The sequence below is a fragment of the Ambystoma mexicanum genome, chromosome 6q (assembly GCF_040938575.1).
Source record: "Ambystoma mexicanum isolate Mex_15411 chromosome 6q, UKY_AmexF1_1, whole genome shotgun sequence".
Taxonomy (NCBI): Eukaryota; Metazoa; Chordata; class Amphibia; order Caudata; family Ambystomatidae; genus Ambystoma; species Ambystoma mexicanum.
Genome location: NC_090937.1, coordinates 394319033 through 394607390, shown reverse-complemented (window position 1 = coordinate 394607390; position 288358 = coordinate 394319033). Strand labels below are relative to the sequence as shown.

General features: G+C 45.7%; 1 protein-coding gene across 1 annotated transcript; it reads left to right on the top strand.

Moving 5' to 3' along the window:
- Window positions 1-126505: 126505 nt before the first annotated feature.
- Window positions 126506-287632, top strand: CASP6 (caspase 6). Its single transcript, XM_069630880.1, has 8 exons — window positions 126506-126827; window positions 155816-155857; window positions 167400-167442; window positions 171582-171731; window positions 194459-194535; window positions 223289-223464; window positions 247389-247542; window positions 286716-287632. The coding sequence occupies exons 1-8, from the start codon at window positions 126794-126796 to the stop codon at window positions 286952-286954; spliced, it is 915 nt and encodes a 304-aa protein (XP_069486981.1). The 5' UTR covers window positions 126506-126793; the 3' UTR covers window positions 286955-287632.
- The last annotated feature ends 726 nt before the right edge of the window (window positions 287633-288358 follow it).

Here is a 288358-nt window from a genome sequence, read left to right as displayed (position 1 = left end):
GTTTCAGTTCTGCCGGATGCCATTTTGCCTGGTTTCAGCTTCATCTGTTTTTCAAAAGATGATGGATATTCTTTTGAAGGGCAGATTTAAGGAAAAGGGACCCGTGGGTAGCACCTGACAAAGAGCCCAAGGTGGGCGGGTCATGGAGGCATAGCTTAGGGTGGGCAGAGTTAATTGGGGTCACGAGTACCCAATGGCAAACTTTAGGGACAAAAGCTATTTTTTTATAAAGTTGTCTTTTTTACAGTTACCTAGACGTCTGAATAACTGGAAACAGCTGGGCCTCCTCAGCACTGTAGGCTTTGCTATCAATGGTAATATTGGAGGATGAAGCCTGAAGCTAATGTTGGAAATGAACTTGTTTCACGGCTAAGGGTGAAAGAGAATTACTTAAAGCTTTTCAAGAGCACACCATTTCCTCCAAAAAATGTCTCTAAGAAGGCTAGTTGGAGCCAATGTTTGTAATTACAACTGTGGACATTTTTCACAAAATTACAAAACCTTGGGGAAATATGTCTTTAATAAGTACACATTTCACAGTACAATAAATGTAGTATTGTGCACATAAAAATAGTTCCTTGATAGACATTCTTGTGCAATAATGGAAGTAAAAAGAAAAATTGCCTGCTAAGCTCATAAATTAATGCCCAACACATAAATAAAAAAAAGAAAGTGCAATGTTAGAAGTAAATACATTATAATATCAAAAAACGGTGAACCCAGGATATGGCCGAAACTAGAATTTCCTACTACCTGGAAAAAACTATGTCACTATATTGAAGGACACAAGCCCTCACCCAAGTATTCAAGGCACTACACTCTCTCTCTAACTAATCCTAAAAAATTAATACAAAAATATTCTTGAGTACAAAAAAGGTAAAAATCCACATTTTGCAAAACTGATATCAATAATATAATGTGATAGGTATGCAAAAAAAAGAACATTAAAAATGCAATACGTAGTGCGCATATCTACAATATAAAAAGCGACACAACAACACTTACATATGGCACCAAAACCCATACATAGCCCTAAACAATCATTGAACCTGATAGGTCTGAGGGTCTTTACAGACTTAGGGTCTTTACACAGTTAGAGATTAATAATCCAATCTGTGTTCTATACACAACACAGCCCGAAATGTTTCTGTCCTAATGGTGTACAATAAATACAGGACATTACTCAGGGGCAAACGAGATGAGGGAAAAAGTTTGTTCTTTCAAAGTTCAGATGAAGTGACAAAACCTTCATTAACTATAAACAGAAAAAGAAAGACAGAAGTGCTGTCTTAAATTAAAATTAAAAAAAATGCACATACAATTGTTATTCTTATACTTGGGAAATGCTTCATTTTACTAAACATGTGTAGAAGCACCTGACAATTAATCCATGGTACAGATCAAAATATCTAAATTCGCCACACTGCTTCACGTGAAATCAAACTTCTTCAGGATGCCTCAATAGGCAGATTTTTATAAACATTATGAGGGAAATGTACCCAGTATGGAATTAGAGGGCATCTTGATGGATGTACGGCTGAGTTCTTCCAGCCAAGGGGAAGGTAGAGGAGGAGGGAAGGGAAAGGGTAAGGGGAGGTGATGGGGGTGACCGACCAAAGGTGGGGAAGGGAACATAGAGAAGCTAGAAAAGTCTATGAAAATGGATAGTTTCAATAAATTAGGCATTGTATCCTGAATATAAAGGGATTGAACTCTCCTTTGAAGAGGAAAAAATTGGAGGCATATATACAGAGGGAGGGATCAGATATAATTACATTACAGGAAACCCATGTACAGACATGGGACAGGGATCGCTTAAGGTTGCAAGGATATCCCAACATTTACTAGTCTATGGAAAAGAAGAAGAGGCGGGAGTGCTAATAGCTTTACGGAACACTTTGGATCCCATAGTAACAGAAATGGATAGGGACTCCAAATGAAGTTACATAGCTGTGAACTTAAAAGGGAGGAGGGTGGGATACCCGCTAGGAACCCTTTATGCCCCGAACATGGGTCAAGGTGCCTTTATTCAACATGTCCTGGTTAGACTAGAGAAATTCGCAAAAGGTCCCATAATATTGACAGGGGACTTTAACATGGCATGGGATCCATAGATCGACAAAAACCAAAGGAAGCCAGGGGAGCGCTTGAAAGAATTAAGAGAGGTGGTGTAGAGGCTAGCCCTAGTGGACATATGGAGGGAGAAAGAAGGGGACAAGGAAGGGTTCAAATTTTTTTCTTTTCACATGTTCATCACTCATCACGAATAGACTATGTGTGGACCTCCAGGAAACTTCTGGGATGGGTGAGGGGCTTAGAGATGGGGACAATAATTTTATCTGACCATGCACCCTTGACATTGAAAATAGGTAGAATGCCAGGCCCCCCAGGACTCTGGAAATGGAGGTACCAAGTGCATTTGTTAAAGGACGAGACTTTGAGTAAGGAATTGAATGAGGAGATCATGAGTTTCTTTGGGGAAAACAAATTGGAAGAGACATCAGTGCAAACGAAGTGGGGTACTTTTAAAGCATGTATTATGGGGAGAATCATCGCAATCAAGGCCTTTAAGAAAGAGGGAACTAAGGCTTCTAGAAAGAGAATTAGAAGGAAAATTAAAGATGGTAATGGCCAGTATGGGTGTGGGAGCTAGTGGGGAAACGAGAAAGGAATGTAGAGCAATGAAGGGCCAACTGGACATTATAGAGGCAAGGGCAGCAGAAAAACCATTGGTGTTTCAAAAAAAGAAATTCTACATCAAGGCCAATAAAGCCAATAAACATTTGGCCAGGATGCTGAGAAGGGAAGAGAAGGCTAAAATAATCGTAAAAGCAAAGGTGGAATGGGGGGAACCAGTACGGAAATCAAAGATATTCTTTGGGAGTTCTCGAGGTTTTATACAGAATTTTATAGCTCAGCAAATATTACGAAACAGAGTCAATAGGACTACAGAAAAGCAAGGGACGTGGCTCAAATAACAGTTCAGGAAAGAGAAGCACTAGAACTAGACATTACATCGGATGAGGTGCGGAGGGACATTATGGCCCTGCCCAGCAAGTCCCCTGGTCTGGATGGTTTTAACACAGAATTTTACAAAACTTTCAGGGAAACATTAATTCCATATTTGGTCCCACTATTCAATGAAATGGGGGTAAGGGAAGAATAACAGCAACCATGGAAGAGGCGAAGGTAGTCCTCCTCCCAAAAGAAGGCAAAGACCCGACGGAATGCGGCTCGTATAGGCCAATAACCCTAATCAATGTGGATGCAAAGATCTTTGCAAAGGTCCTGGCAAATCGCTTGGATCAAACTCTTCCAAGTATAATTAGCCCAGATCAGTCAGGGTTTGTCAGGGGCAGGCAGACCAGTGATAACACATGGAGGATAGCCACCTCACAGAACAGGTCAATGAAAAGAGAGCCCCAGTGATTTCAGTAGCCTTGGACGTGGAAAAGCCTTTGTCAAGGTGGAGTGGCGGTTCCTGTTCATAACAATGAAGCAAATTGACTTTGTGGAGACATTGCAAACAATGATTAAGGCCAACTATTAGAACCCATCTCTAAGGTTACCAATAGATGGTCACTTATCCAAGCCCATTAAGGTCCAAAGGGATACGAAGCAGGGTTGCCTCCTTTCCCCCTGGCTTTACGCTATTTATTTGGAGCCACTTTTGGAAGCAATAAGAGTGAATGATGAGATTGAGGGGATAATATTTGGGGGAAGGGTTCTTAAGGTAGCTGCATTTGTGGACGATGTGCAGTTGACCTTGAGTGACCTGGAGGGCTCCCTGAGAGCAATGGAGAGATAGACAAAATGCTTTGGGACAGTTGCAGGGTTAAAAAGAAATCCCCATAAGACTGAAATTCTGAACCTCACAATACCAAGAGAGATAGAGGAGGGGCTCAACGGCAAATTTGCATATATATGGGCTCAGAAGTACATAACCTACGTATAAAACTAACTAAAACAGTGGAGCTCTTTTGGGTCAACTACATGCACTTGTTAGAAGCAATTAGAAATAAGCTGGTAGATTGGGGACCCTTAACGATAACCTGAATGGGCAGAATTAATGTGTTAAAGATGGTAATTCTTCCACAGCTGCTGTATTATTTCATGACTCTCCCTATCCAAATCCCAACCTCCTTTTTTTTGAGTGGTCTAAAAGCACACTGGAAGATTTATCTGGAATAATAAAAAACAAAGGAGAACTAGAAAGGTGATGATGATGCAGAGAAACATGGGAGGAATGGGGGAACCGGACCTGAAAATGTATTTCAAGCCAGCACAAATAAGGTTATTGAGGGACTGGTTGAAAGATAATCGGGAAAAGATATGAAGGGGAATGAATAGGGCAACAATAGGGGAAAATATCGAGGAGGTATTTTGGAAACACGAAGGGAGACAGACCAAAAAAGATGTATTACAGTAAGATACTGACGATGGGATGTGACTCCTGAGATGAATTGATAAGGCAGGTCCAAATTAACAAATTTCCATCACCCTTCACCCCAATCTTTGACAATCCAAATTTTAACCCAGGCTATGGGGAAAGGGGATTTGGGGTATGGTGGGAGGAGGCTGCCTAAAGATTCGGGACATGTTTAGGGGAACAGATATTGAACCATTCTCCCAATGCAAGTAGGATTTTGGTTTGGAAGAATCCGAGAGATACCAATATTTCCAGTTAAGACATTGGGTCATGCATAAATCTATCGAAGGGGCTGCAACGCGCAGTTTAAGCCCCTTCCAGAAATATCTAATATCTGATTCTGGAGATAAACATTTAGTGGGGCAATTTATGCACTCATCAAACAAGGGGAGGAACCAGGCGAAACAAAATATGTGACATTCTGAGAGGGAGTCAACGCCCAAGGGATAGGAGCAAGAGAATGGCAGCAGTTGTGGGCTAACATATCCAAGTTAACAAGATCCATACAAATCAAAGAGACATGGGTAAAATATATGCAACAATGGCATTTAACTCCAGAAAAAATACATACATTTTACCCCTCAGTCTCCAATCTTTGTTGGAGACAATGCGGAATGCTGGGGACTTGATACCACATTTGGTGGGACTGCCCTCATATCCTGGAATATTGGAGGGTAATTGGGGAAGCACTAGGAGAGGCTTTGAGCCTGAAGGGAAGAGGCAATAGAGGTCTGTCTATACTGGGAGTAAGTAGACAGTTACAAGAGCTATCCTCCAGAGCAGAGCGCAAAATATATGTGATCTTGATGATGGCAGGGGCTCTGGGGGTAGCGCAAAAATGGAAATCAAAGGTCTCTCCAACTGAACATGAATGGGTGGGAAAGGTTTGGAACTTTGCTCTACTGGAATGGGCTACTTATTCTTTGCAAGGAGACCATCAAGGTTTTCGGGGGCACTGGTCCAGGACCATGACGTTTCTTCAAAAATGGGCAAGGGGAAACTGGTGCCTGAGGAGGATAGGACTGCTAGGCCTGGTGGTCTAAACCAGGTTAACTGTTACCAAGAGGCTAAGACTCAAAGGAATCTAAAAAGAAGCCCCTCCATCGAAGGGTGGACTCTCGGGGGCGAGGAGTAGAGGGGTTACAGTGTTTGGACAATTTGTGAAAATGCTAATAAAAGATTATATGGAAAGTTTGAAGCTTCTGTATGGTCACTTTGAATGTTTCATCAACCAAAAATAGGTCAATTGACTTTGACTGTAAGATGTGTGCCACAGCATCCATAACAGGCAGGACTTTCTGCCACCACAACAAGTACAGATAAAACACCCAATCCATTGATAAGAGGAGTGTTTGTGCCTTCATTACATCCTCTCCATTACTTCGTTGGGCAATGGCTTCATCCTCAAGGCACTCAATTATATTAAAAAAGTTCTCTTTCATAGCATCAACTGCCTTCAAGCAAGCAAACCAACGTGTTTCACAAAGGGCTTTTAAACGCAATGGCACATGGCAAGGGTTTTCCTATTCTTGGCTTGATGAACTAGGTTTGGCATCATTTAGTTCTTTTTTATTTTCTACTGGACTGGAGGATTCCTCTTGTGGAATTCCATTGCAGTCTTCTAGAGCATCAAAGTTACGAATGTCATCTAGTTGGGCTTTTGCCTTTGTACCTATTGAGTTACTTTCACAAGCAAGAGAAGTAAGGTGTGCATTCTTCTCTGCTTTTTTCAATTAAAGAGCCCAGGGACGATTGGAAAATGCAAAGTAAGTGTACACTGACGGTATGATGGCAAAGAAACATTTGGTGGTTGGGCTGGCCCGATTCTCTAATGCATTTACCAGAACCAAGTTTATTTGATGAGCAGGGCAGTGTATGTAATATGGTCTCCCAAATAATCTTTAACTTTTGCCTGCAATCCTCCCCGTGCACCTGACATCACACTTGCTCCATCATATCCCTGCCCACATAAATAATTGCAATTCAGCCCATATTCCTCAAAAAGAACTTTGACAATGCGGGAACACAATGCAGCTGCATCTGCTTATTGTATGTCAATGAAAGAAAGAAAGCTCTCATTGATGGTCACATTCGTTTTTTCTATCAATATGAACATATAGTACCAGTATGTCCATTTGATCTACATGTGATATATCAGTCATTGAATCAGCAATCCGTGTAAAGAATGTCGCCTCTTTGCACAAATCTAGGATTGACTTCCTAGTCTCCAGAGCAATCATGCCAATGAGCTAATCAGTTATTGTTTTGCTAACATACTTTGTACGATTTTGTGACTTGAGATGAGCATTAAAAGTAGGGTTGTACCTGGCAATCAACTTAACAACCGTCAAAAAAGGTTCACAGTCGAGACCATCTAGGTTTTCCCTGATGACCCCAAAAAGGCATTCCTAAAGTAGACAAACTTCGAACTATGTCTAAAAGAATAGTTAGCACTTCATGCCACTTCTTAGCTTCTTCGGAAATTTGTCTGTCAATAAATGTTTCAATGCTTTGGTCATTGTTGTAAGCTAAAAAAAGCTTAAATAGATCTCATGTGTGATTTTCTTTTTGCGTGTAACCTCATTGATATTCCAAGACGCCGTCAATCATTGAAGCCTTGAACCCACTTTACATTTTTGGCTTCATGATCACCCAAAAGCCAGCAATAATGGCAATACGCATAGTCTTCTTTGAATGAGTAAGCCAGCCATTTCACTCTTATGCTTTCATTTAATGCATTCTTTCTGAAATATAATGAAGAGGAGAAGTGACCATACTGGCATTTCCTGGGTGTTGGCCATCTCGAAAGTCATTTTCAAGTGGTTGGCATGCACCATGAGAAACAAGAGCACACAGTTCAGCTTGAGTAACATTTTTGTATAGCGCTTTATCTATTACAAAATGAACAGATCTTAATTTATCGCCTGGCGATTCCATCTCAGTGATACATTAATTCTCTGTATTATTATTGGCAGCACTTCATATTTTGAAACCGGTTACAGAGGATTCTGGAGTTCTTTTTGTGGGCTTATGTTTGTGATCACATCATCAACACGCTCAACATTTTGGTTAAGGTTATTTGCTGTAGTAGCCGTAGCTACCGCCTGTGGGCATTCGTAAAGATGTTGAGTACACATAGACAATGGAAATGCCACAGCAGGTTCACCAGTTTGCAGAGCAACTGGGGCCCCAATACACTTTTGCCCCCCTCTTTCTTTACTCAAGCTCTTCTGATAATCTGTGGTGAAAATAACCATAATCTTCTCTGTTTGGGATTGCTTGCTGCAGAATTCAAAAGTAGTCGATCCTTCTCTTTTCTTTTGAAAGCACCAGACTTGAGCTTGTAGGTGGTGTCCATGTCATTTGAAGCCATTCTAGTTCTTGAAGAAGCTATGTCCTGACTGTTCCAGTAGCTGATGACTGATGCACATGCGTACGTAGCAAGGCAAGTCTTAAAAATAAAAGCGAAGAACTATGGGTCCCTATTAACATGGGCAATGGGATGACATCACAGGATAATTCCTACAGTATGCAGAAGCATTTTATGCATGGTCACGCTGTCCTTACCACACACACGTGAAATATCCTTAAACATCACACAGTAAAGGAGGAGTGTACCCAAACTATAGTTGTTACATAATAATAAAGTGTCCATTCATATATTGCACACCACAGCATTCTCTTGGTTTACACGGGAAAACCTAGCATCCAGGATGGGAAAAATGAATGCATAATTACATTCTTTTGCTTGACCTATTTCTATAATCTATATATATTGTCAGGTTAATTTGGTAAGTGATTTGTGTACTTTTCAAGGCATTGCTAGACTCATAAGTATTTACCCTTTTGATTACCAAACCTTAATAAATACTGATATGAAGTATACCTGGGAAGATATGTGGTCAGGTTCTTACTTCTCCACCTAGGACAGAATCCTGGTTTCGCTACTTAAATAAAGTATTTAATCTGGGGCAAATCATGCACTCTCATTGTGCTTTATCTACCAACATTGGGAGCCCATAAAAGCAATTCAGTTTTAATTTTTGCTATGAACTAAAATCTACTCTCAAAAGTCACCAAACTCTATTTAATGATCATTATTGATGGCCTCCCCGACCCCTTATTGGACGTTTACTGGAGTTCTTTGCATTTTGCATTTATAGGCACCAGGGTGCAAGGAGGAGAGTGCAAATATTCTAAGGAGGATGCAATAAAGGGTGCAGGTGTGCAACAGAAATAGAAGGTGAATAGAGCAAAGGATGAAGTGTTCATAGAGGGTACCCCATTGATGATGAGCAAGAGGAAATATGAGCAAGAAAGGGTGAGTTTGAGAGAGGGTGGGAGTATTTACTGTAAGACCAGTGTTGTATCATGAATTTATGGTGCGCACATGTGGGGTTTGAAGTGCGGGTTACACAGGATGGGGTAGAGAGCAGTAGGGAAATGTAGTCGGTTGTGGAATGCAGCGAGGCCACGCGAATCATCCAAACGCCAAAGGCAATGACAGACTTGCAGAAAGCAGCTTCCTTCCAGCAAACATTACACAAACAGACAGATGATTAACTAGCATGAACCGAGTTTGGCCTGGGGTTGCCTCTGCTGTCTCCTATCAGTGGCCAGTATTAACCGACCCCCTGTGAGAAAGAAGCTATGTGCCAGCCCTGTGGACATTGAGGAGGAGCGAGGGGCAAGAAACTGTCCATGCCTGGCTAGTGGCTTGCAACTTGAAATCTTTACCCCTGATAATAGTGACCATTAATCTACTACATAGCGTTAAGTCACCGGTTTCTTTGATCACCAATTATTGCCTTTTCCCCCCTTCTTTATTAGCATCGCCCCTTCAGTACCGGCATTTCTACTAATTAGGTCGATTGGCACCAACGTCATCACGATCTGCTGCTGTAATCCCTCTCCCAATGTCCCCTCGGGTGGAAGTGTAGGGCTTATGCGCCCACAGAGAACCCTGCAAAGATGTGGAGAGCAGGAGATGAGAAGGAGCCGCATGGCGTTTTAGCACCACGAAAACATGCAGATGGCAGTTTGTACCAGCATAAAAATAGAGCCTCATGCCTTAACTAGTGTACACAGTGTTCTTACCCTTTCCTCCTTATATCAATGAGGAGATGGCACAAGTCTTTTAAACTGTGTAAACATGGCAACGCAGAAACAACATTCCACTCCCCCATAACAACATCACACCTATTCTGGGAGGGTTATCAACTGATTTACCTTGCTACCTTGCTGCTTTACATTGGAACACCCTTCCCACCTCTCTGGGTTCAGCGAGCTGAACCTTCACTGACTGCTTTCTGCAAAGCCATGAAAACTACCTTGTTCACCTAACCAACCCCACATGATCAAACTCTCATGACTAACATGTATGATGTATTATGGTGTATGATACTCCCTATCGCTTAACACAGGATCCTGCCTTACTGGAACCCAAGGCACAACCTTTACCCATTGTAACTAAGTTCCCTTACAGGTAACAGCGCCACAATGCCCCTGGGCTGCCTGTGCGCTATATAAATGTAATAAATAAATAAATAAATACGCTTTCATTCTACAATGCACATTTAAAAAACGAATATTAAAATTCGACCATTCCAAAGCATTCCCCCCTCACTTTGAATTGCAAAATTATTCAGGTTTCAGCGCTGCACAGTAGTACCAAGAAGCCCCCCAAGAGGCATGAGGAATCGAAGGTGGTGTGGCGTGAGAAAGGGCATTGAATAAAATTGTTGCTGCACAACCAAATTGCCATGCCCCTAACTCTGTCTGCAATCGTTCACAAGGAAACAGTGACACACACACACCCTCCTACGCCTCAATGCACACTCTCTGGCGGTATACATACATACACACAATCACAAAGTGTATTTTTCTCCTGCAGTGCTGTGCTGTTATCTTAGGCACATAGTTCATACACCAAGAGCACTTTTTTCAGTCAAGGGGAGGAATTGAAGCCCTCATCACTGGAAAATAAATATATTATTGCAAAGAAGCCTTGTAATATTGGCAAATATACAGTATTCTGAACTTGTTTGTTAGATTGTAAAACTTGACGCAGAACAGTGAATAGGGGCTTTTCCTGGGGTGTGGGTTCCCCCTCAACCTCACACCCCATTGCAAATAGTCCAGCATGCAAATGGGGACAGGTATCTGTGACCATCCCCTGAGAGTTATTGACGGGCAAGCTCAAGACATATGGGATTGTCCACTGATATGAGGAAATTTGCTATGACTTAATTTATCTGGCCCTACCATCTGCCCGGTCTTTAACTTAAAACACCACCTGGCCATACCTGCAAACGTTAGGCTTTCTGTACACTTACAGAAGCAGGTTTTGATCTTACAGATAGCTGTTTGCCACCAGCAAATTCTAGGCTAGTGTGTTATCTCAATAGCAGGTATGTTTTTCTTTTCGAACATAGACCACAAGTACTCTCATCTAACTCACATTGGGTAATATGTTCATTATATTTCTATAAAACATTTAGGGCATAATTCACAGAAGTGTTGTATAATGGCAAACCCCATTGGAAAACGTTCTGGGAATCAGGGCCTTAATATTGTTCTCTGCAAATGTAAAATGTTTTATCGCATGCGCCATTTAAAAGAAAATATTTCCCCCAATTATTAGAAAAATCTGGAGGAGTGAGTCGGGCGTGCACCACTTTTATTCAAGCAGTTTGTAACATTTCCTGTCCGTATACTGTGGTGTTCTAAAGTAGAAGAAAATGGTGTGTGTATTGCACTCATTTTGAAAAATCTCATCAGTTTGGTTGACAATGTTTATTCTTCCAACACTGACCACAACCTTAACTCGCACCATGGAAATCATATTTTGCGAAATTATAGACATGATTTAGAGAAAGAAAGTGGTAATATCTAATCCAAACAACTGGGATTCATCGTTATTCAAATGAGACCCGGCTAATTTCTAGAGGTTACATGATAGGGGCTGGTCAAATGAATGAAAATACAAACAAGGCTGCATAGCAAACATGCACTGTTGCCATCATGGCAATGTTTGCTTTTCTACGAAAACAGGCGGTAGTAAAGCCAATAGGACTGACTTTACAAATGCAGAGAGAGAGAGTGCGCTTTTTTGGGATGGCAGCACCTTACAAAATAATTATATCCTTTACATTTGCAAACCCAGACGGATTGGCGTTGCAAATGCTTCTTTAATTTCCTTGCTTGCACATTTAAAACGATTGCTTTTCGAAATGCGAGTAAGAACCTGTACAGAGGAACACAGTAACATAATTGCCCTACTCGTGGGTTGGCAGTGCAAGACATGTAAACACATTTAGCTCCTGTTTGTGGCTCTTCTCCTGACAACTAGATGAGAAGATGAATATGTAGTTTCTCCTAATTAATACTCCCTAATTAAAGCTACCAGATGTATTGTGAACATAATGAACTCTTGTGAGAGGATGGTCACTTCTTTTTTTGTGGTCTCACGTTTGTAAAATGAGGTGTGTTTAAAGGGATACGTTGCCTACTGGTGTCAATGCGGGTGTTCCAGGAGATCACAGTGCTGGTTATCTGGGCTAGATGAATGCCCATCATCTAGTGCTTAGAATGGTGTGCGGGCAGCTGTGGCCTTCAATAGCACCCCAGTATATACCCAATTGGCTAATTATAGCGGCTGTCTTCGTTCACTGAGATTTAAACCCCAAGTCAATGCCATAATTTGTAGTTTCTAATCTGAGTTTCTCGTCCATTTGGGTGGAAACAAAAGAGGATGTTTACTTCAATGGATATACAATACTTGCGTGTCATGTTGGCAGATACAGTGTCCAAGGCCTCCAGCATTGTGGTTGTCCACTTAAAGCGAAGCGATTGCCCAGTGCTAACTGCAGTCCAGTCGGAACATCCCGAGCCTTTGTATTGATGAGGAAGCAGCCAATTGTCCTTCTCTTCTTAAAAGAAGCAGATACAGAGACAGGGAAGAGGAGAAAAACGAGTGGGTACCCCAGAAACCGAGTGTGACGTGACTGCAGTGGATTGCGACTAGTGGTTGTACTTTCTCATTCCAACCTCCCTGTGTAGGAGACGTTTTATATTTAAGTTGTTTTACTGATACTGATTTTATGACTAGTAAAGGTATGCAATATTGTGATTGTTAATTTGATATGAAGTATGATTTAAATTGTTGTTTAAAAAATGGTATTGTGAGTATACATTTTAGAAATGCTTGGTGTTATACACATAAACTTGATGCTGGAAGTGCAAAGTTTTTGTCAGTGGTTCTGGCCTAATATGGTATAACATCCCAGCGACCACAGAATGACATTACTTTATCTTTACATGTCGTTAGGGGAGTCCCCCAAACACTCTTTTAAAACTGTCATGGCGCAACAAAGAAAAGTATGGAGGTTCAGCTGACTTGACGCCACGTTTTCCGCAGAAGCTGCATCTGCGGACTAGTCTTTTTCCAAGATGGCTGCCCCCTATTTCAATCATTCTCTGGCAGCGGAGCTTCATGTTGCAACCCTCGCTTCATCCCTGGGTAACACGCTAATTCTGCTGTTTTTCCTCTTGGTCTCTCGCTGTTTCCGACCTGCTTTCGGCACCCCTGCGCCACCAACCATTGCCTCACACTCTCACTCTCTCTGCTCTCCTGCGATCTCCCATTCTCTGTTTTTCCCTTCTCCCCGCTCTGCTTCCAGTCTCTCCATATTCCCTGCTTGGCTCCTTCTCTCGCTGCGGTTTCCCTTGTGGATTCAGTATGCCACTCCTTTGACTCCAAACAAACTACTCGCTCTACCCTGAGAGCCACTCTACTTACCATGGACTGTTACAAGATCCAGCTGAGACCAGCCCTGGGGTTTTTTCTGCTTCTGGCTTTTTCCCCATGGCTTGGTCTGTCCCTCAGGGGTTCCTCGTATCTGGCTCGCCTCACGACTCAGACGCGGTGGCTTCCAACGGGGACAGACCCTATCTTCACACAGGACGTACTACTATAAAGGGCAAAGAAAAGAAAAAGAAGACGACAACTGCTGCTGACTCCTCGGAATCCGAAGGTGAGAAGGTTGACCCACAAAAGGTGACCCAACTTGAGAAAACCTCACAATAAAAAACACAAATCATTTCTTAGTATATCTACTGTCATTAATCTGAGCTTTTGCCCTTGGCACAGGTAGTGTAGTATATGGCTATGGCTTGACAACTATGCAGTGATATTGTAATTGAAGGCCCCCATTCCTGTTCTTTATTAGTGCCTTGTTCAACACCCATCCAGGCCATAGACAGAAGACTGATGTCAGTGGAGCACCTTCTGCAGACAAATCTTCACTCAATACTGGAGAGCATTCCTCCACAGAGAGGGCATGGCACAAATGAGCATGGAAGCCAAACTATTCCCTCACAGTTGTGTCATGCTCTCTGTTAGGAAGCCTCACACTGACGACTCAGTCACCTCAAGGCACCATTGGTAGATCAATACCACAAAAGAAAACAGCACCAACAGTGACACAAACCACAAAGAATTGCAAGAAAAGGTCATCAATGTTATTTGTTGCTTTGACTAGGAACCCCTGACAGAGTCTGTGATATATGAAGTGTGACAGAAGTTACACTATGGAAGGAGGAAGAGAGTATGGGAGTGGGAACGAGTGGGCGATAGATCTGCAAAGAGATAGAACAAGAGAGATAGAGAAGGAAGAGATGCGAGAAACACAGAGATAGTAAGGGAAAACAGAGTGAAAGGTAGAAGATGGAGAAACTGTGAGAACGATACTGATGGAAAAGGAGATGTCAGAAATAGGACAGGGCAGAAAGGAGGCGCATGTGTGAGTTGTACAACACAAAGGCTGGTGAAGTGGAAAGAACAATAGAGGCGTTGCAAAAGGAGAAAAAGAGCTGGGGTGTGAAGGTAGCGAAAGCCGGAGACAGTGCATACATGAAAGAGAATGCGGGAGTTTTACAAAAAAGAGGAGCAATGAGGGTTAGCCGTCGGCGGAGAGAGAAATAGACATAGAGGATTGGAACAACAAACAGTGGTCGAGGAGGGAGATTCAGAGAAGGAAGAAGAAAGCAAAAGAGAACAGCGAGAGAATGTGATACATAGAGGTGTGATAAGTAAACTGGAGTGACGGGGAGACGGGAGACAAAGCGAGCTGAGTCCTGGTAGACCCGCACAGCCAAAACACTGTGAAACTATAACTTTGGGCGGGAGTGGGATCAGTTCCCAAGCCAAACTGGAGGTAACGAGTCATCGCCCAGCAGGAAGGCCCATCACCTCCACACCGCCGCAGTCCGCTCCGGGCACCAGTCTGTGACACAGCAGCACAGCAGACATCAGTCCCCCCCATGACCACCACCATGACCATCTCCGTCCACACACTGCCTCCTACTGCTGCTGTGAGTCTGCACTCTCTGCTGCTGGAACTGGAAGTGAACATTCTGGAAATGTGCTCCTCAGGTGGGCAGTGATCAGGTGGTCTTCGGCAATCTGTTTACAGATACAGATAGTGCAGTCCCACCAGCGCCACCTGCCACTCTATATAGCCCCATGGACCACCAACGGCCCCCGCGCCCCATGCTAAATAAAGAAGTTGCACATTTTGCAATTTCACTCAGACAGTGGCAGTGCACAGGCCAGCACTGACGCACACACAGTCAGCACCATGCTGGACAGACCTAGTTGTCCACCAGGCTCCAGTAGTCCATGCGGCAAGTTGCAAATACAACACTAGTTTTGTAAAGCTTTGCTGCGGCTGCCCACGCCAGCCCAGCCCAGGCACGCAGCCACTCCACCCAGGTTAATGCTGGATAAATTGCGCAGTCAGTGATCACACAGACAGGCCTGGCCCTGGCCAACACGTGGGGCCCCATGAGCGCTGGCTGTTGTCTGTGCAAACTAATGGGAAGAAAGGGAAGGGGGGTAAGAGGGTAGGGCGCTTGTCGTTTGTCTGCCTGGCGACCGGTAAATCTGCCCCTGGCCTGAGGAGAGTACATTGTTTTCAAAACGATATTTTGGTGTGTGGAGAAACTCTAGATGGGCATGAAGAAACATTGAGGGAAGTGTTGGGAGAACGAGGCATTTCTCTGAGAGCAGAGAAATGTGTTTTAGGAAGGTTGTTGTGGAGTATCTGGGGCATGAAATCTCTCCTGAAGGTTTGAGGCCCAAAGGTGACATGGTTGATGCAATAAAGAAGGTGTGTTCTCCAAAGGAAACCGGTGAATTGAGGTTGTTTTTAGGAATTATCGAATTTTATCAGAAATGTGCACACAACTTTGCCGAATAGGTGGTTAGGATGAGGAGCTTATTAAAAAAGGGAGTGGACTTTATGTGGGATGAGGGGTATGAGAGGGGGTTTGTCCGAATTAAAAAGTAAAATTGACTTGGGGAGACCACTGGCACAGTTCAGTACTAAAAGGAGGTCTGTCATCACTATTTTTGATGGCAGTCATAGTGGCGTTGGGGCTGTTTTGACCCAAGTTGATGAGCACGGTATGGAACATGTGATCACACATCCCTCAAGGATGTTGAGAGGAGCGGAAAGAAACTATTCTGTTCTTGAAAAGGAGGCCCTTGCATGTCACTGGGTCGTATACAATTTTTGAAACTTTGTGTGGGGGGCAGAGTTTACCATAAGGACTAACCATAAGCCCCTGAAGGTGGTTATTTGAAGAAAAGGGGTTGGACAAGGTGTCGAGAAGGATTGCTGGATGGATGGCCAGAATGCAAAGACACAAATTTGTGATGTAGGTGATACCACGGAAGCAGAATATTTTGGCAGATCATTTGTCAAGGTTGGGTGGTGTCGCTGAAGATGAGGTTCGGAAGTGACAGATACATTGTTTGTATACATCTGGAAGCTAAGGGCCTGCCCCGTAACTAATGAGGCGCTATCGCTAAGCCATATATGAAAGTTGCAACTGTTTCCACCAATTAAATAACGTTATTATTTTTTAAGTAGTTTCTAAATTGTCATTCATGAATTCCCAATGTCACTTTTATTTCTTCATAAAGGGCGGTAGAGCATGTCCAACAAAATTGCCAATGCATTTTCGGAAACACAGTCCGTCATCAGGGCTGGACACTATTATTATAAAATTGTACATGTTACCAAAGATATAATACAACAATATATGAACAAATAAAAACCATACATCACAAAAAAGTACATAATTCATCCAAATATGTAGCCCACAATTGATGATATCAGCACACAAAAAAGAAAATGAAGAAAAAATATAGTCAGAGCAACTCCACAAATATAATTCAATCAAATGTTTCCCAAAAAAGCCAAAACGGAAAATCACAGTACGTTTACCTGACTGTTGACAAGAAACCGAAGAAGCATGTAAGTAACCACAGAACCCACAGCATACCAGTGCTACCTACCTGGTACCTGAGACCCACTGAACTTTGTTCACTCGGAAAACAAGAAGAAAGACAACATGAAACAATCTAATGTATATACCTGCAAGCATATATAGCGTATGCGTGTGTCATGAATATGAAATGTTTGCACTCAAATGTGAAGCATAACACAAAGCTGACACATAATACAAAGTAAAGAATGTGCCTTGACAAAGCCCAAGGAAGGGCGAAACAGTAGCATGTGCAAAGAAATGTTGGCACAAAGGGTTTTTTGTAAGAATTAACACAATTTGCACTAGCATGAATGCTTTATATAAGAAATTACGCCTTTCTCACTAAAAAAGTCACTACTAATGTCAAAAGGGAATACACTAAGTGAAATAACTTGTGTCGTATTGATGAATGTGGAACACAACAACAAACATTAAGTGAAACAACTTATGTTTATAATATGAATGTAGAATATATTGAATAAATTGTATAAACTGTATGAAAAACACTAACAAGTGTGTACCTCACAATAATTATATGATTTGTGAACCTGTGGGGACACCTGAATTTGAAGTGCAAAGGCTCACGTAGGAAACCCCCCACCCCCCTTCGCTCATAACAAATAGAACGGCAGGTGACTATTCGGTCCCTAATGAGCCATGCAGCCACTGACCCCCATCTAAATGTGGACAGGTCAGGTCAACACAAGAAAGGAAATCAAACAAACTAAACCACGGGTAGAGAGCATAGACTGATAATATTCACCCAAAGTAAGAAACCCATGTTTACCTGACTGCTTTAAAAATGTAAGGACGTTTAGAAAAATGGAAAACATGTAGAGAATTCAGTGTTCATGTATGCTCCATAGTTAAGGTAGCTAAGTAGGCTGATGCACATACCAATGGTATATAGAATTTCAGAAATGTTTAGCCCGAGGCTATAAAACGGAGGAGATTGTAGCAGCAACTGAGCGGCTCGTCAATGTTAAAAAGATGGATTTGCTAACAGAAACACGTAAACAGAAAAGGACACCCTCATTGGTATATGTGTCCCAACTACTCTGTACAAAGTAAACACATCACGCCCGTGATTAAAAAAAACTGGAGTATGTTTACAGGGCGCACAGGATGTGAGGCATTCGTGATGTCATGACGCACGCATGTGGATGACGTTGCGGCGCCCTGGGACCAGGGCCATCTTAAGCACTTTTGGGGCCCTGGGCACAGACATCTTTGGGGCCCCCCTCCACCAAACCAAAGGAATTAGGTGATCAAGAATATCTGCCCCGTCTCCCTCCCCCTGCCGCAATCACAACCCATAGGTTGATATACTGCCTCACAGCATTAAAAATAAGGATGTTTACTCCCTTCAAGTCCCCTTACCCTCTTCATTCTTGCACTAATGAGAATGACGAACATACTTGAAGGCCAACATTATCAGTCTACGAAGAGGTTACTTATGTTCTAGCATGGATTCAGGAGACTTTTTATCAATAGAATGCAGGAAGGTATGCAGCCTGTAGTATTAATGCAGGACTGTATGTAAAAGCTACGTGTAACCCAGAATAGACAGATAACTCACATGTGCTGCCTCACAGAATGCAGAATGCTCAAGCATGGATAGAGGAGACCAAGTGGTATGAAGGAGAAAGCTACACATACCATAGCTACCAGGAAGGTGTCAGTATCCAGACAGAATGAGATTATAAATGGGATATGGTTGCCATCAGAGATCAAAAGACTCAAGTGCTTGTGGTGTGCAATATATCAATGCTCACTGTTATAGTGGAAGCAACGCTATAGCCAGTGAAACCATGAGTGAGGCTGTTTTGAAGATCATACCCTGCGAAGGAAATCTCTCAACGGCTGGCAATTTTGAAAGGTTTAGGGACTGGCAGTTTCGAGAGGCCAGGTGATACAAGATTAAATTAGATGCCCAGCATTACACACACCGGTTAAGGGGTGAATCTCGAATGTGTGCCAACTCTGCAACTTCTGCATTTGAACAATTTCATTACCAGTTCTTACCAAGAACTAAAATAATCTCATTTTATAAAACTGACTTGGAAAGTACACCAATCGCATTACCAAACATGACCGTTTTTAAAAACAAAATATTATAGAATGATGTAACACAGAATGATTCTAGTTTAATCCTCTCCATCATCAAGAGAAGTATATAAGTATCAGCATACCAATCAGTGTGATTTAACAGATTTAATCTGGGTTGGGCTTTTGTATTTTAAAGCTTTACATAGTTCCAAAACACTAGCTTGTGAAATTGTCATTTATAAACATGCAGAAAAACCCTTGACTTTTAGAAAAATGCAAAGCGTTTTTTTGTGTCAAACGAGCAGACTTTAAAATATGCTTGCCCGAGTTCTGCGCCATCTGGTCCGCTCCCTTCTGTCTACCACCCCTTCCACTCAAATGGCCTACATAAGAAGAAAGATCAATTAATGGGCTAAATGATGCCACCAGCATGAAAGGAAGCAAACTTCACAGAAGACAGTACAGTAACGTACGAGATATTAGATGATTTGACCAGGATCAATGTATTGTCTGCTGGCAAAGCCAGGATACAAGCATGAATGGTTTGGTTCCAAATTTGGATAATTATTCATCTCTTGGGCTCCCAGTTTATGCTCATCATTGGAGGTGATTGCCTAGGTTTTACAACACCCCATCTGAACAAACCAATTTCTAGACCGTCACCATAAGGATGACATGTCTTTTTTTATTGCAACCCCTATCTGGTGCAGGTGCATAGCTGATAATAGCACCTGTTGTGCTGCAAGACCAAGTACATACGCAGGAAGGTTTGTAATCTTCAGACATAGGAAAGGCTCAGCCCGCCTTACAGCAATGTGCTATTCTAATCTTGCATAGAAACACATATCTCTGCAATGAGTGCTTAGCACAATGGGCCTCATTACAACCCTGGCGTTAAGGGTTTAACGGCGCCGTAAAAGGTGTCGGCGCCGTTAAACCCTTAACGCCTGATTACGAGGTCCCTTTGCGGGACCCGACCTTAACGGCTGGTTTTACCAGCCGTTAAAGTAGGGTGCCGCAAAGGGACCTTGGTGCTAAGTACGGTGCCGCAATTTGCGGCACCGTACTTAGCGCCTTCCCCATTCCCATTGAGCCCTATGGGGCAAAAATGGGAATGGGTAAGGGCCCATGGTGAATGGGGAATTACCGCTCCGCCAACCTTGGAACCTTTAGCGCCGGGGTCGTAATGAGGCCCAATGAGCTAACTTCTAAACCATTGTGGCGCTCAATTTATCAATATGCATTTCAAATTTGGCTATTGCACATGATCAACATAATTCCCACAGGAAGGAAAGAATGCTACAGGAGTTGTGCCGCAAGGAACACACAAACTATAAATACCACAGTGAACACAGAAAGCATTAAATGATCAATTGATCAAGGCAGAATGTACTTGCCAAAACAGACAGGCAATAGGTTTAGAACTTCAGCGGCATGCCATACAATATCCTGATGTGTGCTTTTTAAGTCTGGTGAACAAAGGAATCTTACTTCTTTAGATCAGGCAGCCGCGTGGAGCCCCCTCCAGGGTGGGGGCCCTGGGTTAGTGCCCCTTTTGCCCTCTCATAAAAACGTCTCTGCCTGGGACCACTTCAACAGGTAAGTAAGGATGAGAACACTCGTCACACGAACGCTCCTCTACCTGTTGTTCTTGACCCGGTATCTCACACCAACAAGTTAAGTTTTCCTTAAGCTCAAGGTCCTACATAAGACTCACTATGTATTACTCTGTAGTTCAGTTACTTTATCGGCTATCATTATCTCTGTTTAGCACCAGGTAGACATGTTTAACCCCAGGATCATACATTGATGAGTCCAAGTTCCCAGGTAAAGAGATTCTACATACCATTGTTATGTGCATCAGTTAGTACATTAATTCCTTAAGTTTTTAAAGCAGTCAGGTAAACATACTGTGATTTTCCATTTTGGCTTTTTAGGGAAACATTTGTTTGAATTATATTTGTGGAGTTGCTCTGGCTGGGTGTTTTTTCTTCATTTTTTCTTTGTGTTGATATCACCAATTGTGGTGTACGTATTCGGATGTATTGTATACTTTTTTGTGATGTATGGTTTTGATTTGTTCATATAGTATTGCATTATATTTTTGGTAACATGTACATCATTATAATAATAGTGTCCAGCCCTGATGACGGACTGTGTTCCAAAATGCATTGGCAATTTTATTGGACACTGTCTGGATGTATTCTGCCTTTTAAGAAGAAATAAAAGTAACATTAGTGACATTTTCATAAGAATTCATGAATGACAATTTAGAAACTACTTAAAAAATAATAACATTATTTAATCAGTGCAAACAGTTGCCAATTTCATATAGGGCTTAGCGAGAGCGCATAATTAGTTAAGGGGCAACCCTTAGCTTCCAGATTTATACTGTTTATCCTTGTGCCAAGGTTTCATTGATATGCTCTGATTAATTTACTTAAAAGCCTTTTTCTTATCTTTTTTAAAATCAGAATTATTTCTCAGTTACGCAAAAAAAGTGGTGCCCACCATTCACTCCTATTGCTGTGTTTGTGACACAATGGAGTTGTGTCTAGGGAAGAATGGTGTAGGGCTGTGAGAGAGGAGAGTGTTCTAGGAAGAATAATTGAATATGTGGGCCATGGTTGGTCAGAAAAGAAATTGTTAAGTGACGAGGAGAGGATTTTTTGGGAAGTGCATTAAGAATTAAGTACCAAAGACTTTTTGTATCGGTGGGACCGTGCCGTTGTTCTAAAGAGCCTCCAGAAGTGGATGGTGCCGATGGCACATGAAGGTCACAGAGGAATTACCAAAATCAAGGCTGTGTTGAGGATTGAGTCCTGGTGGCCTGGGTTTGATTGCGATATAGAGAGGGTTCTTTGGAAGTGTGTTGAGTGTGAGAAGTCAGGCAAGGGAGTGGTGGCTCACTTAGAGCCAATGGTAAAGGTGGATGTCCCAGAGAAAGTGTGGTGTGACTTGACATTAGATATTTTGGGCCCTCGCGACATTGGTGGTGGTCGTGGGACGTTTTGGTCTTAATAAATGTATTGTTGCGGTGGACAGAGTTGACGATTCTTCATGAGAACACAGGGAGTGCTGTGGTTGAATTTCTGCAATGTGTGTTCGGGAGGGAGGGTGTCCCCAGTTCTGTGTTGACCAATAATGGAGTCAGTTTGTTGTTGGGTGTTTTGAAGAGTATTTGAAGCACTGTGGTGTGAAGCATAATAGGACGATGTCCTATCATCCCGAAGAGAACGGTGCTGTCTACGGAGTAAACAGGTGCATGATGGAGGCAGTGAGGAAGGCTGACGTTTGTGGAAAAAGACAAGAAGGTTTCAGTGAGGGAGAGGCTGTATAGATTGCATATGGCTCCCCATGCCACCATAGGAGTGACCCCATTCGAGTTGATGAGGGGAAGGAAAGCCAATACCAAGGTTACACCTCCCTGGCTTCGGAGGGCGAGTAAAACAGATTGTGTCATGGTGGAGGTTAGGAAGAGTCTCTAGAAAAAGAAAGATGTGTGGGTGAGGAAGGAGAAGGAGCAACTTGGTTGGAAGAGAGTGGATGTGTGCGGGGGTGATTAGGTACAGATTAAGAAAGGGGTGATAAAGAAGAAGGGGGAGTTGTTGTACTCTGATCCCGGGCAAGCGATGGGAGTGTTGAGAGGGGTGGTGAGTGTGTAGAGGGCAAGTTTGGAATCTGTCCAGAGTGTGAAATGCTTAAAGTTAGCCATGCATTTGTAAATATCATTGTACATATTTGAGGAAAGCAAATGTGTTGCATTGTGTATGCTTCATGCTATGTTGAGCATGCTCAGACCATAGAACCTTGGGTGGTGGAATCCTTGCGTGGAATGTTTATATTACAACCTGGTCAGTTGGGGAGTTGGCGAGAAGCTGACCTGAGCTGGGGGTTGCTGAGAGGAATCTTATTTCAAATAAAGAACTGAGCTATCCACCTACCTGTGTGTGGACTAATATATTTTCAGTTATGTTTTATAAATGTGTCTGTAAATTATGTATCTTGCTTTTATGGGTACTTGATGCTCGAAATAAAGATTGTCTGACTGAGTCTGAAGGCCTTCAGACAGTCCTTCCGTCCCATCATTCTCTCTGATTTGGATTCCAACATATGACATGGATCATGAAGGTTATAAAGGCTGAAACAGCCACCCTGCACTTTCCATTCTTGTGAGAGTTCAAGCTGGTATTCCTTCTCTTTCCTGCTGTTGTGGCTTCTCTCTCTGCTATAGGTTTCTCTTAACCCTGCTGATATTCCTCAGCAAACCGTACAAAGGGGGCATCCCAGGCTGCCAAATAATCGCAGACCTTGTACACTGTTGTCTATGCTTCTGTGAACATGCCATCAGATAAGGCCTACATTAATACAAAATTCACACTATACGTTTCTGCAGCATATATGCCAATAAGTGGACTTTCTGATATTAGAGCCTGAGAACAAGGGGTTTCAATCTCTGCAGTGACATGGAGTCTCACTGCACAAATATGTACATAGGTATTTTAAAATAGGCTCTAGTGTTACCAAAACACTGGGTTTGACACATGTAAGTACTGATATGGCTCTTTATTGCAACTTCGATACACACGATTTGTCACAACATCTTCACAGAAACATACATTTTCCATAGTTCAATTCATCTCCATCTCTTTCATAAATGAGTTTGTAAGCTCCCTATTCTTTAAACAAGTTTTCCAGCATTCTGACATTCTTGAATCCTTAGTTTGAATTTGTATACTCTAGCATTCTGCCTCTCTGTTCTTTGTTGTTAGTATTGTCAGCACCCTGAGGCGTGCGGCTGTGAGCCGCTATGCAAAAGATATATAGAATAGAATAGAATTGCTTATCTTCTTAAATGCAAGTGAGAGACAATTCGTTTACCGCTATTTGAACAGAGAATTTGATTCTGTATAGAACATAGTGCTCCAATTCTTCTTTGAGCTGCTTTTCAGCACGTTCTAGCCTACTTCATTGTTCTCGGATTTGCTTTCTACCATATAAATGGAAGTAATCTTCTGTTGATCTTGATTAAGTGCTTTCTGGAAAACAGCATGCATTTTGAAATGTGTCTCCTCCTCTCCCAAACAGCCGCCATGCTCAACCTTCTTTAAATATCTTAACCAAGAGCCCAGAACTTGAAATGCGACTACGTCTCCAAAAAAGAGGATCAATATTACTTTCTTATCAGCAACATTACATTGGACGCATGTTTCGTACCCATCATTAACGTCCAGTTCCATTAAATCTCTTTGACCATTCTCTTCAAGTCGTAGGAGCCCATTAAATCTCTTTGACCATTCTCTTCAAGCCCAGAACTTGAAATGCGACTACGTCTCCAAATCAGAGGATCAATATTACTTTCTTATCAGCAACATTACATTGAACGCATGTTTCGTACCCATCATTAACGTCCAGTTCCATTAAATCTCTTTGACCATTCTCTTCAAGTCGTAGGAGCCCATTAAATCTCTTTGACCATTCTCTTCAAGCCCAGAACTTGAAATGCGACTACGTCTCCAAATCAGAGGATCAATATTACTTTCTTATCAGCAACATTACATTGAACGCATGTTTCGTACCCATCATTAACGTCCAGTTCCATTAAATCTCTTTGACCATTCTCTTCAAGTCGTAGGACTTCATTTAGATTTGGGGCAGATTTTCATGACGAAATACCGGTGGCGGAAGGTACCACCTCTGAAGGTGGTATTTCTGAATATCTTCCCAATTCATAGTTTACGCCTGGCAAAGGTGGTATTTCTGCATACCTCCTAAGGTATTTCAGAAATACAACCTCTGCCACTGGTAACCATAAAATGAATTTTTCAATCATCCTTTTTTTAGCCATTGCCACCTTGAGCGTGCTGGAGGAAAGCGATAATATACAGCACTGGTTCAGACCATTTTGTAATGCACAAAAGGGTAAATTCTGACCATTTTATGCATTGCATGGGTACGATAGTGAGAGGGGGGGCAACAGAGATGCCCACCTATTTAACCCCCCCTTACCATGGTCCATTCTCAAAACCTGTTTCTGTATTGACAGAACGCACGTACTTTTCCATGCGTACAGTAAATGTTGGGCTCACTTTGGAAGTTTTACCTCCACCTCATATGTGGAATTAAAAATGTCAAAGCGGTATTCCTATGAAATATTGTTGCTGCTATTTGAACCAACTCTGAACTGGGTGAACAGTATAATCGGTGGAATTTGGTAAATGCTGCTGATCTTAACACTACTGTTCAGCTGTAAATGAGGCCCCTGGGCTCGTGATTAATGGATCATCCCAAAGGTTGGCCACCTTCCATGGCTGCTGAAAAGAAACCCGCTGTGCTGTCACCACCAAACCGAGAACTCCATTGATTTTTCCACAGAAGCTGTCCCTTGCACTTACCCCAGAGATATCATTCTTTTCTTATCTCTAAATACCAGTAATTACAGGTGCACTTTGATTTTGTATTTGCATTAGCTTGTACTCTGCTATGAATCACACCCACTCATAGTCGCGGTAGAGCATTATACAGTTGCTTTTTTTAAGAAAGAGAAAGTAAAAATGACTGTTTGACATTTGTACTAGTTATAAAATGACTCGAAGATGCAAGTGAAATGTGGACATTGGCTCCTTTCAGAGAACAGATAAAGGGATTACAAGTGAGGAAATACTATTGGCTGAATTCATGTATAAGTTCTTATGGCAGTCGTGTGCACCAGTCCGATAGCTGGTGTTTGATGGAAAAACAATTTAGCGAAATAGGTGCTTGTCTTTTGTATCTTGCACTCACAGACCACAACAGTCCCTCATCCTTCCAAGATCGATGATTTGAGTACCACCGAGTTGGTACTCATAACACCTATATTCTACGTCAACTCAAGAGGCAAATAAGCTTGTGGGGCGCTGTAACTAAATAGTCCATAAGATTCTGTAATAGTATCCTTATTAAAGCAAGGGCTTGAGCCGCTGTTCTTTGATATTCTGCATCCCCATGGCAGAATGATGGACCTGCTGTTCGGCAGTCTTCGGGTCCATACCTACGTAGTCGACCTGCCCCCTGGTGGGTGAGGCTACCAGGTAGGCGTGGCCCAAAGGTGGGTAGGGCTACCAGGTGGGCGTGACCCAAAGAGTAGCCTCGCCCTCCTTCAGACACTCGTTTAGATTCACACATACAACGTGAAAATAAAGTACAGACAGCATGTAAATAAAGTATTTATTTGCAGCACCGGCTCTCGGCAGCCATATCTGTGAGTTCACAGGCCTTACAAGTGTATTTGTGGGTATGATTAAGAAAAGTAAACACAAGTCACAATTATATACAGTGGCGCAACACCTTTGAGCTGATTGGGCTTCAGCCCACCCCTCCCCAAAATTGTGGGCTATGCTGACTCAACCTGGCTGACCTACAGAGCTGTGGCCAGATAGAACAGGACACAGAGCCTCATCACAAGTTGGGTGGAGCTGTAAAAATGCAGCGGTAACGCCATTACTGCTGCATTACTGCTCCGCCCGACTATAAGTTGGGCCGAAAGTTGGAGATTTACCTCCAACTTTGAGCTGGAGGTAAATCTGGCCCCTTTCCACACATTTCTGGTGCAATTACTGCAGTGCTATTACTGCAGCGTTATTAGCGCTGAAAATGCCCCATTGAGTTCAATGGACACAATGTGAATGGGGACTTACTGTGGGGTAAAATGACAGCCCCAGAGTAACAGAGATGGAGAGGCCATTCTAGGCCCCTATTGTGCGAATGAAGCTGCCTAATGTAGAGCTCCATTGAAATGTAAAAGCCAGTAGAAAACATTGTTTTCCAATGTAAGGCCTAGTGGATGAACAAAAACGGGCCTATTGCAACTTCAGTAAAATACAAAGACACAGAGTTGAAGGAGAGTGTGCCTTAGAAATGTGATTGTCACTGTGTCCAATGGAGGCAAACAAAAAGACACAGGTTCTGCAGATGCTGACTTTGTTTAAACTGGAAAAAAGGCACCTTTTTGCAGATTCAAAACTGCTGCAGTAAACATGTGAAAATATACTTTGAAAGGATAGGCATGTGAACAATAACAAGGAGGAACGATGCCTGATAGTTAAGAAATAAAGTCAAGTGACATATTGCATTTATCAGGAAAAAAGTGACTTCATTTTCATCATATACAATGACAGCCTGTAAAGAAAAAGGCCTATTTCCTTTTTGTAGACGTGAACGCTGGTTTCTTATACTATGACCCATCTGTGTAAATAATACCAAGAGTGGACTTATTTCTGTTCAAGCATTCTGTAAAGAAAGAGTTTATTTCTTGCCAGCAAGCCTGGATGCAATACAAAATGTGATGTGTAAACATGTTTCTTAAATTTAAATGCTATTTCTCAGAATTGTGCATGTAACTGAACTGGTTGTATCTGGAACTGTGATGCCCCAGACGTATAGGCTGGGTTTATCAAGGAAAGAGTCATGGATCTTCAGGTAAAATTATAAAGAAATGGTGCAAGAGAGATCTGAACTACGGTGATGCAGATAACGCAGCCAGCAGAAATGACCTTTAAGGTCAGGTCTCCCCATTAACTGTGCATTAGTTTCGAGAAGAAAACCCTTTGAATACCAGGAAGGAAATGGGAATGGCCAGCCAGATCTCCTGATCAGGTCATAGAAGGAAAATGAAACTTAAGATTTGGTGGGGTTATCTGAAACGGAGGGAGCCATGTGATGCCTTCCCATTGATTAACATTGGGCCACAGTTCCTTTAAGAGAATTGTATGTCCCATTGAACCCACCCCAGATTCAGATTAAAGAGGATAAAAAGCCCATTGGGACCATGTAAAAATTAAATTTGTGTACTGGATATACTTTGCGTTATGAGAAAATGTATGATTCCGGCCTTCCCATAATTCTGATGGAATGAGAAGTTGTTGGCATGATAGGTAATGGAAGTAACGTTTGAATCAGTAAGGGGCAGATGTGTGACTATTTCAGCTCAGGAGCAAATCTTGAAAAATGATAGCTCCGCCTTGGAAGGGGACTGCTGAAATAAAATTAATATTGTCCGACCCGTCATAAAATGTAGAATCCAAAAATATATAGGCTCATGCAGTTATCTGAAAAATCAGGGTAGTTGCCACATTGTGAGATATTTCAACACAAAATGGTAAAACCCACCTGTAACTTTTGGATGATGTATTTTTCCTCCTCCCTCAGCTTCCATAACCCATTCCTCCAAATGTCTGGTCCTATCAGCAGCCAGTGGGTGTCTTGGAGGGAGGTGAAGGGAGAAAACTGGCCAATCTGTAGCCTGGGAAATATGATAATAATGGAGTGCACCGGCTCTACAGAAGATGAATTTTCTATCTGAGAGGGACTGACTTGCTGATCTTTCTTTGACTTTCCGACTCTTGTAACCTTTCTTTGGTCTTTTGATTTTTCCCTTGAGTTTCCCACTCTATTAGTGGAGGTAGTCTGCTTCTGGACTCTTGCAAAGAACTATCATAGGGACATGAAGAGCTACCAAGGCCTTAAACATTGCAGGGGAGACAGCAGCTGGGGAATCTAGAAGCTAGCTGGGCCTGCCATTTGAGGAGTCAGAGGAAGTCTGGGTGCGTATGCTACCCTTGACCGAAGCCTTTGACCAGATCTATGCTGTCCTCAGAGAGAGCCCTGCTGTTTCCCTGAGTGCCCCATAATCAAGGTCTCCCATATAGTTAGATATATCCCAAAGCTGTCAAAAGTGTAGGGGGACTGCCAGCCTTAATCTTCATCTCCCATAGCAGGTAGGAGGGTGGTACTGGGGAGACCCTTGGCACATTGTATTAAATCCAATGCAAATTCATTCCACTATAGAAAATCACCCTATCCATTTAAATTGAATTGTGTTGGGAACAGCCTTCCTTAATCCTTTCCATTAAATTGTGGCGAGGGGGAAAGCTGTGTAGATGTTAAGCTCATTGAATTGAAGTTAAATCAATTAATTCCCATATAGAAAATCACGGGGTGAGTGTTAGAGTTCAAAACTAACAAAGGTCATGCCCAGTGTGTTAGAACCGGTATAGACAATAAAGTACTTGGGTGACTCTACCTTTCTGAAACCCTTGTCTTCTGTACCAAAGGGGGTGTCCATAATCCCAAAATAAGTAACCCTAAAATGCTGCTATTCGATTGAATGAAGAAAGTGCATTTGTTTACTTGCATCCCAAAACGATTTTCCCAAAGCCCTGCATTTCATGCAAATAAAAAGCCCCAAAACGATTTCCCCATTGAGTTCTTTTCTTGACTTTGCCTTTCAATTAAAAAATAAAAAAACTATGTTGCTACTGTATTCCCACTCCCTGTACCTTGCCTTCAGATCAGTGGAGTCGTATCTAATTGATACCTGGAGGGTGGGGGTTGCTGGGGGAAAGGAGTATTGTGCCAAACTAAGCAATCACTGTGTTTTGTATGTTTCTTATTAGCTAATTTGCAAGAAATCTGATGTAAATTGTGACTGCCAAATTCAAAATGTTATCTGTGTCATGTCCTTTAAATCTTTGCTAGTCTATTGGTGCAAGAAAGTTGAATTTGTGATATTGTGTAGTGCCACAGCATTGGTAGTTGATCTTTTGGTTGCTAGTCTTCTTTTTCAAACTGTAAATAAATATATATTCTTACTATACACTGGCCTGGTTCCTAGCTCATTGGTGGTAAAGAGGGTACTTGCTGGGGTGTTTCCAGACAGGTTGGAGGCCTCACTAAAGTTGAATCTGTATAAGCGCTTTGGGTGCGAGCCACCTTGCGTGGGGGGAAAGGAATTCCCTAAGTTGAGTGACCAAGCCGCCCCACCACAACTTGGGATCCAGCGCTAATAGCGGCAGACTGAGTTGCAGTAACACTATTTGTGTTAGGCGGTATCCAGGTGGATTTACCTCCGGGATACTGCCCAACTTGTGATGACCCCACAGATGTTAAATGGTTCCTGGGTTTCCCTGTTAACAAATGTCCTGCAACTACTTACATGAAGCATTTCACTGTTAGCACCTGCATTCACATGCATACATTTTTAGCCAATTGAAATTGTGAGGTGGGGCTAGTATTTGCATGCCAGGGGAGTGATTGGAAGGGTAGAGAGGGTGCAGCAGACCGCTCATTCTCATAGCACTCCCTAAGTTCATGCTTTCAGACTTAAAGGAGAGTGTTAACTGCTGGTAACATTGAAGCTGCACTAGAATAGTCTCCTTAGAATGTGTAAAGAAGTTAGATGCCCTCACACAAATAGGTTTGCTCATCCTCCACTGTCTCTGAAGGGTTACCTCACTCCACCCAAAATGTAGGTGTTGTTGCGCCACTGATTATATATGCTTCCATTGTACAAACTCTTTGCATATTGTGAGGAGTCAGGAATGAAACTCGATCACAAGTAAGCCAAGATTTTGGTTAAAGACTTTTATTGAAAATAAGTGGGGTGGGAAAATGCCTCTCTGGCCCTGCTCTAAGAGGAATTTCCCTACCTTAACCAAAAACTAAGAATCTGTCTGTCTCAGAATGTCCAAAATAAAACTGTCCTGTGTCCAAAGTTCTTTTCTGACCCTCACACTATAAACTAAATTCTAAGGTGAAAATGGAAATGTTGTAAGCCTTGGGTGGTTTAGAAAAGTGTTCATAAAGGATGAATAAATAGCTCCAACACAAATGTTCTTCGAGGGTAAAAGTCCTTGCTCCAGGGGGTGGTCCATTCCCCTGGATTCCTCTTTACTATGTGATGTTTCACAAAAAACAGTTCCTTGTGTCTTTCTTGGCCCACACTGACACATAAACTGTTTGGCTTTGTATTTCTGTCTCTTTCAGAATTCCTGGTATACTTTTCTGCCAGGGTTTTGCTACTCCTCTCCTGGTCAACACACTCCTTTTCTTAGTCCTGATATTTTTTCTCTGGACTTCTTTTATTTCATGTGCATTTCTTTCAACTGCCTGGTAAATTCTCCGCCCAGGCTTTCTGTATTCACACACTTGTAATTGCCTGGTATACTCTCCTGCCAGGGCTTCTCATATTCACACACATGTACATTTCCTGGTATACTCTCCTGCCAGGGCTTCTTGTATTCACACACTTGCAATTGCCTAGTATACAGGGCTTCTCTTCATACGGGGTCTCTGCCCTCTCCCGGAGTTGCATGTATACTTTGTTGGATAATGTATCTTCTTGATAAATTATCCTGTTTGGGTTCCCCATGTACTTGCACTGCATAGATTCACATATTTGCAAGGATTTTCCTTGTAATTCAATTTCCCTTTTTTCAATAAGTCTTTTAGCTTTTTCTCTCTCTATTGCCGTCTTTATAATTATTTGCATTTGGCGCGGCCACCGATACACCCCAGTGTTCTAGCTGTCTCTGGTTGTACTCACCACCTCTTGTTGGCATTCCTGGATTCTCCCGTGGTCCGCCCATGAAGGTTCTCTGCCTGCTTCATTCTCGTGACCGCTTTCTCTTAGTTTTCCCATCTCTTGTGAATGCCCAGGAATCTCTCGCCAGCTCCTGGCATTCCTGCAGCATGTCTTGCTCATGCAGCAGCTTCTTTCTTCTTGGTCGGTGAGCTGCCTGGCTCCACCACGTCGGTCTCTGCCTTTCGTTTCCTCGATCCCCGTGAAGAGGTGCTTCTCTCTCCCGCCAACAGCAGACATCGACTCTCTGTTTCTGTTCTTTAAATTTACCAGGCAGAGGTGTATGCAAGCAACAACTAGAACGCTCACTGTGCTTGTGACCTCCATCGCTCTGCACTCCTCAATCACTCTTCCTCGTCCCAGTATTTTGGCAATGCAGAGAAAGGTAGTCCATGTTTGATGATTGGGTGGAAACACTTGGATAAACATTTTCAATGGTTTTAAATGGCAAATCGGTCCTGGATGACTGATAGGTGGAACTGGAGAAGGTGGTTTCATAAGTTTCACAGGGCGGGCCAAAGTTGGAGCGTTGGCCTACATGTCTGGGGAAAAGGTTTTCCCTATTTTTCATAGGAGGAGAGGTATGGCAATAGGCAATCGGGGTATTAGATATGAGAGGGTTATCTTCAAGGGAAAATGGGAGATACCATGTCTCGCCCCAAAGAAGCCATGAAATCTCCCCAGAGGTTGTGTCCCCCCAGAGGTTATCTCCCCTATGAGATCCTTCCTCAAATAGCTGTCCCCAGGGACAGGATCAGGTAGCAGCTGCCGTCCCCTGGCCAAATGGGAGGAGGGCACTGCCGGGAAATCAGTGATGACTCCTGTGAGAAACCTGAGGCGTTTCTTCCATGCTATTCACAGGGATCCCTGACTCAGGTGGCCAGGGGAGGGCCATCGCTCATGGACCCCAACTCTGGGGGCGGACAAGCGAGGGAGGATCACCTGGTAAAGGGACCCTTGGAGACTGTGGGAGGAACACCCTTGGGTGAGACATGGCATGCCCCCGTTCCAATCATCTCTACCCGATACATCCCCTCAGTCATTATGTGATATTATCGCCAAAAACCCATTCACCCACAACAATACATCCACCCCTTCACCCTGACAAAAACATACAACTTCCACAATTCCTTCATCCACTATAAAAACCATCACACCCAATCTACCTTCAGAAAATATAGTCAGTGCCATTCCATGTCCCCTTCCCCATTTTCGAACAATGCTAAGACAAAAAATCCTGGAGGGGTGGAAATTACCAGTGAAAAAGCCACTAAGACACAGAGGACAGATTACAACACTCTGACAGCCTGCTGTCCCCTTACCCAGGACAGGCAAGGTCAGGCCGACCCAACCCTGACCACACACCTGCAGACAATTAACAGGTGCATAAAAGGGGACTGCAGAGGGAGAGAGTTCAGTTGCTCTTGGGGAGCCAGAGGGAGGCTGCAAGGCTGAGTCCGGCAGAGGGCCCCTACCTAAATCGCAAGCACTCAGAGAGGAAGGTGGACCACGAGAAGGAGCAGATCTTCCAGGGCGAAGGCGAACCCACTGGAGCAGGATGACCGATCGAGGGACCAGATTGAGGGGCTGGGAAGCCCTGGGCATCCCTGCAGGAGGTTGTTGCCACCTGAAAACCATGAGCGATACATGGAGAAGGCCAGAACTAAGACAGGAAGAAGCCTGCATTGTGTTTCAAGGACGCCAGTGACCCTCCGGGGTGAACAGCAGAGTTGGGGAGGCGAGGCCAAGCCTGTGGTATTAACCTTGACTCATGAATCAAAACCGCAGAGAGCAAAAAAGAATGCACACAACCGGTGAGTTCGCAAAAGACATTAAAGGCCGGTTTTGTGTCAAGGAAAGATTGAAGCCGTAACAGTGTATCTCACAATTGAAGGTTGCGTGCATGCTGATGAGACGCGAAAGAAAGCAAACCTGTAGTGAACTTTAAAGTCAGCAGTAACTGTGAAGCCAGCGATACAGAGGAATAACAGGGAGATGGTAGCAGATGGAGCCAAAACCTGCAGAACATGGCACATCCTCAGGCAGCTCTTCACACTCCTTCCAGTGCACATCCACATCTGGAAGGTGCATCCTCTGCCACCAGACAGTTCAGTGAGTGTGTGACTGAAAATGGGGAAAATTATCTTTTAGATCATTGGCCTCTGAGCAGACCTCTTCAGCGTTGAAGGCAATATCTCCTCAGGGCTGGCAAAACAGGTCAGAGGAAAAGGTGCCGGTCTGGCGATTGTGCAGTTCAAACAATGTAAACACTGGCAGAAGAAAATATGTGAGGAGATTCAACTAACTAACAAGTATAGATTTTTACACATTCCAACAACTGCCAAACTGCTGCCAAAATGTACTATGCCTTGCACGATGCACAGAGTTGAAGGTTCGTCTAGCTCCACCCATGTTCCTCCCACAGCTTCACCGTTCCAGGAAATGGTGACTAACAATCATGAAGCTTCATCCACGTATCTCTACTAGCGATGCAATCCAGGGACAACTGCTGCCATACTGCACTTTGCCCTTGCACTTCCCGTGACCATTAGTTATTTAGGCAGGTGTGTGGGAGGTGGTTGCCTGATAGGTAATGCGGGCAGTCGTAAAGAGTATTCCAATTAGAATGCAAATCCAGCACTTTTTCTCTATCCAATTATGAGTCGTTAAGCAGTGTGTTGGGCAACCCTAAGTGGGGTCAGGTGCGTCGTTGTAATGCTGGTGAGGAGGGCATTTCCCTCATTGATATGGGAGTTTACCAATGCCTAGGCTGTGGTTCTAAAATCCTCAATTGGTAAGAAGGTATTTAACTTCCGGAGGAGGGTTTGCTGGTACCAGGTGGTTTGGGTCTTTTGTTTATATGTTATCAGAAGGAGAGGGTACTGTGTATAGTGAATCCGAGTGATATGGCGGTCAGGGCAAGGTGAGGTGAGAAGCTATCGAGGTGCATATCATTTAGCCACCATTGAATGGTATGCTGCTTATTGGGGTCACCGAGGAGGACTAATTATGTATTTGTGGGGTTTAACTTTAGGTATGTGCTGGTCATCTAGGCTTGGATGGAGGTACCAAAGTCTTTTAGTTATAACTAGGTATCATGGGTGTAGTGATCTGTCAAGGTCATTGAGAAGTGATCACAATGGCTTCTGTCAAGATTAAAGATCACCAGAGAGAAGAATGAGGTTTGTAGGACTCTGCAGCTGACTGGGTAGTGGTCTGACTTAAATTTGCCCATCCAGACAACAGCTTGGCCCTCATTACGACCCTGGCGGAAAGGGGTTTACGCCGGCGTAATGCATGGCGTACCTTTCCGCCTGACTACGAGTTCCCGTAGCGCCATGGTGCTTTTTTCGCCTGCTTTTTCCAGGCGGAAAAATCCATGGCGCTACGGGACTTGTTGTTAATTACGCCACCGTAATTTACGGTGGCGTAATTAACGCCTTCCCCACTCCCATTATACCCTATGGGGCAAAAATGGGAACGGGGAAGGGTAAATGGGGATTGGGGACTTACCGCCCCGCCAAGGTCAGAATGGGGCGGTAGGTCCGCCAACCACCATGGCGGAGTTGGCAGCTTAGCGCCATGGACCATGGTGCAAATTGCACCATGGTTCTCCGCCAGGGTCGTAATGAGGGCCCTTGTGTTTTATTGTACATTGCATATTACACCATAACAGAGGACTCCAGTAGACTAGAGGATACATCAGGCAGAAGGAGAAGCAATCGTACAAGTTGTGCTCTGTTTGTGAATTGTTTGATCAAACTCATTACCCATTCTTGTAAAATACACTGAATGAACCTTGTTTTACAATTGGAGGTATGTATGACTTGTTTGTTTATCGTACTAAGCTTTCTCACACTTGACTCCGCCAATGCAAGAACCATCTTTGGCACCAAGGCGCCAGTATGTTTTCTGATCCAGGGTGGATTTAAGTTCTCTTTCAGAGCGGATTGTCAGTAAGAAGGAATGTGTGGGTTGTTAACATGGAAACATAGGAGAATCTGGAGGTTAGGAGAGTTGAGGTTGCGTAGCCAGCTTGCTAATATTGTTTGTGCTCACATACACTGCTATGTTGGAGGCACTGCATTCCTGGAGCTCTTAAGTACCCAAATTTGATGCAGTGAAGCCCGCCAGTGTATCAACCTCATCCATCCTACCAGGCAGCTGTTGAGAGGTAATTCCTGATCCAATGAAAAGGATCTCTCTGAAGTGCTGCATTCTCCTGCTGGGAATAGACTCCTATATGAAGAAGGAAATGGTATTATAGTATTGTATTTTATTAACTTTCTATAGCGCTTGACGCCTACTTGTGTACAAAAATATTCAACGGTACAATATACAAGAACAGATAATCAAGAAACCAATATATCAAGAGGTTAAAAGAAATGCTTTTAAACACGACTTATAAAGAGAGAAAGAAGAGATGGAACGCTTGGACAGAGGAAGAGCATTCCAGGTCTTAGGAGCAAGAAGAGCAAATGAACAAAAACGGGATGGGGCACATGGAGAACGAGGAACAGTCAACAGAAAAGGAGATTCAGAATGAAGAGAGCGAGTTGGAGAATAAAACGAAACCAAAGAAGAAAGATAAGAATGAGCGAGAACGTAGAGGCTTTTGAAGACAATACAAATGAAATTAAAGAGCAAACGATTTTCAAAGGAAAACCAATGCAGCAAGTGCAAAAGAGAGGTGATAGAATCCTGAGAAGCAAGAGTGAAAAGAATTTGAATAGAAGAATGATAGAGCGAAGAGGGGCTAGATGAGAAGCAGGAAGACCAAAAAAAAGAGAAGAACAATAACACCGACAAGAAAAGAAAAAGGAAGAGATAAGAATTTTAGCAGAAGAAAAAGTAAGAAACTGATGCTGGTCAGATAGCACAGCGAGTTTAGCGCTCGTTTATGACATCTGCTGATATAGCTTTGAAATCCCAGCGGGGCCAACTCAGCCTTTCATCCTTCTGAGGTTGATAAATTGAGTACCACACAGTGGGTAATGATATCAACTGTTATGGCAACGCTTTGATGCCCTTGGGGGGCCAAGCACCATATAAAAACTGTTATTATTATTAATAACAAGAATGGATGACAACGCACTCCTTTTTGTAAGGATAACTACTTAATGAATTTTGTCTAATCTATGATGTGTTTATAGTATATAAGACAAGAAACGTAAGGTGCAGGGGAGCAGCCCCATCCTGGCACATGGACCGTTCATATATAAAATACCAAAAAGTAACATCCCAAAGATTTGACAACTCCAGTCACCTGCACTCTATCAAAGGCTTAATAACAGCCAGAACATTACTGTACACGTTTTCAAATATATGACGTTTTTAGACATATAACGTTAAGGAATGCTGAACGTTGTCATGTAAAGTTGTTTGAAATGGGTAGTTCTTCACAGGTACTGTTTTAATGGGAGGCCCAACGCTTTTCGAGTTTATATACTCTTCATCAGGGGCAGTCTACTGTGAAGTTTACTGTAATTTAACAAAGGTAAAACACTGATGTAGTCATTTGAAAATACGAAATGCTATATACAACATTTAAAATTATTATAAGTATCACCTTAAGCTTGATAAGTCAACTTTTTGAATAAAAAAATCCAGAAATCCTCTGGTGGTGTGATCTATGACCAATATCTGTATCCAATGATGTTGTCACAGGTGTAACCAAACCATCTGGAGAAAAATGTAAAGGAAACATTCTAACCAATTTGGCAATTTTTCTACAAATATATAGACCCCAGTCAAGATGACTAAGGCCTAGTATGTAATATGGTAAGTACACAGTCTGTTTCCTACCACTCTATTGCTACGTCCAGCATAACTTTGTATGATGTTTTCAAATATGCCCCATCTCTCTATAATTCAACATATCTGTAAGGGAAAGATAATATGCCCACAATCTCCATAGGCTATTCATTGACCAACAACTGAAATTTAAAAAGAACCATTGGCTGAAATTAAAGAACAAGTATTCTAATTTTCTTACCTAATCAACCTCACTGTGATGTGAGGAGGTTGCGTGAACATGAATTTCCTAAATGCCCTCACGTATTTGAGTATCTGAGGATAAAATTAGAAATAAGGGCTCTTAAGAGCGATCTGCTGGGCAGCGTCAAACAAATATATCTGACTTGTTAGAAGATTGTTGAGTCTCACGTGTATCTTGTACTGCTGAGAGGTCCTCAATAAGAATAGATGGTTCTGTGTTAGAACACGCCCTATTAAAACAGAGTGCTGTCTTACTCGATACGGGGTGGCAAGCACGTTTAGATAAGGAAAATTGTCACCCAATCTCTGTCCAATTGACTCACCTTTAAGGGTTGCTTCTAGTGACCCACTCGATATGTGTGTGCTGCAATCACCGAATCAGCGGAATTAAGAATGGCCACAGTTTGTATACAATAAGTGCGTGAGACGTGATGGCGTCATTGCGCACGTTGCTAGGCTACAATGTTATCTTTGGATAACACCACGGATGAGAGAATATCTGATTAAAGACACCCTATAATTCCTGCTTTTATGCACTTCTTAAGATACAAAAAAAAACATGTCCACCATTCAAACCCAACGTGGCGGGCACAGACAATGTGTTCAATCCCTTAGCAGTTTACTTTGATTCAGCATTACAACCATTGGTACAACTAACTACGACTTACTTAAAAGATACTTCCCATTTATTGCAGCTATTGGGCGCATTACAGCTTACAGACCCTGATTTGATATTGTTCTCATTAGACGTGAACAGCTTATACACCTCAATACGACATGGAGAAGTAACTGAAGCAATGGAGTGTTTTCTATTAAGAAATGAGAATTATACGAGAGGGCGCTAGAGGGCCATCCAAAATGGCCACCTTGGACTAAGCTCACACTTAGCCCCACATCAATTCTGCAAAATCCTGTGGTTTCAGGCATCTCTGTGAATCGAGCTCCTGGTGCCTGAAACGTTGGCCTCTCCAGCATCATCCACAAGAAATATGGAGGAAAAACGGCCCCCCCATCCTGAAAATCGGCTCATGCGGCCCTGTTGCCGAGCGTAACACTCCCAGCCTGCGTAGGCCCAGCCGCCCCTCCGAAGGAATCCCTGTGCCGGGCCTGAAGCAGGTGCCCTGGATGTCGGCAGCGAGGCGTCTGTGAGGCGAGGAGCGAGCGCCGACCATCTGCACGCGGGAGGGAGATTAAGACTCCTTTCCTTCCCCCAGCCGGAGCCGACAGCAGGGGAGGAACAGCAACCTAGCAGAGGAGGCAGCGGCGTGTGGGACGAGCTGTATCACAGGCCCCCTGCCATTCCGCCGCTCCGGCCCGCGTCCTTCCTACCTGCTCCGGCAGCCAGCCCTCCCCGGCTGTGAGCCGTCGAGCGCGAGACGCCCTGCGGTCACCAGCAGGGCGACGGTCTCGCTTCCCCTCCTCCACGCAGAGCCAGCGATCGAGTGGGAGCCACAGCGATGCGGCATCCGGGTGGCTGGCTCCGCTGCCTGCGCCTACTCACGTCGAGCCAGCCCGGACTGCCCGCGCCTGCATGAACCCGGTGCAGCCCTCGCCTGGAGGATCCGGCATAGTGGTGCAGGGGCATGAGGGTAAGGAGAGGGGGGGAAGCCGCGATAGACACCAGACAGAGCGGACCCTGCCTGCGGCCGGCTCTCCCTCCCCCCTCCCTCCCTGCGCTAACACACCTTAGCAGGGACTCGCCGGTGGCAGCTGAGTCTCGCTGGCACACGGACTGCACGGTGCCCCCCTCGCAGAACGGCAGCCGCGTGCACAGAGCAGTTAGCAACTCCCAGTACCTCAACGAACTGCACCTTCCGCATTTTGGCGAACTCTGCCACTTACAGCTGGGAAGCCGCCCTTATTTGGGTGATCATCTGTCCCCACACCGCGGTCCCCACACCGCGGCACACAAACACCTACTGCAGACCCGCAGTCTTCCTCCTCCCAAATATCACGAGAGGGACTTACACGAGAGGGACTGCTTCTCCGCCCTTCATGGCTGCAGGCCACTTGTCACATCCATCAACATCCAGCCAAGTCCACAACTCGGCTCTTGAGGAGCCCAAGAAGTAGTCGAACCACCCTCAATCCACATAACTCATACCCATCCTCACAGCCACAATGGGGAAAAATGACAAATCCCAGAGGAAGCTGAACTTCGAAGGTGGCTCGACCCCTACAGCACCTCTCCAGCAAGAGGACCAAGCTCCTTCGTCTATTGGGCTTCACCAGGACGCTGCCCCCGATAACCACTTTGAAATTAAAGAAATCCTCATAGATCTGAAGGCGGGCATTGGCAGTTTGAGCAATAAAATGGACGGCCTTGCGTCCAAAGTCAACCTCCTGCAACACCGCATGGACTCTCATACCGAACGCATGAACGAAATGGAGCAGAGAGTGTCGAACCTCGATGACAGTTCAACAACTCTAACCAATAAAGTCTCCCAGCTAGAATCACAGATCAAAATAACTGCAGCCAAGTGTGAAGACTTAGAAGGCAGGTCGAGAAGGAACAACCTAAGGAAAGTTGGAGTAAGAGAGCAGCAAACGCAGGAGAAAATGGAAGACTTCGTGGAATCTCTGTGCATCAATCTATTTGGCAGTGATGCTCTGTCCCGTCTTTTCATAGTGGAGAGAGCTCACAGAATCCCAGCGTCGAGACCAGCGCCAGGTGCTCCTCCCAGACCAATAATAGCGAGGCTATTGAATTACAGGGACCGAGATTCCTTACTGCGGCTCGCCAGAGAGAAAGGCGACGTAAACTACGAGGGGGACAAAATCCATTTCTACCCCGACTTCTCCCCAGCAGTGCAGACACAGCGAAAAACATTTGCCGGCATCAAGCAGAGACTCCGTAATAGTCAACTGGCGTACTCGATGCTATACCCGGCGCGCCTCAGAGTCCAGCACGAAGGAAAGGTTCAGTTCTTCCAAACCACAGATGAAGCAAACTTATTTCTGGACCGATTAGGGTGCCCAGATCAGAACCAAGCTCTCCCCAGACCCCAAAGAGACAGAAACCCCAGGAACCCTCCATAAACGACAAAATCAGGACAGCGTCAGAGTAAGCCGAAACATCCACAAGCAGCATCAGTCGGGGCGGGGAGACTTGGGAGGCCCCGTGCGCCCCTAGCACAGCTACTGTTAATTTGTTTATTGCCTATGTTGAGTTCTTCCGCCAGGGTGATGGTCCTGACCCCTGGTGGGGCGACTCCATGGGCAACGTTGTTTAGTTGTTGGTTAACGAGGCTCCTCTCGGTGGGCCAGTTTGTGGTTGCCCACCCGATGCAGAGTAACGTCTCAGGCCTGTTGGAGTTAGCCCGTAGTTCGAGTCCTCAGAAGTTACTAGGAAAGTTCAGCCCCACTGGTTTGTGTCTGCCCGGCTCCCCGCCTACTCCCTGCCCGCCATCAGAACCGTCACTGCACCCAGTTTTCCGCTCTCGGAGCACCGACCCAGACACTGGGTTAAGCATAGCCAGACAACCACCGTCTAATACACCAATGAAGCGGTCCTTTATAAAATCTAAACCGCCCCATTCAATGTCTTAACGTGGACTATAAGAGGCGGCAACATCCCAGCTAAAACCAGGAAAATCCTGCATTACCTCAGATGCCACAAAGTGGATGTGGCCCTGATCCAAGAGACTCATCTCACTCCAGGGAAAGATCGCCTGTGGGCCAAGAGCTGGGGTTGCCACAGATACTTCTCATCCTATTCTACTTATTCGAGGGGAGTCGCTATCCTCATACACAGACGTCTCAGTTTTCGGCTACTACATACAGCAAAAGACGCTGAGGGAAGAGCACTCCTGGTGAGCGGCATCATCACCCGTCAGAAAGTGACTTTCGTTAATTCATACGCACCGAATGTGGATGGCCCCGACAACTTTGGTTGGGTACTGACTCAGCTTTCCACCCGCGACCCTGCAACAATTATCTGGGGCGGAGACATGAACACAGTCATGGACCCTATGAGAGACAGATCATCGGCTACACAACAGCCGCCATCTAAGGTGGGTCTCCAAATAAAGGAAATCTGCACAGGGTTCGATCTACAAGACATATGGAGAGTCTCTAGTGGGGATCAGCGTGATTTCACTTTTCACTCTGCAGTTCACAACACAAACTCCCGGATTGACTATTTCTTTACCTCAATAAATGGCCCCTTAACATGTGAACAGTGCTGCATCCAGCTACGAACACTCTCAGACCACTCACCACTCTTCCTAAGGCTCAAACCAGCTAATCCCACCCCGCCACTACAGCGCTGGCGTTTCAAGGTGGGCGCGCTTCGGGACGAAGTCTTTGCCTCTGAACTAAGGGAGGAGATAGAAGTATTTCTGGAGGCCAACATGGGATCGGTCGTCTCAGCGGGCTCAATATGGGAAGCTCTAAAATGTTTTATCAGAGGAGTCTGCCACGCCAAGGAAAATGGTATTCTCAAACTCATTAGGAGTGAACTTGCAACAAGCGAAAACAAATTAAAGCAGCTTGAGATCCAGATTACGAACAACTTCGATCCAGAAGCAGCAGCTGCTCTAAAAACAGAACTACAGAAATTCAATGCTGCAGCAGAGCGTGAGGTCAAATTTCTACACCGTACCAGCCTGGTCCGTCAATACAGAGAGGGCCAAAAACCAGGTGCTCTGCTAGCAAACCTGATCAGAGCCGATAACAAACAGTCACAAATCGAAAGGATCCGATCCAGGCATGGCAAGGAAGTCCACACCGACAATGAGATAGCTGAGGAATTCAGTCTGTTCTACCAAGACCTCTACAGTGCCAAGCTCCCGAAAGACTCAAACGTCCCTCTGGAATACCTCGAAGACACTGAACTCTATTGGGTCGAACATCACCTACGTGAACCCTTGAACGAGTTGATCTCACAAGAAGAGATCAGAATAGCTATAAAGTCCCTGCCTTCATCCAAGGCGCCTGGTCCTGACGGCCTCACAGGCGAATTCTACAAGGCCTTCGCAGAAACTCTGGCCCCGCTCCTGGCAGCGGTGTATGAGGAAGCGTTGGAGCTGGGGACCCTCCCTCACTCATCCCGGGAAGCCAATGTCATTCTTCTACACAAACCAGGTAAACCACCAGAAGAATGTGCTTTGTACCGCCCGATCTCATTGCTTAATCTCGACAATAAAATACTCGCCAAGGTCCTGGCGAACAGATTATTGCCCCTAATGCCCGCCCTTGTGTTGGCAGATCAAGCAGGTTTTATACCAGGCCGCAATACAACCTTCGGCATTCGGAGAATGTTCGGAATCATTGAGGCGCTTGACCCAACAACCCAGGCAATAGCGGTCCTGCTAGACGCCGAAAAAGCATTCGATTCGGTGGAGTGGCCGTTTATGTTCATGGTTCTCACCAGGATGGGGTTGGGGGCCCGTTTCATAAAGCTAGTCTCCCTCCTGTACACTAATCCACAAGCTAACATCATAGTGGGCACGGCAAAATCAGCATCAATAAATTTACAGCGTGGTACGAGACAAGGATGCCCGCTGTCAGCACTAATCTTTGCCCTGGTAATGGAGCCACTAGCCTCCAACTTACGAGAACTCTGACAACAAAGGGGACTCATCATTGGCCCGCACAAACTTATCTTCTCACTATACGCCGACGACGTGGCTCTCTTCTTACGTGACCCTGAAGTTAACCTGAATCCAGTCATGCGGGAAGTCATCAAATTCGGGGCAGCCTCCGGATTAAAAATCAATCACTCTAAATCCGTCGTCTTCCCACTGACTCAAGCCACTAAACAGTTCGCAGATGATTTCGGTCTCACGTGGAGGACCGCCAAAGTTCATTACCTGGGAATTCAACTGTCACTGGACCAGCATGAGGTGTTCCGAGATAACTACGAGGAAGTACTAAAGTCCCAACAAGACAAAGTCTCACGCTGGAAAACGCTTCCTCTAACGCTCTGGGGTAGAACCTCATTGGTTAAGATGGTAGTGCTACCAAAACTTCTGTATCTCTTCAACAACAATCCACTCCTGCTACTGCAAACTTTCTTGAGGAAGCTGAAAAGCCTGGTCCTTGAACTGCTTTGGGCCGGAAAACCAGCCAGAGTCGCCCACTCAATATTAACACTTCCTGTGTCCAAAGGCGGACTAGCCGTCCCGGACCTGGAGAAATATTTCTGGGCAGCCCAGGCACAATACCTCAGCTACTGGTACGCTAGGCAATCCATTCGTCCACATGTGCAAGTGGAACGAGCCCTAGCGACTCCTAATCTCCTGACGGCAGTGGTATTCGGGCAGCTCCCCGTGCCCTGCCCCACGATGAATGTGATGCTCACGACGTACAAGGTCTGGAAGACTCTTGCCAACAAACTCGGGGTGCAAACAAGATACTCTCCCCTCTTGCCAGTCAAATTTATTCCTGGAATCCCCCTAACGTCAGAAAAAGTCTTTCACCAATGAGTCGATAAGCTTCACATACAAACCCTGGGGGACCTATTCACAGAGGAAGGCTTCCTAACTCCAGATCAAGCCAAACAGAAAGGGGGCAACACTGCTCTGGACGTGTTTCTCTATTTCCGGACCCGGTACACTCTACAGTCCTTCTTACCTGACTTCCCGCGACAACCACCTACATGGCAATTGCTTCACGATGTCATTCAAGCACAGGGAGGCGGCAGGCTGGTGTCACAAATATACAAAGCTTTAACCTCGGGCACGACCCCCGCTAACACTGGCGCAAAAACCCAATGGGAAAGAGCACTAAACACAGTCATATCAGATGAGGACTGGAGCTACGCCCTGAATCAGACCCAGAAAATCGCTCTTAACTCACGTCTCAAGCTTATTCACTTTAATTTCCTCCATCAGACCTACTATACCTACTATACTCCTGAAAAAATCAACAAACATCATCCTGACACCCAGGCTGAGTGTAAGAGATGCGGAACCTTATCTGCGAACTTTCTACACCTGTCATGGGAATGCCCGGAAATCGCCCCCTTCTGGAACCGAGTACTGGACACAACAACGGCGATTGTGGGAGAAGCAATACACCCGAGTCATACAGCAGCACTACTGGGAATGACAAGGGTACTTTCCGCTCCATCAAGAAGGTTGGCCGGGGTCCTGTTGACACTAGCTCGTAGGAGAGTTGCCATGGCATGGGGCCGAGGTCCGCCCCTTCCTACGCAGCCTGGCGTAAAGACTTACTGTACTACCAGGATATAGAGGCCGACTTCATAAAACTTCTCCCTCACCACGCTCGTCCTCCTGACATATGGGGCCCGCTGGTAACCTTCTTGATGAGCGAAGCGGAGACCTTCTCGGTGAATGCATCGGAGCTTGACGACACGCCTCGACGCAGTCCCAGCCCAGGCCAAATTTCCCTGGCATAAAGGCCACAGAGGGGCATGATCTCCATCAGTGACACTGGTTGGCAGTGGCGGGGGCTGAGGGTTTGGAGGTGGGGGGGCAGGTACGGGTTGATGGTGCAAAGTTTGAATCCACCCTAATGTGGGTGTGTATTTGTGTGGTGTGTTAAATACCAAAAATAAAGTTTTTTTAAAAAAAAGAAATGAGAATATACCTATACATAAGGTTCTAACAATTGAACTTATTAATATCAGTTTATACAATAACTTTTTCAGATATGAAGGCAGATATTAGTTACAGATTTCAGGTACCGTCATGGGGTCATCAGTGGCGCCCACATATTCCAATATCTTCATGTTTTATTTTGAGAACACATATATTCTTAACAAGGAAACCTGTTCATCCAAGGTTGTTTTCTGGAAACGATACATCAATGACATTTTTGCCATTTGGAAAGGCAGTAGAGCTGAACTGTTGGTATTTTTTGAATATCTGAACCATTGCCATGATCATATCAAGTTTACACTTGAAGTGGGGGAACCAGACTTACATTTCCTAGATGTCATGGTCACTTTTAAAGACAATGAACTCTCAACTACCATCTATCGTAAGCCTACGGATGTTACTAACACCTTGCACTTTGGGAGCTTTCATCCAAAGTATCTTAAGGAAAGTTTCCCTTATAGTCAATTACTCGGGCTAAAAAGCATAGTCTCAAACACAGCAACACTTCAGGAGGACTACAATGTGATGTCAGAGAGGTTCAAGAAAAGAGGCTATCGATCCAATATCCTAAAGGAAGCCATTAATATAGGGGAGAGTCACAAGAGGGGAGACCACTTGAGGTCTAAACCTAAGAGAAAAAACATGAGAATGATACACACATTGTGATACCCAGCACAGAGCCATCAGATTGCTAGGACAATCACAAAGAACTGGAACTTCATTAAACTAGATCGATTCCTTCATAGACTATTCCCGGAGCTGCCTATGATGACATACAAGAGAGGCAAACATTTCAAGGACACATTGACAAAGGCAGAACGGACTAAAAGCCCATTGCAGAGGATATCACAAAAAACAAAGCTAGGGACATTCCCTTGCCTTAACTGCCAGCATTGTACAAACATAATCAAGGGATAACACATCCGGCACCCCAACACAGATAAAAAGATCTAATTACGGCATTTTACGACATGTGAAACATGTAATGTCATCTATGCACTCAAATGCCCATGTGGTAAATATTACGTGGGGCAGACGATTAGGCGAGCTAAAGATCGCTGGACAGAACATAATTCAATATAAGAACAGCCAATGTAAAATCACCAGTATTCAAGTATTTCAAAAAAGCAAGACACTCAGTGGCGCAAATGAGATGTGGGTTTCTGGAAGTGATCCACCCCTTACCAAGTGGAGGTGATCTACAGAAAGAAATTATCACAAAAGGAACTCTAATAGATTCATCATCTGGATGCAATCAGTCCATTGGGGATGAACGAGGAATTCTACCTGGGACCTTACCGCTAGACTCACTAGAACTGAGAGACACACTATGGATATAGATGTACATTTTCCATCTGTGATACATTTGTGTAATTCTATTGTGGTTATATAGCTGAGACATTGACTATTGGAGGAATACTGCTTCACATAAGGGGTGTACTTGTGAAAAACGTTATGTCCCATAATTTCACTGTAACTAAATATCGGGGATATTGACAATTGTGTGAATACAGTTTGGGAATTTACCAGAACATGTGGAGCAACTGAACATAAGGTGTCCTGGTGAGAGTAAACAACTGTATGAATATTGTCTATGAATTCACCAGAGGATATAGAGCAATCGACCATAAGCTGTCCTGAGGAAAGTAAACAGACAGCAAATGAGTTCCAGTAGGAAGTCTACCCCATATACCAAGTAATATTATTCCAAAAATTGCTTTACAACTGAACATCAGGGTTATTGGCAATGGTATGAATACTTTTTATGTATGCATTTTGTGCACCTAAACATAAGGAATCTTGAAAGCATCTTAAGGAGAGTAAACAGATAGCAAATTTGTTTCTGTATTGCCTGTATTCCATACACTGTGTTGGATTCTAAGCTTGTTCATTCACCATATGGTTTTTTATATAATCTCCTATAGGTTTACTACAACTTGCAATTTTGCAATATATACTTTGTCTCTCATTCGGAGGCATAGACCAGAGTCAAGCGATAACGGGTGTCTAGTGTATATGCACTTTGAGCCCTTAACACAGGCCTTGCATAACCACCTTATTATGATTCTACACCTATGTTCCAAGATATATCTTATTGTACATCAACCATGAGGGTTAGTATTAAAGATAAATGTACTCACACCCATCAATGAATGTGATTCTCCTACATTTATAAGGTATCTATTTTATCACATAGAAGCAGTCTCAGAAACCGTCCCTTCTTTATTAAAAGTTGTTCGCTAAAATATTACAATAACAGTTACATGTATTGTACATTTGCGAGCTTGTAACTCATGGGAGGGTTGCCATAGGCATTTGCATTCGCACATAATTGGAGGATTACTGACATCGGTAAAAGATTACATTTTAGCCTAGCAACGGGCGTGATGACATCATCCTGTCTCATGCACTTTTTGGATACAAACAGCAGCTATTTTTAATTCCTCTGATTCTGTGATTGCAGCACACGCACATCCCATGGGTGGCTAGAAGCAACTTTTAAAGGTGAGGCAATTTTCCATGGGATTTAGTGACAATTTTCCTCGTCGAAACTTGATTGCCACTCCGTATTGAGTAAGACAGCACTCTTTCTGTTTTTATAGGTGGTGTTCTAACACAGAACCATCTATTCTTATTGAGTACTTCTCACCAGTACAAGATACAGGTGAGACGCCACAATCTTCTGACAAGTCAGATATATTTCTTTGACACTGCCCAGCAGATCGCTCTTTCTTAATATTTAAGAGCCCTTATTTCTAATTTACCCTCGGATACTCAAATACTTGAGGGCATTTAGGAACTTCCTGTTCACGCAACCTCCTCACATCACAGTGATGTTGATTAGGTAAGACAAGGAGAATACTTATTTTTTAATTTCAGCCGTTTTTTTATTTTTTATTTCAGCTTTTGGTTAATTAATAGCCTATGGAGATTGAGGGCATATTATCTTTCCCTTACAGGTATCTTGAATTATACGTTAGAGGGATGGGACATCTTTGAAAACATCATTCCACGTTATGGCATCAGCAATAGAGTGGTAAGAAACAGACTGCGCCTCATTACAAGTATGGCGATACGTTGACAATGGTGCCGGTAGCGCTACCGGCACCGTTGCTACCATACCGCCATACTATGATCTATGCTTGCGGGTGCCTGTCAGCCCGCCAGGTCTGACCTGGCGGGTAGAGCAGCACCCGCGAGCACAGCAAGTTGGATGCACCAGCACTGGGACTGACGGGCACCGGCAGCCGGCAATGGAGGAATTACCTGGTCCGGCAAAGTTGGAATACCCCAGTCATCCCTCATTGCCGGGTGCCTGATTTTTTTCGCGAGTTTGGAGGTAGCCGGCAAGGCTACTTCGAACCTCGTAATGAGGCCCACTGTGTACTTACTGGATTACATACTAGGCCTGAGTCATCTTGACTGGGGTCTATATATTTGTAGTAAAATAGCCAAATTGGCGAGAATGTTTCCTTTAAATGTATCTCAAGATGGTTTGGTTACACCTGTGACAACATCATAGGATACGGATATTGGTCATAGATCACACCACCAAAGGATTTCTGGATTTGTTTTATTCAAAAAGGTGACTTATCAAGCTTAAGGTGATGTTTATAACAATTCTAAATGTTTTATATAGTCTGTAGTATTTTCAAATGACTACATCAGAGTTTTCGTTTTGTTAAATTAAAGTAAACTTCACAGTACAATGCCCCTGATGAAGATAATATTAACTTGAAATGCGTTGGGCCTCCCATTAAAGCCTTACCTCTGAAGAAAACAGAACTTGGTGAAATTATTTTTTCCTGAAGTATGCCCATTTGAAACATCTTTACAAGACAACTTTAAACATTTCTTAACGTCACATGTCTGGAAACGTCATATGTTTGAAAATGTATACAGTCATTTTCTGAATGTTATTAAGCCTTTGATAGTGTGCAGGAGACGGGAGTTCCCAAATCTTTGGAATCTTACTTTTTGGTATTATTATTATTATTAACCGACAAGTTATCTGAATGAACGAGATATAGACAAGATATGAGCAGAGAAAGATAAAAATGAATAAAAAATGACAAAGCTGAGAAGGAGATAGAGAGAGAAGAGGGAGGAAAAGAAAGACAAGGAGGAGCAAGAGGAGAAGGAATAGTAGAAGCAGGGAAAAATAAGACCTCGGTTTTCGAGTAGTACATCATTCGCTACACTGAGTAGCTTATACCAAAAAGACCAAGACAAACACATTTTTTTCACTCATAACCATGTAAGTTCCTATTCACATTTTCGTTCAAGGAGAAAAACATGAACATTTATCTAAACCGATTTAGTTAAACCATGTATTTTGGCTTCTGTTAGGCATAGCTTCTCTATTTGTGTTCTTATGCTTCTTTAAGTTATTTTCCTTCCTGAATTGTCCATTCATCTTTGAATTCTGGTACTGTTGCACAACATTAAATCTGATTTAAAAAAGAAAAAAAAGAATTGCCTTGCACATTTTTACAGTCTCATCTACTTTACAGTTTCATTCCCATCTTTTTAACTCCTTATTTTTTAACCTTTCTCAATTACCCTATTCTTTAAATACATGGTCTTGCTTATGTTATCTATAAATTAATTCTAATTGCCCATCGGGTGTGTAATAGTGGCTCTTATTAGTCAAACAGCCCTATTTAAGGGTCTTAAATATAGGGGAAGGTAGGTAAGGGGAACTATGGGGCCAAAAGATGGGTATCGATCTATGCTACTATTTTATACCACAGTTGGGTTTGGCGACATGCTGGTGACCCACAGAGTGGCCACTTTAGCATGGAGTGTGCGGCAAATCTAGGGAATTTGTCCCTTCTTCTAAAGGGTGAGCCACCAATTTTGGGACTAGGAAAGTGAACCTGCTATGTAATGCCCTCCATAGGGGTCTGAACAAGTGAGATTCCTCTCTTGGTGAACCCCTCCCCCGGGAATGAGGAAGGCCCTAATGAAACTCCCACCCTAGCTGACTTAGACTCTTCACCAATATTCATAAGTTATATGGGAGCTGAACCCAGGGAAAACACTTGGGCCCTTTAAGGAGGATGGCTGGAATACTGACCTGTGTATGACACTGCCACCGGACCGAGCCGCCAACCAATAGAATGTTCAATCTTCCTGGAAAGCCACGTTAAGTACACATCGGAAGAACACAGAGAGAGAGAGAGGACAGAGAAGAGAGACACCATGAGAGAGCTAGCACAAGAAACCAGAGGAGCCGCAACGAGGCGGAGCAAAGCCGGAAATGAAAACTGTGATGGGTGAGCGGAAGGCACAGCGCTGTAGATGCTGATGCTTCGACAAAGCTGGAGTCCACAGACACAGAGGGACCACTGAGGCAGGAAGCACGACCTCCACCCCCGAAGAACGAAACAGCAAGAGACATAACCATACAAAGGGGAACCACAACGGCTCGAGGAGCCCATAGCCCATGAGGGTCTATCAGAGACATCACGCTTGTGGGATGTTTTTACCCATGCATTCAAGCCCTACAATAAAACTGTGCAGTACTGGCATGGAAAACATCATGATGGCCAGAACTCCCCAGAGAGTGCACAGGGAAAACATGAAGAATAGGCTGCCACCCATTTTTGCCTATGTTGTGAGCACAGGAGGGCACTGCCTAAAACCACCAGTGGGCTACACACACAGTAGTCTGAAACCATTGGGAATGGCAATGCTGATTGCCAAAAAAGCAACTCAGAACTGTGGGGAATTAATTTTCTTAATCCCAAAAATGGTTGCATTACCAGTACTCACCACTATCAGAAAGCCGGTGTTTTAAAACCACCAGACTTTTGTGTAAAACTGAACAAATGAAACAAAACCAGACCAAGGAAAGACTTGCTAAGAGGTGGATTCAATGTAAAACTATATTCTGAAATGACTTGAAGGAAGTAATTATTTAATGTATAGGTAAAAAGTGCCAGTTTGATTTGAATGTAGAAAACTGGGAACAAAAAGTGACATTTAGCTGAAACCTGGCTTAGTGAAACTGGATTCTGCCTGACAACTACCCCCGACAGGAGAAACCTGTTCAGCCACTCTTCCCAGGCCTATCTGCATCCTGCTGCCCCTGGCCAAAAGGAGTTGTCACCTCTCTGATTAGATTAGGGGTGGAGCAGCTGGGGACTACAGGGAGTTGAACAAAGGCCTGTCCTGGACTCAGGCAAATGTTATATTGTCGGGCCGTAAAGTGGCTTCCTCTTAGGGGAAACTGGGAGGGGCAGTGCCTCTGCTAGCAGCTGAGCTTGGGGGAAGTGGATAAACCAGTTATTCCACCCTGTGATGTGGGAAGCCACACCCCTTTTTGACCTGGGCATAATTTTAAAAAGATAGATAACTCATAGTCCGGACTTGTCAGAATTATATAAGTAATATCATTATTTTTGTGATTTTTCTGTGAACATTTTGAGAGGCGTTAGGAACCTGTGGTGTATTCTGGGGGGTTGCTAGCGGAAAATAGGGTCTCACTCCAAATGTCTGCATGTTAAAAATCTGACACTTCATCAATTAATGTCCATACTCCTTGCGCACATGTGTGTAATTTTGGGTAAATGTCCGATATTGCAAAACCAGTTAAAAAGCGCAAAATGTTGTCATTTTTGAATGCAAGCCCCCAGGAAGATCAGAGGCGGACAAGCATGGACCATAAGGAATATATAATGTGCACATGTAATTTCAACAAATTTTATATCTGGGAAGGATGTATTTGAATGAAATATAGATTTGTGGGCAAACTGACCAGGGGAGGATCCTCTGACCCATAAACAGACTTCATCATGCTGACAATCCATTTCCTTCCCCCAATCATGGGAGAGGGGAGAATTGGGCCAATGACAAGTAGAGAGGGGCAGGCTTAGCTAGGCCCAGGCACACACCCATTTTCAAAACACATAAAAAGAGACTGCTGGGACAGGTAGAGACATTCAATTCCATTTGCTGCGGAGCATGCTGAACGACGACTTCACATCCAGAGATCCAGACTTCAAATCCATCAATCTCCAAAGACCAGAACTTTACTTCAGAACTTAAAGCCAGGGCCTAAACCCACAAACTGAGAACTCTTCTCACCAGGCCTCAGCAACGTTAAAATCATTTGCGAACTGTTCCACAGCCGGGTGAGCTGTTTGAATTCTTTTGCCAAGAACAATTGCCAGAGACCAGACCAGAGATCCAGAGTGACCCAGACCGCTGTGAGCAGAACCAGAGAGCTGACCCAGATCACTGTGAAGTGCCGAGACCAGAACCGGAGTCCAGTCCAAAACCTGACCAGATCCGTGGCGAGGCCTATTTCAAATTTATATTGTGAGTACCTAGCAGAACTGTGCAGAACCAATCTCTTAGTTAAAATAATCTAATCCAAACTATTTTAACCTAAGTAGAACTGCCTCCTAGAAATCGTATCATCTGTCATTTTTAAAGCTGCACAACTGTCACCTGTAAATTCTGCAGCTGCAAGCTGTCACCTGTCATTTTGAGTTTACTTTAAATCCGAAAAACGACCTTTACAAAATTGTTCATATCTCTGGAACCGTTTTGTCTCAGCTTTCCAACGAACCTAGAACCGACTTGCTACTCCTTATACTTTTGCCGTAATCACGATTCACGCACTCGCGAATTTTGACGCGATTTGCGATTTGGCCTGATTTCTTTACCTGTAAAAAGATAGCAGCTTTTTGCTTTCCTCTGCTAAAAATTTGTTTGCCTCTTAATAACCATCCCTGAATCATTGCTAAAGTGAGCCTGAGCTCACCCCAGTATCGCTCACTCACCCTGAACCTCCTAAAGGGAATTAAAAGCATTTTCAGCATATTTCTCACTTCATTGCCACCACATTCAAAGCACTTGGGCCTGTGTTTTAAAACTCATATCGGTTTTCTCTAAGCTTGCTGGGGGGGGAACTGAATTTTGTATTGTATTTGATTGCATTCCTGAGAACTGTGTGCTCCTCTTTCCATCTCCTTCCATTTCTTACATTGCATAGGGGAGGGGGTGAATTGCCAGAGAAAAAGTGATTATCTTATCTTTTGCTAAAATCATATCAAGTATTTCTGTACTGCATTTTATTCCTCATTGATTTTCCATTGAAATCATAAAAGTATTTTTGCTACTTTATCCATCCTATACTAACTCCTCATTGATTATAAAGAAGTGTGCTAGTGTCAGATTACCCATTGTTGATTAACATTATATTTATAAGGGCAATATCGATTATTAATTTATTATAAAAGCGTGGTATCTATATTTTGTTTTATTTCTCAAATAAACCTTTTAAACTTGCAAAACAGAACTACTTCTTGGCTCAGTGGAGTCAGGGGGATTCTAAGAGAGGGGTGTTATATAGGGGTAGTCATCCAGAACTCATGAACTGGACATAAAGATATATCAATATAGGGTTTCCATTCAGTATCCCAGACTAGGCATTGATTTAGCTGTAGTGTTGAATTGAATCCTCTTACAAATTGGGGGCTCGTCCGGGATTCCGGATTAGATCTATCACTTGTGCAGTTTAAAACAGTGTGCTAACTGACAAGATACATACATCCGGTCGGATCACCACGCTGTGTTACGTTGTAAAGCACTCCTCAAAGGAACGCTCTAAGGAAACGGTCTGTTTTGCAAAAATAAGATACAAACTTCTGTAAGTCAGGAAGGAACTCAAATTCCAGAATGACGACACTGGTAGACATCAAAATAGCCAGAGAGCACTTCTTACATAAGGATAATTCTCTGTGTGAGGAGCGCTTTGTGCTTTTGAACGTATTAACGTTCCAACGTTAATATGTACATCTTCGCATCCTGCAGCACTGCGAGCCGTGCTCTTGCTGCCCCCCTGCTTCCTGGAGGAGGCGGGGTTCTGCACGTCCACGTGACGTATCACGTGACTGGTCTCGGCCACAAATAGCCAGCACAACCGCCCGAGCGGCGTGGATAATTCTCTGTGTGAGGAGCACTTTGTGCTTTTGAACGTATTAACGTTCCAACGTGATCTGTACATCTTCGCATCCTGCAGCACTGCGTGCTCTTGCTGCCCCCCTGCTTCCTGGAGGAGGCGGGGTTCTGCACGTCCACGTGACGTATCACGTGACTGGTCTCGGCCAGAAATAGCCGGCACAACCACCCGAGCGGCGTGGATAATTCTCTGTGTGAGGAGCGCTTTGTGCTTTTGAACATATTAACGTTCCAACGTGATCTGTACATCTTCGCATCCTGCAGCACTGCGAGCCGTGCTCTTGCTGCCCCCCTGCTTCCTGGAGGAGGCGGGGTTCTGCACGTCCATGTGACGTATCACGTGACTGGTCTCGGCCAGAAATAGCAGGCACAACCATCCTTGCGGCGTTAAGCCCTATAGGCAGTAAGGGCTGGTGCTGTTTGGCTGTTCGGCGTGGTCGGCTGTTGTCTGTGGTAAGATAGGTACTGATTAACCACCGCCAGCGGACAAGTATCTGCCACTTGTTGTCCCCATTCAGATTAACTACGTTCTGTTCAACATCGTTTAAGAGTATTAATTCATTTATTTGTTTAGCCGGTCTTTGGGGAGGAGAGACGGACTAAGGCTGCTCCTCAAGCCATCGGGCGTTCCCTAGACGGCTAAGATTTTATATGTAAATTCAGCACAAGCAAATAATTAAGGTACTGTTTGGCGCATTTGCAAGAATTCAGTTCCACTCTCCATTTTTAATTTTTTTTATCCTACTCTTGGATCCTCTGCTTTAAGCAGCACTTACCTATCCTGTTTTAGTACCTATTTGTCTAATCATAATTCTTATCTATTTGTATTTATACTCTGTGATAGTATTACTATAAGGTGACATGCGTTCCCTAAGAAGTGCAATTCTGAATGGGCCAATCTTGGTTCAGGATAATGTCGAAACACACAAGCGAAAATAAATGGGCAGTACCCCCTGGAGGCATCACCCTGCTAGTGCCTCGAACATCAATAGACATACATCTCTAGCTGATATAAAACATTTCTTTTTTGAGTCTAAACCCTTATCCTGTGACTTCACTGGTAAACCAATTGACCCTTGTTTTAAGTTCACCACGGGCGCTCAAGGCTCGAATGTAAAAAACTTTTTGGGAGTTTCTGATAACACTCTTATTAAAGAGGGCGTAATCCCTCTTTTAAAAGAGCTTCACCCTATGCCTGTAATATGTGAAGCACCTGGATCCCCAGGGTCAAACACCAATTCCAACAGAAATCTAGAGCCTCAAACTCTATGTCAGAGTTCTTCAGGTCTTGCTGGTGGGGGGAGTCCATTATTACATGACTGTCATGCTCCCCCACCACTCCCTCTGATCGAAAGCAGCTGCAGTTCATCGGATCCTCAGCCTGCAGTAATTGAGTTAAGCTCGAACTCTTCCTTTTTGGAAGGGGATGATTGTCGGAATTCATTAGAGCTACCTGAAGTTTCTTTCATATATTCAGACACAGCACATAGTTTGGTCGCCTCATTTGCTGCCCCCACTCCCAGACACGTCCCTGACATCTCGGCTAGACCACCTGATGACCCTATTTTGCCTTCAGTCATCTCTCCGTCCATTCTGATTGAGACCACGTTGCATGCCATGAATTTGGCCATTTCTTCTCTTTTTAAGCTGTTTGAAACGCTTGACCGAAAACTGCAGGCACATGATAAACAGATTGAGAAATTATTGCATTGGCAAGCAACGCTTAAACATAGTATTGAAACGAATATCCAAAAAAAACTAAATCCAAACCTTGACAAATCACTAATTTTTGATAAGCCGCCTACCGACCCTATTACACAACCACAAGCTATAAAGTTTAAGACCTTACCTGCCTTTCCGAATGTAATTCACGACGTTTTTTCTCTGCCCCAAAACATTGAAAATCCGAAGGACAAATCTTTGTCGGATCCTGTAGTTCCTGGAGACAAACAAGTGTTTAACATATTCTCACTTAATGGATCTAAGCCACGCGAAATAATACTTAAGCCAAAAAAAGAACCTGGTTTGTAAAAAAACTAAAAAATGCTAAAGATATAACAAAAACGGCAACCTCAGCAACTAAGGCCTTCATTAAAGCCCTATCCTTGCCCAGGAAGAACACCACCATGGCTGCGGAAGCAGTACAAAAAAAATATAGCGCCTTGCTAATGCTAAGAAAGCTAGTAACAAGCTTACGACCTGCCCTGCCGACATAATAGCTTATGACCCACTAGACGCGCTGGTTGAGGCTGCCGAACATGATAGGGCGGTGAATACACAAGCTTCATTTCCCTTAGTACCCCAATTTGCGGTGGTACAAATAAAAGAGGGTGCTACCCTTGCAGCTTCATCACCTTGTTCTCCTGAGAGGATCTCAGATAAGAATGTTGAAGCCAGACGGAATGAAATCAGAAAGGAGATCGACTACTATATGTCTAAACAAAGACCCTTGAATGCCCAAGTAGAGATGCTGAAGGATCCTAATATTCGGGAGATACCCCATATAACAGTCCATACAGAAAAGAATCATGTGGCACAGTCACTCATTACGCCCCTGATCCCTGAGCTCTCTTCTTTAAAGAAAATGTCTGCTCCCCTTAAAATTCCTATTAATTCTGCTAATACACCTACCAGCAAGCAACTCACATTTGGTGCATCTGATATGCCTATACAACAATTAATAAAAACTGCGGTGGAAGAATATATGACCAACTTGAACAAAAATGCTACATTACATACGAAGTCAGACGCTGACCAGCATACTATGCATTCACAAATAACTGATCTGAGCCGATATCCAGCTGGTCCTGTTGCAAGGGCTGATACACTTCCTCAACAACAAAACCACTCACTGGGTACAAGCTGGTTGCACTCTAATAGGTTTTCGTCTTTACCACCAAAAAACTTGAAAATATCACCCAAACAAATGCTATATCCATTGATCATCCGATGCAGAGATATACCTTATGCGAAGTATGATTTCAATCGCTCTAGTATACTTGCAATACTAGCTGAAATTCCTGCGTTAGACGATCTGCAATCCTCCGATATTGATTTGGTGGAATTTATCTTCGATAATGATCTCTCTGTTTCACGGTTTTGGGTGTCCTCACGAGTTGTGTTAAACACTTTGTGGCTTGCTAAACGAGAAATATATGAATTAGGGTTCGTGCTTCTCACTGCTGTGACAACTCAAGTTCCTATTTCTGCAGTGCAAAATCCATCAACTCAGACATATGTCTCCAATCAGAGACAGGGTTTATGTGTTCAGTCGAATAACCAAAATTATCATCCAATATCTCAATTTGTATCAAAGCAGTCGTAACTTACTTTTCAATATCCTCTGCCATCTTTGTCCATGATAAGTTGGAACACTCGAGGCCACGGGCACTTATTGAGGAATGGTTCCAATAAGTTATCGCAGCATGATATTATTTTATTTCAAGAAACTTGGCTCACGGAGCGGCCAGTGTGGGACAACTTTGAAATAGTTTTTAATCCTGCAATACGATCTGTGAAAGGTCGGCCCATGTCCGGTCTCCTTATGGCCTTAAACAAGTCCTCAGAAATTGTTCTAGAACACCAGTCTGCGCCAAATCGATATACTCAATTGATAATTATCACAATAAGAGAACAAAGATATGCGATAGTAAATATATATTGGAATCCAGCTGCAATGTCCACCAAAACATTTCTTAAAGATCTGGAAGTGTTATGGTTAGAGATTATTAAACTCCCTATATACCCGCATGTTATCCTGGCGGGCGATTTAAATTTGCACTGTCTGGATGCCCCCCATAAACGTATGGATAGCAGACTGATCTCCTGGAACACTTTTATTGAGACAAAAAACTTGGTTATGTTAAATGGTTCATGCTCGGCCGATAGCCCGTCACAGAACACATGGAAAAAAGGACACTCTAGTGCCATTATTGATTTCATTTATGTTAATTGTGAATTATTCTCTGATATTAAGTTGTTTTGTGTGATCTCCACTGAGGACAGTGATCATAACATATTGAATGTGAAATGGCACTGTATGGCTTCACAGGGAAAAAAGGAGATATATAATACATACCACCCCTTATTAGTAAACAAAGGTATGAATAAATTACACTGGACTGAATACAATTTTGCGAAATTCACCAGGGTATTTGAACAGACAATTGTGTATGAGAGGATCTCAGGCACCAATAAGTCACTCGAGTATAGTGACTTATTGCATACATTCGGTACAACAAACAAGGCGAAGACAATGTACTCTCCCTTGCATTCTTTTGACAGGGGAATACAGCGCCAAAAGTCCTGGTTTAGAAGGGAAAAAAAGGTAGTTTTGGCTTTGCCTATCCAAGTGAAATGGCAAGCCCTTAAATCATTGAAAACAAAACATAAAAATTGGATGAAGGCCCATCGATCTATTCTTTATGAAACTGATGGAGAATGTATGCTCCAAAAGATGGGGTCAAAAAACTCTGCGCAAATATGGGCACTAATTAATAAGACCAACCCTAATACGCAGATTTCACTACAAATCAATGACGTAGCAGAGGCTCAATGGGTTGAACATTACACAAATTTGTATGCCTGTCCTGAGACTACAATTTCACCACTTAGTCAGTGTGATTCAGGAGTTTTTACTTTGCAATTCTCAGTAGCAAAAATTTTATTTTATATTAATAAATCTAGTAGATCGCGTGCCCCTGGTCCGGATGGGATCTCTAATTACATGATGAAGCAAGATCCGAACCTATGGGCAAAGATTTTATATCAACTCTACTCCACAATCATGCGCACTCAACAATTGCCTAAATCATGGTCTCTCTCTATTGTTGTCCCGGTGTTCAAGAAGGGTAATAGACAAGACCCCTCAAATTATAGACCGATTGCCCTTCTTGATACACCGGGCAAGATCTTTGCCCGATTGATTCTCAGAGATTTGCGGGCTTGGATAGAAACCTCTGGTAATGCCGATGTATTCCAAACCGGATTTGTTGCAGGTAAGGGCACGGCAATAAATATCACAGCAATCAATGTGATTAAAGCTAAGTGTGAATGCCTTAATCAGCCCTTGTTTTTAGCTTTCGTGGATTTTAAAGAGGCCTTTGATTCAATCGATAGACATCTTTTAATTAGTAAATTGATTAAAATGGGCTGCCCCGGTTCACTAATTAAACTGATTGCGCTTCTCCATACAAATACTGCAATTCAGATAAGAACTACTTTAGCTGGGCATCTAACTACTAAAATTCCGACAGCAAGAGGTCTGAAACAGGGCTGTATTCTGGCGGCCACTATTTTTAACCTGTTTATACTGGACATGGGCAAGAATTTTATTGATATCAACTCAGATGCTCCAAAACTCGGGTCTCATCAAATTGCATGGTTATTATATGCGGATGATCTTATTTTAATCTCTAAAACGCCGTCAGGTCTACAGCGGCTGATAAAATGTCTTTCACTGTATGTTCAAAGAAATCATATGGCTATTAATTTAAGCAAAACACAGATCATGCAATGTCATAATAAAAAATGTCGCCCTTTAAAATCGTCCATCTGGACTTTCCAAGAAGAGCTCATCTCTATTACCCCACAATACAAATATTTAGGAGTGTTTATTAACAATCTGAAGTGTGATATTCCCTATGTCCAGGATATAAAACAAAAGTTGCAAACACTAATATGCCAAGCTAAAGTCCTCTTGCATAAATTTGGTAAATTTACATGTTCTCAGATACTTTTATATTATGCCCAAAAAGTTTTACCGATAATAACATACGGCTCTGAAACTAAATTACCAAGAGACCGTGTGTTTTGGGATCGATTCGAGGGAAAATTTTGGCGAGCAGTGTTTAAGTTACCAAATTCAACTCCAGGGCCTTTGATACGTTATGAGCTAGGAGTCCTTTCAATGTTTGTGTTTTATGCGTGGAAATTGTGTTCGTTAACGAGGACATTTTTGCTGTGTATAAATTGTTCAGATTTATCTTATATATTGGCTATATACATGCTGAAATCTACACATTTTTTTCCCAATAGGTGGAGAAATTTTGTTACCAATCTTTTAGTAGAAGCCGACATTACTATTGAATTGCTTTTAATTAATCCCAATCGTGCTCAGAGAAAACTATATCAGCATGACTGGATTTGCACTTTAGAGTTTTGCTCGCGGTATAAAGATTATAGCGGTCTGCCTTTCGGTACGAAAAGAATGAGAACTGCAGCCTCTTATTTACTTAAATTCCCCTCGCCCCACTTCAGAAACAACTATCTCCGATTTAGACTTAATCTATGGCCCACCAGAGAAATTTTATCTCGAAGAGGTCAAATAACAAAACAAGAAAATATTTCTCGGTTTTGTCAATTCCCTGAGTGTGAGGAAACTTTAAAACACTTGATAGTAGGTTGCTCCTCATTAAAAGAATTAAGCTGTACATTCTTTAAAAAACTGTATGAAAATTATAACTGCTTAACTAAAGATGTACTTTGGTTTAGAATATTCTCCTCACCTCTGCAAGCTGTCCGTATAGCTACTGTCCAATTTATGTTAGCACTAAATCTTGAGATAACTGAAAGTACAGCTTAAATATGTGTGTTATGTAACTAACGTCCTCTTCACATGTGGATTACTAGTGGTTTTAACAATGTGGTAATTCGAACCTATTTTAGATTGATTTTTTAAATGATAATCCAGATGATGTACATATATGAATTCTGATTTTACCACCTTTTGCTGTTGTTGTAAAATGATGAAATGCTGAAGGAGAGGGGTTGCAGGGTTTTGTTGGGTACTGATTTTGAGTTTGATTTTATTTTTGAATTCATTTTGATGTTCAATGTGATTCATTTGTGTTATATAATAAATTGAAAGGTTGATTACCAACCAACCAATTAATAATAAAAAAATAAATAAGCTATTTGTGAGAGGTGAGTGGACTCATCAGGACCAAACGGTCTGGTTGCAGGCAATCGCGCAACAGGTCACTGAAACAGGGTCAGATATATGGGGAGATCAGGGTCCCCTACATGTGGCCCTGAGTGAACTATATATGGCCCCTAAAGCCAAAGATGAGCATAATAAGATTGCCAGGATAGCGGCATATTTGTATCTATATATGGGAGCCATACAGGACAAATGTGCTGAAGGCCAAGATCTGGCAAATAGGCAACAGATGGCGTTAGAGAAGGCCCAATCTGATCTGGACTCTTCTGAGCAGAGGCTGCTCAGGAGCCAGGAGTCAGAAAAGGACAGCAGACAGTACATCACTAAAATAAAGGAGGATATGGATGTGCTGCAACAGGAAAAGGCGGACCAGGATACCAATTTCTGGCCTTGCAGAAGGAGTACCAAGAAGGTTTGGACTCCCTACTGCAGAGCCAGAAAAAGCTGGAGCAACAATTAGATTTCAATAGGGCATGTGCCGAGCAGGTAGTCACCCTGCAAAGCCACCTAGATAGGGAGAAGGCAGAGAGCAATAAACTGATTTTGAAAGACCTGGATACCCAGGCAGAGTTTGACCAGGAGTGCCAGAAAGCTGGTGCCTTCCAAAGGCAAAGGGACGACCTGGCGGCACAGATGCAGGCTCTTAGTCAGGAAAGGGATACCTTAGGCCATGAAGTCTGCCACTTAAAAAGGAAAATGGAAGAAAATCACCTGGCCCTCCAGGGACTGGGTGACCTCCAAAAAGAACACCAGAACTTGTTAGAGCACACCAGGAGGGTGGAGGATGCTCTGGCAAGAAAGGAGCAGGCCAATAGGGACACAGCTCAGGAGGTAACCCTCCTGCAGCAGAGACTGGCCCAGTACTCCAGGACCAATCAGGAGGCAGAGAGAGAAAATGAGGCTCTCTGTCAGCACAATGATAGGCTCCAGCAACAGGTAGCGATGCAGGAGAGACTGATAGAGTCTAGTAAGGCCTTAACTGAGGAACTGAAAGCGCAGGCTCTTGCATTGCAACAGGAAGCAGGGGCGGATAGAGATGAGGTTCGCTGGGAAAGAGAAACTCCTGAGCATAACCTCAGGAGCCCTAGTACCAGAGGCCTTCATCTCTCCCAGCCCCTGGACTCTGCCACCCCCATGTCCCCTCGCGCACATGAGCCCAGGGCCACGGGGATGGCAGATTACTATCCAGCTAGAAGTATGGGGCTCATAGGCCAGTACCTCCCAGGAATGGATGGGCGGGCATCCGGGAATGGGCTCCCAAGCACAGTGCAATTTAGTGGGGAACCCCAGGAGAGTAGGCCTCTGCCCAGTTAGGTCAGTGGGGGGGGGGGCATCAAATCCTGGCAGCAAGGAGGGGTCTGAAGACTCCTCTGAGCATTACAGGACACAGGAGACCAGGTCCCCACATTCTGCCAGCCATTCCCAGGCTCGCAGAATCCGGGAAAACCTTGAAGATCAGACGGGCACCTCTGGGAGCAGAGCTTCTGAGTCGGAGGATGAATGGACCAGGGTTACCCGAACCAAAAAGGCCAATAAGGCAAAAAGGGCCTTGCTTAAGGACCCATTGAAACAAATAAAGGCACTAAGGAGTGTCATCACGCCTTATCATAAGAACGCCAAGTATTCTGTTTGGGAACACTTGGAGCTCTATGAGCAAATGATGGAGACTTTCCATTTGAAGGACAGCCAAAGCTGTATTCAATATGTAAAGTGGACCTTCTCACCAGAATACTCCAGTTTCTTTGCGGGGCTGGAGGATCAAAATCATTCAAGGTGGTCCACATACAGGGCGGCCATCTTGAAACATTTTTCTGTGCACAGAAATCCTCAAGAGGCTCGCAAGGCAGCCTACAATTTGCAATGTGGGGAGGATCAGGCCCCACAAGAGTTTGTGCAAGAATTAAAGCGTGCTTTTGCGCAGACCACCAGAAGGGTGCGCACGGATAGCAGAGAATTTATCAGTACGTTTTTCCATGCCTTACCCAAATACATAATGACCCAGCTCGTGAGAGATTTTCATGAGAAAAGATCTTTAGACTGGGTCATTGAACAGGCTACCCGGATCTATGAGGTGCAAAAGCCCATCGAAAATAAAAACCATGCGCCGAAAAACCCCAAAACCAACAGCACCCCTGCTGCTGCCAAGGTGGCAGAGGTAAAGGTTGCCCCAGTTTTAGATTTGGAGATGGGGGGGCCTAAAAACCTGCCTGCACCAAATAATTCACAGCCCAGAAGGTCCTCGGGCCACTCACAGACAGGGAGTCGAGGAGGTAGTCCCACAAATGGGGTCCCCCGCTCCCCTGACTATGTAAATCCCTGCTACAAGGGAAACCGACCAATCCTGGGTGATGTGTGGACTCCTCCAGCCCAGGGGGGGGGGTCCAGCCAAGCACCTAACCCAGGGAACCTCCCTCCCAACTTCCCACAGGAGGGCAGAAATTCTCCACATCCTGGGCAGAACTTTTTTACCAGGTATCCACCCAATTTCCAACCCCAAAACCATCCATCCTTCTTTCCCCAATTCCCTGAGCCCAGACAACCTAATCGGGGAGAGGGGAGGCCAAGGGTGGAGGGGTACCAAAATCTTCCCAACAAGGGGTACTACCAGAGAAGGGATAGCTACCCTTCCCAGGATCAGCCCAGGGGAGAATATAGAGCCCCGTATCAGCCTGAGCGGGTTTCACAACTTGAGCGCCAGGTCCAAAATATGGCACGAGATCTGGGTCACATACTGAGGGCTCAACAGAACCCTCAGATGAGCATGCCACCGCAGAATGCCCCAAACTCTGGACCTGGTGCTCCAGAACAATGACGGGGGCGGCACCCCGGTAACCCACCGGTTCCCAGGGAGGAGGCACAAGGGGAAGGGGGGTGTAAAGCCTTGGAGGAAGCTCCCTTCCCAACTTGTAAAAAGCCCCTGGAAAACCAGGAACCGGAAACAAAATCTCCTACCCCTGAAAGTCTGCCGCAGAGAGTAGGTAGGAGAAACAAAGTCCCCAAACAGACCCAGTTTGTGGAGGAGGTACAGATCTTCCAATTTGAGGGAGAGGGACCCTCAGAGGATCCTGGGGAAAGGATCTTCTCCTTTAGAGATAGGGGAACTCCTCCCAAGGAAAAATGGGTCCCAAGGGACGCCAATTCAGACTGGGGAGATGTGGAGACTGAGCTACCGCCGCCCATCATCTCATCCCAGAACCGACAATACCAAAATCCCCTGGTTCAAACCCATCCTGGAGACTGCCTCCAAAAAGGGGGGGCAGCCCAGAACCGGAACCAGGGGAACCCACAATGGCTCTGATCTCCAGTTGCCAACTTTTTCTTTCAGATCCCCAAGGCTCTCCACAGAATTCTGCCCAAATCTCTTCGCTAGCAATGTCCAAAACCAGAAAGTTAGCCCACCAGTTGTCCAAAAATGTGCATTATCTGTGCCCCCTTGAGGAGAAGGAGGGAAGATACTATGCCCCGGTACATGTACAGGGGCAGGGTACAATTTTGGCACTGGTGGACACTGGATCCCAAGCTACCCTTCTGTCCAAAAGGGCCTTTGAGGAACTAAATGCAGGAAAGGTGGAGAATTACCGAATTCCTCTCACCTCTCTTCCTGGACAACTGCAGAACTTTTACGGGAAGGAAATTCCCATTGAGGGGACTGCAGACTTGGACATTAAAATTGGGCGACACAAGGTGAAACACCCGGTCATAGTAGTGACTCCAGAGGGCACCCCTTGTTTACTAGGGAATGACCTCCTGAGAAGGTTGTCACCCCTAATAGATTGTGTAAACAAGGTCCTCTGGACCCAGACTACCCGACCCATAAAATTAAAACAGAGCGTCAACCATGTTAGTTTAAACGGCACCTGCCACATGGTTGAAAAAAAAAATCTGACCAAGTAGAATTTCACTTCCAGAACAACCAAACTCCAGACGTGACAATAATAGCAGTAGGACAACAGACTGGTGATGGGGGGTCCTCTCTATTTCTGAAAATCAACCTTCCTTCCAGTTTAAGGTGGTATTCCACACTGGAAGGAAACACTCTGAAGTTCTTCACCAATCCACAATCAGAAACTCCCACTCCTATAGTCCAGAAAGATGTGAAATCAGCTCAGAGCCTGGCTGATATTCAGCAAATTGGAGAGCAGTTGTTCATCCCTGTTCAGTGAAATGATGGGAAGGACTCTGTTCTCGCTCGAGTGTGTGTGAACAACGGTAAGAGCTTGATCAGCGAAGCCATGTTCCGCCAACTCCCAAAAGATCCAGCCATTCCCACATTCAAACTGATAGACAAATGGGAAATGGACCTGGAAGCACCTAATTCCAACCATCTCCTGCCAAGCAGGTGTATGCTCAAAATCTCCATTGGCAACAAGAGCATAGTCCATAATTGTTGGGTCGTGCGAGACGTCACTGCCGCCTTTTACTTAGGCAGTGACATTCTCAATCGCTTTGCCATTAGTTTGGACCTAATAAACTTCAAAGCTTGGTCCCGATTAGCGGATAATCCCATGGGCTTTGAGGATCCAGAAAAAGCATTTAGGTCAGCTCAATTGCTACCTTATGCAGTTGAAATTCAGATCAAAGAGGAAGTCACCATCCCAGAAAGGACCCGACAATTCTCCCTGGAAGTGAAAGTTAAAAGAGGACGAAAATTGCAAAACCCTGATGCTTATATACATCTAAATGCTTCTCTCCAACAGCAAGGGTTAGGGGTAAACCCAACACCATTAGTCAACATAGAACATGACACCATTCCAATAGAGGTGGATATCAGCGATTTAAAGAGTATTACTCAAGCCGCAGGCACCATTATTGGAATGGTGGTTGATGACCGACATTTTTCCATTGATCTAGGAAATGAACTGTTAGGACCAATCCCCAAGGACTGTTTTGACGGTGACAGTGATGACAACACAACACCAGGCAGGATTTTCACCCAGCATGGGGGGGGGGGGGGAACTTCCTGGTGTCCACTTCTTGCCCTTATGGTAAGGAAGATGTGACTTGTGACTTCAGGAGGGATGAGGTGATTTTCCAGGTCCATGAGGGCTGCCTTTCCCACCTGAAGCCTCCAGTCCAAATCAGCACTCTGACCAGGGACTTCTCCACCCAGCTGGAGGAGGCTGCTGAGATAGCCAAACCAGAAGTCTTTCCAGGCTTCAGGCAGATGGTGGAAGAGAGAGTCAACCTAGCTGATGCCTGTGTGACTCTGGAACAGAAGCAAAAGTTGAAACAGGTTTTCTTGGATTTCCAAGATCTCTTTGCGGTAGGCTCATATGACTGTGGTCGCACCGACATCCACACCACAACAATTCCCACGGACCCTGGAAGGACTCCAGTGTTTGTGAAGCAATATCGCTTGCCTCTCGCATCCATGGAGTCCCTTACTGAAATAATTAAGAACCTACAGTCCCGGGGAATAATCTGTCCAGTCCACAGCACTTTCAATAATCCAGTGCTGGGAATATTGAAGCCAAACGGCCAGTGGAGACTCTGCGCCGACCTTAGGGAGCTCAACAAACGGGTCCATACTTCCCGATGGCCTCTGCCCTACATTGACCAAGGGCTGGCCCAGATTCAGGGGTCACAGGTATTCACAGCAATAGACCTGACCAATGGATACTGGACCGTGCCTGTCAGTAGGGAGGACCAATACAAACTGGCTTTTACCTTTGGGGGTCAGCAGTACACATGGACCCGGACTCCCTTCGCATACCTCAACTCCGGCAATGAATTCAACATTTTCCTACATAAGGCCATGCCCGACCTGGGTTCGAGGGGTAACCTGGCTTATGTAGATGATGTCCTCATCAAAAGTTCATCTGTGGAGGATTACATAGCGGAGATCCGTTATGTTCTGACACAGTTGAGGGCCACTGGAGCAAAACTTTCCTTTCAGAAAGCACAGTGGTGTAGAACCCGTATTAATTTCTTGGGGCATGAGATTACTCCTCATGGTCTCTGTCCCCAAGAAAAGAAAGTGGAAGCACTCCAGAAACTGAAAGACCCCACAACTCTGCGGGAACTTAGGAGCCTTCTTGGACTGACTAATTACAGCAGAAAGTTCATTGAAGGCTTCGCAGAGATCACTAGACCCCTGATTCATCTCTTGAAGGGGGGGGGGTCAAGTGGGAATGGGGTCCAGAACAATCCGAGGCGGTGAGACAACTCAAAAGAAGCCTCTCACAAGTGCCTTGCCTAGCTTACCCTGTCAGAAACAAGGAGTTTTTCCTGGAGACGGGGTTCTCTAATACGTGCTTGACGGCAGTATTATACCAAAGGAATGACAAGGTCAATAAAGTAATCTCCTATGCGAGCAAAACTTTATCCTCTGTGGAGGAAAAATTCAACGATTGTGAGAAGGCACTCCTGGCAACGGTGTGGGCATTAAAGAATTACCGCCCATTTATCCAGGGGGAACACATCATAGTGGAGACTCCACACCAGCCTCTGCAATATCTCCAAAGTGACAGAATCCAGGCCGGAAATGTGAGTAATTCCCGAATTACTTCCTGGATTCTGTCAATGCAAGGCTTTCCTGTGGAGGTCAGATATGGCCAAAACAAGAAGAGTCCCCTCGCGCAAGGTCTGGCTGACTTGCATGATTGTGCCAGAGAAAACTGTCTCGAGGACGAAAGTCTAAAAATCAAGGACAACATGGAGGCATACCTTAATTCCCCACACAAAGTCTTTGAAGAGGACAATTGTGAGGGAATGCCCACTGTCTATGTGGATGGATGCTCTTACCATGTTGACAACGACGGGGAGAAAGAACTGGTGGCTGGGAATGCATGGGTGAAGGAGTTCCCAGAACCCTCCGCTGGATACAAAATTGGTCCCCGAAGTAGTCAGGTGGCAGAATTGATGGCTGTGCATCAGGCCATCCTCACTGCTGTCCAGCATCAACTCCACAAACTGGTCATAATCACAGATTCGGATTATGTACGGAACGGGTTTGTGGAGCACTTGGTCAACTGGAAAACCAGAGGCATGTTATGCGCTAATAACAAACCCCTGAAACATGGGAAGTTAATCCAAAACATTGATGATCTGGTCACCTCGAATGGGATGACCATCTACTGGAAGAAGATCAGGGGTCATTCCAAAGTAGAGGGACCAGACAAAACTGGAAATGACTTAGCTGATCAGCTGGCCAGAACCGGGGCCATCCAAGGGGATCTAATAGAAATAGAGTCCCTGTTGGGGGAAATCCAGGTCACCGCTATCACTAGGTCCCAGACAAATGTTCACAATGATCTTTCAACTGCACAATGGAGTAAGGAGACCCCTGATGCTGATTTAATTACAGCTCAGAAGGGGGATCCAATTATTGGTACGTTTTACCAACACCTTGAGGACCCTGAGAACTTTCCCCTGACGGATACCGATTGCATTGGGAAAGAGGACCTAAGAGTGTTGATGAAATGTCCAAAAATGTTCCGAATCCAAGACGGTTTGTTGGTAAGGAAATCCCAAGCTGGCCATGATCAGTGGGTGGTTCCTACCTCATTCCGAAGCCTGATGTTAAGTCACGCCCATGATGCGGCCACCGCCGGTCATAGGGGGTTTCACACAACACTGGAAATCTTAAGAGAGGTTGCATACTGGCCACACATGTGGCAGGACCTCGACCAATACTTGAAGGGGTGTCTTGTGTGTGCACAATTTCAGCCATCATCCCTCACACACCGTGCGCCTCTCCAAAGGAGGGGGATGACACTGCCATGGTCAGATTTGCAAATCTACTTTGTAGGCCATGTGATTCGCTCATCTAGAGGAAACAAGTACATGTTGACCGTTACATGCTTGTTTACCAAGTGGGTGGAATGTCTCCCAGCCCCAAACTGCAAGGCAGAAACAGCAGCTGCCCTGATGATTAACCACATCTTTTCCCGTTTTGGTCTACCTCAAAGGATTGAGTCAGACAGGGGTAGCCACTTCACCAGTGAAGTAATGACAAAGATGTGGGAGATAGTGGGGGTCAAAAGAAAGCTACATATTGCTTACCGGCCAGCTTCTTCTAGAGTAGTAGAGAGATATAACCAAACCATTGTGAGCATCTTAAAAAAGGTTTGTGGCAGATTCTGGGCCAAGTTGGGATATCCAATTACCTCTGGTCCTAATGGCCTCAGATCTACCCCTTCATCTGCAACCAAAATGTCACCATTTGAGTTGATGACTGGACGCAAGATGGTGCTTCCCCAGCATTTGCTCTACAGAACCCAATAGCAAACATTGATAAATGCCCCCACAACTCATGAGTATGTGGAGAATTTAAGGAAACACCTTCAGCATGCTTTTGCCTATGCTCAGCGGAATCTAGAAAGATCAGCCAAGAGCATGAAGACCCACTATGATTTAAAAACTACCCGAAAGGAATATAAGGTGGGTGATCGGGTCTATCTATACAATTTCCAAAGGAACCAGGCCAAACAGCGAAAATGTTTGCCTACATGGAAGGGACCGTTTGAAATTATAGACAAAATATCCCCTGTGGCCTACAAGATCCGCATCCCCAAAGGCGGTTTGGCAGAGGGGGGAAGACAAGTGGGTACATATTAACCAGCTAAAGTGTTGCCATCCCAGACACACTTTGCAGCAACTGGAGGAGTCCTCTGCAATACCAGAGGGGACCGCTCCAGATTAATTCAGTTCCAACCCTAAAATATTCCACATATAGCATATAAAATTCTGTGATCCTTGTATATATATATATGTTCTTGTCTCCTAATTTAAAAAAGAAAATGTATATGTTCATATCTTCTGATTCATAAAAAGTATATGTTCGCCACACCATTAATAGTGGTGAAGAAATGTCTATGAATAGGTATTGCCGCTTTGCTTTATCATCCTAGGAGAGATGAAACCATGGAGACTGACCAAGGAGGACGACCGGGGACCGGGAGCAGAGACCCAAGGGGCCCGGGGTACCGCCCAATCCTCCCATCAGGACCAGCAAGGAGAACTGATTGATCGACTGGAGGGAGGAAAAGATGCTGAACTGTGCCACCTATGGAATTGGAAGAAGAGGAGGCGAACATCCCAGATCTTGCGAGTTCCATCAGTGAAAGGACAGAATGGCCATCGCAAGAGGGGGGCTTGTGGGATGTTTTTACCCATGCATCCAAGCCCTACAATAAAACTGTGCAGGCATGGAAAACATCATGATGGCCAGAACTCCCCAGAGAGTGCACAGGGAAAACATGAAGAATAGGCTGCCACCCATGTTGCCTATGTTGTGAGCACAGGAGGGCACTGCCTAAAACCACCAGTGGGCTACACACACAGTAGTCTGAAACCATTGGGAATGGCAATGCTGATTGCCAAAAAAGCAACTCAGAACTGTGGGGAATTCATTTTCTTAATCCCAAAAATGGTTGCATTACCAGTACTCACCACTATCAGAAAACCAGCGTTTTAAAACCACCAGACTTTTGTGTAAAACTGAACAAATGAAACAAAACCAGACCAAGGAAAGACTTGCTAAGAGGTGGATACAATGTAAAACTATATTCTGAAATGACTTGAAGGAAGTAATTATTTAATGTATAGGTAAAAAGTGTCAGTTTGATTTGAATGTAGAAAACTGGGAACAAAAAGTGACATTTAGCTGAAACCTGGCTTAGTGAAACTGGATTCTGCCCGACAACTACCCCCGACAGGAGAAACCTGTTCAGCCACTCATCCCAGGCCTAGCTGCATCCTGCTGCCCCTGGCCAAAAGGAGTTGTCACCTCTCTGATTAGATTAGGGGTGGAGCAGCTGGGTACTACAGGGAGTTGAACAAAGGCATGTCCTGGACTCAGGCAAATGTTATATTGGGGGGCCGTAAAGTGGCTTCCTCTTAGGGGAAACTGGGAGGGGCAGTGCCTCTGCTAGCAGCTGAGCTTGGGGGAAGTGGATAAACCAGTTATTCCACCCTGTGATGTGGGAAGCCACACCCCTTTTTGACCAGGACATAATTTTAAAAAGATAGATAACTCATAGTGCGGACTTGTCTGAATTATATAAGTAATATCATTATTTTTGTAATTTTTCTGTGAACATTTTGAGAGGCGTTGGGACCCTGTGGTGTATTCTGGGGGGTTGCTAGCGGAAAATAGGGTCTCACTCCAAATGTCTGCATGTTAAAAATCTGACACTTCATCAATTAATGTCCATACTCCTTGCGCACATGTGTGTAATTTTGGGTAAATGTCCGATATTGCAAAACCAGTTAAAAAGCGCAAAATGTTGTCATTTTTGAATGCAAGCCCCCAGGAACATCAGAGGCGGACAAGCATGGACCATAAGGAATATATAATGTGCACATGCAATTTCAACAAATTGTATATCTGGGAAGGATGTATTTGTATCAAATATAGATTTGTGGGCAAACTGACCAGGGGAGGATCCTCTGACCCATAAACAGACTTCATCATGCTGACAATCCATTTCCTTCCCCCAATCATGGGAGAGGGGAGAATTGGGCCAATGACAAGTAGAGAGGGGCAGGCTTAGCTAGGCCCAGGCACACACCCATTTTCAAAACACATAAAAAGAGACTGCTGGGACATGTAGAGACATTCAATTCCATTTGCTGCGGAGCATGCTGACCGACAACTTCACATCCAGAGATCCAGACTTCAAATCCATCAATCTCCAAAGACCAGAACTTTACTTCAGAACTTAAAGCAAGGGCCTAAACCCACAAACTGAGAACTCTTCTCAGCAGGCCTCAGCAACCATAAAATCATTTGTGAACTATTCCACAGCCGGGCGAGCTGTTTGAATTCTTTTGCCAAGAACAATTGCCAGAGACCAGACCAGAGATCCAGAGTGACACAGACCACTGTGAGCAGAACCAGAGAGCTGACCCAGATCACTGTGAAGTGCCAAGACCAGAACCGGAGTCCAGTCCAAAACCTGACCAGATCCGTGGCGAGGCCTATTTCAAATTTATATTGTGAGTACCTAGCAGAACTGTGCAGAACCAATCTCTTAGTTAAAATAATCTAATCCAAACTATTTTAACCTAAGTAGAACTGCCTCCTAGAAATCGTATCATCTGTCATTTTTAAAGTTGCACAACTGTCACCTGTCAATTCTGCAGCTGCAAGCTGTCACCTGTCATTTTGAGTTTACTTTAAATCCGAAAAACGACCTTTACATAATTGTTCATATCTCTGGAACCGTTTTGTCTCAGCTTTCCAACGAACCTAGAACCGACTTGCTACTCCTTCTTCTTTTGCCGTAATCACGATTCACGCACTCGTGAATTTTGCCGCGATTTGCAATCTGGCCTGATTTCTTTACCTGTAAAAAGATAGCAGCTTTTTGCTTTCCTCTGCTAAAAATGTGTTTGCCTCTTAATAACCATCCCTGAATCATTGCTAAAGTGAGCCTGAGCTCATCCCAAGTATCTCTCACTCACCCTGAACCTCCTAAAGGGAATTAAAAGCATTTTCAGCATATTTCTCACTTCATTGCCACCACATTCAAAGCACTTGTGCCTGTGTTTTAAAACTCATACCGGTTTTCTCTAAACTTGCTGGGGGGGGAACTGAATTTCGTATTGTATTTGATTGCATTCCTGAGAACTGTGTGCTCCTCTTTCCATCTCCTTCCATTTCTTGCATTGCATAGGGGAGGGGGGTGAATTGCCAGAGAAAAAGTGATTATCTTATCTTTTGCTAAAATCATATCAAGTGTTTCTGTACTGCATTTTATTCCTGATTGCTTTTCCCTTGAAATCATAAAAGTATTTTTGCTACTTTATCCATCCTATACTAACTCCTCATTGATTATAAAGAAGTGTGCTAGTGTCAGATTACCCATTGTTGATTAACATTATAATTTATAAGGGTAATATCGATTATTAATTTATTATAAAAGCGTGGTATCTATATTTTGTTTTATTTCTCAAATAACCCTTTTAAACTTGAAAACAGAACTACTTCTTGGCTCAGTGGGGTCAGGGGGATTCTAAGAGAGGGGTGTTATATAGGGGTAGTCATCCAGAACTCATGAACTGGACATAAAGATATATCAATAAGGGTTTCCATTCAGTATCCCAGACTAGGCATTGACTTAGCTGTAGTGTTGAATTGAATCCTCTTACACCCTTCACAAGGGTAGCACACCAGCTCAAGGAGCCAATAGCCCACAGGGGGCTACCGGAGACACACCGCCACAAAGGATTACCACACTGGCTCAAGGAGCCTACAGCCCTTGAAGGGCCACCAAAGATCCATCCCCACAGAGGGGTAGCACATCGGCTCGAGTATCCCATAGGCTGGGAGGGGCTACAAGAGACACCCCCACTTCCCCTCAAATGGGTACTGCACCGGCCTGAGGAGCCAGCAGCCCATGAGGAGCTGCTGACCCGAGACACAACCCCACAAAGGGATATTGCATCAGGTTAAAAAGCCTACAACCCCCGAGGGACATGAAAGAGGTAAACCCTCAAGTTGGCAATTTACAGAGGGCAGAAGAAACCCAAAGCCCACATAAAGCTGAGAGGGGAATAGCCCTCCCAAAACTACAGGAAAACCTAGAACTGGCAATTTTGTTAACCATGAATACCGACCCCACCGTGTCCACCCAATCTCTCCCTGGGGGGTAGTACGAGAAGTACCAGGTTAGAATTCTGTTTTCACTGCAGAAGAAGGCTTGAAACACCATTTTCTTTGGAACAAATAATTGTGCCATTTTTGATGTTTTGAGAAACCAGATACGGCATTGAACTTACAGGAAAGGTCAGCGAACCAGCCATCTCCCTGGGTGAAGTAAACCACTATTGGGGTGCAGGGGCAGAAGTCCCAGACCCCTCTGTGTTATAGGACGAGCCAATTGCAAAACTAGATGTTGCCGAGGAGCTAGGAGAATGAAGGGGTTAGGGTGTTCGCCCATAGGAGTTGGATTGTGGTGGAAGCATAGTGAATTCTGGTATTAGTATCGCATTTGTAATAAAACTCTATTTTAGAAGTTCAACGCCATTTTGAAATGGAGGCCTAGTGCCATAGCTATGCAAGTGCGCTTACATCCCATCCCGATGGTTAGCAGGGCGTGCATGAGTTTTTACTTGCATACCTGGCAGCCCTGCAGAAGGTTAATTTCTTGAACACACACAGTCCTTTGTGTCTTATCACTAGTGCATGTAACCCAGAAGGAATGTGTCCTGCAAGGCCAAGACAGGGTCGGAATAGATCTTAGAAAAGATATCCCACAAGATGGGGGGTGAGGGATTTAGGCATTCATCAGTCCAGATGTCTAAGTTATAGGGGCCCGAGACCCCCAAACCCCGGACACAAACATTCGAGAACACTGACCAGCACAAGACACCAGACCATAAATCTGTAAGGTGACCAATTGTGCAGGGGCAGGGACACCCCCAACCCCCATCGGTTCATGTGATTTCTGCTGCGAAGTGCCAGGGAGACGGTAACACATTTCGGCTGTGGTTGGGATAGTTGTGGAAGCGCCGGCGTGTCTGGGAAAGGAGAGGGGGTTTACGTAGTTCTGAGAAGTTATCACAACCTCAAAAGTAGCTGCCCCCCTCATGTCCTTGGTACAAGGTGCACAGTAGAGCTATGAAATAATGAATTGTGTAACCAAATTGCCAATTAGAGTCTTCTTACTCTTATGACAACAGAAGATCCCCATGTGGAAGAAGATGAACAGAAGATGCTGGGACCAATCGCCTGGCATCCCGTATGGAGCAGGCTATATGTGTATAGGGTTGCACCAACCAGCTACCTGGATTTGTAACCTATGTGATGTATGTCACTCATGACGCTGTGTACCTTTAAAACCTATTGATTATGCTGTTTTTGTCGGAGCGCCTCGTGGCAGCAGAGTTCTTTACTGGCACGTACTTGTGTCTTTACAAGAATAGACCTTGTTCTCCTTGCAAGAGGTGTGCTAGGCTTTTTCTTTAGTTGATTGGATTTTTTCTGGTTTGAGCGCTGAGGGGCTACTCTCTTTCTTTCTAGAGAAGAATGTTAGAGTTACGTTAGACTAGGTTTTAAGACTGAGGACTGACGTTGATTTGAGACTTCCTTCCTGGCTTATTATTTTCTTTGGCTTAGGAAAACCGTCTTAAATATAGGGACTAAAATGGGCTATCCTCCTTTGTTTATGAATAGAAAGGTGTTTAACCTTGCCTTTGTATCCGTCTCCTAAGTCTGACCTACCAGAAGTGCCTTACTTACCTTCAAAATCTTAAAAATCTAGAGGCGAGTTGCATTTACCATGGCTGCATTCAGGCCATGATATCTTTTAGCCCCACAATCAAAAGGTGTGCGGGTGTCCTGGGAGTGGCTAGAAGGTGCCTATACATTGGTTGGGACAAGAGGAAATATAAAACAGGATGACCACTTGTGTTAGTGTGAATTACCTCCAACGGTAATCTTGCATCCTCACAACCAAAAGATATTGGGGTGCACAGGGATGGGCTAGCTGGTGCAGATACATCAGTTGGGGGGAACCAGAGTAAATACAAAACATGATGACCACTCTGTTACTGCGAATTACCCCTAGAGAGTCAGAGGGTGCAAATTACCATGGCCATGTTCAGGTCATGATATCTTGCATCGCTGAAATTAAAAGGCCTAAGGGCGTCCAGGAAGGGGTTTAGGTGATGCATATACATATGTTGAGACCAGAGTAAATCTGAAACAGGATCACCACTTGCACTAGTCTGAATTACCCCCTGAAAACCAGGGGATGCAAATTAAGATAGATGCCTTCAGGGCATGTTATTTTGCACCACCAACCAAAAGGTATGGGGTGTACAAGGAGGGGCTAGATAGTGCCTATGCATCGGTTGGGACTTCAGTAAATAAAAAACAGGATGGCCACTTGTGTTACTGCAAATTACATAGAGCGAGAGAGAGGAGGGAAGGGGGTACAAATTACCATGAGTGTGTTCAGGCCTAATATCTTGCACCCCACAATCAAAAAGGTATGGGGATGTTCAGGGAGGGGCTAGAAGGTGCCTATACATCGGTTGGGACCAGACTAAATATAAAACAGGATGACCACTTGTGTTAGTATGAATTACCCCCAGAAATACAGGGGATGTGAATTACCAAAGGTGCGCTGATGCCATGATATTTCACACCCCCAATCAAAATGTATGGGGTGTCCAGGGAGGGGCTAGATGGTGCCTATACATCGGTTGGGACCAGATTAAACAAAAAAACACGAGGACCATGTGTGTTACTGCAAATTACATAGAGAGAAAGAGAGAGCGGGTGGGGGTGCAAAATGCCATGAATGTGTTCAGGCCATGATATCTTGCACCCCCACAATCAAAAGCTTTAGGGGTGTCCAGACATGGGCTAGATGGTGCCTCTACATTGGTTGGGACCAAAGTAAATCTAAAACAGGATGACCACTTGTGTCAGTGTGTATTACCCCAAGAGAAACAGGGGTGCAAAGTCCATAAGTGCGCTTAGGCCACGATATCTTGCAACCCCACAATCAAAAGGTATGGGTGTGTCCATAGAGGGTCTAGATGGCGCCTATACATTGTTTGGGACCATAGTAAATATAAGACCAGGATGACCACTTGTGTTAGTGTGAATTACCTCCAGAAAAACAGGGGATGTGAATTACTATAGGTGCATTTAGACAATGATATCTCGCCCCCCTACCCACAATCAAAAGGTATGGGGGTGTCCAACGAGGGGCTAGATGATGCATATACATCAGTTGGGACCAAAGTAAATATAAAACAGGATGACCACTTGTGTTAATGTTTACTACCCTCAGAAAAACAGGGGATGTGTATTACCATAGTAAAGTTCAGGCCATGATATCTTGCACCCCCACCTTCAAAAGATATGGGAGTGTCCAGAGAGGGGCTATATGGTGCCTATACATCAGCTGGGACCAGAGTAAATATAAAACAGGATGACCGCTTGTGTTGGTGTGAATTACCCCCAGAAAAACAGGGGATGCGAAATAACATAGGTGCGTTCAGGCCATGATATCTTGCACCTCCACAATCAAAAGGTATTGTGGTGTCCAGGGAGGGGCTAGATAGTGCCTATACTTCGGTTGGGACCAGAGTAAATATAAAACAAGATGACCACGTGTGCTACTGCGAATTACAGAAATAGAGAGAGGGGGCTGCAAACTACCATGAGTGCCCACAGGCCATGATATCTTGCCTCCCTGCATTTAAAAGGTATGGGGGTGTCCAGGGAGTGGCTAGATAGTGCCTCTACAATGGTTGGGACCAGAGTACATATAAAACAGGATGGCCACTTGTGTTACTACAAATTACATAGAGAGAAAGAGAGAGCGGGTGGGGGTACAAAATGCCATGAATGTATTCAGGCCATGATATCTTGCACCCCCACAATCAAAAGCTTTAGGGGTGTCCAGACATGGGCTAGATGGTACCAATACATTGGCTGGGATGAGAGTAAATATGAAAAACAGGATGACCACTTGTGTTAATGTGAATTACCCCTGAAAAACAGAGGTGTCCTGGGAGGGGCTATATGGTGCCTATTCATCAGCTGGGACCACAGTAAATATAAAACAGGATGACCATTTGTGTTGGTGTGAATTACCCCCAGAAAAACAGGGGATGCGAAATACCATAGGTGCGTTCAGGTCCTGATATTGTGCACCTCCACAATCAAAAGGTATGGGGGTGTCCGGGGAGGGGCTATATGGTGCCTATACATCAGCTGGGACCACAGTAAATATAAAACAGGATGACCACGTGTGCTACTACAAATTACAGAAACAGAGAGAGGGGGGTGCAAACTACCATGAGTGCCCTCAGGCCATGATATCATGCCTCCCTGCATTTAAAATGTATGGGGGTGTCCAGGGAGTGGCTAGATGGTGCCTCTACAATGGTTGGGACCAAAGTACATATAAAACAGGATGACCGCTTCTGTTAATGTTAACTACCCCCAGAAAAACAGGGGATGTGAATTACCATAGTGAAGTTCAGCCATGATATCTTGCACCCCCACCTTAAAAAGGTGTGCGGGTGTCCTTGGAGTGGCTAGAAGGTGCCTATAAATTGGTTGGGACCAGAGGAAATATAAAATAGGATGACCACTTGTGTCATGTGAGTTAACCCCAGGGCGGCAGGGGATGCGAATTACCTAAGGTGCGTTCAGGCCATGATATCTTGCACTACCACAATCAAAAGGTATGTGGGTGTCCAGGAAGGGGCTACATCGTGGCAATATATTTATTGGGACCTGAGTAAATATAAAACAGGATGACCACTTGTGTTACTGCGTATTACACCCAGGGAGGCAGGGGATTGAAATGATCATAGGTGTGTTCACGCCATGATATCTTGCATCCCTGAATTAAAAAAGGTCTGGGGGTGTCCAGGGAGGGGTGAGATGGTGCATATACATTGGTTGGGTCCTGAATAAATATAAAATAGGATGACTACTTGTTTAGTGTGAATTACCCCCAGAGAAACAGGGGATGCAAATTACAATTGGTGCGTTAAGGCCATGATATCTTGCACCCCCACAATCAAAATGTATGGGGGTGTCCAGGGAGTGGATAGATGGTGCCTGTACATTGGTTGGGACCAGAGTAAATATAAAACAGGATGACCACTTGTGTTACTGTGAATTACCCCGAGAAATACAGGGGATGAGTATTACCATGGTTGAGTTCAGGCCATGGTATCTTGCAACCCCACAATCAAAAGGTATGGGGGTGGCCAGGGAGGACCTAGATAGTGCCTATATATCAGTTAGGTAAATAAATATAAGACAGGCTGAGCACTTGTGTTGCTTCGAATTACACCAAGGGAGGCAGGGGATTCTAATTGTCATCAGTGAGTCCAGGCAATGTTATCTTGAATCCCTGCATTAAAAAGGTATGGGTATGTCCAGGGAGGGGCTAGAATGTTGCAGATACATTAGTTGGGGCGACCAGAGTAAATATAAAACAGGATGGCCTCTCGGCTTACTGTTGTCAGGAATGGCACTCTGTCAAGAGTGGCACAGGGTACCCAGGTAGATTTTGGGTGGCTGTGCCGAAGTAAGGTAGCAGATAAGCACACATAGCAGGGAGTTAACAAGAAAGAAGAGTAGGAAACTGTAGCTGTGAGCCAAAAGGGGCAAAAGATACAAAGGTACAAACAAACTGGATTCCCTCTTGGGGTGTATGCTGAAATGGGAAAGAGTGTTCCACGAACCTTAGGAAACTCCAGCCTTCTGCACAGATTGTTATAACAGAGGCCCACGCTGTATGCTCATGGCTGGGAACAACAGCAGTGGGTGTCTGTAACACTGAAAACGCGACAAGGGAAGGGGCAGAGGTTGCCTGCCGGAAACCAACAGGGAAGCTCTGTACAAAGGGATTACAAGACACATGAGAAGACAAGAACAGATATATCCAGCGGAAAGGAAGTCAATGAGCAATCTAGCAGAAGGAAAGGCAGTTAGACTGAAGTAGATAACCTAAGTTGGAGTACAGAGGACTCAAGGAAGAGAACAAGGGAGCAGCAGTCAGGAAAACAGAAGGGCTGCAAAGTAGGAAGCAGGTCTGCAGTCAAGAGTGGGACTAGGTGCAGGCAAACTGTAGTGGACTGGAGGACTGTAGTAGGCTGCAAGGCAGGGAGTCCAGAAGAACAGGACAGAGAGAGATTAGTAGGAGGCGACAGGCAGAGAGCCCAAAAGAATAGGGCTGCGAGGTAGGGAGCCCAGAGGAGCAGGGCTGTAGGCAGCTAAGTGTAAAACAGGCTGTACTGCAGAGGAGTGTAGCAAGCCGCAAGACAGGGAGACCAGAGGACACGGGCTGTAGGCAGCGGAGGGAGCAGGCTGCAAGGAAGGAGCCCAGAGGACAAGGACTGTAGGCAGCCGGAGTGAGGCAGGCTACAGGGCAGGAAGCCCAGAGGACAAGGGCTTGGAGACAGCAGAGGGTTGCAGGCTGTAGGGCAGGGAGCCCAGAGGACAAGGACTGTAGGCAGCCGGAGTGAGGCAGGCTGCAGGGCAGGAAGCCCAGAGGACAAGGACTGTAGGCAGCCGGAGTGAGGCAGGCTGCAAGGCAAGGAGCCCAGAAGAGCAGGGCAGCAAGGAGTGAGCCCAGAGGAGCAGGGCCGCTGGCTGTAGAGGGCTGTAGAGGGCTGCAGAGGACTGTAGAGGACTGTAGTAGGCTGCAAGGCAGGGAGCCCGGAAAGGGCACTGGATCAAAACAGGATAATGCAGCAACAGGAACAGCCTACAAAGTAGCGGGTCAAGGCAAAGAGGAGCGGGGAGATCTCAAGATGCAAGACACTGTGCTCCTGCAGGCAGCTGCTTATATACAGCCCTGCCCTGTTCTGAGGCAGGCTAATTGACAGCACCTGGGGCAGCTCACCTGATGACAATCTGCCTCCTCCCTCTCTGGTCCTGAGCAGGTGGAAGCAGCACTGGCCGCTAGGGCTTCTGGGGATTGTGGTCCCAATAACGATGAATGAGAATAGCCAGGAATTGAGGACTGTAGCCAGGTGCATTATGGTAAATGTAGTTAATTGAATAAAATAAGAAAGAACCAAAGTTGAGCAAATGGAAATAAAAGACCAACGCGTGAAAAGGAGTTGTTCAAGGAGTATTAGGAGGATAAATGAGTACCAAGTAGTCCATGATGGTTGCCAATGCGTGTGCCAGCGGCACAGGCATGACAACTGTGAATAAACTGTAGAAATAGGGGCGGGGTGTGAATTGCCATGGGTGTGTGTTAAGCCATGATATATTGCATCTCCCCAATCAAAATGTATGGGGTTGTCCAGTGAGGGGCTAAATTGTGCATATACACGCATCTGGTTTTCCCCCAGGGGGCACAATTCGTCATTTTGCTGATTTATTTGGCACAGAAAGACCACTACAGTGATGATGGTCGCAGTGCAGATACTTAATGACATAACACAGCGAAGCATGAGCCCCAAGGTGCAAGGTGTGGGGGGAGTGACTGTCAGGATTATTTTACATTAAATGTAAATGGCATGCAGGGAGCCACCACTGTTGGCACTCATTTGATATTGTGTCCCCTGCATGCAATTTTAAACGTTCACAAGGCGCGGGAGAAAGAAAGAGTGGTGTTTACTCTTATTTCCCTCTCCATCTCATGACACATGTAAACACTGCCTGGAAATACACTTTGCAGGTGGCGTTTACTAATGCATTCCTACTTAATCCATATGGTCCTGATCAAAACTGGGGCGGATTCCACAGTAATACACGTGTTGTATGCATGCATGACAGTCACATGCATGTGCACAAAGAAAAGTACTGAGAAGACCGAAGAAAAATGTGGGCACTTTATGTGGCGCTATATGTGGTCCAAATCAGCTGCATGAGCTGTATGCATGGCTCAAGTCGTAAAATAAATGGGGGACTCTGACGTATGCACTGGGAAGTGACCTCACAAAAAGTGAACATAAGGTGAAATGTGCACATTTTATTTGCGGGCACTTTATTTGGCGCTGTGTGTGGTCCAAATAAGCTGTTTGAGCTGTACTCAGGGTTGGAGCCCTAAAAGGAGGCGGACTCTGACGTACACAATGGAAGTGACATCACAAGAAGTGTACATATGCCAAGGCAAAATGTGCACATTTCATTAAATGTACCTTTTCAATTTATCTTTTCCAACTGAGAACAGATTTTCCTACAACATTGCTGGCTAATCATAAAAGGTGCACATCTTGTATGTCTAAGAATGTGTAGCAAAACAAATCCTGTATAGCAGATTGTCAATATGAGACAATGTAGTGCTACATATTATGCTATTCCTGTGGCTAATTGCCTAGATTCAAATTGTGAGACTTGGGTTACAATCTTAGCCGGCCACTCAAAAATGGGCTGACGCCCAAAAATGGGCGGCCGACCAAGCGTCACACTTTGCTCGTAAACAGTACGCTCCAAATATGCTAGCCAAAGATTTAAAACCGCTGTTCTGTGATATTCGGTATCCTCACGGCAGAATGATGGAATGATTTGCATCCTGGGAACTGGAAGTGTAATGTTCACCTTTTGAATGTATAGCTTCCGCATTCGATGGTTTTTTTGAAGTGATGGCAGGGTCAGAAAAAGCAGCATCCGTTTATTTCCTTTAGGCATGTTCGAAGATTGCCGAACACCAGTTACCACACTAACATGGGAAGCCTTAAATTATACAATGTAATATGATATTCAGCTTCCCATGACAAAGGGAAGGCCCTGGAGCGACCCCACCTGGTAGCTCTGAGGGCGGGCTACTGGGTGGGCGTGGCCCGAAGATTGCAGAACGCCGTCCATCATTCTGCCATAGGGAAGCAGAATATCATACAACACCGGCATCAGATGGCCGAATCTCGGATTCGTCCTGCCTCAGCCCTGAGCAGGCTTTACCTAGCCCCCACCTTCACCGAGGGACAGGGACTGGCCCCCGGCAAACCTGGGGCTTGAGGGACTAATCTGCTCTGTGCTCCTTTCTCCAGTCAGCATCCGTGTGTTTGCAGGACCTATTTCCTCAGCCTGTGTTCTTTCTTCAGACCTGAAAGGGACACCACAGGAAGCAATGGGCCATGACTACCACTGGGAGGGTGGCCATCAGTGTTAAAAGCAGGCTTCCTACAGGCTAGGCACACTATTGTTTGCTAAATGTGCATCTTACACTTTCATAGAAGAAAAATAAAAGACATATCAATACTCAAAAATACTGCTTAAACCTGCTTCCACAAGTTTTCTTTAAAATGTGTTTCTTTTGTTTTCTCGGAGTACCACACATGTGCTATGTTGGTTTTGTGCCCCTTCCTTTGTGTTTTATCATAGGTTATATTTATAAAGATGTTATATACTTGCCAAACTGCTCAATCACAAATAAACGCTTCAGTTGAGTGTGCTGACTGCAGTTATTAGGAAATTAAACTGTGGGCTCATGGGTGCCAGCTTTTGATTTTCACTACAGGGGCAGAAATACCCCCACCACCGCTCTGAATATAAGAAAGCGACCAGCTCAACCCATCCCAGCACTCGTTTTTTTTTTATAAGGAATTGCAAAAAGTAATTCCATTAACAACCAGTTTGTTGTAATATATAACATCTCAGCAACAGTCACTCAACCTGCTGAGCTACCCTGGTGCCTTCTGCTGTAGAGAGTGTCTATGGATCCCTTAAAGTACTACACATCACTGCATTACCAACAGTATTTCGGGTGCACCACTGCCATGGAAGTGATTTAAAGTGGAATTGATGTACAGCGTGGAGTTTGGAAAAAAGCACCATGAAAGAAATTGCACCATTTTTAAACTATTATTTTGAACATTTCCTTTGAGCGTGGTTCAACTGCCAGCTCCACCTCCTCGGAACTCTGTACCTTCAAAACTCTGCCCCTTCCTCCAAACTCCACCCCCACCCCGGCCGTGTGAGACCACTGACAGGCATGCCTTGTGGTCTAGCAGTTTGAGTAAGACTGCTCCACATTGGTGGTAGGGCCAAGACTAATTTTCGTGCAGTAGTGTATGGTCGGCTGGCCAGAGATATGCCAAAGGTCATTATTGCCAACCCCTCCCTTAGGTTACTTTTTGGTTGCAATGGGTCTCCCTAAGGGAGAGTGTGTTTTTTTTGTATCTGTATTTGTGGTTTTACATAGCACACACCTTGCTAGGACGCATAGTGTATGCTCTGGCGTGGGTGCCATGCTTTCTAGCTGAACTTCACTGATGATGGCAACAGCTATGAACATGTTTGGGGGTTGCTCGTGATCTCAAGCATAAATGACAGAGCCTAGCATTTCTGACTGGACAATTCTGCTTTTCTGAAGGCCCAAGACTGGTTTGTAAATGGTTACCTTTTCCTTCTCAAGGATTGGGGAGAGGGGAGGATTTAGGGGAATTTACAACTCCATAATTGAAAACAAAAGTAGGCAATAACTTTTCCAACCGTAACTAAATATATTTTAATTGAGAATACCTAAGGACCTATTTTAAACATGCATGTTCCAAAGCGGTGACTATTCATTGATGTCAGTTTTGCACAGAAAAGAAGGGCACTTTTTTTCAACTGAGAAAGTAAGACCTATAGGAATGATCTAAAAATTAAAGGAGACACCAGGATTTGCACCAGGGACTTCTTGATCTATGGTCAAATGCTCTACCACTGAGCTATGTTCCCGTGCTGAAGTTTGATTGCCAGCTTCTTTTAAAATGAGTGTTTCCTTCCCTCGGCGAAGCTGGGGGCTCGGTATAGGCCTCGTCTGGGCTGAGGCTGGCTGGTCCTGAGATCCGGCCAGACATCTCATGCTGGATATCAGACCAGCAGGAGCCGGCCCATTGACCAGTGCTGGGTGTATTTACTTATTTTTAAACGTACTTTTAAACTTTAAAAGTAAGTAAATACGCTGCTCAGAAAAATATTATTTTACCGTGACTGCAGGGACTCAACAAACGTGCTGAGGACATAAGCCTGCACAGGATATATCAGCAATAGAGCCCCCTATGTGAAAACCTGTGGGTTAACTGCTGGGCTCAATCTTTAGTTGGCCCATGACCCCAATTATTAGAGTTCCTTTGTTTAACTTAGTCGCCTACGTAGACGGGGAAGGGGCTGAGAGGGTCCAGAGGGACACAGGTAAGAGAAAAAAGCGTTTGTGTTTGTGTGTATTGTATGCATGTTGTGTAAGTGCGTGTATGTATTTTTATAGTATGTTTGCATGTGAGGGGGTGTCTAAGTGCATGCGTATGCATGACTGCAGTGTGAATGGTGTACATGGGTGCGAGTGTCCATGGGAATGAGAGTGCAGTCTGAATGTTCTGGGTGCTCCTGTGAATGACAGAAGCTGTAGGGTGTCTGTGTGTGTGGGCGCGCACGTGCCAGGCTCGGACTGGGGCATAACATTGTTTCGGGCACCAATGAAAAAGTGGGCCACGGTTCACGGTTGCAAACGGCAATTCATTCCTTTTGTGACAGCTTTTTGAATAGTACCCAAGGGGGAGTTTGTTGATAAAATGTGATGCAAATTGTGCATTTTAAAGAATATTTATCCAGCAACAATGTTCAAACTACTAGCTGCAGAGTGAAGTAACTCATTTTCTGGCCCACATTGGCCAACAAGGTGGCCCACTTTGACCAAAAAAAAGTCCCACAATAGGATTTTGTGTTTTTGGTTCGGGCATTGCCCTATAGGACAGTCCAAGCTTGGCGCACCATTGGAGCATGACAATATTTTGCCAGGAGCATGGTATGTTTTACTTCCATTTTTAGGCAAAGCAAAGCCAACTCAAGTGTTATTATATGAAGAAGGGGTTGCAGTAGGGGAAGGGTACTGCAATGGAGCTGGCTGGGTCCTACTGTGGAATTTTACTTGTTACTCGCATTAAGGATAAAGCCAGCTTTGTGAGTGTTCTTACATAGGTGACGGCATGTTTCCTTACTGTGGCATGGCATTGTTTTACTGGTGTTAAGGTCAAAGTCAACATGATGAGTTTTCTTACATAGGCGGGGGGTTGGGGGGAGCCTTTGTGCAGCCCTTAAAGCAATGTTTTCTTACTGTGGCATGACATTTTCTACTGGCATTAGGGGGCAAATACAACATGAGTGTTCTTATATGGGGGATTTGTGTAAATGGATAATTATTTATTTTGATAGCGCTTTCGCCAAAGCACTGTATAGAGAACATATTTATATAAAATGACCACCCAACCAAAGTTGGTACTCATTGATTGACCTCAGAAGGATGAAAGGCTGAGTGGGCTTTGTTGGGATGTGAACCTGTGATCTGCAGATCACACACAGATTGCAGCAGCAAGGGATCAACCCGCTGAGCTATTGTACCAGCTAACCAGCAAAGGCATGTTTTCTTACTGAGGCATTGCTTTTTTTTTTAACTGGCATTAAGGTAAAGCCAACAAGAGCATGTTCTTATGTGGGGATACGTCATATATTGGCAGAGCCGACATGAACATGTTTTGTTATAGTATCATTACTGGCATCATGGGCAAAGCAAACATGAGTATTTTCTGATGTGGGAGTACTGGCATATTTAGGAGCACCAGAATGGACGTGTTTGGGCACAATCATTATGAATTTTTTTTTTACACTTGCAGGGTACTAGCATACAGTGGGCAAAGGCATTATGAAAAAGTGTTTGAAAATGCTCCTGTGCATTCTATGACAAGACTGGAGGCGAGCATTATGCTTCAACTTCTTTAATTTACTACTCCTCAGCAGTTTCAACAAACCAATAAAACCAATAACAAACACTGAAAAATGTCTCAACAGATTTTTCTTCTTTTGGAACTTCAATCCCCATAGTCTCTGTAGTCCATCTCACTCCATGCTCCACTATGACCACTTTCTGCCCCTGAGCTCCTCCTCTTCTTTTACTGCTCTTCAAGCATATCTGTAACATTTAACTCATCTCTTATATGACATATGAAGTAGATTAGAATTAGTATCTTTAGGCGTTATTACGTGTGATTATGGAGGTGTTTGGTATAGTCAAACGTGTGTATGTACGGGAGTCAGCCTAGACGATGTTGAAATTGTTTGCACATATATATTTATATATAAATCACTGGGCGCGTAATAGCAAGCGCATACCTCGATATTCACCGCGCGCAGCTTTGTTGCTGAGAGTTCCGGCACCAATTTGAGGGGATCCGAGCTCCCGTGGTGCATTGGCCCCGTGCCGTATGACCGGCACTCCAGGGGCTTAGCCCGGCGCCCGCGGGAGCCAGAGATACCCGCAGGGGAGCGCCAAGGTCCTCCAGCCCCCTCCGTTGGACGCGGAGCAAGAGACACAAAGAACCCAGGCCCGGCGGTGATAGTTTCAGCTATGACAGTGCTTGTAGCAAGTATCGCATAAATTAAACAAGTATAAACCTGACACAGCAATACGCTTACCTCGCGCTCGAAGAAATTAAGAACAGATACACACTGTGAGGCGGATTTGGAGCAGAAGCTCCCCACGCACACAGAAAGAGGCACAAAGACCTCTCCCAACCCGCCCCTTCACAGGGCGAGCAGGCGAAATAAGCCCATCACAGGCATTTCTACAACAGTCCGGTGCAGCCACAAATAAGAAAAAAATTAAATATTTTCCCAAATTGAGATACTGTATAAGGAAGTACAGGGAAGATTCTGAACTCTCACTAAAAGCCAAGCTAGTGATTTGGGCATGCTCATACACCTGCATCAGGTATACCAGGCACACAGCACTCTCCCAGAATGTCTGAATTTGAATGGAGTGAAGAGGAGCAGTCACTGGACCTAGCTGCCAGCTTCAAGGAGGTGCTGGGAAATTCACTAGTGGAAGCTGTGGCTCAAGGGGTGAAACCCCTACAGGATAGGGTGGAAACCCTGGAAGCAATCCTACACCAGCCCAAAGATAGCACCATAAGGACAGAGCGCACGCACAAAGTACCCTCTGATACAGGGTCTACAGGGAGTACTAGGCCCGATAGAGGAAAGCCTCTTGCGACCCCCAGGGCCCTTTGGAAGGGGCAAAAGAAAAGGCCCAGGAGGTTGTCGACGCTTTCGCTAAGCTCACAGAACCATATTTGCAGCGTCAGGCAGTGCTGACCCTCACGACCCCCAATCCCGGGGAAGAAATAGGAGAAGATGACCCAGGCTGGGAAGAGGAGCCGGTGGAAGGTGACCAGTCCTCCCACGATGGTGAGGAGACTGTGGAAGACGACTGGGCTAGGCCCAGCGGGGGTAAGAGAGCCCGTAAAGAAAAACACCTCGAGGAGGGCCAAGAGGACATGTTTGACCCGGACAGCATCCGGAACCCAAGGTCATCAGACTGGCAACCACCCCCCAGAGTTGCGCAATATATGACCATAAGATTAAGAAAAGCTCTCGACAAGGAGGTGAGACAGAGCAGAGTGCCCAAGACCAGACCTCCCAGCAAAGTAGCCGAGGTCCCCGAGCTGGACCCAAAGATGCTTACGTTTGAGTCCAAGACTAATAAAGACCCTCGGAAAGGTATTGACAGGTCCTGTAAGAGTGTTACACCCCGACATTCGCCTCATCCCACATCCCGGTGTCTGCCCCGTGCCCCCCCGGTCTCCCACGTTAACAAGGACAGTTGGGGAGCTCTATGTAAAACTAGAAGGAGGAACAAGAAAGTGGTTGCTCTTCATAAGGGGCTACGGCGCTGTCATGCACCTTTTTTCTCACGGTGGCAGCTGCCATGGAGAATAGCTGCAATAAACTACATTTCCCAGAAAACCTAACATGGGTTGTAGTTTCTGGCATTAATACAGGAGCCTCGTTTTCGATTATGTTCCGCATCCTTGTTGTTACTTAACCTATGGCGGTTTTTCAGAACACTGCTTCTGTTTATAGATGCAGCCGGCATTTTTCTGAAGTGCTACTTTCTGTGCCTTAATTCCGGAAGTCTCCAGTTTTCTCTGTGTACCGATCTTGCCTGCACACGGACTCCTGAATCTTGATTCTGCCTTGGGATTGTTTTCTGTCCGCCCGTGTACCGACCTTGCCTGCACACAGACTCCTAATTCTTGATCCTGCCTTGGTTTTGTTTGCTATCTGCTCATGTACCAGACCCTTTGCCTGCTCCTGGACTCCTGGATTGTGATTTGGTTTTGTTTGCTGTCCGCTCGTGTACCAGACCTTTTGCCTGCTCCTGGACTCCTGGATTTTGACTTTGCTACAGTTGCTTCCAATACCATCTCCATGGACTATTGAGCTAATTCCTTGGAGTGTGTGCCTTCTCCTGGGGAATAACACTGGTAAGGCCAATTCTTCATTTTTGAGTCCTGTTTTTTCACCAAACTGTTACCCCATCTTTTGGATTACATTGCTTTCATTCCTAAAGTGCATTTTGGAACGCTTTGCTGTGGTGCACCATCCCGAAAAGAGTGCGACCCTCGTTCCGTCCGGGAATAGCTATCCGACTAACCTTCCTTTTATTTGTTTTATACTTTCGTTGTTGCCCGGGATTCTTTGCACTATTCTCGCCTCCACCAGTGGTAAAGTATTATTCCTTGATTACCATCATTGGGCAGTTTTCACATTTAGCTAGTACCTAAAGTCTCTTCTGCTTTATAGGTTGCTCCAGGTCCTTTTTTTACCGCATAAGGGGAACTCACTCAGGTACTCTATTAAGGGTAATGGTTTTGGGGGAAGCCAGGTTTGATTCTGTTAGAATATTCATCACTTGGCTTTTCTTTAAAACTGGGTCCGTGGCGGTGTGTTCTCCCCGCTCTTTTGATTGATCAGTCCCCTTGCCTGGTACAGTTCAGCAGGTGGTCATATCAATTTAAAGAGTTCATTTCCCTCACAGAGAGGAGACTCGGGTGGAGGTTCCAACCCGAGTTCTTCAAGCAAATACCCAGCACAAAAGGACCGGTCTGTTTTTACACACTCCCCATACCAGTGAGTAACAAAAACAGAAGCCATGGAAGAAGTCGATCCTTTGGCCACCTTGGTTCGGTTGGTGTCCGAACTTCGGTCTGACATGACAGCTGCACATGATGCTATTCATCATAGGATCGACAGTTTACAGAGTTTTCCAACTCCCCAAACCCTGGGGGTGGATACTTTCGGTGCTACTGCATCAGGTTCGAGTGTTCTTACGACTTCTGCTTCTGGCTTCACGGCAAACCCGGTTCTTACGGCTACTCAGTTCCCACTGGCCCCCCCAGAACGTTTCTACGGGGAACCCAAACAATACCGGACATTTATCAACCAGTGCAAGTTACATTTTCTGTGTCGGCCCACTGCTTTTCCTAATTCCACTACAAAGGCAGCCTTTGTTCTTTCCCATCTTGGGGGTACAGCAGCAGCTTGGGCTAATCCATTACTCAAGTCCAATAGCTATGTCCTTTACAATTGTGATGCACTCATCACTGCCATGAACAGAGTTTTTGACACCCGCTATAAATCTCAGGCTACTGACCTGGAGTTCCTCAATCTGCGTCAAGGCACGTCTTCTTTGTTTTCGTACCTTACCAGGTTCAACCAATTAGCAGCTGAGACAGATTGGCCTGAAGAGAAAAAATCAGCCATTTTCTATAAAGGGTTGTCGGAAGAATTAAAGGACGTTTTGGCTACAGTACCGGTGGTTCCTACCACTTTTGGTGAATTGCTAGATTTGGTTTTGCAAATAGATGCTAGAAGGTCCGAAGGAAAAGGGGAAGGCAAGGCACCAGTCCTTGTTACTCCCCCTTTGGACCAGACCTCTTCTTCCACTTCTGCTCCAGAACCTATGCAAATCAGGGCAGTAAGAGGCCCTTTGACCCCTGCACAACGCGAATATCGTAGATCACATAATCTATGTATATATTGCGGGTCTGCTGAACACCAATTGAAAGACTGCCCTAAGAAACCTGTCAAAAAGACGGGAAACGCCAGAACCCGGCGATAGACAGAGTCCCTACGCCGGGGGTACTTTCCTTGGACTCCCATGGTGCTGCTTCTGCCCCGTTAGCCTTCCGGTGGTGTTTACCACTATTGAAGCTAATACCTTTCCTTCCTTGTCTATCATTGATTCTGCGGCAACCGGAAATTACATGGATTACGATTACGCCACACGTAATAATATTTCTATTTTGTTTAAGGCCCAACCTGAGGCTGTTCACGCTGTGGACGGCACATCTTTGATCTCTGGCCTGGTTACACAAAATACCTCCTTAGTTCGTATGCAAACAGAGGAAGGACATGCAGTCGATTTCCTTCGATCTAATCAAAGCCCCTCAATTCCAGGTCATTCTGGGCATCCCTTGGTTGCAACACCATAATTCAGCTATTGATTGGGCAAAGAAAACTGTTCAGTTTCCTTCATCAGAGTGTAATGAGAAATGTTTCCAAGACACTAGTGTGTCCCCTGAGTCTTCCTGTCAGGCTTTAGTGGCGTCCATGTCTGTAATTGGAGCCATCATTAAGTCTCCTGAACCTGAAATCCCTTCTCAATACAAGTCATTCCGGGACATATTTGATAAAGGAGGGGCAGACCAGTTGCCGCCCCATAGGCCCTACGACTGCCCCATCGACTTATTGCCAGGGGCTAAGATTCCTGCTGGAAGGGTCTATTCTCTTACCTTACCAGAAGATAAGGTGTTGAAGGAATATATAGACAAGGCCTTGGCTATAGGCTTCATAAGACCTTACAGGTCCTCTGCGGCCTCCCCTCTCTTTTTTGTCCCTAAGAAGGAGGGAGACCTCCGCCCCTGTATAGATTATAGGGCATTAAACGCGGTGACGGTAAAGAACTGGTACCCGCTCCTGCTTATTTCAGTACTATTAGATCAACTCAGTTCCTCCGTAATTTTTACTAAACTTGATCTTCGGGGTGCATATAATCTCGTTCGGATTAGAGAAGGGGACGAGTGGAAAACCGCCTTCAAAACACGTTATGGATTGTATGAATATCTGGTTATGCCGTTCGGTCTGTGCAACGCCCCGGCCACTTTCCAGGCATTTATGAATTACATTTTCCATGACTATTTGGATCAGGTTGTAGTGGTATATTTGGACGATATCCTCATATATTCGTCCTCCAAAGAGGAACACACGAAACACGTGCAAATTGTCCTGCAACGGCTGAGAGAAAACCACTTATTTGTCAAGGCTGAAAAGTGTGTTTTCAATTTCACTGAGGTGGAATTTCTTGGTTATGATCTGACCAGCCGGGGTATACGAATGAGCCGTTCCAAGGTTAGAGCTATTTTGGACTAGCCCGTTCATACATTGATTAAAGCTTTGCAATCGTTTTTGGGATTTTCAAACTTCTATAGGTGCTTCATCCATTCTTTTTCCTCTATCTCTGTGCCTCTGACGGCACCGACTAGCTCTAAGAAATCCTACCAATGGAACCAGGAGGCACAGCAAGCTTTTGATGCCCTTAAAGCAGCATTCACTTCTGCTCCAGTATTACAGCATCCTAACACTTTACTCCCGTTTTTGGTTGAGGCCGACGCTTCTGGATCGGCTATTGGGGCAGTTCTCTCCCAGAGATGTCCAGATTCGGGAGAGGTTCATCCAGTTGCATTCTTTTCAAGGAAATTGACCCCTTATGAGCGTAACTATCCGATCACTGAGCGGGAACTCCTAGCCATAAAAGATGCTTTCTCCGAATGGCGGCATCATCTTTTGGGGGCTCATCATCAGGTCACAGTCTTTTCAGATCATCGGAGTATTTTGGCATTTAAATCAATGAAATGCCTTACTGCCCGACAGGCTCGCTGGCATCTTTTTTTTTCCCAGTTCCATTTCACGATCACATATCGGCCGGCCCGATTGAATTCTTGCGCGGATGCTTTGACGCGCATTGCCCTTCATTCTGGCAGCAAAATGTCTGACAAACCTCTTTTATTACCTTGTAACGTTGTCTGTGCCTGCACCCCTCAACCTACTCTGCGGACTTTGATTTCAGACTGGGTCTCCACACAAAAGGAGGAACATGACACTCTTAATCTTGATGTGGTGCAAGGCCTGCCCTACATTCAGGGACGCCTGTTTGTGCCTCCATGGCAGGCACGCCTGCGTGCCATTGCTTGGTCGCACGACTCCCTATTCGTGGCTCATCCAGGTCAACAGAAGACGCTGGAGGCCTTACGCCGATGGTCTTGGTGGCCCACTATGTCCAGGGATGTGGTTGACTATTTGGCATCCTGTTCAGTATGTTCTCAATGCAAGGTCTCCTGTTCTAAACCTGTGGGTCTGTTACGGCCTCTTCCTCTGCCCCACAAGCCATGGTACATGGTTTCTATGGACTTTGTTGTGGACCTACCTCCTGTGAAGGGCTTTGATACCATATGGGTGGTCATTGACTACTTCACCAAAATGGCATTTTTTATTCCCTGTTCGGGTCTGCCCTCCGCTCCTGTCTTGGCTTCCCTTTTTCTTCAGAACGTTTTTCGAATTCTTTGGTCTGCCTACCATCATGATTTCGGACCGTGGCTCTCAATTTGCATCACATTTCTGGAGGGCCTTGACTGCGTCCCTTGGTATTGACGACCGGTTCAGTTCTGCTTACCATCCTCAGACTGATGGACAAACTGAGAGGGTTAATGCCACCCTTGAGCAATTCCTTCGATGCCTCTGCCTCCGCTTTCAAGCCTCACAGATGACGATGCTTCCCTCTGCGGAATTCGCTTGTAATAACTCTATGCATACCACCTCAGGGGTCTCACCGTTTTTTGCTCTGTATGGATGTCATCCACGATCATTGTCACTAGACCCGACTCTTCCCATTGACAACCCGGCGGCTCAGGATTGTGTGAGGGAGTTGGTAACGATCCGTAGAACGGTCCGGTTGCATCTATTCCAAGCCCAAGCGAGGGCTAAAATGAACGCCGATCGTCACAGAAAACCTGCACCCGACTATAAAGCAGGCATGAAGGTTTGGTTGTCCACCCTCAATTTGCGAATGCCTGGCAAACGCTTGTTGCTGCTTAAATTTGTGGGTCCTTTTTCCATCACGGAGATTGTAAATCCGGTGGCTGTACGTCTTTCCTTACCTACCTCTTGGAAGCAGCATCCTGTGTTTCATGTCTGTCTTTTGAAACCTTGTCCGTCCTCTACTCGGCTGCCCGATCACCCTCCTCCAGTTCAGGTGGATGGGGGTGATGAGTATGAAGTGGCAGAGATTTTGGACTTTCGTCTCCGCAGGGGGCGCCCCTTCTATCTGGTCGATTGGAAAGGGTATGGTCCCGAGGACAGATCCTGGGAACCATTATGCAACATACATTCCCCAGTGCTCTTACGCCGCTTCCATGCTCGGAGGGGGTCTACGCTGCCTTTGGGGGTGCATGCTGTTACACCCCGACATTCACCTCATCCCACATCCCGGTGTCTGCCCCGTGCCCCCCCCGGTCTCCCGCGTTAACAAGGACAGTTGGGGAGCTCTATGTAAAACTAGAAGGAGGAACAAGAAAGTGGTTGCTCTTCATAAGCGGCTACGGCGCTGTCATGTACCTTTTTTCTCACGGTGGCAGCTGCCATGTAGAATAGCTGCAATAAACTACATTTCCCAGAAAACCTAACATGGGTTGTAGTTTCCGGCATTAATACGGGAGCCTCGTTTTCGATTATGTTCTGCCTCCTTGTTGTTACTTAACTTACGGCGGTTTTTCAGAACACCGCTTCTGTTTATAGTTGCAGCCGGTATTTTTCTGAAGGGCTACTTTCTGTGCCTTAATTTCGGAAGTCTCCCGTTTTCTCCGTGTACCGATCTTGCCTGCACACGGACTCCTAAATTTTGATTCTGCCTTGGGATTGTTTGCTGTCCACCCGTTTACCGACCTTGCCCTCACACAGACTCCTAATTCTTGATCCTGCCTTGGTTTTGTTTGCTGTCTGCTCGTGTACCAGACCCTTGGCCTGCTCCTGGACTCCTGGTTTATGACTTTGCTACAGTTGCTTCCTGTATGAATACTATCTCTCACTTGTCCATGGACTATTGAGCTCATTCCTCGGAGTGTGTGCCTTCTCCTGAGGAATAACACTGGTAAGGCCATTGCTTCATTTTTGAGTCCTGTTTTTTCACCAAACTGTTACCGCATCTTTTGGATTACATTGCTTTCATTCCTAAAGTGCATTTTGGAATGCTATGCTGTGGTGCACCATCCCGAAACCAGTACAACCCTCATTCCGTCCGGGGATAGCTACCCTACTAACCTTCCTTTTTTTTGTTTTATACTTTCGTTGTTGCCCGGGATTCTTTGCACTATTCTTGCCTCCACCAGTGGTAAAGTATTATTCCTTGATTACCATCATTGGGCAGTTTTCACATTTAGCTAGTACCTAAAGTCTCTTCTGCTTTATAGGTTGCTCCAGGTCCTCTTTTACGGCATATGGGGAACTCACTCAGGTACTCTATTAAGGGTAATGGTTTTGGGGAAGCCAGGGTTGATTCTGTTAGAATATTCATCTCTTGTCTTTTCTTTACAGCTGGGTGCGTGGCAGTGTGTTCTCCCCACTCTTTTGATTGATCGGTCCCCTTGCCTGGTACAGTTCAGCAGGTGGTCATATCAGTTCAAAGAGTTAATTTCCCTCACAGAGAGGAGGCTCGGGTGGAGGCTCCAACCCGAGCTCTTCAAGCAAATACCCAGCACAAAAGGACCGGTCTGTTTTTACACACTCCCCATACCGGTGAGTAACAAAGAGCTGCCAGGAAAAAGTATTAGATCTAGCAGGACCACTGGCAAAGATCATGGATCTAGCTGAGAGACCGAAAGATACGGGAGAAGAAGTGGATCCCGACGCCCTGGCAAGCTGGGCACAAAGAGCCGATTGTCTGCTGGGAAACGCCAATTGCGTAATCAGAGAGTTTTTGGCGGGACTGGTCGCCACAGGAGTCCGGCGGCTGGTAGAAAATCAAGGAGGCAGAAGGGGCCCTAATCCCAGAGCACAATACAGGGAGAACCGCCAGCAAGACTCCTTCTTCCCGACCAGAGGTCGTTTCCCGAGAGGACGCAGAGGAAGAGGAGCCGGCCGTGGCCAAGGACTCACACAAGGTGAGAATAATTCATTACCCTCCGGTGGGAGGGAGAACTGGCATATTTTGGGAGAACTGGCGCACGCTTTCCGGCGATGCCTGGATATTGCAAACTGTAAGAGGACTGCAATTAGAATTCATAGAGCCACCAGTCCAAGAGCGCAGGCCACATCAGCAGCGCCTAGCAGGCTCAGAGCAGAGCTTTCTGGACTACGAGCTAACGCAGCTCATCCAGAAAAAGGCCATAGAGAGATGCCTGCACACTCCCAGTTTCGTGAGCAATATGTTCCTAGTGCACAGGAAAGAGAAGGTTCGACCGGTTATAAACCTGAAGGAACTGATCGGCTGGGTAGTCTACCGACATTTCAAAATGGAGGGCATTCACCAGCTCCGCGACTCCCTCCGGGAAGGAGACTGGCTGACAAGACTAAACCTAAAGGATGCATACCTGACAGTCGCAGTCTTGAAAGAATACAGGACATTCCTAGCTTTCCGTTGGAAGGAGCAATATTGGCAATTCAAGACAATGCCCTTCGGCTTGCATCAGCTCCCTGAGCCTTCACCAAGCTGATGAAGCCAGTAGCAGCAGCAATCCGGGAGAAAGGCATAAGGCTGATCATATACCTGGACGGTCTGCTCCTACTAGCCGAGGACCAACGCTGATTTAACAGACGAGATGGGTACAAGATTTACTCGAGTCACTGGGGTTCCTACTAAATGTGGAAAAGTCAGACACCACCCCAGCACAGAGATTAGATTTCCTGGGGTTCATCCTGGACACCAGGAAAGCCACACTAGAGCTCCCAGTTCAAAAGATATGAGACATCAAGAGAGAGATTCGAGGATGTCTACAGAAACGAGTAGTTTCCCTCAGGGCACTAGCAAGGATAGTGAGGCTATTGGCAGTCTCCATTCAAGCCATATTCCCAGGGCCTCTACACTACCGGGCGCTGCAAAGACTGAAAATAAGACACTTACAACAAGGCTTGAAATATCATCAGTCAGTACCTTTGGATCCAGAGTCCATAGCAGAACTGGAATGGTGGTTGAAGAATATGGACGCCTGGAATGGGCGAGCCATTTTCGGAGATCGACCGGACCTGATCATAGAGTCCGATGCCAGTCGCCTGGGCTCGGGAGCGCGATGCGGAGACCTACAGACAGGAGGAAAGTGGAGCGAAGAAGAGCTCCATCTGCACATAAACTGTCTGGAGCTACTAGCAGGGTCTTTCGCGATCAAAGCCTTCGTGAAAGGCAAGATGAAGTTGTGCGCGCTGTTGAAAATGGACAACATCTCAGCTGTTGGTTACATAAATCACCTGGGCTGCATGAAATCCAGGATGCTAGCCGAGCTAGCAAAAGATTTTTGGCACTTTTGCCTTCAGTCGGAGACGTCAGTGACTGCACAGCATCTGCCCGGAGAGCTGAACGTAGTAGCATTACTGGAATTCTCGCTACCTCACAGACTCCAGCGATTGGAGACTGAATCCGACAGTCTTTCAGACACTGGATCAGAAATGGAGTGCTTTACACTTAGACCTCTTTGCTTCCTGACTCAATGCACAGACAGTCAGCTACTTCAGTTGGAGGCTAGACCCGGGTGCACAAAGGACAGATGCCTTCCTACAGGAATGGACAGGCGGCCCGCATTATGCATTTCCCCCCTTCATGATGCTGAACAAGTTCTAGGGAAATGTCGGAGAGAGGGAGCAGAATTACTGTTAATTGCACCACTGTGGAAGTCACAAGTATGGTTCCCGACGCTAATGGAAATTCTGGTAGACCAGCCGAGAATACTCCCAGAAGGAGAGCAACTACTCACGGACCCAGTTGGGTCATAGCATCCTCTGAGAGTGAGAGGGACACTCCCGCTCATCGCGTGCAGGATATCAGGAGACGCTGGATGCTGCCAGGCATTTCGACGCAAGCTGCAGAGCTCATTGCGGAGTCCTGGGCCCCTTCCACTAGAAGGAGCAACAACGCAGCTTGGGCCAAATGGACGAGCTGGTGTAGAGGGAGAAGTGTTCATCCCGTTTCAGCACCTGTAGTTGTGATCCTGAACTTTCTAGTGCAGTTGTTACAGGACGGAAGAGCCTTCCGCACAATAGGAGTGTATAGATCAGCGATCTCAGCTGGGCATCTGCCGATTGAAGACATGCCAGCTGGTGAACACCCAGCGGTTGTACGGCTCATTCGAGGGGCCAGGTTTAGGATCCCTCCGGAGCCCAGATATAGTACAATGAGGGACGTGACAGCAGTCCTCAGGCACTTAGAAAGCTGGCCGATAAATAAGTACCTGTCCCTTAAGCAGCTGTCAGGTAAACTGGTGATGCTGTTATGCCTCGTATCTTGTAAACGCGTATCGGATGTTAAGGCACTAGAGATCAATACGAGATCCTTTGGGCCAGAAGGAGTCACCTTAGCGATTGTCAGGAGAACTAAGACAGGGACCTCTTCAGTCCACTATCCATACTTTCCAAACAAGATCAAGCGGTGCGTTGCGAGTTGCATCAGAGAGTACGAATCCAGGACGGCAGAGTATAGAACTGCCAGCACCACGCAGCTGCTCATAGCGCGCAGGAAGCCATATCAAGCAGTAGCTACAGCCACCATAGCCAGATGGGTTAAAGAGATTATGCAAGCAGCAAATATAGACCTGAGTAGGTACGGAGCACATTCAGTGCGGGGAGCAATGGCCTCTAAGGCTTTCACGACGGGAGTATCTCTGAGGGAGATTATGCTAGCAGCAGATTGGGCTAGTGACCATACATTTAAAGAGTTTTACTTCAAACCAACCGAGAGTTTAGAGGTAACAGTACTGGGGAGCTTTGAACAAGCATAATGCTCGCCTCCAGTCTTGTCATAGAATGAAGATTACCCCTGCTAACTGCACAGGAAGTATTAATTCTATTAAAGACTAGGAGGCGAGCATTAAATTCCCACCCAAGCTATGTATTGTGTATAACGTATTTGCATATTGTGAGTGATAATAATGTATATGATAGTGGCAATATGTGGACACCACCCTGAATTTCTGCTTTGGGTTATTCCTAGGGGAAGAGCAAAAGAACAATTGAATTAGGAGACTAGCAGCGGTAGTCGCCTGGAGTCGAGGAGGATCGACATTCGGTTTGGAGTGGTTCAAGTCTTCGCTCAGTTAGCAGAACGTAATGTGGAGTTTAAAGAAGTGACATTTCAGAGCGAGTAAAAGAGAGGAGGAGCGCAGGGGCAGGAAGTGGTCATAGCTGAGCATGGAGTGAGATGGACTACAGAGACTATGAGGATTGTAGTTCCAAAAGAAGAAAAGTCTGTTGAGACATTTTTCAGTGTTTGTTATTGGTTTTATTGGTTTGTTGAAACTGCTGAGGAGTAGTAAATTAAAGAAGTTGAAGCATAATGCTTGCCTCCTAGTCTTTAATAGAATTAATACTCCCTGCGCAGTTAACAGGGGTAATCTTTATTGTTGATGACTTGGCATATAATGGACTTTTTTCATGTTTTACCCTACAAAACCGATTATATACTGTGACTTTTCACCTAATGTATCACATAAAGTGTACTGTAAAATTCACCATTTCAACACCTTATTTAAAAAACAATCTCTGGCCAAGAACCCACCGGGGTTAATTCGCTCTACCTCACTACACTTGGTAGCTCCTACATATTCGGTATGGGGCAGAACAAGCCCAGTTCCTCTTCGCGCTTCCTTTGCAGGGAGCCCTACTATGGTCTGATCGCTGTTGCTGCCTCCTCCTTACCTCCTGCATCCTCGTACAGCTCCCGCTCTGGTGCGCTTGGGGGCATCTCTGCCGTGCCCGCCCCTCTCTGCTGCGGGCCTTCCTACTCCTGCTGTGGCCTCTTCTCTGGGTCCCATTGCTGCCTCTTCCTTGCCTCCTCGTTCGACTCTGGCTCTTCTGTGCTCTGGGGCCTCTCCACCGCACCCGCCCCTTTTCTGTCACGGGCCTGAGAGCATCGGATCGGTCCTCTGGACCTCTTCCTGGTGGGTCCACGCCTCCTCGCTCCTGCTGCCACTGTCTGCCTTCAGCCGCACCTCCATCTGTGGGCCAGTGGGGCTCTTTGGGCTCCGCTTGCATCAGCCTGCAGCCCCGCGCCTGCTCCTGCTGGCAGCCCCTCCTTTGGCTAAGTTTCGTCTGGGCTCCGGCCCTTCTGCCTGCAGTGACTCCCACCTGGAACCCAGATCCTGGCTCTCTGGTTGGATCTCCCACACCACCTACACGCTATCAGGAGTGCAACTGTTCTGGCATTGGTCTCTGCTGCTGGGGCTGACAGATCCCCCACTTGTTTCTATGGTCCTCTCTGCCCTGGTTAACTTATTCCCTGTTGGAGCGCTCCTCACCTCCCCTGCCTGCAGCCAATGTCTCCCTTCTACCACTCCCCCATCATATGGCCATTGTGACCCTCCAGCATCAGCCACATCTACTTGCAGCCCTCCTTCCACCTGCTGGTTGCTACTCCTCCGGCTGCCTCTCCTCTGGGCCCTGGCCCTCCTATCTTACTCTGACTGCTACAGTCCCCGCCTGGACCCTTAGGCTCTTTGGTGATTTCTCCTGCACCTCCTCCTTGTCATCGGGGTGACTTGGTGGTTCTGTGACCCCACCTGTGAGTGTGGTCTTCTCTGCCTTGTCCACGTAGGGCGTGCTGCTGTTCGAAGTGCTATTCAATGTACTTCTAATTTAGTGGGTTCTACTGCTCATCCCACTCACCTCCATTGGCCTCTCTGAACGCTATTCCTGCATCAATCTGCTGTAACTGACTGCTCCGGCCTCTGTGACACAGAAGAGCGACTCCAGTTGATCTCTGCACCTTCTTCGCCCCTCTCTTCTTGTTAGACTGCCAGCGTATATTGTGAAATTATCTTCCTGATCCTCTTTCCCGACCACTGTACCAGCATTACCCCTGTCTCTCACATCTAACATCTGGAGACTGGACGCCCTGCAGACATCTCCATCCACCTCTCTCTAATCCAACTGCCATTGTCTACAACCCATTTTCCCCATTGTAGCCCTCCTCTTTGCAACCACTTTCTACCTCCTCTGCCTCTATTCTGCATCTTCCCCTACTTTATTGAACACTACAGCCACAGCCTGATATTCCCTACCACCACTTGTCCTGTAATATCTACCCTCAGTAATCCACCTGCTACCTCCCTCACTACCACTTCCCTCTCCAGTCTACCCCTTCCCCTCCATCCCTTCTCTTCTCTCCTACTGACTATCTACCACCAGATCTCTTTAAGCATTAAACTGTTAATCTCCTCCTCGTCCTTCCTTCTGCCCCCCATGCCCATCTGATCTTCCCACTAGCTGCTGCCTCTTGACTCCCTCCTACTCTCGTTTCCCGCCTCCTTATTGGCTCTTCCTCCCATCCCCCATCTGTCACCACCTTACCCTACCATTACCGCACTCTTCTATTTCCTCTCCACCCTGTTACTTTCTGCAATCTCTCCCCTTCCTGTCATGCGAATCGCTAGATCTCTACTTTCCCTTCCACCTTTCTCCTCATCTCTTCCGTCCCACTCCCTCCCCCTTCCTTTCCTTCTCATCCTTCCCCTATTCCTCATGTACATTCCTGTGCACAACCCCCTTCCCCATTCCCCTCCTTCCATCTCTGCCCTTCCTTATCATCTTAACCCCATCTACCCTCCAACCCAACCTTCCAATCTAATCAATATTGCTCTTTGGAATACCAGATACCTTTGCAATAATACTGCTGCTGTTTTAGACATATTCTTTCATTTCAACCTTCATTTCCTCTGTCTAACTGAAACTTGGATCCCACCTCACAACTCTACTGTCCCTGACTCTCTTACTACTCCTTCCTCTTCCTTTTCTCATGTCTCTCGTCCTTCTGGTCGTGGTGGAGGTGTTGGTATCCTCTTCCATCCTAAATACCTTTTATCTAATTCTTCACTATCCCTTCCTACTTTCCCTTCTTTTGAATACTTGTATCAGGCCCGCCTCCAGCAAAGGGGACAGGGGGCCTGGCCCCCCCTAGAAAGGAGGCCATGTCAGTGGTGTTATACACCACTAGTAACCAAGGGAATGGGGGAGGGGTGGACGGCACTCCAAACATTAATCAGCAACCTCAGAGACATCATTCTGAGAGGCTGAAATGCAGGATTTGTTTTATTGCCCTAGACAATGATTTATGCCCCACAGCCATGAAAGTACAAATAACCAGAGAGCTGGAGAGCCATGAAAACCTCTAAGTGAGGTAGCACATGTATTCAAGCAGGCTGCCTACTATTTTCTCAAACCTACAAACACAATTGGTTTCTGTATTTTAAAGTGTGTTTATTTTTTGTGGGAATATAATGGTTTTTCACATCATGCTTAATAAAATGGCTAACTACATCAAACAATAAAAATGACAGGTAAATTGCTTGAACACAGATTTCTGCGCAAGGTGCGTCAACTGACTGGAGGTCTTTACAAACTACATTCAAAGTATATATTCTGCTGCATTAACTACTTGAGTATAAGTGAAAAGATAAGGTTGGTAGTAACAAAAATGTAATTCTGGAGGGGAGAGTGTAGTCAAATCAAAAAGTGATACATGCAGGGCTTTGAATTAAACATTACCACTACCGTTGCTCTGCACAACATTCCATGACACCATTTTGCAGTATGTTTGTACCATTCGAGAAGGGGACCAGCCATTAGCAAATGACTTTTGCTGCTGCCACCAAAAGGTGCAGTTCAGTCTCAATTGCTAGGCCGTTTTCCATCTTCACCTGAACACAAGTAACCACATGGATTTTTAGGCCCTGTGGTCTATAGGTCTGGGACGGGATTATGATATTAGTGACAGGGCCAAGGCTGATATGCAAACAATGGTATGGAAGGCTGGCCAGAGCAATGACGGTGGTTTTAATTGATTCATAGACTTTTTATCTATTAGGTACAACCAGAATGCAAGCAGTGGAACACAGATAGGATGGCGATAAAATGTGAGAAGAAACACACATCCTATGGGTGTGTTTGGTCATTTACCCACCTAATGACTAGCCATAGCTGTGTTAATACCTCACCAGCAAAACCTAACGTTTCTAGAACTCTTTGAGCAAGCTCTATAATAAAGTAACACCAAACGTGTTGCTGTATAGGGCCTGCCAGTGTTATAGCTAAGCATTCTTTTGAGTGTTTAATAACTTAAATACCTCTGTAAATAAGCTCCTGGGGTAATAAAATTATCTTAATGTGTGTCTTCAGCCAGTTGATTTTATAAGCAATATATTTGTCAATGCCTCTGTGATTGCACTGAAGTAATGTCTTAAGCAATCACATTCCATCCGTTTTGACTTGCGTATAGGTGTTATCAGACATTTGGCAGGCAATGCCATCATATGCCCAGATACTGGCACCATTTTCCAGCTGTTCCAATCTTATGACCAGGTGGTACCCTTATGTGGTGCCCTTATGGCAGTGTCTGGCAAATGCCTATTCATGCCTAATCAAAAGGCCAAGTCTCCCTAAGTGAATGTGTATATGCCCAGAAGTGGGTGTCTTGCTGGCTACGCCTTGGGAATCGAGCTGCACTGAGCTGGTCCAACAAGGCCCTACCTGAAAATTATTAGGCTAGGTTGGCAAGTATTGACCAGTTTCAGATCTTCTCATGCATACTTACCAGTGGGGTTCCGACCTAAATGGAATGTATCTTTGTTTGGAAGCCTAGTCTACTCTGCCAGAACGTTTCATGATTCAAACTGATAAGTACTGACTTCATAACCTCAATCTGTTTGAGTAACTTTACAGAGTTTGTAAAGTGTGATGTAAATCCTGGGTGCTGGGTGTTTAGGCAGTCCCAGAAATGAAACATGAACACCCATAACATAAACAAAAAAGAAGAGCATTTTCTTTTTTTGTAATTTTTTTAATTTTTTTTTTAAGTCTTTATTTAGATTATTCAAAAATAAATAGAAGTCAGAACAGACAATCAAAAATGGAACAAATAGAGCATAACAAAATATTAAATACAATACCTATACTAAGACAAATAGTGAGGGGAAAAAAGAAAAAAAACTACATTCTTTAATTGCCAATTCACCAACCAATTAACCTAAACCTAACCTAAAAAAGAAGAGCGTTTTCTATAATGTTGCAGGGCAAAGTATAAAAGGTGTACATCTATTATAAATAAAAATCAGTATTTCAATATTTTCTAAAGAGTGCAATCAGAGGTGGATTTAACATTTAGAGAAGGGACAAACGCCAATGCCCCTCCCATGCAAACATCAGGGCTGAACCATTGAGGTTGTATCTTTTTAACATGTCTCGGAGGCAGATTATTTACTACAGGAGGTGCTATGCCAAATATGCTGATGTTACTCAATGTCTTTTCACTTTATCAGGTGACCACTCCAAAGACACTGAGGTCATTAATGGCGCCAGCTTGATCAGTCCTATTCATTCTTTCAAATCGCAGACTGTCTGCTCCCCACTTTGAAAAAACAATAAAAACCTTGGCAGTCACTATTGACCAAGAGCTCTCAATGAGGTCCCATATCAGCGGCCTAGTGTCTAACTCAACATACTACATTACACTTTTGGCACAACTCAGACCATTCCTTGAGGCCTGCAGTTGTGCCACCCTAGCCAGGGCAATCATTGGGAGCCGCCCGGACTTCTGTGGCAGCAGTCTACTTGGGGTAGGCAAAGGGGAGCTCAATCGTCTGCAAGTTGTCCAGAACAACGCAGTTAGGGTCATCATGGGGATGCGCAAAACAGATCATGTCTCAACAGCAAGCAGAGCATTACATTGGCTCCCCATTACAAAGAGAATCAACTTTCATACCCTTTGCATTGGACAGGCTTGCATGTACGGAATAAGCCCTTTTTATATGGCAGCACAGTTGAAGTGGCTATATTACAGGCGTAATCTAAGATCCAATAAAAAAGGGTTGCTTTTCACCCTAAAGGCCAAACTGGTACAGGTGCAAAATGGATGCTTCCCAGCCGCAATTCCTCACTAGTGGAATACTTTCCTGCATGATTTGAAGCTGTGTGCCAGTCTTCCCAGGTTCAAACGTGTCCTGAAAACCTTGCCTTTTGAGTAAATGGATCCTTGACCTTCACTAGTTTCTCTCAGGTTTCTCCTTAGGCTTCGCTGAGCTTTATGTTTTTATTGTATGTCATGTCAGCGCTATTATGCCTCTGGGTCACTGTCCTAGCGCTTTAGAAATAAATTAAATAAATAAATGAATTAGAGATGAGAAAAGGTAAAAAGTCAGTGACCATTGCTGTGGCACTTTAAAAAAATATATAGGGTTTTAAGAAGCTGTTTAAGTGTGATTGTTGGGTGATTAGTAATTAAGGGGATACAGAACAAGCTGTGTGAAACAATAACCTTGACATGCATTTCATTTCACTTTGTGCGTGTAAAAGATTTTTGGTAAATTCTCATTGATTGCTATGCTGGAGCTTGTAGGCTTCCATTCAGGATGGGGAAAATAAAGCTACAGTCATAGGGGATTATTTTCCAGGTCAAGCAGAGTGGAAGAAGTGGCGCTAAATGCATTTAGTTCCACTTTGTATGAGCTGCAGGATTTTGTATGATTTGACAAGCAAAGTTGGAGAGCAGATCAGACTTAACAAGGTCCCCCTGCCAAATCCGATTGGCATTCCACCAGCATGTATTTTTAAGTTTGCTGAAATCCAATTGATTCCTATGAGATCTGCCTGACTTTTGCACCGGGTAAAAGTGGACAGAGTCAAAAGGAATCCATTGCGGATGACTCCCACAATCATTAATTGTAGAAGTGATTTACACTTTTCCAGACACGTATTGGTAAAGTAAAGAGCAAAGGCAATTTTCACCTGTTTAAATCTTTACTTTTCCAGTACTTGGTGGAAACAATTAAAATTAATGAATGGCCCCTTTTGCAAAAAAGTGCAAACAGGAGAATTCTGCTCTATGCAGTTTAGGATTCAAAACAAAGTGTCCCACCTTAATCTTTTCATCAACATGTTTCTAAAATGATGAATACATTGTCAAGTTGGTTTATCATGTGACTTGTGCATTTTAAAGTAATCTGTATAAAATGTAGTATTATTTTAGTTATTGAAAGCCAAACTTCAACACATATTTGTACCAACTTGAGCTCCGCAGATGTTTGGTCAAATATCTACATTTCAGGCTACGCTGAAATTATGGCCTTGCCACTTAACCAAAGTGTGTGATCCTCAGCATATTTTTTAATTTCATATGCCTTTCCTGTTAAAATTAGGTGCCCCTAGAAGGGATTCAGTTTGCATTATAAGCTATTTCAAAAAACCTCACTCATGGTTTAATAGATGCCCAGCACAGGCATTAGGACACAAACACACACACACATCTAACTTTGAAAATATCCAGGCCACATGTATTGAATGAAATTGTGTAATTCAATACCAAATCAAAGTAAACACATCAGACAAAGAGTCATCTCGGACAATTGCATTTTATAACCAGTATATAAACATTATGTACCAGACAACGATGTACAAAGGCATGGCAGGGGAGCAAGACCTGCTCCTTCATGCCATATCCCACCATGAGCGATACCAGGAGGCTGGAATACCCTCAACCAGCACTGTCTGCCTCCTGATGCAGCCCTTACAACCCTAGCACAGTCTTGCACTCTCAACTCAATTACAATGTGCTGCAAAAATGCAACAAAAAATAACATTTTGTGTTTAAAATTTAATTTTGGACATGAACCATTGATGGGAGACATTCAGAGTGGGACAACTGTAGGGGCTCAGTTGAAAAGGAAGGGGTGTTTGTGTAATGCGTGGGTGAAGGGAGGATTGTATACATGTGTATGTCATTGGAGAATATGTTGTTGTGCTCTAAATATTGTTAAGATCAACAAGTCTACCTGTATTGACTGGGCATGGTATGTTCTGTTCTTCAAATAAAAAGAAGTTCGAAAAAAATGTAATTTTGTAGAAAACAAAATCTCCTATTCCTTGCTTCAGTATTGTGCGGGGTCTATCTTTCACAACAGGATGGAGGGAGCACAGGCATCCCCTCTGGGGCCTGCTGGGAGTAGCCACAGTGCTCAGGAAGGTATTGTTTGGCAGACACCATCCATCTGCTCAGCCCTCCCAGAGGAAGAGGAGGAGGCATCACCCTCAATTCTCCTAAACCAGGCCAGGAAATGCATGCTGGGTGCTGGTGTGAACAGGTGAAAGGGTGATTAGGGCAGCTGAAGGAACGTGTCTGGACGGTGAAAGGTGAAGGAGGATCAGATATAACAGAAAGGGGAGAGCAGATGGGAAGGGAAGACAGGTAGATTGAAGTTGCGACACTATTGTCCTTGCTTCTCTTCTTCTCTTTTGATATGTACTTTTTCTTATAGAGGGGTGCAAATGTATTTTTGCAGATCTGTGAAATCTGGATCAACGCCAGCACTTTGAATAGGATACCCAGTGGAATGTGGGCCCCCCTGGTCACAACCCTGGCCGACCCAGATGAAAATTCCTGGAGCCAGGCCTGACTTGTATAAATCCTTTACTCACCCTCATCCCATTTTCTTCCCAATTATCTATAGACCTCCTGGCCCCCTCTCCTCCTTTCATGATGAACTTGACCACCTCCTCTGTCTTATCTCCCCATCCCCTTCTCCCCTCACTGTACTTGGCGACTTCAACCTTCACCTTCCCACCTCCCCTCAACACTCACCTCTTATCTCAATCCTAGACTCCTACCTTCTCTCTCCTCTCCCCTCTTCACCGACTCACTCTACTGGTTCCACTCTTGATCTCATCTTTAATTCCACCTACTCCTCCTCTCCTGTCTCCTCTTTACCCATCTATCTATCTGATCATGCTCTGCTTTCTTTTTCCCTTACTCCCAGCTCTAAATCTCCCTCTCCTCTACCCTCCTCCATATCTTTTACTCGAGGTGGCCTCCGGAACTTTAACCCTTCACTCTTCCTTGATACCTGCTCTTCTTTTCTGTTTCCCACATTTTCTTATTTCTCCTCCCTCCCTGCTGACCTTACCTTATCCTCTCTTTCTCCTCTATATCCTCTAGTCTCGACCTACTGCACCCCCGCTCCTCTTTACGCCCTACTCGTAAGCCCTCCCAACCCTGGCTCTCTTCTCACCTCATGTCATATGCATCTTCTCCTCCGTTGCCTTGGGCGTCGCCTGCTCAAATCCCCCACTCTTCCTAACCAAACCACCTACTTCTCTTATCATTCTCTATATGACTGCTGCCTTAAATCTGCCAAACGCTCATACTTTTCTAACCTCCTTCACTCCCAAGCCTCTCATCCTCGTTGTATCTTTCAAACCCTTTCTCATCTCCTCTCCCCTCCCGCTCCAGACCTCTCTTCTATTGCCTCTCTTTCTCCGTCTGACTTTGCCAACTTCTTCTCTACAAAAATTATTTTTCTTCGCCAAAAAATTGTATATTCTCCTTCTTATTCCCCTCCCCTCCTTACATTCCCCTTTAGCTCAAATGTCTATATTTTATCTTATCACTCCCTCTGATGTTTCTCTCCTCTTAACTAAATCCCACCCTACAGCCGTTCCTTCCGATCCTATCCCAACCCTTCTTATTCCTAAAATTTACCCCCCTCTCATACCCTATCTAACCTCCTTCTTCAATACTTGTCTCTCTACGGTCACCTTCCCTTCTGCCTTCAAGCATGCCACTATTATCCCTATACTGAAGAAGCCTTCTGCTAATCCTCTTCTCGCTTTCAACTTTCGCGCAATCTCACTTTTACCTTTTCTCTCTAAACTTCCTGAACGCTTAGCATGTTCTCAGCTCTCTACTTTTGTCACTACCCACTCTCTCCTTCCCCCTTCGCAATCTGGCTTCCGTCCCAAACACTCTACTGAGTTCGCCCTTACCTATGTCCTTAACCCTCTCTTTACCGCTCGCTATTCTAAGCATTCCTCAATCCTCATCTTCCTTGACCTCTCTGCTGCTTTTGACACTGTCGATTACCCCTTACTTCTCAATACTCTTTCATTCCTTGGTTTCAAAGGCTCTGTTCTTAACTGGCTCTCCTCTTACCTCTCCCACCTTCCCTCTCGAATACGTCCTTAAAGTTTGTTCCTCTCTCACCTTCCATGCTACCAAACTCCCTCATCTTTTCTGGCCTTTTCTATAGTTCTTCTCTCTTCTTTGGTCTCCCCGCTTCCCACCTTCCCCCCTCAAATCCCTTTATCACTCTGCCATCTGCACCCTCTGTCTTCTCTCTTCTCATTACTCCATTTCCAACTCACTTTCTCAGCTAGGCTGGCTTCCTTTCCACTCCCAACTTACATTTCACTTCCTTTGTCTTGTCTTTAAATCTCTTCACGACCTTGCTCCTTCTTACCTCTCCTCTCTTCTCTCATTCTACACCCCATATCTCTCCCTTCGTTCTGCTGATCTCTTCTTACTTTCAGTTCCCCCACCCCCTTGTGCCTCTTCTCGTTTCAGTTCCTTTCAGCTCCTTGCCCCCTTACGCTGGAACTCCCTACCTTTCTCTATCCGTTCCTCCCCTACCTATTCCTCCTTCCACTCCTCACTAAAATCTCTTCTTCTTCATTCCCCTCCCTGATCCCCTTCCCCCTCTTACTCTTCTTTCCCTCCTTCTTGTACCCTTCTCTGTGTTCTCTTTATCTTTCCCTTTCTCTTCTAAATCTCCCTTCTTCCTACTACTCACTGTACTCACTACTCTCTCACTCCCTCTTTCCTTCCCCACCCCCTCCTCTCCTCTTGTTTCTCGTATGTAAATTGCTCTACATGCTGATTTTCTGATTTGACTCACGTTTACCGTTATTGCTTCTACTGTTCCATGTTTAATGTATTTTTTGTTGTTCATTGTAAAGCGCCTTGGATTAAGGTGCTATATAAAACAATAAATACAAATACGTTAGCTCAAGGCCCCACTTGTTACACAATCCTTGATTTGCCTCTGGTAAATTGGGGGTGTACGATGCATCTAATGGTTCAAAGGAAGGCGCAATATCTACTCAACCTACTGGACTCCAGGTGGGGATCAGCAGCGAAATAGATTTAATGACCCCACTCACTACCAGTTTTCAAACTGCCATCCAGCCCCCCCAAAGTTTTGTGGCTGGCTCTGCCCCTGATAGTGGGGTAAACTGGGGAGGTGTTTTGCCTGCTTAGACTGATGCTGACAGGAAGGAAAGTTGAAAGGAGCAGCAAGAGGAGAAAAGGAGGCGAATATGTTATGTTGGTTGAACTTCAGGTATACTGCTGTTTTAGCTGTATGGAAAACGAAATGGGAGATTGCAGAGTAGGGATCTGTTTATTTCCTTTAGGTGTGTTCTTAGATTGCATATAGCAGTTTGGGCTTACTGCACAATAAACCCTACCCCAGACTCGCTTTAAAGTGGAAAAGGTCGCTTTGATGTGACAGGCCACAGCTCACAAAGCAACGCTACCTTGGCTCCATGGCCTTACAGACTAAATAACCTTTTAACAATTGCCAAATAATTAAATAAATAACCAATTTGCATTCCCCCACAATTAAATAATTAAAGCATTTCAAATTCCTCCCTTTCTATCTCTTGCTCCCTTCCGTTTCCTTAAAATCCTCTCAAACGGCTTTCTTCCTGAGGCCACGCCCCTCCTCGTTCAATACCTGTTACCCCTCTTTGTACCGCCGGGGTAGCTTGTTCGTGCAAACACGCACCACCCCCTTCCTTTACCGTGCTAGTACGCCATTGTGCTTCCCCCACCCCTCGTCCAAAGGGCCATGTCCCCGGCATCCAACAACCCCTTACCCCATAAACTCCCCTCTACACCAATCTCCTCCTTCCCTGCCCTGCAACCAGGCTGACCTGCCACATCAGCAACAATGCACCTTACCGTACAGCGCCCTTCCTACTGCCCCAGCCTGTGACACGAAAACTACCATCCCCACTGTCCTTCCCAAACCTCCCAGAAACCTTGTCCCGAAAAAGGAAAAAGGGGGTAAAACCAAAATTCTACTCAAGATCCAACACCCCCCCGACCTGCTACCCACCAATAAATAAATAAATAAATAAATAAATGAAGGGGTGGGAGGGTAGGACAAACGCTTGCCCCCAACTGTGCCTGCTCTCGAACCTTCACTGCCCCCTATATACCCCTTGAGGCGCTCTACACGCAGGCCAGCTCGCCACTGCTCTCTCTCCCCCAAGGGCCAAAAGCCCTCCTCCTAACCCCCAACACTTGTGCTGCCACACTCTGCCGAACCACCCGTCTTTACCCCCCATATATCTCCCCCCACACCAACCCCCCCTTACCGGGCACAACTCCTTACTCCCCCTAGATAAACACCAAGAGCCCTTTCCTTCCTAGTTCCCCTTACATTCGAGCATCTTTACCCCCTAATTAAATAAAGCACCTTTCCCAACTTCGACCTCCTTCCTCTGCCCTCCTATTCCCCCTTCTGTCCTCACTTAACCAATCCTCCAGCACCTTGTGCCCGTTTCGCTATGTTCCCCATACTGCACCAGGGGCCCTTGTACACCCCCATCCATACAGACCCATCTCCCCACCCCCTACCACTGCACCAGGGGCCAACCTGTGCCCCCGTCCATGCAGTTCAATCCACATAGCCTGCCCTTCCATCACCTTACGTCCATTTCACCATGTTTCCCACACTGCACCGGGGGCCCTCATGCACCCCCATCCACACAGTCACATCTTACCGCTTTCCCCTCCCACTGCCTGCACCGGGGGCCATGAGAACCCCCGTCCATGCAGTCCAATCCACCTACCCTGCCAGCACCTTACATCCATTACCATGTTTCCTCACACTGCACCAGGGGCCCTCGTGCACCCCCGTCCATGCAGTCACGTCTCATCTTTTCCCGCTCCCACTGCACCAGGGGCCATGAGCACCCCGTCCATGCAGTCACCTCTCATCTTTTCCCCCTCCCACTGCACAAGGGGCCACAAGCACCCCCGTCTATGCAGCACGATCCAAATAACCTGCCCCTTCCCGTAGCCTCTCGGCACACTTATCTTTTGAGTACCTCTTCTTCTGCTCTTCCCTCGAGCACCAACTCTGATATACTCCCTTTTTGCCCCCCAGCAAATACTTCAAATAATCCAAGCCAAACATGCCTGCACCTGCCCACTTCCTCCTGTGATCTGCGTACTGATTATCCACCCTAACGCGTGCCGTGTCTTCTCCCCGTGTGAAACTGGGCCACTCCCGCACACTCAAAATTGTGATACCGACTTAACTTCTGTCAGTCTCTCAGCATTAATTCTGCACCGGTCTCCCCCTGTCAATCCACCCACATAGGCCCACTCACCTTGTCGTGCGGCAAGCGTGAGGGCCCTGCCACCCCCTTCAACTCCCTCCTTATAATGACCAACACCCCGTAGCAGCTCTTCCATTATATCCCCCACCACGGCACTCCCCCTTCCTACCTAATTGTCTGCCGACCTCGGCTTCCTCCTAATTCCTGTTCTCGGCCACTCCCTTGGGATCGTACCGCTAATGCCCCCCCATCCTACATAGCCCAAAACACCAGTAAAACCCTGTTGCACCCCCAAAGCCCAAATGCGCAAGCATGCCCTGGAAAGGATGCCCAGCCCTTAGGCAACGCTTTGACCACTTAACTTCGACCTATGCACCGCATCCCCATTACCCCTGGACCTTGATCACTTACATAAAAACCCACGCAAAACCTTTCCCCAGCCCTTTGGCCCCCCCTTTCTGGTAAACCGATGCGCCCACCAAGAACCACCACTTAATTGGCGTACAGTCATTCCCCCCCAAGACCTTGCCCTGATCCTCACCCTCTCCCCCTAACCCCTGCTTGACAGGATTGCATAATCGGATTCCGCACAGCGCATCTGCTGCACTCGTGCTTAAGTTTGCACATCGCCCTCGTACAACCTTCTTCATTGAAGGCCCAACAAGCTGCTGAGGGCTGACCTCTGCCTCCTAGCCCTGCCCCTTTCAGGGCGGGGCGACCAGGATAGGGCTGGTAAGGCACGGGTAAGCCGCTTGCTGTGTGTAAAGTTGGAGCTGGCCTCGTCAGCGCCATCCATTGCAACCAGAGATCCATTTCGATCTCCCACCCAGACTACCTGGCTGTCCTCTGCCATCCTCGACCTAAACTCCTCATCATAATGCACCCACGCGAAACCTCCAAAACTCGTGAATGCCTTCCTTATTACATCTATATACTTCAACAGTGCAACACATCTCTCTGGGAATTTCTCACAGTAGACACTCGAGTAAACAATAAAAGCTGACGTCCAGTTCTCAATTGTCACTGGTACCCTTGGACGCGAGGCCAACTCCATCTCCTCCTCTTTAGATCCCTCCTTCGCTCTCACTTCCCTATGTAGGAGCTTGAACACGTCCACAAATTCCCCTGCCCAAATCTTCTCTTCAGTTGCCCCCATCAAATGCGCGCCCAATGGCTTTGTGATACCCATATATGGCAACTTCTTCCCGCTACCTTCCGCAGCCTTCTCTTTCGGGGCCTGTGCCTCTGGCATCACGGGTCCATCCACCTTGTCCTTCTGCAACTCCACAGAGGATACCCTCCTCTCCAATTCCACGGTGCCTGTGGCCTGCAAGCACCGCTCTCCCTGTCCCTTGTACCCCAAACCCCTCCCCTCCTTCCTTCCCCCTAGTTCCCCTCTGCGCCAGGCCGCTGACCAATCCCCCTCCTTCTCACCTCTTTCAGCCCTGCTGTCGCCCAACTGCAGGCTGAACTCTGCTCCAACACTCCTCATCTCCTTCCTCACCGGCTCCTGCTGTGAGGACAAAACATATCAGCAGTCTCACCCAACCAACTTCTCCTCTTCCACCCTACCAACCTGCCCCATTCTTCACACCCCCCTTCCCACCTTGCTCTCCCTCTCCACCTTCCCCCCACCCATGTACCAATGCAGCCCTCATCCTCCCACTGTCCCCCATACTCCACCTCCCCTTTGTTGTCCCCAATGCAATACCATGGGTGTTGTGAGTGCATGCTCGGGCCGGGCAGCTCCTCCTCCGGTGAGCCTGGGGCGTCCGCCCCGCCACTCCGTTGGTGTCTTCTCGGCAGGGCCGTATGAACCCCTGCCTGGTCCTCTCTTCTCAGGCGAGGGATCCTCTCCTCCACCCTTTGGTCCTCTGTGCTAGGTGCCATGCTGCGCCCTCAAGTCTGTCCTCTTAAATCCTGCAGAGGGGTCGTTCTTAAGGCCTCTTCCCCCTCTTCCTCTGGAACCGCGGGGACCGTACTGTGCCATCCACCCAAAAACCTACCTGGCAGGGAGGCCGTACCGCACCTCTCCCTCTCCTCACTACCCAATGGGGACTGCTCTCTCCCCCTCCCACCCAGGCCCGGCTCCAGGATTTTTCATCTGGGTGGTCCAAATTTGTGATTAGGGGGGCCCAATTACTATTATGTGTGGGCGTATGAGTACCCTAAACAAAGTGATGGCATTAGTCCAGATTTCCCAGATCCATGATCCATAAGCAAATGTCTGCCCAAATCTGGGCGAAAATACATTTGCACCACTCTATAAAAACTGCACAGAGCAAAAGAGAAACTAGGAAAATAGTGTTGCAACAACAATCTACTTATCTTCCCTTGCCATCTGCTCCTCCTTGTTTCTATTATATGCACTTCTCTTTCACCTTTCACACCCACTCACCTTCCATCTGGTCAGGTCACCCTGACCACCATTCCCATTTTCCTCCAATCCCACCTACCCCAAAAACCCACACCATGTGTTTCTTGGCCTGGCTGGGGAGAATCAAGGGTGATGCTTCCTCCTCCTCTGTGAGGACTGAGCATCGAGGCCCCCAGTCTTTGTTCCATCTCAGACGGTGTGCGCCCAACTATGCCATCTTAAACACTGTGGCTACTCCCAGCAGGCCCAGAAGGAGGTGCTTGTTGTCCCACCATCTAGTTGTAAAAGACAGCCGCCCCTCGCCAGAATACTGAAGCAAGGAATAGGACATCTTGTTTCTTACAAAATGACATTTCAAAGCAAAACACTTTATTTTTTTGTTGGATTTTTGAAGAAAACTTTCATTGAATTGAGTGCACCAGGGAGTGGTAGCATGCAAGAGAGAGAGCTAGGGTTGGCGGAGGGGGATCAGTAGGCAGATAATGCATGTTGAGGGGTTTCCAGCTTCCTGGTATCGCTCCCGCTGGGGCTTGACAGAGAGGAGAATCCTTTCCTCCCCTGCCATGCCCATGTACATCATTATCTGGTAAATACTGTTTACATATGTTTAAAAAATATGCTATTGTCCCTGATGGCTTTTTGTTTGATGCATTTACTTTGATTTGCTATTCAATTTCACAATTTTGTTCAATACATGTTGCCTGATATTTTCAAAGAATGGTGCGTGTGTGTTCTTGGCAGGTCCTGACACATGCACTGCTCATCTATTAAACCACGGGTGAGGCTTTTTTGAAATAGCATATACTGTGAACTGAATAACTTCTAGAGGCACCTAATTTTGCAGGTAAGGGACAGTGTGATAAAAGTATTTGTTCAGGATCACACACTTTGGTTAAGCGGTGAAGACAGAATTTGAGACTCGCTTGAAATTTAGATATTTGACCATTCATCCTCCAAGATCAAGTTGGTAAAAATATGTGCTAATGCTTGGTTTTAAATACTTAAAATAATACTACATTTTATACAATTACTTTAAAAAGTCACATGATAAACCAACCTGGCAAAGTCATCATTGTAGAAACGTGTTGATGAAAAATAGTAAGGAAATCATTTTGTATTCGATGCTAAATTGCACCACTCCTGTTTGCAGTTTTTTGCAAAAGGGCTCCTTGATGCAATTGTAATTGTTTCCAGCAAGTACTGGTAAAGTCAAGCATAAAACACTGGTAAATATCGCCTTTCATCTTCACTGTTCCACTATGTGTCTGGCAAAGTGTAAATCCCTCCCATAATTGATTGTGGCAGCCATCCACAATGGTTTCTTTTGGAATCTGCCTGCTTTTACCAGTGTGGAAAAGTCAGGCAGATTCCATAGGGACCCATTGGTTTTGCACCAACATAAAAATACATACTGGAGGAAAAATAATCGAATTCGGCAGCGGACCTTTAGAACAGGCAAACTTGTTAAGTCCGATCCAACTTCGCCTACCACATCATTCAAATTCCTGCAGGGTTTAAAAAGTGGTGATAAATGCTTTTAGTGCCACATTTTGCACTTTGCTTGACTTGAAAAATGTTCCACCATGATAGTAGCTTTATTTTCCCCATCCTTAATGACAGCTTACAAACTCCAGCATAGAAATGAATGAGAATTTAAAAGAAATCTGATAAGACATTAACTGAAATGAAATGCATGACAAGGTCATTGCTTCACACAACGTGTTCTGCATCCCCTTAATTTCCAATCACCCAACAGTCACGCATTATATCATTTTAAGAAAAAAGTGCCACAGCAATGGTCACTGCCAGTTGCCGTTTCGCAACTCTAATCACTTCCTGTTGTAATTAATCTGCCTCTGAGACACATTTAAAAGGTAAGACCTCACTGGGAGGGTCTGTGTATTCCTTGCTGTTTGTGTTTTTGAGGGGAGAGAGACAGAGCAGGGGGAAGGAGCATGGGCACATGTCCCTTGTCCAAAAGTTAAATCCACCTCTGATTGCATGCTTTAGGACATATTTAAATACTGTTTTTTTAGTTTTAAAAGATGTACACCTTTTCTACTTTGCCCAAAACATTAGAAAAGGCTCTTCTCTTGTGTTATTTTCCAGGTGTTCATGATTAATCTTCTAAGAGGCAAATGCTTATTGGGGTGTGGGGGGTGGTAATAATCCTCTCAACCCACTGTCTTCCCGATCACTGGTGGGGTCCCACAGCAAATAATTTCCCTTTCCGGCACTGCCTAAACACCCAGCACCCAGGATTTACATCATACTTTCCAAACAAGGCCCACAAAACACATGATGTATTCTGTTTGCATGCAAACTCTCTTAAGTTATTCAAACAGTATGAGGTTATCAATTCAGTACTTACCAGTTTGAATTATGAAAGGTTCTGGCAGAGTAGACTAGGCTTTCACACAGACAAAGCTACATTCTTTTTAGGTCCGAATCCCACTGGCAAGTATGCATGAGAGGAAGATCTGAAACTAGTCCATGCGTGCCATCCTAGCCTTGTCATTGTCATGTAGGGCCGTATTGGAACAAACCGGTGAGGTGCAGTTGTATTTCCTAGGGATAGCAAACAAGGCACCCACATCTGGGCATATACATTTTCACATAGGCAGACAAACTGAAATCAACACGCATTGGAAAAGCTAACAGCTTTGTTTTCGATTAGGCATTTATAGTTATTTGCCAGGCACTGCCTTAAAGGTACCACCTTGCTATAACAGATGGCAAACTGTCAGAGTACCTGGGCATATGATGTCAGTGCCTCCTATTTGTGTGACTGCCAATTAGCTTTGGGGGATTGGATGAGCGCCAGTTGGCTTAAACTTAACGGGGATAAAGACAGAGGTCCTGGTGGTGGGATCATTGGCCACCTCTGACTCCTGGTCCTCTTCCTTTTGGCCTACCTCACTGGGTGCTTTTCCCATTCCGGTGACAGTGGTAAAGAACTTGGGGGTTTATTTGTGGGCCTCACTGTCTATGGCCTCACAGGTGAGTGCAGTATGTCAGCCTGGTCACTTCTTGCTGCGGGTTCTCCGCAAGATTCTACCTTTTCTCCCATCTTCACTTCGTCTGCCAGTGGTGGCCGCTCTTGTTTCTAGCAGGATCAATTACTGCAATACCCTCTATTTGGCCCAGCCAGTTGGTCTTATCCACCGGCTACAACTGCTCCAGAATTTAGCCACTCGGGTTGCTTCTGCAACCCGGTATGACTCTCACATCAGCCCGGTATTACGCAGTTTGCACTGGCTTCCAGTATAACAGCGTATTGCCTTTAAATCATTATGTTTTGTTCATCGGGCCTTATATCAGGTTGGCCCAGAATTGCCCTGGGACAAGTTCCAGCCCTGTATTCCCCATCTGAATCTCCGCACAGGTAGCGACCGTTTGGTCGTGGTTCCCAGGTTCCGCCTTCAGAGGTCGGGCCTTTTCTGTTGTGGCGGGCAAGCTTTGGAACAGCCTCCCCTTTAAACTTAAGTCTGTTGAGAACCATCTTAACTTCCCTCAACTACTCAAAACTACTGTCTTCTGCGGACCTCTCTTTTTTTTCTCTAGCTACAGCTTTGTTATGTTTCTCCTCGTGCCAAGAAGCCCTTGGGTGTATGTGTGTGCTATAAATTCACCTAACATAACATAACAGCGCCTGGCAAATATCTTTCTAATACCTTTACACAAGCCAACACTCCTGGCTTGCTTATTTTAGACAGGACTCCAGTACAAGGAACAGAGGCACTGACACAGATATTGCTTGTAAAATCAACTTTTTTTAATCACGCCAGGAGCTCATTTACAGAGGCAATTAAGTAAATAAACACCTGCTTGTTTGGTTTGTGTTGTTTTATTTGCATAAAATCAATAAAAGAAATAAAAAAATTAAAAAAAGTAAATAAACACTCAAGAGAATGCTTAGATATAAAATTGTCAGGTCCTATACAACACAAAGTTTGGTGTTACTTTGAGCTAGAGCTTGCTCAAAGAGTTCCCAAAGGGTACATTTTGGCAGTGTGGGGCAGGTAGTTGGTAGTAATGCCATTGGCATTCAAATAGCCCTGGCTAGTCTATGGGTGGGTAAATCACCAAACGCCGTCCGATAGAATGTGTGTTTCTCCTCATATCCTGTACCCATCCTATCTGGGTCCCACTGCAAGAGTTATGGCTCACCCTTAGTAGGCAAAACTAAAAAAGGATGGATTTAAGTCTCAGAATCAATCATAACCACCGGCATTGCTCTGGTCAGCCTTCCGTAGCATTGTCTGCAAATCAGCCTTGGCCCTGCCACTAATGTGTGCAGTCATCCCCAAATTGTTAGACTGCTACATGTGTTCCAGTGCAGAGGGTATATGGCCAAGCAATTAAGACTGAACTGCACCTTTTGGTGGCAGAACCAAGGGGCATTTACTAATGTCTTGTCCCCTCTGTAATGGCATAGACATACTAAAGAATTATGCTGTGCAGAGCAATGATAATGGTAATGTTTAATAAAAATCCTTGTATATATCACTTTTTGATTTTACTCCTCTCTGCTCCAGAATTACTTTTTTGATTCTACCAACCTTATTTTTCACTTATACTCAGTTGTTATTGCAGTAGAATATATATTTTCAATGTAATTTGTAAGGGACCCCAGTCGATTGATGCACCTTCTGCAGACATCTGTGTGAAAGCAACATCATGTGTCATTTATTGTTTGATATAGTTAAACACTGAATTAAGCATGATGTGAAAAAAACGCTATATTCCCACAAAAAATAAACATACTTTAAATTACAGAAACCAACTTTGTGATTTTAGGTTTGAGAAAGTAGTTGTGGGCCTGCTTAAGTAAGTGTGCTTGAGTATGCTTGAGTAAGTGTGCTACCTCACTTAGAGGTGTGAATGGCCCTTCATCTCCCTAGTCTTTTGTGCTTTCATGGCTATGAGGCATAGATCATAGTCCAGGGCAAACAAACTAATTCTGGCCGCGCTTCCTGCACTGCAGCCTCCCAGAATGCTTATCCCTCAGAGGTTCCTGCTGCACATTTAGAGTGAAATGCCCCCCACACCCAAATCCCCCACTCCGATGGGTCCCACATTCAAGGCCTCCTTTCTAGGGGGGCCAAGGAGTGGCCTTGGGGGGGCCGGGCCCCCTGGTCCCCCCTGCTGGAGCCGGGCCTGCTCCCACCTACACTCTTCTGCAGATATTTCCCTCCTTTAGCCCTCCGCTCCGCCGCCCCTCTGTGCTCCCCGGCACCCCTCTCCTCACCCTCTGCTTGCTCCGCTCCCTTTTGCATTCTCCTACCGCTGGCGCCCTCGACCGGCTCCCTAACCCTCGACCCCCTGCCTGACCCTTTTCCTACCTCCCTTAACCCCTGAGCGCTCTCCTGGGGGTTTTCTTCCTGCTCCTCCTGCCTCCATTCTCCCAAACCTCTCCTCTACCTGCCGCAGGGCTACACACCACAACTGCAGCGAGAGCTCCCTCCCCCGGCCCTCTTTTCCCCTGTAACTTCACCCACCACACCCTCGAGCTGGGATTTGGATGCCCTGTTGATAATATCTAAAGCCTCCCTCAGGGCCTGGACATCCACCAAACTCCTCTTCTTGGACCCTTTCCCCACCATCTTGCTGCCACAGCCTTCTGTGGCTTGTGCAATCGCCTATCGCCTTCCCAAAATTAAAGTAGCTGGCACAGCCCACAGCTTCTACACTACTTGCCCTGCTGGCTGTACTATATTATTAAACATCACAATATTTTTTTTTGAAAGCCACTACCCCCCCAAAGCTTAATAACCCCCCCAGCCATAAAGGCTGCCCCCCAACACCACTTGCCCAGCTAAACGGCATCCAAAAGCAGGTGCGGGCCCTTTAAGGGCTCTGCACTGCCCCTGATGGCCTCGTTGAGTCACAGTGCCTGAAGTGCGCTCCCCCTCAGCGCCACCACCGAAGTTCGTCGCTGGCTTGGCACCAATGAGCTCTGCGCTCCCGCTATCCTCAAAGGGGGTGGCGAGATGCCCGGTGCCCCTTCCCCCACCTCGTCGCACTGGGGACCGGCAGATGGGGGAAGCGCTACACGCCCCCCATGAGGCACAGCCGAAACCCATATGGCGCTCTTGAAAAAAAACCTGCTGCGACGCTGCACAAACCCACCTCAGGCCCGATCGGCCTGCTTGGGCGCCGCACCCCCAGTGGTAAGGTTGGGCATACCTTATCTACGGTACACACAGCTATATATTTGGTAACATTTTGTTAAAAAACACCTAACTATGCATACCCGCCCTATTACTCAACGCTAACTAAAAGTCCTACCTCACCACCGCCACCTGCCAAAAACTAGGGGCCCACGCAGGGAAGGCTCAGGAGCAGGCGACCTGGACAAACGCTCGCCCCCCGACAAACACTTTCCCCCAACTGTCACCTGCTCCCGAACCTTCCCTGCCTCCTATATATCCCTTGAGGCGCTCTACACGCAGGTCAGCTCTCTGGGAGGAAACGCTTTGCGTTCCCCCCGGGGCACCCCTTCTCACACTCTAACTTGAGAAGCCGATATATTATGCAGTATGGTATGATATTCGGCTTCCCATGACAGAGTGAAGGCCCTGAAGCCACGCCCACTTGAAAGTAGGGTGACCACGCTTCCTGGTTTGCAGGGACTGTCCCAGAATTGGGTGCTCTGTCCCCCTTTCTCAAGATTATTTTTCCATTGGAAAATGCACAGTGGTCACGGTTTTTAGTAGTAGGTCTTCATAGCTGGCAGGCAGGAATGCACAATCTGACACACAAGAAATGTTGCATTTTACGAATTAAGATAGTGGTAGCTGTTACGTCTTCAAGTAAAAGCGCACATGCGCGAGCCTCGTTTCGGGCCGCGTATGTGCGGAATGAATAAAGACGGTCCGTGCGGCAGTTGCTGCCAGGACCTCACGAGCATAAGACGTGTGTTGGTGTCTCCTTGTGTGAATGCCTACGTGTGTGCGAGTGAGGCGGCCCGAGGCACAGACTTAGCCACCACATTGTCAACGAGGACGGATGCAACGAGGAGAGCGTTTCAACACGCGCAAGTGTGTCAATCACGTACATTGTCTTCCAACGCATCCTGGACCCGACGCGTGATGGCGGCCATTTTGTTTTTAGCGTGTGAGGCAGTAGCGGCCCGCGAGGGTGCTTGTGCGCTGCCCACATGCTGAGGAAGGTACAAACCTCAATTTTTGGAACCCCTGTGCTCCTCCAGTCCGGAGGACTACATTTCTGGCTTGTGGCAACAGGTTCTTCACGGCAAGGTGGTAAAGAGGCTACCCAGACCCTGGCTGTCAGCCAGTAACCGGTGCCGAGGCTGATGCTCAACATATCATTGCAGTCCACACACCCAGGTACGTCAGCGTCTGTCTAGGTCAGGTTTGCGGCCTCCATTAAAAGGGAGGTGCCTGTGCGACCTGTGAAGATGACGGACAGTGATAGTGAAGCGCCCACGCCGGCATGAGTGACACAGTGACAACATGGATCACTACAGCCAATGCAGGAGTTTGACACCTCGGGCCCACCCTCGAAACTGGGCCCCAAACGGCTCCTGTGGATAAAGAAATTAGACATGTTTTTTACAGCGACTAGGGAGAACGATGATGACGCGATAGTGGCAACATTGCTCTACTTGGCAGGTACGGAAGTTCTGCTGATTTATGAATCATTAAACCTGCAGGTAGTGACTTATGCAGCTGTCAAAACGGTGCTTCACAATCATTTTTTTAAATTGTCAAATGTTCATTTCGACAGATTCGTCATGTATGGGGAGAAACAGCATGATGATGAGTCTCTGGACCAATTTTGTGCACGTTTGCGGCAGTTAGCGAGCACCTGCAAGTGGGACAATGAAGAGGTAATGATTCGCAACCAAGTGATCCAGGGCTGTAGCTTCAGCAAATTGCAATGGCAGATTCTGAGAGTAGAGGTGCAAAAATGGACGTTGCAGTGCACCCGTGTAAAAGTGAGGAAACGTTTGCAGTGGGGAGACAAGCCCCGTCAAAAACTCGCTGGAGCCAGAAGCGCCAGGAAGCAACACCTACGCACGGTGCCCCAGCTGTGTGCCAATACTGTGGGTATGATCTGCCACACTCGGAGGACTGTCCGGCGAAGACTAGAGTTTGCGGGAGATGCAACACGCCGGGACTCTACGCGAGGATGTGTCGAGCAGCTGCCCCAGTGACCATGCACAGAGGGCCAGCGAGAGCAAGTGGAGGCGGTTTCAGGAGACAACGAAGCATCGCCACGTTAGAACAGGACACTCACAGGTTCAATATTGCGGAAGAGGAAGAAGAGGATGAAGAGATCTTCTTCATCTCGAACCTAGGCACGGGAACAAAGAAAAGGAGGCAACGCACATGTGTCGTGGACATTCAAGGTGCCCTGTTGTGACTTGAGTGGCGTGTAGGCAGAAGATGCCTCCATCCCCAAATGCCGCACAGAGAGAACCCAAAGTCACTCTCTGTGCAGCCGTTGAGGCCACAGGCGGAGATGTTCAAATCCGGGACCGCGAACCTCTGGGACCCCAAGCTGCTGCAAGAAAATGCGGATTAAGTACCAAGCAATAAGCAATAAACCACAGTGTTAGGAAAAACGTAAAGGTCTTACCTAAGGAGGTCAAGGTAGAGATGATGAACCTAATGGGGAGGTCCGGGACCCACGTGGACTGAATTACCCCAAAAGGAGTAGTAGTCGGCTTATCCGCCTGTTAGCAGGAGTAAACTGTGGAGCTGAGAGACAAGAAGTCCAAAGAATCGAAGTGCCAGAGGGAGAATCAGTGAGGCAGTCCAAACAGTCCGTGGTCGAAAGCCAATAATCACCAAGTAACAAATCCAAGGGGAAATCCAAGAAGAGTCCAGTAGAGCAGGCCAGGTCGATTCCGTGAGTAGTCAGTGATCTGAAGTACGTAACGCCAAACAGGATGCAGAGCACAGCTGTGAAGCAACGAGTACCTGGGTTTCCTGTATATAAGTACTTGCGCTTCTGGTCACGTGATGAGCGCTTCTGGTCACGTGATGCGCGGCTGGATCACGTGATCGGGCAAGCGTGTCACGCGACCTTACAGTCCTGCGACGCGGAAGCCCGATGCTAGTCCTTCGTGATCCCAGGCACCAAGGTAACTGCCAATGAAGAAACGGCCGTAGCCTGAGAGCAGTCCTGTTACGGACCAGGCGCGGCTGAGCGCGCAAGGCATGTGAGTATCCACGTGAGTCCCGGAGAGGAGAGGGAGAAAGGGATGAGCGAGACGTGGGGCGGGGGAGCGCTTTGGAGACCACACGATCCCGGGCCAGTGGTGTGCGCGTGGGAGGAATCGTGACATGCCCCTACACAAGTACTGATCGACACAGGGGCCTCCGTGTGTGTGCTAGCCACAGAGCACTACGAAGCCATCCTGGGCCTGCCGCCGCTGGACAAATCAAAAGCCAAAATATTCACTTTTGGGGGCAACACACCCCTGCGATTCAAGGTGTGTTCGTGGCGCCCGTGACCCATGGGACCAAGGCAATCAAGGCAAGATTCTTCATCACTGACGTCAGCCCGCATTCACTGCTGAACTGCGCCACGTCGGAGGCCTTAGACATAGTGCAATTCGCACTGGCGGTATACCAAGTGGATGTTGACCCACTTCTGGACAGGTACTCCAGCATTTTCCAGGGAGTGGGCAAACTGAAGGCAGCCCCAGTGTGCCTGCACATCAATGAGACAATACGGCCCACAGCACTAAAACACCGAAAAATACCCCTCTACCTCCCGTCACAAGTCGAGAAGGAGCTCCAATCACTCATCGAGATGGACATTATCGAGAAAGTCGAGGGCCAACTCCCTGGGTCTCGCCCATTGTCGTGGCACCAAAACTGAAACAGCCCGGTGCGGTCCGCATTTGTGTGGACATGCGACTCCCGAATGCTGACATCAAACGGGAACGCCATATTACACCTACGCTGGACGACATTATGGGTGAGCTACAGGGGTCCAAGGTCTTCTCCAAGCTAGATCTGAGGTCAGGGTATCACCAGCTAGAACTTCATCCGGACTCGAGATATATAACAAACTTTACCACTCATGAGGGCCTCTACCAGTTCAAACGTCTCAGCTTCGGCGTGTCCTCCGCTGCGGAAGTTTTTCAAAATGCCATAAGAGGAGCACTAGCAGGTCTGAAGGGGGTGCTCAATATAAGCGATGACATTTTAGTATTTGCAGCGTCTCAGGCCGAACACATGAAGTGTTTGGAGTCAACTTTGCAGAGGCTGAAAGAGTTGGGCATTACCCTGCACCGTGGGAAGTGCGGGTTCTTTAATGATCGCATTGGATTCTTCGGGTTCATTTTCCACGCAAGTGGGGTGTCGCCGGACCCAGAGAAAATCAGGGACATCCGTGAAGCCGCGGTGCCCCAATCCCCCACGGAAGTGCGCAGTTTCCTAGGGATGGTCAATTACTGTGGACGATTCATAAAAGGCCTAGCGTCCCTATCTGAACCACTCCGAGCCCTGACCAAGAACGAGGCACCATGGACTTGGGAAAAGAAAGAACAGGAGGCATTTCTGGAAATAAAGAGAGCACTCTCTGACCAAGACTGGATGGCGTATTTCGACCCCACTGCGGAGTTGGAGATAGTTGTAGATGCCAGCCCGGTGGGACTGGGAGCTGCTCTCATGCAATCAGATGCCAGAGGCAACATGCGCCCATTGCCTACGTGAGTAAGGCCCTCACAGACACCGAAAGACGCTACTCAAAAATCAAGAGGGACGCGCTAGCGATCTTGTGGTGTTGCCAGCATTTTCACCTCTATATCCTCGGGAAACCGGTAACAGTTGTGACGAACCAAAACCACTCCTACCAATCTTGGCAGGAGTATCGTCGAAGCCCGCACCTCGGATCCAGCGTTAGATGCTTGCTCTCATTGAGTATGGGGTTAAACTGGTGTACAGGCCCGGAACCAACAACCCAGCAGATTACCTGTCCCGCCACCCAAACTGTGAAAGAGGGCACGGTCCCGGTGCGATGGTGGAGTGTCAGGAGTTTGTCCACAACATCGTCGAAAGTGCAATGCCAGTAGCGATGTCGAGGGAAGTCGTGGCCAAGGAATCGACGACTGACAAAGTATTCAAGATCATACAGGCTGCGATACGTAGCGGGGATTGGAAAGAGGTCCTCCAGAACAACACCAGGCGAGAGGACAGGGCACAGAGAGACCTTCAAGCGCTTTGGAAAGTGCAAGATGAACTCTCGATTTCGGACGATGGACTATTACTGCGAGGGCGACAGATCGTCATCCCACAAGTGCTGAGAGCCCGGGTCCTGGAACTAGCACACACCGGTCACCAGGGTGTCGCGAAGACAAAGGCACGACTGACACCAAAAGTGTGGTTTCCGGACCTAGAAAGCCTGGTGGAGGCGCACGTGCGGAAGTGCTTGCCATGTCAAGCTGCGAGCCCGGTGGAGAGGGCTCCGCCAATCAACTCCATGGAAAGGAGTGAACGTCCCTGGGACACAGTCCATGCCGACTTCGGGTCAACTGGGAGGGGCATGTATTTCTTGGCCGTAGTGGACCAGTGGTCGAGGTACCCGGAAGTGGAGCTAGTGGACTCAACAGCAAGTGACCACACCATTTTGGCCCTAGAAAAGATGTTCGCAACTCATGGCTTCCCAAAGGTCCTGTGTTCCGACAACGGGCCACTGTTCACAGGGAACCAATTTGTGCAGTACATGAAGGAGAGGGGGATCCAACACAGAAAATGATCACCACTCTGGCCCCGCGCCAATGGAGAAGCAGAAAGACTCATGAGAACGTTGAACAAAGTCTTCCGAATATCGGCAAACGGCAGAGGAGAACTGAAGAAGAACCTCTTTGAGTTCCTCTGGGAATACAGAACGACACCCCACCAGTCGACAGGAGTCACCCCGGCCGAAGCATTGTTTGGACGCTGCCCGAGGGGGCCCATTCCGTAAGTAGAGGGCCGTGAGCCAGGGATCATCGACGATGACAAGGTCTGACAGGAGAGAGCAGCCCGCAACGAGAAAGAGAGTGTGAGGAGAGGCCTGCAGGAGAAGGAGGTAGCCGTAGGGGATTCGGTACTCGTCCGGAACCGCCGACCCAAGGGAAAATTGTCGCTCACGTAGGAGCCACAACCGTGGACAGTCACACACGTGAAGGCGACTATGGTAACCGCTGCCAGTGAGAGAGGAACAGTCACCCGCCACAAGTCCGTCTTCAAGAAGGTAGAGGTACGACACCGGGAGGAAGAGCCGGAAGAGGTTCCCCCACCAGAGGAAAGTGCAGAGACCCCTGAAGCCGACACATCAATGGACATGCCACCACGTGACGTGACACCGCTGCCGACCCCAGGGAGTAGCAGCCGGTACCCGGTGCGGCAGGGTCGTAAACCACCTGTCCGTTTTAAGGACTATGTCCTGGACTCAGGACCGAGCCAGGTCAGCGACCCACATTGGGTCAGTTTAAAGTTGTTTCGTTAATGTTGTGTTTCTGTTTAAAGAAAAGGAGGGATGTCACGTCTTCAAGTAAAGGCGCGCATGCGCGAGCCTCGTTTCGGGCCGCGCATGCGTGGAATGAATAAAGACGGTCTGTGCGGCAGTTGCTGCCTGGACCTCACGAGCATAAGACGTGTGTTGGTGTCCCTATGTGAATGCCTATGTGTGTGCGAGTGAGGCGGCTCGAGGCACGGGCTTAGCCACCACAGTAGCTTGTGATACATTAATTATGAAATGTGTGTATTCCACCAGTAACACTTAAATCTCCTTCTCCTCCCACACTACTGCAGTGTAGTGTCTTGACAGCCACTTTCAGGAGTTAGTCCTACTTTTATGTTAGCTGCCATGTCCAGGTTTTTTACTTTTTGAATCTGGTCAGCCTACTTGGAAGGCATGGATGCTGAATATCATACAACGCCGCCACAGGCGAAGTGTTAGTCAGCAGGGTAGAGTAGAGGGCGTGGCTAGACCAGGAAGTATGAGCCAGGCAGCATTCGGCGCCGCTGGCAGAGAGCAGATCGGCTGTCACAAAAGCGCTGCGCCCGAGACTTTGTTTTCTCAATCTCCGGGGACTCGCCGTTGCAGAGGCACCGTCTGACCCAAGAAGTCTCGAATATGGCCGACCCAAGCAAGACGCACCGTTCGCATGGTAAGAGGGTCGGAAAGGGAGAGGCAGTTTAGCCAAATCTTGTTAACTAGCGATGCTCAGAGACTAATTATTTTGAGGAGCAACATTTCTCAAGAACAGCGGGTCTTTCCCGACCTAGGGCTTGCACTGTATTTTAAGCGCAGACAAGGGCGCAAGAGCTGCATTTTATAAATCCATTTGCCACATGCGCAGCTTGACGTCTTAGAGTACCGTCGTTTGGTTGCTTTTTCTAGTGGGCATTCTAACTAGACAACAGCTCACACCCATCTGATCTGACCACCCCATCTACCCTCCCACCCCATTTCTTGTACTTGCAGAGATATACTCATCTGTCAACTGCCCCGCGTAAGAATCGTCTTTCCGGATTTAATAACGCTATTTAACTTTTTATGCTTATTTGTGAATTATAAAAAAAAAAAATCCTCGAATATATGGAGCAAAAAACTTTATATAGATCTGGTTTAAAGCACTCGCCGTGTCATTTGTTCCTGTAAGAAACACTTCCTTGTTGCTCCATTTCGGTATGGTTGTGGTCTGTTTACAGCCGCTCGGCAGGGCTATCGTTCCCGCAGTTGCAGGGCAGGTTTGAACATGTCCCCCTCCCTCCCTCCTTCGCGGACACACTTTGAGCAGACTTCACTCTTAGATTACAGGGATCGGCTGCAACGCAATGCACCAGCAAAGCGCGCACACATATTAAAGTGAGATATGCTATAGACACATGCAGCTGTTCATCGTAAAAGTGTGAGCAGAACCACTGCCAGCGACCCCTTTTAGGAGGTTTTACTGGACAATTGACGGGCAGATAACTGCTAATCGCATCCGCCCGTCACTTTCAGTTAATGCTGAGGCCAATTCTGACCTCCATTCAAAACAAGAAAAGGGTCATTCCATGATGGGACCACCGCTTTTCTCGTTTCCTCTATATCACGTGCTCATAGTTGTATAGATACAGAATATGAAGCCAATAAGGGGAAATCATACATTGTTACCTTTTCATTACAAGACCAATTTATAAAGTACTTCCTCCGGGCAAATGTGTGCCCCCCCCCTGTGCTGCTGTAAGTAGCAGATGTTGCTATTACCGAAGTCAGTGGCTCTTACGTTATCAACCCTGAAATATTTAGGATGTCCTGCCCAGGGAAGTTTCTAGCCAAATCGGTGCCCAGGCAGCAGTGGCATCGCCAGGAATCTAATTTAGGAGGGGCACAGAGTGGGCCACAGACAAAAGTAGGGGCTCGGGGGCCTATAAAAGTGCATGTGTGACGTCAGAAGCACTCTTGCAGAAAATCTTTTGTGCACACCAACTACCACACCCCTTATTTGTATCTCCCCTCCCATCAGAATGCAGGCACTAAACCATTAAGTTGCTAATGACCCATCATTAGCGGTTTTGTGTGCTACATTCTGATAGGAGGGGCTGCTCTTGGCTACAGGGTGACTTAACAGCTCTTCATTGATGTGTGGCAGCATTCATTGCGGCCCTGGGTGTGTGCTGTGCTGGCAGACAGAGCACTGCAGAGCGAGTAGCCCAGCTGCGGTGGGGCGTGGGGGGCAGGATTTCAGAGCCCCTCCACCCCCAGCGACGCCACTGCCAGGGAGAAACCCTAGAATGTACTCCCCATGACTGCTGCAAGTCACTCTCCAACAAATCCCTCCCCAAGATCATTCAATCAACACGCCTGTCAAATAGCACAGTGGGTAGAGCGCTCGGTTTGTCTCCTGCAGAGCCTGCCGAACAAAGGTTCGAATCCCGGCAATGCCAAACTCAGCCTTTCATCCTTCTGAGGTTGATAAATGAGCACCACACACGTGGGTATTAATAAACAGCGCTCATAACTCAGAGGGTTTGAGGGTTCATAGCGCTATGTAAATGCAGATTATTATTGCTATACTAATGAAGCTGGTTTTATTACATTGTAATGCAAGTAAAGAAGAAAAATTACAAAGCAAAGTACGCAACTTTTTATTAAAAACCTGAATTGGTTTTTATTTTTGTAAATAGCAGACTGCAGTTGGATTCTGACTTGTTTAAGACGCTAGATTATGTTTTGTGAGCACACCTATCATGAAAATATGTTTCATAAGACAATGCTGCTGGCATATATTGTGCGCATAGGCATCATAAAAATCTTCACTTTGGGAATTCTGGCATACATTGCAGTTACCAACCTCATGAAATTGAGCTCTGCAGTAGCAATAGTGGTGTAAATTGTTGGAACAGGCGTTATGAAAATTCTCTGGTATACTCTTGGTGACCGGCATTATTGGATTTTTTTCTCCATGGTTTCTCCTTACCTTACCGGGCACCCACCGATTGGGCATCGCTTTCTTTCTCCTCTGGTCTTCGGATACTGCAGCCAGGTAGGTGTGGCTAAGTGCAGCCACAGCAAGCATCCTTCTCCTTACAGTAACCAGGTTAGAGGGCACCAGTTCACAGGACAAACATCAGTAGATGTTGTGTCACCAATCTTCTCCCTTGCTCCTCTCTGGTGCTTGGGCATTTGTAGCGGGAGCAGCTCCCTCATAGTCCAAGGCGGGCTGTGGCTAAGCGGGGAACACAGCTCCCTCAGCTGAGTCCCCAAAACAGCCATCAAATCTGGGTATACGATTGGACAGGGCATGGGGCCAAATAACCGGCAACAAGACCAAGGACAAGGCCTACCTTAAAGCACAACTGCATGCAGGAACAGGCACCATGGAAGGTATGGAAAACACAGGGTGATGCAGCAACACACTCCTTTTGTAGGGGCAAAATAGGTGTGCCCAACTAGGGCATGGGTCAGCTTTTCAAGGTTTTGGGACCAAATCAAGGACATGTGCAGGGAGGGTTCGGGGAGGCTCTACTAATTATGAAACCCAGGTAGAGGTTGCACCAACTAAACATTTTAGACTCAAAGTATATGTCTGGGAAGCTGGTGAGAAAAACAGTGGGACTGCAATTAAAATGTAATCCCAGACATGGGTTAAAGAGTTGCACAGTGGTTTATAATAAAAATTAAGAATAGAAATTTAGTGAATTAAAACATCCAGCCATAACAGGTACACCTCCAGGTAAGTATTGGCTAAGAGGATGGGTAGCCGCCTCCTCCCAGTGACAGAGAGCCCAGAAAACAACTCAATGTAAAGTATATCAGAGCAACCGATAGTTGGAAGAATGGTTTGCAAAATGAGGGTTCCATCTGAGCTGGCAAACGAGCAAATATAGGGCGCAGGTGAGGTCCGAGGAGGCTTGGTGGCTCAGATCAGAGGGGTTTCTGTGTTCTGAGTTGAGGAAAGGTCCAACTCTGGTGATCATTGTCCATTAGAAGACATTGCTGTCCATTCAAAGGCATGGCTGTCCTTGTAGTTCAATGTGCATTGAGAGCACACTATTTCTCATCATTCTTCTAATGTGAAAACACGGCTGTTGCTGGGCAAGTAATGTGTTCTTCTGCCAACTGCTCCTAGGAAAAGCCTTGCCTCAAGACAGTTTAAAACTGTACATACTGTACTATGACCGGCCGACCATGGCGTGGGGACACACAGACCACTGCCCCTGTGTCATAATAATTGTTTATTTATGACACGCTTAATACCTGGAAATGTTTCTAAGCGTGAGCTCGGGATAAGAACCCGTGTTGCTATGCGTTGTCTTGCTTCCAAGACCACGTGTTGCCCCTGAGCTATCCTGCCTGTGAGTACCACCTCCCTTTTATTTCTAGACACCTTTTTAATTGTTTTCCAATATAAAGTTACAATTCTAAGATGGACAATCTGGCACACTCCTATTGTACTCTTTCGAAAAATACCCCTGTAAAATAGGGAAAGGAGACAAATGGAACCAATGAGTGTTCCTGTCTTCTTTGCATTAAAATCTCAGTGCAATTCAGGAACATAAGACTGTTTATATTTAATAAATAACTGTGATAAAAGGATTGTATTCGTGAAGTACTAAATACATAACGGACACATGGCTTGGTTGGCAAACCAATGTACACAACACCCTAACATTAAAATGTTTGTAACCATGAACCATACATACTCATTCGAACATCGTATATATTTGGGTGTAAGGATAAAATGACTGCAACATCAGACACTCAAGTCGGGTACAACTTGCTTCTTGTTTCTGGAAAATTTTAGACGGGGCAGGGGAAGCTGTGTCTCAGTGTGAGTATGCCTGGTCCCCAATACAGAAACCTCTTTAGAGAATCATATCTATACACAGGAAATGATATCCTACAAAGTACACCCAATAAACAAAGAAACATGTACAGAAAAGATTGTACCTCCTTAAAATTTTAGCCTGACTGGTAATAAGCTGATTAAGCATTTCAAACCAAACCAGGTTCTGATACATGGTAATGTGTCCACAGTTTCTCAAACACTACCTCCTCACCACTGCGCATGCACCAGGGGATATTTCTGTAAAAAGAAAGCGGGCCCATGCTTTTATTTAACAGGGCTGGCTTTAGCATCTCTTATATCTCTTAATTCGGGCTGGCTTTAGCAACTCTTTTTGGGGCTGGCTTTAGCAACTCTTATTGGGGCTGGCTTTAGCAACTCTTAATTGGGGCTGGCTTTAGCAACTCTTAATTGGGGCTGGCTTTAGAAACTCTTAATTGGGGCTGGCTTTAGCATCTCTTAATTGGGGCTGGCTTTAGCATCTCTTAATTGGGGCTGGCTTTAGCATCTCTTAATTGGGGCTGGCTTTAGCATCTCTTAATTGGGGCTGGCTTTAGCATCTCTTAATTGGGGCTGGCTTTAGCATCTTTTAATTCGGGCTGGCTTTTGCATCTCTTTTTGGGGCTGGCTTTAGCAACTCTTTTTGGGGCTGGCTTTAGCATCTCTTATTTGGGGCTGGCTTTAGCATCTCTTTTTGGGGCTGGCCTGCATCTGGTGAGTATCATGGGGGTGATGCTGTGGAAAGGGCGTTTGGCCTGGTAGATGTACACTCTGAGGCAACCCCTTTGATTGTTTTATGTGTTTAGGTATGGACATAGTAGACACGGCACTCTCATCTCTCGGCGCCCCGGGTCCAACTGGGGTCCTTCCTCTCTGACATATTTTTCTCCACCTGTGGTGTCCCCCAGGGATCTAACCTCTCTCCCTGGCTGTTCAACCAATATCTAGCACTCCTTGCCCACCACATCGCCGCTCTCTGCCCCAACTTTCAGTGCTATGCGGATGATACCCAGCTCATTTTCAGGCTACCCTCAGCCTCCTCTCCGCCTTCCCTCATCTCTGACTGTCTGATATCCAGGAGTGGTGTGCAGCCAATGATCTCTGCCTTAATGCCAGTAAGACTGAGATTTTACTCATCGGCACACCCACTCCCTCCTTCCCTGCAGCTCTCTGGCCTGCCTCTCTTGGCCCTCTTCCTGCTCCCACCTGCAAGGCTAAAAACCTCGGGGTCATCTTCGACTCCACACTCTCCTTCTCTCCTCACATCTCTGACGTCTTTAAGAAGTCACACTACCAGCTGCACCTCCTCATAGGTATCCTTCCTTTCCTCTCCTTCCCCCAGAAGCTCACCGTCTCCAGAGCCCTGGTTCTCTTGAAGCTGGACTACTGTAACAGCCTGTATTTAAATCTGCCTGCCTCTACTCTCCGCCCTCTGCAACTTATCCAGAACAGGACTGCAAGACTTGTCCTTGGCCTCAAGCCCAGGGATCGTATCTCTCCAGGACTGAAATCTCTACACTGTCTCCCAGTGGCTGCGAGGATTAAGTTCAAAACCCTCTGCATTGTCCACAAGGCCGCCTGGGGCCTAAATACCTTCAACTCTCTCTTTCTAAATATCTTCCTTTTCAAGCTCTTCGCTCATCTGTCTCCAACTCCCTCCGGGTCAGCCGCTTCTCCAAGCAACGAGTTGGGGGTAGATCTCTCTCCGCGGCAGGGGCCTCCCTCTGGAACAGCCTTCCTGCCTCCCTGAAACTTGAGGAGAACCATTTCCGGTTCCGGAAGCACCTCAAAACCTCCCTCTTTGCTTCTGCCTTCTCCCCCCCTCTCCCCTGCTAAATTCTTGACTGAAACTGCACTATACCTGCATCTGGCCCACTCTCCACTTGCACTGCCTCCCTGGCAACCTCTGCACTATGGGACTGTCTCTGTATCCCGACAGCCCCCCTTTCCCAGCACTTGTCTGCACTTACCTTGCACTTGCCACCAGTTTGGCCCTATTATTTTTCTGTTGTTCCACTACCATGTACTGCACTTTTCCCCCCTCCCTTTCCCCTTGCACTTTCCCTTCCCTCCACCCCTGCACTTGCGCGATCTGAATGACACCTGGCCTAGTAGGATCGTTGTCTGTCTTCCCTCGCCCCCCCCTCCCTGCCTCGTCGCGCCTTGAAACACTTGTGTATAGGCGCGTTACAAATGCCACATGTGCCCTGTTACATAGAAAAGGACAGTTAACTTTCCCAGGCGTGCGCCATATGTGAAAAGAAAATAGTTAAAAACTTTTTCCGCATGACACCATTAATTCTCTTAAAAGAATGTATGTATTTGAGCAGCTGACTGATGCTTTGTGTCGGCCTCCAGAATAAAAAGGTCCCATGTGCTGTTCTTATCACAGAAATGTCAAGAACATACTGTGTAAAAACAATAGCCCCCCACTTTAAATGTTCTGTCTACACCAGGTGTGAATGGAGAAGGGGGTGGGGGGGTGGGGGGGGGGGTGTGTGTGTGTGTGTGTGTCCGTGTCCAGAGCTGCGCATACATTGGCATAGGAATAAACATTCCTTTTTTTCGAACAAAGGAATGCATAACTTTTCATTGGCGGCGGTGCTGGGAGGCAGCTGTCTGAGCGTGCTCCTTCCTTCACACCTCCCAGGATCTCCTTGTATTTCGGCGCCCCGGGTAGTTGTCCGCTTCGCCCGCCCCAGAAAACGGCAGTGGTCCGGCCTGACTTGAAATGCGCACTCGGGTTTCTGCAGCATTTTGCTTAAACCTCTAAGGTATTTCACTGCCAATGATCATACTTAAAAAAAATCATTGCGTTCGAATATTTTCACAAAGCTATAGTTTTATAAATTCTTTTATGGTTCTTATAAATAATAAAAGATGTCGCCTCTTGCTCACTTTAAAGCGCCTTAAACCAATTTAGGCACCCGGTAAAGAAGCCAACTTCATTTAAGACTTTTGGGAATTCACTCTAGCTAAAATTCAAACATTTTCTCATTACCCGAGACTTCAGCTTCAGGACTGGCGATTTCTCCAACTCTTTGGTGTCCCCTCCCTGAATGAGGTCCATGATATAGCTGCTGACTAGCATCTGAAGGACCGAAGTCATTCCGTTGGATACAACCATGACCTTCTCCTCTGATCTTTCCTTTCTCACTCTTTCGTCACGCCTCAGAACCTCACGTCACTAACAAAACTTTTTCTACCGAAATCCAAAATGGATCCCCACCTTTTTGCAACTGTTTTTAGCGCCAAAGCCAACATTGCTGCAGGTGAACGACCCACACTTCTATTTGACCGTCTAAGTGTCACCATCTCAAGTATCTGAGCTCAGATTGCTCCCAAAATAAGATTTTATTCCCCCCCTGAATGCAGCCAGCTATAGTTTACCCCAAAATTGCTTGACTTGAAATGACAATGCCTCAGAAAAAAAGGTAAATGATGGAAGTACAGCAACCAAGGCTAGCCTGCATTCGAGAATTTCTCGACATCTCTACTCCTGCTAAATTAAACAGGCAGAGCAATCCCCACTCTAGCATCTCATAAACAAGGCGACAAATACACCTAAAGAATGCTTCAAATCGCTGCCGATTTTACCCATCATGCTACTCTTTTGCAAAAACCCCGTCTCACATCAAGGCTCAGGAGTTTGTCGCATCCAAAATTCGTAATACAAATATACGATCACACTTAACTCACTGCAGCTGAGTAACTTGGCTGTCTCTGCATCTCCATGCCCCCCCCTTCATTTCCTCCTCACCTTCCTGAGCTCAATCCAGCCTCTCCACTGCCAGCAACAGCAATCTCCCAGGCTCCCTATCAGGCTGCTGCTTAATACGTTGCTTATTGCATGCGGTCTGGTATCATTGTATTGGTGCTTGGCGACCTTTACTACCCCATCAATTCTAAAGGATGCAAGCTGTTGAACCTTCTCCACCACTTTCATTACCCAAAGCTCTTTCTAGGCTTTGCTTCTGTCCTAACCCGCACGTTTGGGACCACAATATCTTCAAAGACAACACTTTGGAAGGAGGCCTCAAACCTTCATTTTGTTCAATGCCCACATCAATTCAACTCTTTCTTCTGTCCCTTTCACGCTGAAATTACTCTGCAGCGTGAAACCTTTTCTGTCGCCTGCAGATTTTCGGATTGTTGCACAACTACTTATTACTTCAAAACTGGGCATATTATTATTATTACTTATTTTATATAGCCCTTCCTTCTGGACTCCCCAGCTTCTGAGCGCTTGACCTGTGATCGAACCAGTGTGCACAACATCAGTCTGTGTCCAAGGCGAGCAAACTGCCCTGAGACACGCTTTTCTCAAATGCCGACATAGCGCCCTCCAGTGGACCCACATGCGCCCACACTACCACAAACATACCCTTTACTTTCTACATCACACTTGTCAATGTTACTCGCTTTCTCGTCCACTTTTCTTATCCCACTTCTTCTCTCTTGAGACTAAGGCCTGGACATCTGTAGCAGGGAGACAATACACCTACTTCCCGGACAAGACAGGTGATCTGAGACCATTACAGTGATGATTTGGTGCAGAATAACAGCGCCATAATTTAACGCACCTACATCAGTGGCGTGTGCATGGAGTTCTTGGTAAAGGCCCTGTGACAGAATTCCCTCTAGTGACAGTGGGATAGGCTGAGGATTTTGGATTTTTAAATGACATGATGCTATTCATTCTGTTCCTGAAATTGGGCTCTTCCAATCAGACCCCACTTTCGTAATGTGCCATGCCAAAAGTATAGTGTCCCCATTTTTCTTCACTGTGACCACATTGTGACTTCCCCCAGCAGCTACCCTGTAGTTGCAGCAGGGCAGGTTCAAAGGTCTCACGTGCATTCCTGAACACACCTCTAAATCCCAAGTACAAACCGATGGAGGTGTTTTTTTAAAAACTATATGAAAGGGATGTGCCCTACCGCCCCTTTTCCTTTGAGAAGAGCCTCTCATAGGGTGACAGAAGAGAACTTACCCCGAAGAAGGGTATTGTAACACGAAACGCATTGGGCAAAGATACTTTCAAAACTTTCTTGTAGAAAAACGATTGCATTATTTCAGTTTTAATCAACCAAAACCTTAACTTTTTTTATTTAATCTATTTATTTAATCTTGTCATAGTATGTACTTGAAATTTAAGATATAAAGATGTTATTATGCATTGAAAATTGATTAATGTGTATATATATTGTTTTACAGTAATAAGATTTAGAAATTGCGCGGAAGAGTTTATCTCGAAGAGAGTGCCAGGGGTTTCCAACAAATACAGGTTGGATTCACACTGTAAAGTTTAAACCTTCTGGTCTCACAAACCGTGCCTTTCCATCCATCATGCATATACATGATTCTCAATGGGACTGGGGTTATGGCCTGTGATTTCCATGCCTCTGTGTTTATCTTGGGGGCTGGCTGGACTCGATGTACGCAATCCATTCTTACCAAGATTTTGGCCTCTAAGCAAACTTGACAAAATACCAGGAAATAAATGAGTAAGGAGTTTGTAGCTCAGATAACAGTTTGGTAATTATTCTTTGACGAACCATGAATAAACCACACTACACCAAAGCTCATTTCTGAACTCCAAAAAGAGAGCTCCACTCCACCACCCCCATTAAGGTAAGTCATCACCGGAAACAGTTAATTGTTCTATAGGCTCCTTCTCAGAGAATTCCAGAACTGGCATCACCATCAGTACTTGCAGTTTACCATGTACGTCGACAAAAGTTGGATCTTACACGCGGGATAGTCCTCTTTAGTTGTCCATCTGCTGAGCACGCCCACCCCTTGACGTGATCTCATAAGGAGGCACCCAAGGCGGACAATCTGAGCAGACACCTGGGCTTAGGTACTCTCACAGGACTATGTGGTTGAGCTTTGGCCGGGGCCAGACCCTCAACCATGCATATACAATACAAATGACCTTATGCATGAACAAACGTGCCTACATAACGGCAGCTGCAGTCTCCCTGAACTCGGTGTGCACTTCTCTGTGGGACTACTATGTCTAAAGGATGTATCTGCACCTTGTCTGAAGCCAGCTCCGCCCAGGAGCGCAATCCACTCTAGCCCATGGGCCCTGCCCCACTGTCTCTCACTTCATGACTTGTGCATTAGGTTCCCCGGTGGGCCCCAGTCTGTCCCGTTCTATGCTGTGTCCCATTCCCGTCATTTCAGGAGGAATGGACAACACATGCACTGAGCTGCAGTGGTACACTTTACCCCTCCTCGGCACCCAAAAGTTCTGGTCCACGGGCAGATGTTTTTTTTTTATTGAAACTTTATTTACACAACATCTGTTACAAAACCCATGACAATCAGCGTATAAGAAATAAAACATGGCAAATTACACAAGAAAAGCACAGCGTTTTGCACAGTTCTATGTACAGAGTGAGATATGCAACACCGTAAACCCCCAACAAATCAAATACATCTCTAAATTACCCCCCCACCCAACAACTACAATGCCAAGTTCAAATAGCTGCAAAAAATCTACCCGGGCTTGAATGACCTCCTTCACAAACTCCTATGGCACAGATCTTTTGTCCCTGCTCGATCCACCGCCTACCTAGGCAGAGCACTGTGCCACCATGCCACCGAGGCCAACTTCGCATACTCCACCTCTCATCCGCCAGGGGCAATCCTAATACTCTGCCCAGGTCTTGTCAGTGTTTGGGAAAGGATGGTGCACTGGACCTCCTCGGGTGTCTCTTCCTCTCATGAACATCGGCACCACACTCCTCTGTCCCTGGATCGCCCCAAAGATTCCTCAGTTGCCTCAATGCCCAGCTCTCATTGAGATGGCTCAGAGGGGGTCCTTCCCTTGGGCTGCTCTGGCATACTGTTCCTGGACCTTTGGTGGGCCACTTTGCAATCTCATCCTACCATTTTTGGTCCACTTGCCATCACCTGGGCAGCAGCTGGCACACGTGGCACAGGACTCCCACTGTTGGCAGTGGCCCTCCTACATGATTTGGCTCAGCCTCTCCGGTATGCCCTCAGGGCTGCTGAAGGTACACGCCCCCAGTGGTCAAACTGCACTTGGCTGCGCTTTCTCTTTCCTCCTTTTTTTGTGTCAGAACACCCCCCTGCCTCCAACAATTTTTTTTTCCTCTTGCCAGCTGTTGCTGGCTGGACACTACCACGGCCCGCCAGAAAGGGGGAATTCAACTCTATGCACAAACATTCACTGAACTCCCCTTGGAGATAGTATGTCCCTCTACCCAAGTAATCCCAATACATTTGCATATACGAAACTGTGTTTACCCAATTCAGAGTATGTTTGTCTTTATTCATTTTTTTTTTTACCCTAGGTGTGTTGCTAATAAAGGTACTGTGTGTAACCACTAACTATGCCTGCCTTATTTGGTCTAGGCGTTGCATAAAGGTGTAAGGCCACTTAAAGTTTTCTGCAACTCTAGTTTTCAAATTTGATGAAGCATTCTGCCCTAATGGAACAGTGCCCACCACAAAGATATCCCTTGTTATGTTATTAGGATTTATGCCATGTGCCACTACCATTTGCATGGTCACCATTTGCAATATATGAAAAGGAAGGGAGTGCGTTAGGTTAGTGGGAAGAGAGGGAACATGAAAACTAGCTTTGCTGTTATGTTGACGCAGACCGGAAGTACCCTGAGCTCTACATGCAGGAGATTAATAAGGCTGCTGGGTTGTGCGAAAAAGGGGTTTGTTTCGATCTAATAATGTAAGTGTTGCTTGCCTAAAATGCTGTGTGTCTGTGTGGCCTTCTTTGGGGGCAGACTTAAACCACTGGAGTAATCGTGCTGTGATTGACACGAGTAGGCAACACTCGACTGAATGTAGTCGGAAGCAGCAAGGTAGCTTCTACACACACATGATATATAAACGCCCGTTGTACTGCTAGAATGCCTTTTCACTCCAATACAGCAGGATCCGTTCATCTCCTCCCCCAAACCTACTGCCTGACTGTCATGCTATTTATGCCTCAAAGGAAAGGCCAGAGCACCTCTAGTCCAGATTTTCAAGTAAAACCTGTTTTTAGTTTCAAGGAAATTCTGCCCTGATCTGACCAGTGACAAGGAATGGGAGGCGCCAAGAGACGGCTACTGCACATTCCAACTGCATATGACAAACCTGAAGACATATCTTGGCTGTTAATCTCAGCAGTTACGCCTAGGCAAATAACTAAATAGTATAGTATGTGACCTGAGTAATTAACAATTACAATTTCAAAAGAGCTTGTAGATTTGAAACTGTTATTTTAATCTTTTTTTTAAAATCTGACCATTTTTTTGGGTACTGTACACGACAGATGCTGGCACTACCCATCACAATGGTACTTTATTGACCACTAGTTGGGTTACCCGTGTCCTGATCGAGTGGTGTCTCATGTGTCCGGGGCGATGTTGCTCTTGACCTCTGGTCTGCAAGTCGTGCTGTTGTTTGATGTTGTGTTTCAAAAGCTCTTGATATTGATTTTCGCTTTGCATCAGATGGAGCTTTTCATTTTTTTGTGGCATGTTTCAGTCACTCAGTGGCTTCAGCACATTTGAGAAAATGATTGATTGTGCTCTCTTCTCGTGAATGAAAAATTGTAACCTTGCCATGTCCCATATTTGGAGTAGTATGCTAAAAAAAAAAATCTTTACTTTTTTTTAAAATTCCCTTTAAACATGCTTTAATAAACACTTTCGAACTTTATACACTAGTAATACATTTCAAAGTAATAACTAACACATCGAACATTTTGCTTCAGCCACTTTTCAAACTGTTGCCTCCTTCTAGTGCCTACTGTAGTGAATCGGGGTGAGCATCAGTAAATGAGGGTGTCTACGTAGTGCATTTTTTGCATCCAAACATAAACTACATTCTTGCCCCAGACAAATGATCTATTAATTTATATAATATAATCGACACAATTTAGTACAGTTAAACAAATCTTTCAAAAGCAAATCCATAATATAGTTCTCATAAGATAATTTTAAAGGTTAAGAAAAATATTCACTAGTGAACTTGGAAAAAAGAATCAAACAATACTTTCAAATCGCTGTTGTAAAATTATAAAGCTTGATTGGAGAAATTCAATTCTTTTATGATGTATTGCAACTTTAGGTGTTTTGGGGTGGGAACCCTTCATCAGCAGAAATGCATCCCTTACTTTCAATACTGTAAAATCAATCAAATGAATTACATTTTTAGGAATTAGTAAAAGGGATGCAATGCTCCATTAAACCACACATCCTCCGCCAACCAACCTCAATCTGAAACTTTACCACAATCATTAATTGTGCTTCCAAAAATTGGAAATATATTTTGTACATACTGCTACAACACTTTGTAACCTCAGCATTTTCCCTCTCTGAGATTCTGCCACGGTGTTACTCTGCCACTTTGTTCTCTTACTGTACCTCACTCAGCCCTATAGATCAGGGGCGTATCAGCCTCCATTTCTCTATCCAAATAGGCAAATGCTCCCAAAAATAAAAATGAGAAAAAATACCCTCAACAAAAATGGGAAACCTACACATAGGAGCCTGTCCCCCTCTTTTAATCACACAGCTCCATGGTTGTGTGGACCAGTAGTGCACATAATGCCACAGGAAGGAACTCTTGTTACCTCTTCAGATCAGGCAGTAATATGTATATTTTAAAGTGCATGAAAAACCTGGTGCAAAAAATATGTATTACAAAACATTTCTGTTTTACAGTTGAAACTCGCTTATTAAATACGCCCATTGGGAATGGTGCTTCCTTTTTTTTACTCCAAAAAAAAGAATTCTCGCTTTCCTAACTTTCAAAAATAGCAAGTAAAATAATTCCACTTCAATATTTTACCTGGATCACTGATAAATTACAACACTGATAGTTTACCACACTGATAATATAATATTTGGCCACTGTACTGTACCTCACTGGTAGTTTGCCACACTGATAACTGGGCCAACACTGATAGTTTGTCTTCTGTATTTTGCCCCACCCCTGTGTGGATTTGCCTCTGTGGCATTTTGTTTCTGTCATTTTGCCTCTGACATTGGCTCTGATATGTGTTGCCACTGCTATGTTTTCTCTGTGATGTTTTGCCACTGAGACATTCTGCCACAAGGATGGATTGTCACTGACAGTTTGCCACACTAATAGCCTGCCAAAGGGACAGCTCTACAACGGTGGCACTTTGCCCCTGCGATATTTTGTCCCAGTGATATTCTGCGCCTAAGACATTGTGTCCTGCAATACGGTGCCCTGTGACATTCTTCCCCTGGGATTTCCTGCTCCAGTGATATTGCGCCCCTGCCTATTCATGCCCCTGCAGATTCTCTTATTCATTAGGCCCTAAGCCATAATTTCCTATTTGTAGTTGGCCTTGGCGAATGTTCTCTTCCTCGGACTCGGAAGGATTGAAGGTACAGTGCTATCTTCGTCTAGTGCGTCAATGAATAGGGCTTCTCTTCTATTCCTGGGCCATGTTTTCGGAGGCCGTGATTTTGTCAATTTTGCCTCTCCATTTAGTGCTATTTGATTTATTCTTACTGAATGCCATTACTCTTCTTGGCCTTTGGAGAATTGGTTGCTCCATCTTGCATGCTCTTTCATGATTATAATTGCAGCACACTTGGCCCTCGCCGTTGTTTACTCTTTTAACTAATCTAAGAGGAATATGCAGTAGGTCTACAGCTTATCCTATTTGGCTTCTGTTTAGGACATGTATGTTTTTGGCTGCTGCATTCTCAGACACATGCCAAGCAGAGCCCCTTGTCTCTGCACAACCTTGCCTTTCAGTGCCTGTCGGCACATTTGCTTTCTCTCCCCTTTTCAGGCTTCTTTGCTTACTTATAATATGATGCTGACATCCATTGTCCTCATCATGGCCGCTTTACTTGGGTCATAGTTTCTACTTCAGCAAGCCTCTATTCTTCTGGTCTACCTTGCGTTTCAGCATATTTACACTTATTGAGCTCTTCGTGATTAGTTTCTCATCACACGGTATTCTTCTATATTCACATGTGTATCTTCTTTGTCATTTCATTTGTCTTAATTCCTAAAGTACACATGCTCTGTCTTTAATGTGTCTTCATGTTTTCTCTTCTGACAGTGTCATCTTTTGATAATGACATCCCTTGATAGTGACTCCACTTGCTTCTTCCGGGCTTTACTTGGAACTCTACCAAGCCCTGATGGACCTGCAGATTCATCTCTTCCACAATAGGTCCTGGATACAGACGATACGGTGGTCTGAGCGCATAACGCCTTTCATATCTTCGATCTGGTGGCGGGATTACAACAGGTGTCAACCATAAATTTGTCATCTTATTCTTCCAGTATGATGGAGGTGAAGGGGTTCATGAATGACGTGTACATCTGCCTCTGTACAGCCTAATCACAAGATTGGGGGAAAGTTGGAGGATTCACCTCCAGCTCAGAGCTGGAGGTGAATGCGCCGACTTCCCGCCTATTTCTGGTGCAATTACCGCCCTATTGAGTCCTATGGAGTAAAAATAAATGGGGACTTGCACCGCTGGTGCGAATACCGTGGGGCCAAGTTGCAGTAATGGTAATTGCTTTGGGTGGTATCCCATGTAAAAACAACAGATGTCCACAATGTCTGTGGAACTTTCCCGTCCCCTGCACACCCAAAGTATTGTGAAAACAATCAATACTTATGTCAGTGGTGACAATTTACTTTCGAAAAAAGTTTGGAAAAAACTGTTTAAGACATAGATTATGTAGAAAAAAATGATTATGACCATCAATTTAATTTCTCAATAAATCATAATTAGCAAATTTAAATTTAAATTCATTAACCAATCAACCACTGTGTTTTTCCAATTTCAACATTGCTTGTGTAGCATATAAATACCCGTTTCAAATCACACTCCGTTTTGGCGCAATAATCTTCGTGGGGAAAACATATGTAAATCACACATTCCTCAGTTCTATAAAGAATTGCTTAAGTCATATATTATTCATAGACAAGTGTTATCATATATTTTCTTCTTTCACCTAGAATATATAATACAATATTCCAATCTATAATTTAAATATATTATGTCATGTTGCTTTATTTAAATAATATTCACCTGGATGCCCGGTGTGGTAGTCTCCTAACTTCATGTATCCTACAGTTTTGCTTTCTTTTCAATGTCAACCAAAGAGGTTGTAAGGATCACCCAATTAATGAGCAACCTGTTAAAACCAAAATAGAAAAATAAAATGGGGAGTAAGTCCTGAGCTATAGAATAGAGTTAAAGCATAGTTAAATGGGATTTAGAGCAATCCGATATACCTGGTGTATTTAATCTTGAGACCCCACGTCATCAGTATGGAGTTTGGAACGATGTGAAGCACTCCCTTAGTGTGGAGTAATCTAGATCCATTAGGAATCCAAGTTGTATCTGTAAAAAACACATATGCATATGTGTTTAGAATTTCTTCCCCATGCGGTTCTATTGAAATTCAAGATTTCCTTTATAACCACTCTATGCAGTGACTAGAGAGGTAGAGAATAGTTAATGTTAACAGAAGCTGAGTATTCATTTTCTAGATCTAAATAATTTGATGTCTCTAGGTGACTATAATATAGCACATGGAATCGATGTAATAGCTTCATTAATCAATCTTACCTAACTCAGGAGCAGGGGCTTCCGGAGTTGGTGCTGCCTTTTGCGCTGCTCGTCGTGACTAGCGTTCCAAAATGGATGTTTATTTATGTTATGACGTCATCACGTACGTACGTGATGACATCACTGTGTTTACAGCGTCAACGTGTGACGCCAGTATCGTCATAACGACGCAAGTAAATGTAGTCTACTTGTGAGGATAAACGTCTGGTAACTAATAGAATCCGCTTTGAAGTTTTAAAGTGGCAATAAACTCGGCATGGTTCAATTGAACAAATAGAGCGTGAACGCATTCACTTACTTCTTACATTAATGTATGTGGATGCTGATCCTCATGGGGGGATGTGGATTTATGTCCGTGTGCCACCCGGGATCTTATATATGGTGATCTCCTAGATGTAGGGCATCCATGTGTTTATCATTCAGACAAATAGAACATGCTCACATTCTATATTACATTTTTGCTAGTTATTAGATAGACTATTTACATAAATGTTGAAGTCTCAATCTATGTCCTGTGGGTCGATATTGTGTATGTTTCTTAGGCTTCATGGGGATCAAGTGTCTGTGGCTTTTGTTTAAGGTTATTAATAGACTATTCTTATCAGGGATCTTCTAATGACCTATAGGAATGCAGCTAAACTGTATTCTTCAATTGCTTTGGGTGGTATCCCTGCAGGTTTACCGCTGGCATGCTGCCCAAATACTGATGAGGCCTAAAGTATCTTTTTAGTAAGCTGGAAAAAGTTTGCGGAAGATTCTGAAGGGGTGAAACAATTTCCAAGAATTGGGAGAGGATCTGCTGCAATGAACAAAGCGGTTCCCGACTTTCAGAGGACTTCAGGAAGCAGAGGTTACCCAAGCCATAGAGAAGACCATAATAAATCCATTATGCGTAAAAGCGTATGGATGAACAAAGGGCCCACCGGTAAGTGACTTCAATACTCAAGGCTCAGTTTTGGTCCTAAATTGGCAGGTCTGGAGGTCGTCGTTAGAGGTTCGATTTCCCTCCCTCAGTTCGGTTTCCAGATGCACAGGCGCTGCGGGTGCGGACACACTCCGGTGTGGAATATGAGCTATATATACTGATTCGGGTGAAGAAAGAATAAAACGCAGATGAAGCTGGTCTCGGGACACAGGAAGAAACGCAGGAAAACCACATTGAGCGACCATCACTGTCGCACAGTAACACAGGGTCACCCAACTCTCGTGATCTGACGCAGTCTCCTATCTCGTGAGCCAAGTGTGCCAGGATGACAAAGTTCAGTAGGAGGGTGCTTTGCAGTGCAAGTTAGGATTCCCCAAAGTCTCGAGCCAAAACTCGAAACGGCAACGCTCCTGCACGGTAACCCAAGTTGGAGCTGGACAGCCCACTGGATGGCCCAGCCTTCCAAACAGGCTCACTTGCAGGTCAACCAGGAGGCATCCAGAGTGATTAGCCCCACCACTCCAAAGGTTCAAAGCACCTTTGCAGGTCTTCTGAGATCAAGCGCAAATCAGGGCTCCACCAGGACAACAATGGGATTCAGGTGCCAACCTCCTCTGCATGTCCCTGTATCGTCCTTGGGTCTGCTTGGCTCTTCAGGATACTTTCTGCAGGTCGGTTCTGACCTGTTACTGATCTAATGGAAATGAGGCAGGACCCCTCCTCATATCCAAAGTAGGGCGAGTGGTCGCACCTGCCCACCAATGAGATCTGGCCAATGCATGCACACCAGCAGTGGTCCAATCAGTGACCACTGGGGTTCTCATGCACACCAGACTGCCCTGGCACCAGTAGTGTGGATGGGGACCAGATAGTCCCAGCCCACCTCGTGGGTTACCGTGACCTGCAGGGACCCACAAAAGAAGCAGATCCAGAGCTCCAATCATGCTTTTGAGAGTTCTATTGAATCTCTCTGCTAAGACATTTGTCTGTGGATGATAAGCTGAAGAAAACTTATAGGAGACCCCACACTCCTTCCACATGGCTTACATATAATTGGACCTAAAGTTGCTGCCTCTGTTGGACACAACCTCCTTAGGGAAGCCAACCCTTGTGAAAATGCCAAGTAATGCCTTAGCAACTGACCTGGCAGTTACTGTCTTTAGTGGGATGACTTCAGGATATCTGGTAGCATGGTCAACCACCACCAGGATATACCTGCTGCCGGAGGATGTTGGAGGGTCAAGGGGACCAACAATGTCAATCCCTACCCTCTCAAATGGCACACCCACCTCAGGGAGGGGTACCAATGGAGCCTGAATTGTTGCACCACTTTTTCCAAAGATCTTGCAAGTGGCACATCTCCTGCAGTGGCTTTCTATTTGGACCCCCACCTTAGGCCAGTAGAAATGCATGGATAACCTCTCCTTGGTCCCAAGATGATCTGCAAGGGCGACCTCATGCGCCAACTGCAAGACAAAGGGTCTCACTTGAAGGGGGAACACCAACCTCCTATGGTCTCCTTCAGTGGACTCTGTGGGCTCACTGTATAGGAGTCCGCCTTCCAAATAAATTCTGTGTTTTCCAGGAGGCACACCCTCAAGCTGGGAACAGGCCTATCTCTTAAGGCCTTCTAAAGATGGGCACTCAGCTCGCTCTCAGCACACACCAACATGCATGATTTTACATGGCTCGTCCCTCTCGCCACTACTCTTCCACATTTACAATACCCTGCGCATAAAACTCATCAAAAGACATTTCTACAACTGTGCAGTTACACACATCTACAAAATCCACATCACTGGTGAGTTAGACCAAACCCTTAACAAACGCGTTAAACAAATAAATGGATGATGTGCATCAACAGCCTTAAACTCAACACGGACATAACGGAATTAATGTTGGAGTCCAACACCCCGTCGACTCAACTCATACATGGCCTACCAAAATGGGAAACAGATGGAAGCTTCAATGTCGTTAAAAATCTCTGAATATTACTACCACAACCTAACACTAGAACCCCAGGTGAACGGAGTAGTGTTGAAATGTGTCTTCCATCTACGTACAAACAAACAGATACAACCCTTCCTCACCTTCCCACACAGAACGCTTGCCATCATCTCCCTCATCATGTTAGGAATAGACTATGTCAACAGCATCTACCTTGGAATGCTGCACTACCTTACCAAAAAACAACTGATGGAGAACGTAGCAGCAAGACTACTCCTCAGACTCATTAACAGAGAGCACATCACACCAGCACTAAAATCCCTAGAATGGCTACCAGTCAAAACAAAGGACATATTTCAAGACACTCTGCATAACCAACAAAGCAATCTGTGGCCAAGGAGCAGAATTCCTGCAAGACAAAATCTCGTTCTACAGACCAAAATGAACCCTGAGATACATCAAAACCATATGTCTTAAGCGCAAAGAATACTTGAAAATGAAATATGATGTATCAGCCTTCTCATACATCACAAGAAAACTCTAGAACTCCCTCCCCAAGGAAATACGCACAATAGAAGAAAATCTGACCTTTAGGAAATTACTAAAAACCTGGCCCTTTCATTTGCCAACATAAAATAACAAACTACGGTCTAAGAGACGTCCATCTTCAATAAAAAGAGATGAACCATGACCCATGGAATTGGCTTTTGGCCTCCTGGATCAACTCTGCAAACTGGGCAGGCCCAGCGTAAGAGTTTGTAATTTCACTTACCACCACATAAGGAATCTCGGTCTAAACCAAACTATCTACACAACATCAACATAAGGATCTCCCCATTCCTACCATCAATGCTACTCAAACTCCATCCTGCATACACACCACACAATTACCAAACACGAGACACACACACACAACTACCATAGCATGTCCACCTCCTCCAAGAACTCGCCCAATCACAGCAGCCTCATATTCCAAACCTACGCCACAGGCACACAAAACAACTCATATACCAGAACAGCCGCCAACCCATACCTCTTAGAAGCCAACCCCACACACAGTGACGTTTTTTTTCCTAACTGAAGCTACCAAGAGACAGCAAAAGCAATATTTTGCCCTCCCACTGACAAAACCTCCCTACCCTCCCACTGACAAAACCTCCCCTGCCCTCTTTTCAGATCCACCAGAGTGCGTGGAGACCATGAGAATGGCAGCGCTGTGTGGTATAAATCACATTACCATAACAATACTTTCTTAAGATATGGTGATCAACGTTATATGCAGACATCTGTGAAATCAGTGGGAACCAATGTTGCTCCAGTTTATACAAACACTGTATATACTATTTTGAGAGCAATTAGATTGTAAATTTCACGGTATATTGATAACCTCTTTGGAGTATGGTCAGACTAATTTCAATCATTACTAAGTTTTGAGAATGTGAATGGTATTTTGTAAAGACTCCTGTAGACTCCTGTAATGTTGTTTTTTTTTTTTTTTTTAATTTTGGATCAGGGATCCATAAAACAGTGACAACAAAAATCATGCACATGCTGTAAGTGACAGTCGTTCAACACATTAAAAGACCATAATTAATTCTTCCTCATCACATAATTCTGTCTCTTTGACACTAGCTATTAATATGTGGAACCCCCATGTACCATAAAATCAAGTAAAGAAATATAACACGACTATAATAACAAACAAAAATACAATCTACATAAAATACCAATTGCAAAAGATAAAAACAGCAAGTCATAGGCATTTAACATGCATATCTAGAATTGAAAAGCTCAGTGGACAGACACCAAGAGCATAGGCGATGCAGGTTTCTGATACAAATGTTATCTTGGCCCAAGCCTTCCTCAGAAAGCTCGCCAGTCAAAATGCCACCTTCACTTCTGACCAACAACGGTCTCCTAATATCAGCTTGAAGGGGGCAAAACAAAACGAAGTGAATCAGTGTGTCTGTTGTTGATACAGCATCATGGCTTCATCTGGCCATTATGGCCCTCGGAGGTAATGCATTTAACCTGGCCCTGCAAAGTAAGAACCAGTGGTTCGGACCTATAACAATTATCATCGCACCCTACTGAACACTGGCAAAATACTTCAGAATTGTTTTCTTCAGAGTGTTCGCAGGGACCTGTTTTAGCAGAGCTGTATTTTCAAAGAATGCCCCCATACTCAGCTTGTGGAGGTGTAATCTGACAAGGGCAAGCCAATCCACTCTGTACCAGTTAGTGTGCGAGATTATATTCAAAATAATCACCTTTGTCAGATTCACCTCCTCATTGGTCCAGAGTGCGTGCCAACAAAGAACAGGTTGAGAACGCAGAAGATCCACCAAGTAGCTTGAGCCGTCTCCAGGTGGGTCATGTAGACTCGTCCCACAGAGCGGTCTAGTCAATTAGTTCTCTGCTCTCAGTAAAGGATCCACTCTATCATAACCCCAAATTTTACACACATAAGAACCAGCTGGTATAGCTGTGCCGCTATTTATTGCCAGCATGTGATCAGGTGAGTGGTGCTGAATGGTTTTCTCAAACGTAAAGATTCCCCCAGACACCCCTGGAATAGCTGTGCCCTCAGTACAGAAAATGGGCTATTTCATGCAAAAAGCAATGGAAGCCTGTGCGTAGTTGAGGCTCCAGCAAGGCGCTCCCTCTAACCCCCCATCCTCGGGGCAGGTCAGTCGTTAGCTATCAACCCCCACCCCGTGTTACTCATGCACCGACATGTGAGTCTTTAGGAATGGGATGGGATGGGACATGGACTCCCAATACAAGAGTTACCAGGGTGAGTAACCTGTACTGAGATGTCTTGTCCGGCTTCCTTTATACGCTTTGGATTGCGTAGCAAGCGCCAGCAGGGAGGATGGCAGAATGCTACTATATTTAGCCAAAACAAAATTCTTGAGCAATGATTAGATAAAAAGACGAGAAGACTCTGAGGTTGTGTCCAACTTGTAATGCTTACTGGGAGCAAGTGCTACAGCAAAGTGCTACTCTACAGAGTCCATCTCGTACCAGGTGTTGTTTGAACACCACTGATGCTGCTTCAGCCCTTACAGCACGTCCACGGATGCTTACGAAAAAAGCTATTTTCGAACTCTTGAATGCTTCACAGTACACAAGACTACCATATAACAACTTCTTACTTATATAGCGCTTTTATCCAAAGAGCTTTACGTAGAACGCTTTTTGTATACAATTATTACCCAATCGAAATTGCTACTCATTTTATCAACCTCAGCAGGATGAAAGGATGAGTTGAGCATACCAGGATTCGAGCCTGCAAATCACACACAGATGGCAGCCGCGGGCGCTTAACCCAGTGATCTAGCTTGTTACCATAAAGGACACTTGCTTCTTGCCACATTAGATCTTTTTGGTGATATGAGCCTCTGAACCCTTCCGTCCTGTTGGTAGAGCATTTTAGAGCCCTTCGTGTATGCATCAAGATGAAGCTGAGTCCCCGCCACCTCAGATTTCTTGATTCATCTGAAAATTAAGCAACATCTTTGGTTGGCAGGAGGGATGAACACTCCAAAATAACTGTGGAAGTGGACTACTCTGTGGCTGAAAGGGCCTACAGTTCGCTCGTTCATCCTGCTAAGGCGATGAAAGACTGCGCCTAAGTATGAATTTGGAGGTCTTACCATTGCTTATACTGCCATATGGAATTACAGTTCTCATCAGTGGTATATGCAGAATCTGTGCGGGAGTATGAGTTTTTGTTAGTTCCCATTTTAAAGTCCCTTTGGACTTCATTTGGGGGGGATCGAGGAGGTAGATATCCCCCATTTCATTGAAGGGACTACCTCTGCACGTATGCAGGAACTTATGGTTTCACTAACTTATATTTGGGAGGACTGAAAAAGCATTAGGTAATTGGTTTAATGTTGGTTATTAATGACTTCCAGGTAGGGGATTTGATGTTGCGCGGGGACATGTGATTGAACAGCTTCGGGGTGCGGGCTGCTGGCTCGTAGTTCAAATCCCATGAAGCGCAAGGCCTTTTCACTGGTGGGAGCAGCCCTAAATGATGCTTGACCACAGGATTCTGCATAAACGGTGCCTTCACTTGAAATACTATATGTGGCAGTGACAGAAATGTAGAACCTATTGCGGTCTATCCATGTAGTCACAGCAACCAGATTCGAACCAAAGGACAGTGCCTGATGCAAGGAGCAGGAAAGATGATTTATACTACCTTTCCTGCTCTGATGTCCATCGACTAATTCTTCAGGCTCCAAGCCCAGCAGTTGATGCATATAGGCCATCCTCTAAAAGGCAGCATGGTCTTGTTGGGAACTACTCGCAGTAGTCAACATCTTGCGCTCACCCTGAATTTGAGAGTAACTTTGTGTGAGAGGTGACAATGCATAAGCGAACATCCATGCCTAGGCATCACCAAGGAAGAGGGGTTCTCTGACAAGCCACAGAGAGACTTGAGTTTTATTACGTTGCAAAACGGCAAGGAACAGATAGCCTAATTTCATAAAGATGGGGGCGGAGGGGTGGAGAGAGAGAGAGGGACAGAGACAGGCTGTCTCCGTCTCATTATTCCCCGAGAGTCTGCTCTGGATTTGTCCACGTCCACTATCTGGGATGCTAAGTCTGTCCTATCATGAGTAAACATCAAATACCAGAGCCTCCTGAACTGATGGACATAACTGAGGAGACTGTGTTACCTCTTGTCAGTTCACATAACAGATTTGGTTTAGACAATATTGCCTTCAGGGAACGATGAAAATGCATTCAGTGTCACAAAGCTCACCTGGAGCTTGAAAGATCCTATGTGGAGGGCTGTTCTTGGTGGGACCACATGTTGTGAACCTGGCAGTGTTCAAGAGTAGCATTTCAAGCCAACTCTGAATAGTGAATGGTTTTCAGGATCTTTAGTCTGGGAGGCCCAAAAGGCACCCCTGCCAATCGGCTGGGATTCTACCATCCACAACTGTAGGAGCTTCAGTACTCTTTTAGTGATGAGCAGGGTGTAAAATGTGCACTCGCCACTAACCATTGGCTAGTGCTTATTGACTCTTGGCGAGTAAGAAATGGTGTGCTGTGTGCATGCGTAGAATTGAGGTGACGAGTGACATTCTATGACTGGCTAGTAGCTTGCAATGTGAATCTTTTACCACTGGTAATCGGAACCTTCTTGGTTTGTAGTGTTGGATTAATCCCAATTCACCTCTAGGTGGTCCTAGATTTGGAAAATGTGCAAAAATGTATGTGGGACCATCTGGACACAGGGTAACATTTGCCAAAGGCCCGGTGGGACCAGAGAGCCAAAGTTGGACCTCTTCCCATATTCTTTTAAGTGATTCAAGGCACTGTTCTCGGGGAAAGGCCTGGACCCGGACAGTGTAATTCTCTGTGTGGGGATCACTGTGGTCTTCCATGAGTTCGCTGAGAGGCCCTAGTGAAAAAGGAGGGCCAGATAAGATAACCTCTGATAACTCAGTCGTCCAGGTATAGGTAGAACTGCTTCACCTGCTGGTCTAGATCAAAGTTCACTACCAACATCCTCTTTGTAAAACCATCTGGATCTGTACACAAAATTACAGGCAGCACCCTTCATTAGTAAGGGTTTTGCCTTCACTCAATACTGGGAAGGGACTGCGTGGGTGCCAGAAAGGGATATGCAGACGTATATTTTTCAGATCAATGACCCACACAGTCCTGTTAAAGGTATGTGATGATCATCCACACAGTGATCATCTGGCAATCAAATTGGATCCCCTGTGGTATGTTGTTGTCCTGTGTGTTTTTTGGTTTTGTTTTGTTTTGTTTTATTTATTTATTTTTTTGTATGTTGTTCCCTGCTGCTTAGTGTGTGTAAAGACCTACTCCTTTTTGCCACAGCAGCAACATGGTCTGTGGCACCCAAGTTCAGAAGGATGTATACGTTTTGGCCGTGGCACATTTGTTCGCGGCCAAATTACCATGGTCAATTTGGCTGTGAAGCCAATTTTGCTGCGGCCCAAACTGCCCCAATTAAAACCCATTCACCCACCCCTTACTTACGTTTTCGCCATCGAGGCATGATCTGACCCTGCAGCGGGGGTTCCATACCTCGTACGTGGGTCTGATCCGACGCTGCAGGATCTGCTTTTTAATTGTTTTTTTATTTTTGGTCCCCCGCTTCTCCAAAAGGCAATCACTACCAAACATGGGGAGCAAGGGACACCCCCGCAACCCCTGCTCCCCATGTTTGGTAGTGATTACCCACATTGGTAGTTTCCAAACGACCAAATGGTACTGGCCGAATTTGGCCAGTTGTACAATTCGTCATTTAGAAATGACCAATTTAGGTAATACCGTTCAGAAAGACCTGAATCTCCATCTGCTTTGGTGATACCTGCTGATGGTGGTTAAAGAATGGGGCAAAATGAAGTCTGATCCCTATGGCAATAAAGGACTTTTTTATGCCACTTGCTGATGTACAAGTTCACCCTTGCCTTAACTTGGTGGTCTGAGGAAAGAGGGTCCTGAGTCAAACAACGTCTTGTGTTGCTTGTTCTGGTCTCTTTGCCTGCTGAAGGTAGGCCATAGGTCTAGAATGAACGAAAGGAACCCATATGTCTGGGACTATCCTTGGACTGACTTGGGCAGAAAGGGATATTTTACCTAGGGACTTGTCAATGGTACAGCTGCTCCTTCATCTCAATGCTGAACAGCTCCTTCCAATCAAAGGCAGGTCCAAAACGTTGCTGTGAGCCCTGTGAAGGAGGTATATTGACATAAGACAGCATTGTCTAATTCTGTTCACCGAAAGGTTCATATCCTATTTGTAAATGATCTATGGCACTATTCAGAAGGGAAAAAGAAATTTGATTTCCCTCGTGAATTGTGACACAAGCTCCTTCTGTCAGTCTTTTGGCAGGAAGGACACAAAGACTGACGGGTCCTTCCATGTATCGTCACTACACCCCACTTAGCATTGGAATGCGTGTGCTGCATGTGAGGGAGGAGTTCTGGTAAACCTGTAACCCAATATTGTCCGTCTGTGTTTTTGTTCTTCTCCTGGTCCAGCCAGCCAGATTCTTTCCCTTATTAAGTGGTGCAGCGACCACATAGCACTGACCTGGAGGCTGAACTGTGATACTTAGGGACTCATTCACTGTAATCCTATAGTTTGCATCCAACCTTTTTGTTGGTAAACAGTAAGGAGTCCGGCTTCTTGCAGATTTCCAAATCTACCCTCAGTAGATCCCTTTGGATAGTGATGCTCAGCTTTTCTGCCCTCAAACGAAAATCCGGAACCTAAAAGCTAACCTCGTTACCACACCATCCTCTGGTTTCATTAAAATCCCTGCTATGACCTCTTCCAGTTTGTAGTGGAGGCGCTTAGCTTTTCTCAAGGCTTCCTCATTAGGATCTCCTGGGAATTTAAAGTTTGGTCTTGGCACGGGTACAAGAGGTGGAGTTTGAAAAGTGTGTCTCAGTCTTCCGATTGCTGTCTGTGCTCAACTACTTCGGCCTCCAAGGTAAACCAAACCAAAATAAAGCTCTTTTGGGGATTCTGACATTGCTGGGAAATTCAGACTACCCATAGGTATTTCTGAAATAATGCCTAGTCTGCACCTCAGCGAGAGCGTTGAATCAAACAGTTACTGGCAACTTGTCCAGAAATGAAGGTTTGGGGCTCGGGTAGATTTCAAAACGCAGCTTTACTCAACTTGTTTCCTTCTTGAATCAAAGTGTTGAACATCCTTAGGGGCTGCAGTGTTGAAGACCTCCCTGTAACCGTGCAGGCGGTGCTTAAGTGCCTGAACTGAAAGGGAGGATCAAAGAGCACACTTACGCCAACAGCACTGATGTCGCGGCCCTGTAGATTCATATTGTAGAAATCAGCATCATAAACCTGGTGATAGGCCTTCCTGGCATGGCTTAAATCCAGTCTGTTGAGGCATAAACGGCTAAAAAGACCTTTCAGGAAGCCGGTTGTTGTGAGCAACCTCCCCAATGTAGAACGCCAGAACATTTGTAGAAGAACCCACGTATTCAAAAAGGAAAACAAACCTACAGGTTTACAAGAGGTGTCCAGCAGGGAGACAGGCCTGCGGTGGAAGCCGGTATCTCTGCATAGTGAGGCCTGCATATGGAGGCACTCCATTGCACATAGTGATTTTTCCCAGAAATGCTCCATTCTCGGTACTGAGGGTTTGATGATCCCAGTAGTCTGTAGGTGGGGAGCAGGACGTACAAGTACATTGCTTTAGATCTAGCACTCCAAAGCCTCTACCAGAAAATGTTAGTGGTTTGGATTACTGTATATTTTGTTTAGAATGTTATATCCAAGCGCGTTTCCAGATACATATGCAGAGCCAATTTTGATGTAATCCATCAGAGCATGTTTCAAGGAGATTGTGGCGGTGCAGCACAACACTTCTTACTTCTGCCTTACCTCCCTCTAACAATGAGTATGTCTTTAGGAAAGTTGTCTTGAAGAGAACATGTATTTGTTTGATCTGCTAGCACTGTAGGGCCCCCTCCTGGTTTTGCGACATGTTGGTCAAGACCATTGGCCACCTCTCTTGCTTCTATTGACTGAGAACTTCCGTTTCATGGAGTCTGTTGATGTACCCATCTCGGCTCATGAGCAAAGCGTGCCGCCCTGACACCGCCATTCCCTAGAGTGCGTTGTCACTGCAGGGACTGCATAATAGGCTCTGGGCATACAGCAGACACCTGCTTCACTGCGCCATTTTGCTCTACTGGATGAGGCTTTCCAAATTTAGACCAGCAGAACGTTTCTCCAGCAACTCCCCTAATGGTACCAGCCCTAAGTGCCGCAACACGAGCATGAAAGGCTCAAACCCAATGAGTAAGTGATCTTTCCTTATGCCGCAGGGCAGCACAATGCCAAGTCTGTGCTTTAGAGAGGAAGTACAATTCAACCAGTTTGACCTGCTGTGGCTTTTCACGTGCAATCTTTTTTGATAACTTGTTCGAAAAACTCCTTCACATTGAAACAAAACCTTTTTTTTTTTCTATTCAAGGAAAATTATAATGGATGAAAGTTTTGGATTGAATATGTTTTATTTTCAATATATATTTGTGCATGTTACCTTTGATTTTGAAATAGTAAAATTGTGTGTCCACATAATAGGCCCTGCTTCTCAGAGCAATCCACGGTTTGGTTCTGCAGGGCAAAAACTAAAATGGGCTACAAAGAAATTGGGTGTTCAGCTGCACATAGAATTGTCTTTTTGTTAATTATGTAAGCACATACACCTGCATTATTCAGATAGTGTACTAGCTAGACGAGAAATAATTTAATTATATGCATAGGAAATAACTCTTTTTGTTTTACACTTTAGGGAACACTGAAATCGACAGTAAACGGGCTCAAGACGCAAAAGGTATATATAATACATACTCTCTTATTCCTACGTTGGACTGCATTCTGTACTAGGGTGCGGGTACAATTGCATAGATAATTTAATGTGGTCCTGTGCCCTTCTGCTATTAAAAACTGCCGGCAAGTCTGATGTATAAGTACTTCTCTTGTCCGACTCCCTTCATGATGCAGTGGAAACCTTTATGTACTTCATCCCCTGCTGTACCCAGACGCCTGCCCGTCAAACTTTCTACAAATTCAGCCTATCTGCTCTAGGGAATCTCCACAGTGTACATAAACCTTTCATGTTGAAGCAGTAGCACATCCGGAACCTTGCTAACATATATTTTGCATTATTCTGCATTGTCTCAGGTGGTCTTGTTTGTATCCTGTGTGTTAGGACAATTTTTATGAGTCCAACTAAAGGCTCAACTCGGCAGTACAAGACTCCACTCTTAGTATAAGGCTGTACCACATGAGTTCATGGTAGCATAGACAGAGCAGCCAGCCTTATTTTACAAGGGAGAGAGCTGTAGGAACAGTACAGATGAGATTGTAATACAAATGGTCCAAAGAAACACTGAAACACTATATAATGTAAACATAAAGGATGTATTTAAATACAGGTAGGTCCAGATAAATCTAGGGGTAAATATCACACATTATGTGTAATCGCAATGATCAAAACGCAACACTATGCTTGAAGGTGCACAGACCAAAGCATAAACCTTATTTGGAACACCTAACCGTAGTTCTAGGGAAGTCAAAACCATTTCAGTATATGTCACACCTATTCTTGGGAAGTAAAAAACAATGGTTACTTTCACAGTTAAATTCAGTAATGCCAGGGCAGTAGACCCTACCAGTTGTACAATGTGGCTCAGTAACAAATCACATAATCAGTCAACTGGACAATATACAAAAACCTACAACTACTTTTGTGACAGCACACAGTTATACTAGGATAAATATTAAATTACAGGTGCTTTTGAGATCAATGAAACATAGATTGAGATAAGCAGGTAACTCTTGTAACTTATTTTTGATGACACACAGCAAACTCAAGGTAAGTAAAACACATATACCTTTTTAATCTCACAAAGAAATCCAGGTTCGATCTTTCCCAGCTATACAGGTAATTTATGTATGACTTATTAGGGACAGTTTGAACCAAATCTTTTTTCGTGTCTGTCTAAACAGCACAGTGAAAGCAAACCCCAATGTTACACTTTACTGAATGACTGAAAGTTATTTTAGGTAGGTAAAACCTAAGGCAGACTTATTCTGGACAGGCTAGCAGCAAGTCGGGGGAAGCAAGACCCAGTTGGGGGACACTCCTACAATGATCCTAACAGGAATAATCTGGTGAAACCAACACATTATTTTTGGGAAGAGGCACAACCTAATCACAGGTGAGTAATATAACTTCACATCTACTTTCTATTAGAATGGCAAAATATGTTCTAAGGAAAGAAAGATGTTAACCATACCTTTCATAGTGCATCATACATCCAAGGTAATTAAGAACTTCTGTAACTTTTGACTCCTAGAGTTAGTTACCAACCAACTGTTTTACAAGTAAGTAACTTTTAAATACTTATTTTCTTTTCTAGGCAAAAGGCCCAATCCCTTAAAAGTTGTTCCCTTATTCTTGGAGCACGAGTGTTCTCAGTGGCAGAAGGGGGGCCACTAGGATCTAGTGACCAACAGGCAGTGTCAGAATAGGTTCTTAAGTAGCAAAAGTCAGAGTTCCTCAGGAAGGCTAGGCAAACAGGTGAGTTCTTTACTTCTAGTTTTAGAAGAGGGGCCAGGGCCTTCACAGAAGACACCCTAGCAGGATTCTAGCAGTGGGACTGGGTGCACTGGCCGAGAGGCCTACCAATCACAGAAAACGCCCCACAGGTACACAGAAATCCTAACACACTTAAGGTAAGTACATACCCAAGTCGACACACTACATCAGCATTGAAGATTTTGCAGCAGGAGGACTTCAGGATCTGCATCCAAATACCCGGTCAGTGGATTCCTTGTCGTGGTGATTGAAAACAAGACTTAAGAAGGAACTTTGTAGCAGGAAGCAAAGGAGAATGCTTTAGGCAAGGTTTTCCTCATGGCTGAATGATGTTCTGCAGATTTGGGGCCTTTTCAAGGAGCACAGAAGAAGACAGAAAATCGTGGTTGAATTCTCGTTGTTAAAAAGGTCCAGCACTCTGGTGAGGGGACTTTCGTGTCTCTGGAGATACACCAGGATGCTCACGAAGTTTCAGCGAGATTTCGTATTTTCAGAAGACCGTGCACCGCACGATGGCTCGAGATCCCAGGGTTTTGGGGTATTGCAGCCCTGCAAGGTCACAGCATAGAGTGGGATGGCTCAAAATGCAGGTCTTCTTGAGTCTAGTGGGTCTCAAAGCAAAAACAAAGAGCTGATGGCTGGAAGGTTTAGAATGAATCTTAACCACTGGCATTGCTCTGGGCAATCCCCCAGACCACTGTTCTTCACATGCCAAGCCATTACAGAAGGGGAAAGACCATATGCAAATCGGGCTTGGCCCCACCCCAAAAGGGGCAGTCCAGCCCGAACTGCTAGGTCACATTCCTTCTGCACGAGACCACAAGCATCCCCAAACATGTTTCGCCCTTGTTGGGGCTCATCAGTGAGGAGTAGCTTGGGTCTCTAGGCCCAGCAGGCGCGGGACCCACGTCTGGGCATACCCGTCCCACTCGGGGTGACAAAGCAAAAACAAAGAGGTGATGGCTGGAAGTTTTAGAATGAATCGTAACCACTGGCATTGCTCTGGGCAACCCTCCAGTCCACCGTTCTTCAGTTAGTCTAGTGGGTCTCACCAGGCTCCAGGTCAGGATCGTCATTTTTGAAGTCCCCACGTCGATTGGAAGGAGGGGCTACAGCAGGGTCCAGTTAGAGAGCAGGCTCTCCGGTTGCTGGAAATCGTCTCGGCTGCTTTTCCTTAACCATCCTCTTCGGTTTCAGTTCCAGTGGTCGACTTGTCTTCAGCTTCCAGGTTCACAGTAGTTAACAGGAACTACAGCACAACTCATCCTACATTTTACAACAAGGGGCGCTAGCCCCCTACTGGGATTTGTCGCCCTTCAGGCTAGGAGGAAGACAAACAGCTGCAGAGTTTTGGACTCCTCCCTTGCTTCGTGCCTTCCCAGACAGACTGGAGCCTGGGTGGGGAAGATAAAAATCACACAAAGGAATTTCCCACTCTGGATGTCAGGGGAAGGAACAATAAAAGGACAAGAGACACTAAAATGGCAAAAAAAGAAGACTGGCCATTTTGGTAAAATGAGCACCCTTGGGTGCCTTTACTACAGCTGTGCACACAGCCCGCGGTAAAGGTGCAACAAATAAATACAAGGTATCACTGCCACCAGCCATTGTAGGTAAGCTTGTCCCTCTAACAGAACTGTTACAGTTTTAGTGTGAAAAGGGATACATTGTATCTCCCCAGCACTCCCTCTAAGGTGGGGTGTGCTGGTTACAAAAAATAAAATGTAAAAGGGATCCAAAGATTCTTTCTACCCCTGGAAACTGTAGTTCTCTCATGGTTAGCCAGATTAAGTTAAAAGTAGAGCCCCTAGAGCAACCCAGCAACAACAGGCACTTATTGCCAAAAAGTTGTTAAAGAGGATAACTTTAAAAGGACACTATAGTGAGTCAAACAAATGACGCCCATAAATAGTAAAAGATTCTGTGAGTGTGGGAAAAGGTTCCCACTCAGAGGTATGCAAGCAAAAAGATCTGGGGTTGACCCAGGTCAGGCAGATTTACCATTTCTATGAAAATCCTACATAACAATTACTTGTAAACAGTGCACCCAGCATCTTACAATACAGTGCAGTGGGGATACTTTTGTATCACCCTACTCTTTTACACTTGGGATTTTTGGTTACTTTTATATGTACCTACTAAAGACAAGCTTCTATTTTTCAAATTTTTGTATTATTTCGAGTGTGCGCACTTGCATTTACTGGGTATGGCTAATAAACCTGGTTAGTGCCCTAAAATTGCCAAACCACAGTAATTGTGCTCGTTTTCTGGCCATATTGTTGTGTGGCCTTCTTCCTGCGTCAGGAAATCCCATATAAGGTCATTCACTTGCATGGAAATGTTGCTGCTGCTTTCGCGGCCTATTGATGCCTTTGTATGTGCTTGGCCCAGCAAGGTGGTAACTTGCTTCCAGCCAGGATTGCAGATAAGAAGACTCCTGCAGCCACTTCTTCGGATCAGCATTGGAGCCAAGCATCCTGTGTAGTGAAGCAGCCGACTGAAGATCCATGCACAACTCCTGAAGAGGCTCAGCATCCCTTCCTGTGTTTGGCCCAGTGAAGCCCTGCTGGACTACCTGATCTGCAAAGGCCCTGTGTGGGGCTTTAACCCGTGTGCTCTCGAGGATCCAGCCATCCTGAGCCTGCAGACGTGCCCCTGGACCACCGGTGGACGAACCATTTTTCCAGTGGGCAACCTTGCTAGAACTGTTGCTGTTCCGCATTTTCCACTGGAACTTCGATAGTCACCAGCTTGTGGTGTAAGTCGCCTGCTTGATGAATTTCATCCTCCCAGCTTTGAGAGATCCTGCTCTGGAAGCTCTTCAACCGCCACTGGAAGGAAGCCTGCTGTCTTCTTTGTATGGTGGCTGTCGCTGGAACTCGCCTTCCCCTGTCTGGTCAAGTGTCCTGAAGAGGTCTGAGTCGGTGCCTTCTGCATTGTTTCATCACCAAGGGTTGCACTCTGCTCCTGGAACTGACCGTGCCCATCTCGCTGGAACCAACAGCAGGAAAACCTACCTCCAACGACTCCCACATGACCCATCGAGTCATCTGGAAAAATCGCAGTCAGGGGGGCTGAGTAATCGCAACGCATTCGTCTCCCCCCTGTTCTCCCTAGAATGAACCATAGAATGAACGTGTGTAATTCCATTCCATCGCATCGCTTCTTGATCGTGTCTAAAAGTAGCTGTACCTGAAACTTACCAGTAACATTTTTTAAAATCTTCTGGAACGTTTCACCAACACAACAACTCTTCCAACATCAGACCCTTTTCCCAAGAAGAAGCTTTGTGACTTTTGGGCACAAGGTAGGCACAAGGCCCCACTCAGCCGAGGAATTGGCCTTATGCATTTAGGGCACATTTCATGTGACTTTGTTCCATTCTACTACATCCCTACTTACTTTATATTTGTTGAATGCATTCCTAAGAACCGAAAGGTGACTGTATATATGTTTATAATTGAGTGTTATGTAATATTATCACCTGCTCATTTCATTTCCTAGTGTATATTTTCGGTCTAGAATATAGTATTTGTGAACTTACCTGTGTAAATTGTCTAAAGGAGCTGGAGCGTTACTGCTGACTTGGCAAGCGTTACTGAGCGCTTGCATACACTGTAGGTGTATCTAATCATTCATTGTGCTGCACCAGGGGGAGTTGCTTGTCATGAGCTCCCCAGCGTGGCTATGGTTTCCTGTAGTTGTAATATCAGGACTTGTGTCTCCCAGCTGATGCTGTAACTCTGGGCTAAGTCTCTTGCAAGTTCTGCAAGTGCCAACAGGTTTCCTGCAAAGGAGTGATGGGTGTAGTGTGGCAACTCTTCGTGTGGGATTGGACATATATCTTAAATATTGGCGTTCCTTCATTCTTCAGTTCCCTTCCTGGCTGAAGCTGTAGAAGTCACGCATGCTCTGTTTTGCCAAATGGTGAGAGGGAGTTTGATACCTCCAAACTGATGTTGAGGGTTTTTGGGAGGAATGCATGGTCCTGCTCTGTGTGTTCTCACACTAACTGGTCTGGGGGAATTGTGAGAACTTTCCACTGAGATGCTTGGTTGAGACCAAATCCCTATCATTCCTTGGCCCTGGGTGTCTTGCTATTGAATGCAGGAGTTGCAGACCGTGGACCACCCCACCCCAGACTCCCGGTTCTCCAATAAGGACTATGACTAGGGGGAAATCTATTCTGTGCCCCATATACTTGTCCTGGCCAGTGGAAGGAATTACAGGGGTTCTGAAAAATCCCCAGTTTAGCACCTTCAATGAGCACTTAACAGGGTTGCTGAGCATCCCTGGTTTCCAGATGCCCTCTGATCCCAATTGGTGCTGGATTCCATGTGACCTGGTTAGACACTTAAAAAAAAAACAATAAATAAAAAAAAAGAATCTGATTCACTATTTTTTTTTATTAAAAAAAGGCTATTTCACTTTTCAGCTTGCGTGTTAAGTAGCACTTCTAGGGATTTGCATCTGGTGATTTGCAGTTTGCATTAGTAAATGGGCCAAATTCACGCAAGTGTAGAAGGCGCAACTTAATCCAGGTGCATATGCAACGCTGTGTGAATCACCATGCAGGTGCATATGCGACGCTGTGTGAATCACCATGCAGGTGCATATGCAGCGCTCTGTGAATCACCATGCAGGTGCATATAGAACGCTGTGTGAAGCACCATGCAGGTGCATATATAACGCTGTGGGAAGCACCATGCAGGTGCATATGCAACGCTGTGGGAAGCACCATGTAGGTGCATAAGCAACGCTGTGGGAAGCACCATGCAGGTGCATATGCAACGCTGTGGGAAGCACCATGCAGGTGCATATGCAACGCTGTGGGAAGCACCATGCAGGTGCATATGCAACGCTGTGGGAAGCACCATGCAGGTGCATATGCAACGCTGTGGGAAGCACCATGCAGGTGTATATGCAGCGCTCTGTGAATCACCATGCAGGTGCATATAGAACGCTGTGTGAAGCACCATGCAGGTGCATATATAACGCTGTGTGAATCACCCTGCAGGTGCATATGCAGTGCTCTGTGAATCACGTTGCAGGTGCATATAGAACGCTGTGTGAAGCACCATGCAGGTGCATATAGAACGCTGTGTGAAGCACCATGCAGGTGCATATAGAGCGCTGTGTGAAGCACCATGCAGGTGCATATAGAGCGCTGTGTGAAGCACCATGCAGGTGCATATGCAACGCTGTGTGAAGCACCATGCAGGTGCATATGCAACGCTGTGTGAAGCACCATGCAGGTGCATATAGAACGCTGTGTGAAGCACCATGCAGGTGCATATGCAACGCTGTGTGAAGCACCATGCAGGTGCATATGCAACGCTGTGTGAAGCACCATGCAGGTGCATATGCAACGCTGTGTGAAGCACCATGCAGGTGCATATGCAACGCTGTGTGAAGCACCATGCAGGTGCATATAGAAGGCTGTGTGAAGCACCAAGCAGGTGCATAGAACGCTGTGTGAAGCACCATGCAGGTGCATATGCAGCACTTTGTGCATCACCCTGCAGGTGCATATAGAACGCTGTGTGAAGCACCATGCAGGTGCATATAGAACGCTGTGTGAAGCACCATGCAAATGCATATGCAACGCTGTGTGAAGCACCATGCAGGTGCATATGCAACGCTGTGTGAAGCACCATGCAGGTGCATATAGAAGGCTGTGTGAAGCACCATGCAGGTGCATATAGAAGGCTGTGTGAAGCACCATGCAGGTGCATATAGAAGGCTGTGTGAATCACCATGCAGGTGCATATGCAGCACTTTGCATCACCCTGCAGGTGCATATTGAACGCTGTGTGAATCACCATGCAGGTGCATATGCAGGACTTTGCATCACCCTGCAGATGCATATTGCTCCTACTGCACATTTTGCTCGCTTATGTATTTCTTGAATAAACGGGAGCTAAAGGCTTTTGCCTGGTCATCTGCTGAACTGCGCACTATTTTGAAAAGATAAACATCATTCAGGCTGATTGGATGTTACCGGTGACCTGTTTAATCCATGGCCCTTCCCTAGCCAAATGTTTGTGTGGCAACAGAGAAACGTCAGCACAAAATAGCTTTGACCTTATTCCAGAAGCTAATGCTCGTGCCAAAGGCATTTTTAAGTCGAACTCCAATCCAATATTTTCTAAAACATTAATTACAGTGCCACTTCGGAGAATAACAACACATGCAAAACATACTGTTACCCGTGATAATGTGTTATAAATGGACTAAAGGAGAGCAGCATTTAATTATTATTATTATGCTATTTATTTAACATGGACCTGCCTTCGGGAAGCAACAGAGCACTTTACAATCATAGGGGGGGAAACATGGTGACCGAAGCGGTGAAACAAGGGAGCGCAGAGCTGACTCCCAGGAAGGGGTAGTGCAGGCAATTTGGCAGCTAGGGAACTACAAGCAACCAGGGGAAGAACCTGTGAGGAGCAGGTCACCCATTCCTGGGTAGGGTGGGGCATGGAGGGTGTGTGGTCTGGTCTTGAGCTCCTTCCTCAACTGTAGATGCAAAGGGGCAGGTCTGATTTTGACAGACAGGTGGTTCCAGAGTCTTGGGACGTAGGAGAAGACCCGTCTCCTAGTTCATTCCTTCTGGCACCGGTGCAGTTTGAGTCTGCAATGAACTTGGGTTTATTAAATGTGTCCTTAAACTTGCCACAAGGTGAATGATTTAATGACCTCTAGGAACACATATCTTCAAGAAATATCCTGTCTCAAAGACATGTCTCTGGTCTGCCAACTGTGCAAGAGAAAACCTGTTCACATACTTTTACAGTGTAATTTTCACCGAACGCATATATGTATTTCTCTTTCTTTTGCTTGCTCTTTTCTTGCCATTTTGCAATGTCCTTTCGATATTTTTATGCTAGTACTTTTTTGCCTTTGTTATTTTTGTTCACTGTTTTGCTCATACGTTCAGTTTTTGTTTTCTAACTCTGGGTTTCTTTCACTCTTTCTGCTTTGCCTTTCTTTTCCTTTAATGCACTTTCTTTTGCTCCTCTTTGTTTTTTCTTTTCACTATTTTCTTTTAATCTTTTCTCAATCACTTTCTTTCACAGTTTCTTTTGCTATTTTTTTTGCTTTTTCCTTTGCTCTTTATTTCCGCTTTATTTCACCCTCAAACTTACTTTCTGTTGCTGTTTCATTCACTTTCCTTCTCATGTGCTCTTTCTGTTGCTCTTCCACTGTGTTGTTCCCTATCTCTTCTACTCTTTTACTCTTTCACACTTTTCTAGCTTTCTTTTAAATGTTTCCATTCTTTTCTTTTCCTCCTTCATTACCTTTGTTTTCTAGTTTTTCACTTGGAGACACATCTTGCCAGAAGGCCATACCCCCCACCCCTGCGGGAAGGATAGCGGTGTGTTGGCTGAAGGCAGATGGGAAGGTGGCAACATATGCATAGTTTTGACATTTAACCATGGCAGACACGTCACGATACCCATCGTAATATTCCCAAAAATGTCTCCGATGGTTTGGAGACGACAACCGTATGACTCGAGATGTGGAGGCCACTCATAGCCAGTTCACCCCTCCCTCCACTCCCCCCCGCCCCCCCAGGAGGCATTTATCCGATTACCAGCAACTTAAAATTAGAAGTGCCCAGCCCTTTCTTAATCCATAGTTTTCACCCTGAGGCAGAGACAGCCCGTCTAGGATATGGCGAAACAAGACGATCAGCACATCCAGTTTCAAATGCGTCTCTAGCAAGTTAAACATTTTTCCCAGACCAAGTTTCATAAAAAGTTGCGTCAAATTATCTAAAATACATTTCAAATTTAGAAATACAAATATATAGAAAAAATAAGCAGGGGTGCAGTGTTGTGGTATGTTTGTGATTTTTCAAGGGAATATTGTCCCTACATATTTAATCTGGGTGTCAACCAATCCAATACCCCAGTCATTAAACACTTTAGGGTTGGTGCCCAGGAAGTCCTCCATTATTTTGGATTTCGGCCATTTCACTCTGCAGCCCGATAACCTATTAAACACTGTAACATGTATAGCTGCTGGCACAAAGACCACTGGCTCTGACAGCATTTTGGGTGAGGATCTGCCAAAAATATTTTCTTAAAACAGCAACATAATTAAAGTAGTCATAATGCAAGGCTGTATATACACAAGACCGCACAGTAACACAAACTGAGGGTGTACACGCGAGGTGGTTATTAAATGGTTTGCCATGGCAAAGCAAGTCAGTAAATCCTGTAGGTAAAGTAAATAAAACGAGGCAGGCCTGCATTGCCTGAAACCTTTCTTTCAGTATAGAGCACATACAAATTGACCATTTCCCAAATAATTCACCATCCAGAATGGCCCTTGCGGCAAAGAAAGAACATGCAAGAGCAAGTCCACCACACCCCTGCTAACCCACACTTTGAGTATGTGTCTGAGACTTTCAGCTTTGCCATTAACATTCTAATTGGGGTTGAGTGTAAATAACAGCATATCTTCTCTTGTCCCAATCTGTTCGCTGTGTTTATTTGTGCCATCACTTTACTGGTGGTATGCAGGTTTTCCGTTTTTCTTCCCACTCATTTAAGCTTTTTTCAAACCTGTTCATAGTGTCTTGTTTCAGCAATTTGTAGACCTGTGAACGGTGTAGTCGGTTTGAGCATGACCAAAACGGGATGCCTATTCCCGATGTGTGACATCCAGTCAGTTCACTATCAGCCTCTAAGACTGTGCCTGAGCTGGAAGTAGTGCCAGAGCCAATGTCTTTCTTGCCTTTAAGGAATTTAAGGAATTTGAGGGGGGGGGTTGCCAGGGGACACCCGGTCTTGGATGGGGGTAGGGGGGTGAGCCTTACACGGCGCATGCAGACACTGGCCGCCTTGCTGGCAAGAGGGCCCCATGGCAATATGGCCTGCAGGCCGGGCTCACACTGTGTGGGCCTGCAGGCCTGACATGAGACACACTCGGGTCATTCCATCTTGGATTCTGCAACCAGTCTACTGCACGTGCCTGCAGGGGCTCCTTTTATTAGCTTTGGCCATGATCTTAAAAGGGCAATACACGTGGGAGGGACACATCACAACAATCACTCAGCAAATGCGCGTTGTTCACCTGTGAAGAGCTAAAATAAGAAAAAGCCCATATTTTCGGAATACTATTTTGCCTGGAGTACTTTTCTGCATGCCCCACTTTTCACTGCTGCGCATAAACACATGCCTTTGCTGCCCATAGTTCTCTAAAGCTCTAAAGCAAACTCACCAAGCCACACCTGTGGTTCGATCACCCTTTGCCCGACTCCTGCTAGATGTTCACATTTTCTTTCTTTTAACGGGTGGTTCCCCAAATACTTCCCTCTCCCCCGCTGATGCTCTCTCTCACCACATACCGCCCCCATTAACATACACCTATATCTATGTTGATAGTGCAAACAACAAGAGTCGAACGGAAAATGGTCGAGGCGAGTGTGGTTGACAACCATAGATTACCCAGGCCTGCATGTCAGATGCAGAACACGTGGATTAATGAAGACTTGTTTTGACTGGCTAGATAGTACTAGTAATTATAGTTCTCCAGTACTACAATATGGGTTTTTTAAATATAAAACAAGCACTAAAGACCTGGTTGGCCGATTTAAATAAGGTAATGTCTCACACAGTGTTATGGGGATTCGGTTGGCAGCTTGAGGCATGCTTACTCGTAATGCTGAAGGTTATGCTTCGATTATAACGGTAATGAGTGCCTTGGAAGCAAATTAACATTGGACCATGATTTCAATCGTCTTTTTTCCTGTTCTTTACAGTTGTAGATAAGGGCACAACGGAAACGGACGCTGTTGATGCAAGGTAAGAGTCGTGTCTGGTGAGTCTCCATTTAAGCAATACCAGGACCAAATATCATGGGTCCATGAACATTTTGAAGTTGCAAAAATTGTTAGGAGATAAAACATAGGAACGTTCACTTATGGAGTTGATATGCTACTTCACCCTTTCTTTTTCACGTCCGGCCCTCTGCTGGATTCCTTTTCTGTCGCTCGGCTTTGCAATGGAAATAGAAAGAGTTAGAAGGCGAGCCCCATCTATTTCAGTGGCCGCTATGTCAGTACGTGTATTTGCTCTGTTAGTCTGGGTGTTTGTAGCAAAACAAAGCAGGCTAAATCAGCTGTCAAATGTGTAAAAGCCCGCACTACAAACTTGGACTCTGAACCTACTGTTAAGGCAGTTTTTGTACCACCCTCTGAGGGCAGTGCAACCACGGATTTTAATGGGGGGGATACCACGCCTGACAAGAAAGAGAAGCCAAAGCTCTCTTTAAAGGTACATAACGTGGACAGAGCGACAAGGCTTTACTCTGAGGTAGGGCTAGGAGGTTGACATAAGGGTAAATGAGTCCACCCACATATCCCTAGCAATTCATTACACTGATATACTGTAAACACATATATATTTTATTAAATCACATGTAAAAATCTAATGGGTCAAATAAGTACATGCAATATAATGGACATTATCAAGAAACGCAGTATGTGTTTTTTTTTTAACAGTAATGTCTAAAAAGGCCTCTCCTTACCCACTGTCTATGTGTGGGTTCACTACCAAAGGTAGGCGCCCAACATAAATTAACAGGAGGCTGAGACGAACCAGAGCACCACAAAACAAAACGCAGGAGCAGGAGGTATATGAGAAGGCCCTGGTCCCTGTGGTCAGAATCTAATATATAAAGGTAGCTATAAGCAGAAAGGAAGTAGATGTATTAACCAGCAGTAAAATATTCTAAAATAACCCTCTAGGACATGTCATTAAAAGGCATGCAAATCCACACCTAATAATCAATCACAGCCAGGGAGGGTAGCCAAAGGGATCATCAGGAAACAAATATGTACAGTGTCACAAAATTCTTATCTGATACTGAAAACAAATAAAGAATGCATGTTTACTGCGCATTTGCAGTAAATGGAAATCGCACAACCCTGTTATGTTGCTCATGGAGATTGGAGGTTGTGTGGGTGTCCCCCCACCCCTCACCTGTCTGGTATAACTGGGTCAGGGTTTGCAGGGGTGTGCCCTGCACTTGCATTGCAAGGAATGTGCCATTCTACAATGGCACTGCTATCTATGTGGTCACTGCGCGCTTGCATTTTTGCATTCAGGATTTCCGAATGTGGGATTTTCGGGTGCGCAGTGATCACATAGATCCACAAAATTGGCTGCAATGCTAAAACTACATTTCCCATGGGAGAAATGAAGACCATTGCTATTAGAAATCGCAACTAAGTACTCAACTGATCATATGTGGTCAAGAGCTCACTGAACCCCCTTGTGGATCCAGGAAAAATATCCAGCAGCAGGTAAGTACTCCCAAGTCAATTTAGAGTTCCAGGGTAGGTTGAAAGTTCCATAGGAAACGATGAGATTGAAGTCAATGGGTCATCTGCTTTAGTAGAGGTAAGTCAGTTCTACCACACAGGCGTGGCCTCCACAATCCCAAGGAAGGCCAAAAGAGACCCCAACGAAGAGTGTCAGTTCCAGAGGTCGGTGAACGAACCAGAAGATGCAGCAGAGCAGGAGGACCCCCAATAGAAGTCTATGGGAAATGGGTAGAGACTTGCATCCGAAATCTTAACCCAGGACCAGAGGGACCCCTTTGGTTAACTATTATGAATAATCGCCCACCCCAGGACCCAGAGGTAAGTGTTCTTGTTAATGGCTTCTATGAAAACAGCTCCAGCACCACTAAAAAAACCTGATAGGTGCTGGGCTTTCTTTCCAGGTGCTATTTACAGGATCTAGTACCCACAGGCTTGCACACTGAGCCAGCGACTACCCAGAAAAGAAACAAAAAAACCTTCCCACAATGTCCAACTTCAAGCCTGCACCAGAGATTTCGTGAAGGAAGACTCGGCAAATGCGAGGGAAAATGCAAAGATGGGTCCGGGCAGGTCAGTGGACAAAATATGAAGGCAGCACAGCAGGAAACAATCCCAGGATGCTGATAATGGCTGAAGGCAGCCTCGGACGACGTAAGCTGTATATTTGGCAGGGTGGTGAAGTCTTGTTACACTTCTGTACACCAGCAGTGACTCGCAGCCAAGCAGAAGATCCTGGCGGGAAATGGCTGGATGCAGCCGTAAACAGCCCAGAAACAAGTTCCAGTGCGGAGGGCTCGACCCAGTAGATGTGGGAAGACTGCAGAGGTTTTTGGGATGCCCCTACTAGACCTCCAGGAGCAGAAAACCTGATCCAGGATATTCTCAAGCCACACCACTGCACAGGTTTCACCAAGAGAGGACTTTACAATTCACACAAACGTGGAAAGCAGAAAGCAGGGGTGAAACTCCTTCAGGCCGTTGGCAGACCTATCGCCTCCAAGTTCCAGAACAATCAGCAAAAGAGAGAGAAGCATTGGCACAGCAGATCCCTAATATCACTGCACAAATGATTAAAGGGGTCCAGGGGCACAGTCAGATTACCAACCATTCTGGTTGGTCACTCGGACAGCCACTTAGCCACCCTCACAGGAAGTGAGAGGTAGAGCCCAGGGACCTATACTGCGCTACACCAGTCAGGACCAAAATGGAGGTTGCTATTGCGGGTTCACAAAGAGCCCACATGGTCAGAACAGCCATTTTGAGGGCACCTCATGGTTGCCCTGAACAATGGGAGCCCTAAACTATACAATGGCTGGGAGCAGGATTTAAAAAGAAATGCTCTGGTACCCCAGTGACTACCAATAAGACACATTAAGCTACCAACGGGGTCAAATGGCTTGCACCCTTTGTGAAGCCAAACTTTACAATTACCACTGACCTACTCCCGAAAACCTATGTAGGGTGATAGAATACCTCCACAGCAAATAGTAATTGCCTCCTTGGGCTGAGCACCTTAGAGATGACCCAATACCATTCTGATTTTGTCAAATGGACATCCAACAAACACAGTGGAAAGGTCCTACGTTCAAAAAACTACCTCTGCCTGCCACATCACCGAACAGAAAAGGAGCAATCGTAGCCTGCAAGCACTGATGGTACTGCTCTAGCACCACATAAAGCAGCGTGTTGAATTAAAACCGCACTTCTTGGTCACAAGGACCTCCATAGCCATGCCACTTATTACCTACCAAATTTGCTCCTGCCCTCTTGCCAAACCAGAGGTGTAACGTTGGCCTCTAAAACAGACTCTTTCTGAGATGCAGGCATTGTGTTGGAAGAATGTTTTGGGCACAAAGCTCTTGTCTTTTGTTCTGTTACAAGGCTGTTTTGGCACATACATCAAAGGTCTGAACCCTACTTCTTTCAATATGCATGCTGCCTGGATTCTAATTTGTTTTTTTTATCTACTGTCATTCTTGCCCCTGTGTAACCCTTTCACGTCTTTTGCAATGGCTCTCTAACAGCGTGCACTCGGTCAACACAACAAATAAAATACGCTGAGACCCCTCCTAGCTAAATCCTAATGTCACGTGCAAGCCACAGAATAAAATATCCACTTCCTCCTCTTACTGAAAAAAGAGTGATAAGCCCCAATGCATAAACAAATCACAATTAAAAATGACAAAACTGCAAAATACGTTTCATTGTCGTATTCCACAAAGTTTGCGGTTTCTCAGATTAAAGATTTAGAATAAGGAGGAATTACTGTTCCAAGGTGAGCATCAATCATTGACTACATATGATGAATTGACATAAAATAAATTCTCCTTACCAATGTAGCATACACAGTATCTCTAGTACTTCAAGTGATCACCTCACAGAAGTGCTGTTTTATGAAATGGTGGACTAGTGGGTGTCGGTTTTGTATTGCTGTTGATGGAGGCAAGACCAACGCAGCTGTCGCCGTTATGTTCTGATGCATGCAATGCTACAGGTACTACCAAGTCAATAGCACACTCGTATGCGGGCCAAATGCTGCACGATTATACATTTTGGTCCTGTATGTCAGAATACATTTAATTCCAAAGATCTGTGCTTTCCTTTTTTTCAATAAAGACGTGAACGTTTCGATCCAGCAGAAGAATACAGAATGAACAGCAAGAGAAGAGGGATTGCCTTAATCTTCAACCATGAGTGGTTCCACTGGTTCCTAACGATGCCAGAGAGACGAGGAACGAATGCAGATAGGGACAACCTCAGGCAAAGGTAAGGCTAGTTGGAATTTGGTTCAGTATGGAACTTGCCACTATTGCCATTGGACCTAGGAGCACTGTAAATTAAATGTTCCTTAAAAACAGACCCACTGATTCTAATTCCTCCAACACCTGAATGATAAAAGGCTGAGTAGAGTACGCTCTGCAGGGAAAATCATCCATGAGCCAATTTTATTTTTATGTAGCAGTTTCATTAACCCACTAAACTGTTTACTGGCTAAATGAAGGAAGGCCTTTGAAAACATGCACAGTGGGTAAATATGTTATTTCTGTACTGCAAAATCACCAGACCCTTTGACTATCTAATGCAAATTACCCATTAATCAAGACCAGGAGAAAGTTCCCTGGTGAAGGGGCCAGGGTAGAAACCGTGGAGTGGGTGCTTTATGAGAATATGGATACATGCATATTTGTTGTTGGAAACAGAACAGTACATTCTCGAATAGTTTACCACAGCGCTCCCAGGCAACAATGTAATACCTCAAAAATACATTCTGTCCTCGAATTGTCAGTACTAACCAATAAATAAAATGAGAAACACAATCTGAAGTACCCTTACTTAAACAAAAATGGCATGCATACATTGGAAAATAAATCTAAAAGTTGGAGCCTAAAATGCTTCTACCGATGGATTTCACCCTACAAACGACCATGACCTGTTTGCATCTGATTAACAATCTTATCTGCTCACATGCTTGTCCTGCATCCTTCGTTTTATGTCTGTATTAGTTTGCAAATGGGTAATAGGGTTCTCCCTGAGGAACAACTCCTGGGGGGCGGACCGACACGCACAACACACACCAAACACACGCACCCACACCAATCTGTATGTCACCAGGCGTAACCCAGCCCAAACCTCGTATAAGGGAGATAAACCAGCATATAGGAGCAATTCAACTATATGGAGACAACTAGTACCCCATTCACCTCAAAGTTACAGGATTCTCTGTTGCAAAGAGGGGTATATACTATTTTGAGAGCATTTTTAAGAAGGATATATACATGAATAAAATGCCTTTGAATGTAGCCGGAAGCCCAAACTTTCTTTTTAATCTTAGGATCTTGGCCATACTACTTCCCCACTTTATGGAAATGTCTCACTGTAGATTTTAGCCCCCTTCAGGCCAGAGATCATACTCAGGATTGCCTCCTTCTATTGCATTTCTGCATAGCACACTAAAAATTGTGATTTTTGTTCTGTGGTTTAGCTAGCCAATTCTTGTCATAGAAAACCATGGTGAGGACCTTGTTGTGAAATGAGCCACAAGATTTATCTTGATGTGTGTACATTGTGTACATGCAAAGCCTCCCGAGGGAGCCTTGATCGTATCCATTTCATACAAACGTGTTTCAGGAACCAAAGACTTGAGTTTACAAGATGCATTACGCATAGTCTAGTGGGGTTCTTTCTGTTAGGGAGAATTGTCATTTCTGTGCCAATTCCCTTTAACCTTAGAGACCTCCAGCTCTTTTGCTGGACTCGGGGCTTTTTAATTTTTACTCCTGAGTTGGTGGGACTTTTTTCTCACTCTCATGATTTTCTGTGTTTGTTACTGTTTTATGGAGTATGATAAACTCCATAGGCATCTGATTTTTGCATTGTGACACACAGAACCTTTTGTGCAGTGCCACTGATAAATCCCTTGGACTTCTTTTAATGTTTAACTACATTTTCTTGGGTGAATTACTGTTCCCAAGAATAGTAAAATGACCCCTCTCTTACTTTTACTTTATGGGTCCAGCACACATCACCCTACATAGTAACTCCTTTAATCCATTCCTCATGTAACATATTGTTACACTAACTCACTTGAATGGCTGGTGTCAGTGGTTTCTTTTTGACTACCTGGTGACATGTATCTGCAGGCTGATAACTCGGCTGCAGTCCTGCGCCCAAAGGTGACAATTTTCTCAAAATGGCCCTTGCCTTATTTTTTTGCCATTTCTTGTTAGTTAGTTTCTTCTGGGCTTTTACTCCGTTGTTTGAATCAGGTTTGAGTCCTTTGTGTGTTTTTTCCTTTGGCGGGCTTCAGCCCTGAAGCCAGCCCAGGCTCCAGTGTGTCTGGAAAGGCAAGAAGTGAGGGAGGGTCCCGAAACATACCTGTCCTTTGTCTCTCGGTGTGCCTGAGTGAAGCTAGTTCCAACTGGCCGGCAGGCTGTCCTGGAGAACAGCCACCCTGCTGTGTGATTGATAGCCTTGGGCTGTGAATGAATGGGAACTATAAAAAGGGAGGTTTTTGGGACTGGGAGAGTCGGCCACTGGGGGACAACATCCAAAGAAGAGGATGTGAGAAGATGCCAGCGGCACCCACCTGGACCACAAAGTACCTGGTGAAGCCCTGCAGCTGTGCCGACCCTGTCTTCAAATTGACTCGGAAGACCAGTGCGGGACGACTTCCTCCCTTAGGCTGATGGGACAAACTAGACTCATGACAAACTCTATTTTGGTGCAACCACCGACTTGCTGCGACTTTCCAAGGCTGCAGAATCCCAATACCCGGGGTTCCGCGGCCATCTGTGAGTGCATTATGTTCCGAAGTGCGAATCCGGCCAAATCTTCGTGGACATCCAGAACACCATACAGAAGCAGGAAATCCCCATCCAGAGTCCCCTCACCAGAGTCCAGGACCGAGGATCAAGGAACTTCTAACCGGAGCTGGCTGTTCTTTTATGGTGCTGAGAAAAAGGTGCCAAAACCACAAAGAGCCGTTGAATCCAAGGAAATCTTTTGCTGCCGATCCCCTCTCTCTAGAGTGCTGCCGCAGGAGCCCGCCAGACATCCTCTCTTTCGTCACCACGACCAAAGACATGGAACAAGGTTCTGCTGCACTGCAACCAGAAGGCATCCGGCTGGAACAACTTCTTCAATCCAAAGGTACTGTGGGGGTTGGGGTACATTATCCTTTTGCCATTTAGGGTGCTTACAACCTTTGCGAGTGCTATTTAACCCTACTCTGAGTTGACCACACCTCACTTGCACTGGCCTTTCAGCTTGTGCTTCCTCAAGGTGATTCCTCTTGAGTTGCTGAAGTACTGACTACTTAAGAAATGTTTTCTAAGAAGAAGAGCATCAGTACTTTGACTTTGCCCATTGACTTTGGCTGTGCTGGCTGCCTAAAGCCCTCTTTCTGAACCTATTGGTTTTGGGAGTGCTTGTTCCTTTACAGGTTGTACTTGTTGAACACTCTTAATGCTGGGATAAAAGACTGCCTGCTTCCCATTAGGAGAATCTTAACTGTTTTATAGAATACCAGTCTTTTCGGATCTAACCCTAACCTTTCCATTATTTATAACTCAATACTGCAAAGATAATGTAAAATAAGTGTTATACTGACCTCAAATGACATCACCGTTGGTGCTGGAAAATGTGTAACACATGAAAAATGACTCTGCTGCATTATTGTTCACTTTTTTAATTGAATCCTAACTTGGGTTTAATGTTACTGCTTTTTAAAGAATGCTTTAAATATTGTTGTGTATAATTAAATACATATTTATATTATAACTTCAAGTGTGCAAGTGTTTGCTTGGATACCTGTATTTAGTGATTTAATTGTACAGCTCTACAGCTCACATTACCCCTCTTAAAATAAGCCTGGCTGATCAGTCGCACTCCTAACTTGTGTAGTACAGGCCTATATGAAAAAGGTGGATAACCTAATACCAAGAGATAAGTCATGTGTAGTCCCACACCAGTTGGACTGCACCAATTGTTACCTAACCCTTTCCATGAAGAATGCCCCCTAATCCTCATTATATGTATTTGTCCTCAAGTTGGGCAAGGTGATGGGAATTCCTTTTCTGAAGCCGAGGCCGAACTTCCTATCAATGTAACTCTGCCTCGGAATCCCAATTGATGTTCATCTGGGTTTTTATGATGTATTTATGCCAGCTGTGACATCGGGAACCAAGTTGCAACCCAAGGATGAGGCCAAAACATATCTGGGGTTGCTTGCGTTTCAGTGCAGAAGGATCATGGCCTTATGGCCCATAATTTGGGTTGGACTGTTCCCATTGGTGGCATTAAGACTGATTTTCATATGTCTCGTCCTTATCTGCAATGGCGCAGACTGGCTGAAAAACCATGGTGTGGAAGGTTGCCAGAGCAATGGCAGTGGTTAACATTAATTTATAACCTTCCACCCATGGTTCTGTCATTTCATCGACAGATTTTTTTCCGATGGATTTTTATGAATATATTTCAACAAAAAAACTCATAAAAATTATTTTTATTTTGGGGGGTCCTCCCCCCTAAAGCCCCATCCCCTATTGTTTATTCTCGATTACTGACCCCCCACCCCTTATAGGCATGTTCCCACCCCCTATATTTTTCAATGCGTTTTTCATTGAAAATCTTTTGTTAAACCCATCGAAAAGTCGGTCGATGAAAGGACGTTGTACCCCACCCATCACATTGGGCCTCATTACAACGTAGGCGGTAGAGCTAGAACGGCGCCGGTAGAGCTGCCGGCGCCGTTATCACTCTACCACCTCATTACGAGGTCTGCTTGCGGGTGCCGCTAAGGATGTCTGGTCAGACCAGACATCCTTAGCGGCACCCGTGAGCAGACCTGGATGCTAGCAACGGGCCCGTCATTAACTGGCCCGTTGTTAGCATCCTCCCCTTTCCCATTGAGCCCTATGGGGCCTCAAATGGGGATGTTCCGGGTCCCGAGAATGGGAAATACCGGGCCCCCTAAAGTCAGCATGGCTACCTCCAAACTCGTAATGAAGCCCATTGTGCCAACTGTTAAAAGAAAATAGCTCAACGTATTATTTCTGCCAGCATTACAAAAACTTCCATAATCGTATAGCTCCATTGATGGTAAACATGTTCAGGTTTTCCTGCGATTATGCAATCTTTATTTATAGCTGCACCTTCTCATCACTGGGACTCTTATTCCAGCCCCCCTTAGTGAAAATATCCTTCCATAAATTGGAAACATGATCCTGCAGGTTCGAATGAGGAGGCTATGCTCCTTGCCTCTTGGCATGAAGTCCGTCCATGATCACTAAGTGTTTCCCTTTTTGACTACCACTCTTTTTCTCATCGGGAAAGAGATAGAAATCCATTGCTGCTACTGCACTAGTCGGATCCCTGAAACAGTGGCCTGCCAGCTGACCCTATGTGACGTGAGATGAACCCCTTAAGTGCCAAGGACGAGTATTTAAAGAAAACCTGTTATCCCAAAACTCATGGGTCCAGCTAATGACTTCACCAGGCATGTCAACAAGAGTGACATCAAATGGCCACGCAGAACATAGTAAACCAGCACCAAATGTCACCCAATGAGTGAGGCTGATCACAAACCTTTGGCACTCACATGTAGAACAAATGCAACAGAATACATAAAAGCAAAACCAAATCCAGGAGTTATTGGTGCCAAAGAGGAGGCTTTAGTTCACATTAATGACCAATGTTTTTTTCCAGTTCGACTTCTAAACTTGAGGTGAGGTTGGGGCTTAGGAGAAAAACAACCAGGAATGTAACTGCTAATGATTTTGCCATCAGCTAAGAAGAGCAATGTCTCTGTGTCCATGCTGTTTCTCTTTTCCTGCGGTGAGTCTCTTCCTGTGCGCTGTATGTGTGACTATCTGTAATTATGCATTTGCACATGGCAATGGTTTCCTACATATATTTCAACCGCTCAGAAGATCAGAGTGACACATTAAGCAAAACAAAAGTTGATATGTGTAAATTCATATTTGAGGGGGAGAGCGCTCCAAATGAAGTTAATCGATCACACCAGCGACACGTCTACTGGCAAAGTATTGAAGCATTTTATATTGTTCACACTACTCTCAGAACATGACTAGTACTTATTTCAGACACAATATTAGAGCTTTCAGATTAGTAAAGTAGAGTACAAAAAATATACTTTGAATAGAGTAAAATAGAGTAAATGCAACTTCTGGCACGTGTTTCACACTGAGAACTCTGGAGTGAAGACAATGGCTTAGTACAGAGATGAGCATTGTACAAGAAAACCTAAATGCTGGAAACGGAGTGTGATGCACGCATTCTGCAAACAGAAAGTAGAACTCTTGTTAAGTTCCCTTTTTGGATGGGGAGTGTTGGGTACGATGTTCATATTTGTGGTAAATCTTCCTGACCTGTGTCAACAGCAGAACTTTTTGCTTGGACTTGGGGATTATTTCTCCTTGTCCCTAAGTGAGTGGGGATCTTTCCCACTGTCACCTAGTCTTTACTCTTTTTATGGGTGACCTTTTTATGTCCTTTCATAGTGTATGATTGGAGTTATAGTTTCCTATAACTTTTGGGCTTAGGCTGGGTTGCCCTTTTGGGCTTCCCTGTTAATTTCTCTTTATTGTACTTACTACTGTTCCCAAGGGGTAAAGCGGGATTTTCAGCCTCCTTTTAAATGTTATATAGTTTGACAGCACACCCCACCCTATATGGAGTGCTGGGGGGGGGATATATGTTGTATTCCCCCCTTGCTTACTTACCTGTAGCATTTTTGTTATATTCGCATGTTTTCTTGAATGGCTGGTGGTCGTGGTTTTACCTTAGTGACTTAGTCTTAATACTCGCAGGCTGTTAATTCAATCTCAGTAATGCACAGAAGGGCCACCATTCCAGTAGAATGGTGGGTTCCTTACTTTTCGCCATTTTTAAGTATGCTTGTTGTTTGTTGAGACTTCCCCTGCCATTCTAGGTGGGAACAACCTCAGTGGAAGTCTTGTCTTCGGAGGGAATCCTTTGTATTCCACCCCCAGGCTCCAGATTTTCTGAGAAGGCAGGAAGCGAGGGAGGAGTCCACAACTCTGCAGCCCTTTGTCTTCCCCTTGCCTTGAAGGAACCAACTCCCAATGGGGGGGGGGGCTGGCTGTCCAGACAACCCCTTTCTGTAAACTGCAGGGAGAGATTGCAGAAGTTGTGCTGTAGTTTCTGATACTCCGAACCTGGAAGCTGCTAACAAGTTGACCACTAGAGCTGGAACCGAATAGGAAGATGAAGAATAGACATTTGTAACGATTTCCAGTGACCAGGGGTGTTTTGTTGTTTTTATCTTTTGTCCTGCACTTGCTCCTCCTCCCCCTTCCCCTTTTCCCCTTTCCTCTCCCCTGCACTTGCACAATCTCAATGTCGCTGGGCCTAGTAAGATCGTTGTTGTGTCCTTCCTTGTTCCCCTCCCCATGCCTCGTCGTGCCTTGAAACACCTGTGTATAGGCGCGCTATAAATAAAATATATTATATTTTCTATCATATGGTTTTGCTTTCCCTGTTTATTTTTGTGTATTCTAAAATAGTTAGTGTGTGTTCATACTTGTCATTGAGTTGCTTAAGGCCCCCTCCAGAAAGTATGAGTTGTTTTTACTAGCTCGAACTGAGTTCTAAAAAGTAATGTTGCAAGGTGTTTACTTGTAATAGGGTTGGGTTATTCTGTGATTTCATAACTCAGTATCACTGCATGACTGACAGGGGCAACTACCCTTGAAATACTGATTGTTTTCTAAAAGTATATCTAACCTTGTCTTATTCCTCAAGAATAGTAGATTACTATCCTGAATGTATAACCTTAGGTTTGACTCACCTTGTCTTGCTTCTTGCACCTCTAAATAAGGTTACACCTTGGTTTGCATACCAAAGGTATTGAGTTGGTGTTAGGGAGAATATTTATTTCTGTGCTAATTTCCTTCCACCTTGGAGACCCCCAGCTCTTTTGCTGGATTTAGGACTTTTTAATTTTAACTCCTGAGTGAGTGGGACCTTTTTCTCACTCTCATGTGGTTTTCCCTGATTTGAATGTTATGTTTTCACTGTTTTTGGAGTCTGACAAACTCCATAGACATCTGCTTTTTGTATGGTGACACACGGCACCTTCAGTGCAGTGTCACTGAGAAGCCATTTGGATTTCTCTTAAGGTTTAAATATCTTTTCTTAGGTGAACTATCATTCCCAAGAATAATAAGGTGAAATTGATCTTGCATACCTTTTTCTCTTTGTAGGTCCAGCACACACCATCTTATGCGGAGTAGCCCCTTTTCCCTACTTTCTCATGTAACATTTTCTGTTACCCTCACTACTTTAAATGGCTGGTGGCAGTGGTTTAATTTTTACTACTGGTGTGCTTTTTTACCGCAGGCTGAACCCTCAGCCGCAGTGCAGCACTCATCGAAGTCCATTTTGTCAAAATGGCCCCTGTCTTCCTTTTTCGCCATTTTCTGTTTGTGAGGTCTTTCTTGGGTTTTACTCTGTGCGTTGAGACAGGTTTGAGCCCTTTGTGTGTTTTTGCCTTTGGCGGGCTTCAGCCCTGAAGCGCGCCAGTATGTCTGGAAGGACAGGATGTGAAGGAGAGTCCCGAACACCCCTGTCCTTTTTTTTTTCTCCAGGAGTGCCTGAACGAAACCAGCCCTGATTGGCCGGCTGGCTGTCCTAAAAGGACAAACACCCTGCTGTGTGATTGACAGCTAGGCTGTGAATGAATGGGAAACTTGCTTGAAAGGCGAGAATGTTGGGGGGCGCTCGAGAGCCCGACCAATATGGCTGCAGGTCTGTGAAGCTCTCAGGCACCCCAGACAATCCAGAAAAAATCCTGCCGACTCTGGGATGTTTTGATGCCCTGTTGTGGTGCGCCGGCGTCTGAAACCATTGTGCCCCTGGGAAGAAGGAACTTGTGACCGCTGGCGTGGGTACGGCTACAGTCTGGAGGCAGAGAGCCCTGGCGGAGAGTGGAGGAGAGGCAGGCCTGGAGAGGCGAAGTTGCTGCATGGGTGCCTGGCCGGCGGTAGTGCGCTGATCCATTTGATGTCAGGAAGAAGCGCTTGTCCCCTGACCGTGGACGGCTGGTGCAGGTCTGGTGGGACCATCCTGCGCCTGGAGGCGGCGGAGTGGCGGGGTCGCTGCGGCTGCCATGCGGTGACAGAGCGCAGCTGCTCGAGGCCCCAGAGGCATCCTGCTGGAGGGAGGCGAGGCGGAACTGGCCGGGCGGGAAGGATCCGGCTCATTACTGCGGAGGTGCGGCACGGAAGAGCTGCTGCCGGAGTCTGACCACAGGAGCCCCTGTTGTGGCCGGGTGGAGTGCTGCCCAAGGGGAGTCTCTCTGGTGTGGAGGAGCGCTTGAGCGATGAGTCCTCGCTGGGGGCGCAGGTCGGCGCCCGGGGAGCTGGCGCCACGCTCCCCTCCTGAAGGCCTTGAGAGCGGCTGCCTGCGGCGGGGATGTGCGGGAGCCAGAGGAGACGGTGCGATCGATGGGGGGGCCCCCCAGTGGGCTCTGACTTTCTTCTGTGCAGTCCGGGCTCGGAGGCAGGTGGGGCCGTGGTGCTCCCCAGTGCTCGGGAGAGCTGTGTACTCCTGGATCTTTGTGGGGCCTTGCTGAACTGGTAGGCTGAACTTGAAGGAGCTGGACCTGTGGAATCTCTCTTATTCGGGGGATTTCTTGGTACCTGCAATCATTGCTGTACCCAGACTGTGCACGAAACACCTGTGTCGCTGTGGCTGCCCCACGCCTGTCTCCCCCTCGGTGAGTGGTTGGGCCTTCGGTTCTGGGTGAGGGGAGAACCATCCAGAATATAGGTGGCATTGTGGTGGGCCTGGCGACGCGGGAGTGATTCTCGGGTTAACACAATTGCCTGTCGCTTGTGCCTTCACCCTCCCCCTCCTCCCTGTTTATGCACTATGTCGAAGTTGGGCAAGAGCGGTAAGCACCAAACTAAACTGCATTTTGAGGCCCCGGGCCAGGCTAAAAGTCCAGCGGAACAATGGGGGATTTATCAGAGCATTGTTCCCTGGCGTCAGGAACAGATCCTGCCTCTGCGCTTCAGGACATTAAGGTCATGTTCATGCTGCTGCAATCCGGTATACAGTCCCTTGATGGGAAGCTGGATACGTTGACCTGCAAGGTGGATCATATGCAGGTCCGACTGGATAGACATGGGGAGAGGCTGGACGAGGCGTAGGGGCGGATCTCCGGGGTGGAGGACACAGCAAACTCAGTGTCAGGCGCAATGGCTGAGGTGCAGAGGGCCCTGAGAGAGCTTAGGGAGAAGCAAGAGGACTTTGAGTCGAGGTTGAGGAGGCATGACGTTCGGATTGTGGGCCTGGCAGAATCGGTGGATCAGAGGGACTGGTTGAAGATATACTGGGTTTGGAAGGGTTCTCCTCGATATGTGTAGTGGAGAGGGCTCATAGGATCCCTAGTGGAAGACGGACGGTACCGGGCGCCCCGCTGAGGCCGTTGATAGCTCGCCTGCTGAATTATCGAGACAGGGACACCGTGCTCCGGAGGGCGAGGGAGAAAGGCACAGTGACTTATAAAGGGGACGTCATCTGGTTTTTCCCAGATTTTTCGGATAAGATTCAGGCTGTCCGGAAGACTTTTTGGGACGTGAAGAAGCGGTCGAGAGATAAGAACATGAAATATGCCATGCTATATCCTGCTAAACTCCAGGGGGAGCATAAGGCCAAGTCGCTCTTTTTCAAACTCCTGGGGAAGCGGCATCCTTTTTGGACATGTTGCCGGTGGAACCTGATCCGTGAGGCAGTGATTTGATGTAGGGGCAGACAAATGCTTGGTTCTGGAACGTTGGGGCTGGCGTGACCTCTGGGTTTGGACTTGGAAGGAGGAGTCGGGGAACCTTTCAACAGGGTGCCGGAGGGTCGGGCTGGAAGGTCCCCCCAGCGCGAAAGCTGTCTGATTATGTTGTGGGTGATTGTATTGCCGGAGGGTTGGGGTGTCTGGCATGAAGGGGGGGGGGGTTGTAGAAGAGGTTGGGGGGGTTGAGACGGCACAAACAAGTTGGGGGTTGAGACGACACAGACAAGTTGGGGGGTTGTCGGTAGGGGTGGGACGGGGAAATGGCATGTGAAACACGGGGAGGTGGTAGAGAGGTTGGGGAGTTGTTGCAAGGGGGAGGAGGGGAGAAATGGCACGGGAAACACAAGTCGGGGGAGGTCAGTTGGTACATGCTCGGTGTGTTCTGAGAAGCCTGGTGATGGCGACACTTAAACTTTTGACCTGGAATGTGAGGGGCCTTAATCTACCGAAGTGCCGGAAGGTGCTGCAATACTTGCGGCGTCATCAGGTGGAGGTGGCCTTTCTTCAGGAAACGCACTTGACGGTAGACTGGGAAACAAAGTTCGGTAAATGCTGGGGGTGCCACAGGTATTTTTCTTCGTATGCCTCTTTCTCTAGAGAGGTGTGCATCCTAGTGCACAAGTCGGAGGGGTTCCGACTAACCAAGGTACTGAGGGATCAGGAGGGGAGGGCACTTATTGTCCAGGGGGTTGTTCAGGGTAGACTATATGCTTGTATTTGTTATTATGGCCCTAATCGGGATACGACTGGATCGCTGGAGTGGGTTGAGCGGCAACTGGTGGATATGCCTGTGGGGGAGGTACTGTGGGCGGGGGACTTTAATGCGGTGTTAGACCCTGCCCAGGATCGGACGGGGCAACATCCGCGGTTATATAGTAGATGCTCTGTTAAACTTCGGGGTATGTTAGATGTGTGGCAATTGGCGGATGTTTGGAGAGTGCGGAATCCGGGGGTAAATCAATATACTCACTACTCTGTGCCGCACAACTCGGCAGCGCGGCTGGACTATTTCCTGGTGTCTGATAGTCTTTTGGGGCAGACGTCCGGGGTGGAAATATTGGCTCGCAATCTCTCTAATCCTGCTCCGGTCGCATTAGCTGTCCGGTTGAAGGGGCGGGCCGAGGGGAGGCCACCGTGGAGATTCAAAAGTGACAAGCTCACGGATATAGTTTTTTAGAGAAGAGCTGGGGAATGCTATTGTTAGCTATTTTGAGATGAATGAGGGGTCGGTGTCCTCGGTGGGTATCTTGTGGGAAGGGTTTAAATGTGTGATGCGGGGGGGAGTGTATCGCTAAGGAGGCAGGTATGCTGAAAAAGATACGTAGGGACTTGGTGGAAAAGGAGGAGGAGATGCGCGCCATGCAGAGGGCTGCTCCTATTCCTTCCAAATCTCAGCAGGGGGAGATTGCGAGGAACCTTCAGGAATTCCATACATTGGCCCAGCAGGAGGTTAAGTACTTACGGGACAGGTCAGCCCCTCGAAGATATGATGAGGGTCAAGCTCTGGGTAGGTCGTTGGCTCAGGCCACGCGTTTAAACACCTTGGGGGGAGCAGAGTGGCGGTAATCACGGATGAGCGGGGGATGAATCACTTCGAGGATGAGGGTGATACTTCGGGTGTTCCATACATTTTACACTCGTCTGTACGCTACCCAGTCCCGGGCCTCGCAGGCGGATATCGAAGCATACCTCGATCAGGTGGGCCTGTTGTGGTGCTCGGAGGAGCAGAGGGAGTAGCTGAACAGGCCAGTGACGCTAGCTGAGGTGCAGGAGGCTATAAAGTCGTTGCCTAATGGGAAATCCCCGGGCCCAGACGGGTTCACTTCTGAGTTTTATAAGTCTTTTGTTGATAAACTGGCTCCCTACCTGCTGCGGGTATATCAAGAGGCAGTGACTACAGGTCGGCTACCGGAATCTCTCAGGGAGGCCCTGCTGGTGGTGGTGTTGAAGCCGGGGAAGCCTGAGGGGGATTGTTCTTTGTATCGCCCGATATCCCTGATTAACTTGGATAATAAAATCTTGGCCAAGATCCTAGCGTCTCGTTTAGCACCATTAATGCCTATGCCGGTTAGGGCCGATCAGGCGGGTTTTATGTCTGGGCGGTCGACGTTGTTCGGGTTGAGGCGAATGTTTGGGTTGATGGCTGCTTTGCTGCGCACGGAGCAAGCTATTGCAGTCTTATTGGATGCCACTAAGGCTTTTGATTCTATTGAGTGGCCGTTTTTATTCCCGGTCTTGTGAAGATTGGGTTTGGGGGGTCCTTTCTGGCTTTAATATCTCCTATATGAAAAGCCAGTTGCAAGAGTAAGGGTTAACGGACAGATGACCGCATTGATTCCGTTGGAAAGGGGAACGCGCCAGGGGTGTCCTTTGTCCCCCTTATTGTTCGCTCTGGCGATAGAGCCTTGGGCTGAGATAGTGAGGGAGTTTCATATTCATAGGGGGATTCAATTGCATACCCATAAAGTGGTGATTTCGCTGTATGCGGATGATATTGTTTTGTTTCTACGCCATCCGGAGGTTAATTTGAACCCTGTCATGCTAGATATTCAGTACTTTGGTGAACCCTACTAAGTCGGTGATATTCCCTTTGACTGAGGGACTGGTTCGCTTTCAGGGACTTGTTCGCTTTCAGGATGAGTGGGGGTTTCAATGGGATATGCATAGTACTCGATACTTCGGGATTACCTTGGACAGGTTCGAAGATGAAGAGTCTAAAGATTATATTGGTGTTATATATAAATGTTATACTATCCTAGTAGTCACTTCAGGGTGTAGGAGAAATGTATTAGCATATGCAAAGGCAAAGAGTATTCGCCAACTTTGACTGTTGAAAACGTATTCCAAAGTTTGCTTGACTGTTACGAACAATTGCCTTTTTAAAGAATGTTTAACTAAAACATGATCTGTAAATAAATATATTTATAGTTGAAACCTTGAGAATATAAGTGTTACTTGGTTACTTGTATCGACTGATTTCATCTGTACAGCTCTACAGCTCACATTTACCCCTCTTCAGACCTGGCTGCTCAGTCAACTACCACCTTGTGTAGTACAGGCCTATACCAAAAGGTTGGTTACCTAATACCAAGCAGATAAGTCTTGTGTATTCTCACACAGTGCGACTGCACCAATTCTTACCTAACAGTTGTTTTTTATGATTGTGTTTATATGATGTTATAGCAATTACTTACTGAAGAATTATCTTGGTCTACTTGTGTTTAGATAATCCCTTAGTACAATACAGTGTTTCGTGTTTCTTTGGACCCTATGTATGGTACAATTTCTTTGTACCAAGCTACAGCCCGCTCTCCCTCCCAAGAGAAGCCTGGCTGCTCTGTCCATGCTACCCTCACCCTTAGGTGGTACAGGATTATACTAAGAGTGGAGTTTATGTACTGCCTCAGATGTATGGCTTTTATGAAGTCTGCTATTTAGAAAAACTGTTCTAACAGGGAGTATTCCACTGTAACACTAATTTCCCTCCACACCGAGCCAGAACAAATTATAAGCATTTGCAGTACCAGAGAATGACATTTCTACAGAACACTTGTTTTGGTCAAATATGCCACACCATCCACAGGTATCAACAGTAGCTTGGCCCCAATCTAACATTTATGCTGGCCATGCATAGCCTTTTGAGATGCTATTTATTATTTCACCACTAGTTGGCTCATTACCGTTCAATATTGAGGTGGAAGCATCTGCACCTTCATTAGTGGGCTCTGGCCTGTGGCGACAAGGAATGAAGAGACTGACCAAGTGGTGCTATTGTGGTTGCCATACACTTTTATTAACGAAAAAACAAACCTATGTATCCCTAAACTGAAGGTGGTTTGCCTGCCTAAATAAACTAAACTGGGGTCTGTCAGGTGATCAGTAGTGTCTAAATCAAAAAGTTCCATCTTGGTCAAAATCTTACACTGTCTCTATTGCGTCAATAAACAATAACTAACATTCTGACACCCTTCTCCTGGACATAAGTCTCCAAAACAGAAGTTCATGAAAGTTCAATATGGTTTTCAACCAACCTGGTTCCAACCCAAACAACACTATTACACGGTTTCCCCCTGGCTAGGAGAGTGACTCCCTTCTCCTAGCTGATTTTGCAGAGTTCCATACTGCTCCATACTGCTCTCAAGAAATAATGAGTTCTCAGTGAATCCTACTTTCTTTATAATATTCAGTTGGTCCCCACTGGGACAATGAAGATGCTCCCCGAGTTCCTCTTGACTCTCCAGGACCACACTGTTGTGGAACTACCCAGGGAATTGTGGACAATAATTATTCACTACTCTATCTGTATCTGTATGTTTTACAAGAAACAGCCAGGATAAAGACAACGATGATTTCCTTTATATTTCATGAAGGAAGGTGTACCCCATGGACTTGACTATTGACGGGATCTGGTGTTGCCAAATGGCAAAGTTTGAATGTTTTTCCCAAAGTATTCTGATTGGCTTCATTTTCATAGACACACCCTAGACTGTTCTGGAGTCGGTGTTGCAAGATTTCCCCCTCACACATATTTTGGGGTGTCACGTTTAGCTAATGATTATTTTCAAAGATATTTGCATAAACTCTGCAACCTCAATGATGCTCCCAAAGATCTCCTAGAGGGTTTTTGGTTTTTTTTGTCAAAGTTCGAGAAGATAACCCCTCGAATAACGTTTAGGGGAGGGAGGTTTGGAGTTTTATGGATTGAATTATTTCACAACTGAGGAGGTGAGTGTTAATGCCTTGTCATGTTCACAGTTCGTTTTCCTTATCTGTTATCATCTAAAAAGACTCTCTTAGATTCACCGTGGCTGTTTCCTGGACTTTAACGACTCCCTTTACCTGCTTTTGGAGACAGGATGCTTCACTGGGTCTGCTGGGGTTCAGGTGCAGATCTATAGACTCTCCTGCTGGGCGCTCGATTCCAGGACCCAGTAGAGCTGGTTATTCTGATGTTGGTAGTGGACTCAACTGTTCCGTACTGGTCCTGTACCCGCACAACTCGGGTTGTACCCCTGGCTCATTTCCGCTCTTTTGTAACAGGCCTGGGGTAGTGGTCTCAGTGCAGTTGCCGGACCGCCTGGTACACCCACTACAGGTCACACCACCACTGTACAGTTTGTCATTCTGTGAAGGTGGCTCCCGGGCAAATGGTAAGACTCTTTCCAGGCATCCTGACAAGACATGCTTGCTTTGCCGGGGTGGAGTACTGGTTCTCCCCTGTCCTAGTCTTCCTCTCGCCCACCGGCCAGCAGGTTCGACTCCTATTTCATTTGGCATTTTGCCTCTGTACGCAAGGCCTTCTCCAGTCTCCGCTTCTACTAAGGCCAACACCCAGTCGGCCTCTGAGACATTCTTGTGTGTTCTCCTGAACCACACCCTCCACGTTTCTTTCTCAAGCCTCTCGCCTTTCCTTTCAGTACTCGCTGTCTCGTCCTCCAACTCTGTCTCCTTCTTGATCACTCTCTAGATCTCAGCCCCTGTCTCTGCCTTCTTCACATCCGTTTCTACCTCTCCGGTTTCCTTCAGTTCTCACTCTCGATCTTGTTCTCGGTCTTCCTCTTGATCTCACTCTGTCTTTAATTTCTGACAGCCTTATATAGCATGGCCGCCCTAGCGTAATGTCAGTTTCATTGGCAACAGCTGGTCGAGAATTTTCACAGCTTAACTGCATCATTCTCACTTCCCTCCTCATCTCAGTACTTATCCCCTTAAGGTTTGTTGATCTTGTACAATAACACATCTTTTCTGATGTAACTCCAGGTAAGGGAGGTCTAGGCGATGTTACTACCTTACGGGTCCGGGAGTTAAAAGGGCTGTGTCCCCAATTTGCATCCTTGTCCCCAAGAGGGGAGTTCCTCTCCATGAGGTATTTCCGCATAACACCACACCTAGGGGGACTATTGGTTAGTGGCCATACCTCCCTAGCCTCATAGAAAGGGGTTTCCCCCTTTGGAAAGAAGTGACGCTATCTAAAGGATTGTCACAGGCCACAAGTGTGTTTTGAGGGAGGTGAGAGTGTAACCTAGGCATTCGTTCAAGCATATAGTAGTTCAATCGCCCTTTGTAGCCGAGGTAAACGTGGTGTTGAAAGCCTACCTGGTGAACCCATGCTAAGCTTCGAACCATGGTTCGTACCTGGTGTGAACCTCATCAACTGGGTGACCCCAAAATGAACTTGGTCCAAGGATTCGATAAGCCCATCCATTCTTAGTTTTGCTGTGGTCAGTAAATTGTAAATATTTCACCTGCTGGCTTTATTTAGCATTTATAATTTAGCTTTTGGTTTATCCCGTTTATTGCCTGTTTTTTTTTTTAATACTCTATTTTTTTGTTGTTGTGGGAAATAAGCACCAGAAAAGTGGCAGCGAATGTGGGCAGTGTTACATGTTAATTTCATTTACCCCCTCCTGTTTTTACAGTGCATATTAAATGTATGAGGACTGTATTGGAATCCACCACATACAGTATAGCACAAACAGAAACCATCTACAGCGCACTTCTCAATGAACCCCCATACCACCTTATTCAGAAATGCTGTTCAACTCGAGCTCAATCTGCTTGCCCTTCCCAAGCCTTTGACAACTGACAGCCGCAGTGTCCCATGTGAAAAGGTGCAGCATGATGCAGACACCTGGCAAGTGGCCGGGGCAGGGACTAAGCACTCTGCAGGAAGTTAACATCTCTGTATGAATGATCCACCCCACCGTCATCAAAAACTAAATTCAAAGAAGGTATGGTTAGAAAACAAGCAAAATGGAAACAGGCAATCGAGACCATAGCGCTCATTTCATTGAAGATGTTACAAGAAAGAGGCACACCATTGTGATTATTATTATTTTACCCAAACGAAATTAGCTGTCAGGCAGTTTCAAAATTGTGCTATGTGATCCTCGGATGGATTATTTTAAACCATGCTTCGGAATTTTTATTTATGGAGGGACTGTTTTAGCTAGTAAGTCAATGCACAGAGCCCCTCGACCAACCATGCTGCAACTCTAAATGGAGCTCCCATTGTCCAAAAGCCTCTGTACAGTACCGTAAACTGCAACTAGTATTCATAGTATGTTTTCTTTATTTTTTTTTTGTATTTCACTTGCTTGGAGGCATCAAAACAAACACACCAAAATACATTTAAAAAGAGGGCAATTCAAAAATGTTTTGGCAGGGATGAGAGTTGAACCCAGTTCCGCTGGCTTATTGCCACTGAGGCGAACGCTCTCACCGTTTTTGCCGCCAGTATTATGATGATGAGCCTTGGAGAAGCGTTAAAAAGCATAAAACCATCCCCATACATCACAATCATCTACAAAGTGACAATGGCATTGTACCATACCACAGAATTCACGCCTAATTGGCAGCAACTCCGACTGTTTCTGTTCCCATATATATTAAGAAACCAACAAAAACAAGTATGAAATATGGCACTAAATCTCTCTACAAGGGTGTGCATTTTGGCATTTTGCCTATCTGGCACTCTATTTAATGGTTCTTAAGGACAAACCAATATATATTTTGGATCTCATTTGCTCACATTATCTGTCTGTGTTACATAGTGACAATTTTGAATGGGGAACTCGCTTCTTAAAACTTGTTTTCAGTCCACACTGTTTGATATAAAACACAAGCACTTTAATTCTTTGTTTATTAGCTAGGCGGCATCCCTTCTTTAGCTAAGTGAATCATGCAAAAAATGGGCAGTTTTATGCTGCAGTATGTCCTTTCCCCTCTACAATACTTTGAAGTCCATTTCACTATATGCTGGGGGTTCTGATATGTGTATGTTCCCTGCACAGCAGTTCATCTTTATTTTTTTGTAGCCTCACTTTTGTGAGATTGTTTATCACCTTTGCAGTCTTGTAGTGCCTTGGGACAGAGTGTGCCTGCTTCTGGTCCCATACTGCATGGACCCTTTTCATGAACAGGTACTCTATTGACTGCTCTCTTACACAGATCCACGTATCCATCAGCTTGTGGCTTCTTACCCTTTGAGTCATTCATGATTTCTTGAGATGTGCTTTCCAAGTCTGATGGGTACAGACTCCTGTATACCTCCTCTGATTTCCTCTTATGCATTGTCTAGTTCACAGGAGCCCGCCCAGTGTCTCACCCTGCTGTGAAAAATGTCCAGGGACCTGTTCTTTTGCTACGTTGGTTTTCTTAACATGCACCTTACAAAGTTTTGCATCACTTATGGACAAAGTAGATGGAGTGCCGCCAATGCAGCCACATAGTCCTCTTCACCTTTCCTGAAAAACCTGTGGTCATCTTCAGCAACCCGGTGCATGGTTACGGTTTGTTTTATGCTGGGAGATATCGCGGCCATGTGAACAACCAATGACTTCATTGAACTGATGATTGGTTAGACTCTTAGCTGTATGTACTTCTGGCAGGATGGCGAGGGACGTACTAAGGCCCTATGCAGATTATGTGGTTGATGAACCAAAAAGGGATTACCCTGGACAAACCGTGGTACAGTTTTGGACTAGTGTAGCAAGTGATAGGTTTTGAAAAGAATTCTGAAAGTCTTTCAGGATCATAGTGCTTATTTTGCTATGATCGCAGTTCTTGGGTCTCTGGTGGTGTCCCAAGACTTGAACTCGTAAATTATTTCCTGTTTGCATGGCTTCGACCTCGGTAGAAAGTTGCTTGCTTCACAGCCCACAGCCCAAAATGCATGCCCCCTGCCCATGACGACATGCTGGCCCTTCAATGGAAAAATATTTGGTCTTTTCCTGCGCACAAATGCACTGGCCTTCCCATTGGTTGCAATTTGTGAGCTTTTTGATTTCTTGGAATTGGGTCTGAAAGCCAGGGTCTTTTTTTCGTCTCCTCTGGCACTTGTACTCCTGGATGTGGCAAAGTATGGGTATTTTACATTGGTTAATATTTGGACCTCTTCTTTACAGTTTCCTCTGTTACCAACTGCTATCACCCCTTGGATTCCTCAGGGAATTTGCTGTTGCCACCTAGGTCCGTTTTTGGACACCTGGGTGCAATCGGGTTCCTCCCCTGCTAAGCCTTTCGTTTTCTTAACTATTCCTTGAGTCTGACGAAGGTACAAACTCTTCTGCAGTAGTTGCTGGAAAACTATTCCCCACTGCTGCCACAACTGGACCTCCTTGATTATGCCTGAGTACCAACCTTCTATGTGTGTTACTTCCTGGGTGGCTTTTATATCACATTTTGTGCGCCTTTTCTCCCATACTTATTTTCTACACCCACTCTTTTCACTAGGGGTGCCTCACGCTCTTTGCTCCATCCTCCATCAAGGGCCCTTCTCTGCACATCCCTCGTGTCACTCTCTTCATTTGTGTTCTTTCCTTTGTTTCCGCTTTCTCTTCTTCCCTTCCTTCCCACTTGCTTTCTTTTTCCCCTTCCTCCCTCCCTTGTTCCTGATTCTCTTCCCATACCCCACCTCACTGCATCATGCTTTGATGTCTTTCTCCTGTTATTTCTCCTTTCCTTCTTACATGCAAGGTAACCTCTTCCTCCTCCTTCGACAATGCCTCTGATAATCTTTTCCTCTCCCTCGCGCTTTGCAACAAGGCCAGTACTCTGGCCTTGTCAAGTGTGGGTGGGAGTCCTACCAGGGAGAAATCCAGAGCCAGTCTTGTATGTCTGTCTTGTTATTATTGGATTATGTCTTTTGTGTGCCCCTATGCTCATGGGCTGTTGGGCACATTATAAATAAATATCAGATGTTTGCCACACTTTTCTGATTTCCCCTAGTGACAACCGGTCCAACCAAAGAAACATCAAGGACCAGCAAATAGAGCCTGCGTCGGTTGCACCACGCCAGCCGCGGAAAAGCTGTAGCCCAACCACCAGTAGGCAGTTCCCAAGGCTCCGGTAACAGGTTTCTGGCAGAGGAGAGGAGAGAGAGCATGGTGGTCACAGAGACTGCAGGGTACTTCGCAAACATGGTGACACGCACCTTATGTCGCCAATGAACACCCTAGACCACCATGGACTATCTCAAGGACTCAAACTCACACAACATCAGGGTTCATCTGTGGGGCCATTGGAACAAAGCCCCCCTAACACAAACCCGAATAGTTGCCCTGCTGGGCCACCATTGCAGTACAGTGGCAGATCCGCACAGAGGAAGTAGGCAAGGCTTAGCCCATTACTTATAAGATTTGCTGCTTGCACCACATCCTGTGGGGGGAACACATGACCAGATTGGTCAGGGAGGGACCGAGGACCAATACAGGGCGGAGCAGGGGATAAAAGAAATCTCCAGGAAGCAGGAAGTGTGACTTATACTGGTGAGGTTGGAGGAGGAGGAGGAGGTGGTGGACGACCAAAAGACCACCAGCAGGAGGGAGGGAGTGAGTGAGGGAGGGAGGAAGGATGTGTGGAGCGTGAGGTGTTTTTGGAGCAAGTGAGGTATTGGCTAGTGAGAGAATGTGGTACTGTAGTGCGAGTGTGCATGTTAGTGTGGCAAGTGTGGTTAAAGGAGTTAGTTGAAGGAGTAACTGAAGTGTATGCTGCGGAGTGAAAGGAGGGTGTTTGAGTAGTAGTAGTAGTGAAGAGGGAATAGTGGTGTGGAAGAGTGGGAAGAGGTGTGGAAGAGTTGCAAGAGGTGTGGAAGAGGGAGTGGTAATGTGGAAGAGGGGTAGTGTGGAGGAGGGAGTAGTGATGAGAAAGAAGTAGTAGCAGGAACAGAGAGTGTGTGGTAGCATCAAATGGTGGTAGCGAGGCAAGGAGTGACCCTGTTTTCTTATTGGCAGAGGAGCTTTGAAGAGTATGACTCCTTCCCTTTGGCTGGTGGGACCAACCAGCCCTGAAACGAACTGCAAATCGAGCCATCTCCTGAGGTGCTGTGTCTTCCCAGAGCTGCAGAACGTGAGTACCGGGAGACTTTTGACCCATTTGCAGTGCAATGTCTTTGTGAGGCCGAAGCCTTCCAGAACTTTGGGGAGCTCCAGTTGGACCTCCAGAGGCACGATCCCACTCATCTAAGTTCCCTCACCAGAGTGCAGGACTGCAGAATTGAAGATCGACTAGGCAAATACCGCCCTTTGTTGGCGCTGATAAAAAGGTGCTAAAACCGCAGACCGACCAAGGAGACCAAAGAAATCGGTGCCATGGGTCCCCTCCCAAAACTGCTGCTGAGACATCCCACTCAGATTCCTTCCTTTCGCCACCAGAACAAGGAATCGTGAGACCGGGTCCGTCGCTGCTGCACAGAGGATAATCCAGCTACGTTTACTTCTTCTAACCTAAGGTACTCTGGGGCTAGAGGTAGAACTTACCTTAAGGCGAAGAGTCGCTCCAGTGCGACTAGAGTGCGTGAAGAGGTGTCCGGATGTCCACCCTGCCTCTGAACCACCAGGCTTGCCAGCTTGTGTCCCTTTAGGGAGTCCTTTTGCTGGATCCCCCTAACTTGTGTTATATTGTTGGGCATCTTATTCTAGTGACTAAAAGTATCCTGAGGAACTTAACTTATTCTGCTACTTCGTAAGACTTTGGCTCCACTCCTACACTGACTTTTGGTATAGTTAGGGATTGGACTTTAAAAGCGTTAGAAGCGCCAAAAAGTGTCTCTAGAGCATTAAGAGTTGCTGCTGTGTGTGTAACCAACCTTTTTCCTTCTAAAAAGACTTTACCTGGTGTGGTTTAGCTAGCTAAATACAATTGCCTTTTATCTTTAAAGTAACACGAGTGCGCAATAGTATCGATAATACGGTAGAACTGTCATTAGTGTCAAACTCTGTAACAATTGTAACTGCAAGCAACTACTGTTGAAGTTATGACCTCTGAAAAGTGTTAAGAATTCCTATGTGTGTTGGTTAGTGAAATAAGTATTTACCTCCCTTGTGTTGATAAGATTAAATGTATATTTTTAATATAACATTTACTGTATAGGAGTTTCTTGGACTATTGTATTTACTGGGTTCAGTGTACTTGGCTACAGCTCACATCTTCCTCCTATGATAAGCTTGGCTACTCTGCCATTCTACCAAGATTCTATGGGTAGTACAGACTTATACTAAGAGTCGGGCAACTGTATGCCAAGGGAATGTTTTATGAAGTCTTACCTCAAATGTACTTTAGGAAAACTCCCCTAACAGTCTGTGTTTTTTTCCCTGAATCTGACAGCATTATTTAAGTTTAAAAACCCATCAATTCATTTATATATATTTTTTTTAAACAGGCTATCGGAGCAGGGCTTCGAAGTCTCATGTTTTGACAACCTCAAGGCTGAAGATGTGCTTCAAAAGATTCACGATGGTATGTACTTCTTAGTGCTTACTGTCGGAAGGCCAACTCATTTGCTAATTATGGCACTGTTCACATCACTGATAAACAGTGTTATGAATAAAATTGTATTCAACCAAGACATGCCTCAGCCATGGAAAACTATCTTTTGATGCCATGAAAATGATCTCCTAAAAGGATATGTGGAGGCCTGGTCTTTGATTTTGTCTATGATGTTTGTGTGAGTGAGTAATGTAAGCTATGGAATGTTTTTCTCTCAGTGCTCCCCTGGTGTTAGTTTATTTATTGAGCATTTGTATGGTGCCTATACAGCAGAAAGTGTTTCCAGGTGCCACAAGACCAAGGGAGGGAGCGGAACAGGGGAGGATAAACAATAAACGATCCTACTAGGCCTTGTGACATTCAGATCGTGCAAGTGCAGCAACAGGAAGTCCAGGGAGGCTAAGGTAAGGGGATGTAGGTGGGGGGCCCCCAGTGGCTGAGTAAGTGCTATGGGGAGCCCGGAGGGCAAGTGCGCTGGGGGACATGGAAAGGTAAACTAGTGCAAGAAGGGGGGTGGACCAGACCCAGTCACCTAGTCAGGGAAGGGTGCCCGGACGGAAGTGCTGGTAAGGAGGTGTTGAGGCAGACTGGTCGAGGGGGGCCTGGCCCCTATGACTCAGAAGGGGCGAGGCAGCCAGTTGCAGCAACAGGGGGGCTTAGCAAGAAAGGGGGAGAGGCAAGGAGGAGGAGAAGCAGAAGGTCTTGAGAAGCTTCCAGAACTTGAGATTCGGCTCAAATCTGAGAGGGGCGGGGAGGCTGTTCCAGAGGGAGGCTCCTGCCGAGGAAAGAGATCTACCCCCCACTCTCTACTTGGTGCAATGTCTGACATGCAGAGAGTTAGAGCTAGCGGACCAAAGGACTCTAGCAGGGTGGTATTTAGGGAGAGAAAGTTGGGTGTAGTGCAGTCCCAGGCCCAAGAAAGCCTTGTGGATGATGCAGAGGGTCTTGAATTTGATCCTTGCAGCCACCGGGGGTCAGTGGCGAGATTCTGGGTTGAGAGAGATGCATTCCCTGGGCTTGAGGCCAAGGATAAATCTGTCCTAATCTGAATTAGTTGTAGAGGGCAGGGGGAGGAGGGAGGAAAGAGGCAGATTGAGGAAGAGGCTGTTGCATTAGTCCACCCTGTAGAGAACCAGAGCTCTAGAGACATTTAATTTCTGGGGGAAGGTGAGGAAAGAGATAACGCCTCTGAGGAGTTAAAGCTGAAAGTGAGCCTTCTTGGCAAGGTAAGCAATATGAGGTGAGAAGGGGAGAGCGGAGTCAAAGATGACACCCAGGTTTGAGGGGGCACAAGGGGGGCAACCAGAGAGTAGTGGAGATGGGAGGGGCGAGTTCCAATGAGAACAATCTCAGTCTTACTGGCATTAAGAGAGATCTTTAGCAGCACACCATGCCTGAATAGCAGTCAGACAATCGGGAATGGGAGAGGAGGTAGAGGAGGGATGCTTAAAGGAGAGCCGAGTGTCATCTGCATAACACTGGAAGTGAGGAGAGAAGGTGGAGATCAGGATGGCAAGTGGGGTAAGGTAAATTTTGAAAAGCCACAGCGAGAGGCTGGAGCCTTGAGGGACGCTGCAAGTATTGAGTGAGGGAGAGGAGAGAAAAGGGCCCATTTGAACCTGAGGAGGCCGATTCGAATGGAAAGAGGTCAGCAAAGCCAGTGTCCGGTCCGTGATGCCCAGTATCGCTGAGTCGATTTAAGAGGGTGACATGTGTTAGGCAAGATTGTATGCAGTACCCTTTGGGTGTACTACAACAACCCTGACCTCCTGGCAATAGGGACCCAACCTTTGGTATAAGTCTTAACTACACACGTTGATGGTGTGGCTGAGCAGCCAGGCATATCTCAAGAGGGGTCAAAGTGAGCAGTAATGTTGTGACAGAGTTTCACAGTAGCAGTTATTCAAATAAACACTTACAATCAAGGTTTCTTGATAACACAATTATTAATTTATTTCACAGTTGTATAAGCCTTCTTCAAAAGGGAGCAATATATGTAACAATAAAACATATACTTCAAAACACACTCTTAGTTTCTCTAAATCAGATGATATCTATTGGGGATGGCACATGGACCCTTCTTAGACGCTCAGGTGACTTAAATAGCTAGGGCACTTTGGTTATTGATTCATCACTGGTACATTTGGAGCAATACTGAGTTTGGTGTAAAAGATAGAAGAGAGGAATAAAACAAAGGTTGACAAATAATTCACAAATGGTAAGTACTTTTTGAAACCTTCCAATGTCAAATAAGTTTTACCCTTTCCTGGGCAAAAGATACAGCACAGAGTCAAAGGTAAGAAGAGTCTCTCAGGGAGCCAGGACAGCCAATGTTAATTGCACAATGTCTAGAGGAGCTGAAGATCCTCTTTGCAGGTAGGTAAAAAGTCTTGCACAATGTTTTTAGAAGTGTTTGTAGAAAATAGAACACTTGAAGGGCCACAAGCTGGGAGGCTTGTGAGGGGCAAAGCTTTAGCAACTCTGCAAGGTAACCAAGACAGGTCTCAATTGAGAGCAAGCAATGTTACACAAGAGCTAAGTTATCTTAGACTTTACAGTACCTCTGGTTAGAAGAAATGGTTCCAGTGGCTTCTGTTCCTGTACAGCTCTGCAGATCCTGCTGTTCCTGAGCCTCAGTTGTGGGGACAAGAGGGAGGACGTCTGGGGACTCATGCTCTGCAATGGGAAGGTCAGTCGCAGCAATGGGCAAACTTCGATTCAGCTGTGTTTCAGCTCCTCGCTTCTGATGGCAAATAGCAACACTGCGTTCTCGGATACCACTCTGGACTTTCCTCGCATCTGGGGTCCAGCACTCTGTTGAGGTGGCTCAGGCTTGGTCAGTCCTGCTTCAGGGAAGTCCAGAGGATATTCCTGACGCTCAGGTCTGACTTAAAAGCAACACACACAATCTGGTGTTCTTCTCCCTGGACCTCTGTTCCAGCAGCAGTGGAAGAACAGCCAGCTCCGTGAGGATGTCCAGATGGGCTTACTTTGGAGTTGATTGGTCCCACCAACTTGGAGGGAGAAGTCGTCCTTGCAGGGCTTCTTTAGTCGAGACAAATTAGGAGCTTCAGCAAAGCAGCAGGGCTTCACCGGGCAAACCAATGGTCCAGGAGTTGTAGCAGGCGTCTCGTCCAAGTTCTTCTTCGGATTCCTTCGTCCAGTGGTCGACTCTGCCTTCCAAGCCAAAAAGCATCGCCTTTTATGCAGGTTTCTCCCCTTTGTTCCAGCCTAGCTGTCAATCACACAGCAGGGTGGCTGTCCTTGCCGGACAGCCAGCCAGCCAATCACCTTTGGGTGCATTCCTATAACCAAGGGGATTAAGCACAGGGAGTTTCAGGCACCTCTCTCACTTCCTGCCTCTGCCAGACCTACTGGAGCCAGAGGCAGACTTCACTCGTGAATCCTGCCAAAGATAAAACTAACAAAGAGACCAAACATGGTTTGGTGCGCAGAGTAAATCTCAAGGACCTTTTGCAACAAGAAATGGTGAAAAAAGAAGACCGGGGCCATTTTGACGAAATGGGCACCCATGGGTCCCTTACTGTGGCTGCGAACGCAGCCCGCGGTAAAAACGCACAATGGTAGTAAAAGGTAAACCACTGCCAACAGCCATTAATTGTACAAAGGGTAACATAAAAATGTTACATGAGAAACTAGACAAAGGGGATACTAAGTACCTCAAGCACCCTATTGTAAAATAGTGTGTGATGGGTGTAGAAAGTTACAAAATGTAAGTAAAGTCAATTTCACTTCACTGCTCTTGGAAACAGTAGTTTCACCAAGAGAAGGTATTTAAACCTTTGGGAAATCTAAGAGACTTCCCTGTGCCACTGCACTGAATCTGCTATGTGTCACAATGTAAAGATGATCCCTATGGAGTTTGTCATGACTCCAAAGTTAAAAGAAACACATAGCCCAAATCACATTAAAAATACGTGAGAGAGTGAGAAAATGGGCTAACCCCCTCCAGGTTAGAAATTAAAAGTCCTGAAGCCCAGCAAAAGAGCTGAGGGTCTCCAAGGTATAAGGGAATTAGCACATTTCTGAGAATTCTCCCTAACACCGACCCTGAAATGGAGGTGGGTTGCTGGGCAGGAGGTCCTTATCCTCTTTATTTGGGCCTTGATGGAGCCTTTATTTTCACTCTGAAAGGAGCTTTTTCCCTCAAAATGCTAGAAGGTTGTGAAGAAACATTGCCCTGCACCTGGGGAACCTGTCGGTCTCACGAATCATTGAATTTCAGAGAGTCTGGTGGGCCAGACTTGCTTGCAACTTTAAGCCGAATTAATGTTTTTCCCAAAATGCTTCCACACTGAGATTTCGATTCATGGTACTCATTAGGTTGGAAGGTATTGGTCTTGCCATCCTAGGCCTAAGGGCTGCCAATGGCGTGTTCATTTTGGCCTCTTCAGTGCCTTGTGGAATGTGGTCTGGAAAATTGTGCAACATATGCCAGAAGAATTACAGAAACCTCTTGGGTCTGATGGCAAGGATGCTGCCCAGCCTGGTCTTCACAGTAATATCTATGTTGGAAAATCGATATGCACAGGGATGTTTATTTGGCGGCCCACCAATATGTGCATATGCGAATTTGCTACAGAGTTTCAAAACGGGTTGACTTATGGCTGCCATTTTATTTGGAGCGAAGGTTGAAGCTCCCTGGAAAATATCTGAGGCATAGTCTGTAGATATACAGTGAAGTTGCTGGTATTTACCACTGGCTAACCAATGTCTTATCCTTTTAGAGCCTCCCCCCACAGCAGCAGAGTTGGCATGCAAAGAGGTTCCACCACTAGCCGTTCCTCGACAAGTGTTTTCATGTCGTGCGGGTTGCCCATCGCTAAACCTCTTTAGCGAGGATAACCTTTATCATCAGTTGCCTGTCGTGGGCAGGTTTCAAAGGTTCCAGAGTCACTGTGCATTCCTTTTCACCCTCTCCACTCCTGGCCTATGAAGTAGGGGATCTCTGGTATGGTGCTCATCCCTTGACAAAACAGGAGAGTTGCTGCAGTATCCCTCCTGGGCTATAGCTTCTCAGAACGTGAAGACCTGACTAATGTGTTACTGGAATGTTCCCCCACCTAATCCTTTCAGGGTAATATTAGTAGGATAGGCCCGACTGAATAAATCAATATATTTCAATAGCATGAAATCAGTCCTCGATAACGGTGAATAAGCACAGTCGGATACAGTCATGGTATTGTTTGTAAGCCACTTTGTGAGTAAATAAGAGAGAACAAATGCGACCAAATATGAACATGGAGAATATAGACACAAAATCAAGAAAAGAAGCAAAGTAAGTAATAGTGGAAGCAGGCATGAAGAAAATGGAAAGCTTTTAACATATACATTTGACGGTTAACAGTACATCGTGCCGATGAGCAGGTGGTGATCACGCACCACATTTCCATTAAAGATAATAAATGTCATGCAGTTCAGCGTGATGATTACCTGAGCACATAATTACATCACTGTTCTTCTTTCGCCTATTGTAGTAACTGCACCACAATGTGTGCAACAAAAATAGCAATTAGCTCAATGAAGACTTACTTGGAGCACCCCCTGACCCCATCCCATTATAGCAGAAATGGTATGCTTGGCAGGTGTAGAATGTACACATTTCCAGCACTAATGCACCCCAGGTGATTCTCTGGAACCAACTTTATTTTCTTTTATTTGTTGAATAGGCAGTCTTCGTAATTCCATAGGTCAAGGGCGTTCAAATGTGTGTCCTGAAGTAGGTGTTGTCTGGGTACTGGCTCTTTCCCAGGTAGAAACTTCTCTGTATTCTCATCATTCTCTTTCACTTAAAACCATCTTTTGACTGCAGAGTTAGTGAAGCTCCTGTGGAAATGCAGCATCACACCAGATCCCTCCCTGGAGCAGGCACAGTGCTAGCTGGCATTTGATGATCCTGCTCATCACCAAGAAGGAAGTTGTACAAATCTTATTCGAGACTTTGACAGGGCTTGCTAGAGGTGGGCAGAGGCTGTGCATGATTGGTCAGCACCTGCCAGTTTGAATGCTGCAGACCCTTACTATTGGTGGGCTTGTGGGGGCTGGATCTCTAAGATGCATATTTTCACCCATCCATGTGAACTACAAGAAGTACCTGCAGTTCATTGGAGGACAGATGCACTCTGTTTACTTCACTGCCTTTCTGGCTTGGCATCCTCAGCACAGGTCTTCACCAAGGTCATGACGATGATTGCAATCCACCTGAACATTGAATACATTCACTTCTTTTGATTCCTAAACGGCTGACTGATTGGCAAGATTGTCAGGAATGGTTGTTTCACACCTTCGTAAGATGTGTGTGTGGTTCTCCACTCTTTGGGGCCATCCTCGAACCTCCAAAAAGTTCAATCTGTGTCCATCAAATATGGTCCAATGTATTGCCCCCCCCTTTCCAAGATAATCAGGCTGGGAAGAACTTCCCACCTTCAGAGAGTGTCAGGGACAAGCCAGACTGTAGCCTGAAGACTTCAAAGTTCTTCTACCTCTTAGGTATTCTGGCCACTTTCATTTTTCTAATGCTAGCCTCATGATTGTGGATAAAGCCCCTTACAGGGGTTGTGTGGCTGCAGTGGCCCCAATTTCGAGTGATCAGGGTGACATGACCACTGTTTCTACCATGGTGCATTGAGATCTGTTCTCGTGGGAGTAATTTCCTCAGCCGTAGCCACAGCCCATTCTGGGGATGGTGTTGGGGAAGTTTTCCTAATGTCCCACTTGGAGGTAAGACTTTAGTTAAGCTATCCCAGTGGTTTGTAGATCCCCCAACTCTTAGTATCAGCCTGTACTACTCAGAAACCCTGGTAGAGTGGCAGAGCAGTCAGGCTTATCTTAAGAGGAAGATGTGAGCTGTAGGTACTAACCCAGTTAGTAATGCACATCAAAGAAACAAACATACATTTATATTAAAATATAGATTTACTATGTTTATACAAGAGTCACATTTAAGAGAGTTATTTTTGTGAAGCAAAACAGTTGGTTAGTTTTATCCTAGTAGAGCTTCAGGTTCGAGAGGCAGTGTCTGTGCACAGCAAGTCTAAAATCCAAAACACGACCTTAGCTACAAGGCAGTTCGGAGAGGCTTAAAGTATTGAAAAGCAACAGAAGTCAAAAGTTACTGTGGATACTTTCTAGTCTCTAGAAAATAAGATACAAGAAGGCTTAACCAACGTTGGAGACGTTGTTAAAGGACTTGCTAAAGGGACACAAGCAGCGGCTTGAGTTGGAGGTAATAGGGCGTTGCCATGGACACCTCTATGTGCACTGCAACGCTCTGGAGCGACTTTCTGGAATAAGGTAAGCAATACCTTTTTTTTTCCTCACAGCACCGTAGGTTTGAAGAAAACATTTGTGCTGGATGCTCTACGATGTTACAGCTCTGGACCCGACCTCCGGATTCCTTGGTCTGATCACGAAAAGGCAGGACAATGAATGGCATCTCTCAGCAGCAGTCTCGATGGAGGACCTCTGTCACAGCTTTCCATCAACTTCTCTGGTCACTCTGCGGGTTTGGTGCCTTTTTCCGCAGCACCAACAATGAACGCGATTCACCCGGTCAATCTTCTTCAGTTCCTGCAGTTCCACACTCTGATGAGGGGATCGGGGCGAGTTGGATTGTGTCTCTGAGTGTCCTTGTGGGCTCAGCAAAGACTTGAACGGATTCAGCCTTTCCACAGTGATGCACCCGAAATGGGCAGCAGGTCTCCTGGTATTGGGGTACCGCAGCTCTGCAAACTCACAGGACCTCGAGAGGTGGCTCAAATCAAAGTTCACCTTGGGACTGGCTGTTCTCAGCAGTCAAAGGGAAGGAGTCATCCTCTTCGGAGTTCCTCTGTCACACAGAAAACAGGATCAGGTCAGCAGTGCTCATGTCCCTGTCACTTACTTGAGCTTCCAGTGGAGTGGTCAACTTGCTTTTTAAAAAAAATGGTATTGCAGTTTTACCAGAAAACTTTTTTACAACTTTAAATTCCTTAAAATCCAATTTTCCGCTGTCAGTGATGCTCTTTCACTTGCTTTCCATTTAATTCTGGTAGTACACAATGGGCCTCTATACGAGTCCGGCGATAGCCGTGCCGGAAAAAAACGGCAGGCTGCCGCCGGACTCGTAGTGAATTACCGCCTCCATGATTGCCAGAATCACCTGGGCATTAGAACCCCAGTGACACAGTAATTCCGGAGGCGGAATTCCGTTAATCCCCATTCCCATGGAGTCCCATAGGACTCCATGGGGATGGGGACCATGGAAACACTGGCACCGTAAATAACTGTGGTGGTTTTTCCATTTCAGTCTGCAGGTGGGTGGTGTTACTTCCGCCAGGTCAGACCTGGTGGGAGTGAAACCACCCGCCTGCCGAACTCTTAATCAGCTAGTCCGGAGACACCAGTGGCAGCAGGTTTACCGCTACTGTTGTTTCCAATCCGGCAGGGTCATAATGAGGCCCAATGTTTTTTAATCTTAATCACTGTGTCTTTCATCTTTTGTTTAGTTTGTCTCCAGGTATCACCACTACACCAGCTTTCCAGTTGTTCATTAAGCTCTTCGTACATCAGAGAGTTTCTAACGGTACAACGTTCTTTCATTGTATGGCATTTCAAAGCCTGCAGTTTAAACGTGTTTGACAGTTAATCAGATTTTCTGGGGCGGGGTAGGAAAGAACAGATAAGTGGTTGGGGGGGTTGGGCATAGGTAAAAAATAGGTGCAGGGGACTGGGGGATGAGGGGGACACCCCACACCCTAAAAAAAAAATTCGATGAACTGTCAAACACGTTTAAATTGCAGGCTTTGAAATGCCTGACGATGAAATGACATAGGACCGTTTCTAACACCTTGTCCAAGAAGTCAATCCCTGCACATAGACGAGCTGTGTTCCTTTCTTGTAGATACCAAGCCCACCATTCGTCAGTTGACAATGTAGACGTGCTCTTCATGTATTTAGCCAAGTAGTTTGTTCTTAGTCTTGTTAGGCCTTTACAGCTGGTCATCAGGTGTTTTACTGACTCGATCTTGTTCGAATATTCACAGAATCAATGACCACCTTCTTTTCTTGTGAACAGTACTTCTTTTGTGTGGTAAAGGTTCAGTTTTAACCGTATAAATTGCTTTCGGTGGTACATATAAGGACATTTCATCAGATATCCTTGTAATTTATTTAAGCATCTTGGATGCCAGGGCAGAAGTTTTAGGGCCTTATAAAGATTATTCAGATCTTGCGTGTTGATCCAATCAGTCTCTTTTTTACCTTCTTTTTTACTGTATTTGGATTAGGTAACAGTAACTCATGGGTGGTGTCTAGTTCCGTAAGTTTGTACTTGCAAAACTTATCCCATTCTCTCAACGTCTGGGTTTGCTTCTGAGGATCCGTCTCACTCAGTAGTTTGTATGGTACTGCTATATCTTGCATTAAGATTTTCCTAAATAATGCTAGGCTTTTCCATATTTATGCTGAATGTAATGATTGGAGTCTAATTCGCTTCATATCGCTGCTATAGGCACTCCTTTTAGAAGATGTAGAACTTTTCTCCAGAACATACCCTTGCGTATGTTCCAGATTTTGCTTTTGATCATTATGCCTCTTTCACTACCAAATGCTCCTGTTGGTATTCTCTTTGGTTAGTAGAAGGTTACTATTGGTACAAATGTGAATTTCCGATAGCGAGCATGTATAATCGAGCCTTGCATGGCCAGGATCTTCATTTATGCTTTGAGTTTTTCTATCCATAGAGTTTCGGCTAGCGAGTTGGAAAATTGTATTCCTAGATACCTAATTGTTTCTACATCTAGTATTTCATGTCCGATGGTCCATTTAAAGCCTGTTAGAGTCTTTGATCTTCCTTTTCTTGGCATTACAGTTAGCATGTTTGACTTTTTGATGTAAATGTTTAGGCTATTGTTAGTCATGTATTGTTGTAGCCTATTCAGTTTACGTTGCATCCCAATTTTGGTCTGATCTAGTAAGACTAAATAGTCTACATAGATAATCCATGCAATTTGCTGATTGTTTATTTTAGGAGGAAAATCATTCACCTCTTTCATTGCCTTAGGTATGTCCACAAGATATAAGTTAAATAGCCTCGCTGCTAAGGGGCACACTTGCTATACCCCTTTTTCTGTCTTTATTTTTGAGTATAGGGTCCCCTTCTTGTCCAATCTTACTTGTATTGATGTTTCTAAATACAATGCTATGATTGGCTCCAACAGATTATTTGGGAACTTCCATGCTGTTAGTTTGGCCCAGAGGGGTTCTCTGTCTATTGTATCAAACGCAGCTTGTAGGTCAATGAACGCAAGGTATACATTTCCTTTGGTTTTATTCCTCTGTTTTTTTCAAGATGTTTAATAAAGAGGTTTAGTTCAGTGCCTGAGTATGTTTGTTAGGCCGTCCGGGCCTGCAGCATTAGATGTTTTCAGTTTTGTACTTGCCTCCAGTATATCTTTTTGATTGCAGCCAAGTCTCCAATCTGTTGTGGACTTATTTTAAGTTATTTTCCTATCCGTTCTGTTGTTACTAAAGACTGAGGTATAGTGGATTATCCAGGTGTCTTCAGCAATTCCACTACTCAAGCATGCATCTTGATTGAATATTGTTTTTTGTATTAATGACCATATTGTGTGTTTCTACCGCGGGCTGCAATTGCAGCTGTAGTAAAGCACCCATGGATGCCCATTTTGTCAAAATGGCCCAGTCTTCTTTTTTTCGCCATTTCTTATTGGAAAGGTCCTTCTTGAGATTTACTCTGCGCGCCAAACCAGGTTTGGTCCCTTTGTTTGTTATGTCTTTGGCAGGATTCACTGGTGAAGCCCGCCTCTGGCTCCAGTGTGTCTGGCAGGGGCAGGAAGTGAGGGAGGTGCCCGAAACTCCGTGCTTAATCCCCTTGGTTACAGGAATGCACCCAAAGGTGATTGGCCGACTGGCTGTCCTTGGAGGACAGCCACCCTGCTGTGTGATTGACAGCTAGGCTGCAAATGAATGGGAGAAACCTGCATAAAAGGCGAGGCTTTTGGCTTGGAAGGCAGAATCGACCACTAGATGAAGGAATTCAAAGAAGAAATTGGAGGAGATGCCTGCTGCAACTTCTGGACCGTTGGTTTGCCTGGTGAAACCCTACTGCAGTGCTGAAGCTCCAAATTCGCCTTGACTAGAGAATCCCTGCAAGGAAGACTTCTCCCCTTGGGTTGGTGGGACCAATCAACCCCAAAGTGTACTCGCCTGGACATCCTCTTGGAGCTGGCTGTACTTCCATTGCTGCTGCAGAAACTTATTGCCAGGGAGAGGAACACCGGAGTAGAGTCTTGTTTTTAAGTCGGACCCGAGCTACAGGAAGATCCTCCGAACTCCCATGATGCAGGACTGACCAAGCCCGAGCCACCCGAACAGAGTGCTGGACCCCTGATGCGAGGAAAGTCCATTAGGGTATCCCAGAACCATGGTGGTGCTATTTGCGAGAGCCGCGAGGAGCTGCTGCTGATCTGAAGTTTGCCCATTTCTGCTGCCAACCTTCAATTCGTAGTGCAGGAGTCCCCAGACGTCCTCCCTCTTGTCACCCCAACTGAGGCCCAGGAACACAGGATCTGCAGACTTGCACAGGAACAGAAGCCAGCTGGAACCAATTTCTTCAAACCAAAGGTACTGTAAAACTAAGAGGACTTACCTCTTGTGATGTAGCCTTGCTAGTTCTTAGTTGAGACTTGTCTTGGTTGCTTCTGCAGAGTTGCTTGCATCTTTGCCCTTCACAAGCCTCCCAGCTTGTGGCCCTACAGGGATTTCATTTTCTTCAGACTTCTAAAACATTGTGCAAGACTTTTTCTTACCTGCAAGAAGTGCTTCAGCTCACCTAGACTTTTGCTCGACTAACATTGTCTGTTCTGGCTCCCTGAAAGACTCTTCTTATCCTCTGACTTTGTGCTTTAACTATCCCTCAACAGATGTTACACATTAGATAACTTGTGGGGCTGGGAAAGAGTTAATTTACTTTGCATTGGAGGTTTCAAAAGTACTTGCCTGCTTAAGAATATTTGTTAACCATTGTTTTATTCCCTCCTCTCTCTCTTTTGACACTCCACTCAGTATTGCTCTAAATGTGCCAGTGATATATCAATGTCCACAGGTCCTAGTTATTTAAGTCGCCTCAGGATGTAGGAATTGTCTATGTGCCATCCCAAATAGATATCTACTGATTTAAAGAAACGGAGTGTGTATTTTGAAGTGTATGTTGGTGTTCCATATATTTGCCCCCTTCTAAAGAAGGCTTATTCAACTGCCTGTTAAATAAATGAAAACATTTTAATCAAGAAACCTTGTGTGTAATTGTTTGTTTGAACTGTCACTGTAACGCTCTGTGTTACAACCCTACCACTCACATTGACCCCTCTTGAGATAAGCCTGGCTGCTCAGTCACTCTACCAGCTTGTGTAGTACATGCTTATAGCAAAGGTTGGGTTATATATTGCCAAGAGGACAAGACTGGTGCAGTCTACCACAGGGTATTGCAACAATCTTGCCTAACACGTTGTTTCCTTAATCTGATGTCTTCTAAATGTCCATTAGCCATATTTGTATTTATTTTTCTAAGATCCTTTTGTAACAGTTTTTTTGGCCTCTTCTATGATCTTACTATAGGGGTACTTGGGATATTGTATACTGCTAACAATGGCGAGTAGTTCACCTCTCTTTGTTATTTTGCATGCAAGATTGAAGGTTTTCGGTTAGACTTACTACATTCATTTTCTGTATTTTTAATCTATTCTTTCCTTGGTTTACCACCATTTGTCCTAGTGCATGACATTCCTTCTGATTTCCTTGTATTTTCCATCTTCCATATTTGTCATCTTTAACATATTGTGGTCACTTTCTGGTTTATCTACAATATTGAACCGTTCTTTCAAATTCAGAAAATTACGTGAGGACCATATTTAATCTATTGTTCACTTTTTGGAACCACTCGCCCAGGTCATTTTCCCCGTGATATCTCCAGCTGTTTGTCCATTTAATATGGCGCAGTTTAGATCTTTCATGGTACTTGCCCACTTATAGTTACGTTGTACATTTTTGCAGTATGACTCAAGGTCCAATGGTATACCCCTTTGCATAAAAAAAGTGTATATTCAGGTCTCCACAAATGATGTTTGGCTCACCTTGTGGATTTGTTCAATAAATTCCCTTATTGTACTATGTTTAGGATTCCAGAAGGTATTTACAATCACTGTAGTTGCAGGTAATACCATTGTCATTTATTTGTATTGAATTATCGTGACCTGAATATATGGGTTCGCATTGAACGCCTCCTTGATTTTAAACCCTGTACTGCTTTTAATACAGGTTAGCAAACCTGCCAACAGTCTTCCTTTCGGCCCTTTCAGGGCCGGGTTTAGAGAAAGTCACTTAGCCATCTTTCTCTGGGGCTTCGCAAAGCCATATCTCTTGTAGGCAAATCACTGTTGCGGTGTTCAGGTACACGCTGTATTGGGTGTACACAAGTGTGGAAATCCTCTAGTATTCCAGGAAATTGGAAGTTGATTTATTGAGTATCCTTGTTCTGTTAATTTTGAGTTTCCATTGCCAATGCGCGTGGCAGCCAGCTCCAGTTTTCTTCTTATTTTCCACTTTCTTATTATTCTTTGGAATTTCTTTTGATTTTATTCCATTTGTTATATTGTTTTTAACCGCAATTGTAAACTGACAGTCAGTATTGGAGTATGGGCTATTTGTTTCATTGGTATCCTTCCACTGTTTCTTCGCTTGTCTTTGATCTTGAGCGTCATTAAAGTCTCTGACTTCAAAGCCCAGTGGTAGAAATGATTCTCTCGCATCTAGTAACATGTTTTTCACTCTTGCAGATTTTAAATGGAGGCATACCGAGTCCAGCCTGAGTTCGCTCATGTATTCATTGAAGGTTATGTCTTCACTCCTAATAGCTTTTATCCTCGGTACACAATTAAGCAGCTGCATCATGTGCCTTCTGTCCAAATGTATCTCCTTTTTTTTCGAATAATATGTTCTCAATTATGACCCTTCCTAGATCTGTCGGTTTGGCTCGGTAGGTCGTTTCCTCTTGTCTCATTGTTGATTTTCTTTCTGCTTTTGTTGATTGGTGTTTAGTTGGGTTCCATTTTTCTGCTCTTGTTTGATCGCTATGAGCTTTATGTGCAATTTTCTCCTGATAAAAATTTTGTGTTCGATTCCTTTTTGCTGATAGCGTTAAGTATGGGGTGTCAGCTTCCCAGATAGAATTTCCTTCCTTCTTTTTTTTGTTATTACCTCTTATGATGTTCTGAGGGTGATTATTTTTTGTTGCCGCTATGCTTTGATTTGAAATTTCTAGCACTGAGGCTTCATATATTGACTCGCTGCATGTTACATTGATGGTTTCATTCTCTTTCAATAGTTCAGAGAGGTTATCTAATGGATCATATTCTTGCTCATTGTTATTTGTTTGCGGTCTCGCTGCTGGTATGTGGGCCGAGTTATCTTCTCTTTTACTTTGGACTTCTGATTGAGGCGTTGGCCGTGCCTTCACACATTGGGCTTCATCTGTTTTTTTGCATGTGATTTTCTTGTTCGTTTTGTTCAGACAATTGCGGAATTTATCTTGTTCAGGCAAATGTAAGTTACGTAGGAAGGCTCTTGAACCATTGGTTTTTGTTTGTGTTTGCTTCATTTGCTTCTTTGCTTGATGTTTCTCTAGTGCCTCCTTCCATAAATTGGTGTCCGCTATCGATTCTTTGTTAGACTTTTGCAGTTGTTTTTTAAATTCGGAATATGTCCTAGATGGGTTTGTCCTCCATCTCATCTTCTTGTTCTACATTGCGCACCCTTATATCCTTTGTTCTCTTTACATTGGGGACCTTCTTTCCATTTGCACTAGGGTTGCTTTGTCCTTCAGCTTGGATCTTTGACACCTCATCTTGTGTCTTACAGGCAACCTTTCTCTGGGGTGTTTGATTTACTTCCACTTCAGATGTGTTAGTTCTTTTTTTTCAGGTCACGTTGTGTCACCTTTATAAGAATTTGCGTATTAATACTCATGTTTAGGCATCTTGTTTGTAACATTTTGTACAAAGTGCTTAGTGACCGTGGTGGCATCTGGATAGCTGGTAAGTTCTTATCCATTTCTATTCCATTATTCGTAGTTGAGCCTTTCTCTATACGATCATATCCAATTTCAGGATTGTTCTCACTGTTGTCTATTGCGGTGTCAGCGCTTTTCCCTTCATTTTTATGATGGTGTTGCATCCATTTTATGTTTTCCAAGAGGGTGTCCATCAAGATTCTTTTGTCTGTGTGCTCCGATGTGGCCAAGGTGCATAATTTTGATTGCCATTGTGTTGTCATTTCTCTGTTTAATCTTACTTGTATGTTTTCTATTAATGATTCCATTGGATATAACGTGGCTTGTAATGTTGATAATATCACCTCCTGTTCCTTCGTAGTGTCATGTAGGTTTTCATAAAGTTTGAGATATGGTGCGAGTGAAATTGTTAACGCTGCTATTATGTTCTGAATTTGCATGCCTAGCTCCTGTGACAAAACATGTGTCTGATAGAAATCCTCAATGACTGTACTATTTGCTGGTGTTTCCTGTTCTGGCGACCGTACCCCAGATTCCTGTGAAGTCACTTGGTAATGTTGCTCGATTGAGGTATGATCTTTGCTGTTCTGTTTTGGTTCTTCCTCATTTGTAGCTCTCCTTGATATTTCGTTTGGTATATATTCTCTTTCTGTTCCCCAGAATTTAGATTTTTGTTCATTTATCTGTTGTACGTTTATTGTAGCCGGGGTAGAAGCCATGTGGTCATCACCTTTGGCTGTTCTGAATGATTTTCGGAGCGACTGTTCGCAAATGCAGTCTCTCATAGAGGCCACGTCTTTGCTTAGCCTTATTTCAAGTCTTGCTACTTGTTCAGCATTATGTCTGTCAATTAACGTGCACATTTCTTCATTTTGAATACCATTTATCTGTTCGCCACACTGTGACTCATCCAACCTTTCATGGTTGCTCACTACCAGATTGGAATCTCTTCTGTACGTCTAGCCTCTTTGCCACTAATGTATCATCCGGTGTTCGGGTATCAATCTCCTTATACGCAGGGTTAAATGGTTTCCAGCGTCCCTCTGAGATGGAACCGCAACATTTTTCTTTCTCTTTTCTTAATGTTGACTCTTCAAGGACTAGTTCTGTAACCACCTTTTGATGCATTGCGGTTCCAGGATTGATTTAACTTCTGCTCTCTGATATTGGTCAATGAGGCAACCTGTGGACCATTGTTTATAGGTCTCATGTTTTGACCTGATTCATTTGATGATAGCATCAGTCTTTAATGTTTCTTCAATGTTTTGTTTTTCTTTGTCACTTCTGGTTGAAATCATAGAAATCTGTGGGTCACCAGTTTGCTCCTTAATTTCAGGTGGGGCAGAGATATTCTTATTATCCTCTGTGTCCTCTTCAAGTAGCAGCAGCTTGGTTATTTGTAGTGTTTCTACATTGGTTACCTCCAGGATTGGAATCAGCCCCTCTCCCGCTCCCACATCAGCTCTTAAGACAAGTCATAGATAATTTAGTGGTTTCATTGTGAGCCATCACCTCATCTATTTTACCGTCTTCTCTCATCCACTGTAATCCATGATTTGAAATATTCACTTGAGATTGCAATAGTGTATGTTGCACAGATGCTCTCATTGGTGTATTACTTAACCGCCATTGCATTGTTTCATTCTGTTAACTGCGGCGGCTGCAGGGAAAGTTGGAGACGCTGCTGTTGATTCCTCGTCGGACCTTTTTGCTCCATGCTTTCCGTTCACAGTTCCGAATGGTTTCTTATGATTGAGGTACAGTGTCACCAACTTTCCACATGGCCCTTATCTTTGCTTTACTGATGTTTCTTATCTTTGCTCACTATGCTAACTGTGAGACTTGGGTCATGGTTTCGCGCATGCACAGTTGTTTTGTAATCTAAACGCCAGTCAGCTGTGGTGAGCTGAGGGGCAGATGCTCCCAGGCTTGATTAGCAGCACACAGCACGTTGGATGGATACAGGTCGATCAGCTCAGCGTCACTGCAGCGCTCAGGAAATCAATTCCACATGTAGAAATAAAAGCACAGAGCTTGCTCCTCACTGTGCCAATTGGCCCGCTGGTTGTCCTGCAGGACAGCCACCGTGCTGTGTGAACCACAGCCTAGTGCTGTGAATGAATGGGACCTTGCATAAAAAGTGAGGTCTTTAGGACTAAGAGCAGCGTCGGCCACTGGAGGACAACTTCCAAAGCAGAAGATGAAAGAAGACGGCAGCAGCACCCATCTAGACCGCAAAGTGTCCAGGAAGCTCTACAGCTGTGCTGACCCCGTTTTCGAATCAACAGGGAAAGGACAAATTCCTCCCTGGTGGGACCAACTAGCCTCGAGACAAACACTATTTTGGCGCAATCCCCGACGTGCTGCGACTTTCCAAGCCTGCAGAATCCCAATACCCATGGTAGCTCGACCACCTGTGAGTGCATTGTCTTTGTGCGAATCCGGCCAAATCTTCGTAGGCATCCAGAGGACCCTACAGAAACAGGAAATCTGCCTCCAGAGTCCCCTCACCGGAATCCAGGACCGAGGGAAATCAATAAACTTTTAATCTGAGTTGTTCTTTGGCGTTGAATCGATGGAAATCCATTGCTGCCGAGTAGCTCTCTCGAGTGCTGCCGCAGGGCCCCACCAGACATCCTCCCTTTCGTCACCACAATCAAGGACCAGGAACAAGGGTCTGCTGCATTGCATCCAGCTGGAACAACTTCTTCAGTTCAAAGGTACTGAGGGACATGGGGCATATTATCCTTTTGCCATTTGGGGGTGCTTCCTACCTTTGGGAGTGCTATTTAACCATACTCTGAGTTGACCTCAACTCACTTGCACTGGCCTTTCAGCTTGTGCTTCTTGAAGATGACTCCTCTTGAGTTGCTTTGATTTCTTTTTGCACATCAGTCCTTGCTGGCTGTGATGCTCCTTTCCTGAGCAGTATTATTACAGGTTTTAAATGTTAAAGACTTTAATACTGGGGGAAAAAAATTGCCTGCATCCCTTTGGGAGAATCAAACTGTTTTTATAGAGTATCTGTCTGTTCTGACGGTTGATCAAAGAGGCGGCAGGGTAGCTGTCATCGCTAAAGACACACTCGCCAGCAGAAGGGTACAAGGGGAGCTGGGTCAGAACTCAGATTACCTCCCACTTAAACTGAAGCTCTCGCCAAACTGGACTATTGCCTTCCATCTTGTGGACCGCCCACCAGGCCTGTCTACTGACTTCCATGAGGCCATTATCCACGCACTCGTTAACCTAAAAAAATCATCCAAAGTCCTGCTTCTGGTTGATGTCAATTTTAGGGCTTAATGATCCCAATGATATTAACGCCCTCACCTTGCAAAAAGCCCTGACCACCTTAGGGTTTACCCAAGCCATCTCCAAGCCAACCCACCTTAAAGGTTACATGCTTGACTGGGTTTCCCATCACAACTGCCCAATACTCATCTCAGAAATCTCTCCCATTCCATGGTCTGACCATTTCTGCACCAAACGACATCACTACATCCAAGGGAACCACTAAGTCCACTATCGCTCTACCTGCTGCATTTTCGAGAAGCTCACATAAGCTCACCAAGGAGAATCTATCCCCTTACCTCCTGGTTCTGGCCCTCCAGCCCTCCCTTCCCTAGTGACCCGGAGCTCCTGGCCACAGCATTCAACAACGTCATCACCCAAGCGGTTGATGCCATCGCTCCGCTCACCCTTAAAAAAGCCAAGAAAGTGAAGCATTCCAATGCCTGGTTCACTCAGGAGCTCCTGGAATTTCGCACCAAAAAAAGGGCAGCGCTTGCTATGTGGAAAGGCAACCCTAATGACTCCTCCAAAGCAGCCTTTAGGACTATATCTAAAGAATACAAAACTGCCATCATACTGGCCAAAGCGTCCTCCTTCAACTCTAGAATTGAAAAAGCTAAATCTTGGACAAAGAAAATCTTTGCCATCTTTAGAGAATTGGAGACTCCCTCCCCCCTGCCTTCTACCCTCTTGAAGGACGAGACTTGGTGCAAAAAAATTCAAGCTGCTATGTTTGATAAATGGGACACCTTGCACACTAAAATCCTAGCCCACCAAATGGCCTGGTCTAATCTACTAGTTTATAGTCCGACTTCCACCGCCCCAGGCACTCCTCCTAGGCAGCTCTGGTGTTCGAATTCACAGACATGAGTGAACCCGAAGTCACGGCTCTCCTCAAGTCTATCAAGCCATCTAACTGTAAAAGCGACACTTGCCCGGCTCAGGTCATCAAAGACTGCCTCCTGCCTCACTCCATTTATCACTGCCTTCATCAATTCCTCCGGGGGCGTGGCCAGCCAGCCATGGAGTAGGACGTGCTCCGGAGTGGCTGCTCCTATTGATCCGATGACGATCCGTATTTAAGCACTTATACGGACTGAAAAGTTCCTGGAAACATGAGCGGAGGTGTTGGAACGTGTTCCCTGTCATAGTAGCAAAGGAATAGTACTTTGTGGCAAGAATGCCCAAGATATGATCTCTTCTGTGTTTGCCGTGGGGAACACGTAGTCCCACAAAATGGCAGCTAACAAAGGAATCGGGTCCCCAGACCTCTGGAATCACTGAGCCAGGCTCTCAGCAGTGAACGAAGGGCTTGCTTCAGACGGGGAGCTGAGGGGAACATTTAATCCGTGAAATAACAACACGCGACATGCTGCAGTGTGAGGTGAGCCTGGTAGAGGAGGCTCAAAAAGATACAGTTGCACGAGCAGCCACTGACAACAGCGCTCATAAAGCCAGCATCTGAAGTGGTGCCCGGCGGATCATCTGATCCTTGAAATGACATTCTGCGATGTGCTACATTGTGTTATAAGCTTTGAAGAGGAAGATCAAAAGGCTTCAGCAGTTCGAGCGAGGGCCGGTGCACATGGACTGAGGAGCTCGCTTCGAACGGGGCGCCCGGCAAAGCAACCGTCTGATATAACACCCGGACACGGTGAGCAGCAGGGTGCGGCAGGCCCAGGAGCGGTGATATTACTGAATACCAAAGCGCAACTGGGCAAAGTTGATATTTAGCGGGGACACAATTGACTGTGTCGAACTCAAAAGACTTGAATATAGTAGCATGTATATATGCGCAAAATGTACAGCAAGGTGCGTTTGAGCTATAGCAAATAGGAGCGACAGGACGCAAGCTCCCTACCCCCCGCCCGCCCCCTCCCCCCCCGAATAATAGTAGTAGTTGTAGCAGGTTAGCCACTAGTGCCTGAGATCCAGGGATGGAGCTGGGCAACAGTTGAGGGGGGTGATGTTGGGGATGGGAGGGGGGTGGGGGAGAATGGGAAGTTGGGTAAATTGGGGAAGGGAAGGGTGGTGGGAGGGAGGGAGTTAGGGAGGGAGGATCGAGGTGTTTGAGGTGTTTGTAGATAGGGGAAGGTTGAACCAGGGAACAAGCCTATATAGACAGGAATAGAAACAAGAACTGGACTGCACTGATGGGGGGGGGACTATAACAAGCTATGGGGGACCTTAAGATAATCACATGGAATGTCAGGGGCCTCAACAGCTATTTAAAAAGAAACAAGGGCCTGATGGTTTTACGGTCGAGTTCTTTAAGAACCACAAGGAGGTCCTAATCCCACATTTAACCAGACTTTACAATTATGTTGGTCGATGTGGTATTTTACCGGCTTCCATGGATGAGGCCAAAGTGATGCTTTTATATAAGCAGGGTAAGGACCCAGAGAACTGTGGATCCTATCGACCGATTGCACTCATAAATGCAGACGCAAAGATCTATACGAAGATCCTGGCTTCTCGATTAGATCCCCTCATGCCCCAATTGATATGTAATGATCAAGTGGGCTTTGTAAAAGGGCGACAGACGAGTGATAATATAAGGAGAGTAATCCACTTGATTGAAAAATCCCGGATTAAAAAGATTCCCGCCTTACTTCTGGCAGTTGACTCGGAGAAGGCTTTCGACCGAGTAGAGTGGAGCTTTCTCTTTGCTGTCATGGTCAGGATGGGGTTTGGGCTTAAATTCTTAGCCCGAATCAAAGCGATCTATCCGAACCCATCCCTCCGCTTAATGATCAATGGACGGGTATCGGCCTCAGTGCAAATTGGAAGAGGCACAAAGCAGTGCTGCCCCCTGTCCCCGTTACTTTATGCTCTCCACCTAGAGCCTTTTTTGGGGGCGATAAGGGAGGATGAGGATGAGGATATAAAAGGCATGGTATTTGGTGGGCGAATCCATAAGGTAGCCGCATTTGCGGATGATATTTTACTCACGTTGACAGACCCTGTCCCTTCTATTGCAGCGTTACAGCAGGCAGTAGATAAGTTCGGGCGGTTAGCGGGATTGAAAGTGAACACAAATAAGTCGGAGATCCTAGGCCTGAATTTATTACCAGCAACAGAACAAAGTCTTAAACGGGACCAACCCTTCAGGTGGGCTAACAGAGGTCTTCGATATCTAGGGATCCACCTTACTAAAACAGTAGACGAACTATCTGCCGCTGTTAGAGAGAATCAAGTCCAAGCTGATTGACTGGGGGCCCTTATACATTTCGTGGCTGGGGCGAATTAATATCCTTAAAATGGCGGTGCTGCCGCGACTACTATACTTCTTTACAGCTCTTCCAGTGGCAGTCCCTGACTCCTTCTTTAGAACCTTGCACGCTCTTATTAATCCCTTTCTGTGGAACCGCAAAAGACCAAGGGTGCCTACAACTATTATGAGGGCTCTTGTCTGTTGGGGGGGCATCGGAGTGCCCGATTTTAGAGTTTTACTTAGCGGCACAGATGAGAGTTTTGCGGGATTGGCAGAAGGATGATCGGGACAAGCCGTGGAGACCTATGAACAGGGCGGTAGTAGCTGGATGTCTAGAGGGTGCACTTTGGCTCCCAAAGGAAGACCGACCCCCTCTGATGTACAGGAGCCAAATCACCACGACGGTGGGACGGGCTTGGGATGCAGCAGTCGCGAAGGCACATACAACTACTTTCCCCTCCCCTTACACTCCACTTTATGATAACCTGCAATTCTCACCAGGCTGCAAAACTTTAGCATTCAGAGATTGGCACAAAGGGGGATGTCGGATGATTCGAGATATGTTTGAGGGGGATAAGTTGAAAGACTTCCAACAGTGTAAGAGGGAATTCGGTCGGAAGGAATCTCATAGGTTTGGATATATACAGCTGAGGCATTGGCTGTCCCATCCAGTCCAGAAGCAGGCAGGCACTCGACCCTTGACTCTGTTAGAGAAATAACTAGCTACACATGAGGGGTATAAGGGCCTTGTGGCATCTATCTACAACGTTATTAAAATGGGGGAAGCCATTCCACACAGAGCTTATTTGGAGAAATGGGAAAAGGCCACAGGTGTTGTATTAGACGTAGACGAATGGCAGGAGCTATGGAAACAGAAATTGACTAGATCTCTCCAGACCCGGGAGATGTGGATGAAGCTGATCTATCAATGGCACTTAACTCCAGTCAGACTTAATAAAATGCTGCCATCCGCCTCACCGCTATGCTGGAGAAACTGTGGAGAGAAGGGCTCGTGGGCTCACATTTGGTGGGATTGCTCGAAGTTAGCCGCCTATTGGGGGAGTGTTCACCAGTCCATCGAAAGGGTACTAGAGGTTAAGCTCAATGGCAATGGTGGTCTCTTGATGCTGGGCCTCCACCGAAGCCTGTTGGTCATACCTAGAAAGTCAGAGCGTATATTGTACGTCAATATGATGATGGCAGCAGCACTGGCACGTACGTGGAGGTCACAGGACCCCCCCCCCCCCCTTGAGAACATGAATGGGTGGCGAGATTGTGGTCAGTTGTCGCTATGGAGTGGCTTACATACTCTCTACAGGGCCGACATGGGGAATTTCTGTCGAATTGGTCTCCCTTATTGAACTTTTTGAAGGACTTTGGTCTGGCGGATGTGTGGAGAATGAAGCACCCCCAGGAAAGACAGTACTCGCACTATTCTGCCCCACAACAGTTGCATACGAGGCTGGACTATGTCTTTGCCATGTCGGAAATAATGATGGAAACGGTGCAGGCAGAATATAAAGCGAGGGTCTTGTCAGACCACTCGCCTCTAGTTGTTGGCTGGCAATACCGCCCCCCAAGAGCGAGGATCCCAACATGGCGGCTCCGGGCAGAGGCGCTTAAAGATCCCCTTTTTAGAGAAGATATAAGGGGGGGATCATAAACTACTTCGAGGTGAAAACAGGTAGCGTGGACTCAGCGAGCACGCTATGGGAAGCTTTTAAGGTGGTGTTGCGGGGCGTAGCCATAGCAAAATCTAAAAGCCTGCAAGGAGGAATCCTGACCGATCTACATGAAGCAGAAAGGGAGCCGGAAAAAGCACAGAGGGAATGATGATACTGAAATAGACATGGAGCTGATACTTAAGTTGCAACAGATATGTGCGGAGCAATGGGATAGGCTGTGTAACCTTAATTATAAGAAATATATAGAGAGACAGCACGCGGGAGGAGCTAAAACAGGAAGGCTTTTGGCATGGTTATACAAGAGCGAAACCCCTACACCCACCATTAGAACAATAACAAGAGAAGATGGCAGTGTAGCTGACACCCAGGAAGGAGTTAATCAGGAGTTTGCAAATTACTACAGGGAACTATTCGGGGATGTGGAGAGAAGCAGTTATGAGGAAATAAAAGAAACACTGGGAGACGTAGGTCTGTCCACAATAAGTGCCGAAGAAAGAGAGGAGCTGGATGCACCGATTACCTTAGAGGAATTAGAAGAAGTGGAGAGACCGCTACCTACTAGTAAGACCCCAGGGGCGGACGGGTTTCCAAGTGAGTTTTATAAAGTGTATAAAGCAGAAGTGCTCCCCCCGATGTTAGATATGCTAGCGTTTGAGATGGGACGGCTGCCTGAGTCACTTAGAGAAGCAATCATAATACCGCTTCCTAAACCCAACAAGCCTGGATATAGCTGTGGCTCCTACAGACCACTATCAATGCTGAATCAGGACAGCAAGATACTGGCAGCTGTCTTGGCAAGCAGACTGCCAAGGGTCATTGGCAAACTAATACACCCCGATCAGACAGGCTATGTTCCAAATAGGAACATAACTCATAATCACAGGCGACTCCATCGGGTTGTCGAATGGTTGAGCAAGAATGAGGGTGAAATGGCAATAGTGTCCCTAGACGCGGTGAAGGCCTTCGATTCTGTCAAATGGCCATGGCTGCTGGCAGCCCTGGCGGGCTATGGGATGGGGCCTGGATACATAAAATGGGCAAAGATGCTATATAGTGAACCGCTGGCCAGAGTCAAAACGAGCCATGATTTCTGAGAGATGTCAACTAGGTAGAGGTACCAGACTAGGGTGCCCATGGTCCCCAATGTTATACATATTAGCTTTAGAACCTTTGGCTATATACCTCAGACAACAATATGATACTATAGGCATCGAGGTGGGAGGGGAGCGACATCTGATCTCCTTGTATGCGGATGATTTGCTGCTGTACCTGAAGTACCCGGAGGAGAATCTCCAATACATCCTGGAGGTTATGGAAAGGTATGCGGGGCTGTCTGGCATAGCGGTGAACCCTCAAAAGTCTATTTTCCCACTAGGTAGCTATAAGGGGATCCCTATCGGGCAGTTGCCGTTGCTGCAAGCTCCTTGGGCGGTTGATACTTTTCGGTACATTGGGATAGATGTGTACCATACGGTGGAAAAAGAACATAGGAATAACACTGAGATAGCCATAGCGAAAATTGAAAAGAGTATGACATTTTGGGTGAAGCTACCTCTAGCAATGATGGGGCGAAGTGCAATGCTCAAGATGGTGGTCTTACCCAGGCTTCTGCATTATTTTGGGAACATCCCATACCTAGGATGTTTTTCACCAGGCTGAACGGCATGTGTAGGGTGGCATTATGGAAGTTGCAGAACTTTTATGAAAAGGGAGGAATAAGGCTCCCTAACTATGAGGTCTACTGTGTAGCGAGCCAACTGCAGTACATCGCTAAATGGCTCTCAGACGAAGTGACCCCTGAATCCAGGTTGTTTAGAGCAGACTGTGCCCTATTTTATTTAAGAGATGATTTGGCTGCCCAAGACAGAAATGAAAGCAAGGCCTGAGATGATGGTGCTTGGGTGGAGGTTCTGGCACCGAGCATGCCGATGATGGAAAACCCAGTACCGTGCTCCCCGCAGATACCGCTGGTTGCGCTGGCAGGAGGGGATGAGCAGCTACGAATGATAATTAGGAACCACTGGGAATCGGTGGGGTTGGTAACTATGGGAGATGTCTGGCCGGAGGGGACCATCATACATTTCGAAGAGCTAGGTGAGGAAGTGGGGTTACATGTGGGTCAGTATATAACATACCATAGATTGGTGCAGGAAATTAAGAAAACGTGGCCTGAGACAGTACTGGAGGAAGAGCCAGATGTAACCGTAGACATGATATAGCGGAGGGAGGGCATGAGATTTCCAGATTGTACGAAATGATGATGTCCAAGGTTGGGAAAGAACTAACGCAACTGAGATTAGACTGGGAAGCGGAGGTGGGAGCCCCGATAGAGGACGGGATGTGGGAGCGTGCCCTGGGGTACCATAAAAAGGTGTCAAGAAATGCTAGATTGAAACAGATACAATTATATGTTACGCACAGGGCCTACATGACACCCCTGAGGATATCGAGGTTTGAAAATGCCGGTAGACAAGCATGTCCCAAATGTGATGAAGAACAAGCTGATATGGTACATATGTTCTGGTCCTGCCCGGTGATTGAGCGCTTTTGGAGCGAAGTAGCGGGGAAACTAGTTGAAAAGGGGGTCACTATTGTCATAGACTCAGCCTGGGCCTGCTTACTCGGGGGGGGGGGGGGAGGGGGTTCCCCAGGTCGCAGAAATTGAAGCATGTCAACAAACTGAAGGATTTAGCATATGTGCTTGCAAAAAGGAGGATTGCCATGGGGTGGAAGGCTTGTCACAGGCCACGGTGGAGATGTGGTGGAATGAGTTGCAGAAGTGGGCGGAAGCGGAGACTATGGTATGGCAGGAGGCAAGTAACATAGGGGGAGAAGAAGAGGTGTGAACCCTGATGGCATGGAAATTGTTGGTAGCGGAACTGTTTGTAACGATACCAGATCTGACAGAATCCACTGAAAATCTAACCCCACCACGCGGTGCGGATACAGAGTGAATAGAATTAACAGGCTCGTAAGGGGGGGTGGGACAAGGGGAGCAGTGACAAACTGTGTAATGAACAATGTGAAAATTGTACTATTGATATTTGCACTGCGTATTTGGTTTGTATTGGCTTTGTTTGTTGAAAATGCAATAAAAAATGTTTTTAAATTATTATTTTTTTTTAAATCAATTCCTCCTTCCAGTCTGGCCATGTCCCAACCAGACTCAAGGAAACGTGGGTTCATCCGCTTCTAAAAATAATAAAAACTCCCTTGACCCCTCGGCCCCAGGGAACTACAGGCTTATTACCACTGTCCCTTTTCTGTTAAAAATTCTGGACAAAGCAGCCTACCTGCAAGTCCAACAATTTCTTGAAGACCACCACCATCTGGGTCTACGCCAGTCCGGCTTTCAGCCACGACACAGCACTAAAACAGCACTACTTGACCTAAAAAATCAAATGGATGACCTTGGAGACGCAGGCAAACCTGTGCTCCTCCTTCTCTTAGACCTCTCGGCTGCCTTCGATCTGGTGGATCACAAAACCATTTGCCATCATCTTTCCTCAGCAGCCAACTTCTCCCCTAAGGCCTGTACATGGATAACCTTGTTCCTACATGAAAGAGTAATTAAGGTTTTCTCTGAATCCTCTTGTGCCACCCCTATTCCCATTAAATGTGGAGTCCCACAGGGCTCATGCATAGCCCCCACCCTCTACAAAATCTTCACAAGGCCCCCTGTTCGGACGCCCTGGGCATTTCGTACACCAACTATGCAGATGACACTCGGGTGCTCATCCTCCTTTCGGGCGACTATCCAACGGACATGAACACCCTCAAATCCATCTATGCAACAATCCAATCCTGGATGGCAGAAAACTGGTAATGTTTCAACAGTGAGAAAACCGAACTTCTACTTATTGGTTCCCCTCCACCTTGGATAAACTCGACAAGCAATACTGCTCCATCACTATTAATGACAATCCCCATCAATGTTTCACCAGTCATCAAGACATTGGGCGTGTATCTCGAACCAAACCTTACCATGGACCGGCAGGTTAATGCTATCGCATCCTCCGCTGCATATCACTCAAAATTGCCCAATGCAGTCAGACCATTCCTCTCCCAACAGGACTGCCTCAAAATTGCTAGGGCAATTATTGGGTCGAGGCTGGATTACTGCAATGACCTCTTTGTTGGGACCTCAAGCAAGAATCTGGCCAAACTTCAGTTAGCTCAGAACAATGCCCTGAGGGCCACTACAGGCGTCTCACGCAGAGACGACATCTCATGGGCTCAGGGGTCAGAAGGCAGGCACACTGGCTCCCAATCAAGGAAGGATTGTCTTCAAAACCCTCGCCCTGACACACAAATGTCTCCACGGTCTGGCTCTCCCTTACCTAGCACAAAGAATCATCAGACATACGCCATCCAGACCATCCAGAATAGCATACTCCAATCAAATCACTGTTCCCCTCACACGCAGAGTGTGTGCAGGCGGTACCAGCTTCCCAACCATGGCCGCCACCTTTTGGAACACCCTCCCTTCCCAGATTAGGATGACTGACTGTCACGCAGCCTTCCGGAAAGCCATTAAAACTAGGCTCTTTGTTTAAAAGGGCGTTATTTACACTTTATGAATCTATGTCCGCATCTGATCAACGTCCTTCAAATGTATTATGTAACATAAAAATATGTATTAAGAAATATTCTGTTGGGCCGCTATCTTGTAACCCTGAATAAAGCCTGCTTTCTCTCCCTTGTAGCGCCTCGATGCCTGTGGGCTGTAGTGCGCTCTACAAATACAAAAATAAATGAATAAACCTTTCCCTCCTTAATAACTCAATACTAACCCAAGGGAAGAAGTAGTCCCTTCTGGAGTTTCTCTTGTCGATAAGAAAAAGTAGTTTCAGCACAGCAGCAGGGCTTCACCCCGCAGTTCAAAGGTCCAGGAGGATGCAGCAAGCTTTGTTGACGGTGTCTTCGTCGGGTGTTTCTTCCAGTGATCGATTCTGACTCTACTCCCAAAATCCTCACCTTTTAAGCAGGTTTCTCTCATTTATGCACAGCCTAGGTTGTCAATCACACAGCAGTGACTTTATTCTTGCTGTCTATCTAAATGAATTGTTAGATGTTATGTCACTGGTGTCTCTTTATGTGGTAGTTCTACAGTTCCTTTTAACTTCTGTTAGGCATGGGAAATGGGGTGTAATTGATATTTGGTGGTATCATATGTGCAGACATGTATATTTATATATCCACTGGTAGTGGTTTTATAGATTTCCTGACCCAGAATGCAAGATAAGGAATATGTTGGATGCTCATATTGATCAGTAAGAACATTACCAAGAAAAGTAATTTGTTCATTTTTGGTGCGCCCTGTTTAAGGTGGTGAAAGGCCTCTGAACTTTTAACTGGAACTGCTATTTTACTTAACCACAATGGCATACCAAAACCATGTGGCTATATGCCAAAATAAATTCTCACCTATGTGTTTTTCCTCCATAGCCTCAAGAGCAGACCATTCTGATGCCGACTGCTTCCTGTGTGTGTTTCTAAGCCATGGTGAAAAGGACCATATTTTTGCTTTTGACGCAAAGATTGAAATTCAGTCTCTGACGAACGTGTTCAAAGGAGACAAATGCCCGAGCTTGGTGGGAAAACCCAAAATATTTATAATTCAGGTAAGCAATACGTTTCTTACTTTCAATTGACAGCGCTAGGAGGATTGCAACCTGTGTGGTATTAAATATCATTCAAGAGGACAAAGTCATGTGTCATTTCGAATGTATTATCTGACTGTGTCTTAAGTAAGGCATTATATAAACTTATTTTCCCAATCATCCTGTTTAACACCACAGTCCTATTGACTTGCTACTATGAAGTTACAACATTAGACCACAGCATTACATTGACCTAATTGTCAAGCCAGAAATAAAAAAGGTGACCTGCTAATTTTCCTGTCCTCTTCCCATTTGTATATTGTTAAGCTGCAAACAAGGCTGTAGCATCCTTTCCTTCCTGCTGACACAGCACACTGCATATTTCTGTCCTCCCATGCGAGGCTGCCAAAGGAAAGCAAAAGAAGGATGTGTAGGGCATGAGACTTGGGGTTCTAGCATGCACAGAGTGAGGGTACAGATTGCTCCAGCCAGAATAAGCAGAAATGCAAGCAGATGTAACCATTGAATAAAATCCTGCTTTGAACTCATTCACTGCCTTCCTATCTCATTGTTGACTCACAAAACTGTGACTAGAATGATCAGAGCAATGAGCAGTGAGGACACCACCAGTCAAGTCAACGGGAGGAGTGTGGGAGCAGAGCTTTAAAAAAAGAGAAGTCTTATACATCATCACACAATGGCAATGCCTCCAGCCATCTTGCCCACAACAGGGCCTCAGCAGTACTCTGGCAACACTGTGTTGCTGGGCATATACGGAGGAAATCCACGACTCTTGCAAGGATAAGGGTGATCACATTGCTGGATCCCCAGAACATTCAGCGCAAATTCCAACAACTGTATCTGCAGTATGCCTCCCAAATAAGATATGTGAGGTTGTTAATATTGGACGAAATACTGCGTTCTATGTCTCTGATGGAGTGACTGCCCAGCATATTAGTGCTATTGGTCCCCTGACAAAGACGTGGTGAAACACACCTATATTTCAAAACCGGTCGGTCTTGAAACAGTTTTGGATATGTGATCGTGTCCCATTAAATAGCTAATAAGATCCAATCCAAAAAGACAAAAAACATACATTTTTGAATATTGTCTATTAATTGGTGGTGTTATGAAATGTCATTTTGTGATTTGTATAAATGTGAATGGAGAATGTTGGAGAATGGAGAATGTTGTTGAATGATTGATTTAGGATATATTATCTAATTGTTCTGTGGGAATGATTGGTGTCATCTGCATTTTATAGTTGTGATTTCACCTGCATCTGAATGTAGTTTCATTCTTTGATTCATTCATGATTTATTTTCATCAATAATTTTGTATCATCTTAAATATTTTTTTATACTGATTTATAAAATGATGTCCTCCTGGATCTCCTTTCTGCTAACATGACAGTAGAAAAGCAGCATCAAAGTTTGCATAGATGTTTTGGAAATGCAAGACTTTCCAGAGTCCAGAAAGGACACCCTACTGATGAAGGCACTTGTAAAGGAGTGTCTGTATATCTTTCAAATGCCACCCCTAGAGAAAAACTCGGGGTTCTGAGCTGTCCGACAAGAATGGTCAGACCTTTAAGAGACTAAAGAAGAGGTCCATCCAAGTTCACTGCAGTAGAAGACCAGTACCCAGTAAGTTGGTTGACGAGTTCCTGAATGCAGCAAGTGAGTCGGCAAGTAAGTGAAAATTCAGGGACACACCAAACATGCTGGTTAGAGATTTTATGGTAGTTTGATATCATTGGGCACAAATGCAGAGGAAGCTACTGCAAAGTGTTAGGGGAGTTTTCCTAAAGTCCTACTGTCAGTAAGACTTTAGTAAACTATCCCAGTGGTTTGTAGATCCCCAACTCTTAGTCTCAGTCTGTACTAACTCAGGACTTTGGTAGAGTTGCAGAGCAGTCAGGCTTATCTTAAGAGGAAGATGTGAGCTGTGGTTAAGTACACTGAATCTAGTTAGACAGGCACAGCAAAGAAGCACTTACACCACCTATAAGTTATATAAAATTATATATGTATTATCTATACACTAGAATCACTTAAATACTTTAGACATTTATACTAAAAAAAACTTAGGAATACTTGATAATACACTCCAAAGGACACTTTCACTTTTGTGTTAGTTCACGGTTACATTTGTAGCAACGTTAGAAAGGGAAAAGACAAGGTTATCGTATTATCGGTAATTGCACACTCATGCTGTTTTCTACGGTTTATATGGTAATGCATTTACCCTGCAAACACATATAGTAAAGTTGCTTGAAGGGAGGAAAATGGTTAGTTAGTGTAACATGAGCTTGGTTCAAGGTTTTAGAGAGGGTTTCTTCTCATAGTAAGCCCTTTAAGTCCCAAAATGCAACCTTAGCTAAAGGCAGCTCGGAGAGGGCTTGAAGTCTTGACAAGCGGTGAATTACAAAGAGTTCCTGTGGATTTCTTCCAGTCGCTAGTGTTACTGAAGCAGTAAATTATCAACTAACAAGGGAGACCTTAAAATGGACTCTAGGAAGGGACACAAGCAGTGGCTTGGGTCTGAGGTAAGAGAGGGTTGCCCTGGACACTCAGTGGCACGCCAACGCTCTGGTGTGACTTTACGGAATCAGGTAAGCAATTACTCTCCCCCCCCCCCCCCCCCCCCACAGTACCTTAGGTTAGAAGAAAATGTTTGTGCTGGATGCTCCACAATGTTGCAGCTCTGGACCCGAACTCTGGATTATTTGGTCTGATGACTGAAGGCAGGACAGTGGGCGGGATTTCTTGGCAACAGTCTCGAAGGAGGACCTGTAACATGACTTTCAGCAACGTCTTGGATCACTCTGTGGTGTTGGCGTTTATTCTGCAGCACCAACAAAGGACACGGATCGCCCGGTCAATCTTCTTCGCTTCCTGCACTCCGAGGCTCTGATGAGGGGGTCTGGGCGAGTTGGATCGGATTTGGGTTCAGAAAAGATTTGGATGGATTTGGCCTTTCCACGACGATGCACTCAAAATGGGTAGCAGGTCTCCTGGTATTGGGGTTCTGCAGCTCTGAAAACGCCTAGGACCTCGGGAGATGGCTTGTTTCAAAGTTCATCTTGGGACTGATTGTTCCCACTAACCAGAGGGAAGGTGTCATCCTCTTCGGGGTGCTCCTCTGTCGCACAGAAAACGGGCTCAGGACAGCAGTGGTCGCTTCATGGTGTTGCAAAGGGTATGCAGGCTTCTATTTCCGTCATTGTCTTTTTCTTCTTCGGTTACTTCAGCTTCCAGTGGTTGACTTGCTTTGCACTCCAGAAGCCTCACCTTTTATGCAGTTCCAGCACACACTTCTCTTCAAACTCTCAACGTTTTACAGAAAGGGGTGTTTGGCTCTCCACTCAGGACAGCCATACCCCCTGTGGGAGCTGGACCTATTCAGACACTCTGGCAGATAAAGGACAGGGGGGTGGAAAACTCCTTCCCTACTTCTTGCCTGCCCAGGCACTCTGGAGTCTCGGCAGGATACCCAAGGGTTTTGGCCAAAGGCAAAACACACACACATAGCTCCCCCTCCCAGAATAGTAGAAGGGCTTACAAAGAACAACCACGCTAGTAATGGCAAAAAAAAGAAGGGCGGCCCCAAGTTGCTACTGAGGGTGGTGTGTTCCAATCTCTGTCTATAAAGTTTTTGGTGAGAAAATATGTATCTCTCTATCCCTAAGAACTGTAGTTACATGGGGATATTAAAATAGAATCTTAAAGGAGGACCCTGAGGGTCCCCAAGAACACTGCCCATAAGGTGTTGTGTGGTGCATTAGAAGAATATAGATGCCTTTTAAGAGCTATGGAGTAGACAACCCCCATAGTACAGGTAAAACGCAAAGTACAGAGTTCCAAAAGACGGAGCCTAAAAGAATGAATGAGTGGAAAAAAAGCTCCACTAATTCAGGATTGAAAGTAAAAGATCCAGAAGTCCAGCAAAAAGTGTTGGGGGTCTCATTAGGAGAGGGGATGAAGCATAATAATGATAAATCTCCCTAACACACGGCAAGAGCCCCACACTTGAATTGTGTTCTTGGCACTGAGTGTTGAAGAAGCTGTGTTGCTCAAAAGGAAGGGAAAATCAGTACAGTCTGCAGAAAGAGCAGAGGCGTAGCCAGCATTGTCTAACAAGTGGGGCCTGAAGCTAATGTAGTTGGGCCCACCGAAGTAATATTAACATCTGTAAATGCCCACACAGTGCTGCTGAGTGGGCATTTACATGTTTTGAGTGGGCCGTGCCCACTCAGGCCCTACCCTGTCTACGCCTCTGAGAAAGAGGACCGTGCAGAAAGCGAATAGAGGAGAAACATAAGGCATGTAGTGAGTACAACCCGCAATCCAGTTATGGCAAAACTCACAAGGGGGTTCTACTGGTGTGGCAATCAAACGCATATTGCCAGCAGCAAAAAATGCTCTCCTTGCCCTCCCAGAATGACTTATTGGATTTGCCAGAAAATGAGCCACTTAGTAGAGGTATGTTTTGGCAGCCCAATAAACAAGAAAAAGTAGACCACGTCAAAGAAGAAACATCCAGCCACAGTGATGTAAAGGAGAGTATTGATTATAACAGAACAACGTATGAAGAGCAAATTAAATAAACTGTACTGTGACATCCGTGTGAGTGGAAGAAAGATCCAAATGAATGCAGGGGACCACATAATCCTTTCAAGAGAACCCTTTGAGAACCTGTAGGGTATAAAGTAGAAGAAAACAGAATAAAGAAGGGCTGGTGGCAGTGGATATTTTTCTGCCATGTTTCTTTTAATTCTTGTATGCACTTTTGCATTTTACCACTTAATGCCTTTTAGATGCACTATATGCTGTAAAGGGCTGTGCCACGAGATGTATGCTTGTCCTTTGGCCATCTTGTATTTTGGCCTTCTTCTTGTGCTCTTGGGGCTGGATTTGCCATATATGCCAAGCTCTTTCTTAGAGCGTCAGCTGTCCTGGGCAAAACAGCTGTTTATTTGTGGCCAGATGTGGGGACTGGGACATGCCAAAGTGGGTCTGTTGCTTGGCAGATGTGGTGGCCATAGGCTGTGCATGATTGGACAGCATCGGCCAGTTTGACTTATGCAGATCCTTACCATTGGTGGGCCTGGGGGCGGCTCCAGCATGCATCCTGGATAAAAGGCGGATTTTTGCAGCCATTTAACAGACTGTCGTTAGAATCGGGACCCCTATGAAGAGGAGCATCTGCAGCCATCCATCACTGTCTTCACCTACCGCCCCAGCGAAGACCTACTTCTTTGGAGCTGCACAGAAGCCGCACAGGACGAGATCCGACTCGCGCACAGGGCCCAACAGGAGCCAAGACTGCCCAAAGGACAGCCACTACAACGTTACCAGGACCCCACTTGGGGCTTATAGCAATGCTTACATGCCTTGAGAAAGACCCTCGGGGTCGAAACACGTGTCGGCTGACCAATCAAGCGTACAAATGCTAAAGTAGTGTTTTCATAAACCCTCACCATTGTATTGAGAAAAAACGCTCAGAATATCAACAAAAAAAAAGCGAACTTGTATCGCATCAACTATTGTGTTAGAAAGAATCATTTCAAAAATCTTTAGCAAGATAACCAGGAGTAAACCCACTTTACCTACTTACCAAATTGGGGTCCAGGCTAAACTCCAACCCACTCTTGTGATCTTGCGACACCGGAACACTCATCCAACTCAGATAAAAGTGGAGCTCAGCACGGGCAGGTTCTATTTCTAGAGCCAATCCAGCCCGTACTTCTTTGGTGCTTTGATCCCTGGACTGGTGGGAATAACCAGTCTCGACCCCTGCTCGAGGACCCTGTCTTCGGAAATGGCCCGGAACTACCCTGTAGGCTGAGCAGATTCCTCTAGGGCTACATTGCTGCATCAGTCACCAGTTTTGAGACTCTACAGACCCTCGACTTGTGAAACAAGAACCCTCCCACCCCCTGCATTTGCAGCTCTCCAGCACAAAAATGGGCCTTGCAGTACCAGTTTCTTTGTTTTTATGGCACAAGGGTTGTTAGGCAAAGTTTGTATCCAGTACTCGCTGGGACCACTACACATAACTAGGACTACAGGTGTAAGCAAAACCAACCTTTGGTATAAGTATGTACCACACAGTTTCTGGTAGCGAGCTGAGCAGCCAGGCCTATCTCGAGAGGGAATGTGAGCTTGTAATGATGTTACACAAAGGTCTACAATCACAAGTATTCAGATAGACACTTAAACTCAGTGTTTCTTGGTAAAACACTTCTTAATTTATTACACAGTCATTTAGAAAACATTCACTAAAAGAGGCAACCAATATCACACAACAATATACTACAATACTTTTACACTAACCGATTCTGAAACATTTAAGCTACTTTGAAGGAGGAGCAAAATGGCATTCAGAGGGTTTGAAGTAGGAGCATAAAGGCATAAGTTAATAAAAACGAATATTACAGTTACTTTAAAACAGTGCAAATAGAGTTCACCAGAGGAGTTGATTCAATGCAATAGGTAGGCCAAAGTCAATGGTCTAGAGTCTTGTATAGGTAAAACGGTTCTGATATTAAAACGGAAAAGTCTTTGCCACGGTTCTTAGAAGTAGTTCATGGAAGAAAGGTTCATATGTTGGGTCTCAAGCTGACTAGGCCTGCAAGTTGCCAAAGTTCCACAAACTTTCGCGGTGAGAGGTAAGTTCTCTCGGTCCAGTTTTCACACTACCTTATATTGAAGAGAAAGATGGAGCTGAAGACTTCTGTTCCTGCAGATCTCGCTGTTCCTCAGCCTCAGTCGTGGAAACAAGAGGGAGGAGGTTGGGGGACTTCTGCACTATGACTGGTCACAAAGCTGGCAAACTGGCAATTCTTCGAGTCCGGTAGCTGTCTTCAAGCACACATGCTGGTGTCCTTCTCCCTGGTTAATCCTAACCAGCTCCGAGAATGGTATTCAGTTGGCTTACGAGTTGATTGGTCGTACCAACTCAAAGGAAGAAGTCGTCCTTGAAGGGCTTATCTGTCAAGGTGAACGTAGCGATTCGGACCCGCAGCAGGGCTCCACCGGGCAAACCAATGGTCCAGTAGTTGCAGCAGCCGTCCTCTTCCAGCTCGTTGTCATGATTCCTGCCCCTCATGTCCCCAGCCCTCGAAGATGTCAGGCTGGAGCCAGGCCACGATCACCTACATGGCCCTCAAGGGCCTCTCCATCCCTCCAAAGACCCACTTGGAGTCAGAGTTGGCGCTTGTGGCACCAGACTCACTCACTCCCATAGGATAACATTGGGGATTGGACTTGTAGTGCATTGCTGGGGACAAGATGGATGCCCCCACATATTTCGGTTCCCAGAACTGCATGTGCGGTCTAGTCTTTTGGGTGTGGTTCAGCCCAGAGACACCTGGGATATCCAGAGACTATTTAAGCCACACCCAGGCTGAGAAACGTGCTTTGCGTTTTCTGCACCTGCAGCGTGACACTCACTGTTCGGATCGGTCTCCAGTAGGCCTGCATCTTTCTTCTGCGCTCAGCTCCTGCAAGAACAAGAACGCCATTAGGAACAGCCTTACCTTGCGGCGCTTCTGCCCATCATTCATCGCTCCTTCTGTTCTGCGGGCATCTTCGGCGGTGTCACTCCCATCCCGGCACGCCGCTTCCTGAGGAAAAGGGAAAAGAACAGAAAAAAGGCATTAGTAAGCATTCTGCAAATCTTTGCTTATTTTTAAATACTGTACGAGCTTCAAACGCTTACCTGAATCCCAGCCACTCTGGGGGAACTCTGTCACCGGAACTTCTCATCCATCTGCAAGAGGGAAAAGACACTCCAGGTTAGCGTGGAAACATCTAGAGGCGCTGCATACCACGCTTACCCACCGCATTCGTTCTTCATAACTGGCATTCACGCTGAAAACATCATGGCACCTAAAAGACACAGAAAAAGAACTCAGTTCAATGCAAATACGAAAGGGGTGCATCGCCCATCGCGCTCTCACTCACCTTCAGCGCTACTCATCTCAGCAGCACGCTGCCATCCCCGGATGCCGGCCATCATCTAAGGAAGGAAAGGAACTAAGTTAGAGAACTGTTCAAAAGACTCATTATACTTACCTGTCGGACTCTTGCCAGTGAAGTAACTAGGCAGCAACGAGCCTGCATCAATCAACGCGCCTCTGCGCTGAAAGCAGGACGGAGAGCACACTATCCAAGAAAACAAAGTGAGCTGTTGATCAAAGGGAAGGGTTGGACCCCGGGGAAGAAGGGGTTCAAGCACACAGACAATAGGGAGTTAAACTCTACCAATCCTGTGTTTCAGGCCCAGTCTCCAGTCGAATAGCCTCCAGGGAAGGGTTCGAGGTCGTAAGAGGTCAGAACAGGCTGAGTGACATCCCCGTGGATACCAGGTGAGCGTTACACTCGTCTTCGATTCTTTCGTTCCAGTGGTTGACTATGCCTTCCAAGCCAAGAGACTCGCCTTTTAAACAGTTTTCTCCCATTCATTCCAGCCTAGCTGTCACTGACCCAGCAGGGTGGCTGTCCTTGCCGGGCAGTCAGCCAGCCAATCTCACCAGAGTGCATTCGGGTCTCCTAGGAGACTAAGAACAGGGAGTTTCGGGCACCTCCCTCACTTGCTGCCTACCCCAGACACTCGGACGCCAGAGGCGGTCTTCAGTCCTGAAGCCCGCCAAAGGCATAGAAACAAAGGGAACAAACCTGGTTTGGCACGCAGAGACAAACTCTAGAAGGACCTTACCAAAAAGAAGTGGCGAAAAAAGAAGACCGGGACCTGTTCCAACAAAGGAGGCTTAGGCGCCATCTTGAAAAACATGGCTCTCTTGATTTTTAGCTACCGGTGTTCGCGGTCAGGAAAAATCATGGTAGTTCGTTGTAAAGCCACTGCCACCAGCCATTTTGATAGGAAAGGGTAGCATTTGACTGCTACATGAGTTTCTAGACATAGTGGATACTAGGTAACCCCTCTGGCACTGGTAAGATAGTGTGTGTAGGGTCTAGGAATTTAAAAAGACTAAAGTCAATTTAACTTTACATTTTCTGGGAAACAGTAGTTTATCCCAGAGAAGGTATTTAAACCTTGGGACAGCCTAAAAAGCTTCCCTGTGTCACTGCACTGAGGGTGCTGTGTGACACACATGAAAAGATGAAAATACGATGCCTATGGAGTTATCTAAAACTCCATAATCAAAGAACACAAGGGTAAAACGCACATCAAAATACATGAGAGAGTGGGGAAAAAAAGCTCACACTCTCTCCAGGTAAAATAAATCGAGTCCTCAAAATCCAGCAAAGTTGCTGGAGGTCTCTAAGGTGAAGGGAATTTGAGAATTCTCCATAACAAGGGTTGACTTTCCAAAGTGGCCATTGCTAATCACTGCCCTCATTATGTCCGGTGAGGGAAGGGGGGTGGGGGGGGTTTCTCTGAGGTTATCAAAAAGGTGCTTGTTCCTTCTTCATTGTGCCAGTCATCCAGCTGGCCAGTGCCAGGAACAGTCTTGCGCAAAGCAAAGAGCCGCCGACTAGCTGCACCCACAACCTGATGAACCCTAGACCTCCTTTAAGGGAACCAAGACACAGCACAGGGCCCAGTGATTTTTGGAGCTTCCAAGGTTGTTCCTGAGTGAATCGGAGTACAGGGGGTGAGTAAGCATGCTAGTTTTTACCCCTCCCACCACAAACCTGCAAGTGATTTAACGGTTGTGAAATCCTTGCTCTACCTCTCCCTCGCCTGAACCATGATCAGTAGAATTCAAGGATCCTCACCTGGACTTCCTTTTAAGGTAGTTGGATTGAGAGAGCATCTCCCAATAACCTTACTTTCATTGTTATTAAACTATGAGACACTTACAACTGCCTGTTGACTTTGCTAATACTTTGTTTGTTTAAAGCCTGCTAGCCTTCTGAAAATGGATGTATTGGGACCAGTGACTTAAGGGCACTCAGGCCCCTCTTTTCTTGCAAGGGCAAGGGCGAAGTCAGCCCATACACTTTTGCGTTTAAACACTGTTGCTATTTTCCTTTGTGCTGCTACTTAATTCCTGTTGACTTGATGTATTGTTATAAGGTTATTAATTTTAACTGTTTACCTTTTGTTAAATTGAATGGCACCCTGCAGCTTAGATTTCATTCAATAGCATTTTGCTCTCTGCTGGATCCTGCACTCTGTGCTACCTTGTGTGTTTGGCCACTACATTTCCCATGTAGCTTTTGAAAGGCGCTTTAGGCGTGTGTCATTTTACTGGCATCCTGGGCCTTGAAATGGTATTCCTTAAGTATCTGATACAACTATGACTCTGTTTACAAAATTAATTCTAACAGTCGTCGTTCATCTGTTTTGTGTAATCGATTGTCGTGCACAAGAGAAACCTGATCATTAAATAATAACCTTGGGTGTTGAGAAATGTGAACCAGATTAGGGTCTCTGGCATGCTGCAAGTATCAGACAAACCAGCTGATCTGAAAGGTGTTGATCATAAAATGACTGAGTAGAATCAAATCCACACTGCTTAACATGAGATTGGCCATACGCAATGATCAACCAAATCAGCCACTGCAATTACAAACAGGCCTAGATATAGTGTTTATCACATGGTTCAGGGACAGTAGCCCTGCCCTGTTTCATGTATCGCTTCCCAAAAGCGTCACCATTAAATTGATTAATCATATGACCCATAAAGTTATCATCACTCCCCTCCCAGTAACGCACAAAATACCTTGGAAAGCTTTAACAATTGTGTGGCCTTTAAAGGCTTGAGACGGACTAGTTTTATTCAGCGATTTCAACATTTGGCATGAAATATCATAAAACAGGGATGACATAGATTCATTGTTTTTTTTCCCCCTTCACACATATTGAGATACTGTCTGGGCATAGTTTTATTTAGAGGCTCCGGCGTGGAATTCTTAAACTGTCAGTTACACAGTCAGATCATTATCCTAGATTGATTGCCATTATCCCGGAATTACCTGCGTTGCATATGAATAAGTCACTTCCTATAAAGATGTGTTTACGCACCATTAAGGACCTTGCAATGATTTCAGTGCAAGATCTTAGCTATGTCCTGCTATCCTCCACAATCAATACATTCTGTGAAGAATTCATTTCAGCTGATATGATTAATCTACAAATGATCTGTGATACCTTTGCTGCTATAAAGGTCAAGTGTAAAAAACACAACACTTCATGTTATACCGCAACCCTGAGAGTTTTAAATAAGATTATTGTAGGAAAGAAAAGAATTGGAGAAAATACAGGGATATCGCATCCCTTGCTTCCTCCAAGCTGGCATTAAAACCTATACAAAAAAAATCTTTGTGGCAAAATCCTGTTTTTTTACATAACAAATGGAACAGTACCATTTACAGTCCTGGGACACTACTGCAACTATTAGTAATTTTTGCAATCCTCACAACATAATTCCTAGAGCTCTGCCTATGACTAAACTGGCATTCACTCATTTTTTCGTAGAAATAATCAATCAAATCCAGCAGGAAATTCAAAAAAAGTGAGCCAATCCTTGATTATGCCTCTTCCAGAGATTATTCTGGAGACTAAAGCTCTGTACGATTTTTCTCCAAGCTTCCCGACGCTAATTTAATGTTGACTCTAAAACTACTAATTTAAACCATGACCCCATTATTTTCAGGTTGATTTTGGTAATTACATGTGTTAATCTTTCACTTTAATAAGGGGTCTCACTTAAATAAGGGGTCGTTACAGGGGCTTTTAAGTCCTCTACGGATACCCCTCTTTTGAAGAAACCTTCCATAGACCCAGGTGTGCTACAAACCTAACGACTAGTAGCAGGATTGCTGTGGCCAGCCACAATTTTAGCTTACTGAAATATGCTGGCAATGGTGCTTTTACCATAATGATCATGCTGGATGTTTCGTCAGCCTTTGATTGTGTTCAGGCTATAAGATATTGCAGGTCTATCTCAAAATGCACTATGTTGGTTTTGCTCTTTTCTGACAAATCATACTCAATTGGTCAAACTTGGGAAATTGCTTTTCAAATCCAATCTCCTGTGGGGGTCCTCAAGGCGTGTCGCTTTTCCCATTGCTTTATATTATTTATTTTGAACTAGTGAATTCTATTCTTTCTGAATGAAACCTCCAATATTCCATACGTGAAGATACACAGATTTATCTGCGATTTAATAAAACCACAAATACTCACAAAATCAGAGCCACTGCCGTAATTCTGAAATTATACTGCTGTGCACTGCCACTGCCGTAATTCTGAAATGTAATGCCTTGCAGTGCCACAGCCGTAATTCTGAAATGTACTGCCTTGCACTGCCACAGCCGAAATTCTGAAATGTACTGCCTTGCACTGCCACTGCCGTAATTTGGTGTGATGTATTTCCCAGCACAGCCACAGCATTAACAATTGTGTATAAGCCATCACTCTGTACTATCCCTTGAAATAATTCAAGCTCCAGCCCCTGTAGCGCAATACCTGGCAAGATATCTCTGTATGCTCATGTGTTTGCCTTTGCTTTAGGTCTGCCTAGATCCCCAGCCTCTTGGCATCCACTCGCAGACACCAGATTCCGATCCTAGCCCCTACTAGCGTGCCCATGCACCCATAGTCAATCGATCTGCTCAGACAGCACCCTTCCATCAGCCAACATGCAATACAGAGTGACCCTCCATAAAGACGCCCCCTACCCTCCCTCCTCACCACCATGCATGCCACGCCAGCGCACAGGCTACCATTCAGCCAAAAACGACCCCCACACTCTAGACAGGCAAAGCCGCAGGTCCAACCTGAACACCATCCACACTCCACCCAACCCATGCCTACCCACCTGAGAAACATACTCCTAGGTGCCCGGTCAGGGGTCAGGCCATGTCCAGATCACTCCACGGAAGGAACCCCAAAACCCTTCCCTCCACCCACACACAAGCACCAAACTCCACTAAGCACAGACCAAGATACCAGTGCACCCTACCCCAGCCATTCCAAAAACTCATCCTCTGCCTCCACTCGGCTCAACTACGCTCTGATGAACGCACGCTCACTCCCTGCACATGCCTCTGAAATTGGAGACCTGATAAGTGACCTTGATCTCGATCTTCTCGCCATCTCCAAAACCTGGCTACATGAAGCTTCTGACCCGGCCATAGGTCTAGCCCTCCCACCAGGGTACACCATCTTGCACAAAGACAGAATTGGTAACAAAGGAGGGGGAGTGGCCCTCATCTCTAAACACTCTGGCCATTCGACAAGTAAACTCATTCTCAGATGAAAACTCAGATGCCCTGTCTGCCAAAATTTCACTCACCCAACAACACGATCTCTCCACATCATTTATTCCTCCCCCTGTTCCGCTACTAGACTTCCAAAACAATCTTCTTCACCATCTAGCAGACAATATAAAACCTAACACCAAAACCATTCTCCTGGGCGACTTCAACCTCAGACTCAAGGACCCAAAAGACAAGCAAAGTGCGTTATAAGGCCCTCCACAATCTGGGCTTCCTTCAGAAAATCAGCGACGCTACACACACACAAAAGGTTGCATATTAGATTGGATAGCTGACCATAACTTCAACATAGATATCGGCTCCAACACTCCCCGCCAGTGGACCGACCACCACCTCATACACTTCCACCTGCCTACTATAGCCACCACCAAACCCAACACCTTCACACCCCAGGCGTTCGCCAGATCCTACAAGCTCCTCACCAAAGAATGGCTCCTTCCTCTCATAGTCATCTGCCCTCAAGCCACCGTTCTCCAAAGACCCCCTAGCCCTAGCAGATTGCTACAACGCCACCATCCAAGCAGCAGTCGACACCACTGCCCCCATACAGAAACAAAAAGCCAAATCCAAGAAACATGCCAACTCGTGGGTCACCAAAGAACTACTAGATCTTAGATCCTTCAAGCGATCTGCCCTCACCAAATGGCAGACTTGCCCCACAGACTCCATGCTACAAGCCTACAAAAGCATTGCTTAACTCGTTGCAATTTTCAAAGAACTGTCAGCTCCACCCACTAACACACAGGAAACCATCAAAGATGCTACCTGGTGCAAAAATATTCAAACAGCCATGCTGATTAAAATAGATACCCTCAGGGAAAAAGATCAACTCCCAATTTCTTGCATTGCCAAACACCCACGCTCATCTTGAATTTGTCCTCAACCAACACAACAAAGACAGAAAGCCATTTGCCTTTAGAGAAGTAACCGAAACTGAAGTCCTAGACATTATGAAACACATCAATGTTTGATCTTGATCTTCCAGGAGTGGATTCCTGCCACTATCATTCCCACTCAGATTTACCCCTCATTCGAATGCCTTGTCTGCAGGCTCTCTATCTCTCCTAACCACTCTCTTACTATTGCTACTCTCTACGGGCCCCCTGGTCAAATAACCTCTTTTCTCTCAGATTGGGCTGACCTCTCCTCCGCCCTCCTGGTCGCAACCACCCAACTCCTCTTCCTTGGGGACCTAAACATCCACCTCGATTCTCCCTGTCCCTCATCTCCTCTCTTTCGTGACCTCTGCGATTCCCTCTCTCTCTCTCTCTCCATCCTCCCCTCTAGCCCTACACACTCTGCAGGACACACCCTTGATGTCTTGATCTCCTCTGGCCTCCCCCTCTCTACCTCTCTGACTACCCCACTCTCATGGAGTGATCACTGCCTCCTCTCCTCTCATCTCTCACTCTCCTCCCCCCAAGCCAAGCCTACCCCTACACTGCCACCTACCTTCATGGACATCCGGCCCATAAAGCGCGTGTCAGTTGAGGCTTTCGCTGCCACCTTCTCTCACCCTAACCCCCCACCCCCACTGGCTGATTCACACCCTGACACAGCCCTGGCCCTTCTCTACTCCTCTATTTCTGATACTCTAGACGTCGTTCTTGCCCCTGTCATGAGGATCCGTTTGAAGCCCAAAGCCAAGTGCAACTCTTGGTTTGATTCTGACCTAGCCACACTTAAAAGTAAGTCCAGGGCGGCTGAGAGGAAATTGAGAACTTCTTGCTCATCCTCTGACAAACTGGCCTGTCGCCTGCTCCAAAGGCAATACCGACTCTGTTCGCACTAAGAAGAGAGCACACATTCAAGCCCGTGTCTCTGCGGCATCTAACAACTCAGCCGAACTCTTTAAAATCTGCAAGGAGCTGGCCAACCCTGCTGCAGTCTCTACCCCCCTATTGCCTCCCAGGCTCTCTGCAATGCCCTTGCCTCTCACTTTATCTCTAAAACTCAAGACATCCTATCCACCCTCTCCTCCCTATCCCCTTCGCCCCATCTACATCTGTACCTTCTGACCCTCCCTCAGACACCCCCCCCCACCCTCCTTCTCATCCTTTCCTCGTTTCTCCCCTGATGAGGTCGCTAGACAAGTCCGATCTATGAAAGCCTCATCAAAACAGGTTCATCCATGTTCCTCCAAAACCATCAAGGACCATATTGACACCCTTGCTCCGGCCCTTGCTGACTTCTGCAACCTCTCCTTTGCCTCTGGATCCTTCCCCCCCTCCTCGCTGAAGCACTCCCTTGTGCATGCTCTTCTCAAGAAACCCACAGCGGAACCTTCCGATCCCGCTAACTATCGCCCAATCTCCATCACTCCCTTTCTGTGCAAACTCCTGGAAAAGCTGGCCATCTCCCAGCTTAACCTTCACTCCGATTCTGTTGGCTGTCTCCACGACCACCAGTCTGGCTTCAGAGCAGCCAGAAGCACGGAAACTGCTCTCCTGAACATCCGTGGACACATGCTCTCCAACCTTGACTCTAACATTCCCTCTGTCCTCATCCTCCTTGATCTCTCTTCTGCCTTCGACACAGTCAACCATACCATCTTGCTCAACCGTCTCCGTGATAACCTGGGTATCACTGATCAGGCTCAGGCTTGGCTGACCTCTTTCCTCTCTGACCGACCCTCCCAGGTCCAACTTGGGTCCTTCCTATCACCCATCTTCCTCTCTACCTGTGGTGTCCCTCAGGGTTCTAACCTCTCACCCTGGCTTTTCAACCAATACCTGGCAACTCTCGTCCACTGCATTGCCATCTTCTGCTCAAATTTCAAGTGCTACGCTGACGACACTCAGCTAATTTTCAGGCTGCCCTCGGCCACCTCGTCTCACACTCTTATCTCTGAATGCCTAACTGCCATTCAAGATTGGTGCACCGCCAATGACCTTTGTCTGAATGCCAGTAAAACGGAGATCCTCCTAATTGGCACACCTTCACCATCCTTTCCCCTCACCCTCTGGCCTGCTTACCTGGGCCCTCCACCCATCCCCACCTGTTTGGCTAAGAACCTCGGGGTCATCTTTGACTCCACCCTTTCCTTCTCCGCCCACGTCTCCGAGTTCTCTAAAAAGTCAAACTTCCTACTGCACCTCCTCAGAGGTACTCTACCTTTCCTCTCCTTCCCACAGAAGCTCATGGTATGCCAAGCTCTGGTTCTCTCTAGGCTGGACTACGGTAACAGCCTCTTTCTAAATCTACCTTCCTCTACTTTCCGCCGTCTGCAACTAATTCAGAACAGAACTGCGAGTCTTGTCCTTGGCCTTAAGCCCTGGGATCGTATCTCTCCAGCCTTGAAATCTCTTCATTGGCTCCCAGTGCATTCAAGGATTAAATTCGAAACCCTCTGCATTATCCACAAGGCTTACTGGGGCCTGGGTCCAAAATACCTTCAGCTATCCCTCTGCAAATACCTCCCCTCTCGATCTCTCCGCTTCTCTGCCTCTAATTCCCTCAGGCTCAGTCGTTTTTCTAAGAAACGAGCTGGGGGCCGATCTCTTTCTTCAGCTGGGGCCTCCCTCTGGAACAGCCTCCCTACAACCCTAAAACTTGAGGAGAACCACCTCCGGTTCCGGAAGCACCTTAAGACCATCCTCTTTGCTTCTGCTTTCGCCCCCCCTCTCCTCCGCTGACTCTGGTCTCTCTTGGTACTGTGCACCTGGCCACCCTCTGTCCACCGGGACCAGGCTCCTGCTCATCTTTTCCACCCTCCTGCACTGCCTCCCGGCCCCCCTTTGCACTGGGGTCTGTATCTGTACCCACACAGTCCCCCCTCTTCATCCCTTGCACTTACCTGACCTACCCTGTCTGCTTCCCTCAATTTAGCACTTGCTGGATGCACTACTTTTTTCTTTATTTGCTGTTTTTATCATGTATTTATCAATATTTATTTCTGCACTTTCCACTTTCTCCCCCCTCCCTTGCACTTTTTCCCCGCACCCTCTCCCAAGCACTTGCGCGTTCTCAATGTCACTGGGCCTAGTAAGATCGTTGTTTTGTTTTCTCCCCTGTTCCCCTCCCTTGCCTGGTCGCGCTCTGAAACACATGTGTATGAGCGCCATATAAATAAAATATCAATATCATCAAGCCCTCAGCTCGCAAGGGCGACACCTGCCCTGCAGCCCTCATCAAAGACTGTGCAGACACACTAGCCCGGTTCCTCACAGCATTCATTAATGCCTCATTCTCATCAGCATTATCCCACCAGCTCTCAGAGTCCTGGGTTCGCCCACTATTGAAATAACCCTCCCTTGACCCCAACTCACCGAATAACTACAGACCCATAACCACCTTTCCATTTCTGCTTAAGATATTAAACAAAGCTACCTACTTGCAGATCCAACATTACCTGGAAAGCAACAATATTCTAGGCAAGAGAAAATTAGGTTTCCGTCCCCGCCACGGTACAGAGACTGCCCTAATCGACCTGAAAAACAAAATAGAGGATACTACAGACAAAGGAAAGCCAGCGCTGCTCTTGCTCCTGGACCTGTCTGCGGCTTTTAACCTGGTTGATCACAAGACCCTCTGCAGACACCTCCAGGATGCAGCCCATTTCTCCCAGGAAACCACAACAGGGATCACGTCGTTCTCGAGGGAAGAGTCATGAGAGTGTTCTCTGACCAGGCCAGTGCTACCCTCACCCCCATCCATTGCGGAGTCCCCCATGGTTCTTGTACATCACCCACACTGTACAACATCTTCCCCCTACCCCTCTTGGCTCTGAAAAATGTGCAATGGTGATGTCATACATGATTGTTTCTGCCGATATTTGCATAGAAAGGAAGATGGATGCACATGAACTATTTTACTGTACGGCAGCCAAGTAATGTGCCATTGTAATGAAAAGACTGCTTATATACATTAATTTGGTAACATGGCTGCATTTTTCGCTTGTGTGTTCTGTGCCCTGTCTGAAGGCTGCCAGCCACTTCTCACCATGAAAACCTTTGACAATTGGTGGGTTCACCAATTCAATAAGTACTTTACAGAGAACACTTACTAGTTTCTCACTACATTGTTTTGATAGAGAAATGTAATCCTCTTCGCCACAGCATCACCAAATGAAGCTTGCCGTTCATTATCATCCATTTCATCTTCCTGTAATCGATCTAGCTCCCTTTTAAACTCAAATACCTTTTCTACATGCCCATATACTTTCTCTGCAGTGTCTCTTGAGCGGACAAATCCCTCAACCCCTGTGGGACATTCATGTCCGTTAAATCACTCCATATGTCAACTAAATACGTTCCCATCTATGCTATCAAAATATTCTGTTCAGGAATGCCTCCTTGGTCAGAAATCGCAACTAAAACTCCTGATTCAGAACCCTCTTCTATGTACTTTTTAGCCCACGTATACAATTCTCTCTTTCTGCCTTTAGATAATGTGCCACAAGTCACTATTCTTGGATGTGCTCCCTTCCCTTCAACCACTACAGGTGGAGCAGAACCACCTGGCAAAGAGTCAATAGATAGCAGAGGCAATACCGCTGGCGGTGCAGACGGAGCTATGTGGACGGCAACTGTCGGCAAGGGTGCAGGAGGGGGAACAACAACGGGAGGAGGCAAATAAGGAGGTGTTGCAGTTGAAACAGTTCTACGTTCATTCAATAATTTATTAAATAACCCATCTGATGTATGATAATCTTGAGAGGGATATATCTTTTGCACATCTAATTGAAAAGCCCTATCCACACTTTTAATTGATTCTGACTGTACCTGCTGATCATGCAAAAATGCTTTCTCGGCATTCGTCATGTGTCTACGTGCATGCTTTTCTCTATTTTGAGTAGCTGCATAGCTTTCTTCCTCCAATCTCTAACTGCATCAAATGCTGCAGGCCTAGCCTTTTTCTCAACAATACAGATTCTAAATGCTCTAGGCGGGCAATGTTAAAATTACAAAAGACTGGCCACTGAAGTTGGGGAACATGTCTGGTCTGCCTGTGCCAAATTTCATTAAATACGATAGTTCATAGGCCATACTTACAATACATTAAATAAGCCGGCGACCCATCGGGTGGCGCCGGTTGGCCTTGTTTCAAAGATTGTCTCTCTCTCTCTCTGCGGAATAATACCCTGAAACAGGATGCCAATTTCCCAGGCATATCAAATCACTGTCTTTACCTGGCGTTGTTTGTATTTGCAAAAACAAAACTGCAACCAATATCAGGACTTAAGAATCTGGGCACGACTCACCCGATTTCAAATTTCCAAGGGGTCTGATCGGATTACAAATCGTCGTGGCTGGTGTTTTCGCAAAACAGGCCTCGATATGGGGACCCTCGTTGTGATATCCTACTAAACGCTGCTCACTGTCCAGGGATCAGGCGTGCAGTACTGCAGAGGAATCGTGTTTCACTTTGCAGGGGCCCGTCACTCTCCGATCCCAGTCCGGCAGCCTCGTCTTCATCTAGCAATGTGACATCAACCCTGAGTGTCCCAATTCGGGCACCATCTGAAAGATTAAAAGAATATCGAGGCTTAATAACACATAATAGAAATACGCCAGTCATGAGTACTATGGTACAAGTACACTTTATTTTACAGAACAGCTTTCTGGCTCTCAACACCCTGCAATGTGTGCAGGCAGACACTGTGAGATGAGAGAGTGCTGGACATTGAGTATTTATAACTTTTTCTTACAATCCCGGACACATCGTCCAGCCCCTCTTCGTGTAACACATTTACCTAGGGTACATAGCCTTTCCACATAACTAATACATGTTCAAACATTCTTTGAATAGTTTGTTGTTTTCTGTTAAACACTTCATATGCTTTTCAAACATTGGACACAAAGGTAACAGTCCTTATTTAATTTACTTATTGTCTACCATTTGTTCTTAAGTTTAAAGTCAGCTTAGTTTCAAGGAGCGAAAACAAAGATTTCTGCAAAAGCACATGTTCAGTTATTTATCATTCTGTTTCGCTATTTGAACGGGGAAGACAATGTTAGTACAGATGGCATCTAAATTACTGATTAGTTCGGTTCTTGTTTAGCTCCAAGGTTTCCTTAGTGCAGGACAAACTATCCACTTCAGCAGCTTCAGCATGTTTACCTACGTTGACACAGTACAATGTTCATTTTGCTCTGCTGGAGCCGAAAACACAATTTCTAACATGGGACAGAAAGCAGGAGTTAATCAAAATGGCAGATAACTTAAAATGGCAGTATTTCAGGTTCATTCAAATACAATTTACAGTGCGATGCGAATGTGCTTAGGCCAATGCTTACTATCCGGCGGTATTCATGCAAAATATACTTTTACAAGGCCCGCATCTAGTCCTTTCTCTGTCAGCTGCCAATACTCTGAGCTCAGCAGGAGGATACCGCACTACCTTTATCCTAATTAACTACTGGGGGTGATGGCGTGTTTCCTAGTGCTGCGTACCCCGAAGCAGCACCTGTGTCTCCTGCATTAGGCCAACCGTATACTGCACAGTTTTTGTATATTTAAACCCTTATGTGAAAATTTCACACTAGTCTCGATATATTCTGCGTTATACTCCAGTCCCAAAGTCACTGGGCCTCATTACGAGTTTGGAGGTAGCCATGCCGCTTTTAGCAGCATGGCAACCTCCAAACTGGAGTCCGGGTCCCGCAAAAGGGGACTTACCAGGCCATTCCAACCTTGGAGGGCCCCGTAATTCCCTTTCGCGGGACCCGGACCCAGTACATCCCCATTCCCATTTGAGCCCCCATAGGGCTCAATGGGAATGGGGAGGATGCTAACAATGGGCCCGTTAATGACTGGCCCGTTGTTAGCATCCTGGTCTGACCAGGCGTGCAGAGTGGGACTCGCTGGCAGACCTCGTAATGTGGCGGCCCAGAATGTACGATGCTGGTCCCTTACCGGCACCGTACATTCCGTGGCCGCCTTTCTAGTAATGAGGCCCACTGTCATTGCTTTAATCATTACCCCACCACATCTGCTTTGTCTAAAAGTACGTCTCAAGGAAAATGCAGGTTCACTTATCCATTCGGCTCTGTCTGGTCATCCGCTCCTGCCGGGCAGTTCCTTGCATCCAACATGCTGTCACATCCTCTGGAGTTTCGAAGAAATGCGCCTTGTTTTTGTGCATGACCTTCAGCTTCGCTGGATATAGCAGCATGTAGTTGAAGCCAGCCTCACGTAACCTTCTTTTCACCGACACATTGCTCAGACGCTGCTTTTGTACTAAGAAGGTGTAATCCATGTATGCCGTGATGGACACTGACGCTCTGCTTCTCGTTCCCCCTTTGCAAAAGTGCTCCAGGATTTTCTACTTGTCTTTATAGTTCAGAATCTTGCCGATGATCGGACGAGGGGGGGCTCCCGGTAGTGGTCTTCTAGCTGGGGCCTTGTGCGCCCTCTCTACTGTGAACCCTTGGGTGAGCGACCCACCTCCAATCTCCTGCAGCAGCATATTTTTGATATAATTTGTCGGGTCCTCTCCTTCGGTGAGCCCCACTATACGTATATTATTCCTGCGTGCTCTTCCTTCTGCCTCCTCCGCTTTGCTCTCTAGGTTGTGCCCTCTCTGTTGCAATGTGGAAACTTCCTTGGCGTTCGCCGTGCAGGTGCTCGTGTTAGCCTTCACTTCCTTTTCTAGTCCCCCTGTACATTCTGCTAGCGCCCTAACATCTTGCCGCAAGAGATTAACATCCACACTGACGGCATCAATCTTAAATTCTAACGAGGACATCAGTTCTGCAATGGCAGCATCGATCTTGCACTCCCATGACGACTTTACCTCTACGGTGGCTTCCACGATCTGTAGATCGTTGCGCATCGTGGTTACTTCTCCATGCATTCTTCGCCCTTCGGTTTGGTTTGGCAAAGCTGTCCATAGTCTGTTGTTTCCCTTTGGCTTTACCCAGTTTAGACGCCATTGTTACCTCCATGTATTGCACTGCTGTGCCCTCAGCCACTGACCATGCTGCTCCTCAGGCACCCAAGTGGGTGCCTGGGGAGCGGAACCCTTCAGTGATTGTCTGTTGTAGTCTTCTACTCTGCTTCTTTGGCAGCTTGGTTCCAATCTAGTGTGCATGTAAGAGGGTAGCTACGTGCATTAGTGACAGTCTGCTGTGCCTGCGGTAATCTCTACCATCACCTTTCAATACTTAGGTCAATTGTGAGGTTTAATCAGTGTGTCTGATCTGCCCCGGTCATGTGGAAGTGTCGCTTGAGTTCGCCTAGTTGTAGCAGCGTCCACCGGGGACAGTACTGTTCTAGCTGTTGTGAGGCCACAGTTGTGCACTTCTGTAGTGCCCATGCTCTGCGATACTCCTCGATTCGTGGCTCTGTCAATTACTTCAACTTGAGACACCGGCCGAGTCTCCTCCCAGGAACGCTGTTGACTTTTGTTAGATGCTTGTATCACACTGCTTCGATGAATGGCTGGTGCTACATTTGCATCCGCTCTGCCGGAACACTGACTGCGCTTTCGAGTACATGGCACTGTCACAGTGTAGAGGGCCCGTTTATCCCTCTGAATGTTATCAATTGGTTATGTCCCAGCAATGCATTCGCTGGTTTGACTACTGCAATGTGCTTTTCTCTGGCACTTCCTCCAAGAATCTCTCCAAGCTACAACTTCTGCAAAACCAGACCCTATGGGCAGCACTGGGCCTAAAATACTCTGACAACATCTCTGTCACGAGACAAGAGGCACAATGGCTACCTACCAAAGCGAGAATTGAATTCCAAACTTTAGCGATCACGCACTGTTTGCACAAGAACACCCCCTCCTACCTCGTCACCCGCATGTCAGCTAAAACGACTGTGCGCCCTCTGCGCTCCTCTTCCAGCCTCGCTCTTCAAATGCCCAGATTTCATCTTAAAAGAGCTGGTGTTACCAAGTTCGAAGTCACAGCGCCTCTGTGAAACACTCTTCCCCATCCACATCAGGAATGAACCTTCACACCCTGCCTTCAGAAAACTCCTGAACACCTGGTTATTTAACAAATATAACTAACCTGCACATCTTTTTTGACCTGTTCAGACTGCATCTGCATACCTCCATACTATGTACAAGCGCCATGATACCTCTGGGTTTGGGTGCTACACAAATGCATAAAATAAAATAAATAACTTACTGTAGCATTTAGATTGATATTTTGTACTTCGGATAAGAGTGCTGTAAAAGTCAATAATAAATCAATTATCTCTTTAAAAAGGGAGACAGGTTAAATATAAAATGGGGTTACTTATTTCATACCTATCTATATAGAATGCAATCGGTGGTGAAACTGGGTAGAGAGAAAAAAAGGAGCCCTTTTTGACTTTCTTGTGCATTTTATGTATTGTTGGTGGTTACTAAAAGGTGCCACATGCTGCTTCAAGACGGAGTATGTAGTAAGGTGGCTCTGGTTGATTCTAAATGGCTTCAGGCGAGCATTTTGTTTAGTACTTTGTGACAATGTGGGGGGGTGTATTGCAAGGTTGGGTGAAAGTGTAATTTTAACCTCTGAAATGTATATTTTTTGTTCACCAGGCAACATGATGGGAGAGGTACGTCTGCTCGTAATGGAAAAAGACAAATGTTTAACTACCTGTGCTTATCCTTTGTGAATGTTCGGGCATGTATATTTTACTAAATGGAATTCTCTCAGAAGTGTACTGTTGAGCTATTGATGAGAAGGTAACTTTGCTGTCCCAGAGGGCAGATATTGACTTAGTATGTATTTCCCTGCCTATCAGGCGTGCCGTGGCGAGACACACGATGAACCTGTGATTGCCAGCGATTGTGTTGACAGCAAGGATGAGCTACTAAATGAAGTTCAGGTGGATGCTGCTGCGGTGTACACATTGCCAGCGGGTGCAGATTTTCTCATGTGTTACTCTGTGGCTGAAGGTACATAACACATTTTATGTCTAATGATATTGTAAATGATTGTTATTGTAACTCTTAGATATGTGCACAGCATTATTTAGTTTTGTCACCTACTAAAGAATATCTCAGCATTTTCAAAGTGGCACAATGTTCATAATGTGGCGATGTTTTTGGCGACATGCAGAGTTTCAAGTCACTATGTAATGATCACAACGCTCAGATTTGGTGCATATCTGTAGCCTGCTACAAAGGGACGATTGATCGGCACTGCAGGAAGCTCCTTAGACAGGCTTCTCTTCAAGCTGATGTCATCAATTCGGAGAAGATCCTCTCCCACAGCATTGGTGGTTTGTGAGAAGTCCTGATGGAACTCCTCCCATCGGAATCAAGTAACCTATCTCCCTGCTGCCTCCCAACCAATTGCATCTCATTACAGATGTCGTGTAATCTTCAGGTGAGTGGGGAGGTGCAACAAATATGTGGATCTCGTCCCTTCTCCCATGGGGGAGGACCTTTCTCGTGTGGCCAGGGCAGTGCGGCCACAATCCCCTTTGGGGTGGTGCACCATGGGAGGATCACAGCATGTGGGAAAACCCTCATGGGATGAGGGATGATGTCCTGCCCTAGGAGAGATGCAGTATATTCTACCACTGTCCCAGCTCCCTCACCCTCTTAACCTCTCCAGAGTCCTGGAATTCCCCATACTTCTATGTAAGCAAGCAGAGTAGAAGTGTTTGTCCTTCCCTACACAGTACTGGGATGAAAAAGAATGCTCACGACATTGTAAAAAAATATACTGCAATGAAGAAGATGTGTGGAATGCGGAAGAACACCCAGCGGAATCACAGTGAGCAGACCAGCCTATTCAATCTAGCCGAACCAGCTATAGAATAAAAAGAAAAGCAGGAATTCACACGAGGAGCAGTCCTCCCTAAGGAGCCGTGAGGAAAAGCACTGTCTGCCGTGCACGGTAAGAAAGCAGGGACGCCCAGGAAGGTGCCGAGAGCTCTGGAGCTGGTCCTGAGACGCAGGCAGGGACTGCTGGCTGGCAAGCGCAGGCGACAATCGGTCCTGAGCCTTTGGAAGTGCAACGGCTTCCTGAAGGACGGTTAGTGCTGAGGAGCCACCGCAGACCAAACAAAGCCTTCCCAAGCACCACAAGTCCCATGGTTGACGGAGGAAGCTGGGAGAAGGCGAATGCTCTTGTAAACCGAGAAAACGGGTACGTGAAGGAGCAGGAAGATGCTCGGAGCCCAACAGTGGTGGCAAGTAGAAAAGGGGAAGAAATACCACAAACCTACGGTCGTTGACCCTGACAAGCTGATGAAGCCGTTGCAAATAGAAAAGGGGGAGAACTACCCCGAACCTATGGTCTGGGGCTCAGAGAGTAAAAAGAGGTGGTGGCAAGCAGAGAAGGGGAGAAATACCCTTAAATCAGGGTCTGAACCCCGGAAAGTAATATTGAAGAAGCATGTACATCTGTGGTCATACATGGTAGTGCTTGGTAGGAGAGTAAACCAAGTCTACCAAGAAAGAAAAGTGTTGAAGACTGGCGAGTCTGGGACTCGCACCTATAAGAGAGAAATACATCAGTTGCTCATCTTCTTAGTCGCAGTACCTGGGAGGAAGGTGAACCAAGTTGGCCATGCAATAGTTTGGATTTAGCAGGAGAGTACACCAAGTCTACCTAGAAGGAGAACTGTGGAAAGCAAGTATGTCTGGGTCTTGCACCCACATAAGAAGAACAGTTGTTACTCCTCTTCTTAATCACAGTACCAGGGAGAAGAGTGAACCTGGTTGGCTGTGCAACAAGGGAGAGAACCCCTGGAATTGTGAACATTGTGGCAAAGCTAAGAGGAGGGGAGACATTCTCTTAGATCTTCAAGGAAGTAGAAAAGGAAACAAGGGTAAGGAGTCATTCCCCCTGGTAATCACTGTGAGAAGTCAAGAGAAGGGAGACATTCTCTTGACCCCTGTGGAACTTTGTTTGTTTTTGCACTCTTTGGAACTTTGTGTTTGGTACTTTGAAAATAACTTTGAAGAAAATCGCCGAGAAGACAGCCCTTAGCACTTTACATTGAGTTGTTAGTGTGAGGGCTAGAGTTAGGGTTTTGACATCCCGACGGACCCATTTGAGATTTATGTTGAGGCAAGGAAACTGCTCTTAGCATTACGGCTAGTGAGGCCTTTCTCCATTCCACTTTTCATTTGAAGAAATGGCTGAAGCAACAAAAATGCCACCTGTGTGTTGATCTCTCACTACTGCACCCTCATTGGAGGGCACAGTGCTTCAGAATCCACTAATTGCTATTAGTCAGCTGTCATGGCTTTGTCTTCATTAAGATTTAGCAAATCTAGAACCTTAATCCACCAGCTGGTAAGACTTGGGCCGAGCTGTGTGGAGACTCTACTCTCTGCATCTTATCTTCAGTCTTCTCTAGAGGCAGGCAATTTGAGTCATTGCTGTTATGATGGATTTCTAAAATCTGGCCAGAGTTATAGTAAATAGGAGAACTCTGAGAGGTTAGTCAAACCCAATCAAGGTAAGCGTGGAGAGTGGTCAAGGCTTAGGGCCTCATTAGGAGTTTGCCGATGCAGTAATAATGTTCCAGTAATTGAGTTTACTGGCACGTTACCACACCAGCAAACTCCAAGTTTGTCATTGCGGTGGCCGGAATTACCTTCAGCCAAGAGCTGGAGGTAATTCCGCCACCCCGCCAGCAAGAATAGCTGGTATTACCGGCACCGGTGTTACTGGTGCTGGTAATATAGGCAAATCCCCCCCATGGAGTCCTATGCGACCCCATAGATTTGGAATTTACCACTGTTGCCGTCACTCAGAATCCAGTGGTAATTCCACCAGACTGAGTGCCACTAACAGTAATACAGGTTGCCGGTATCCTGCCAGTATTAACGTCAGGATACCGGCAACCTCTTTATGAGGCCCTTAGTCTCAGGAGTGAGTGTGGTCAGGAGTCCACACAGTGAGACACTCCATAATTCTGCTTAGACAGGTAAGTACAAAAATACTGTATTTATTATAGGCCCAAAAACCAATAGAAAAATTAAACAAGCAGGTAAGTAAGATGCTTTTTCTATCTTTTTAGGACGGCTTTTAGAACAAATGTTTAACAATCGAAGTAATGGAATAAACAAAAGTGGATTCTATGGTTTATTATAGGGGAGAAGGGGGTGGCTGTAAGTATTGCCATTACTCACCACCCTGACTTCAATTTTCCCAAGTGACTAGGCAGGTCGACTGGGAGTCGCTGGAGGTTCGTTTTCCTGCCCTTGGATCCAGTAGAGGAGGCCCAGGATCTGAGGGTGCAAGGCGGATTCCGGTCAGGTCCAGGAGCTGAGTGCAACCCTTTCCGATGAAGAAATGCAGCATGCACTGATGCAGGGCTCTTCAGGACTCTCTACGGGGTGGGGGAAAGCTGGTTCCAGCACCATTCACCGCAAACGGGCGACATAAGACGTCTCTCCAGTCACGGTTTTAAGAAGACCTTCCATGACAGGATCCCCTTGATGCTGGGATGCTGAAGCTTGGCAGGAAGGCGACTTGTAGAACAAGCTGGCGACCACCCAAGTTCCAGACAAAACCAGAACGGCAACGCTTCTAGACGTGGTAACCCAATTTAAAGCTTGTCGGTCTGGCAGGGGGGGGGGGCAGGGACAATTCCAAAGGCTCAGGACTGCAGGAACACAAGACGTCAAGACTGGTTGGTCCCACCAGTCCAAGGGTAGAAGCACTGCAAAGGGTCTTCTCAGATCAGGTCGTCCAGCAGGGCTTCACCGGGGTAAATGAAGGAAAGGTCACCAGGCCTCTTCTGGAGTCGTCCACAGGTCTTCAGTCGGCTGCACGCCTACACAGGACACTTGGCTCCAACGCTGATCTGCTGGAATCGCTGCAGGAGTCCTCTTCTCGTCCCAAATTGTGGCAATTCCCATAACTCTGATTCATTGTTAGGCAAGATTTGGAGCAGTACCCTTTGGGTGTACTACAACAACCTTGACCTCCTGGCAATAGGAACCCAACCTTTGGTATAAGTCTGTACTACACAGGTTGGTAGTGTGGCTGGGCATCCAGGCTTATCTCAAGAGGGGTCAATGTGAACAGTAGGGTGGTTACACAGAGATTCACACTTACACTCAAGGTTTCTTGATCATACAATTATTAATTTATTTAACAGTCAGTTTGAATAAGCCTTCTTTGGTTGGGGCAATATAATGGTAACACACAAATACACTCCAAAATGCACACTCTTAGTTTGTCTAATTCAGTAAATACCCATTTGGGATGGCACACAGACACTTTTTACACCCTCTGGTGACTTAAATAGCTAGGACACTGTGGACATTAATATATCACTGGTACATTTAGAGCAATACTGAGATGAGTGTTAAAGTAAAGTGTTAAAGTAAAGAGATTTCAGAATAAAACAAGAGATCACACAAATATTCTGAAGCAGGTAAGTACTTTTGAACCCCCCAATGCAAAGTAAATTAACCCTTTCCTGGAGGGAAGGTAAGGCACAAGCAGAGGAGAGAAGAGTCATTCATGGAGCCAGGCCAGCCAATGTCAATTGGGCAAATGTCAAGGTGAGCTGAAGCACTTCTTGCAGGTAAGTAAAAGTCTTGCACAATGTTTTAGAAGTCTTTGTATAAAAAGTAGAATCAATGTAGGGTCACAAGCTGGGAGGCTTGTGAGAGGTAGATGATGCAAGCAATTCTACAGAAGCAACCAAGACAAGTCTGAACTGAGATCAAGTAAGACTACAACAGCAAGAGGTAAGTCCTTTCAAACTTTACAGTACCTTTGGTTAGAGGAAATGGTTCCAGGTGGCTTCTGTGCAGCTCTACAGATCCTTTTGTTCCTGGGCCTCAGTCGTGGGGACAAGAGGAAGGACTTCTGGGGACTCCAGCACTGCAATGGGACTGTCAGCGGCAGAAAAGGACAAACTTCTATTCAGCAGCACTTCGCAGTTTCAGCTCCTCGCGTCTCAGCAAATAGCACCACTACAGACTCTCGGATACCACTCTGGACTTTCCTTGCATCCTGGGTCCAGCACTCTGTTGAGGTGGCTCAGGCCTGGTCAGTCCTACTCACTGGGAATCCGGAGGATCTTCCACAAGCTCTGGTCTGACTTAAAAGTGATGCACTCTGTTTGGTGTTCCTCTCCCTGGCACTTTGGTTCAAGCAGCAGCATTGGAAGTACAGCCAGCTCCGAGAGGATGTCCAAACGAGTTCACTTTGGAGTTGATTGGTCCCACCAATTTAAGGGGAGAAGTCGTCCTTGCAGGGCTTCTCTAGTCGAGGTGAATGCTGAGCTTCAGCACAGCAGCAGGGCTTCACTGGGCAAACCAGCGGTCCAGTAGTTGCAGCAGGCGTCTCTTCCAAGTTCTTCTTTGGATTCCTTCATCCAGTGGTCGACTCTGCCTTCCGAGCCAAAAAGCCTCACCTTTTATGCAGGTTTCTCGCATTCATTCCAGCCTATCTGTCAATCACACAGCAGGTTGGCTGTCCTTGCCGGACAGCCAGCCAGCCAATCACCTTTGAGTGCATTCCTGTATCCAAGGGGATTAAGCACAGGGAGTTTCGAGTACAGAGAAAATCTCAAGAAGCACCTTTCCAGCAAGAAATGGCGAAAAAAGAAGACCGGGGCCATTTTGACAAAATGGACACCCATTGGTGCTTTACTGCAGCTGCGAACGCAGCCCGTGGTAACACACAATGGTAGTAAAAAGTAAACCACTGCCACCAACCATTATCTGTAATAAGGGTAACATAAAAATGTTACATGAGAAACTAGACAAAGGGGATACTGAGTAACCCCTCCAGCACCCTATGGTAAGCTAGTGTGTGCTGGGTCTAGAAAGTTACAAATTGTAAGTAAAGTCAATTTCACTTTACTGCTCTTGGAAACAGTAGCTTATCCAAGAGAATGTATTTAAACCTTTGGAAAATCTAAGACTCCCCCGTGCCACTGCACTGAAGGTGCTGTGTGTCACAATGCAAAGATGATACCTATGGAGTTTGTCGACTCCAAACCCAAAAAGAAACTAAGTGTTTAAATCACAGTAAAATACATGAGACAGTGGGAAAAAGGTCTCGCTCTCTCCAGGTTAAAAATTAAAAAGTCTTCGAGTCCAGCAAAAGCGCTAGGGGTCTCTAAGGAAGGATTTAGCACTTTCTGAGAATTCTCCCTAACATTCAGGATAACAGTTATTCTAGGGGTCGGACCTTGGGGTGTAATACACAATTGTACTTACTTATCAGCTCAGTGGAACACAGTGTCTAAGATTAGTAAGAACGTATTACATTATTTGTGGATGGCTCTAGGCAGACCAAGGTTAGCTACACCTGAGACCACTTCAAGAATGGCACACAGCTATTCTAGGCAGGTAAAACCTAATGTTGTAATATACTATTAGAGTTTGCTTTTTAGATCAGTTCAACACAGATTAAGGCAAGCAATAACTCTAACTCTTTCACTTGTTTTAGGGTGGCATACAGCTAACGCGAGGTAAGTAAAACCTATACACTTTTCAAAAGGAGCTATCAGCAACTTGGAGGTAAGTATAACCTAAGGCAGTCTTGGTCTTGTCAGGCTAACAGCAAGTCAAGGGAAGCAAGACCCAATTGGGGACACTCCTACATTCATATCGTAACTGGAATAGTACAGTGGAACCAACAGCATTACTTTTGGGAAGAGGGGGATCCAATTTACAGGTGAGTAAATTAACCTTCTATCTACTTTGTTAGAATGGCGAGACAGTTAAGAATACTTATTTGAAGGCACACAGCTTATCCAAGGTAAGTAAATCCTATATATACATTTCAAAATGGCAAAACATATCTAAGGTAAGTAATAACATTTTGTAACCATACACTGTCAGAGCTACAGTTACCAACTAATTCATTTACGAGTAAGTAACTTTTCAACACTTGGTTTTCTTTTCAAGGCAAACCCCTTAAAGTATCCAGCCCTTACCAATTCTAGTACATAAGTTCTCCGAGTTCTCTGAAGCAGAGGCCCTACCCTAGTGGTCTAGGAGCCAGCTGCAGGCAGGGTGAGATAGGGCTCAGTTGCAGGAAAAAGTCAGAGTTCCAGAGGAAGACTATTCAAACAAGTACGTATTTTACTTTAGAGTTAGTTGAGTGTGCAGAGACTTCAGAGAAGACACCCTAGGAGGATTCCAGCAGTAAGCTTTTTCATCCGAGATCGACACAGAAGGCTTCAGGCAAGGGATTCTTCGCAGCTCTGTGGATTTGGCATCTTTTCAGGAGCACAGAAGAAGACAGAATATCGCTGGTTGGATTCTTTGTCATTTGCAGGGTCGAGCACTCTGGTGAGTTAACTTTTCAGGCTCGATTCACGTCTCTGGGGTCCAGCAGGAGGCCCACCAAGTTTCAGCGAGATTTGGAATTCGGAAGACCATGCACTGCATGATAGCTCGAGGTCCCAGGGTATTGGGGTATTGCAGCTCCGCAAGGTCGCAGCATGACGTGGGATAACTCAAAATGCAGGTCTTCTTGAGTCTAGTGGATCCCACCAGGCTCTTGGTCAGGGTCAACGTTTCAGAGTTCCCAGGTCGATTGTAAGGAAGGGTAACGGCAGGCTCTGGTTACACAGCAGGCTCTCCGGTCGTTGGAAATCGTCTCAGCTGCGTTTTATTCATCATCCACTTCGGTTTCAGTTCCAGTAGTCTACTACTTCATCAGCTTCCAGGATCTGACTTTTTTGCAGGAACCCATCCAATCAAACAGCCATGCAACATTCAAACTTGGGGGAAGGGGTTGGCAGTCTGTTCAGGACAGCCAGACTCCCAGTTTGAACTGGATTCTTGCAGTCAGGCTGGAAGACAAAGGAGTGCGGAGTTTTGGACTCCTCCATTGATTCCTGCCTTCACGACACTCTGGAGGTTGGGCGGTTGAGTCCACATGACATCCGCCGAAGATAAAATTAACACAAAGGAACACTGACCTGGCGAAAAAAGAAGACTTTTTTGGTAAAATGAGCACCCAGGGGTGCCTTTAACTGGGCTGTGGAAACAGTCCGCCGTAAAGGTGCACCAAATTAATAACAAGGTTCCCTGCCACCAGTCATTAAAGATACGTTTGTCCTTGTAGCATAATTGTTACATTTAGAATGAGAAAAGGTGGGAGGGAGCATGGCTTTGAGCCGATCGAGCAGTCGACTAGTTGCAGTGCTCCACTCCGGTGAAGCATTTTTATAATTTTATGTACTTCCATAACGTACCTTTGTGTCTTGCTGCATATGTCCTGGTGAGGTCCCTGCATGGTGCTGAAGGTTTGTGGTGCTAAGTGGGGAATACTACTGCCTGGAAGTTTGTGTGTGGATCCTCCAGAAGCCAGACTGTAAGCCGCGTCATCCCATGATTCCGGCAGCCGACGTCTCCTGTCAGCTGGTCGGCTGCTACGACGCGAGTAGCACGCCTCATATGGGATAGGCGATTTCTTCCACAACACGGGTTTTTTTCTTTTTCCCATTATATTAAGCACATAATTTTAAGTTGGACAATTTTTTTTATGAATCTTTTATTATTTTTCAAGTAGTTTGCACTGTATTTACTTCAGATTGATGAAATTCTTTGTACAACAATGGAATTTTGCCGTTTTATTTTTGTGTATTTACCTTACATTTAGCCCTGCTATCAATGCTGAAATTCCATATAGTACTTTTCAAGTGGTTTTTTACCAGATATTTCTCATTCCTATGACTTTCATTGTTGAGATCTGCTTCCACAGAGTAAGACCAAACTAATCTTATTCATTTTATTGCCTTATACTCTGCCTTATATTGTGTGTGCTCCAACCTTATGGTCTTTTCTCTGATATGTGGTGGCTATCTAGTGACAACTATATAGTAGTGTATTGAGTGCTTCACTCTCTTATATCATTCTGGTGAGAGAAGGAAGTAGGAAGAAAGGAAATAAGGATATTGGTAGGGAAATACCCGAGCTCTATCAAACTATATTTCATTATATCCTCATATTGTCACAATATGGCTACTAAAAAGGGTCAAACAAAAGAGGCATGTGCATCATCTCCCGCTACCCTCAAGAGACTAAAGAGTGACCCTCCCACACCCAAAGAAGATACAGTTGAGCCTGTCATGCAAACCATCTTGTCAGAAATCGGGGCTCTTAAGCCCTTTATAGAAGATACAAATGCTAAATTGCAACAACTAGATAACAAATGGTCTGTTTTTGAATCACGCATGAATGAGGTTGAAAGGCGAGTTAGTGACCCAGAAGATGTATCTAATAAGGTCACTAACTTAGAATCTCAAGTTGCCTCCCTACAACAACAGGCCGAGAACATCGAAAACAGAAATAGGAGAAATAACCTGCGCATTGTGGACCTTCCGGAAGGAATTGAGAAAGATGATCCTATTGCTATCCTATATATGTTTCTTCCTCAAATTCTTAGCCTACCGCCCTCAGTGAAACTCAACATCCAGAGAGCTCATCGTATTGGCCCCAGCAACTCATCTTCCAGCACTCGTAGTCCATCCAGAACTCTTATTTTGGCCCTTCTAGACACTCATATCACCCTTATTATGCAAAAAGTAAAACAAATCAAGCAGTTAACATGGGGAGGAAGTAGGGTCTTTATCACACAAGATGTTTCCAGGATAACGGCAGCAAGAAGAAAGGACCTTCTGGCTTTCCGACCTGCTCTCGGGCAATTAAATGCCAGATATGGCATTATCCTCCCTGCTATCATGAAGGTTATGTTAAATGGGCAGACTTCAACCTTTCAAAACACAACGAATCTAAGACATTATATCCAATCTCACAAAAGGTCTGATATGGATACTTCTAACCCCATCACATGAATGAATTCTACAACCACGTGCGTTCTTCATTTTGAAATGTAACATCCTTTATCGGAGCAGAGAATGGTAGGCCGTCCTTTTTTCTCTTCCTCGGCTCTCCTTCCCCATCTCTTCATTTTTGGACATGGATTGGTGTGGCTGGTTCTTGTTCGCCACCGTTCTTTTTATCTTTTATCTTTTATCAATTTTCATGTCTTTTGTCTTACCCCCTCCCTTTTGTCTCACTCCCTTCATGTTGTCCCTTGCCTTGTTGGGTACTCGTATTATTTTTACATGCTAACAGGTTTTTATGCTTTAAAGTTAGTTTCATGTGAATCACTGTTTATATCATTACATATTTATGCAATTTCTTGAGTGATGCCTCCAAATATTGTATCCTGGAATGTTAAAGGATTACATAATCCCATTAAGAGACAAAAAGTACTCCAATAGATAAAGGCCCTCTATAGCGTGTATACAAAAATCACATCTTTCCGCTGATGAAGCAGTAAAAAGGCAACATTGGGTGGGTCAGGTTTTTTCAAGTTAAGCCAACGGGAAAACGAATTGTGTAATTACACTAATTAACAGAACCCATAAATGTAAAGTTATATCTATGGCATCTGACCAGTTGGGAAGATGGGTTATTCTTAATATATCTGTAGAATCTACAACCTATACAATTCTTAATGTATATGTACCTACCTCTGCAGATTCTTCCTTCTGGAAACAACTCAGAAATCATATACTACTCAGCAACCCCCTCAATTTGATTGTATGTGGAGATTGTAATCAAATCCTATACCCTTTTCTGGACAGGAAATCTGATGTGTGGTATACTAACACTACATCCCATACACAATGTATTAACTTTATATCAGAAACTGGCCTTCGTGTGATGCCTGGCGTATCCTACATCCTACTGATTCAGAATTTACCTTCTATTCTACACCCCACAAATCCTTTTCACGACTAGATTATATTTGTATCCCTAATTCTATGGTCAGCCTTCTACTTGATGCCCAGATACAATCCATCACAATCTCTGATCATGCTCCAGTACACATTAAAATTGCGACCCCAATAACCTCTCATAACTCTTGCAGGTGGAGATTTAACACTAGCCTATTAAATGATCCATCCTTTACACAATTTATCACAGAACCACATAATAACTTTTTCTCTGAAAATAAGGATCCAGACACTTCTATCCCCAATAATTGGGACTGCAATAAAGTGGTCCTTGGAGGTCATATTATCTCTTATGTAGCGAACAAGAAGGAAAAACTTATAGCTGAATCTGAATCCATTCTCAGACGGCTTAAATCTCTAGAAATTCAATTTGCCCGTACTAACTCTTCCTTAGTCCTAAAACTAAGACTTCAATACAATACAATTATTACACAATATTCATGTTCAAACCTGCTTAAATATAAAGCCAAAATATACCAATTTTCCAATAAATCCAGTACAACTTTGGGTTCTTACCTTAAACTTAAGAAAGAGAAAAAGGGGGCGCTGTTGCGCAACAAGATGGCCGCTTGAGTGTAGGGCTCCTCTCCGGCATGAATCCTAATTGATTTACACCCTACTTCCAGTGTGCCCCGTCTCTTGAAAACCACCTACGCTGTTCCCAGAGCTCACCCTTAACTTACGGGCGAAATTTCGAGCGAAATCAGACATCCTAAGCCCAGAAATGTAAGCAGACCCTGAGGCGGTGGACCCGAGCCGCTGCGCGGCTCCACAAGAATCCACGAGAGAGCCTCTGCTCCTTTCCACACCTGGGCCTTGCAGTGGGCGGAGCAGGGCTGGCGGATGGCGGACACGGAGCGTCGCAGCACTCGTATTCATACTCCGGGACATCCTGTGTGCCAGCCTACATCAGGCGCCCTGCTACATTTATCTCCCGGCCTGCCGTGTGCGGATCCGGGCTCTCCCCCTGCTCCTCTGCTGTTGCGGCCCCGAGGCCGTGACATGTACGCCCTCCCCCAGATCTTTGCTGCTGGTGACTGGGACAGCGGTGGCGCCTCGCGGCACGGTGCGAGGGGTAGCCAGCGCTGGTGTGCGGGCCTGAAGAGATCGGGGCACCCCACCTCCTGCTCCCTTCTTAATCGGGTAGGAGACTGCCCCGATCAACGACACAGATGGACACAATACACCTACTACGGTCCCAGGCATACCCCTGGTGACGGCCCAGCGGCCCGGGTCAGACATCCCTGACGGTGCCCCTCGGCTGCTGAGAGGAAGGTACGGAGGAGGGGGTGGACGCAGCCGCGAGGTGCGGGGTGTATCGCGGGGGCCCATACAAGGAATTGGTGCTTCCCCAAGATATGCTGCACCTGATTTCAACGTTGGGAGCTGGGGGGGTGAACACAACCCCTCACCCCCTTAGTGCCAGGTGCACACAACAACAGTGGATAAAGGCCCTAGTGCACAGTGGAGGTTACAACTGAACCCCAGCGACCATCCCCCCTGGGGAGCCCGACCCCACACCCTTAACCACTGTCCTGGGAACGGCGCTCCGGACTTAAGTCTGCCCTCCGCCTCGACACCAGTAAGTCACCTCACGGCAAAACACTCAAGAAATAGACTCCTATCCAGGAACAATGCACAGCTGTTACCCATATAAACGTGGGAAGACACAATCCATCCAGCATAATTCCTTGTGGTTCAGGTTAGGCGTATCCTGATACAGACCCTGTCAGACACGGCTGGCGCACATTGAGTCATTCCGAGCCTCCCTTCTGCCGACTCTGATCCTGACACCATCCAACCATGCTGTGAAAATCCGTGCAACCCCGCTCCAGAGAACATTGGCCCGTGCAGGCCACGGAACGCACCATTGTGGGACAATTGGTATTGCAAACGCATCAAGACCCCTGCAGGCTCCATAACCCTCCCGAGCCATCCTCTACTCCATCTCATAACACGGCCTTATCATATTAACTGGCACAGGCTGCTTCATCATTTTCACAATGCCTGCAAAAAATGCGGGCAAAAGCAGGAAGACAGGACCCATGGACTCCTTTACGAGCTCACAATCTCCTCCCGAAAGTCCGGTTCCACAACTCCCGGCCGCCTCCTTGGCGACGGAAGATACTAAATTTGACCATCTACTAACTACGGTTCAAAATGGGTTCCTGGCTATCAATGTCAAGCTCGACGACATTGTGTCCACAACAGGCTCTCTTAAAACCCGACTGGACAAAGAAAGTGCCAGGATTACGGAGACTGAAAATAGAATTGGCGCGAATGAGGACTTGACTCAGCAAAACACCCAGGACATATCGCTCCTGAGAGGGGAAATGAATAAAGTCCGGGACAAGTGTGACGATTTGGAATCTCGTTCCAGACGGAACAATATCCGAATAGTCTGTCTTTCGGAGACCTGCAAAGGTCCCATGGAGTCTCGAATCGAAGACTTTTTGAAATCCCTCCTTGGGGAAGATGCATTCTGACCTCAATTCCTGGTTGAGCGGGCACATCACTCTCTCGCTCCATCGCCCAGGCCGGGGGCCCCTCCCCGCACAGTTACAGCCAAACTGCTGAATTATAGAGATAGGGATGCCGTCCTTAAGCTGGCAAGAGAGAGAGGACCCCTGAGGTTCGGCAATGACAACATTCATATGTATCCGGACTTCTCTGCAGGAGTGCAAACTCAAAGACGATCCTACGAAAACAATCAAGCGCCAGCTGCGATTGAGACAGGTCCCCTACTCCCTTCTTTTTCCGGCAAAGCTCCGAATACAGCATGGTGGAAGAGCGCACTTCTTTGAATCTCCTATAGCAGAGTTGGCCTATATGGAAGCCTCGATACCCCACCCGCCCGGGAGACAGGAACTTGACCAGAACGACCTGCAGCAGCCAGTATAGCCTGAATCGCAATTCCTAGGGACCAGCCACAGTCACAATTGGCTTCTTTTGGCCACTGGAAAGGTTGGAAGCAAGGCGGAGCGGGAAACTCCTCTGCTCCCTGTCCTTGAACACTGACGGTTGAGACGCGCTCGACCACGAAGCAGAGTTGTCGCACTCGTCCCCTTCTTTGGGAATATCCACAAGTTAGTAAAAAGGGATCATCATCAAGTTGGGTACGATGGTGTGGGAGGGTGTGGGTACAGGCAACACGGGACGGTTCTATCGTTCGGGAACAATGTTAACGCCTCAGAAGGCCCCAGTTGGGCATCAGGCACAAAGTTTAGTTGGTTTATTCATCATGAAAATTGCACTCACTGCTTTACTCGCTGTCCTCCTCTATGAGAAAATCCACCCTCCCAAGTTTTATCATGATGCATGGAAATGGCGCAAAAAACAAGAACATCCATGGGGCTAAAACTGAAAATGCTTACCTGGAACATTTGTGGATTAAACAATATGGCGAAAGCCAGCAAAGTAGGGGAATACATCAATAGGCATCACCCACACATCGCTATGCTCCAGGAGACTCATGCATTAAAATGTACTAACAAGGGTATCTTGCGGCAATGGGGCAACAATAGACCTTACATGAATATTCCTCCCAAAACAGAGGGGTCATCATGTTAATACACCCATCATTGGGGTTCTCCACCGAGAAGAGCAAAATCGACCCACAAGGTAGATATGTCGTGATTTGGGGCACGGTTGCAGGCGAAAAGCTTATTTTGGTTAACACATATGGTCCAAACCTAGATGACCCTGAGTTCTACATACATCTCCTTGTAGAAATAGGCCTGACTGCGAACGCTTGGGTCTTATGGGGAGGGGACCTCAACACTATCCTTAATACCACACTGGACAGGTCCTCGAGTAAAACTAGAACCCTCACTAAAGCGGCCAATGTTATACGCCAAGCCCAAGAGGAACTAACCCTGACTGATTCCTGGAGAGGGATCCATCCATTAGATAGAAAATACACGTTTTACTCTTCAGTTCACAATACTGAATCCAGAATAGATTACTGGCTTGTCTCGTCCCCCCTGATCACCTCTATCGAGTGTTGCGAAATCCTCCCTCGCACACTCTCGGACCATTCCCCGGTCATTCTCGAGATATTGTTCCCCAACATCAAACGCTCAGCACAGCGATGGAAAATGCCCCCCAACATATCAAAAGACCCGAATGTAGTAGAAGCTCTGTACACTGAGATGGAAGAATTCTTCCAACTGAACAAAGGCTCCGTGGACAATTGGGCAACCATATGGGAAACATTTAAGGTATGGGTACGGGACAATTTGATGTCCAAAACGGCTGGTCTCCTTAGATCTGTCAGAACCGAATTGAATAATACGGAGCAACTCCTACAAGCACTCGAAACCGACTACAGCATGACTCATGACAAGCGCACATTGGCCGATATTAACTTACATCTCCAAACCTTCAATGAACTGGCGACCAAAGAACAACAATACATGGCCACCCCAGCCAGGACACGCAGATACGGGGAGGGCAACAGAGCTGGTCACCATCTAGCCCGTATACTCTGCAACGATCATACCCATACCCCTATCACAAGCATCCTAACAGATGAAGGAATAGCTGTTCACGGGGAGGATGAAATAAACTCTGAATTCACAGAATATTACACTAACCTCTATGCCAATCATGCTAGATGTACACGAGACGATATAAAGACATACTTGAGTAAGATCGTCCTCCCTAGGCTAACATTAGAAGACAACCGGACCCTAGAACAACCAATAACGAGCGATGAAATTGCTGAGGCGATTAAATCATTGGCAGAGGGCAAAACTCCAGGACCGGAAGGTCTGACCGCTGACCTATACAAGGCATACTCCTCGATACTTGCCCCGATATTAACCCTTGTGTGGGAAGAGGCTATGAACGCTGGTTCACTCCCTGAGTCCATGTTAGATGCAGTCATTACGGTGCTATTGAAACCCAGACGCCTGACCCACAAACACTCCTCCTACCGCCCCTTATCCTTGATCAACACAGACGCCAACATTTACGCAAAAGTACTGGCCACTAGACTGTTTCCCAAAATGACCACATTGATGCATCCCGACCAATGCGGATTTATCCCAACGAGATCCACGGCCCTAAATTTGCGCAGACTATTCAGCATCCTAGCACAGATCAAGTCAGAGGCACAAGCAGCAGCCATATCTCTGGACGCCGAAAAAGCTTTCGATGCTGTTTCATGGCTATACATGTTCGAGGTCCTTCATAAATTCGGATTTGGCCAATACCTGAAAGGGTGTGTCAAACTTCTTTACTCCTCGCCCAAAGCCAGAATTCTAACCAATCGGACCCTATCCAGTCATTTTACTTTATGCAGAGGAACCAGACAGGGATGCCCCTTCTCCCCCATCCTTTTCGCTCTTACAATAGAACCTGTTGCGGCCGCAATCAGAGCCGAGCAAGACCTGAGGGGTATAGAAATGGCCGGGGTATACCAAGCCATCTCATTATATGCAGACAATGCGCTGCTATATATTCGGGAACCAGAAAAGAACCTATCCCCTACACTAGCTCCGATTAGCGACTTCACCACACACTCGGGCTACAAGATCAATACTGCCAAATCCGAAATCTTTCCGTTAACACGAGCCACTACTTGCCCCACAAACACACATGGTCTATCATGGGCTCCCGACCACATCAGATACTTGGGAATCCTTGTCTCTCGCGACAAGAATTCCCTCTATATAGACAACTATGAATCCACTCTACAAACTATATACTCTAAACTTCAAATTTGGTCTAAACTCCCCATATCCCTTTCTGGCCGAATAGCGGTACTTATATCTTCGGTAATGTACCTATATGGCCGGGCAAACCCTTTTTTGATAATCTTCGATCCATGGCCACCACTTTTGTGTGGAACGGAGGTGCAAACAGAATGAAATGGGACAAGCTGGTTGAACCCTACGAAATGGGCGGCTTTGCTGCCCCTGATTTCAAACTATACTACTATGTGGCACAGGCACACTACGCAAAGTTTTGGCAAGACCCCTTGGACAGAACACCACATGTACCTATCGAGCGACATTCAGTCCGCCCAACTGATTTGCATTCCATTATATTCACAAAATCACATAAAGACGATTGTAAGTCCGACCCAGCTTCCTGTACAGTTGCAGCATGGGCCGCAATTAGCAAGCGACTCCACATAGATACCCCCTACGACTCCCAGGCCCCTCTCTGGAACTTGCCAGGCATCAAGCCGACATACGACATCGGCATCCAGAAGAATTGGCTCCCAGAATATGATCTTACAATGAAAACTATGCTCCCAAATGGTAAATTTGTAACCCCTGAAGACTTCGCAGACTCGGTTGGGAGAAACCAACTGGTCACCCTACAATTCCACCGTATGAAAGCAGCGTTCAAAAAACAGTGGCCAACATTCCCAGATGAACCCCCCGAACATACATGCTACCAGTCACTGTACTAACAGGCGGGCACTGGGGTGTCCAAACTATACAATATTGTCCAGACACACACGCAAACACTGAACACCATTAAGACATCGTGGGAAAAGGACATGGGCATCACAATCGAGACAGGGAAATGGTCCAGATACTGCCTCCTTTCTAAGAAGATTTCACTAAACGCAGGCCTAAGACTTATACAATTCAAGATCCTGAATAAGCTACACTTTACCCCAGCAAAAATGGCAAAGTTCTATAACACTATTTCCCACAGCTGCCCGAAATCCGTGCCCCAGGTGCGGACTCTTTTCACATGTATTGGGCCTGTCCCCAAATAGCAGGTTTCTGGCGCACAGTGGCTAATATCCTGGAGGAACTAACACAAATCCCTGCACACCTCAACCCTCCAAAATACCTGTTGGCGACATCGGGAAGGTCCCGGAAAAAACGAGGAGACTGTTTAATGTCGCCTGCGCAGTAGCAAAGAAATGCATCCTTCAGAAATGGAAGAGCAGTCAGGCTCCGACCGCAGAACAGTTCCTCGCAGCATTGACCTATGTAAATGAATATGAGGAAAACTATGTGGGAATGGTCCCCACTCCATGCATACCTAGACGAAACCCCACCAGATGTGCGATGGCATTCACCTGATGTAAGAGACTGAAAAGGGACGCGGGTTATCAATATGTAATATTCATTTGTACCATGTAAGATGAGAACTGCATCGAGTGTAATGTGACATGCAAACCAAAAATAAAGTTTATAAAAAAAAAAACTTAAAGAGAAATCCATTTGTGGAATAGAAAATGGTCTGATAAAGAAATTGTACATGTCTTTAAGGAATTTTATTCCAATTTATATACTTCCGAAGCCCCTCCTAATAATCCCGCTATTAATGATTTCCTATATAACACACCTTGTGACTCCTATCCTCAAATTGACCTCTTCTCTCAATGCTCCAATTACTCCCCCTGACATACACATAGCTATCATAAACCTTAAAAAATGCAAAGCCCCAGGACCGGATGGCTTTCCTATTGATTTTTTTGCATATTTCTCCAACCTTTTAGTCCCTAAATTGCGAAAACTTTTCTCTCATTTTATTTTAAGGAACATGGCCCAAGGTGCTTTCGCAGAAGCGATGCTAATAGTATTCCCTAAACCTGATAACGATCCCAAACTCCCCGAAAACTACTGTCCAATTTCCCTTCTTAATACTGACTGTAAGATTTACGCGAAAATTCTGGCCAATAGAATCCTCCCTTTCCTACCCAATCTCCTTAAGCAAGACCAAGTAGGTTATGTAAAAGGCAAAGTGTCCTCATCCCATATTAGACTTTTTTTTAGACATCATTGACATTCTAAACAAATCAAGTGACCCCTTTGCTGCGATAGCTCTCGATGCTGAAAAAGTTCGAGTTGAATGGGACTTTATGTTCCAAGCACTCAAGTGGCATGGTTTTAGTCCCCCTTTTCTATCTATGATTAAGGTCCTATATTCCATCCCCAAAACGGTTATCTTTGTCAATGGTCAATTATCCTCCTTCTTTCCCTTATCTAGAGGAACACACCAGGACTGCCCATTATCGCCTATCCTGTTTATTCTAGCTTTGGAACACTTTCTCGGAGCCATAAAACAAAATGATAATATTTTGGGATTTCCATTTGATAATTTACATATTAAAACAGCGGCTTATGCCGATGATGTACTTTTATTCTTAAAAAACTCTCCGCTGAGCACCCAACATTTACTTAATATTATATCCAGATTTTCAGATGCGTCAGGATACAAACTTAACACTGACAAATCTGAGATTCTCCCACTCAACATACATTGCACCCCGTTTCATACTAGCACTCTTGGCATGAAATGGTGTCCCCTAGGATTCAAATATTTAGATATCCACATTTCTGCTTCCATCAATGGTATTCGTAAACCTAACTCAGATAGTAGATTAGCCAGAGTCAAAGACTTAGTATCTTCTTGGTCCAACCCTGTGTATCTCCTGGTGGGGTAGACTGGAATTGATCAAAATGACTATAATACTCTATCTTCTCTATATGTTATATGTTGCCTATTCCTCTCTCCCCTTCCTTTTTTCAAATCTATAGATTCATGTCTCACGAAATTGTTATGGGGGAGAAAGAAACTAGACAACAACTCAATCAACAAACATGCTAGATATCTGTTTGTTTTATGCTTAATGGTGGCAATCCAAAATATCACAACCAATTGGAAAAACCTAAATCAAATTCATTATAAATTTGGGTGGAATTCTATATGCAATATTCACAGATCGGAAGGCTGTAATACTTCTACCCCTGATTTACAAAATAAGTTTCAGTTGAAATGGCAATTTTTAATGACTATTTTTCTATGTAGATTTGCATCAGTAACCTGTGAATCACTATCCAGTTAAAAAGCAGGCAATATTTGTACCCCACTCTTCATCCCCTTCCCTTCTTCCTTCCTCTTGTATGTGTTCTGTCCAGTTGGTGTTTTGTCTTGCTGTCTGTAATGTTGTTCCCCCTCGATATTAAAAAGAATTATTAGCACAGTTTGAAACTATATGATATAAGGATACTTGGCTTACTTTGTATTTATCCTCATTATATCTTGTTTACCGGGTTTTACATCCGCAGCTATTCTGGACATATGATATTTGTATCATTTGCCTTGTATATCTAATTTCATCCAATAAAATCTTTAGACAAAAAAAAAGAAGAATGAGAAAAGGAGATACCCAGTATCTCCCCAGCACTCCACATAAGGTTGGGTTGCTGGTCTCGCCTAATAAAATGTAAAAGGAATCCAAAGATCCTTTCTACCCTTGGAAACTGTAGTTCTGACAAGGTTAGCCAGTGAAAGTTAAAAGGGGAGCCCCAGGGGCAACCCAGCAACAATAGGCAGTATGTGCCAAAAGTTGTTAAAGAGGATAAAATTAACAAGACCCAATGGAGAGTCTTAAAAATGACACCCATAAAAAGAGTGAAAGATTGTGAGTGTGGAAAAAGTTTCCCACTCAGGTATAGGGAAAAATAATCCACCAGTAGAGCAAAAGGTTTTGGGGTTTACACAGGTCAGGAAGATTTATCATTGCTATGAAAATCTTACCTAACAAAGGGTGCTTGTATTAGGATGGAAAGGGCCATGTTGAGCTCCCAGGCTGGTGTCGGTCTTTTTATTTGTGGAAAGCAACGGAAGAGCCCTTTGAGGAACTCTTGGACTAAGCAGTGCGACCAAAGCGAAGGTGTTGCAGGAGAACGGGTGTATCTTGAGATCGCTGATAAATGCACCTTAATGGGGGAGTGAGCTAACCCGGTGCATGCCAGAAACAGTTACAGCCAGATGTTGGCCGGTAGAATGGTGAAAGGATTCAGTTTATTGGGTTTGCACCACATTTTAAACCTCTTCCATTTACTTCTGTAACAAGCAAGTCTAGAGGGGTGTCAGTTTCAGGAAGAGAGCTCACCTGGGGCTTATTCAGAGAGGACTTGCCGGAAGATAATCCTTTACGAGACTTCTGTATATATCGTGTCATGCAGGTAGGGGCGTGACTCTCTGAATGCCACTTTGCCTGAAAGGCACCAACCCAGGCCAGGTGACCCCCAGAGCAAGAAGCCAAAATGCAGGGAAAAGGAACCTCTCCGAAAGGGGTGGAACAAAAAAACCCATAGGAGTGTTCTTGCCAGTAGCAGGAGAGCAGAAGTGCAAGAAAATAGACCAGGACAATTGAAGGCACAAAATATTCAGAGTTCATGAGGATCCAGATGAAGATAGGTAAATGGGGGCAATGCAAAATCAATCCGTTGACTCTTGGTAGGGACGACTTCAGCATCCAAAAGACTGTGTGCAGTTCCAGGAGGTTGATGTGCAGATGTTTCTCCACCTCTGTCCAAAGGCCTCTGGCATGCAGATTGTACGAATGTGCGGCCCAGCCCTTCAGGAAAGCATCTGTTGTCACTGTGACTTGGTGAACAGGGAGACAAAAGGGGGTGCCCTGTATTAGGTGATCTTTGACTGAACACCAGCTCAGATGATTTCTGAAGCATGGGTTCAGCTTGATCTGGTCCTGCCAGGACCCTGACGCATGTTTCCAGCGAGCGTCGAGGAAATCTTGCAGGGGCTGCATGCAAAGCCTGCAATGAGAAAACAGAGGGATGCAGGATGACATCATCCACAACAGGGACTTGTAGCTGCAGACAGATACCGCCTGGGACACTGAGAGGTGTTGGACCTTGGGGAGTAGGGTAGATACCCTCTCCTGTGACAGAGTTGCTGTGCAGGAAATCGTGTTGCGATGAGCACCAAGGTATAGAGCCTGCTGAGAAGGAATGAGACAGGACTTTGCAATCCCTAGGTTTCTCCATTAATTATCCAAACAGCAAAGGGTTTAAGAAGTGCTGTGTGCTGCCTTGGCGTATGTTTCTCTCACCAACCAAGTCGAGATAGGGTTAGATGTGATGCATTGGTGTACTACCACTGGTGCGAGGCACTTGATAAACACCTGTGGGGCTGATCGGAAGCCAAATGGCAGAGCCTTGACTTGATCATTGCTGCCCTGCGACAATGAAGTACAGGTAGCAGCGGTGTGACGGATGAGTAGGGATATGAAAGTAGGCACGTTCCAGGTCTAGCGATGCCAGGAAGTCTAGGTTTTGTAGTTCTGATAGCACCTGTTGCAGTGTTGCCAACCAGAAGGTTTGAGCTTTTAGGTATTTGTTTAATAACCTGAGATCTAAAATCGGCCGCCAACCCCCTGACTTATTTCTTACCTGAAAGCATCTGGAGTACACTCCTTGACCTCATTGTGCATGCGGGACTCGCTGTATGGCTCCCTTGGACAGCAGCGAACTGACTTCCTGTTGCAGCAGATGATGTAGCTTCTCTGCTTTTTTGACCGGGGGAATGGTAGGTGGTTGCTTGATGAACTCCAGCAAGTGTCCCTGCTGGATGAGGGATAGCACCCATTCGTCGCTGGTGATGTTTTGCCACTCCTGGACGAATTGTGATAGTCTTCCTCCCACTGGGGTGCGGAAGTGGGAGGGCACAGCCCTGGCCGGGTCAGGGTTGCTTGGGTGATTGGTCCCTGGATTATGAATTGCAGCGGATTATAAATAGCGGCAGATTATAAATGGCAGCAGCAGTGGCGTTGGTTGCCCCTATAGAACTGGGATTTATTCCTATAAGTGTCAGAAGAGGGATATGCTGGTGCCTTTTTATAGGAATGAAACTGGTAGGGGGGGACGGTATTCTCATGCAGCCCTAGAGAAAAGGGATTTCCCCCAACAAATAAACTGTCACCTTTGCTGCAAGGATCCCATGGAGTGAGCTGTGTCTGTATCCGACTTGATAGATTGCAGGATCTCATCCACCTTTTTGCCAAATGGGTCTACCCTGTTGAAAGGCATGTCTAAAACCTTAGTTTGGAACTCAGAAGTTTGTTGCTTTTAACCATCCCTGTCATCGCAGGACCCCCCTCAGCCCCAATTTCCTAGCTGCCGAAACCCTGCATCAGCAATGTCCACCGAGACAGATATAGTGTGGTCGGACACTGCTTCCCCCTCGTGAAGGATGTCTAGTGCTTCTTGCCTCTTATCCGCAGGGAGGAACTCAAGTATGCGTCCAGGTTTTAACCATAAATCACAATCGTAACTGGCAAGTATGGCCATAGCATTTGCTGCCTTAATGGTGGTGGGAGCAGTGGTGAGGACCCTCTTACCGAAGGCATCAAGGCATTTACCCTCCTTAGTCGGAGGAACTGAGCAGGAGACAGAGGGGTTAGCGGACCGTTTCCGTGCTACAGAGTCAAGTGTTGGTTGTGTTCTCGGACAGGTGGGCACTAGTCTGGGACCCTGTACTTCTTGTCAAATCTTTCCTTTTTGGGAGGTGCTGTTGATGGGTTGGTCATGGTGAGAAGGCCTTCCTCCCATATGTCATCCAACAAAGGCATAGCTAAAATAGATTTTCTGTGCTGCTCCTGCCTTTGATAAAGGAGGCTATCCTTCTGTTCTTCATGAACCAAAGCAAGTTCTACCCATCACAGCGTGAAAGGATCCAATGTCATCAGGTGGGGAGTCCCTAACGGGGGCTTCCTCTGGTTTACCATCACTTGGAATAATATCAAATTTATCTGTGTCTGTGCTATGGGTGGATGTCTGATCTTGAGGATCCTTCTCTTCCATGTCTGTCAATTGCAGTGGCCTATGGAGACTTTGGCCATCCCTTATGGGGTGAGGGGGCAGCAGTATGGTCCTCCCTTGTGAGGCGTGGGGGAGCAGGAATACCACTGGGTTCTGGCTGCGGAACCAACCCTATTTGGGGTGGTGTAGATGGGCGTGGCAGCCTTTGATGCAACTGTAATGTGGCTAATATGTCCAGAGAGATGTCTCTATTGGCCGGTGTAGCTGGAGAGCCAACTGCAACAGTTGCCTCCTGGCAAGGTGAAACCAGTATAGGTGTGTCCTTTGGAGGGGGCATCTCCAAATCTGGGCTGGCAAGGCTGAACTCCCCTTCTGAGGAAATAGACAATTTTCTCCCTGAGGAAGGTCCTGAGAGGGTTCCATGACTGCAGCTAGGTTGGTGCCAAGGGCCAGAGGATGAGATGGTCATGGAAGAGGCTTGTAAGCTGATTTCAGATGTGGAAGTGTTACAGAAGAGATTTTTGTATTCCTCTACGAGGACGTAGCTGAAGTCGAGGATTTTGTGACTGGTGACAATGGCGTTGCGGCTATTTGCGCAGTTGCCGCTGTTGTGGTCGACGAGGCAGGCCTTGCAGCCATCGATGAAGATTTAGAGGTCATCGACGAGGGTTTTGCCGTTGATGGCAAGCTCTTGGTGGCCGGCGACAAGATCTTTGGGCCGTCAATGGTTAAGTCTTAGTGGACAGTTAGTCGTAGACGGTATGGTTGCCGTTGACGATTACGACAACGTCTTTGGTGTCGCTGATGTCTGAGTAGGACTTTTGTCCATCAATGAAGGTGAGGAAACTGGCCTACCATATGTGGATGATGAGGATGTGTCTGACGTCCTGGTCGGTGCTGTAGTTGTCTGGGATGAGACACCTGTAGTGGGAGCTGGATGCGCCCTCTTTCTGCTTTTTGACGGTTTGTGCGATCTAGACCTCTTGGTAGACCCATGTAGTAATTTGCCGCAAACTTCAGTTTAATCCAATTTTGGGCACACAATAGTCCTTAATACATATGGGCACTATGCCAATTGAAAAAAGAAAGTTGATCCCTCGACACGTGTTTCTCCACCTAACAGTGTTAGCAGTTCATCCGGAGGGTTTTTGTCATAATCCTGACTTTATACAACTTAATGCAGCTTTGTCATCCATGGAACATTTTGTTTTAACCAGATAGGATCAAAAGCTTTCTTGCTTTGTTTTTTTTTTTTTTTGTCTTGGATTTATGTGATTCTTGAAATTGCAGGTAATTTTGCTCATAGGTTGCCCGTAGTTCAAAATCCTTGCGGCATGATAACGGGCGCATGACAAAGATGCATTGGGCCTCATTATAAATTTGCCGGTCCAGTAACGACGGTACCGGTAAGCTTGCCGGTACCGTTGTTACCGGACCGGCAAACTACGAGTTCTGCTCCTGGGTGCCTTTTTTCACCCGCCAGGTCTGACCAGGTCATGTCGGATGCACCGGCAGCATTCCTGAACGGTGCCGGTGCATGCTAGTGTTTGAGCCCAATGGGAATGGGGAGCATTTTTTTCCGGCGCCCGGGAATGGGCAATTACCAGGTCCGGCAGGAAAAACGCATGTCGAGGCATCAACTTTATTTTTTCAATTGGTGTAGTGCCCATTTGTAGTAAGGACTATTGTGTCCCGAAATTGGATTAAGCTTAAGTTTGGTACAAATTATCGGATCTCCATCCTCATTTCTACATTGTACTTTCTGGATACTGGTCAGCCTCAGCATCATGAATCCGATTGCGACTTCAAATACAAAAACCAATGAACAACAAAATCATTAAATAGTAAGGAATTGCCACTAGTTGTTGCAAGGCTGAATGACTCTCTACTGGTATCTCTTGGTAGACCTACCCTACCTTAGTGACACATGGCTTTGTACAGAAATGGAGTTAGAGGCTCCAACGGCATTGTCAAGCCATGCTACCAGTCATCGATGATGGTCCCACAGGGTCTTGTTGGAGAATGATTGGCTAATCTCACACTCTTCGATGAGGTGGTGTGGATGTAGGCAATATAGGCACTTTTCGTGGAGGTCTTTCACAAAGTCATTCTTTAGGCCACATTGTGTGCAGGGCTAAAGACTTTTTCTCCTGGCCTCAGACATTTTAGTAGGCCCAAATGTGAAGAATACCAAAGATGGGGCTACCGTGGGTGGGAAAACCCCTAACAGGCTGTAAAAGAACACCAGGCGGTCATCTTCAGGTTGTTGTTTGATCAGACATTGAAAACGTTGTAAAGTTATATTTTTATAAGCTTAAATTAATTGACTGTAGTAGAGAGAGAAATTGAGGACTTCTAAAATGAAAACGTACCTTAAAAATGTGAAGATGGCCTTCAGGGGTGGAGCTAAGTGAGCCCTTTCTATTGGCTGTGGGCAGTATGACCCAAAAGAATAATAATCGCACACAAAAGTGACAGAAGTTTTCATTTTAAAATTAAACTGCTCTGTTACCAAGGATTCCCAGCCTAACAGGTAATATTCACAGCATGTGAATCTATGAAAGATCCAATGCTGGGGAAACAAAAATCCCCTGTGTAAAAGACGAGGGCGATATAAAAGTATCCCCACTGCACTACATTGTAAAATCCTGTGCACTGTTTAAAATGTTGGCCAACAAGCTACAAAGGAAAGTACAGTTAGGCTGAAGGACTGATCAGTTTCCCCATGACAAATAAGCAAAAGGGCCAGAGTAATGAAGCTGAAGGCATTTATTTCCTCAGGCAGAGGAAATCCTATCCTCCACACCCCTTTCCTTTCTGTACTCCCTCTCTAGCCTCCTACTCTAAGAGCCTCTCTTCCTCCTATCCCGTTATCCCTTCTCTCTCCTCTCCTTCTCCTATCTTATTCAGCCTCTGGGTCTCCGGTCTTTCGATACGCTCCTCCCACTTTCCTCTAGCACCTTCCTCCCTCTAGGTCCTCCACTCTCAACCTATCCCTCTCCACACTCATGCTCCCAATATCTCTTTATCTTCCCTGCAACTCTTCCAGGAGGGAGAGGTGGCTTCGGACCATGCCATCACGGTGGCGTTGGACATCACCAACACAGGTTTCCGGCCGATGAGGAACAGTGTCTGCCTCCGTCGTCACGGCTGGCTGAAGGCCACGAATTTCTGCCAGGAGGTCCAGGCGAGGGTACTGGACATGCCGTTCCACGGAGATAGCCTTTTTGGGAAAGTTGTAGAAGAATCCCTGCAGTTCATCAAGGTGGATACAGAGACGGCCCGTGCCCTAGGCATGCTCCAGCAAGGCCCCTGCTCTTCCTTTCGCTCCTCTGGAGGAATGTCGGGCAGATCAACTGAAGGTTTCTCCTCGTACCGCAAGCCCTCCAGGTCCACGACTCGGGAGGCCTACAGAGGCCGTTCCAAGGCCTACGGTGGAGGTGGTCAGCACCGTTGTCGCCCTAAAGGCAGGGCGCTGGTGCTGATGCAGAACTGAACCGGTCAGGACATTGGGATCCCACCCATGCACCCCGGTGGGAGGCTGGCTGACTGGATTCGTCAGCGAGCGGAAGATGATCTCCACCGACCGATGGGTGCTGGACGCTCTCTCACCCATGCCCTGGAGTTCCAGCACATGTGTCTGCGGATCCATCCAGTGGCCCGGCAGGACCAGCACATCCCTCTACTCTTGGAGGAGGTACGGGCCATGCTGCGAAAGGGGGCGATAGAGCTGGCTCGACGATGACTCTGGGGCTCTGAAGTCTACTCCAGATACTTTTTTGTCAAAAAGAAAACCGGAGGCTGGCAGCCCATCCTAGACCTGCAGCGCCTCAACGAGTACCTCAAGTCCCAAAGATTCAGGATGGTCATGTGAAAGCACGTGCTTGGCCAACTGGAAGAAGGAGACTTCTTGACGTCGCTGGACCTGGTGGACGCCTACTTCCATGACCCCATTCACAAGAAGCACCAAATGTTCCTACGCTTCGTAGTGCATGGACGGCACTACCAGTTGAAGACCCTTCCCTTCAGCCTGAAGTCAGCTCCCAGGGTGTTCACAAAGTGCCTGGCACAGGTGGCGGCCCATCTGCGTCTATGGGGGCTACACTTGTACCCGTACCTGGACGACTGGCTCATTCAGGCCAGTTCACAAGAGTTGTCCGTCGGACACATGGAGATGACCGTCCAGCTGCTGACGGATCTGGGATTCTCCATCAATTATTCGAAGTCCTGCTTGACGCCATTGCAGAACGCGCTGTTCCTAGGAGCCAGACTCAATACAGTCTCCTGCCTAGCGTCGCCCTCAGAGGAGAGGGTAGGGGCCATTCTGGGGAAAGTGCAACGACTGGGGTCACTGAAGACCACCACGGTGCGGACCATCAAGTTGCTTCTCGGCACGATGTCTTGCATTTACCTCTGCAGGAGTTCCTGTATTCTCACTAGATGCAGGTGTCCAGAAACTTTGCCGACAAGATCCTGCTCGACGATGAGTTTGTCAGGCGATACGGTGGTGGCCGATCACTCAACATCGCCTGGGGCCCAGGGTTCTAAAGCCCCCTGTACCAGGAGACGGTCACCACGGACACTTCCTTGGAAGGCTGGGGAGCCCAACCCGGACACCTGCCCACCAGAGGCATGTGGCAGGCAGAGGAGAAGGATCTTCACATGAATATCCTGGCGCTACGGGCAGTGTTCTGGGCCCTCAAGTTATTCCTGCCGTCTCTGAAGGACAAGGTGGTGAGGAATAGAGATTACTATAGTACCGCGCAAATTCGTTTCCGATGCTTCCGGGGTCATAAACCCCAGACAAAACCACCACGATGGTCAACATCAGGCAGCAGGGGGCACTCAATCCCCTGCGATCTCCAAAGAGGCACAGCACTTGTGGCACTGGTTTGTCAGACAAGAGATGTTCCTCGTCCCCTTTCACTTGGCGGGAGTCAATAGCCCCATCACCGACTCCCTCAGCAGGGAGTTCCGCTCCTGCCACGAGTGGGAACTTTGGCAAGATCGGGTGCACCGCATCTTCATCAAGTGGGGCAGGCCCCAGATCGATCTCCTTGCGACGGCAGTAAACTCCAAATGCCAGAAGTTTGCCAGCAGGTTCCACCAACCGAGGAGCATGGGAGACGCGTTCTCCTTCCTGTGGGAAGGCCTGTTTCTGTCCGCATTGTCGTTGTTAACTCTCCTGCTGCGAGTCATCAATCAACTCAAATAGTGCTGACGCAGGATGATGGTCATTGCCCCGGCATGGCCGAGACAGATTGAGTACCGGGACCTTCTCACTCTGTCAGCGTCTCCCCCGGTCAAACTGCCAGTGGTTCCGGATCTTCTCACCAGGGAAGGAGTCGCAATCCTGCATCACGACCCAGGATCGCTGAACCTGAGGGCTTGGCTCCTGCAGCCCAAGAGGTTGGAGGTTAAGAGTTGTCAGCGGACTTCAGGGCGGTCCTTGCCAAAGCCAGGGCATCGTCAACTTTAAGGTGGTACGGTCACAATTGTATGCGGATTTGTTACACTAGTCAGTTTACGTTCTTCGTTGCTACTTATTTTTTAGAACTTTTTAATTGTTAGAATTGTTCGTGGTGCTTAATATTGATTTTAGCATTGCTTAAATTTGGAATATAGAAGGAAGTTAATATTTTTGAAATGTGTATCTAAATTGCATGTTATAGATCGCCGTGATCTCACTTAGCCATAATATTAGCTAACTCCAAGAACTGAAGTTGCACGACAGCTCATGGGCTGTCTAACACCTCCGAACTACAAATCCCAGTTAAAATTGTAGTTTCAAGGAGTTCTTAACTCCACATCAGGCGCGTAAGCGCTGGCGCAAAGGAGCCGGTTTGTTCTGGTTCGTTCAGGGAGGCAGGGTGCTGGACCAGTACTCTTTAGCTCGGTAAGTTGTTTACTAGCTTATAGTAGGAGGTCCTAAACGCCATACAGATGGCTAGGGAGAGATTGGATGCAAGATGTGCACCTAAGTTTTCAAAACAGAATATTGTGGGTGAGGAGCCAATAGTAAAATCCCATTTTAGGGACTCTCACCCCCAAAGCCACATTCCACCTATTGCCAATTTTGTACATAAGGACTGGAGTGAAGATGAACCGGAAGAAGTAGCTCCACTGGTACCATACACGCTAGGAAATACATGCACCTAGCATGCATAATACACGCTTACACCCTTTCAATACCACCACCCCCCGTAAGGTAGCTTTCAAGACCCACAAGGAGGCAGGTTGGGATGAATTGGGAGAAGTAGTTCCACTGATGCCAGTCAGTCCCTCATCTTGCAGGCTGAAATTAATGTTATTAAATATGAGGTCACTGCTTAAGCATGCAATGGAAGTGTCAACACTCATTGAAGAACATAATTTGAATATCTGTGCCCTCACAGAGACTTGGAGCTATGAGGCTGCAGACCCCACACTGGCTTTAGCAGTCCCAGAGGGATATTGTATGATAAGGAATGTTAGGAAGGAGGGATTTGGAGGATTGGCCCTTGTCATCAAATCAGAAATAAAAACCTGGGAAAATAAGGTTAATGGTGATGCTATTCCAGGAGTGGAATCTGTTCTGGTTAAAGTGGGCATCAGTGCTGAAACGACACTGAACATCTTACTGCTCTATAGAGCCCCTACCTTATCACCCACCTTTCCACTTCAGTTGAGCAATTACGTATTGTCCTTTCTCAAACCCAACACTACATTTTTATTGTTGGGTGAATTTAATTTATGGTTAGGTAGTAACTTGGATACCAATGCAGGGGTCATGGAGACTCCATCAGACTCGTTGGGCTTTGTCCACTTTATTAGAGAGCCAACACACATCAAAGGACATACCCTAGATTGGGTCTCTATCCACAATCTCACTCTGTCAGATAGGGAAATCCTACCTTGCCCATGGTCGGATCATTTCTGTATATTCTTTCAGATACATATGGATTATTTCACAAAAAGACTAAAGGAGCCTAGAGTCTCCCAAATCATCAGAAGCCGCAAGAAACTGACAAACAAAATTTGATCTCTTTGGCCCTGAACTTAAATACCAAAATTAGCAATTAGGAAGTCTCGAGGAAATAACTACAACTCTTGTTAATTCATTAAACACAGCAACGGAAAGGCTAGCCCCGGCCAAAGTCAAATTTCAACCCTAATGCATGGTTCAATGATAACCTTGCAAAGCTTAAGTCTAACAAAATTAAACTATTCTATGCTTGGCGACAATGTCAGGACCCATCTAGCCTTGAAGCATATAAAAAAGCTGTTGCCATTTTCAGATCAGCTATGATGACAGCAAAAAAAGGAGTCCTTAAATGAAAGAATTGGGAATGCCAAGTCAGACACAAAGGAACTCTTCAAAATATTAAAGGAGCAAATGCATGTACAGATTCCAGCCCAAGACCCGATCATGAAAAACTATTTGTGGTGCTCAAATATCCAGGAGGCTATGTTTAGCAAATTAGAGAAAATCAAAGACACTGTCGAAGAAAAAAAAAACAATCTTTTAATAAAAAGGATTTAGAGGCCAATATCCTTTCACAATCAACAAAGGACAGGGAGATTAAGACTTTACATTTTTCACCCATATCAGAAGCGTAACTTGCCAAAATCTTTGCCCAACTAAAAACCACGAGCTGTAAGGGTGACCCCCTGCTCGTCAATTATGATCAAGGAGTGTGCCCCATTTTAATCCCTGCGCTCACGAAATTTGTGAATGCATCTTTTAGTCAGCAGAATCTTCCCGATGATATAAAAAACGCATGGATCACTCCTCTACTAAAAACCTCTGCCCCCTTACGCCTTCTAATTATAGACCAATAACAAACACCATGTTCCTGTTGAAAATTTTGGACAGAGTAGCGTACAATCAGATCTCGCTCTTCCTAAACAATAATCATATCTTGCATACATTTCAATTTGGTTTTCGTCAATACCACGGGAGGGAGACGGCCCTCTTAGCCTTAAAATCGCATTTACATCAAGGCATGGACGAAGGACAAACCGCCTTACTGATGATCCTGGATCTTTCAGCGGCTTTCGACCTGGTGGACCATTCCATCTTGTCCACCAGGTTGAGTGAAATTGCTAACTTTTCACCCCAAGCCGTACAATGGATTTCTTCTTTTCTCAGTGGCAGGCAGGTTAGGGTGGCTAGGGACTCAGCAGAGGCAAAACCAGTCCCTTTACTATTTGGGGTACCTCAAGGAGCCTGTGTATCCCCCTGGTTTTTATAATATTTTTATGGTTCTGTTTTTCTTTGTTGGAGCTGGAAGGGATTGTTTTCAGTAAATACGCCGATGACACGCAATGTGTTATCCCAGTTTCAGGAGTACATAATAACGATGAATTATTCATCAATCAAATTTATTTGAAGATCCAAAAATGGATGGTGGCCAACGGTTTGGCACTTAAAAAGGCCAAAACAGAACTTTTGCTAGTTGGTTCTAAGACTAAATTGGAGAAGCTAGGCCCCATGTACATGAATATATAGATAAATGTGTTATTGAGGTAAAAAGCAAGGTCAAGACGCTAGGCATCCTATTAGACAAGAACCTCCATATGAAGACTCACGTGAGCAGTTTGGTTTCTTCGTCCTCCTACTCCATCAAGTTACTACGCCATCTTCAGCCCATAATTTCAGAGAAAAACACTGAGACCCTGGCAAGAGCCATTATTTGCTCCAAATTGGATAACTGTGGCAGCCTTCTGATAGGCGTTACCACGACAGATTTCAATCGCCTTATAGGTGGTGCAGAATGGGGCAGTGAGGGTCATCAAAGGACCTCATCGCAGAAACCATGTGTCAGAGGCGAGAAGGAGCTTGCACTGGCTCCTGGTACAGGCAAGGCTCCGCTTTAGACTCCTGCTTATAACACATAAATGCATGAGTGGTCACATGCCATCTCATCTAATAGATGGCACTGTGAAGAAACCCAGCACTTGTCTTCTTAGATCAGACAACACAAATCTGCTGAAAATACCGCGCTGCAAGACCAATAAAGCTTGCAATGGAGCTTTCACCATAGTGGCCCCCATTGCATGGAATGCCCTAACTCCCGCTCTGATAAACATTGTCTCATCACTGGATTTTAAGAAGAAATTAAAGACCTTTCTTTTTGCCTAACATTGATGGTTAGCCTCTACACCCACAATCTGCTGAGTAGTTATGTTTGTCATGTTCTATGTGGTACATCTGCACCCTTAAGCCCTCGGGTACCGGGTTGCGCATTACAAATTGTTAAATAAATTTAGTGCCGGTCACAGAAGATCACCCGTCTGAGGGTCACGGCCTCACAGATTCTTCCATGCTTGTTATTCTTGGTCAGGAATGAGCGAGAGAGGAGAGAATGGCAGCCAGAAAGAGAGCCTAGTGTCATCTGCATAACCCTGAAAGTTAGAGGGGGAAGGTAGAGATAAGGTGGGACAAAGGGGCAAAGTAGACATTGAAGAGCCAGGGTGAGAGGTTAGAGCCCTGGCGAACACATGTGGAGAGAAAGGGCCCAAGTTGGATCTGGGAGGGTCGGTCCAGGAGGAAGGAGGACAACCACTCCAGGGCCTGATTCATGATGCCCAGGTTCTCACAGAGCCGATTGATCAGGATAGCGTGGTTGACCGTGTCAAAAGCATAGGAAAGGTCGAGGAGGATGAGGACAGAAGGAAGGCTGGAGTCAAGATTAGAGAGCAGATCTTCATGGGTGTTCAGGAGAGCAGTTTCAGTGCCTCTGACTGCTCTGAAGCTGATGGTCATGGAGAAAACCACCAGATTCAGTGTGGAGAGTAAGCTGGGAGATGACCAGCTTTTCCAGGAGTTCGCCCAGGAAAGGAGTGATGGAGATCGGCTGATATTTTGCCAGTCCGGCAGGATCGGTAGAAGGCTTTTTAAGGAGGGGGTGCACAAGGGAGTGCTGTGCTTGAGGAGAGACGGGAAAGTTCCAGTGGCAAAATAGTGATTGCAGAAATCTGGAGGAGCAGGGGAGCACCTGTTTGGATGACACTTTCATAGATCTGATTTGTCTAGAAACCTTGTCGGGTGTACTTGTAGAGAAGGAGGCAAAAGGAGGAGGAGAGGTAGAGGGGGCCAGAGGGAGGCCAAGAGAAGTAGAGGAAGAGTAAGAGTAGAGGGGAGACAGGATGTCCTGAGTTTTAGTGGTGAAGTGAGTAGCCAGAGCCGTACAGAGGGTCTGGGAGGGAACAGGAGAGGTGGAGACTGCGGAAGGATTGTCCTGCTCCTGACAGATTATAAAATGTGGCCGTGTTGTTAGAGGCCGCAGAGATGCAGGCTTGGATTTGGGCCCTCTTCTTTGACAGGACAGAGTCTGTATTGCCTTTGGAGCAGGAGGAAGGCCAGTTTGTCAGAGCACCTGATGCCCTCCACATCCTCTCAGCCACCCTGCACATCCGTTTCAGGGTGGCGAGGTCAGAATCATACCAAGGGTTGCAATTGGAGGTAGGCTTCAGACGAAATCTCATGAGAGGCAAGGACGTCCAGAGTGTTGGGGATAGAAAGATGCGGGTTAGAAAGGGCTGTGTCAGAGTGTGAGGTAGGAGGAGCAGAGACAGTAGCGTCATCCACTAACACACGCTTCATGGGCCAAATGACAGATAAGGTTGGTGGCAGTTGTTAGGGAGAATTTTCATTTCTGCGCTAATTCCCTTCAACCTTAGAGACCCCCAGCTCTTTTTCTGGATTTAGGGCTTATGATTTTTACTCCTGAGTGACTGGGACCTTTTTCTCGTTCCCTCATATATTTTTCCTGAATAGGAGTTTTGAGTTTTACTGTTTTATGGAGTCTGACAAACTCCATAGGCATCTGCTTTTTTTATAGTGACACACAACACCTTAGGTGCAGTGCCACTGTGAAGTACCTTGGACTTCTCTGAGTGTTTAAATACATTTTCTTGAGTGAACTACTGTTCCCAAGAATAGTAAGATGATCCCTGTCTTTCTTACCTTTCTCTTTGTGGGACCAGCACAAACTACCCTATGGGGAGTGATGGGGGGGGGAGGTTTACTTAGTAATTCCCTCTCCCACTTCTCATGTAAACATTTTTGTTACACTAACCTACTTTAAATGGCTGGCTGCAGTGGTTTACTTTTACTAGCAGTGTACATTTTTTACCGCAGGCTGAACCCTCAGCTGCAGTACAGCACCCATGGGTGTCTATTTTCCCAAAATGCACCCCCCCCGTCTTTTTAAACCAATTTCTGTTTGTTAGTTTCTTCTGGGATTTTACTCTGTTAGGTGAAGCAGGTTTTAGTCCTTTGTGTGTTTTGCATTTGGCGGGCTTCAGCCCTGAGGCCCGCCCAGGCTCCAGTGGGACTGGAAAGGCAGGAAGTGAGAGAGGGTCCCAAAACTTCCCCATCCATTGTCTCTAGGTGTGCCTGAGTGAAACCATCCTGATTGGCCAGCTGGCTGTCCTAAAAGGACAGCCATCCTGCTATGACTGACAGCATGGCTGTGAATGAATTGCAAATCGCATAAAAAGTGCGGTTTTAGGGACTAGAGGCAGAGTCGACCACTGTAGAGGAACATCCCTAGAAGATGTGACGAGACACCAGCAGCACCCTCCTGGACCGTGAAGTGCCCGGCAAAGCCATGCAGCTGTGCTGACCCCGTTTTCATATCGACTGGGAAGACCTGTACAGGACGACTTCTTCCCTTGGGCTAATGGGGCCAACTAGCCTCAACACAAGCTTCAATTTGGTGCAACCCCCGACTTGCTGTGCCTCATCAGAGCTGCAGAAGCCCAATGCCCGGGGTCCTGTGACCATTAACGAGTGCATCATTTTGCGAAGTCCGAATCCGTCCAAATCTTCATGGGCATCCAGAGGACCATATCGAAGCAGGACATCTTGATCCAGAGTCCAGGACTGAGGGAGCAAGCTTCGTCCAACCAGAGTTTTCGTTTTTCATTGACGCTGAGGAAAAGACGCCAAAACACTAAAGTGCTACTGAAACAAAGGAAATCCATTGCTGGGGAGTCCCTCTCCTGAGTACTGCCACAGGAGCCCGCCAGACGTCCTCCCTTTCGTCACCATGACCAAGGTCCAGGAATAAGGGTCTGCCAAGCTGTAGCAAGCAGGAATCCAGCTGTAACATTTTTCTTCGAATCACTGGTACTGTGGGGCCTGTGGTGTTCACCTTTTTAACTATAAGCGTGCTTCCTATCTTGCAAAGTACTTTTTGGGAGTTGATCTCAACTCTCCTGCACTGGCTTAACAGCTTGTGCTCTCTACAAAGTATCTCACTTGAGTTACTGTGATTTCTTCTGAACTTACTAATTTGTCAAGGCTCTATCTAAGAAGAAGTGCATCATAACTATTGACTTTGTCCATTGACTTAGGTTGTCCTAGCTCCCCAAAGGCACTCCTCTGAACCTACAGGCTTTGGTAGTACTTGTTCCCTCATAGGTTATAATTGTAGATACTATTAATGCTGGGATACAAGTTTACCTGCCTGACTTTAGGAGATTGTAATTGTTTTACAAACTTTTGAAAGTATGTTCTAAATCTTATTCTAAACTTTCCTTCCTTAAACAACTAAATAGGTGCAATACTGACATTTACTGAAGTCACTCCATGCGCTGGAAAATGTGTTCGCATAAGAAAAGTAATTACCAACTGTTATTGTATTTTAAAAACTGAATCCAAACTTTGAATGTTACTAGTAAATAAAGTTTTTTAAAGAATGCTTATTTAAACCTTGTGTATATTATAAATAAATATTTATATATAACTTTAAGTGTGTTACTTGGCTACTTGTACTTACTGATTTCAATTGTACAGCTCTACAACCCACATTACCCCTCTAACGATAAGCCTGGCTGCTCAGTCACACTACCAACCTGTGGTGTTCAGGCCTATATTAAAAGGTGGGCCACCTAATACCAAGAAGATAAGTCTTGTGTAGTCGGCGCCAGTTTGATTGCACTAATTATTACTTGACAGCAGTGCTGGGGTGGGCTTAGCCTGGGGGACAGAAAGCATCAGGTGAGAGGAGAGCAGAAAGTGGTCAGTTCAAGAGAGAGGAGTGGTGAGAGGGTTCGAGGGGGGGATGTTTTAGGAGATGAGAACATCCAAGATATGTCTGGCAGAGTGTGTCGGATCAGAGGGTAGAATGGAAAGAGAGAGTGGTACAGAGGTTGTGGAAGAGCCCAGAGGAGGGATTAGAAGCATTCAGGTGGATGTTGAGGTCTCCAAGGAGGAGACGTTGGGAGGTAAAGGCAAGGCAAGGAGAGAAGGGGAGAGTTCAGCCCACTCTGAGAGGAAGGGGGCGACCTGGCCAGGTGGCCTGTACATGGTGGAGAGCCTGCAGGCCAGGCATTCAAAGGAGGAGTAGGCTTGCATAGGAATAACAGAAGCAGGGATACACCCCAGAAAGATCAGAGCAACTCCAACTCCAGGACGGTTGGTTCTGGTTTCGGTGAGGATCTTGTAACCATATCTGGGAGGAGAGTGTCAAAACTCGTAACAGAGCTGGCCATGATGCAAGTATTTGTGAGAGCTAGGACATCCAGGTCAAGTACTTCGAGGAGGTGGCAGATGTCAGAGGAGTGTTTGACAGCAGAGTTGAGAGTAGTGACGTGGAGCATGTTGCCGCATTTGAAAGACTTCTGTGGAGGGGTACAGGCTTGAGGTACATCCTGTGGAAGTGGGAGTTGGGCCTGAGATTGGGCAGAGGTGGCAGAGGAAGGTGGCAAAGTAGCCAAAGAGGAAGAGGAAGTGGAAGTGGAAGGTGCCAGAGCGGTGGTGGACAAAGGAGGCGGTGGAGGAGCCATAGAGATGCTGGTAGGAGGAGCAGGGTAAGGAAGGAAGTTGATAAGTGCGGGAGACGCCTACGCAGAAGGGGGAGAATGGGCTGAGGGCCCTGGACCAAGACTGTGCCATTCAGGTAGACATTAATGATGGTCTTAGAATAGTGGAAGGGGGCCAAGAGGTCCTGCCACTGAGTGCCACCATAAATGGGAGAGGACGAAAAAGGGGAGAGAACAGAGACCATATGAGAGGTCCATAGGTTTGGAAGGGGGACGACAAAGAGGATGTTGGTAATAGTCTGTCTGGAGGAAGTACTGATATGTGTATCAGCGATAAGGAAGCCTGGATTGGAGACCAGGATGTCCTTCTTGAACTTCTTCCTTCTGGATTTAGGGCCTGATTCATGGAATATTTGCCCGGTTCAAAGTGAATTTGCACTGCTGAAAAGCGACTTTGCACTGGCGACACAAACCCTGATTCATGGAAACGTGCAAAGTGTATTTTTGCTGTTCAAAATCCGTCCAAAGACAGCGCATAGTCATTTTTGCAGTACAAAATGACTGGCCAGACTTTGCATGGCAAAAATACCCTTTACACAGTTCCATGAATCAGGGTGCGTGTTGACAGTGCAAAATCACTTTAAACCGAGCAAATATTCCATGAACCCCGATTCATGGAACTGTGCAAAGGGTATTTTTGCCATGCAAAGTCTGGGCAAATCCATTTTGTACTGCAGAAATGAATATGCGCTGCCTTTGCCAGGACTTTGCACTGCAAAAATACACTTTGCACAGTTCTGTGAATCAGGGTTTGTGTCGGCAGTGCAAAGTCACTTTTCAGCAGTGCAAAATCACTTTAAACCGGGCAAATATTCCATGAACCTGCCCATAGTGAGAGAGTTGGGATATGATAGGAGATAGAGTAGCAGTTGAAGATGATGGGGGAAACAGAAAGCACCATAGAAGGTGCGAGGAGGAAGTAGGAGGAGGGAGTGAAGAGAGATGCACAACACAGCATAGGATGCGCGGGGCGGGGTCACACAGTAGGGAACACACAGAAGGGGCAGGCAGGTACTCAACCGTACACAGGAGCTCCCAACAGGGAGGGGAACCAGGGGAGTGGGAGAAGACTGAGACACAGCAGTACCTCAGTTACCACACAGCAAACCCGGATTCAGCTTTCCTAAAAAGGAGGGGAAAGGCCTAGTTTTAGCAGCAATGCAAAACACCCAGGTGTTGCATGTGTTGCAACATGTTAACCTGTCTACTGTCCAATCAAAGTTGGAGAAAATAGATGACCCCATTATTAGATCATAGTCCAGTGGAAGTCATTATGATGGTCACGAGGTATAAAATAGGCCAATGGGGCTAGTTATTGTAGAGATTCACCTATAGCGCAGAAAAGGCTGTACAATCAGAAAATGGGATTTTACATGCATCTTGAAACGGTATAAAAATCAACCCCATTTCTCACTATATAAACCAATGATTTTTGGATTGTTCCCAGCGAAGGCGTGAAATAAGCTTTTGTTTTTCTTGCATCTCGTGCACTTTATTGGCTCATTGGAGTACCTTTTACATGATTCCGGTTTTTGGGCCTACCTTACACATTGGATGAACGAAAGTTGTACTGGTCATCACAGTCAAGGCATATTCAGGTGGGGTGTCTGTTATAATGTAAAAGTCCGGGACTGGGGCCCCAACTACCTTCAGCCCACGTCTAGTGACTGGCTCTGGCACTCATCCCGGTAGAGATCTCGTCCCCCATGGTGGGAGGGAGTCTAACCCCTCATGAAAGGCTCATTCTCCCTGGCCCTGACACACTTGGTAGAGTCTGTCATATACCGTCAGTGCTGGAAACGGGCACAGGTGATGCAAAATGAACTTGTTTTTACACAGTAGTGCCAGGTTAATCAGGATTCAAAACAAACGGCATAGCTCGCTTCGAGGCTTGCGTTGTTGTTATCTGCTATCATGCATTCGGGAAACGTTTGTGGTTGGATAATTCTCTGCATTGTTTTTTGCATTGCATTGTGACGCAGCTTCATGTAACCCTCTTCTGCTGCTCTTTCCCAAGGTTACTATTCACACCGGGAAACCGTGAAGGGCTCCTGGTACATCCAAGACTTGTGCGAGACACTACGGAAGCACGCCGCCTCCCTGGAGATGCTCGAAATGCTGACCCTGGTGAACCGGAAGGTGTCGGACCGCAGCGTGGACGTGTGCAGGGACTTGACCGCAATCGGGAAGAAGCAAGTCCCGTGCTTTGCTTCTATGCTGACCAAAAAGCTCTACCTGCGCCCCAAAACAAAGTGAGCCTGGGTGCACCGCTGTGTGCGCCTTATGCAAAAAGGGAAATTGTGTATTTTACATTGTGTCCAGGGAGCTGCGTGTCTTACACTCTTATTAAAGCCACTGCATTGTATTCAGGTTACATCGGTGCTAGTCAGTCTTACGAATAATTCTAATGTGCTGGGAGTTAGGGGGTCATTTTATATAAGCACACGTTTCCCTTTTGAAAGGGATTAAATCAAAGGGATATTGTAGGATGTTGTTATCCTAGAACTGAATAGCCTGTCTTCCCACGAGCAGCTACTCCTTATCCTAGAAAGAAAGGCATTCTGTGTACATGGCGCTTCCCTCTTGGTCCGTGCCTTACGTTGCAATTTTTCCCATAAGGATCCCCTCAGGGAGTGATAAGAGGGTGCTGAAAGCAGGCGTCCCCGGGCAGGCGTCCAGGGTGGATCACGCGCTGCATCACTACTTTCTGTGCCGTCCGCGGAGAACTGTACTGTACAATCCTGATTCACCTCTGTTCTGACTTGTTAGTTGTGGGTCATTTTAAATGTTAGACATTTCGTGAGTGAAACCTGTGATTTTTGTTTTTGTATACATGACACTTTATTTTAGTGATAAACTGAATAGTGTAACCAGTGTGGCCTTTTCCCCAGGCAAAATGTTTTTTTAAATGAAAAATAAAATATTTGTACTTTTCTTGAGTGTGTTGTTTAACCATACATTCAAATAGCTTGGTATAATTTTAAATAACGTAAAAAAAATACAAAAACGGACACCTATCCACTGGTAAGGAAACAATCCCTACGACAACCTCCACCTCCCTGATGGAACATTGGTGCAAATTCGGTGGAAATTCCATCTTTTTTTATACGCTTTATAAGGGTATACAACGCAAGTCTCCAACATAAGCAGCAAAACCACCAACCATTCTCTTAACACTGTACACTTTGCCTTTTCTATTAATGTGTTGCTACGCTGCCTTTTCTTCTTCTTTGCAGATGCCTAATTCCACCTTTCCTTCTACAGCTGTAATCCTCAGGGTTTTTTTTTTCTTCTTTTGCTCACATCAGTTGTACCGACATATTGTGCAGCACTGGTGTTTACACTGACACACCTTTGCTTTGCACTCCTTTGTGCTCACCATCGCACTATTGTACAGTGTGACTTCTTCGTAACCCCATACCCAACTCCCCATGGCCACCAGCTCAGTGAAGGATGCTCGCCTCTACTTTGCTACAGCACCCCTGCAGATCTGATCACTTATTTTAACTGATTTTTCTGATCTAGACCCAGGATACGTCTTTCTTATCAAAGCTCTCAATCAATCCTGTGTGGGGTACGGATCCCCGTTCCTTAAATTCCCTACGACTATGCCTCAGGCCTGGCGTCTTCCCACACTAAAAACCCCTTTCGCGCAACCCC

Coding starts and splice junctions, on each gene's coding strand:
- CASP6 (XM_069630880.1), top strand. CDS start 126,794: ATGGCCGACCCAAGCAAGACGCACCGTTCGCATG. Junction 155,858..167,399: donor ACGGGCTCAAGACGCAAAAG/GTATATATAATA, acceptor TGTTCTTTACAG/TTGTAGATAAGGGCACAACG. Junction 171,732..194,458: donor AGGGACAACCTCAGGCAAAG/GTAAGGCTAGTT, acceptor TTTTTTAAACAG/GCTATCGGAGCAGGGCTTCG.